This window comes from Hydra vulgaris, chromosome 05 (assembly GCF_038396675.1).
Source record: "Hydra vulgaris chromosome 05, alternate assembly HydraT2T_AEP".
Taxonomy (NCBI): domain Eukaryota; kingdom Metazoa; phylum Cnidaria; class Hydrozoa; order Anthoathecata; family Hydridae; genus Hydra; species Hydra vulgaris.
The window spans coordinates 34,170,861-34,459,218 of record NC_088924.1 but is presented as its reverse complement, the minus strand read 5'-3'; the positions used below and the strand labels follow the sequence as shown (position 1 = coordinate 34,459,218).

Here is a 288,358-nt window from a genome sequence, read left to right as displayed (position 1 = left end):
AATCATTACGAAGTACAATAAGAATTCTGTTTGCTATTTTATTCTTTTTTGTTTTATTCTTATTCTTTTTTTCATGAAGTAACAGTGTCCTGTGTATGTTGATGAGAGATCTGTTAAATTAGTGATTTATTATATTCAACAGATAACCTTTAACAATTAAGATTTTAGCCAAATTGTTTAGTTCTAAGATTAGATTTCCTTTATTCAAAATAATTCTATTTAGTCTTCATGCCTGACCATTTACTATATCGATTTTTTGATGTCTTGAATGGTTTAAGTGAAAATTTAAAAAATAAAGTGTGTCAGAAGGTTTTCTATATAATTTTGAAGAGAAGGTGTCATCTTCATTTTTTTCTAGAATGATATTCATAAAGTTGGTTGATGTTGAAGAGGTAATAAAAGTAAATTTTATATTTTTGTTATTTTTGGAGTACGTTCATGTATTCCTTTAGACTTTCTAGTTCGTTTGTTGTCTCGTTGAAGATGAGGAAAATATCATCAACAAACCTTTAATTGAATATTACATTTTTGTTATATTTCATGCAGATCTGTTCATCTATTGCTCATATATTTGCCTATGGAGGGGCCATTCTTGTCCCCATTGAGGTCCAAAACTTCTGGTGGAAAAAAAGTTTGCCAAACACGAAAGAGCAGTTAGTGTTAGCTCTAGTAGTCTACTAAGAGAAGTTGTGGGAGTAATAGGTGGGAGGTGAGAGTTGTTTTGGAAATTTTATATTTTGTAGGTTATTATGTATTAGATTTTCTATTGCCTTAATTCTATCCTCATGAGGGATGTTGGTGTATAGAGACTCAGCATCGGCTGTGACGTATATTTATTTATTGGAATTGAGATTTTAGATATAATTTGTAATAAGTGTGTGGTATTTCTGAAGTAAGCGGGAAGTGACTCAGCCATGAGTTGAAGGTATTTTACAACATATTTTGATATGTTGTCAGTTGGCCCTTTGTAACCTTACACGGTTGGTCCATGTTCCACGTTTTCTTTGTGGATTTTGAGCCATAAAAAATATGAGTTCTAAAGTTTGTTCCTAGTAACATGGTAACATGGTAACATGAACTCGGCAATCTTCTCAGTGATTAAAACGTTTTTTGAGAATTAAAGAGTTTTTTGAGAATAAAATTTCATTGACGATGTTGTGTGTATTTTGAGTGGTGGGATCTTCATATAATTCACCATAAGCGGCTTTATTTTCATGAATCTCAATGATTTTCTTTTCATAAACTAGGGTATCAAGGATGCATATTCCCCCACCTTTACCTTTCTTTTGAAGGTAATGTCTAAATTATTTCTTAAAGTCTTCATAGCCTTGTTTTCTTTAGGTTTCAGATAAAAATAAACATCTTTTTGTATGATAGCAGAAAGTTGTGGCGAGATTTCTCGCTAAAAGTGTATATCTTTTTGACTTGTGTTTGAATTTTATCTGACGGTTAAAAAATCGATAAATTAATTTAAGCCACCATAATATATTATTAATACATTGCTTGAATTAAAATCCCGCATTTGTCTGGGCCAAGTAAAATTGAAGTTAAGTGCAATTATAGAAAAGGTAGTTGAAGAAAATTTAGTTTCTACTTAGTTCAATTGATATGGTTCATAATGATCATATTAATATGGTAAAATAGAGTTGTTTGTGTTATGTTAAATTTTCATTTAGTTTATATGGTTTATTGCGGCTCTTCGTTTTATATTTATTCTGTAAACAAACTTGGTTTATATAAGACCAATTTCGTTTTATATTTATATTGTAACCAAACTTTGTATATATAAGTACAAATATGTAATTTAATCTCAATTTAGTTTAATTTATACGGTTCTTATTAAAATAATTTAGTTCCTACTTTGTTCAAATTATATAGTTAATACATAAATAGTTATATAAAGTTTAGTTGAAATAATACGGTATACTAAAAAAACTCGTTTTATATAAAATTTATTTTATTTAAGTTATACGGTTTAGTGATGTTATTCGTTTTGTTTTTAGTGTATATTTATTTTAATTTTATACGAATTGTTGAAAGTATTCGTTTTAGCTTTTAATTATAAAGCAGTATTGTAGAAAAGGCTATAAAAGATCTAAATAGGGTAACCTTAGTATAAAAATATTAAACCTTAAAACCAGAGAATATAAGAAAGAGAAAAATATACTACCATGTTCAAAATATATTTCCATATTCAATTGAAATATTTGAATGAAAAATAATTCTTTCAAGTTATACAAATATATTTTTTTAAATCTGCCTTTTCTCAATGCAAACACAACGTTATTCCAATGTATACAGATTACCGTTAATCGTGTGTATATAATTCAACGTTAATCAGTACACATTGGATTAACGTTGCATTAGAAACATTGGATCATTGTTTATCCATATACATTGGATTAACGTTGATCCCTATACATTGGGTCAACATTGGGTTTAGATCGGATAAACAACCAATTTTTGCGATGTTTTTAAACACGTTGGACCAATGTAATTTTACTAACTATTTTTAATCACGTTGTTATTAAGGTTTTAATTAACATAAGTACGATAAAACTTAAGGTGGGGGGATACAAATGCCCCTGCTACCACCCTCTGGTTTTTATGGGCTTATGTATATATAAATATATATTTATGTATATGTATATATATATACATATATATACATATACATATATATACATATATACATATATATACATATATATATATATATATATATACATATATATATACATATGTATACATATATATACATATATATACACATATATATATATATATATATATACATATACATATATATATAAATATATATACATATATATATACATATATATATATATATATACATATATATATATACATATGCATATATATATACATATGCATATATATATACATATACATATATATATACATATACATATATATATACATATATATACATATACATATATATATACATATACATATACATATATATATACATATACATATACATATATATATACATATACACATACATATATATATATACATATGTATATATACATATATATATACATGTATATATACATATATATATACATATATACATTCATATATATATACATACATATATATATATATATATATATATATATATATATATATATATATATATATATATATATTAATATAAGGTCTTGTTATATATAAATCAGTCCTTCACTACTTATTCTGAACACTGAACTTGTGCATTTAAGATCAAATGGAACACAATACTTTACACTTTATAATTTCAGAGGCTCAATAAACTTACATAGGTTACTGTAAGTTTTAGCCTATTCATTCTATGTAATCTCGCCACACTTAAATGTATAGTTAAATATGGCATACCTTAAAAAACTCAAGCATATTGTATATGTAAATTTGTGTAATGTATAACTTATACAATATATGTTTCTGCATATACATACATATACAATACACATAACTGCCTCAATCTATATTATGTAATGATTACATAATATAAATTGCATTAAACATCACATAAAAAGACTATAATGAGATTAGATAGTCTATTTATGCTATGTAATCTCATCATTCATGCTATGTAATCTCATCATTTATACTATTTAATCTCATCATTCATGCTATGTTATTTTATCATTCATGCTATGTAATCTCATCATTCATGCGATGTAATCTCATCATACTTAAATGCATAAAGTATAACATATATTAAAAATCATAAGAATATTGTATATGCATATTCGTAAATATGTGTAATGTAAAACTTATTCAATACATTTTCTTACATATACAATATACTAAAATGTCTCAATCTATATCAAACTTATACTATAAGTATTTGTATATCAGTAAACTTTTGTATCATACAAATGAATTTGATACTAAAACATAGAATTTCATTGTAGATATCTTCCTTATTTGTCTTATTATTATATAATTTTAGGATAGTTGTTCCCTCTAAACTTTACTGGTTCCAAAAAGTTTTAACCATAGTTTCAATTGCAGGAGTTATCTTTTGAGTTTTCAGAGCTGACAACATGGGTTTTAAAGGGGAGAGCCGCAATTGTCAAATCTAAAAATCCTCTATATGTAGAAATTTCTAAAAAAAAGAATTTTAAAAAATGGTCATTTAAAAAAAAAAGTGGGGGTTGGGGGCAGTGCCCTCTTGTTCGCCCCCCTCCTCCTCCTGGTGTCGTCGGCCCTGGTATTAGACTACTTTACGAAACTGCGTGAAACAAACAGCTCATGTTTTATTCAAACAGCCCGTAAATATTTACAAAATTGATCAGCTTCGCGGATTTTCAGCGGTTTTTGTCGAAAATTTATAAACATTTTAATTAAAAAAAAAAATTTTTTAATTTTTTTTACTTTGCTCAACCCCCCTCCCCCAGAAGTTCAAAATATTATAAATGGTGTTTGTTAATGTATATCTAACAATTGAAAAAAAATCAGACCTGGGGAACAACTAACCCTGACGGTCACTCTGGTCCACAGTATTTTTAACCCTAAATTTCCCCCTTTTAAAGAACCAAAATTTAAAAAAACTAAAATAGTCATTTTTAAATAGGGGTTACTAATCTAGTTTCGTACGTTAAATACTTAAAAAGTTAAATTAGGAAAAACCTTAAAGAAATGCAAGTAAAATCCTAATTCTACTTAAGAGTAATTCCACGTCAAAACAACCATATTTTTTTTTAAATGCAACCCTATGTCCTTGGATTTTTTTTATATTTTTACCATAGTTAGTACATTATAAAATAAGATAAATCCCAAAATTTCAAGGTCTAACTCCCAACGGTTCGTGAGTAATGGTTGTTTTAATTTTGGCTACTATTATTGTTTTGGTCATTTTCCGCCATTTTTAATTTTACATTTTTCCTTATAAAACCAAGTCTATAAACATTTGAGTTCTAAAAATAAGTGACTTAGTTAATTTCTAGGTGAGGAATTTGAATATATAAATAAAAAACACATTTTATAATTAAAAAGTACCTAAATATCAATTATAAATGTTAAAATCATGGACACCTGCCCCAGTAAAATTTTTAGATGTGCGGTAAATTTTTTAAGCTTAAAATTTCAAATTAGATCATTGTATGTTTGAAGAACATTGTGTGAAAAAATCATTTCTGCCAAATATATAGTTTAAAAATTAAATGAAAAATATTACAAAAAAAGCAAATATAGCATATTTCGCTTATCGTAGTATTCAAAATAAATAAAAATGATTCATACTTGAATTGATATACAATTTTTTATAATATATCCATTAAAAACTATTGATTTACAAATATATACTTATTAATTTTGTTAAAATCTTTTTTTGAAAGTTCATATTTGTCTGATATTATTTTTGGTGCACTTATTAATGTTATTACATTAATAAGTGCACCAAAATGTTATTGGTGATTGGTATCCAACAATAATCATTCCTTTTCGGCCAGAAAAACTGTTCAGATGGACCGTGTGGATGCATAAATTTTGTTTTTATATCATTATATTCTTCATCTTTTTCTTCAACTACTGCAATTCACCAAAACGAGTCATATGTACATGCGTAATATTTGTATTTCTGCATTAGCTCAAAATTTATCAAACTTAAATTTTGGTAACTTGATTTTTTAGTTATATTAATAGATTTTGGATTTGTATTGTTACTAGTTTTTTTAAATAACATAAATGCTTTCGAAACTGGTATGCAATGGTGAAATCTTCGCCCTCCTGGTATTGTTTTTCTCTTCTCAAATCGTTTATTTTATGACATTATTAAGTTTAAAGAACTTTATTGTGAGCGTTTTGTTAGAGCAAAATTCAAACATTGCATCGATTGTTAGTATTTGATTTTTCTTTGGATGATTTCTTGCAATTGTTCGTTTTACTGTATCACCTATTGCATCACAAGAAGATTTGCCATGACTGGTTGCAAAAAATATCCATTCAGGATTCAATAAAAAATCTTCTGAATGATGGCATAGATTTTGAAAATTTTTATACTGTCCTCCACATCCATCAGAAAAGTAATACAATTTGAAAATTAAAGAAGGATTTTTTTGATATAATTACATAAAATATATTTGAAATCAAATTACCTTTCTTTTTTTTTTATGCACTTTATAAACATTACAATAATTGTCATTTTTCTTTTCAAATCTTTTTCCAAAGTAGTGAAAATGGTGATTACAAATGCTGAATAGTTCTTCACAAGCACGCAACTCAGATCTCCATAAAATGTTTTGACGAGTATCAGTGTCTAGGTCATGTAGTAAAAAAATCTCTTTATTCTAGAATATGAGGTTTTATGGCACTCTGACTTCAAAACTTTACCAATATCACGTGAAATCATTTTGATAATGAATTAAAAAATGTTATACTTGCAAATTTAAAAATGCACAAGTATTAATTACATTATTTATGTAGAACTAATTGCAACATTTAAATTAGATGAATATGTCTGAATTCAGCAATTAAACTTTGATAATTGGAAAAGACAAGGAACCAAGAAACAAAAAGGAAACAAAAATTATATTAAAAAAACTTTCATAACTTGAGAACCACCTAGATTTAGATGTTGGTAGGAATTATCATTTTTTCCTTAAGTACTTTGGCGAAAATTGAAAAAAAAATCAGTGAATTTAGGGTTGTATCGCCTGGTTGTTTTGAAATGGAATTACTCTTAGGAAAAGAAATAAAAATTGCACGTTTAATTCTGGAGCGGAATCACAATTTTTTGGTGTTTGAGTTAAATAACTTCCAGGTAAGTTCTATATTCCAAACCTTTGAATGTTCATACTTATGTCATTTAAAGATGTTTTGCAAAAATTTGTGCTGCAAAGAACTTGGGAACAAAAATACCCTAAAAATTAGAAATCTAAAACGTGGGGAAATTAATTTTTTGAAATATGAGTTCTAATATCCTAAACTAGATAGAAATTTCTTTAAGGTAATAAAATTTCATTGAAAAATAATGATTTGTTTAGAAATCATACCTAATTAAACAACCCCCTCATTTTGAGGGGGTTGTAAACTTTACATGGTTATACCTTCTGAATGCCAAATGATTTTTTGACAAAATTTTAAAAATATGTACAATTTTTAGTCTTATTAAAGTAAGTAATTTTTCTGTTTGAAAAAATCAATTCCCTTTACGTTTAGGCGGATGATTTCTACTTTTTAGGGTATTTTGTTACCAGACTCTTCGCAGTGCAATTTTTTGCAAAACATCCTTAAATGACATAAGTATGAACATTCAAAGGTTCGGAGTATAGAGCTTAGCTGGAAGTTATTTAACTCAAACACCAAAAAATCGTGGTCCGCCCCTGCAATTATATATACATTTTTAGTACAAAAGTAAAATATTTTCAAAACTATGCATTTGGCGTAAATGATTTTTTCACACAATGTTTTTCAAACATACAATGACCTAATTTGAAATTTTAGGCTTAAAAAATTCACCGCACACCTAAAAATTTTACAGTGGCAGGTGTCCATTATTTTAACATTTATAATTGATATTTAGGTACTTTTTAATTATAAAATGAGTTTTTTATTTATATATTTAAATTCCTCACTTTGAGATTAACTAAGTCACTTATTTTTAGAATTCACACGTTTAAAGGCTTGGTTTTATAAAGAGAAATGTAAAATTAAAAATGGCGGAAAATGACCAAATCAATAATAGTAGCTAAAATTAAAACAACCATTACTCACAAACCGTTGGGAGTTAGACCTTGAAATTTTGGGATTTATCTTATTTTATAATGTACTAACTACGGTAAAAATATAAAAAAAAATCCAAAGACATAGGGTTGCATGCCCTGGTTGTTTTGACATGGAATTACTCTTAATGATTCCGTTACACTTATTTAAGCAGTAACTCATAAAACACAAAGTAAACAAAAAATTATTAAAAAGAACATTTTTAGTTACAATATCATAATTTAAATGCCTTTTTTATATAGATAAATACTATAAAATTTCTCTTTCTTGATTAGAGCAAAAGATTTAGATGCGTGGGTAAGAAAAAAATTATTGTTCTATAGTGATTAAAATGTTCCTTTAATTGTTATAATATATTCTCTCAAGAAGCTTTAAAAAAAAAAAAAAGGATTGAGGTTGGTCTTTAATTACCTTGAATATATCAATTGAATAGTTCAACCTTGACCTTGAATAGACGCTTTAAGATTTGCTATTCTTAATTTATTTGGGTCAATTTCTGCTTATATTTTTGAGTTAAAGATGTTTAAAATAGACTATTTTAGGCCGATAAAATATAAAATACAACATTGCAAAAAAATAAAAATTGTTTCATTAATGATTATTTAACTTAAAAATTTTAAACAGGGTTTTTAAGTAAATAGAAATAAATAAAGTAAGAATATATATTATAATGTATCTAATAAAATCAATACACAATTATTAAACTCTTAAAATATAAACTGCATTTTAATTACAATTTATAATAGTTAAAATTTTTAGTTAAGAGATAAAAAAAATTGTTCAACGCAACAATAATATAGAAATTTAATTTTAAATTTTTATTTTTTAGTTATGACCCTAACGCTTCTCTTTTGTAACCTCCGCCATATTTTCCTCCATAACCTCCCCCATATTTTCCTCCATAACCTCCGCCATATTTTTCTCCGTATCCTCCGCCATATTTACCCCCGTAACCTCCGCTATATTTTCCTCCGTAACCTCCACCATAATCATTTATTTCGTTTAAAGATGACTCTTCGCTTTTCTAAATAATATGTTGATTAATAAAAATATTTGATATAAATTGATATTTAAAATATCGGTAATTATATAGCGATAGATTTCTCATAATGACATTGGATGTATTTAAAGTTAAAGCCTTTTGTCATGTTAATAATGAGAATATTTCTAGGTTGTCATTAAGTTCGATCTTTTTTTTACCTCTTTATTCCGACTATTTAAAGATAAATTTTTTTGCCACACCAAAGGTTACATTATTTTGGGCATTTTATGGACAAAACTTTAAAAAAGCAAAAAATGCGACATAACCTATTGCCATGCAACAACCGATATATATATATATATATATATATATATATATATATATATATATATATATATATATATATATATATATATATATATATATATATATATACCGTTTAAGCTTATTAGAATAGTTTGTAATTTAAAAAAATTCTTAATAGATTGATGTAAATAATAACATTTTAAGTCAAAATAGTTAAATTAACATAAAAAAGATATAAAAGAAATAAAGTTACGTCATTGGTTTCATCTTTAAAATCGTTTTCTTTATTTCTAAGATATTGTTTGAAAAATTAATAATAAAAGATTACACTTGATAAATTAGTTTACTTTCCTATATTCCTTCTGAAAAAAATTAACAGCTTAAAGCAAAAATAACAAAGTTTCATCATAAAAAATAAAATTTGAATATAAAAAGCAGTTAATTAATTGCAGGGATCGTACCTGCTTTTTGTTTGGTTTTTTTTGTGTGTGTTCAAGAAAGATAACTTTTAGATATGCAGCAAACTTTAAATGTTTGCCACATGAATGAAGCAAAAGTTTATAACCCGCTCACTGTTAGGTGGTTATAAACTTTACAAGGTTTAAATCTGAAATCTACAGGTGAATATAATTTATTTTAATTAAGTAATAATATAAAACTCAATAAATTATTGCCCTCACATTTGGGGTTGGGAACAAGATTTAGAGTTTGTTGCATCTAAAAACTATGCGTATACAAAAACTTTGTGTTTTTTTTTAAAAGTTTGTTGTTTTTAAAACCTTACATTTCTTTTTTGTAACCTCCGCCATATTGTCCTCCATAACCTCCACCATATTTTCCTCCATAACCTCCACCATATTTTCCTCCATAACCTCTACCATATTTTCCCCCGTAACCTCCGCCATAATCATTCACGTTATTCAAAAATAGTTCTTCGCTGTTCTAAATAACAAAATGTTGATTGATAAACCACTTGATAAATATTGGCCTATAAAATAAAAATAAAATCAATAAAGTTTTATAAAAAGAAAATTGTTTGAGTATAGTTACGTCATTGGATTCGTCTTCAAAATCATTGTCTTCATTTCTAAAACGAATTGCAAGTTATTTCAAACATTTGACACAATTAAAAAACGTGGGCTAGTTGTTATAAACTTAACAAAGTACAAATAAATTAGTTTGCGTTTCCACACTCCCTCTGCAAAAAAATAGTAAAAGTGAAAGTAAAAATTATTTAATTATAAAAAGAAATTATAATACTTTAATGAGTCTACTCATTAAATATTTTATTGAGTAAATTTAAAATATTTTGAATAAATTTAAAATATTTTATTGAGTAAATTTAAAATATTTTATTGAGTAAATTTAAAATATTTTAATGAGTATACTCATTACTGGTAAAATAAGAATATTTTTACAAAAAAATGAAATTATGACTTTACAAAAGCCCTATTGTCTTTTGTTAATAAAAAGATTATTTTTATGTTACTGTTAAAACCTTACATCTCTTTTTTGTAACCACCACCATACTTTCCTCCATAACCTCCTCCATATTTCCCTCCATAACCTCCGCCATAATTCCCTCCATAACCTCCGCCATATTTCCCTCCATAACCTCCACCATAATCATTCAATTTGTCCAAAGGTATCTTTTCGTTTTTCTAAATAACAAAATGTTAATTTAAAATAGCTCCCAAAGATGTTTATCTAAATAAATCTAAACAACTATAAAAAAAAACAGAAAAATAATAAAAACGCGCACACATACGTTAAAACACTCCATATGTGTTGGATTAACGACTATAGCGTTTATTTTTACCTTAAACCTACTTGCTAAATTTGTAATGTTTCAAATATGTACGATATAACCATGTACACATTTTTGTTTTCATGTAATTTCATAAAATATCGTAAGGTTATGAAACTAAAATATATTTTTAAACCAATGGTGAAATATAATCCTAAAAGGATTAAACAAATTAAAACGACATAATATTAATAAATAAAATAGTTACGTCGTTTGATTCGTCTTCAAAATCATTATCTTTATTTCTAAATCACATTGCAAATGGTCTTAAACACTTAACAAAAGAAACGATTGATATTTAGAAAAAAAAATTTGTTTAGTATCCTCCCGCTAAATAAGTTAAACTTACTTTACATCAGTGATTTTATTTAAATTCGCTTCACTCAGCTAAAAAAAATAATTTGCATTAAAAAATTATAAAGAATTTATTAACACTATTTATAATTTTTATTAATATTGTTAGTTGACTGCTATATTTATTAAGTTTTATCAATATTATTCATAGTCATACATTTTATAATATAATATATACACTTACAAAAAACTGAAATGAAACCAGGAATATAACAATTATGCTAAAATAAGCCATTTTTTTTTTACTTAGTTCTTTCAACTTTTTACTTAGTCCTTTCAACTAAAATAAGTGACTTAAATATATTTTCTGTTCATTTTATACATTTTACAAAGCTATTTTAGAAATATTAATCTTATTTACTACCCATATAATTTTTTTAAATTGGACTGTGGCGGATGTTAGTTAAAAGATAATTATTTTAATTGCAAATTAAAAACGAATATTTAATAAATTTAATTCATAAAAAAATGCAAAAGCTTTATCTTTCTACTAATAGATGTGCATTAACGTTATTGCGTTTAATAAACATAATAGCTAATTAATTACAAGTATAACGATTACGAAGTTATTTTTAGTTTACTTTTACTAATTGCATTAATATGCTTTGAAATTAATACTTCCATATAAGGATTTTGTTGGTTTTTTTTGATAACGTTGATTGTGAATTTCACAGGGTGTGAGATTTATCTGTTTTAAAAAACTTTATTTGTTGCTAGAAAAGAAGTTTTAAGGGTTATAATAAAAAAATTATTATTATTAAATGTCGTGAATGAGGTCTTCTGAGATGCTAGTAAACAATTAGCGGTTGTATCTTAATATTAACATTAATGTTTTTGCAATGATGCGGTATTCGTGGAGGTATTGCAAAATTATTCCAACGTAATTACATGTATTTAAGGTTATTAATATAACATTTTGTGGTTCTGAATTTTATATAAAAAAAGGATGATATTTGTAAATAATATATTCGCAGTCAGATAATAATACAATAACATAAGTTTTAAAAAACAGTGATTCATTAGTGTCTCTAGGAAACCTTTACAATTTCCCCACATAAAAGTTTTATTGAGTTATTTTCAGAATCAATAGAACAGTTCAATTTTATTCAGGCTTTCTATTGCAGTATGTTTTTAAAATCAATAGTGCAAATTTAATAGAAAGATCTCAGAAATGTTTTTAAACAACTATACATAGGATTTTACTTTATTTAGGCAGTATGTTCGTTTAAAATTATTTTGTATATCTAATGGAAAAACAAAAGTTAAGTACTTGAAAAATTTAATTGACAAAAAAATTATGGTAAAATATGAAATCTATTTTTTAAATGAGTTGAAGAGTCAAATCGATTATTTATTCCTGAAACCAAATTATTCTCATATTGCACATTTAATATGTTGAAAAAACCCATATATTCTCCTATTCCAATATAATTTATTATGATGGAATACATTAAAGCAATTTATATAAGATTTCTTTTAAATGCTTTCAAACAGTAAATGCCAATGTTATTTTCAAACAGTTGACAAACATCTAACATATGATAAACATCATAACATATGCTTTCATAGCTTAATTAAATAATAATAAATATATGATAATTTGTTGAGATTCGATGCCATGAAAAATCTATGATAGCCTTTACCTATTAAAATTAAATTATTATTAAATATTAAAATTAAACAATTAAACAATATTTTAGATAATAAATAAAAAATAGTCATATAGTTTTTTGCTAAAGTTTGTTTATAAGAAAACTCAAATAAAAAAAAAAAGTAATCGATGATGAATTTTTAACTTTGCTCTTTTCTGACATTATAAAGCAGCCTTAGTGCAGTTGTTGCATGCTTGCCTCAGAAGCTAGAGATCCGTCGTTCAACGCCCTCTCCGGGCAAGTTTTATAATATTGGTAAGGATGGCGTGAACTTCCTTTCAAATGCTCTTCCACGGTGCTCTGTGATAAAACTGTAAGGGCTTCTTGGGGCTAAAATAAGAAACCTAAAATAAAAACTAAATATTAAAACTCCTTTATCTTTTTCATTGTCTATTGTTCATAATTTGATCTTACTCTTGTCGTGTATAATCAAAGTTTTGATTGGGTTTAGTTATTTTTCATTTATTTGTTGATAATGAGTTCAAGTAAAGATTCAGAAAAATCAATAAAGCTTAAGAAATATCAATAAAACTTGTACGGAAAATACTCCAAGAAATGTTTTTTAAAATATAATCAAGTTGATTAGCGGAAACTTTAAATTAACTAACGATCGAATTGACGTTTTACAAAAAGAAGTTTCGTCTTTACAACATTTATATGAAGCATTAAAAAAAGAAAATGAAAGCAGAAAAGTCGAACTTTTAAAAGTCAACACTAAAATATTACATTTTGAAAAAACACAACAAGGTATTGAAGAAAGTGTTACGTTTTCGCAATATTACAACGACAAAAAAGTAAAAGAATTTGGAAAAAAAATGATTTTAAAGTCAAGCCTAGGGGAAGAAGATAAAAATAAAATACGCCGACTTGAAGATCGTCATCGAAGAAATAGTTTTCGTTTTGAAGGAATTGTTGAAAATGACTCTGAAAGCAGGAACGACTCGGAAAAAAATTAATAATTTGTTAGAAAATGGACTTAATGTTAAAGGAGTAGTTCTGAAAGAGCTCATAGAACAGGAAATTAAATCCACAAACCAAGAACTATTGTAACAAAATTACTAAACTACGAAGATAAGGTTGAAATTTTAAGGGGGAACACCCCTCAAAAATTTATTTTCTAAAATATAGCATTACAAAAGTTGTTATATGTTTCAAATAGGAGGACATAAAATGTTAGGAAGATTTATCACAAATAATGGCACCCCGTTGCCATGGCAACCTGGTAACTAGGGAAAAAAGTGAAATTAGTTCCCTCGCCCTGGCAAAGATTGGAGTTGATTAGAATAATATTTTTAGCTGATTTTTTCAAAACTTATAGAATATTGACAGATCTATGCAATAAGCAGACAGTTTTTTCTAACAACCTTTCTACCAGGTGTTATCCATGTTTGATTGTAGAAATAATTTTTAGCACAAAAATCACATACGTTTTTCAATATTTCTTCTGTTTAAAAAATGTTTTGAAAAAGTTGTCTGTTCATTGTATACATCTTTATTAAAGGAAGCCTTCCTGAAAATTTCATACAAATCGGTCAAGCGGTTTTCAAGATATCTTTGCCGGGAGATTAAAAACCAGCGTTCTGAGAAAAATGCAAATAAAGATAAAATTGGAAAAAAAAATGTTATAAAAACAATAGTAACTCAAAAAATACCATATATAAAAGTATGTTAACTATAGTTTTTATTCATGAAAACCAGCCTCATACATATTTCCTTCTTTCTGATCAAATTTATCAGATTTTTTATGTTTGCGTCCTCTCAAAATTTTCCTACGCTTCTTGATGGTATCTTTGTTTTTATACTCCGACATCCTGATTCTTCTCCGGTTCAAGTAATTGCAACTAGAAATGGTATGCTGTCCTGGTATCATAAGTAGTTTTTCAAATATTAAAATACTAGACTTTAATCCTATATTAAAGGCTCCAATAGCATCATAGAGTCCAAACTTTAGCTGTGTAAGCGAAACATACTTTGACTTAGGTATTCTGGACCATATCATTGCATTAAAGCTTTCGTTCTGATTCTGCGTTTTCCCATGAAGTAAACGGTTTAAATAAGAATCTGATGTTAATTCAACATAAATGGGCTTCAATTTAAGAATAATATCAATAGGAAGACCTATTCCTGGTTTATACTCATTTGTACCATTAGCTTTATCTCGATTGTATTTACACCAACTATCTTTACCGACCGGACAATGCGGATAATGATAATTATTTTTCGATGAAGATGCAACATGAAATAAACTTGCTAAAGGCTGAGGATCTCATACCTTCAAGGTTGCCACAATTTTGTCTAATAGAAATACCAAAATAATTTTGTAATCTATCAATTGTAGCATTTGTTAAACGGCCTTTACCATTTAAGCCCTTGACTTGTTTTTTTAATTGCCGACAGCGAGATACAATACGCTTTTGAAAATGTCAAACGCAATCTAATTTTATTATTTCAACATCCTTGTATGTACTTTTAACAGTAGTGTAGCTCTTGCTATCCCCATCACCCAAATATTCTGTGTACCGTAATTTAAATTTCTCAAGAGAGCGATTAAATATATTTACAGCACCAACAGTTTCCATTCCACTAGCAGATCCATCATAATTTTTGTTACAAACATGTGTTTTTAATTCTGCTTGGTTTTGCTGTTTTGAATTGAGGATATTTCGATTTTCATCGCATATTTTACATTTCCTAGATAAGGCTTCGACATCTAAAACCTTCCCACTTTTTATGGACAATGCTGCCGTAACCCCATTGTGGGAACTATATCCCCTTTTTTGCCATGTTCCATCGACAGAAACTCCAATATCAACTACCTCATCAGGAGATTTGCCTTCCCTGAGTTCTTGTACAGCTTCATGCATAGTTTCATTAGATACTGTTTGCGCTGCTGTTACTAATTTATGTACAATAACATTGTAGCTTTTATTACATATTCCTCTTGGCATATTCATAAGAGTGGCAAACCGATGTAGACCAGTTTGGCCCTGACCCAGTGTTCTCATAGCATATATCACTCTTTTATTAACATCATATCCTTCTACATTTCTTGATGTGTAAAAGTCTAATTTAAATCCACAAATACAACCTATAGATAATTTTGATGCAAATCCTTTGCAAGACTTTTTATTCTCGATTAAAGACAACAGAGGTTGCAAACATTCTGGACATCCAAGTTTATCAAATACGGAGGCAAGAATTTCCATATCAACAAATCTGTAGCCACTGACACATTTTGAGTGTTTACTCGGTACTATTATTGGTTTTAGTTTTCTTTTTGATACACTTGCAAATACACTTTCACTATCAACATTATCAACAGAGTCTGTCATATTTACACCATTACTATTAACACTATTTACATCAATATTTACACATTTTTCTTGTTTTCTTAAACCATAAAATGTACATTTACGTTTCTTAAGACGTTTCGTTGAAAATTTAACTCTACCACAACTATATTTCGACTTAAAGCTGTCCATTTTTCTTCACTCGTGTGTAAATTAGCAGCTTAAAAGACGACTTACAATGAACAACACATAAAACACTTTTCTAAATATGTGGTTTTGAATCATGGCTTTAGAGATAGTAGAAAGTATTTATGATGAAACTGCAAAAAAAAACGGCATAAAGAGGGGACTATATGCATTTTATTGATAATTTTCTTGTAACTAGGGGCGTTGCTAGGTGAGAATTGCAAACAGGTAGTCATACAAAAATGTCATTTATTTTACAAATAAAAGTTAATTTTGAATAATTTTTTCACCATTTAATTTTATAATAAATTTACTTTTAGAATAGCTAAAAAAAACAATTAAAAAAAACGTTTTTTTTGAGGAGTGTTCCCCCTTAAAGAATGCAAACAAACAAAAAGGATCGATTTACATTAACGAAGATTATTCAATCGAAACTGCGGCAATTCGAAAAAGACTTTTTGAAGAAAGAAAAAGTCTTAGAATTAAAGGCAAATATTCTATTGTCATTTACGATAAGTTAGTTGTCAAAGAATTTAGAAATAAAAATTTTATGTTAAATAAGTTTTTTTTTAATTTTAATTTTAATATTTTTTGATTTTTATTAACTTTTCTTTGTTATATTGCTCTTATTTAAAATGGCGGAGGATTCAACTTTAAAAATGGCCGAGGATTCAGCTTTAAAAATGGACGAGGATTCAGCTATAAATATGGACGAGGATTCAACTTTAAAAAACTTTAAATTTAATTCATTACGAACTAAAGAATCAACACTTTTAAAAAAAGATTCAGATCCTGATATTAACTTTTATAATAATAATGATCAAACAATAAATGTTAACCCATTATATTATAATGTAAATTCAAAATATATATCATTGAAGAAATGGGGAACGACTCGTTCTTGATCCTTCATGTTAATATAGAGTAATTCCATGTCAAAACAACCAGGCCATGCAACCCTATGTCTTCGGATTTTTTTTATATTTTACCATAGTTAGTACATTATAAAATAAGATAAATCCCAAAATTTCAAGGTCTAACTCCCAACGGTTTGTGAGTAATGGTTGTTTTAATTTTAGCTACTATTATTGATTTGGTCATTTTCCGCCATTTTTAATTTTACATTTCTCTTTATAAAACCAAGCCTTTAAACGTGTGAATTCTAAAAATAAGTGACTTAGTTAATCTCAAAGTGAGGAATTTAAATATATAAATAAAAAACTCATTTTATAATTAAAAAGTACCTAAATATCAATTATAAATGTTAAAATAATGGACACCTGCCACTGTAAAATTTTTAGGTGTGCGGTGAATTTTTTAAGCCTAAAATTTCAAATTAGGTCATTGTATGTTTGAAAAACATTGTGTGAAAAAATCATTTACGCCAAATACATAGTTTTGAAAATATTTTACTTTTGTACTAAAAATGTATATATAATTGCAGGGGCGGACCACGATTTTTTGGTGTTTGAGTTAAATAACTTCCAGCTAAGCTCTATACTCCGAACCTTTGAATGTTCATACTTATGTCATTTAAGGATGTTTTGCAAAAAATTGCACTGCGAAGAGTCTGGTAACAAAATACCCTAAAAAGTAGAAATCATCCGCCTAAACGTAAAGGGAATTGATTTTTTCAAACAGAAAAATTACTTACTTTAATAAGACTAAAAATTGTACATATTTTTAAAATTTTGTCAAAAAATCATTTGGCATTCAGAAGGTATAACCATGTTAAGTTAACAACCCCCTCAAAACGAGGGGGTTGTTTAATTAGGTATAATTTCTAAACAAATCATTATTTTTCAATGAGATTTTATTACTTTAAAGAAATTTCTACCTAGTTTAGGATATTAGAATTCATATTTCAAAAAATTAATTTCCCCCACGTTTTAGATTTCTAATTTTTAGGGTATTTTTGTTCCCAGGTTCTTCGCAGCGCAAACTTTTGCAAAACATCTTTAAATGACATAAATATGAACATTCAAAGGTTTGGAATATAGAACTTACCTGGAAGTTATTTAACTCAAACACCGAAATATCCTGAATTAAACGTGCAATTTTTATTTCTTTTCCTAAGAGTAATTCCATTTCAAAACAACCAGGCCATACAACCCTAAATTCACTGATTTTTTTTTCAATTTTCCCCAAAGTGCTTTAGAAAAAAAGGATAATTCCTATCTAAATCTAAGTGGTTCTCAAGATATGAAAGTTTTTTTAATGTGTTTTTTTATTTTCTTTTTGTTTCCTTGTCTTTTCCAATTACCAAAGTTTAATTGCTAAATTCAGACATGTAATTTAAATGTTGCAATTAGTTCTACATAAATAATGTGATTAATACTTGTGCATTTTTAAATTTGCAAGTATAACATTTTTTAATTCATTATCAAAATGATTTCATGTTATATTGGTAAAGTTTTGAAGTCAGAGTGCCATAAAACCTCATTTTCTAGAAATAAAGAGATTTTTTTACTACATGACCTAGACACTGATACTCGTCAAAACATTTTATGGAGATCTGAGTTGCGTGCTTGTGAAGAACTATTCAGCATTTGTAATCACCATTTTCACTACTTTGGAAAAAGATTTGAAAAGAAAAATGGCAATTGTTGTAATGTTTATAAAGTGCATAAAAAAAAAAGAAAGGTAATTTGATTTCAAATATATTTTATGTAATTATATCAAAGAAACACTTCTTTAATTTTCAAATTGTCATACTTTTCTGATGGATGTGGAGGACAGTATAAAAATTTTCAAAATCTTTGACATCACTCAGAAGATTTTTTATTGAAAGCTGAATGGATATTTTTTGCAACCAGTCATGGCAAATCTTTTTGTGATGCAATAGGTGATACAGTAAAACGAACAACAGCAAGAAAACGTCCAAAGAAAAATCAAATACTAACAATCGATGCAATGTTTAAATTTTGCACTCAAAAAGCGCTCACAATAAAGTTCTTTAAAATTGATAAAGGAACTATGGTTAATGTTAGAGCTACATAAAATAAACGATTTGAGAAGGGAAAAACAATACCAGGAAGTCGAGGATTTCACCATTGCATACCAGTTTCGAAAACATCTATGTTATTTAAAAAAACTAGTAACGATATAAATCCAAAATCTATTAATATAACTAAAAAATCAAGTTACCAAAATTTAAGTTTAATAAATTTTGAGCTGATGCAGAAATATAAATATTAAGCATGTACATATGACTCGTTCTGGTGAATTACAGTAATTGAAGAAAAAGATAATATAAAAATAAAGTTTATGCATCCACATGGTCCATCTGAACAGTTTTTCTGGCCGAAAAGGAATGATTATTGTTGGATACCAATCATCCAATAACATTTATTAATGTAATAACATTAATAAGTGCACCAAAAATAATATCAGACAAATATGAACTTTCAAAAAAAGATTTTAACAAAATTAATAAGTATATGTTTGTAAATCAATCATTTTTAATGGATATATTATAATATATATATTATAATATAATTGTATATCAATTCAAGTATGCATCATTTTTATTTATTTTGAATACTACGATAAGCGAAATATGCTATATTTGCTTTTTTTGTAATATTTTTCATTTAATTTTTAAACTATGTATTTGGAAGAAATGATTTTTTCACACAATGTTCTTTAAACATACAATGATCTAATTTGAAATTTTAGGCTTAAAATATTTACTGCACACCTAAAAATTTTACTGGGGCAGGTGTCCATTATTTCAACATTTATTTTTCATATTTAGGTACTTTTTAATTATAAAATGAGTTTTTTATTTATATATTCAAATTCCTCACCTAGAAATTAACTAAGTCACTTATTTTTAGAACTCAAATGTTTATAGACTTGGTTTTATAAGGAGAAATGTAAAATTAAAAATGGCGGAAAATGACCAAATCAATAATAGTAGCTAAAATTAAAACAACCATTACTCACGAACCGTTGGGAGTTAGAACTTGAAATTTTGGGATTTATCTTATTTTATAATGTACTAACTATGGTAAAAATATAAAAAAAATCCAAGGACATAGGGTTGCATTTAAAAAAAAAATTGGTTGTTTTGACATGGAATTACTCTATAAGAAGTCTTCAAAAAATTTTTGATTCCTTAAAACAATTTTTATATAAAATTAATATTAATTTTCAAGTTATTTATCTCAGCGAAACCATGGTGTGATGACAAAAATATGGTGAACAATTATAATTACCATTTACCAAACTACAAAGTGATTCACCAAATTAGATCATCAGGCAAGGGGATTGTGTATTTTTATTAAAAACTCATTATTGTTTAAAGTTAAGTCAAATTTAAGTTCAACCACTAATGATTATGAGTTATTGTGTATTGAACTAGTTAATATAAACTCAAAAAACATTATCGTCCATGCTTTATACAGACCACTAAATGGATCATTTAAAGTGTTTGAAGATCACATTAAAAATGTAATTAAAAATAATTCCGTTTTAAAAAAATCTGTTTATCTGGTGGTGACTTAAATCTCAATATTTTAGATTATGACACAAATAAAAACAGACAATTTTTCAATGTAATCTATGAAAATAGTTACATTCCTGTCATCAATAAACCTACGCGCATTAACTAAAAAAACTGAAACTTCAATAAATCAAATAATCACCAATAACTTCCTTAATATAAAAATAAAAACAGGAATATTTAAAACAGATATCTCTGATCATTTTCTCATTTTCATTATTTCACAAAAATGGAATAAAATGATATTCAAAAAAATAAAAAAATAACTACAAGAATAATAAACGACTCCTCCTCAGTTAAACATTTTTATAACCTTTTATCATGTGTTAACTTTGATGGCTTATTCCTGAATCAAAACTCTGATAAAGCCTACGATATATTCATATCAGAGTATTATAAAAGTTATAACAAAGCATTTCCAGAAGTTTCAAATTGGTTAAAACAAAAACGCTATTAAACCCTTGGATTACTAAAGGTATTCTTAAATCTTCTAAAAAAACAACGACTATATAACAAATTTCTTAAAAAAAAAAAAACCATTCGTAATGAAACTAATTATAAAACTACAAATAACTCTTTGAGTCAATTTTAAAAAAATCAAAAAAAATATTATTATTCAGATCAATTAAAAAAACACTCGAATGATCCTCAAAGTACTTGGCGTATTATTAAGGAAGTCATTGGTTAAAATAATTCTGACAGAAATACTATTCCAAAATTACTCAAATTTAATAATAACTACGTTTTAAAGAAATAACACTAGTATTATGTCTGATGAAAAACTTTACTGAAGAAGAATTATTAGTCGCGGTCTTTAATCAAGCCCAAAGAAAGTATAGGGGTTGACAATATAAGTAGTAGCATCATTATCAGTTCAATAAAACTCATTAGAATCCCACTCTTGTATATATTTAATTTATCTTTAAAAGAGGGAGTTTTTCCGGAAAAGTTAAAAATCGCTAGAGTTGTCCCAATTTTAAAATCAGGTGATCCTTATGACGTTACTAATTATAGGCCGATCTCAATTCTTACATGTTTTTCAAAAATTCTAAAACGAATTATGTATAATAGACTATTCTTTCTTAAGCAAAAGTAATATTTTGTACAATAAACAATTTGGTTTTAAATCCGGTCATTCTACTGATCACGCAATCTTACATCTTGTACATGATATATTTGAAGGGTTTAATGAAAAAAGTATACTTTAGGTGTTTTTATAGATCCAAGCAAAGCCTTTGATACAGTTGATCATATAATTCTTTTATCCAAACTCAAAATCTACGGTATAAGAAATTCAAACTTGGCTTGGTTTAAAAGTTACTTACTTTACGAAGTTGGAAAAACGGATAATATCACATGCGGTGTTCCCCAGAGTTCAATCGTTGGACCCCTCTTATTTCTAATTTATATTAATGATTTAAATGATTTTTCTAATATATTAAACTCAATTTTATTTGCCGATGATACTAACTTGTTTTATTCCAATGAAGATAATATTTTATTTTTAACAGTAAACAAAAAATTTGATAAACTAAGCCAATGGTTTAAATCCAGTAAATTATCCCAAAACATTAATAAAACTAAATACACATTCTTCCATCATGCTTTTAAAAAAAAACATCCTATGGAAACTACCAAATCTTTTTGTTGATAATGATTTAATAAAAAGGAAAATATCGTTAAAATTCTTTGGCGTAATTCTAGATGAAAATATTAATTGGAGAGAACATATAAATGTAATTGAGAATAAAATCTCAAAAAATATTGGTATACTGTATAAAGCTAAACAATTTTTAAACTAATCTTGTTTAAAATACATATACTTTTCATTTATACATTGTTACCTAAACTATGCAAATATTGCTTCGTGCAGCACCAACGTTACAAAAATAAATAAACTTCTCTTCAAACAAAAACATGCTATTAAGATTTTTACGAATTGAAGGTCGACTCTCCCATACAAAAACGCTTTTTAGTAAACTCAATATATTAAATGTTTTCAAAATAAATCTTTATCAAATTTTTATGTTTAAACTTGGTAAAAAAACGGCACCGCTTTTATTTTACTCAATATTTAAAAAAATAAATCATATATACAGCACAAGATTCTCAAAAAATAACTTTAGTCAATCAAAAACCTATTATTCAGCCACTAAATACTCAATTACAAATCGAGGACCTAAATTATGGTTTACACTTTTAAATGATGGTCTTAAAACACTCTCTTTGCTTAACCAATTTAAAACAAAACTTAGGCAAACTCTTCTACTAAACAACAATGAATTAAATTTCTTTAAAGGCGTTAAATAAAGGTACTCTTATGATTTGATTTATATAACTATGAATATATTTATTAATTTTATATATACACATATAAAGAAAAAAAAATTATATTGTAAATTTTTAAGCGATTTAATTTAATCATTTGTTTATTACAGAGAATGTAAAGAAGTTTACACTATATATTCTTGAAATCTTATGTAAAAAGTACCCCTAGTTGTTCGGCATGTATTTATATGAGAGTGTGTGCATTCACTTTTTATCATTTTGTTTTTGTCATCTATATATTTTTTTTATTTATTTATTTTTTTCTTTCTTTCTTTCTTTATTTAAAATATAATTTTTAAGAACTATTGTAATCGAAAAAAAATAAGTTTCTATCAAAATAAGGCTTCTAATTTTAATTACATACCATTTATTAGGATTAAAGTTATAGAAATACCAACGAAACTGTATCACAATATATATTTTAGAACGTTTTTGAATAGGACATTTAGGGTGGAATGCAAGAAGCGAACTTGAGTCAAGTTCGACTTGAACTTTACTTTGTAACCAATAGTGGCAGAATATTTTTTGAGGGGAAAACCCATACTCTGCTGCTATTGGTTATAATGTAAAGTTCAAGTCGAACTTGACTCAAATTCGCTTCTTGCATTCCACCCTTAATGATCAAATATTTTAAAATATTAAATGATGTAAATGTTGTAGGTAGGGTAGTGTAGTGGTGGTTGAATATTTTAAAATATTAAATGATGTAAATGTTGTAGGTAGGGTAGTGTAGTGGCGGTTGAATATTTTTGCGTTACACTTTAGCAGATTAGAAAACCACAACAGCAAAACAATTGGATTAGAAAATGTTGAATAAGTTCAAAATTAACCAGAAGCAAATCAAATGTCAACAAAATTTTCTTTAGATGATTTTCTATGATGAATAATTCTTTTACTTTTCATGGTATTCATTACACGCACAGTATATATTAAGATATTTAAACTTTTCAACCTTCAGTTATTTTGTAAAAAACTCAAATGGCTTAACACTTGTATCAGAAAATAAAATTATAAATTAACTTTTATTTTTTGCCAATTGGTCAGCCGAGAACCAAGAGACCGTATGTCTATTTTTTGTATTTCCGAGAAAATCAAGTTTAAAATTTTATTTGTTAAGACTTTCTGCCAGAATGTCCGAATTTTTTAAATGTTTTAATAAGTTGTATCATTCTTGAGACTTGATTTTTTGGACACATACCCCATTAATTGTTGAATGTTTATTGATAATAAACAAAAAAAAATACAAGATGTGGACATATGGCCTCTTGGTTCTCGGCAAACGAACTATTTTTATTTCTATTTTATTAAAAAATGTTTTTAAGCTTTACCTGAAGTTTAATGGTTTTTGCGTTTACATTTTTGTTTTTGCAATAGTTACGTAAATTCTTAAAAAATTTAAACATTAGGAAAATAATTAAATGAAAGTTACAAAAAGAAAAGTCATGAATAAAATTTTTAATCGAAACGCTGGTCATCTTACTCTAAACGAGTGAAAATTTGTATACATATTAGTTATGCCGAAAATGATTGTGTTTATTGTTGCCAGGCTTCGATAATTGAAATCTTTTGCAAAGTATTTTTTGATATAAGTATAAACATTTAACTTTAATGTCTGGAAAAATTAAAAACCTTAAAACACTGCGTCCGCCTCTTGCTGTTTCTCTACTTTATATATTAAATTATCAAATTTCATGTTTAGGTATTTCATAATGAAGTAAACAATAACAATTTTTAACATTTAAAGTAAAACACATTATTGTCACTCGTCATATTTTACAAATAACTTCAGGAGGTTAAAAAGGTTTAAAGTGGGCCTCCGGCCTATTATTAAAAAATTACAAAACTAGTAACTTACAAAGTATTTGCCCAATGGGCACAATGACGTTGAAATAACGTTGAAACAACGTCGCAAACCGACAAAATGCAATGTTGAAACAACGTTGAAATTTGGTGGAATTGGAAACAAAATCCGACGTTGAAAACCACGATGTTGAAACAAAGTAGATGAAAACGTTGTTTCAACGTTGTTATAATGTCTTATCGACTACGTATCATCCATATTTCAACTTCAATAAAATAAAAATTAAAAGTTCAACGTTGAAATTACGTTGTTTTAACGTCTCATCGACAATATATCAACAATATATGGTTGATATATTGTCGATAAGGCGTTAAAACAACGTTCAAACAACCTAATTTCAACGTTAAATTTTGGTCGTTTGATAAAAATTATACAGCCTATTGGATATAACTTATATCCAATAGGCTGCAGCCATGTTAAATTGTCATCGTTAACATGTTAAATTGTCTCGACTTGGATTGCGATAAAATAAGACAAAAAAAAGCAAAATTTTGCGCTAAAAGTAGTGTATTTCATGTTCAAAAAATTATTTTAAGGGAGTTTATATAAGAAATAGATAGAATGTTAACATTTTATATATACATTTTATATTAAAATATTCGAATCGTCATTTACGCACCGACCGCCACCATTAGATCTGTCGGGTGCATAAATCAACAAACTCATGATATCTGTTCTGACTTCAGCAACCGTATCAGTCGCTTTACTAAGCATGACGCTCTCTATAAAAAAAGGTATTGCCTGAGTAATTTGCAACAAGTACAGCAAGAACTTGAAATTAAAGTAGCACCAAACCATCAAATTGTGTTTTTCAATAACAGATAACATTACTCATGACTTACCAACAATAACCTTACAAATGTTTGTGCCTTCAAATTTCTCTTTACCCTTGCCGCCAGCCATGTTGAACTTTGATTGTAAACCATTGGTCATCAACCTACAACAAAAATTTATTATTTTTATAAATACATTAAACTTTGATACAATATCAGGTTAGGTAGCTCAATGGCACCGCGTATACCGCGGAATTCCGAATGGTTTTAAAATTTCAAAAATTCAATGACTTTTTTTTTTTGTAGAAATAGGTCAATTTCAATAAAAATTATACATATATATAGTAGATCATCCAGGTCAAATTTGAAAAATCCGAAAAAATGTTTGCGGAAAAAGTCCGGAATTTCCTTCTTAATTTGCTTTCATCTGAGTTGCTTTTATTTTTAGTTTTAAATTTTATCCTGTAAGATAGAGTCTGAATTATATTCAGAATCTAGTGGAAGTTTTTAGAATAAAATAGCTAAATTAAAATAACATAAAACACGCTATTTAGTTATATAGCGCGTGATTCTTCACCATTTAGTAAACTTGGCATCGATGTTCATTTTCACGGTATATATTATATATGAATATTTATTTATATATTTATATATACATATAATATATGATATATCTATATGTATATATATATATATATATATATATATATATATATATATATATATATATATAAATATATATATATATATAAATATATATATATATATATATATATATATATAATATATATATATATATATATATATATATATATATATATATATATAAATATATATATATATATATATATATGATATTATTATATATAACATATGATATATACATAAAATATATGATATGTTAATAAAATATCATATAGACTATAATAATCATAATACTATATTATAGTATTTTTATTATTGTTATTATTATTTTTATATTTTTTTTATATTTGGGAAGAGCGGAAGGAAAAAAGTGATTCTTACGCCAACACATACGTCACTTAATTTCTTTTGACTTTCGTCCAACAAGGGAGTGTTGCTACATCGACTGAGGGTTTGGTTGGGCAGGCAGTCTATCAATTAATAAAAAAAAAATTCCGGTCATTTTAATTTTTACTTTTTGTCAACAAAATATGGACTTTCTGACAACATATAAGAGTTCTATATATATATATATATATATATATATATACATATATATATATATATATATATATATATATATATATATATATATATATATATATATATATATATATATATATAAAACATATGATATATACATAAAATGTATGATATGTTAATAATATATCATATAGACTGTAATAATCATAATAATATATTATAGTATTTTTATTATTGTTATTATAATTATTATTATTTTTATATTTACAAATATGTATATATATGTATATATATATATATATATATATATATATATATATATATATATATATATATATATATATATATATATATATATATATATATATATATAACATTGATAATATATATTTTATATTTATATAATATAAAATTAGTATAGTCAAATATACTAACATACATAGTAAAACAATTTAATCAAACTCTAAAAAAGTACTTACTTAAACAAACTCTAAAACAAATTCAAGCAAATTCTTTATTCAATACACACTGATGAAATAAAAAAAAAAAATTAAATATTTATCACTAATACATCGCAAATTAAGCAATGTGGTATCGTTAAATTGACAAACTCAAAACCTTATGAAATGACAATAGATGGCCTAATCAATGACTCGTAAAGTCACGCATGCGTATTTTAGTTCTCAAAACGCAAAACGAACGATGAAACTCATCATATAGATGTTGAATTAACGTTGATTCAACGTCGTGTTAAGTTTATCGTTTTCAACGAATTTTCAACGTTAATAAAATGTTTATTTTTGGTTATATGACGTCGCGACTAAAAATCAACCTTAAATCACTGGTCGCTAGTTCTTTAAAAACTCTGCAGATTTGTCGGTTCTACTGTTCGATTATTTACTAATACCTCAAACTATTTGATTTTAACTTTTTGAAATTTTTTACTAGCAAGTTCTTCAATTACAGAATGGTTTATGGTTGATCTTAAATCGTATTTAATGAGCTAGGGTAGAGTGAACAAAACGTTCTCTTGAAAACGAATCTCTTGAACAAACGTTTTTAAGGATTGCCTCATCTTTATAGCCATATTCAAAAATAGTTTTGAATTTTGAAAACGATTGTATTGTCGAATCTTTCTAAAACTATTGACCATACCTGGACTCAATCTTATCCATACTTGTAGTAACTTTGCTTCCAACCACGTGTCAGCTTTTTCAGATGTTGTTTTAGACATACTGACAAGAATATATTTTATATCCTTTCTGCAGCACATTAACTTCATCATGGTGAGCAGACCAAAGTGTTTCCAAAAATAATTTCACTGTTGATATTCCTAAAGGAGTAAACCCAGGTAAAGTAGATTCCATCGGTGCGTTGATGCAGGAAAAATCTCAAAGGTTTTTGAACTGAATCAAAAAAAAACTGTTACTGGACACTGTAACAGTATTTTGTAACTGTTACGACGACGTTTTGACTTTCAAGATTAGAGAATGTCTACAACATGGAATGTATTCAACTGAACTGTTTTCTTTGCAAATCCAAGATTGCATTGTATTTTGCACTCATATTTGATGCATTGTTATATGATTGTCTTCTACAGTTTGCAATGCTTATTTCATTCTCTTCTAAAAATGCAAATTGTATTTGGTCTGCTTATTTTTACATATCGAATTATCAATATTAACTTGTCTGAACATGAAACATTTACTATGTTAAAAGTTCAAGTTTGTTTAAAAGCCATTTTAAAGAATTTCGGAAATTCCACGCTTCTGATAAGCCTGATTGGAGTTTGAGATCACTGAAAAAGTAACAAAAAGTAAACAAACACCTTCAACTACAAAAACTAAGGAGCTGATCATTTTGTGAGTTATGCGATGTTTTTTTTTTTAAGTTTAAAAGTCAAAACGCGAAATTTCGTCATTTTTATTATTTTATTTTAATCATTTCTTTTTTTTTTTTTTTTATTGTCAATTTTTAAATTTCATCACTTTATTTACTTCTCAACATCTTACAAAAGTCATTTAAAAAAAAAAGCTGTTTCTTTTTTGCAGCGCTGTGGCTAGTGAATAAGAAACCTCCTCCCCCCCTTCCTTTAAAAAAAAATTAAAAAAAAAAAATTTGTCATTAGGGCTCCAATTAGGCCTAGCCACGGCTCTGCTTCTATGGTACGGATGTTTAGAAGTGTTTTTTACCAGGCTCGATTACAATATTAATTGAATCGGTGAAAAGAAGTACAGTACTAGTCCAAAATTTTCATTTTCAGATAATCAATGTTTAAGTTTTAAACAGTTATATTTTATAAACTATTTACTTTGGATGCCAGTTATCTTAGCAGGTGTTTACTTCCAATCCCTAAGGATTGTTAATATAGTGGTAATTCATAAAAAAAAAGTAGTTCTTGCTACAAAAATAAAATAAAGTCATTGGACAAGTGCTATTCTTCCTCAAAATCAAGTTTTTACAAATTAGGGAATAAAAAAACGGCGAAATTTACGTGAAAAGCTATACTGTATTAAATAAATAAGTATTTAGATTAACAAACAATAGTCACTGCAATAAAGTTGATTATCACTCCACGCAGCCGGTTGTTTTCCATGAATATAAATTTTTATAAAACTCAGTTGCGTTTGTGGGTATAAAACATTCCAGCTTTTTAATAATATTGATCTTTTTTCATTTATTGCAACTGGTTCCTGATAAACTTTCTTGGTGAGCAGTTGTTGCTCAACTCGATTTTTTACAAGCTTAAAAGTTCTGGAACATAGTCCATCAATAAAGTCATATGTTGTCACATACCCAGGCATCGCACTACCATAAACAAACATTTTATAATCTGATACAGAAAATGCACGATTGCGTATGTTGTCTCTGATGGGTTTTGGGGCTTTTTTTATAAACATTAAGCCACTAACCTTTGAAATTTAAAATACCCTCGTGCGTGATCTTCGTAAGCGTAAATGGTTTGGAATTTTTTTTGTTACTGACTATATTCATCCACAAGGTAGATGCAATCATGCATTCGCATATTTCTTTATTAGTACCAAAGTATCTATCACATGGAAGGAATGAGTGTCCCCGCGTAGGAATATAATAATAAATTTTCTTAAAACGCTTTCCAGCTTGTGGAGGCTACTAGAAATCGAACAAGGGTATTGTTTTTCATTTTGCCCAGGGCAGCCATCAGAGAATAGATAAAGTTCTTGAACAGAATGCGGAATTTTTGTGAAGATATAGTTCTGTAAGAAAATACATACTTCATTTGGGCTTTTTTGGGCCTGTCCTTCGTGATAAACATAACAGTGTCTTGTATTATTTTCCAAATTGTGAATTTCAAAGGTATATACCTAAAGGTGACGATAGTAAAATACCTCTTGAACAGTTATGTGCGGAAGAGGGAGGATTTGCATGAAGTCAAAACAAAGTACGGCTACGATTGGATTTGTATAACAAAGATTAGTTACGTCTCTCATTTTATTATAAAGTTTATTAGCACGTCTTTTGTTGACCATAAGCTGCGTTCCCGCCACTCTATTACCATTGTCGTTTAAGTTTTTGTCGCGTATTCTTGATCCCAAGTTCTCACATTATGAGCACTCATCAACTTGAGGACGTCCAAATCTAAGATTGTAGTTTTCTTGAAAATACTTTAAGTAGTACTCATACTTATTTTTATTTGTCAGATCGGGGTGTTGCTTTATTAACAAGCTATACATTGTTTTAATATTTAATCAGCTGGACAAATATTTCAAAATTTTGGAAGAAGGATGAGATGTTTTTACTGGGAATGACTCAATATGTGCTTTAAGTTTAGCAATAAATTCGTCATTGATTTTAAATGGTCTATTGGTGTGCCTTCGACGTCTATCTTAAGCTGACATTCCAGATAAGAGAATATTTGTTATTCGCTGCACTTGAATATGCAATATGACATGCAAACTCATGAAATTATGTTTACATACAAAAATATGATTACTGTTTTTAATAGCAAAATATTACAAATTACTTGCTCTAGATTTTGCGTTTAGTTCTTGGACGTCGTCTGATGACAGGTTTGTATTCAATTGATCCGAGTAAAAGGTGTCAGCCTTGTTTTTACATTTACCGTCGTACAAATTGCAAATAATTGTCTTCCTATTTTCATCAATAAATTTCTTCGTGCACTGACTTTTACAAACACAATCTGATCCAGTAGTTTTAGCTTCTACTAGCATACCTGACGTGCTAGTATAAGATAGATATCTAGGGGCTTGCTTTATCTTTTGTCGTTTTCAGGTTCTTCATTGAATGTTGTTTCTGAATCACTCATGATTATTAAACAGAATTTTCCAACAACAATTCAAAAAATCGTATATTATTTATTAAACTCAAATTAAACAAAACAATAACGTTAATTATTTATCAATTATCTATTGTAGTAATGTACTAAACTGACATTTTATAGGCTTGGGCGTATTCTGGTGATAGAATTTATTAAACTTGATTTGGTGCGTTATAAGAATTGAGTAGAAAATCAGTACTAGTCCTGGATAAGTATTGTTCTTCGACAAGTTTAAATCTACTTTATAGAAAAAAATAATGAATGAAAGATAGACTAGTATTATTTTTGTAGTAAATATAGAGATTGAGCTAAGTTAAATGAAATAAAGAAAAAAAGTGCAAATAACAAATTATTGCAAATAACATATAATTGGTGAGAAGAAGAACAGTAATAACAATATTACTGTTCTTCTTCTCACCAATTCAATTTATACCGTCTTCTCGCTCCAGACATTTATAAATTTTTTAAATTTTTGTACATTTTCAACTTTTTAAAACGGCGGTGGCTTTTTAAATTGAGCCAAACAATTATTCATTTATACATAAATATTTATATTTATATTGCCTGGTGAAGTACAAAAAAAAATTGTAATTTGAAAATTTTTCATCTCTATCATAATCCGTTTTATTTTGCGGATCACATCTCTCATGAAAAACGTTATTATTAAAATGAGAACTGCAAATATCGAGGGTAAACTGCCAGAATGCACAAAGTCATTTTTTGTTGGTTTTGAGTTAAGTAAACATAAACACTCATTATTATATGCTTTATCACAAAACGCACCAGACCTTATATTCTATATAATACCAAGTTATAGATCATTCTCAAATATACAATGAGAATATACACTATTGCATGAAAAAAAAATGTTTCATTAAACTGCCATTATCTCAAAACAATCAAAAATGACTTAGTGCGTTCTGGCAGTAACTCCTTGATATATACATGCCAAATGTAATCAATATTATGTTTTAAGTATACCGTAAAATCGCTTCACTTAAGCTTTGAACATTTATTTATCACGCATTTATCAATTTTTTTTTTCCTTAAACATACAGACAATTATATTGATAATTGAAAAAATAAAAAAATTAAAAATAAAACTCAATATTTAATTTTAAATGAGAACATCTACTTTGACCGAACATTCAAAACCATTTCATAAGTTCGGTCGATATATAACTCCTAATAACGCATCACGTCGCAAACAATGAGAACTAATTTTTAAATGTTGTTTTATTGTTTAATGATGAAATAATATCAGGTAATACAAGTAACCAAAGAAGGCGTCGTCCCAGACTCTAAAAAAATAGTCTTTTGGGGCGCCAAAGAAAACAGCATGGAGCACATAAAAAAAAGGTGTTTTTAAGTATAAATAGTATTATTTTTTTTTTAATTATAATAAGTCAACTATTTTAGTACTTTGACCTTTATCACTTTTTTCCTTTCAGGTGCCTCAAGAAGTCTTTATGGTCACAGAAAAGAACGTTAGGACTTTATGCGGCATCTACGCGCTACGTTCTCTACGCTGCTGGTTAAAAAAATTAAAAAGATATTTTTCAATTAAGTTAAAAAGAACTTTTTAACAAAAAAAATTACTAGTTTGCTTCAAATAAGCTTTGTATGTTGAATGACAATTCGTCATATCGCATATTGTCGACCATAATAGAACAGCAAGATCCACACAACCAATTGTCACAGGATTCGCTACGCACCCATAATTGCTATTGAGCTGTAATTTCATCTTCAAAAAAAATGTTACAAGCTTGACATTCTTTTGAATTTAAAGAACCATTGAACCAATCAGATTTACAGTGTTGATATATGGAAGTCGCTTTGGATTCTGATATAGTCGGAACTTTGATTACCTCCACTAGATGTCGTTTCCGTTGTTTAATAGTAGTTTTGTTACCAGCTTCCTTTCCCAAACGTTTTTGAGTCCTGATGGAATTAGCCTCCTGTTTTGTTTTTTCACGGGAAAACTTTGTAGCTTGTATTTCTTTCTTCTTATATTTTGCTTTTTTTTTTTTTTTGCTTTTTATTTGCTTATTTGAGTTCTATCAAAGCTTCTTCAGAAGTCATAATGTAACTTTTCATGAGGCGCATGCTATTATTAGAAACATTTAGCTTTGACTCTGATACGGAGCCTTTGGACAAGCCAGTATATAAAGCATTCAAAGTCGATGTCTTTAAATGCTCACAAGCAGTTATGCAGCGTGTTAATGGAGGTCTTTGTTTTATTGAGCTCAAAGAAGTTTGTGTGCTTAAAGTTCTATGCTTTTTTATACTTGAAGAAATTTCTAAAATTGCGGTGACTGGTATAGGCAATTTTGGTAAGACTTGAGTGCTTTGCGCAAAAATTAATGAAATAGCTAATTTTTCATTGGTTATTTCTTATGAATTAGTTTCAGCATTACATGTGAGGCATGACCATTAGGGCACGTCATACTTTTAAAAAGTTTTAAATTAAAAAATAAAAACCATTTGGTGAGTGATTTTATGATGCGGTAGATATTTATAAGCAACATTGAAAACAAGTTTGTTTGTTTTTTTTTGGGGGTAAAAATGAACTTTAAAAATGTGATATTTAAATAAATAATATTAAAATGAAAACAATGGATGAAATTAAAAAAATGTTATTAGAAAAAAAAAAAATTTATTACACATGTTTGTTAAAGCATTTTACCATACAAATGAGTAAAAATGAGAATGTTTTGCAAAAAAAATGGCACCAATTAAATTCTGGAAAAAAAACACCAAAATAATTTGCTCATGCGTGTTTGTTCATTTGCCCTCACTTAAGTTATAGAAAGCGAAAAAAACCCTCACTTAACTTTGATGCTGAGTCACAGCATCAAAGTTAAGTGAGGGTTTTTTTCGCTTTCTATAACTTACCTGTTTTTTATGAACAACATTTAAACACATATAATATTAATTTTAAAAAACATATAGCTGGTTCACCGTCGCCGGTTGAACCAGCTATATGTTTTTTAAAATTAATATTATATGTGTTTAAATGTTGTTTAACTTTTTTAACTAACTTTACAGCTGTACACGAGTTAAAAATTCTCACTAAAGCCAGATATAAACTTCAGAGTCAATTCCACGCAAATTGATATTGAGATATTTCCGAATTTTTATACTCGTCCATTCATCAAGTGTAATGCTAAATCGACGGCCTTCTATAATTATTTCTTGTAACAATTCTAATATTTCCAACTTCTTTTTTTCATAAAACTCATGAATTAAATTCATAACATCTCTTTTGGCTTTAAGAAGATTATAACTTGATTTTACTAAACTTTCACGAATAAAACTAGATTTTGTAATCACCCTAACTGATATACCATCAAGAGCGGCCATTTTAGAGACAATATCTTCTAAAGGCTTTCTTCAAATGGAAACGAAAAAGTCAATAGTTTTAAATCGTTTGGTGCCAGAATTTTCTCCTATTTCTTCCCGTGTTGGTAAAGAAAATCCATGTTTAACTTTTAAATGTTTAATCATTGATGAAGTATTTACATCTTTGTTTGATATTATCGTTGAACACTTATTCCATTTTCCACTTTTCAAATCGATACATTGAGTGAAATACTCCCACACTTTGAAGTGCTTTGGCATAATGGGGCTGTAAAAAATATTCTAGTAAAATTATGATATTTCACTTTTTTCCTAAAATAGAGAAGTAATTAATAAATGAAAAGTGTTTTTTTTTTAAGTTTTTTATATACGCGCTAAAAGAATTAACTTATTAACTTCAAATCTTTCTAATCAAAAGTTTTTATATTAGCGAATGCCTTTGAAACATTTGCCAATATAGAAACATATTATATTAGCAAATCCTCTAAAACATTCGCTTATATATAAAAACATTCGATTGGAAAAAATTTAAGTTATGAAGTTAATTCTTTTAGTGTATATTCGGACATAAATGGAAACATACATAAACTTGAATGCTCTCAAAACATCTAAAAAGCCGTGGCCAAGTTCAACTTTAAGTTAGATTCACAAACCCTACTACTATATTTTTCTAGAAAAGGTAGGGATCCAGCTCGACGATGCACCACTGCCTACAAAGCAAGGCAAAACATTCGAACCATGAGACTCGCCGAGCCTTAATCGAGTATCGTATTCGGGTATTTACCCACAGACTCGCCGAGTCCGAGTTCGGGTACCCGGAACCGAAAAACCCTAATCTTCAATTAAAATTAGAGTAGGATCTTTTCTTCCTTCAACAAATATGCCTTTGATAGCAACTTCAATGATTAGTTTTTCTGAAAAACTCTAGTTTTACCCATAACCTCTTGCCTGGCTCTCCAAATTTTTTTAATGATCACAGGCTAAACTAGCCATTTTTGGAGTCAAGTTTTTTGATTTGATCAAATCTTGAAGAAAAGTAGATACAATAGCAGATGTAGCTGCAGGAGATATGTCAAATTGAAGAGATGATAGTGCTGTATTAGGGATCTTCATGTAATTCTTTTTAATAGTAATAAACGGGGAAGATTTTTGCTTGATATTATTGGAGCTGTCTTCTGAGGATTCTTGATTTATATCTTTAATTTTTTCAGGTGAAGTTTCTTAAGTCATGCCCCAATTATTCATAAACTTCGTCTTTAATGTTTTCACTTTGAATCTGTGTATTAATATGAGATTTTTTAATCAAATTTTTCTTTTTTCTAAAGATACAATATCTGTTATTTTAAGTTTCGTTGCTTTAACTTGTCTTTCTGTTTCTTCCTTGTCTAGTTGATATATTTGGTAGCCTAATTTTTCACCAACCTTATCTCTTTGAGTTTTGAGTCATAATAAATTAAGTTGTGTTACCTTAATAGCTTTAAAATAAATGCATAAAATGTAAACTCCTGAAGAACAATTTTTAACCTCCCTACAAGGAGAATTTTCATGTGTAGAAAGTAATATGTTACACCTACATTTTTTGATATCTAGCTATTTTTTTAACTTACCTTCTCACAATTTGACAACTTTTTCTTTTGCTTCTTTTTGATTAGAAATGCCTCTAAGCTTATGCCAGGCAGTTAAAATTTTATCTGAGAGCGTTTTTTGATATACAACAACAGGGGTCTTAAAAAAAGCGTTGGATTGAGACTATTGTTTTAATACCAAGTTTGCTAATACCACTGAGATTTCTTCTACAGGTAGATGACAAAAAATATAAAATTTAAGCTGTTATAACAGTGTTGTTTGAAACACTTGAACTGTTAAATACTTGGACGTCCTTTGAACATCCAAAGACGCCCAGCGGTTGTCCAGTCGTCTAATGGATGTTCTATGGATGTTATTGGGTGTCCTGTGCCCACTAAATATTTATTAGAAGTCCACTTTTTAATCGTTTCAAAAAACTCACCTATCAAGATCATCAGAAAGAAACTTTTCTGAATATGTAGAAGTACATCTCTCAGTGATCTTTTCCTACTCCAAGATATTCAGTTAAACTAGTTGTAGAAGAATATCTACTTTGTTTAAATTTTAAATTTTTCTACAATATTCTATTATATTTATTATTTTCTGTAAAACGAAAACAGTTATAATGAAAAACAACACGTTGAATGCAACAAATATTGCAACTTTTTGATATTGAAATATGCACAATGAAATTCACTAACACAAAGCAAATGACAAGTACTAATTAACGGTGTTATATATTTCATAGATTACAATTACAAATGGACTTTCAAAAATTGGATTATTAAAAATTTAGAAGACATTAGTAAAGTTTTGTGAATTTTTTGTCGTAAAGATGCATTTTTTTATTTTTTTTTTAGAGGTGTACCGGATGTTTTCGCCGGATATACCGGATAATGAACTTTTCTCAAATATATTCTATAAATGTTTATGAAGTAAAAACAAGTTTTGCCATTCTACATTAAATACTTCTCAAAATTTAAAAAAATAAAACCAATAAAAAAACTGTTATAACACAAGTATGTGCGTTAATAATGTTTAAAGAAAAATCGTTTTTATAGCAAAATTTTTTTTTTATTACTATTTTCTATGCTTTGTCAACACATATACCATGTCATACAGTTTTTCACTGACTTTTTAAAGTAAGATCTTGAATACTATTTATTGTAGACTGGCAAAACTTTTTTTTTTCTTCATAAACACTTAAAAAACTTTAGAAAAGTTCACTATATCCGGTTATAGAACTTTAGAAAAGTTCACTATTATTTCAAGTTAATTTTTACACAAAAAAAAAGTTTTTTTTAAATTTTTCTAAATATTTGATTAAAGATTGAATATTGCTTAACTTACCCCAACCCATAATAAAATTACTCCCCAAATGTCATTTTCAAAACATTTTTAGTGTGACGTACACTAATGACCATCTAGAAAAAAGACTTTGGATCCTTCAAGCTTGCGAAAATGTGGGACAAATGTCTTTTCAAACCATACAGCAAAAGCAGATCCTTCCATCCAACCAGATTGCTTGACACTATAGGTAGCACCGTTAGGTCCGTTTTAATTTAGAAGCCATTTGGACATCAATCTAAAAATTCAAATAATTAAATAGTAGTTTTTAAAATGCGGAGTTTTACAGATTCTTAGCACATCTGTTTTAAATGCTTCTTAAAATAAATATCAAATTTCATCATAAATATCTTTGGCCTTGGAATAAAACATGAATAGACAAGAATGTCCTTAAAGCATCACAACAAACAAGTATTATGACTAAAGCCTTTTCTTTGCCACTGCAAAGTTTATTAGGCGTTTTTGAACCTTTTTGATACACTACCTTAAATATGCCTTGATCACATGGAAGACCAGATTCATCGCAATTAAAATGTGGAATGACTTAGTTGCGAATCCATGTATATTGTACATATCAGAAACTTGTGCGAACCTTGATTTAAAAACTTAAAAAATTATAAAGTAAGTTATTAAAATGCTATAAATTAAGCAGTTTATAAAAATGGGACAATTTGTAAACATTACAAACAAACTGAATTTTACCTTTTAAAAACTGCGCTTTTTTTTTAAATAAAAAACAATTTTTTTTTAAACTATATTTACATATAAACATATAATTTTAATAAATACCATCGATCAATAGTGCCTGGCTGAGTCAACATTGCACGGTTTTACGGCATATTGTTTGAAGTTCAGAGCGATTGTTCATCGCAATCACGTCTAATAAATGAGTCATACCAGGCAAGTGTAACTTCGCCGCCATTAAAACACATCTGGTTTGAATTAACCAAGCAGTTATTAATAACACACAGTATTTCATGTCTAGTCAAACTAAAACCAATATTATTCATAAATAGGGTGACCATCGACTTTTTTCAAAAAAACGGGAAAATTTGCAAAAAATACGGGATTTTTGCAAAAAAAAAATTTTTGGTATTATATTGAAGCAAAAAATAGTTTTTAATTTATTTTTTGAAATACATTAAATTTGGTAGTTATTTTAAAAAAAAAATGCTCAAGATTTTCAGATATAATTTATTTTTTAATGACTAACAAAAGTGCATTTAAGTAAAAAAAATTGAGATTGCATAACCTTATTGTACTTCAAACAAACTTTTTTTTGTTTAATTTAAATTTAAAATTTAATTTAATGGCTGAGAAATTCAGTAACAACTGTGAGATATTTTTTTTTTTTAAATCAAGTTTTAAAAATAAATTTACTTTTATTTTGAATATTTTTCTTTTGAAATAACATTATTAAGGAAAGAAACATTATCCTTAATTAGATTATAAAAATGTAAGCATTTTAAGTTAGTATTTAATAGTTGTCGATAAATCAATTGTCTCAATATCAAGTCAATTTTTGTTATCATCCCAGATCTGATTAATTATCAAAAACAATTCTCAACTTCTGCTGATGAGCCAGCCAAACAAAATGCAAACTCTGATATTTTTTCTAATTTGTTAAAGGTGTTGAATTTTCTCTAAAACTATGAAAATCTTAACACAAGTGTTTTCTAGTGAAAGTTTTAAGTTTGACTTGCTTGATAAATTTTGTATAACATAATCATGCATTAAGCCATATTCATCAAATAGTAAATCAAGATTAATAATATTATTGAACTTCTCTCAATATCTTTTCAACATATTGAGTTGATAATTCGACATTCCAATCAGGATATTAATTCATTATCATCCATATAAAAACTTGCGAACCGTCTATTGAATTTTCCCATAACTGAATATAGTTTCATTAAAATCATTCACTTTGATCATTACTTAATTTTTCGTAGATTCACTTAGCTTTTAAAATTCAGGTTTGGAATCAGTAGGTACAAATCTAAATGCTTTTCTATTTAGTATTTTTCCTTTCAATATTTTCATTTGATTTTGAACATCCAAAACTTCTTCAAAACTGCTGCTTCAAAACTTGTTGTAGATGATGATTCAATAAGTTTTACTGAATCATTGAAATTTTTAAGCTGATTTGCCATAAATAGCATCCAAAATTTACTTTCACTGTCGTCAAAAGAAGATTTGATAACTGGTGGACACTTTGTTAACAATGCAAAGTAATCTTTTAAAGGATTGTAAAAGTCAATTAAACGAAAAATTGCAGGTTGAAGTGTTAAAAAGCGTGTGCTTGAATAGTTTAACAAAGCTTTATGATATTAATCAACTTCATCAATAAACTGTTTGATTTTTTCTGCTCCCAAAGTGTAAATATGAAAATGTTTATAAATTTGAACAACAATTGCTTCAATATCAATATCAAGCGTATCACATCCTGCATTTGAAGCATTATGTGCTATATGAGCCATACATCCATTTCCAACAATTTCTCTTTTTAAATCGTTTTAAAGCTTACGCCAGACATTATTGACACCATTACGACTGACTCCACCGAAACTCAAATTTGTATTGTCAGCTGTGAATGAAACTACTTTTTTCTTTAAATTTTGTTTTCAATTATTTCTAAAATTAAATTAGAAATTGTTGCTGACTATTCATTTGGAATTGTTTGGAGTGAAATTTTTTTGTCAAGAACACCAATGACTGGATTAAAGAATCTTGCAATTACAGGCAACATTTTGATGCACTTATGATCGGAAGTATCTGTTACAAGAGCTATAAAATTAGCCTTTTCTAGTTCACTTTTTGTTGTCACATCAATAAACGGTGCAATTACTTGTGTTATGACAGCAGCTGTTTTAGTTTTTCCTAGTGTAAACTTTTTTTCAAAAAAATTTCGTACTAATTCTGAAGTACAATCATTAGAACGAAATGACAAATAATACTTAGCAGTATGATACACAAATGTTGCTTCCTTACCAGCAATTTCAAGATAATTATTTGATGCATCTACTTTTTTGAAGAATTCATTTACTTTCCTGTTTAATGATCCAGCAGCAACTGACGATACGCTTTACTGTTGTTTCCGACCACTGTTTTAATAAATTCAAATTCAGTTGCATATTTGTGACAAATATGCAACTGAATTTGTTTTTTTCGTTTCTTTTTCTCAGACATGATACTATAAGAAAGTCAAATTACTAATTAAAACAATCCTAATTGTATATTTTTTACTACTATCTTATTTAATATAACTAGTTTTATATATTAATCTTATTTAGGAATCACAAATATAAATTTATTCAAAATAGTTATGCAAATCAGCGACAAGGTTGAAAACTCCTTTTATAAAAATGTTTCTTAACTTGTCTTTATATTTGCTTTGTTCATTTTGATTAATTACTAATACCCAGGAAGTAGTTCTATAGAATTTCTATTTATAAACTTTTGGAACATATGGCCTATATAAATTATATAGAAATGCTATAAAATTTCTATAGAAAGTTTATTAATTTCTATAGAAATTGCTATAAAACTTTTTTTCTATAAAATAAAAAATAGAAAAAAAAGTTCTATTGGAATTTCTATAGAAATTAATAGAGATTCTATAGAAATTCTATAGAATTTCTATAGACCATATGTTCCAAAAGTTTATAGAAATTCTATAAAACTTTTTTTCCTGGGTAGTCTCTCGTATATAAGCAAGTGTTAACCCATAAATGCATAGTGTTGCAGAAATGCAACATACTTATTTATCACTTATAAAGCGTTTTTAAAATTAGTTTATAAGTAATGCGTGGTGTTGCCTTACACTTGGATATACTAAAATGTGCGCATATTTTCAAAATCGCTGCACAAAAGAGGTTGTAGTTTGTCATATTACATTTTTTAGAGTTGACTATTTTATTCGATTTTCTTGCGATTTTTGAAGTAGATAATAGGTTTTTTTATGGACAAGTAAATTTATTTTCGTTTCTCTAAAGGTTGGTCTTTATTTTAAAAATTATTTGTTGTTATGAATTAAATGTTATAGTGAGTAATGATATAAAGTTTGTATGTAGCAGAAATGCTACTTTATGCATTCTAGTTTATTATAAGAATTTTCTTATTATGTATTATCTTATTATATTATTATATATTATTATATTATTATATATTATTATGTATTATATTATATATATATATATATATATATATATATATATATATATCTTATTATATATTATCTTTTTCTCTCTCTCTCTTTATGAGTAGTGCTAAATGTATGCTGTCTTATGTATGTAGTGTGTGTGAATTTAGTCAACAAATCAAAACTTTTTAAAATTTTCTTAGCTAAAAAAATCTCAAGCAAAATTAAAATGAAGCTGTTAAGTGAGGAGGATTTCCAATACTTTATATACCATTTAAGTGAAATTAGTGAAGATGAAGATGTTTCTGATAGTCTTATTGATACCGAATGTTCTTTTAATGAAGGTTTACAAATATTAAATGAAGATGAGGACAATGAAGATAAACATGAGCGCAATGAAGACAATGACCTGCATGATAAAGATAATATAAAATCAAAAAAGGAAGAAAAACATGAAACTTACACTGAAGACGTGTGACTATCTCAATCTAAATCAACAAATGTAGCTAAAAATAAGACGCAAATATTGTGAAAAAACAAGAACTTTATCTTGACAGATGATCAGCTTAAATTTTATGGAAACGATAGTCTTCCAAGTAAATTTCTTGACATGAGTTCAACCTTTAAATGTTTTCAATACTTTTCTTCAGATCGTTTCCTGCAAATGATTGTAGATCAATCAAATTTATACTCAATACAGTATAATTTTAACAGATAGATTTAAATTTAATAATAAACAATTAAATTTAAATCTATCAGAACTGAGACAATGTATCGGCATTATTATTTATATGTCAGTATTACGACTACCTAATGTGCGATCATATCGGTCCCCAGAGTTTAAAATTAGCAGTGTTAAAAACTGTATGACAGTTAATAGATTTGAGAAAATTTGTCAATTTATTCATTTCAATGATAACACTAAACATTTACCTCGAGGAAATCCTTAACATGATTGACAACACAAAAGTAGACTACTTATTGATCATCTTAATTTAAAAAGTTCTATGATTCCTCTGGAAGGTCATTTGTCAGTAGACGAACAGTTATGTTCCACAAAAGTTAGTCATTTTTTGAAGTAGTATATTCCAATGAAACCATTCAAGTGGGGTTTTAAATTATTTGTATTTTGTGGAGATGGTTTATTTGCTTATGAATTTGAAGTTTATTCTGGTCAAGAAAACAAAAGAACAGATCAAGATCAGCCAGATCTTGGAGCTTTTACAAATGTTGTGGTAAGATTATCTATCACTATCCTAGCAAATCAAAACTACCGACTACACTTTGATAATTACTATACTTCTCCAGCTCCATTGCATATCTAGCTAAAAAAGGTATACTAACTTTAGGAACTGCATGTCGCATTAGAATACCTGATTGCAAACTTCCGACAGAAAAAATAATTAAAAAAGATGGAAGGAAAATTTGAGGAACATCCTATGAATTTGTTGGAGAAGTAAATGAAATAGAAATAAGCTCCTTGGTCTGGAAAGACAATAAAGCAGTTATTCTGTTGCCCACATATGCAGGCCAGCTACCATTGACAACCATTAACCGCTTCGACAAAAAAACAAAGAAAAAGATAGACATTAGCTGTCCATTTGTTATAAAAGAGTACAACCGTCACATGAGAGGTGTTGATTTGATGGATAGTGTGTTTGCAAGACACAAAGTTATATTAAAAATAAAGAAATGGTATATGCGTCTTTTTTATCATTTAATTGACATGATATAAGCAAATTCATGGATTCTTTATAATAGAGTATTAAGTTCTAATCAAAATTACCAAGAAAAAATGACATTTTTTGAGTTTTGGAAAGAATTGTCTTTTTGTTTAATGAAAGTTGGACAAAAAAATACAATAAAACGAGGTCGCCTTAGCAATGGTACATTAGAAGAAATTATGGAAGCCAAAAAAAGTTATCTCAGTTTGCGCCACCAAAGGAAGTTCGCCTAGATCAAGTAGGACATTAGATAACTTGGACTGATGGACGAGTCAGATGTAAATTTTCTAAATGCAAAGGATATGCATAAACTTAATGTGAGAAATGTGGGGTGCACCTGTGCTGCAATAAAAAAAAATTGTTTTAAAACTTATCATAATTCTCAATAAATTTATACTTTGATGCAAAACGTTGCAGATATGCAACACATCTTTTTTTAAAAAAAATTGTTATAACTTTAAAATCTGGTTTTCAAACTTTATTTAACGAGTTAGGCCACTATACATATTGTTGTTTTTTTCTGATGTTTTTTAAAAAATCATTTAAGGATTAATTTTTGTATTCAAACTATTCAAGTAAAAACTTTTTACTTGAATAGTTTGAATACAATATTTTTTCAAAATAACATTTCATTCTGCTAAAATATATTTTTAACACAAGAGTTTCTAATAAAAAATAGCCAAATTCTTTGTTTCCCTCGTTAGCACCATATTTAAACAAAATAAATTTCAAAGCATTAGAATGAGGATATTTCGATTTGATCAAAAACATCAAATAAAAACAAAATTTAAGGTTGCACCATTTCGCATTTATACATCATTTGATATAGGGTTTAGTCTTAAGTTTTGCACTGCAGATATATTTTGTTATTTCTTACGTTCCTAATAAAACAATTTTCATTTGTTGAAATAAGGAAATGCGCAATTTTAAAGTGTATTTCATTTGTTTTGTTATTTGTGTTTCTTGTGTTGATATTTAGAAAACGAACTTCCATTTGTTTTTATTGACCGTTTGCATACTTTTGCAGCCACTTGATGCCCAGAGATCATACTTATAAGTTATAACTTTTTTCGATTTGTTTTGAATTTTGTAAAGTTGTGAATTTTTTGCACTCATATTTTTCTTTCCTCATCAATATATAAAAAGGCGAATTTTTAAAATCATATTTTTATCCTTCGTTTAAAACTTTATTTCTCTGATTTATTGGGAGAGCTTTTATACTATTGTTCATCCCGATTTCAGTCAAACCAATTGATATAGAATTTAATTATCTAGTCTGAAAAGTTTTTGCTATGTTCGCTACAAGGACAATATAACTTTTAATGTGGAACTATACTGGGTTCAAACATTTATATTTGTTATCTTTAATGCTGTTATTAAAAAAAGTGGTTGGCTTAGTATTTCCTCACATTTCAACTACGGGTATCCTGCCATCTTGTTTTTTATTTTACAAAAGTTTAACAATAGATACATAGTTTACATGCTTTGTAATTCAGAAAAAGTTTATTAATGAGCTCAGAACCGCAGGCCATTTTTGTGATAAAGTTTTCCAAACATTGTTGCCGCGAAGAATATTTTATATAATAAGTTTAAAATTAAATCAAAACGGTGTTTATTACACACAGATTTTTATTTACCTTGTTTTAAGTGTATATAACTATGGATTATTTTTTACAGTATGAATAAATAAGACAAAAAGTTATTTCATAAATATACCAAAACACGTAAGATTACATCGATTCCTATTTTTAAAAATTACATTAAATCCTATTTGTAAAGATTACAACAATTTCTTTAAAATTCGAGCATGGTGCAAAAGCAAGCGATTTTTTTTAAACTAAATAAACAAAACAATATATTGTTAAGTAAAAAAAATTATATCATAAGTAACATTTTTAAATTACAACAAAAAAACGAATTTTAAAAGTGTTGCATACCTTATTTTCCTCTACCTCTTCCTCTGCTTTCGCCACCACCTCTGCCTCTGTGTTCACCTCCACCTCTATTATGACCTCTGCCTCTACTTTGGCTTCCACCTCCTCCACCTCCTCCTGCTCCACCTCCACCCCCACCTCCTCCTCCACCTCCTCCTCCTCCACCTCCACCTCCACCTCCACCTCCACCTCCTCCACCTCCACCTCCTCCACCACTTGCGCCTCTACCAACCCACGGATCTTCGACTTCATTTCTTAATCAAATAAAGTCAGCATTAAGAAAAAAGCAAATCAAATAAACAGATGAAAAAAGATTTAGAATAGATTAAAATACATCAATTAGCAAATCAAATTATACCGCAATAAAACTAACTTGTTATTTTTATGTAGAAAAAACTTACAACTCTCTTTTTCCATAACCATATCCACCGTATCCACCGTATCCATATTCTTTGTTTTTACTGACTTCATTTCTAAACAAAAAGTTTTTAGGCTTAAAAACAACCTTTTGTATACGGTTTTTTTTTTCTTTCATTTTGCTTTTACGAGAAAGTGATTATTTTCTAAATGATATTATTTTTAAAACTAAAACGAATTTGAAACAAAAAGTTTGTTTTTCGCATATTGCAACTGTAACAATACTCACTTTATATCTGCAAAAATATTTTCATTAACACGGTTTATAGAAGCTCCTTCACTTAGCTGAAAAAAAAAACGCAAGCATTTATGTTGTTATAAAGTACTTAAATTTTTTTTTTTTTTATTAAACATGATATATAGTCTACGTACTAGATGTTGAAAAAAAATCACAAAAACAGCAATTATTTTGAGCTGCACCATTCTTTATAACGACGCTTTTTTTGTTCAAAGGTGATTTTTTACCCTTTTTATACAACCTATAAACTAATTACTAAAACACCTAGAATGTAGGTTATTTTACCTTAAAATTGTAGTAATCGAAAAATAATAAGCTTCTATCAAAATATGGCTTCTAATTTTAATTACATACCATTTATTAGGATTAAAGTAATAGAAACACCAACGAAATTGCATTACAATATTTATTTTAGAACGTTTTTGAGTAGGACATTTAATGATTAAATACTTTAAAATATTAAATGATGTAAATGTTGTAGGTAGGGTGGTGTAGTAGCGGTTGAATTTGTATGCGTTAGCAAATTAGAAAACAAAACCACAACAGCAAAACAATTGCATTAGAAAATGTTGAAGAGGTTCAAAATTAACCAGTAGCAAATCAAATGTTAACAAAGATGTCTTTAGGTGATTTTTAATGATAAATAATTCTTTTATTTTTTATCCAAGTTTTTATAATAAATTATTATTATTCATGTTGTTTATTACACGCAAAGTTTAAATTAAGATAAATAAATTTTTCCACCTTCAGTTTTTTTGTAAATAGCTCAAATGACGTAACACTAGTATAAGAAAATAAAATAACAAATTCATTTAAATTTATTTAAAAATACTTTTAAGCTCTACAAGAACTTTAATGTTTTTTAAGTTTACTTCTATGTTTTTGCGATAGTTACGTAACACTGCAATTTTTTTTTGCCTTAAAAATTTCCAAAGCTTTATTTGAAGAAATACGAAATTTGGTCCAAAACGTTCGCAATTTTTTAATTTTTAAGAAAAGTTGCAAAAAATTACCATCTTTAGCATTGAATTAGGGCTATAAATATAAACTTATGTATTTTTTTACAAATTTTAATTAAAGTGTAAATATATATAACGCATTTTTTTATAAAATCTGCTCTTTAAAAGTTATATAGATATTGAAAATCAATGTTTTTATAAAACTACAAAAACTAAAAATAATTAGTTGGATAGACTAAATGACGGTTTCTTAACTATCAATGTTATTACTTATAAAGATAAATTTTGGATCTCAAATTCCAGTTTACAACTATATGTCTAAATTACAGTTAAATAGTAGTTTTAAGAAAAATAGACATAAAAATCACTGTTTTTTAATGAAATGCATATATATTTACGACATTAGTCATTAGAAGGTATATTTTTTTTTTTTTTTTTTTTGTTCTTCATTACAATATTTATAATACAGATAACAAATAATATAAAAAAAGAAAAGTTAACAAGTCAAGATATCGTTAAGAAATAAAGAATAAAAATAAATATAAAGAAGACCATCAGGTCTTGTCACAGAGAAAAATATTGAAAAAACTAGAACGCTTTTTTTTTTTTAATGGTTATTTCCTTTTGTTATGGTGTTTACGGCTTGCATCAATCAAATTACTGTGTTAAGTTAACTTTTGTAAGTGCTTGTCCAAGCAATGTTTCCATAGTTAATATGGCAATGAATTTGCGAATATTATAATTGAATTAAGGTATGTTTATCAAGAACGTTTGTTATTTTGTATAAAATGCTTATACTCTTTGAAATTTTATTGCACGAGTTAGCAATGTGGCTTTTTCATGTAAGATTTTCATCGATATATACACCTAAAAATCTTGTCACTAGAACTCTTAATAATTATGTCATCGATAAAAAGTTGCTAGGCAGCTGGTGGTTTTTACCATAAGGATGAAAAAGAATCCATTTAGTTTTATCAATATTTAATGATAGTTTGTTTAATCTAATCTATTCGGAAATTTTTACTAGTTCAATGTTCATGTTGCTAAAAAGGTGTAAAAATGTTGTTATGAGAAAGAAATAAGTTAGAATCATTACCAAACATAATTGTCATTAGGTTAGAAGCTTTTGGTAGATCAATGATAAATATTAGAAATAGGAGGGGTCCTAATATGGATCCTTGAGGAACTCCACATAAAATATTTAATAAATTAGATGATACGTTATCATCCGCATAAACAAATTGTTTTCAATTATTAAGGTAACCTTTTAGCCAAAATAATATATTTCCAATAATTCCGTACCACTCCAATTTTTAAAAAGAATTTTGTGATCAATTAAAAGCTTTTGCCAAGTCAATGAAAACACCTGAGAATTTTTAAATGAGTCAGTTATATTTCTTGTAAATTGTAGAATGGCATGTTCAGTGGAATTGTTTTTTTGGAATCCATATTGGTTGCTGTATAATAAATTGTTTATAGTAAGATGATTATAAGTTTTATTTTACAAAATTCTTTCTAAAACTTTAGAGAATACAGAAAGTAGTGAAATTGGACGATAGTTACTTATATTATTAATGTCACCACCTTTTAATATTGGTATGGCTTTTTCTAATTTTAGAGCTTGTGGAAAAATTCCCTGTTTAATCGATATTGAAATATTTTTAAAGAGTATATCTTTTAAAACATCAAATGAATTTATAATAATGTTGCCGTTAATACATTTTAAACAAGGCAATTTCAAACTCTTCAAAATTTAAAAGAGTTCAAGTAAGAGTTTAGAGGAAACATAGATCATTCATTGAACTGTTAGCTATAGGAATTTTTTTTGCAAAATTTGGTCCTACAGACACAAAATATTTATTCTTCCGTAATTTGTCTTTTATCATATAAAAATTCATTATTATGTTTAACTGTGTTTGACAAAGAGTGAGATATACATTTTTTGCTGCCTGTAATTTCTCTTATTATAAACCAAGTGCGTTTAAAATTTAATTTATATTTATCTAGTAAATTTAAATAATACTTTTTTTTTTCTATTTTTTCTTGAGGCTTTAGCGTAATTTTTATATATAATTTTAATTTCATTTGTTTAACATTTTAAGTAATTAATGTATAATTTTTGTTTAATTTTTGAAGACTTCCGCAAACCCTTTGTAATCCAAGGCGATTTAATACTTTTAGCTTTCAGATTAAATTAACTAGAGGGAAATTAGTGTCGTAAATATCATACAAAGATTTAAAAAAGGAGTTATAAACTAAGTTTGTATCATCAGAGGCGTTAATAAAGCTCCAATCAATTAGAGATAATTGTTCTTTAAAAGATTCAAAGTTTTCATTTGTAAAAATGCGCTTTTTCAAAACTCGTTTTTCAATAGGAAGTAATTTATTATCTATATTTATAGAAAAGAAAATAGGAAAATGATCAGATAAGTCATTTTTAGTTATGCTCTTTTTTAAGGATTCGTTAATTATTAATAATAAATTATTATCAGTTAAAGAAGCACTCGATTGAGTAATTCATGTCGGTTTGCTAATCGGAATCGCACCATTTTCAAAAATGCCATTATAAAACCTTTTAATGTTATTATTGACGTGGTATTGAAAACAATCTAAATTCAGATCACCCAATAAGTAGATAAATTTATTTTCGTGGTTACTTTTTTTAATAACGTCATTACATAAAAACGAATCAAAATTTTTAATTTCACCTGAAGGTGGGCGGTAACAACAACTTAGAACTTTATTTTTTATTTTATTGGTTAAAATTTCAATCATTAAAACCTCTTCATCAGCATCAGTGATCCTCATGTCATGCCGCGTAAAATATCGTCAGTTATTTTTAACATTAATAAGAACGCCTCCGCCACGCTTATTTGTTTTTCGTGCCAATGAAATTACATTAAAAGCCAGCAGTTTAAAATTGGTAAAAGAATTTACGTCATCCGAACGGCGCCATGTTTCTGTTAAGCAAATTATATTAAAAAGTTTACTAGTTTCTTCAGTAAAATTACTGAAGATATCAAAAAAAATTTGAAACTTCGGATATTAATGTGAATTGTGTTAATATTATTTTGATCAAAAAATCCTTTAATTTCATGGGTTTAAAAGTAGTTGCATTTACTTTGCAAAACACCAAAATCAGTAAAATAATTAAGATCAGGATCAGGTTCAACGTCTAATAAGAAATCATTAGTTCAAAAAAAATATATAAAAACTAGACTCAAAATTTAGTATTTCGTTACAAACCATTTAATTTTTGTTTTTTTATAATCGAAACGAGATCAAAGAATTTCTTTTATAAATACCGTGTGATTAATTTATTATAAACAACTTTAGCGTACTTACCTTTTCCCCTTAAATCTTTTGCCTCATTTAGGAGTTTTTTTCGCAATTCCAGCGTATGATCACTATAATATTCATTTATATAAACCTTTTGAGTCCATTATTTCATCGTCGTGTATTTTCTTAATATCGTGGCTTTGTCTTTGTAGTTAAAAAATCTGACTACGATCGATCTGTTTTTTTTTAATTGTTTTCAGGTAATTTCTTTTCAATTCGATGCGCTCTTTCAATTTCAAAGTTTTTGTGTAGCTGAATTCTATTATTTAAAAACTCCATCACTTTATTTTCACTGTATTCCCAACTTTCATTTTCAATTTCTTCAATCCCACAGAATCTTAAGTTGTTGTGTCTTCAAGTTCAGCCAATTTGTTAATCATGTTAGTATTTGCATATTCATTTATCAATGATGTTTTTGATGTTTGATGATCAGCAACTATTTTATCATAATTATTACTCACAAATTCAACAGCTTTATTAAGTTCGTCTAATTCCTTTTTTAGTTCCTTATTCTCGTCAATTACTGAGTTTAATTTGTTTTCAAGCTTTTCAATTCTATCATTAAACATCTTCATAATAGTATTTTCATGAATTTCCAAAATATCTTTTAATTGTGCAGATGTAAAAGTTTTAGTTGCCATTTTGAATTTTTTTTTTTTTTGATAACCAGTAAGTAAGAAACACGCCTGTTCGCGATGAATGCTAATAGCTTATGTCAGGGTTAGGGTTAGATGATAAGATGCATCATGGATCGAGTCTCTCCACGAGTTTGATAGTAGGTTACTTTATCGGTAAAAAGATGGTTCAGAAACCATTTTGAATTTTTTAATACGTTATTTAGAGAAAATTTATTTATTTAGCGCGTAAAAATAAAATAAACTGTTTTCATTACATCCGTTTCCGAAAATCTCGTAAACCATAGCAAGTGGGAAAAAATCAATAAAAAAAAATCGTCGTGGTAAATTCTTAAAAAATTTAAATATTAAAAAAATTAAAGTAATGAAAGTTACGAAAATGAAGCTTGATCAAAAACAAAATTTAAAATTGATTGTGTTTCTTGTTTGTTTTTTTTATATATATTTGGCTGTTCATACAAAAATAAAATAATAAAATTACATTGAAACTTTTACGTTGTGCAAAGAATATATATACATAAAATAGGTTAAGGGCTGTCAGTTAATTACGTCAACAAAATAGGGGGGGGAGAGGAGCCCGGAAATATTTTACAATTTTTGAAAAGGGGTAGGGCGAAGGTCAAGAAAACTTCAACAACGACACTTTTTTTTGTAAATTTAGCTATATAAAAACAAATATTAGGCAACGTTTGTAGTCTTGCGTTACACACTCACTAAACCTTCAGTATTTTACTGACACTATCTATGTTTCTTACTTTCTTTAAATCGTGTTGTGCTTTAAAAATTCCTCAAATTACAGAACTAATAAGCAAACACGAGATTTTTACTAGTAACACAATCATTTTTCAATTTTTTGGTTTGTTGGTCTGCTTTGAAAACAAATAAAGACTTATGTAAGTACATATTATATTGTTTAATGTTTATGCCAGGCGTCAGCAACCTGCTGCTTGCAAGCCCAATTTGATATTAAAATTTTGATGCTAAAATGCGGTCCTCCATTTCCATGCGTGAATACTTCTATAATATTGAAAACAAGATGTTAGTAGCTCTTTAAAAACTCGAAAGTTTTTATAAAATGTAAACTTTGGCTCTTCCGTTTTAAAAATAACCAACCCCTTGTTTATCGATATAATCAAATGCATATACTATTATTATTAAATTATACTAGAATATATTAGAAAATATATTATATTATACAAGACTCTTTTAGAAAAAGTTTGCTTTCAAGGTAATATTGGATTAGGTCTAAAGTAAGGAGTATCGGCACATTCACGTATTGTGACTCTGCACTGTTCATAAATTATGATAAATATTTAACATTATATAGGACCTGTTGGTTACTACCTTGGTAGCACTATCAAATGTATATACATATATATATATGTGTGTGTGTGTATAAAAAGGTTATGTTTCACTGCATTTTTTTAGCCCGAATAATTTTTTTTTTTTTTTAATTTTTTTCTCTACTAGCGCTTTAGTTTGTCTAAAATCAAACAAAGTTAAATTTTTTTTAATTACTTAAGTTTAGATATAAAATTTTGCTTTATAGTTGATGAACCATATTTTGGTATAAAATGGTGCTGCTCTCAATGAAGATAAAACATTAAATTCAAACAAGTTTTATGTTATATTTTTAATTTCTAACCAGTCATATGTCTGCAAACATATTAAAGGTCGAAAAAAATTAGTTATTTCAAGTTTAAAATCTTTTTTTCCATTTTATATGAAAGTTTTTATTAATACGAGTGTGAAGAACACACAAATTGACATACGACTAGTTAGACTTTTAAAGTTAAACCTTTTAAGGTTTATTTAAAAGTCTAAGGTCAAAATTTAAACATTACTGTGATGTGAGCCACCCCTATTTTATAATGCCATAAAACTATTTAACTAAAATTCCGGTCTTTAAATTACCATAGATTATAATTTTAATTTATTCTATGGTAATTTAAAGATGGTCTTTAAATTACCATAGATTATTCAAATAAAATTTATATTAGTATATAAATTTTATTTGAATATATATCTTTTTTATTTTTTTTGTTGAAAATATGTATACATATTTTCTTACTCCATCGCAAAAGGTATGTTGAGTTTTAAACAATATATATAGATATTGTTCAAACTTTACATATATTGTAACAATATACGTTAAGTTTTAAATATATTTAAAACTTAACATATATTGTTTATAAACAAATGTTGCAGACCGGAAAATAAATATGTTTGTTATCACCGAGAATAAACAAGACAAAAAAGTTTGAGAACTTGCATTAACGGCGTTGAGTATAAGTTTTGCGGTTTTTTTTTTGAAGTGGTCTCTAAATGTCCCGGCTTTTTAAAAACTTCGTTTTTTTACTTTTAAATTAAAAAAAGGTTTTTACTATTTTAACACTATTAAACACTAAAAAACACTATTATTCATGTATAAGAATTTATAACCATACTATAATAATAGAAAATTTTTATAAAAAATAAGTTCTAATATTCAGTCTTTGTGTGAAAAGTCATAAAAAAAGGAGCTGCACAAAGTCCTACATCATATTCTACGCATTCATATCTAGAATCTTTTCTTATTTTGTGTTTGTAACATACCACACACCTTTTCTGAGCACTAATTTTTTTTCCAGACGCTGGCACATATGATGGAAAATGTCGGTCAATCAATCAGGGGTTGTTTGCTACCAATCTAGAGTGAGATTTTTTTGGCTGTTGGCCATATCGTTGAATCATCGATCTGATTAACATTGTTCTAAGGTTTAAAGGTGTCATATTACGACCCATTTTTTTACAAATTATTTGTGTATTAAATGCTGCTTGATTAATTAAATGAGTAAACACTTTCTTGTACCACTTTTTTACCCTTTTTCTTTCAACTTCGTATAATGTCATCATTTGGTCACTTCTATATATGCCTCCCATATTTTTATTATAATCATCAATAACTAAAGGAACTAACTTTTCTTTCCCAGCTCTTAAAACATTTTTAGCCCCATCAATAGTGCAAGTTGACATGGTATAAACATCCTTTTTATCTTTCCAATGTGTTATCATGATATTTGCTGTTTCTTTGTAAAGAACTTTGCGTTCATTTTTTTTTAACTTTTCATGGATAGAAATAGGTAAACCTTTTCTGTTTTTTCGAAGTGTGTCTATGGTATCTGTAGATCTTAGCAATAATACTGATGAAAGCTCCTTGAAAGAATACCAGTTGTAAATGTAAAGTTTGTAACCATGATCAAGTAAGCTATCCATAAGAAACATAACAATTTTTGTTGCAACCTAGCGATAATCTGAGCTTAGAGTATTAGTCAGCTCAGATCCTGTATATAAAATGGATTTCCATACATGTTCTGAATCTGACTTGCCTAATGACAAAGGATTTTATACCAAATCTGGCACTTTTGCCAGATTTGGTATAAAATCTTAATACCAGCACTTGCAAACAATGGATTTGTGGTGTAATACCTTTCATACGTGGGCTTCCAAAGTACTCCTTGATATAAAAAAATTATAATATATTGTCTGACCTCTGAAACTGTCACAGGCAACCAACGCCTCATTCTGGATTTAACTGATAATTCTTTTTTATTTTGGGAAGCATATCGATTAGTTTCATTAACAATAAACTCACAAATTTCATCTGTAAAGTAAAGCTCAAACAAATAAAGAGGATCATTTTTGACTATATCTTGATTGCACCCAGAAATACCGGTAAATTCAAAGGGGTGAACTCTATTATTTGAAGGTTCAGATTTCCAAATCGGTATGTATGAGCCAGGAAATACATTTTCTAAGGAATTGTCACTAGAACATCGACCAATGCGACAAATTTCTTCTTCTAAACTTAACTCTAATATCTCTGGTTCGGAATTTTCTTTATCAGAAACATCAGATAAACTATACTCTTCTTCTAAAACCTTATTCAACTCCTCGTTTTTATCGAATATATAATTTTCTATTTCCTCGTGAGTAAATATTCGCTTTTTCGTTAATGATATAATTATGATTTTTGCACTGAAAAAACTTGCTTGTCCGCCATATTTAAAATAAAAGTGATCACGTGCAAATGAAAATTATTGAATAAAAAGCTTATTAATTATGCAGTAATAAATTTTGTGAATTAGAATTAGAAGTATAATTACTCATAAAAAGAAATAAATTATGAGGAGATACACTAAAACGTAATATTACGGCATGGACATTTAGAAACCACTTTGGATTTGCGTATTATTACGGCATCGACTGTTAAAGGGTTAATAGTTTTGAGTACTTTAGCCACTTACAAAACATTTAAGAAAATCTTTCATCTAAAATAATCAACTTCTGTTGAAAATCTCTAATCTAAAATATATTATATCAAAAAACAATTACAAAAAATTTATGACTTTTCTAATGACTTTGTACATTAAAGTATATATACTTTTAGAAAAATTCACAACACAACCTTGATTCTCAGAGCACAAAATATTATTTAGAAAACAAAAATTTCAAAAAAGTAGGTTGTTTATCAAACGGTTTTTAAAACTCTAAGGATAAAAAAGACAGCAAATTTTGAATAACTATCAAACTAATGATAAAAACTCGACTATGCTGTGATTCCCCTATGATGATATTTTACTGATCAACTAAAACTAACTAATTAAATCAATCAGAGTATATTTTCATCACCTTTTTTTCAGTTTTTTAAGGATCACTAATCATAATTCCACTTAGATATTTGGTGCCCAAATATCAAAGTGGATCATGATTAGGGATCCTTAAAATTTGTCTGTTCGTAAAAACTTTGGATCCAGCATAATTATTTTTGAAAATATTTCGATTTTCGCTTAAGGTGCTCATATTACCGTAATCTACCCTACAGATTTTCTTAAATAACAGATAATCTTTGATAATTTTATTTCTACTTAAAATATTTTATTATGGAAAAGATATTATTTATATACTTCTGTTGATGCAAAACTATGAGTAGCTCAGTTTTTGCTCGCTTTCTTAAATTCAATTAACTTGGACTTTGAGCATTTTCCAGATGAACCCCTCATATGTTGATTATAGCTGGGATAAACTGGGGTAAGGTGAACTGATTTCAAAATTTAAAGGAAAAATAATTCAGAAAAAAGCCTAACGTTTGGCAGTTTTCAAAACTTATACCATTAAATTATTACCATTTATTTACAGCATGAAATAAAATACTAAGATTAAAAATTTTTATTACAATACTAAATACATATTCAAAAAAAACATGCTCACTAGTTCACTTTACCCCCCAGATTGGGGTAAAGTGAACTACTTCATCTTTAACTCTTCTGTATTTGTTATTTTTGATAAATTATTATTTTTATTTTGGGTTGCCGCTTGATCTTTCTTTTAAAGTCTTCACAAGTATTGTTTTGATCACTGCCATTTGTGTTCAAAGTGAAGTTTTAAAGGATGTTATTGTCACAATAATTTGTTTTCTGAGAAAAAGGGTGTTTATAGATTTTGAAAGGAGTAAACTTGTCGGATGATATAGCAGATGAATCAAGGGGAAAAGTTCCAGTTTTGACAAATGATTTTACTAAATGAGCTGGCTTAAAAGAGGTATCATAGAGTTTTTTTAGTAAAGATGGAAAAACAGATTTCCCATCCACCTTCAGCCTTGACTCAGTATATCAATTAGCCAGAATTTCACGCCATAAATATTTAACTTGGTAAAAGACTCCCACATCAAGTGGCTGTAGTAGAAGCAAACAGTGTGCTGATAAACAAAAAATAGTTATATAATTTTCAATTGTTTTTTTAACAGTTTCTAAAGAAATATGACTCATATGACCATCAAAGATAAGCAATTAGCCAAATTAGGTGCATATGTTTGAAGGTTTACCTACTGAGAATCAGATGTGATATCAAATTCTCAGTAGGTAAACATATAAACAAGAAAAAAGAATCTCGTAGGAGAACATATGCAAAGTGCATATGTTCTCCTTCGAGATTCTTTTTTCTTAATTTTCTTGGCAATATTTCAATATATTATATTTCTGAAATAAGTTTCAAAAAAATTTCTACAGTAAATATTTGTTTTTAGAGTAAACAATTTAGTAAAGTAATTACGATGTATATATACAGTTCTACTAAAAGTATTTGATGAAAAAACACAACAAAAAGACTAGTTCACTTTACCCCCATTAGATAGAAAAATGAGGGGTATATTGAACTAAATTGATATACAAACTAAAAACTTAGCTGTTTTATATCATGATAAAAACTACAATTTTTGAAAAGCAGCATTATATTATCTTTAAAATGTCTATAAATAATATAATTGATATTCGCATTAATAACAACAAATCTTAAATTCAGTAAAACCTCGCGAAGAAATTCAGTAAAAAATCGCGAAGTTTGAAAACTTAATTTTAAAACTTCCGCAAAACTCGTTTTTTTAAAATGGCATTTACATCAAAACAAAAGCTATATTTTAAATTCAATTTTTTTTGAAAAATGTTGTATTAAGCAAAATTTTTAAAATGTTGTATTAAGCAAAAGTAATGCTAAACTACTAAACAAAAAGTTTTTTGAACGTAGTAATTTTTTGGTATAAAAAAATAGTTCACTTTACCCCAGTTTGCCCAGTTTGTTGATAATTATTATAGCCATCATAATTATTTTATCATTAATTATTTCATCATATTATTATTATAGTAATAATGGTTATAATAAATATGAACAAATTACACTATATTATAGAAGTTATTGTATATATTATATTTTATATATTATATAATATTAATGATAACAAATAATATTTTATTATGACAAATTATACTTCATTATAATAGTTATTATATATACTATACTACAACAGTTATAATAAATATAAACAAAACGTCTTTTGATCTATTGATGCTCTGTCCATTCAAACAGCACTAGTTCGTTTACAAAACTCAAAACTTTTGGGTGAGGTCCGACAGGCCGCTTTTTACCAGGCTTTTTCGATTTATTTTCTTTTATCAGGATTCATTTTTACGATACATCTACAAAAAATAAGATCAGATTAATAAATCATTATTTACAAAATAATAAGATCAGATTAATAAATCATTATTTACAAAATAATAAGATCAGATTAATAAATCATTATTTACAAAATGATAAGATCAGATTAATAAATCATTATTTACAAAATGATAAGATCAGATTAATGAATCATTATTTACAAAATCATAAGATCAGATTAATAAATCATTATTTACAAAATGATAAGATCAGATTAATGAATCATTATTTACAAAATGATAAGATCAGATTAATAAATCATTATTTACAAAATGATAAGATCAGATTAATAAATCATTATTTACAAAATAATAAGATCAGATTAATAAATCATTATTTACAAAATGATAAGATCAGATTAATAAATCATTATTTACAAAATAATAAGATCAGATTAATAAATCATTATTTACAAAATGATAAGATCAGATTAATAAATCATTATTTACAAAATAATAAGATCAGATTAATAAATCATTATTTACAAAATGATAAGATCAGATTAATAAATCATTATTTACAAAATAATAAGATCAGATTAATAAATCATTATTTACAAAATAATAAGATCAGATTAATAAATCATTATTTACAAAATGATAAGATCAGATTAATAAATCATTATTTACAAAATAATAAGATCAGATTAATAAATCATTATTTACAAAATGATAAGATCAGATTAATAAATCATTATTTACAAAATAATAAGATCAGATTAATAAATCATTATTTACAAAATAATAAGATCAGATTAATAAATCATTATTTACAGTTAAAAAAAAAAGAAAAGAAAGTAATGTTGAAAGTATTTTAAAATTGTATGTAGAGCGAGCATGAAGAGCGTGTAGTTGCAGATAATTAGGATGTAGTGATATAGAAGAAAGTGCAGGTTAGAAATAAATAAAGTTAGAGAATACATTGCAGGTAATATGAAAAAGTTATGATTTTATTAGATTTTTTATAAACAAGTATGAAAGTATATCATCACAAATGACACCATTGTACTTTTATGTTTTTCATGGTAAAAGAGGAGCATTTTTGTGGAGTAAATCCATGATTTCAGCTGGCATCTTATTCAGAGAACTTTGAAAACACCTAAAGTTACGATCAAATTTAATCTATATAATATAAATTATTTAAAATTACAAATAAATAACTAAATAATAATTTAACAACTATTAACATCAAAATTTCTATTCTACAGATAACTTTGTCAAAAACCACAATTTTAAATAATTTAAACATAGATCAGATAACGAGAATAATAATTAAGAGAGCTTTTTTAAAAAGTCTGCACAACAAAAAAGTAAATAAAAAAATACATCTAACATATTATTTTATTTAATATATACCTTCTTTCCATGCGTTTATCCTCCATGCGGTTTATCCTTCTCTCGCTAATTGCCATATAGATGCTACATATCAAGGCCCTACATACGAAGACGAGTTCGACGAGCATTATAACCCTTTTGCAGATCAAAAGAAAGTGATTTTTTGAAGAATGAAGGATATTAGAGAGAAAGTTAGAAGTCGAGTTATAAAGTTGGCATAGAGACAGCGAACAGTATTGCACTAGGTGTTAGAATGTACAACTTATGTTCAAGATCAAGTTCACTTGATAGGAACCCTCGTTTTAACATAACTTATGTAAGTTTTATTATATATATATATATGTATGTATGTATGTATGTATGTATGTATGTATGTATGTATGTATGTATGTATGTATGTATGTATGTATGTATGTATGTATGTATGTATGTATGTATGTATGTATGTATGTATGTATGTATGTATGTATGTATGTATGTATGTATGTATGTATGTATGTATGTATGTATGTATGTAGGTAGGTAGGTAGGTAGGTAGGTAGGTAGGTAGGTAGGTAGGTAGGTGTGTGTATGTTATTGTCAATTGCAAATTCAATATAATGTCTAAATAAAATTGTAAATAAAACTTGACTTATTAGTAAATTATGTTTTATATATTTACAATGCTATAATATCCTATTCTTATGAATTGAATTTTTAAAAGTTCATATTGTTTAGTGTTTCTTTTATATACTATTTTATACTATTTTATATATATTTTATACTATAATAACGTAACACTAAATAATATGAACTTTAAAAAATTCAATACATAAGAAAAGGTTTTTATACCATATAAATCCTATATAATAAAGGAAGCTGATTTTCAGAAGTACTATCTATAATAAATATCTCTATCTATTTATAACAGCATCCTTATTCTAAATTATAGAAAATATTTTGTGAATGCACTTCTTTAAAACATATAACACTTTAGTTCCAGTGAAACAAATATAAATATATTAAAATCTCTGACTTGAAATTATATACGTGTATAATTTGTGTATAATGCGTGTATATACGTGTATAATTTCTCCTCGTGAAAAAGTCTGATACGGAGTTTTTTTAACGTGTAATATTGGCAAATATTACACATCGCAAATGGGCGAACCTTTTTTTTAACGGTGAAAAGGTGAAAAATAGATAAAAAGAAAAAGAAAAACAAACAAAAATTATTTACAATAAAAAGATTTGAAAAATAAAAAAAATAAAGTGAAAACAATGAAAGTAATAAAGAATAAAAATTGAAAAAAAGCATTAAATAAACAGAAGAACTAAACGTAAAGTTAAAAGAATAAAAATGTTCGCGATAAATTCGAAAATAAAAAACTTTAATAAGTTATTAAAAGAAAACAAAAATAACATTTTTCAAGTTATATTAATTTATACTGTTTGGATTGTTTATACTGTCGAATATCTTTGCGTATTTTTATTTATAATGTCGTGTGTTTTTATGTATTTTTTATATTGTCGAGTATTTCTATGTTTTGTTTATATTGTTGTGTAAATTTGTACATCGTTTATATTGACCTGAATTTATGTGTATTGTTAATGTTGACTTGTATTTTTTTGTGTTCTTGTTGCTAATTATTTTTATTATAGTTGCTTTTTATGTTGGTTGCTATTATTCAAGTTATTTCTTATTTTGTCTGATCATAATATTTAAAAATATTATTTTGTTTTCTTTTCGCTTTTCAATCATCCTTCTGATCGTCAAACGTTGTGTATCTTATTTGTTATCTCTCATGTTACTTTTATTCACTTTTTCCTTTTTTTGTGTTATTTGTCTTTTGTTTTGTCTTTTTTGAATATTATTGTTCTTCTTTTTGTTTTGTTTTATCTTATTTTGGTCGCGATCTACATTAGTTTTTCTTGCTTTATTTTTTTTATTTTATTAAGGTGTCACTCCAATGACAAGTTTTTAAATATACTAGTGACACCGAAAAATCATTTTAATATTTTTATTATCTGTACTATAGATAATGCCGTTTTTTATAGAATTTCAAAATAAATAAATAAAAAATAGCAGTTATTGTAGCATTTTTCTAGTACATGCAGTTAACAACAAAGCAATGAGATGGAATAAATCCTTATCCTCATGCGTCAACGTGAACGATCTTTTAATATTTGTACAAATAAAATATTTTCAAATAATGTTTTGCAACTGAAAAGAATTTAGCCATAAAGTTTCAGCATTGTAAAATAAATAATTGGTGAAAACCTCTTATTTGCATAAAAGTTTTTGGAAGCTTTAAAGATTCTGAAAAATGTTTACAAAAGAAAGTTATTTTTTATTGCAATACCAAAAAAAATTAATTCAAAATAATAATTGAATCCACTAACTTACAGAATAAAGTCATCTTACAGAATAAAATCATCAGTTTACAGAATAAAATCATTAGCACAAAGCAGGGTCGGTTTAACCACTAGGCGAACTAGGCGGCCGCCTAGGGCGGCACTAAAACTAGCTACATAAAAAATAAATATATTAAAAACATTGCTAAAATCTTTTTCAAATCTCTTTGAATAAATTTAGTAGATTTGAAAAAGTACTCTTAAATCGCGTCATATAAAACGAAAGAATCAACTTTGATACTTTTGTTTCATTCGACGCGATTTCCTTTTTCTTTTTATACTTTTTATGCAGAATGAAATTTTGTAGTACAATGCAAAGTTTTCATTACTCATTTATGGAAAATTTTAGCACGTTTAACTTTTTTGAGAAAATTGTTTTTGCTGGCGTGTTTATTCGTAAATAGTAAGAAACTAATTTTAATTAAATATTCTATGGTAGCAATTACGAAGTAGTATAGTAACAAATTAACTAATTTATAATGTGTTTTTATACTAATGGAGTGTTATTATTTATATTTATGGAGCTTTAAAAGTTTTAAAATGTATCTTTAAAATTTTTATAAAGAAGTTAAAATAATATTTTAATTTATAGATAATAAAAATGCACGAGGTGATCATTTTTATTATTTTTTGCAGTTTCCTTTGTTATTTCAATCCACGATGGCAGGTAGAAAAAAATTGTCTGGTGCCCAATATCGTAAACGACAGGCTGCAAATGAAGGGTTTATATCAAAACAGGCTGGTTCTTTATTAAAGTATATATGTTCACCGCAGAGGAATGAAAATGGCACAGATGAGTTAAAAAATTAAGTTGAAGCAGACAGGGAAGCCGATGAGATGACAGTATCAGAAGAGTTTGAATTACATAATGTAATACACGTAGCACACAAAGAATCTGAAGTGCATAAAATTGATAAATTCTCTGGTCTATATGATAACTATAGCAATCCGACTACTTGGGTCGTATTTGATGATGAAATGCGAAAACTTTTGATAGAACATGGACCAAAACAAGTTGATCAGTTTGACTTTCCTAAGGACAGTATGCAAAGAAAATTTTCAAAAAACCATTACAACCACCGGATTGCCAATGGAGATAAAGTTCGCAGAAATTGGCTGCAGTATTCTGTAAGTAATGACTCTGAGTATTGCTTCTGCTGCAAACTATTTACTAGTAGCACAACAGCTGCGTCATCTCTTTTTTCCTATGGTTCGCATGATTGGAAAAACATGTCCACAATTCTATAAGGACATGAGAAAAACAGTGAACATCTAGCGAATATTCAGTCATGGAAAGAGTTTGAGCTGCGACTACAAAACAATAAAACAATTGATGCCGAAAATTTGCGTCTTGTTAAAAAAGAAGAACAGTATTGGCAGCAAATCTTGAAATGGCTGATAGCTTTAGTTAGAGTTCTTCGTATGCAAAATCTTGCTTTTCGTGGAACACATGAGAAACTGAACACTGCTGATAACGGAAACTTTCTGAAATTTGTAGAACTTTAAGCTTTGTTTGACCCACTTATGAATGAGCATCTTCGAAAGATTAAAGACAATGAAACACATGTACATTACCTAGGCAAAGACATACAAAATGAATTGATTCATCTTTTATCCAATGCAATCAAACACAAAATTCTAACTTCTGCTCGTGATGCTAACTACTTTTCAATAATTATAGATTGCACATCTGATGCGGGTCATGTTGAACAAAAGACAATGATCATTCGCTTTTTGGATGTGATTTCAAATCCAGAAAATGGCATTGCAGCAATAGCATCTATAAAGAAACATTTCTTAGATTTTGTGCCTCTAAAAGAGACAACTGGTGCTGTTATGGCTGAAACTATCATTAAGCAGTTAGGTAAGATGTCTTTATTTATTGAAAACTTATGCGGTCAAGGATATGACAATTGCAGAAATATGAGGGGGAAAAATAAGGGTGTTCAACAAAGAGTTTTAGATGTCAATACCCGAGCATTGTTTATTCCTTGCTGTACACATACATTGAATATGGTTGTTAATGATGCTGTTAAATGTTGCTTAAAAGCAACAGCCTTCTATGATCTGGTGCAACGTGTATATGTATTCTTTTCTGCATCAACTCGTCGCTGGGAAGTTTTAACACGACATGTTTCTAATCTCACTATTAAACCACTGAGTGAAACAAGGTGGGAAAGCCGATTTGATGCTTTAAAACCTCTCCGTTATCAACTTGGTGATATCTACGATGCTCTGGCAGAGATTGCGAACGACACAAATTTAACAGGAGCATCTGGTAATTCAACACGGGTAGATGCACGGTTTATTGCAAACGCTATTTCTAGTTTTAAAATTGTTGTTTCTCTGGTTGTGTTGTACGACGTGTTGTTTGAGATAAATATGACTAGTAAGCAACTTCAGGCAAAAGAATTAGATATGCATGGCGCCATAAACTTAAAAAAATAAAGAAGTTTCGTGTAAATTCCAGAAATGAAATGGAGTTTAAGAAAATACTAGTACTCTTTGGTGCCTAATAGACGTGCCCCCCCCCCCCCCCCCCCCCCGCAAATTAATTTTTCAAAAATTTTCCACCCAGGACATTCTTATTCCAACCCCCCCCCCCCCCGGCTATTAAATTTTAGAAAAAATTCCATCCTAGACAAGACAATTTTTTATAAAAATTTTCTTTTTCACTACTTACTTATGCTACGTAATATCATTCATTCAAAAAACTATATATGTTACGTATGAAGAAGATGACAAACCTATTCAAGATCCAAAAGAAAAATTCAAAATAAACTTTTACTTTGCTATTCTTGACACAGCAATACAATCGGTTGAAGAAAGATTTATTCTTATACAAACAATAAGTTCGTTGTTTGGTTTCTCTATGGTGTTCACAGTTTACAGAGTGTAAGTAGCAAAGAAGTTATGGAACATTGCTTGAATCTTGAGAAAGCTTTGCAGCATGGAGACTCCAAAGATATCGATGCAGTTGATCTATGCAGTGAACTGAAGTTAATTTCAAGACAAGTTGCAAGGTGTACAATGCCACTAGGTTTACTAAATTTTATATTAAAAAATAATCTAACAGATTGTGTCCCCAACACTGTTATAGCTTTAAGAATCCTCTTGACACTTCCGGTTTCCGTGGCTAGCGGTGAGCGAAGCTTCTCAAAACTCAAACTAATAAAAACATTTTTGAAAACGTCTATGCAGAAAGAAAGACTTGCTGGATTAGCAAGTTTTGTGAAGTTAGTGAAGTTTTGAAATTATTTATTAACGCATTATAAAGTTACATGAATATACGCTTCTTTATGATTATGGATGTATGTATTCTTCCGAATGTATATACAAAATGTAATAACATAACTTAAGCATTCCTTTGTAAAAGTAAGTTGGGGAGGGTGCGCAGTGTGTCAGATTCGCCTAGGGTGCCAAATACTCTGGCGCCGGCCCTGGGTTCAAGCAATGCAAATGAGAGCTCAAATAACGGCTTTGATTGGAAAGATACTGACTTATGGTCATATTCGATTAGCGATAAATAACGTGTTTACTTTGTCAAAAATAGGCCGTTTTGTGATTCAGGAACAAAGTATTTGCAAAATAAGGGTTATGAAAAGCGGCTTTTTTCTGTGGAATTTTTTTTTAGGAAATTACGAAAAGGTTAATAATCAGATTATCGTAGGATAGCTTATTCAAACCATAAAAAAGCTGCATTTTACTTTTGCTGCCAATTGTTTTCAGATCTGAAAATCAAGCTCATTTATAAAATAGCAATTATAAAAACATTTCAAGTGTTTTAACTGATCATGAATCCATGAAACATATTTGTGCTGTTGGCGCTTGGTTTCAGCAGGATAATAAGTTGAAAAAGCAAGAGACAATTGACAAATAGAAGTGCAAAAAAGTAAATTAGCGCTAGAAAATTGTTTTAAAAAGAATCATTTTAATTGCGCAGTTTCTTGCAGAACGGATTTTAGCAATTAGTGGAAAAATGCTAAAACCCGTGTAAAATCCGAGTAATTTGTAAAATCTGTGGATTGGTTGTTTCAATCAAACGATGGAAGCTAAATCAATATCGCTAGCAAATTAATGCGATCCAAAATCATGCAATTTGACATTGCACTGGAATCTATAAAAAGTGCAACCAAGATTATAAAAAAGTACAAAAAAAGGGCTAAATTTCATAAATCTGCTTAAATTTCAGCCAGATAATTAGCTCCAGAGTTAGAAATGGAACCAGATAAAATTTATAGCTGTCTTAAGCCCCTGCAAACACTGCACGTACAAAAAACGTACAACGTACGTTTAGTTTACGTTCTGAACGTCCTGGACCTTTTTGGAACCAAAATAAAATCAAATTTCTAGCTGCCGTAAGCTTGAAAAGAAAGAATTTGATTAGCAAAGCAGCCGTGGCGTGAAGCACCTATATAACTAAATAAAAAAAAAATTACGAAAGCATAAATTAATCTTTGACAGATCCAAATGAAAATTATTGAGTTAAATACTTTAAAGATTTGTTAGATCAAGCAGTTATGCCTACAACAATACGTTTCGAGAAAATGAAACGACACTTTGGTCTCTGAATTTCTGCGCAATATCTAAAAAATTTCAGAGTTATACCAAAATGATTTGATAAAATTTTGTGAGAACTTAAATATTGCGCTTACGGATACATCTGGTTCCGGTGTTGGTGCAAGGATTTATGCAATGAATTACAAATGTTTTACAACGTTGTTCCAGATAGTGTTTTGTCTTGTTGCTTTACGTTTTATTTATGATCATGTTTTAAATACTGCAATCCCAAATATTATTGTAGCCCTTCGTACAGCTTCGACAATTTCGATCACTGAGCGACTATGACGCAAGAACGCCTAAAAAGTCTGGTAAATTAATCGAACAAGGTTTCTTCCAATCTTTTCATTTTTCAAAATTTACTCAAGACTTTGCTGCAACCAAAGCACAAAAAATTGATTTTGCTATACGTTTATGATACCTGCATGAATGTGAAATTCGCCGGCGTTAAAAACTCAATTTCCCCAAAATGTTATCTATATCGTACACCCAGATTAAGGGTGCCACAATTCATAAAGTGTCAAACTGAGAAAATCAGGGTTGAAGTTTTAGTTTTTAATATTTTTTCCAACTAAGAGTGCCATATATATTTGTCATTTTGTAAACATTCGTTTTAGATTCGTTTAACAACACATAACATACTATCAAATGACATTCATAACTCAATATCCATAATTTTTGAATTCTGGCACCCTTGATCTGGGTGTGCGATATAATCATTGTATGTCCACCAAATAAAAAAATAAACAACTAACCAAGCGCTTCAAGGAAAAAAAATCGCAAGAGGGGTTGCTGGATAGAGGCTTATCTCCCGTGGTGATGAGCCTCTGCCTTTTTTCCATGATGCCCTTGCGCGCTTTGCTATTTGTTAAATTTCTATTTTTTTATTAGGTTGGTTGATTGGTAAGTTGGTAGGTTGGTAGATAGTAATAAAAATGATTAATGGTTAGTAATAAAAACATCCTTTACAAATGCTTTGTATACAATAGATGCAGAGAAAAACAAAATGAGGGTGGGGGGAGGGGTAATCTTTAAAAAGTAAAAACTGCTGTCAACCGAATCAAATCTGTCAAATACCCAACTAACCGACTATATTCCTGAAAAAACCGATTATTGTTTGAAAATCGCCTTTTTTTTAGAGGATATAACATCCAACCCCTCCCTCCCTTTTTGTGGAATCGCCGCTTAATAGATGAAATAAAGAAATTTGTAGTGTGGTTAAAATTAGGAGTGCCAAACATAATTGTTAAAATGCGGCGTCAACAAAAATCATCATAACCATAAAAATTGGTCCACTTTCTGTAACTATTTTTTATTGTAATATCTGCCACATTATAAATGAATTAAAGTTCTTTTATTTAATGTAAAAATTATGTAAAGAAATATTTATTTGTTATGTAAAAATCAGATTTGTAAATTTTAAATATTTAAAAATATTTCAATTTTTTTAAATATTTAAAAATAAATGCGTCACACCTCAGCGGATAAAATCCAAACCAATCAAACCTAGAATAGATTAGCTTTCAAATCTCGGAGATATTAACGTTTTGTTTTTAGGTAGGTGTAGCTGTGACGAAACAGATATTTTTGTTGTTAAAGATTTCTTTTTCTCTAAAGTTACTGTTTATTATTCAGCAAAAGCTTCAACTTTAAGTTGCTATTAACGCTTTAAAATGCCCGTTTTCCATACAAAAACGATTGAATCGATACTAGAACCTGTTGCTCAACAGGTTTGTTTGTTTTATTTGTAATTATTTAAAGCATTTCTTTATAATCTATTTTCAATGCCTATTATATACGTTATTATATGCGCTTTAAGTTATTATTTTATAAGTTTTTAGCTCTTATTTTATGCTGTTTCTATTATTAAATAAAACTGAAAAACTGTAAAACAACAATGTATTGTTACAATCTTGACACTTTTCAATACTGTTATAAAATAGTTTATATAAAATAGTCGAGAAATGATATTATTGTAACTGATTCATAGCTGGAAAAAAATGCTACATATTCATTAAATTACCATTTATTTCTTTAGTCTTAATTTTATAGTTGAATTTTTAGAATGTGCTCAATGTTTAGTTTTATAATTTAAGAAAACTCTAATAACAGAAAAAGTCATTGTACTCAAAACAATTTACTACAAGCTGAAAAGTTAAAATTATTTTCTGTGTGAATTTATTTAAAAAAAAAGTAATAACTTGTGGGAGAATCAGTTAATCGAAACTGTACCTTTTATATCACAAGATTGCAATCTGTTGCAGTTAATGTAATCAATTGCTTTAGCATATAATATTAAACTTATTGTTAAGTACTTAATAAGGTAGTTTAGTTAATACACTTAATTTTTTGATTTTATTGATTCATTCATAGACTTATTGTTTAGTACTGAATTGTTTTTAAAAAACTGAAAAGTTTACTCACTAATAAGGAATTAATTTCAAAACCTCTCTCAACATTTGTTTAAATAACCTGAAAAAAGTGAAAATTATAAAAGTTTTTCATTAAAAAAAAACTTTATAAAAAAGATTCAATTTATCTTATCTTTACAGGGCATTTAACATTTTGTTGTCGGTACAAGTCATTTACATTTTATTACCAGTCAAAGTATGTGCAGAAGTTACGGGATTTAGATTTTTTTAAGGCACTAGTTAGTTATACATTCTCACCGATAACTTAGAAAAGTTTTTTTTAAAATTAGTTAATAACTAATTTAAAAAAGTAAGATTCTCAATGTTTATGCATTATATTTTTATTTAGTTTATTAAATTTACACTATTGATTTTAAACAGCTAACTCTCTGTTGTTCCTTAAAATACTTTGTTCTGTGTCTGTATACTTTTTTACTGCAGGGCTTACTAGGGAAAAAATCTATATTTTTAAATCTAATTCCATATTTTGGTCTTTTTTTCAACTTATAATTGATTTTTTGTTACTAATAATTTTATTGTTTTTTGATCTTTTGAATTGGGTTGCTCCTGATACAATAACGAAAGGGGGATTCTACTGTCAGATTGGCGTTGAGTTTTTTTCTTTCTTTTCGCAAATCATAGCCTAACTTAGCTTGTGCTGTTGTCATATCTAGATTAATAAATACATTAGCAAAATTCTTGTTTCCTATTTTTCCAAATTTTTTGTGCAGAAAGTACCGGAATCATTTGTTCTGGTGATGATAACTCAACAAGTATTGCTTCTTCAGCATTTTGGATGATTGCTTTCGGTTTAAAATTCTGTTTTTATGTATGTAATTTCATTGGTATCAATCAGCTGCTTCCTTTTCTTTATCAGTTCTGGTTGATTCTGAAACACCAGAAATAATAATATCCTCCTTTTTTTTTTTTGAGTTCTTCTTAAACAGAAATCGCATTAAGTATATTTATTTTCTGAGGCATTATGTTACTTTTTAAGTCAGTAGTCACAACATAACTTATGTGTTATGATTAGAATTTCGTAATTTTTTTTTAAGTATTTATTTCATCATTTTATTTTTTAACAATCTTTTTTAAATTCGCAACTTCGGCTTGTAATTCTAACAAAACTTCTCCCAAATTTGCTGTAATTAATTTTCCACTTTTACCAGGAAGTTTTGTGTTTGTCATTATTAAAAGAAAAGAAAAAGTGAGAGAGTCGTTATGTATGTATTATAGCAGTAATTTGAATATGATATTGGTAATCATATTCTTATTTGGGATTATTATCTTATTTTTAAATGCTTTTGTTTTTTTTTGTAATTTTTTATTAAGTTATTTTATTAAATTTTTATTACCAATTATTTTCTAGTTGTCAATTTATTATCTTTTACACAAAAGTAATTAGTTTTAATGCGTGTGTTAATTGAAGAGCTCCCATCTAATATTTACCAAAAACAAGATTATGTATACTGTGTATAGTAGGCAATGATTGTCATTAACTTATGAATGATTTTTGAGCAAAATTGTGCAAAAGCAGACATTTCTAGTATAGCATTTCATGCAAATTCAGACAAATCCAATAACCAGTCAACTTTATCAAAAAAACACATGATGTTTACAATTTCTGAAACTAAAAATTAAAAAAAAAAATGATTACTAGCGGAATTTTGCTTTTAGTTTTTAAATTGTTGCAAATTAGTTGTCAAAAGTTTAGAACAAGTTAATTACAAAGATGTAGATAATTTAGAGTTTGTTGGAAAACATAGTAGCAGTTGCAGAAAGAGGATAATTATTAAAACAAAGCAATCAGTTGCAAAAGAAAAAAGATAATTTTACCGGTGTTAGGTTGATTTTAGTTCTAATTCTAAATGTGACCCTTGAATGTGATGTAAAAAATGGACTCTTTGTGTCAATAGGTCAATTGCACCTACTCCCTTCACACTTATCTGTTTTGAGCTTCTTTTCATATTCTCTAACTAATTACTTCATTAAGTCTTTCAAAATACCTTTTCTCTCCCTATCTCCACTCTCTTGTTTTCTGTCCTTCCTTCAACAACATCCCCCATCAATGTTTATATACTTTGTTTAAGATACATAGTAGATTTGTCTGAAAAGGTAGACTAGAGGGCTACCTGCAAACACAAACAAGGTTCAGCATACAAGTGTTATGAACTTACAGCAGAAGATGTGCTGATGATCACTGCACTGATTATCATTATAAAGGCAAGTCGAATACATAATGCTTCTACATGAAAATTCAGTTGTCCAATTGCTTGCAGTTATATCATTGAAGAAAGGTCAACTGGCAAGAAGAGAAAAATGTCATGCAAATTTCTAACATGCAGTTGCACCTATCAAAAAGAACTGGCTGGTGTGAGTACTTGAATGTTCACATGGTAGTGTTGACCTGCCAAAGAGTCGAGGTGGCAATATAATATCTCACAAATCTGTTGCAAAAAAGGTAGTGTGAAAACATTTATTAGCAGTTTGAAAAGCAGAAAAAGTTATTACGGTAAAGGCAAAACTGAATGCATATATCTGCCATCTGAATTAAAAAGTTGTAAAAACGTGTGGAAGATATATAATAACTGTTCTGAAGAACACTAAGTCTCTTATTAGATGTTTTACGAAATTTTTGTTGCTGAGTTTAGCATTGGTTTTAGTGGTCCACAAGTAGATGCATGTACCACTTGCAAAAAACAGAAAAATTTAATTATGCACCAGTCAAAAGCTTAAGTTGTAGATGAACTTAAACTGCAAAGGAAATTTCACTTGCAAAAGCATGCTGCATTTTACCGCTTACTTAAGAACTCTGATGAAGACACATACAAGATTGTATATGATTTGCAGCAGGTACAAGTTTTGCCTAAGGTGCCTGCTCAAATAGCTTTCTATGCCAGAGCTAGCTTTATACAATTTTGCAATCTGTGACATGTCGTCAGGAAAAAATTATTGTTATACATGGATTGAGAGTAAAGCAGCATGTGGTTCAAATGAGATAGCAAGTGTGGTGTACCACTTTTTTATTAATGTCTTTGTTACTAAGTCACATGTCTAAATATTTAGGGATGGTTGTGGAGGTCAGAATAAAAACAACATCCTATTGCATGGCATGGTTCAGCATTGGTTGCATGAAATAATTGTTGGTGGAGGAAGCCAGAATAAAGATGTGTTGTTGATATTTCCAGTATGTGGTCATTCTTTTTTACCGTGTGACCGCCTATTTAGAGAAATACCACAAAACACAGTAAGCAAGACAAGTACCACTACACCTGAAAAATATCATGAGATATCAAAATAACATGCTGATAAAACATTGAACAGCAGTAGTGAAACTTGCGGACATTAAAAATCTTACAGTGACGTTTGGTGAAAGGTGGGAAAGTGTTACAGTGTTAGCTTCCTAAAAGACACTGACAGACAGTGAATCTATTATTGATACAGATAATCCTGGAAAAGACTGCAACTGCTGTACTAAAGATAATGTGGTGTGTGTTTTACAAATGTTTAATAAAGTGGTGTAGACTTGTACGATAGCAATACACAGTTATTACAGTCAAAAGTACACTGCAGTGAAATAAAGAGACAGACATGGCGATATCAATATTAAACAATGCTGTGTATTAATAGTCATTATAATAGTTCATTTTGTAATATTAGGATTGTTATCAATTATACCGAGAAAATGATGCAAAACCAGAAAATTCCTTATTTTGGTGCAAATATAGACTAAACTAAATTTTACCCCTTCATAAAAAACCTTTAATAAAGTTTTTCTAAGGAAATTTTCTATGTGAACTATGACCCTTGTCGATGTATGCTATGTTAGTGACATTAGAATGTTGCTAACAGAAATTAAAAATATCAAGATATGTTAAAATCTTTAAATATGGATTTGTCTGGTTTTGTGTGGGAGCTCTTCAATTATTATATAAAAAAAGCAGCTTGTAATTTGTCCCACTAGAAATAATATAAGTTTTTTGTAACGTTTTAATACAGGCTCTACTTGAGCAAAACCAAAAATTTTTCTTGAATTTTTCCTCTGTAAAACAAAATATGAGGTGATTCAAGTTTTTCAATTTGTTCTACACTTAATGGATATTATCGGATGATAATTAATATTTGAGAATACAAAATTATATTTAACATTTTTGATTTGTCAATGGGAATATAATGTTTATTCAATTAAAAAACAACTTTAAAATTATGTAAACAATGAATACGTTTTTTGCGGTAAAAAAAGTTTGTTTTTTGCAGTATTTTAATAGAAAAGTTTAAAAATTTCTAGAAGTTTTTTTTTGATTAAATAAAGTAATTTATGTGATTTATAATGTTAACATGGATAATTGCAATACTTTTGATGAAGAAAAAGCAACATTTGCTGCATTATCTTAAAAATATTAAAAATATGAAGTTGTTTCTATACTGGTCTTGCAAAAGATTTCCGAAAAAACCTTATCAATTATGCTGCCTCCAAAAAGTATGACATATCAGAACAAAAAATTAGTTGGCATTTAATTAGTTGGCAAATAATAACAAAACAAAGAAAGTCCGAAGAAAACTGATCTGCTACTGCTTTGGAGCTAATGGTTCTATGTTAAAAGCCCAGGTTATTTTGAAAGAAAAGTTCACACGGATAGAAGATCTTGCATATACTTCTAGAACTGTCAATAGCAATTTTTTGTTCACTCAAATTGAATCTGGATGGCAAAACCAACACTCCTTTAAAGATTATATTCAAAGAATTGACAACAAATTGAAAGATGTTGCACGTCCTGTTTTCATATTCTTAGACAAGCGTACAAGTCACATAAATTTTTATTTATTTAAATGGTGCATCGGGGAATTCACATAGTATCTTTTCCTCCAAATTGCACTCACATTCTTCAAATGTGTGATACATCAATTTTTGAGATGCACAAGTAGCTTATAAATGTTTTGAAGTTCCTACTCAAATGCAGCTTCATTTAGTAAAAGCATTAATGAATTAACTGCTCCTGTTCAAGGTAATCATACAGGTTGTCCGTATAAATAAAATGGTTAATTTTTTTGATTAAATATTTTTATGTTAATTTTTTCATGTAAAATATTCCTGTGTACCAATTGATAAGGCAACAGCTGTTCTTAATTACATTATGAAAATACAGGAAAATATAGAGCCATTGCATAACCTTTTGAGCTACACCCCTGGCTACTATGTTCTGAATTCTTTAGTTATAAAGCAGCAGCTTGATATACATTCATCAGCATTTCATAATGAAACGGCAGTTTCAGTTTCCTCAACTTTAATTCAGGATGTGCTCAAACTTCCATAACCAATTAAACACAAAACAAATAGAAAATACAAGAAAATTAATTATGGAATCCTTACGAGTGATAAAGTTTTGGAAATGTATAAAAAGAGGATGAAGAAAAGAAAAAAAGGAAAAGGAAAAAGATTTGTAAAAAACAAAAAATATTGCAAAAGAAGATAAATAAAATAAAGATTGAAAAAGCATAAAAAAAGTCATCTGAACCTGTTGCTAAAAAGAAGTGTGAATAACCAGCTGAAAATAATTAATAATATATATGTTATTAGTTGTTTTAAGAAATAAAATTTTATTTTTACAAGTTCAAATACATTTAATTTTAATGTTTCTTTATAAATTTATTGCATTTCTTTCAAAGAAGAATTTTATACCGCAAAAAATATATTTAAGGAACCTTTTTTTTAAGTAAAAACAAAAAGGCGCAATAAAAATCGGATAGTAACACATCTAATATTTTCTTTACTGCACATTTTGCTGCATATTTCATTTAAAGAGAGTATTTAAGTAAAAAGCTATATGTAAACAATGTTTTAAAGAGCGGAATATAGCAAAAAATAAATCTTTTACCCTAATTAAAATTAAAACTGAAAGATAAATATTTTTATTTAAATTCTAAATAAAATAATTGAAATAAAAACGTTAAAACAAATGTTTTACTCAAGGTCTAAATTAAAATAGTTAAAGAGCAGGATAATAAAAAAATTCAAAATAAAATAATTACAATAAAAACAGCCCAACATACTTTTTATTTAAATTCTAAATAGAATAATTCATACATAAAAGTGTTTTAATGATTTTTCGTAAAAGTATTTGATAATCAAAATAAGATTTTTTGCAATTTAAAAAAAAAACACTTTCATTTTTTTTTGCAAGCGCTTGGTAAAGTTCTAGTGGGCGTGTGGGTGAGCACAAAAAGGGCTGAATGCGAAAGCCCTTCCCGAAGAAGACTGATATCTCTATACATTATTGCCGAACTTTAATAGTGTTAGTAGTGCCCCCTTCGAGCGTGTTTGACACGGAACTGTTAGCACCCATTGCAACCTAAAGCAAAAAGATTAAAAGTAATTGCCATTCTGTGTACTTAAAATTTTTAAGTATAGTATATTGGTGTTTGTAAAGAAACATTATATAAATCATTAATATAAAACTAATTTTTTTAAAACTTTGTTGTATAGGCAGGTTAGGCGCTTATCCATCCCTCTATAAACAATATATATAAACAAATATGTTATTTGTTTGTGTATATTGTTTATAAAATGTAAAAAATCCACTTATATAACGTTTTATTCAGTATCATATGTAATGTAAGTAAACTTTTCTAATAATTACAAGTCTTTTTTGATCAAGTTGTTTTGTTTTAATTTTTTGTTTGTATGTTATTATTCCGTCAAAGGGGGTTACTTTGGCCAAAAAACTTGCACCTTAACACTTTAGTAATGTTATATTTAATATGAATTGTTAGTAAAAATATTTTTAAACTAATAAATAAAAGATTCCCTATCCATCCATACCACTTTTTTAAATATTTAAAAATAATATATTTATTTTTGGTTATTTTAAAAATTTGGCCAAAGTTACCCAGGGGTTGGGGTTACTTTGACCACTTGTTGTTTTCTCATATAAAATGCATTGTAAAAATATTCTAGTACAAAGATACCCCACCCATTGAGTGACTATGGCCCAAAGGAAAGTAATAGACAAATTTAAAAGTTCAAAATCTTATTTATAAAACATTAGAAGCAAAACACGACATTGAACTTAATTGAAAAATTGGTTACACATGTAAAACCTGTCAAGTAAATTCTAAACCAAAAGGTTTTAGTTGCAAACTAAAACACTTAAAAAGGAAAAAAACATCCAGTTCAGGAACTTTAAAATGTCCTTTTTTGTTCAATAGTTTTGGAGGCTCAATTTTTGAAATGACATCCTTCCTACTGTAAATTAACTTGTCTTTCTTATGGGGCCAAATCCAGCACTTGCTTTTCTTCTCCATGCAATCAATTATTGGCCCTTCTTCATTTACATCAGGCATCTTGTCAATGAGTCCTGCATAGTAGTTTTTGTCATACAACACCACTACAAAATCGCCTTCCTTCAAACACTTCTTTTCGTCTAAGCTCATTGTAGGAAAATCCTGTCTTTCAAGTCCAGTATTATCTTCACTTTCTGAAAAGTTCAAATTATCTGACATGTCGTGGAGTGACATAATTGAGTCATCATCACTAATGCTATCAGGACTGTCAATTTCTTCTTCACAGATAATCTTCCTCGGTTTTTTACTTTTGCCTCCATTGCTTGTTGAAGGGACGTTTTCCTTGAGTAACAAATCTTCATAGCAAATGCTTTTGCCAGGTTGTGCAGTCAATTTCTTTCGCTTTCTCTTCTCTTTTAAGAACATTTTTTTTGCAGAGTGGATAAATATCACTTTTTCTAAATCCCGAAACAATATTGTTTCCTTTTTCTGCATAAAGTCCATCAATCAGCTCTTTTAGCAGTCTAGGGAATATATCTTTTGGAATATTTGCCAGATTTCTTCCATGTTCTGATTCTTTTCAAGTGGCCAAAGTTACCCCACTTAGGCTGGAATAGGTTATGCCATAACATTCTTAGCAATAAACAAAAAAAATTGATTACATATTATTGTAATAATTTAGATAATGTCTAACAACTATATATATAAGTAATTAGAGTACTTACTTGCTTTGTAAATTCGTATTTAGTTAGGTGTACATGGAAAAGTTTGGAAGGTAAATATTAATGTAACCATAACAACAAAACTTTTACTGCCAGTAGTGCCAACCTAAAAAAAGCTGAAAAATTAAATACCCACATAATAATTAAAGTTAAAGTGTAATCTATGATTTGCATGTATGAAAGTGGGAAAAAATATATATTTAATGGAGTTATAAGCTAAATAATCTTTTTACTGAAGTGTGGCCAAAGTTTCCCACGCTGGCCAAAGTAACCCCCTTTGACAGTATTTAAAAAAATTGACAAGATTGAAAAAATATGAAACATATTGTCTCATTCAAGTGGAAAATTCGAAACTTCAATTTTAAATTAGCCCCTCTCTTGATAATTTCTGATTGCTAAAATTACATCATCTGCTTCTTTGACCTTTAAAAAGATAGACAAAGTATTTTCGTAAATCTTGAAGCCACAATTTTTTTGTGTATGTGGCGTCACTTTATGGCCTAATACTAGAAAAAAAACTAGAAGTAAGACTTTATTTAAATTAAAAAAAAAAATTCCTTTTATTAAAGATATATGTTTTTAATCATAATCATATCATTTTTTTTATAAACAACAGAAAATGAAGTTAAACATACATCTACCTTAATAAAGTATGTCATTTTTTTGATCTAATTTGTTTTTTAAAAGACATCATAGCCAATTTTTTTTGAATTGAGTAGCCCAGTTTTTATTATATTATTTTATTTTTTTCTGATGGTTTTTATAAATTTCAAACAAATGTTTTAGCTTTTTTTAAATTTTTATAAAATAAATTTTAAAAATTTCTTTTAAATTTATTTTATAAAAGCTTTAACATAATAGTTTTTTAATGCTTATAGAAACCAGTACTAGTAGTACCAGTAAGCACTGGGTTTCTTGAACCGAAAAGTTACCAGTTCAATAAGTTCCCAATAATTTTCTCTTGGAAATGTATTTTTTTGTAGACAAATGCTTGCCCATTTTAAGATTAGTTTTGGTTGACAATGGATCGTGTTATCTCCATCTGCAGGAAATTCAAACTGAATAATATCTTTTTTTTTGTGGAAAATTGAGTCCCAGTTATTTTTAAGCATTTTAAATAGCGTTTGGCCCACAACTTAGGTAATAATTAGCAGTTATTGGTTTCCAATAACTGCTTCCCAGACATGTTTAATGTGCAAATCATAAATGTGGTGCCAACAAGCAGCCCATAAAATTGCATGACCAGTATCCTTCTCAATTAAAGCTGCACATCCTGTTTTCAGCTCGTGTTACGAGTTGTTGTGCTGAAGCAAAAAGCAATCTAATCATCAAGTAGCTTCCTTGATTTAAAATGGTTGATAAATAGATCATTTTAGGCTACACCAGTTACATTTGGGGTTGTAGGAATTTTGAGATTCAAATTATCAGCCTGGATTCAAATTATCAGCCAAACCATCCCATCTACTTGCAAGAATGGCAACATGTTCTTTTTTCTTTCCTGTAAAAAATAAAAATAAAAGTGATCTTAAAATTTTTATTCTGAATGTCTAATGCCTTAATAGTTTTACCGTTAAGTGATGAAACAATTTTGCTATTCCAGTGACCGCATGGATGAATTGGACAGTTGCATTCATAGTTATATTTTAATTGACAAAATTTATTTTCTCATTCTTTCTTTTGTTGACGATGAACATTTGATTTTGAAATAGGATACTATTCAAGGGGAGCTCCAACAGCTTTAACTATTTTTGCTTCAATAGCCATTGTGCCTCTAACGCTGAGGTGTAAGCAATTGGAAACTTCAGTAAACAATTTAGTCAGCGTCTTTCAGTTCTACTAAGAAATGGCTGACAATCTTTTTTTTTTTTTTTTTTTTTGATGGCATTGGGTAAAATTCGTCATCTAAGCTTTTGTGTTTTTATTATCCTCACCAAGAATTTTTTCAACTTCTTCACTCATTATAATATCTCGTCTTTTTTTAGATAAATTATCATGCGCTGCTCTCTGCTGTTCCAGACATTCAGTATGATCATGGACATTTTTCTCATTTTGGTTTTAAATAGTATCTTGACAAAGCATGTGACCAACCTTAACAAAAAACAGATAAAATATTGTAAATATAACCCTGAATAAAATAGAAAAGCTCCATAAGCAATTATGTTATGACAGATCTACAAACTACAGCAAGAATTTAAAAATTGATACTATATTGGCAAAATTACCAAACTTGATGTTGTGCCCCCCCCCCCTAAATATTTTTCTTTTAGCCCAGTTTTTTACCTTTTATACTTTACTTTGTGAAAAATAACATACTAAAAGTTTTTGAATGAATTTTGAAAATTTTTGCTACCCCTAAATAATGTTTGACTGTCCCAAAATTTTACAATAACTATTTTTGAATGATTATGCAACTCACACAAAAAGTTAAAAAAAAAATGCGGAAACAGGACACCCTTATGTTGTATGCTCTATCTGATTCGGTTGATGTGTGTACAATGTACATTGGTGCGGGTATATATACTGGCTAAAAAAGGTAGAACAAGCGAGGAGTATACATATATTGGCTGAAATAGGTAGAACATGTGAGGAGTATTAACTGAAGTAGAAATATGAGGAATATCCATATATCCACATATATTCCTTGTAATGATCATTTCTTTACAGATTTAACCATTTACTTTTCCCTAATTTTTCTAAATTGTTTGTGCTGACACTTTAAATTGGTTAGTTAAAAGTGTTCCTTACTTCTGTGTATCTTTTTTAACATTTTTTTAGCAAAATTATAATTATACTTTAGTTTAAATTCTTTGAAAACTAAGCTTTGATCTACATATTTTTATATTTTTTTTCTTTTTACATATTTAGGTTGGGCGTCTTGTAGTTATTCATGAAGAAGGTGAAGAAGGGGGAGCAATTCCAGATTTGTCAGAACCTGTTAATACCGTTAGCGCAGCAGTCAACAATCTTGTATTGGTATTTTAAAAAAATTATTATTTATTATTAATTATTATTTAATGTTTTTTTGTTTTTATTGTAATTTTTAAATTTAGAGGTAATTGTTTTGAGTTTAAAATTATTTAAAAAATTGTTCAAAATTTAAGTTTAAAATTATTATTTAAAAATATTGTTTAAAATTATTATTCAAAAATATTGTTTCAAATTATTATTTAAAAAAAATATATTACTGTGTATTTAAATAATCTTGATAATTCAAAAAGAAAATTATTTGATTTGTGTGCACTGCTTTTTTTTCTTTAGAAAATTATTTGATCTGTCCACACTGTATTAATTTCTTAAAAAAATTATTTGATCTGTCCACACTGCATTAATTTCTTAAAAAAATTATTTGATCTGCGCACACTGCATTTTTTTTCTCTTGAGAAGTAATCCATTTTTTGTTGATTTTGTATAAGATAAAATGTCAGTTGTTTAACTTGTATATATGCTTTAATAACTTGAATTAAATATTAGTTTTAATTATTTAGCTAAAGATTTTAATATAATTATATTCAAATTATATCATTATAATATAATATATTACATTTTCAATTCAATTAAAATCAAGTTAATTTATATTTATAGGTTGGTAAGTCAACAGTACAGACCAGTAAGGATGAAATTCTTCAAAAAGAAATGCCAGTTACATTTAATCGAGTTGAAAAAGCATCTAATGATCTAATTCAAGCTTCAAAAGTCTTAAAAGGAGATCCTTATTCAAGTGTTGGAAGAAAACTTCTACTAGATGGAGCTAGAGGTATGTACTTTATAAAGTTATAGACATTTCTGGCATTTCAAAAATGCAAAAAGTATGTATTTTTATCTAAATTATTTAATATATTTTGTTTCTTATGTCTTTAAACTAAAAATGTATATAACATCATGTAAAATTATATTCAATGTCTTATGTGTAAATATTTTGTGTGTGTATGTGTGTGTGTGTGTGTGTGTGTGTGTGTGTGTGTGTGTATATATATATGCATGGTCGGGAAGCGGAGCTATTCACTCGATTACTGACCATGGAAATAATATTTAGTTGCAAAAAACTGGCCAGATATTTTAGTCGTTTTGAGAACATTTAAGTTTATGTATATTTACATGTTTGTCTGCAAAACAATAATGAATTTAATTTTTTTATGTGAATTTAAAAAAATAAAAAGAATATTTGCGAACATTAAAAACCCGCCAAATCTACAAACAAACTAATTCTTTTGGTTCAAAAAATATGCTGACTAAGCAAAATAGTTCTAGAGTAAGTTCTGTTGAAATGTTTTAAAAGTTGTATTATTCGAGATTGTTAAGTTTTGAGATTTCTAGCATAAATTGTTTTAAGAATATTATATCAAACAAACTATTATTTTAATACTATGGCTCACTCTCAGAGCCACATCTGCAAAGCCGTAAATCTTTTAAACTGTTATTATTTGTTTACAAAAATGTTTTAAATATATATTTTTTAAATTGTCAAAGTTTTGAAAGTTTATTATATGTTATAGATTTTATTAGTATATTCTTATTTTTTATTTAAAAAGTATGTATTTTTTATGTAAATATAATTTTGTGTATCTGTTTTTTATTCTAATGTAATCTTATAAAGCAATTTTTTATGATTTATTTTGTAAACAAAAAGACTTTCAACAATAATTGCAATCTCAATGAAATTATTAATAGTCATCAAAGTTAATAAAACTAATTATGAAATAAATATACAAGAAGTTTCTGGTTACTAAACAGAAACATGCTTACAAAGTAACTTGCGGGTGAACAAGCACTGCGCCTGAGGTCACGACAGAACACAAATATATATACCTACTATAGCATATTTATGTGAGCATTTGCTTACTTTTTTTGCTTATCTAAATTGGTACAGCTTTTTTAGAAAAAGAAAAAAAAAACAAAGAATGAATGAAAAGATTGCTGCCCGATCCCAAACTCTCAGTTGATGTAGCAGCACTCCACTGCGAGTCAGGCTGTTTGTTAGTCGATGTATGTACTGAAGCCCCTAACAGCAGGTTATTTCAGTATGACTGCTCACCTAAATCAGCAGTATTATATATATATATATATATTTATTTATATATATATATATTTTTTTTATTTTTTTTTTTGTTATTTACCTCCTCAAGGCCAAGAAGGCCACTACAGATGAGGAGGCTACTTAATAGTGTTTATAACCCTCTCTCAACTCTATAACTCCGAAACACGACAACTCTATAACTCCGAAACAACTCTATAACTCCGAAACACAGTATTATATATATATATATATATATATATATATATATATATATATATATATATATATATATATATATATATATATATATATATATATATATATATATATATATGAAGACCTCAGTGGAAAAACCGGCGTTGTCACATTTAAAAAGTATTGAGAAAGTATTTGTTGATCATTAGTTAATGTCTTTATTTAAAGCAAAGAAAAAAAAATTTTTGTATAAAAAATTACAAAATGTTTTGTTTTTGAATAAATTTTAAATAAAATAATTATAATATAAATTTTTTTAAATTGCTTAGTTTCATTTGCTTTTTCCACTGAGGTCTTCATATATATATATATATATATATATATATATATATATATATATATATATATATATATATATATATATATATATATATATATATATATATATATATATATTGTATATATATATTATATATATATATATATATATATATATATATATATATGTATATATATATATATATATATATATATATATATATATATATATATATATATATATATTTACTGAAATAAAAAACACTTTTTAGTTTTAAATACATGTTTTGAACTTACAAAGTCCATCATCAGTTTAAAATGACCAATATAAAATTTTTCAATATATAGGTTACAAAGTAATTAAAAATCCATTAAAAATTGCTGTTAAAAAAAAAAAACTATTACATAATTAAAATAAAAAATATAATACAAAGGAAATAATAAAAATACAACAAGGGGCGAGTTAAGTGATTGCGAATTGAAAATTCCGTAAAAAATTCTGGTCTTTAAATTTTCAGTTTCTTAAAAAACCGTGAATTCAGTTTTTATGGATCTTAAAAATTAACTATAACTAATTTCATTAAGACTCTCATAACTTACATGTTTAAAATATTACTTTTATAAAACTGCTGTAAATCGAGCTAGATTAACCACTGTATTATATATTTGTACTTACATAGCTAGGTAAATACAAATACAGAAAAAGCAAATATAGGATGATCCTTTGATCAAACACCAACTTCATCACCTACATCAAACACCAACTTCATCACACTACGAACTTCTAAAGTGTTTATAAACAAAAACATTGATACTAGCGGTACTGCAACTTAAACTCTATCTCCCTATACCGCATTAAGGGGACCGTGAGGGCAGCCTAGTAATAGCTCTGATTTTAAAAAATTTCTTTAATTAAAATATTCCAACGTCTTCAGGTAAAAATTTTTAAATGCTGCACTTGTTTTTCCCTCAGTTAGAATCCGTTAGCAACATTAAACTTTAGCTTCCAAAAGCGGCTTAGAATAAAAAATAAATACTCCAAAAAAAAAAGTTACTCTACGAAAAAAATTACACATGGGCGACGGGGGACCATGGTAGCTCAAAAAGTGGGGGCATGGCCAGGGCCATAGAGAGCCAAGACATGCCCCTGGGCAAATTTTTTTGCAGGCCCTACCTTGGCTGAAAATAGGCACCATGTAATGCCGAATTGGCTCAAATTTTTTTTATCTCCCTCTTTTTTCTTACAGGCCCTTAAACATAGCTGGATCCTGGTACAATATACCCTGAGCCCCCCTCTCTACGGCCATGGTCATGGGGGCCATGCTGTATAATTACTTCAGTAAATATTATATAATTAAAAACTAATGAAATTTTATTGAGTGGATTGTTTTAAAAAGTTATATATTTCCAATGTTAAAAAGGTTGTTAGATCTCGTGATCGTCTTGAATCTCTTTTGCGAATAAGTGAAGAAGGATGCAGCGTCAAGAAATTTAACTCAACTCTTGCTTTGGATGCATGCTATAAAGATAAAATAAGAAGACTATCTGCTGCTCCTCATCGCTTTCCGCAAAGGCGAAAAAAATCTACTGATGCAAATTATATCGACCTATCTCTATTAAACATAATATATAAACTCTGATGTATAAACTTATTTTGCTATATTTTTTTAAATAAAATTCTTACTGATTGAGTTTATTAATAAATTATGTTTTATATTTAAAACTGTCATCGAAATGCACTTTAAAGTCGTAAAAGCATAAAAGTTATTAAAAATAAAATATATGCGTATATAGTTTGGCATAGTAGTAATTGTTATTTTTTATATTTGGAGAATTTTAAACCACAACTTTTTTTAATGTCATATTCTTCTTATTCCTAGTAAATTACATAAATAGAAATATTAATACTTGTTTAATAACCTATACTAAAAAAGACAAGAAAAATGTTGTTACTTATAATTAAACTATTTTATATATATGTTTATCTTAACACAATATTTTTATAATTTACATATTTTAATTTATAAACATAATTATAAACATAACTAAAAAATAATCAAAATAAATTAAGTCTAGAAAAATTACAAAACTTCAGAAACATTTACAAGCATGAACTTATTGAATCAACAGTTTGTAAAACTGTTACGAATGGTTCGAAAAAAACACGCAAAAACAGTTTTCAAGAAAAACAAAATTTGAAGACCAGAAACTTTTATGGAATTTTCAATTCGCGATCACTTAATTTACCCCTTGTACAATCAAATTTAAAGTTATTATTCATTACACAAAAGGTATTGTACAATAAAGGACATGATGTTAATATAAGTTCTATTAGAACAATTCAATACCTCTGTGCCTAACTTGTTAATAAAACAATCAGTGTCGAAATATGTATTTCAAACTAAAAAGTGTTTTTTATTTCACTAAATTAATAATATCATTTGTGCTCACCAGACCTTTCGGATATATATATATATATATATATATATATATATATATATATATATATATATATATATATATATATTATATTATTCATATATTATATTATATTATTCATGTTATATCATAAATCACATGTTGTATCATATCATATATATTATTCATATTACATCATATTACTCCTATTATATCATATTATATCATATATATATATATATATATCATATATATTGTTATTTCTTTGTATGTCTTATAAAGAAATGTTTTTGATTTTTAGTAGCTTATAGCCACTTTTACATTTAGGTATTTTAAATGGAACATCTGCTTTGCTTTTAACATTTGATGATGGAGAAGTAAGAAAAATCTTAGCACAGTGTCGAGCAGTGCTAGACTATTTACAAGTTGCTGAAGTTGTTGAATCTCTGCCTGACTGTGTTACGTTTGTTAAAAATCTTACTCCTGGTGCTACAAGCTTTGCCAAGAAAGTTGAAGGTCGAATACCTGATTTAACACATGCAACTCACCGAGACTTGTTAGAGAAGCACAAAAATAGTGCTACACAGAACATTCCACGGTTAATCTCTGCCATGAAATCTTTTGTTTTAACACTTGAAAATGGAAGTGAGTAATGGTTTTACTAACATACTATATAACAAAATTAAGTCACTGAAGCCTAATTAAACTTTACAACAAAATTAAGTCACTTGAATTTGATTAAATTTTATAATAGTTGCAATCAAACTAATGTTTTCAAATAATTGTATTTATGAATGATTCAGTGGAAAAAATTAGTAAAAGTGATCCAAATAATTCAAGGAGTTTTACTTTTAAAATCTCCAAAATATATTTGTAGCAAGCAACCATACACAGGCTTGTGCAGTTTTGTGTAATAATATAATTAAAAAAGATTTTTAAATTTTGGGGATTGCAATTTATTAATTGGCAAATGAAAAAATGTAAATTAATTGAAATGATTACAAAATGGAAGATACATGTTTTCTTAAATGAGGCATCTGTCTCAGGTTCAAAATAGTAAAAACTGTTAAAAGTTTTTTTCTTTTACTCTATGAATACATTTTTTTTAGAGGGGAAGGCTGAGGCCCAAGAAAATCGAAACTTTTTGATCACAAAAATCAGTGATGACATCATTGAAATTATGCGAGTTCTTCAACTAAAAATAGATGATGAATATGACATTGAAGATCCAACAAATTTCATGCAAAAAGCTCGCCATAAGCTTAAAGAAAAGATGAAAATAGCCAAAGATTGGTTATCAAACACTGATGCTGCTGCAAATGGGCTTGGTATTTTAATTTCACATCTAATGAAATCAATACTCTGATTATAATTTTTGACAAAATAGGTTTTATTAAAATTGTTAGTAATAGTTGCTGAAGTTAACAACATTTTTTTGACATTAGAAAATGATTTAATCTTCTATTAGGTAACTATTTATATATATTAATTAGGTGAACAAGCTTTACGAGAAATAATTAAACAAGCTAGACAGGTTGGTATCCTAGCAAATGATATGAAAATAAAAAATTTATGTGACGAACTTGATCGACTCATTGATCAAATTGCAGATCTACGAATTAAAGGAATGGTATGTATTAAATTTTTCAAAATCTATTTTATAATAATTTAAAATCTATATAATAATAATTTGATGTATTTTAGAAAAATTAAAAGTTAAAAACAAATGTCAATAAAGATTACAAACTTTTACGAGATATGTGATGTCATAATATTTTTTCCAGGCTCAATCACCAGAAGCAATGAGACTTGCACAAGAGATTGATGATAGAATACAACGTCTAACAAAGCTTGTCGATGATGCAATAGCCAATGAAACAACTTCTGGAAAGAGATTGCCAGCAGCAACAACACAGGGTCAGTATGAACAGGCATTGAATTGGATTGATGATCCTCGATCTGAATATAATGGCACTGGTATGTTTGTAAATTTTGCATTTAAAAAAAATTGTTTTTTATAGATTAACAATCATATTGTTCACTACTGTAAGTGAACCCAGTTTTAAAAAAATGTCAAATAAGTTGAAAAAAAGTGTCAAAAATTTCTTTGGGGTGTGACTTCTTAAGAAAATTTTTGAAAAAATTACAAATGCGTTTCTTAACTGTTATCTACCTTGTTATGTAAGTAATATATTTTTGAAAAAATGTTGTTGGGAATGAAACAACCTAATGTATGATGTATTTTTGTATCTTAACTTTAGTTTTATATTTTGCTAGGTAAGCGTGCTATCGATTCTCTTGTTGAAGATGGGAAAAGACTAGCTGAACATTTTTCAGGACCAGAAAAACAGGAATTGCTTGATACTGTAGCTAATATTCAACATTTGACAAAGGAACTTGCTAATCTTAAATCCCAAGGAAAAGTATATTTTTGGCATATTTTTCTATTTAATAAATGTTAAACAATAAATAAATGTAAATTTACACATTAAAAATATACAATATCAATAATTTTTTTTATCATACTTCTTTGTGTTGTTGAACTAAGTTTTCAAAATAATTATGATATAGTCAACAAATGTTTTTACATTGTAAAATGTTTGTATATGTTCGTCATATCTCTCAAATACATATTGGTAGCTATCTAACACCAAATGTTCAAAGGAAGTTTTATGTTAGTACTCTGCATTTGAACTAGTGTGTATATTTTTAAAATAGTGTTGATAATTCTAAATTTTTGTTTAAAAATTTTTTTAAGGGAAATACACCTGAAGCTCAACAAATTGCTAAACAACTAAAGCGAGAACTTGAGAAACTTAAAACTATACTTCAAACAGGAGCTGTTCGCAGTGTTGTTGATAGTTTTATGGATACTATGACACCAATTAAACATCTTGAGAAAGCAGCAAAAGCTGCAATTGGTAATTTAAAATAAAAATATAAAAGTTTATTATTTGTAAATGACTAGGTTTGATATTAGACTGGGGCTTGGTATGATCAAGTAAAGCCAGAGCTAAGGCTATGGCTTAGTTTGCATTAAAGCTGATACACCCTGTATATATTTTATCTTTTATTAAAGTTTATGTTATACTTTTTATGTGTACCAACATGCACATACCAAAATAAACATACATTTAAAATATTGCACAAATTAAAGATACAAAGTGTAAAATAATATCTTAATGTTAATGCAGCCTAAGCCATATCCCAGGCTGTATTCATTAGTTTATATGCTTAGCTGTATTCATTAATTTCTACATATATTTTATCGAATAACAAAAAATTGAATTTCAAAGAGTGTATATATATATATATATATATATATATATATATATATATATATATATATATATATATATATATATATATATATATATATATATATATACATACAGTATTGGACAAAACATTTGCAACCAACATCGAACAATGCTAAAAAGTGTTCCTAATTTTACATGTCTTTAAAACGAAACGAACTATACTACCACAGCAAACAGCTCAGGAGTCGGGAATCATAGCATGCCATGAAATGAGCAATCAGGTGACAGCACACAGGCAGAATTTTGTTGACAAGTGCCGTTTTGCAGCGGACAAAACAATTGCAATTTTTTTGGTTTGTTTCATTTTCTTAAGTCTGGTCTGTGTCAACGTCACAGAAGTTTTTTAATAATTAAAGGAAGTTTCCAAAAATTTCTTGAAGAAGCATCTGCAAGCATCCAGAAATATCCAGAAACATTCAGACGCATCCAGAAGCATCAAAAGCATCCAGAAGCATCAAAAAGAAGCATCTAGAATCTTCCGGAACAGGTTCACGCAGGTTCATTTTACTATATAAGAGACATGTAAATTGACATGTAATTCAGTCAGTATATGGAAGTCAATCAGTCAGTATTATCAAGACAGTTTATTGAAGTGAGTTTTTTCAAAGTGTTTTATCGAAGAACATCAATACAAGAAGTGAAATACAACAAGTGTTTCATTACATCAATACAGTCCACATCCAACCAAGATGTTGTGTTCCACAGAGCATTATTGTTTCATTACAAGGTAAATGTAACACGGTAAGCCTTGAGAAGCGTGATTATTTATTTTTATTACTTTTATGATTTCAAGTGCAAAAATGACTCCCGACAGTCTTGGATTGGAACTAAGAAAGAAAATTATTGGCGATTACATAAGTGGAATGTCACTAAAAAGTATTTGTGATAAATATCGGGTGAATAAATGGACCGTATCAAGATTATGTTCCAAATATCCTTCTACGGGCAAGTTTTCAGCAGATAACAAAGGTGAAAGACCGCGTTCCACCACATCTAGAGAGGATTCTATGATCGTCAGATCCGTCAAGAAGGATCCCTGGATATCATCAGTCGAGATACAAAAGCAATTAGAGCTGCTTGTATCGGACCGAACAATCAGACGACGTGCTGTTGAAGCCGGATTGTTTTCTTGACGCCCTGCAAAGTAACCGCTGATTTCACTAAAAAACCAGAAGAAAAGACTCCTGTTTGCTACATCTCATATTGACTGGAACGTGCAGAAATGGCGAACTGACCTGTTCAGTGATGAATCGAAGTTCAACACTGAACAGGCCAAGTCGACCGGCCGGAAACGCCTTGATTTACATTACTGCAATAAGACCGTGAAGCATGGTGGAGGCAATGTAATGATCTGGGGGTGTTTTTCTGCTAACGGTCTAGGTCCAATACATCGAAACAATGGAATAATTAACAAAATGGACCATTTCATGTATTAAAATATCCTGAAAGATGTTATGTTACCTCATGCTGAATGGAATATGCCAATAAAATGGGTTTTTAAGCAAGACAACGATCCAAAACACACTGCAAAAGTAGTCAAGCAGTGGTTTCAAGACAACCACCTATCGGTGATGGATTGGCCGCCTCAATCTCCGGATCTCAACCCTATCAAGAATCTGTAGGAGATCGTCAACCGCAGAATTAATCGTGAAGGTGTTCGTAATAAGGATCAACTGTTTGAACAAATCCAAAAGGCCTGGGCAGCGATTCCACAAAGTTTCATTGATCACCTGATCGAATCTATGCCTCAAAGATGCAAGGCTGTGATAGACAACAAAGGATTCGCCACGAAATATTGATAGAGAAATACAGCTTGGTCAACATTTTGTCGAGTTGCACTTGTTTTGTCGAGAAGGAAATCAACTTTTTTTAATACTTTTAATTAATTTATTAATTTTCATGTACAAATAATAAACTTTGTGATGAATAAAACTTGAAGAACTTTGTCTCTAAACAGTTACATAGTTATTTCTCTAAATTGAAAAATGCAGTACTTTTATATAAAGAATTTAAATTAGCATTATTTGGTTGCACTCGTTTTGTCTGATACTGTATATATAAATATCAGTGTGTAATTTTTTTTTTATCTAATTCACTCCCAAAAATGCTGCTAGAAACCTTTATTAAGTTTAAAGCTACTAAAAAACAAAGAATAGTGTTAAAGAGCAAGGAAACTGTTGGTAGAAGACATGAATAGTAGTAGTTTGTTTGAGTGGGAATGAATATCAGAGTTCCAAAGCATTGGTGTGCAAGGAAAAAAACTAATTAACTAAAATTTTTAGAGCATGAAGTGATAGATACAGTAAAAGGATGCTTTATAAAGGATTTGTAGAGATAAAGGTTTACCTCTACAAATCCTTAACAAGATACATCAAGATTTCCATTAAAACTATATTTTGATTATAGTAAATTAATTGCTTCAGTTAACATTAAATCAGAGAGATTGATGCTTCAAAAAGATAATATATCTAGGCAACAATGGGCAGATATATGATTTATGTGTTTCAATAAAAAAAAATGTAAAGTTATGCACTACGAATAAAAAAAAAATTCAAATATTTTATGAATGATTTTATAAAAATGAACAAAGAGAACTATATGAAATGAAGTAGAAAAAGATCTGGGTATTCTTATAAAAAATAAGTTAAAGTGGCACGATCAAATTATAAAGGCGGCAAACAGTGCAAAACATATTTTGGGGGTAATTAATGGAGCTTTTAGAAATATGGAATGTTTGCACCATGAAAGTATTATAACCATCACTTGTAAGACCACACTTATACTACTAGTTTGGAATCCTCGCTAACAACAGGATATAAATAATTTGGAAAAGATAATGAACAAACAAAATGTTGGTTTTTTTGCTCCATTGAAATCCTTTGGAAGAGAAACCTTAAAAATTGGTTAAGAGAAAGCAGACGTAAAAATGTTGACAAGTCTGTATTTTCAAATTTACTAAAAGCTCTTGTCAGTCAGATAGATAGCAAACTCCTGAAATCTGGTTTTAATGGTAGTGGTCTTTACCCTGTTGACAAATTGAAGAGATAGTGAGTATGCAACCAAAGCGTTAGGAAGTAGATGAGTCTATCAAAAAAAATGTTGTTAAAAACCTACAGAGAGCAATTGATTCTGTACTTACACCTAGCCCAAGTCAACTTACACTGACAGCACTTGCAAATTCAAAAAACACAGAGCACATGTCCATCCCCAAAAGGGAGAAATTTTAACAGCACAAGGTGTTGTCGCAAGGTTGCAAGAAGAAGAAAAGAATAAAGCTGAAAAAAAGACTGTATCAGTAAGAAAAAGAAAACTGCTAGACATGGGTTGACTTTTTAAATACATGAAAAGCAATAAGCATGATATATGTATCAAATATAATATGAGTATCCATATTGCTCCACCAGTGGGGTTTTTTGGATATATTATATACACCTTTCATATATTTGGATATATGAAAGGTGTTGTTAAAAAAAGATTAGTTAGTTTTTTAAAATATATTTATATTTTACTTATTGTGAAGATATTGTATACACCCTGCATGTAAAGAAAAATAACAAAAGTTTTTATGGTGGTTATTAACTAAAAAAAGTTGTATTAAAAAAAAATATCTAAAATTTTATCCATATTACCCCAACCCACATTAAACAAATTAATAAAATTAATTGTTGTTAATGAAAACCCACACTAAAAAAATTAATAAAATTAATTGTTGTTAATGAAATTTAATCACTTTTTTTAGATACTCCAAATCGTGACCAAGAGTTTGAAGAGAAAGCTGGCGCATTTGAATATCATACAAGTAAGATTATTGAGAGTGCAGAGCAAACTGCAGTGCATGGCAAGCACGCTAATAAGCAGCTGTTTTACAATATTCACTCAGCTGCAAATGATGTATGTAATTTTTAACAGCAATATACAATAATTTTTTTTTTGAATTAAAATTTTTTTTTTGTGTGTATATTTTTAAAATTTCTTACCAAACCAGTTAGCAGAAATTACTCCTCAAGTCTCGCATGCAGGTAAACTCTTGCTTTTGAACCCTGGGAATCCAACTATAGAGCTTCATTTTGATAACCTCAAAAACCATTGGATTGAAAAAGCATCTGAAGTAACAGCTCTTGTTGATACTGCTACTGATGCCTATGATTTTGTGAAGGAGAGTGAAGCTGCTATTCGAAAAGAGCAAGAAAATGCAATGGTTGGACTAGAGCAATTCAACCCATCTGTAAGTTAGATTTTATTTTTTTAAAAAAAGCTATGCAAGTTTATTTATTGTTTTGTTTTTTATAAAAAGGTTGTTGTATCTAAAGGTGGTAACATGGTTCGTTTGGCTAATCGTGTCATTCAAGTTTCTAGTGCAGAAGCTGAAAATTCTCTTGATCCAGAATTTCAAGAAAATGTTAATAGTTCTGTTGCTCGACTGCGGGAAAGTACTAAGCACTAGTTTTTTAAATAAAGCATCATAATTCTTTATCACAATTCATTTTACGAATCTTTTTAATTTATATCACATTAAAAAAAATTACTATAAATTTTTTCCTGAATATTGCCAATACATAAAAATTTTATGCCTTGTTTAGGCAGTTCTCCTTTAGTACAATGTACTAAAAATGTTGCTCTTAATCCAAAATCAGTTCAAGTTAAGATTGAGTTTAAAAACACTGGTGATGAGGTAGGTTTTTTCATTATGAACTTTAATTCTTGTTTTAATTTAATTTTTATTAAATTGTTATTGTTTCAAATGATTTGTTATCTTTTTTTATTTTGTTTTTTATTTCACATATTTTACATAAAAATTCTATAAATCATGCACAAAACATTTAGCTCATTGGAAGAATTGTTGAGGTCAAAAATGCACTTGACACTGCCCCACCTCTTCCTCCTTTACCTGATATGGCTAAAATTAAAATTGGTAATTTACTTAAAGATTTGCATTTTAATTTTTTTACTATTCAGTCATTATACACTTATATTTTTGTTTTATTCTAGAATTAAAGTGAAAATATTGAGTTTATTATTTATTATTATACACAAATATACATGTATATATATATATATATATATATATATATATATATATATATATATATATATATATATATATATATATATATATATATATATAAATGCGGTAGTGGTGTAGTGGTAGAGCGCTCGCTTCATAAGCGAAAGGTTCCGAGTTGGATTCCCACCACGTCCCTGGTAGTACCGCGCTCAACTTGTTTCTCCGCGCAGCGGCTTTGTTCGTCAAGGTTCGTGTTTCGGAGTTATAGAGTTAAGAGAGGGTGATAACCACAAGTAGCCTCCTCATCTGTAGTGGCCTTCTCGGCTTTGGGGAGGTGAATTATTAAAAAAAATATATATATATTACATCTAGCTAATAAACATGAGGTAGAGTATCTCGGACCTGCGCGTCCACCACCACCAGTTGCATTTCCAGTTGTTGAAGGATTAATAGAAGCTGATGAATCTCGTGAATTGCGATCCATTTTGGAAAATGTTCCAGATGCAGATAATCGAATGGCTGTAAGCATTCTTCTAATTATTTTACTAGTTATGTTATGCAGTATGCATACCGTAAATTCTATTTTATATATATATATATATATATATATATATATATGTATATATATATATATATATACATATATCTATACATATATCTGTACATATATATATATATATATATATATATATATATATATATATATATATATATATATATATATATATATATATATATATATATATATATATATATATAAATATATATATATATCTATATATATATACATATATATATATATATATATATATATATATATATATATATATATATATATATATATATATATATATAAATATATATATATGTATAGATATATGTGTATATATATATATATATATATATATATATATATGTATGTATATATGCATATTTATCAGGGATGCGGAGTCCCAAAAGGACTCTGGCTTTATATCTCTACTTTTTCCAAGTCAGTAGTGTCCAGAAGCTCTAAACGTGTTTGTTGATTTATGATCTGCTATGAGAAAAAAATTCATGAGATTTAATGACTTGAAACTTATTGTTTTTAAGCTGGGAGTCCTGGAGTCCCGGAGTCCTTGCCGCCATTATACCTACGGACTCCGGGTTCAAAAAATGATTGTTCCTCTAACCTTAAAGTCTTAATTTTTTTCCTATCAGTAGTCCATAAACTTATTTATATTTTTAGAGCTCATGGATACCAAAAACTAGGATGAAGTAATCTTTTTTTGACTTTCAAATCCAGATTCCTTTTTGGGACTCCGCATCCCTGATATTTATACATATATACATATATATATACATATATATATATATATATATATATATATATATATATATATATATATATATACATATACATATACATATACATATATATGCATATATACATATATATATATATATATATGTATATATATATATATGCATATATATATATATATATATATATATATATATATATATATAAATTTTAATAGAAATCACAATATTTTTTATTCTTGAAATGTTTCGTAATCTTACTACATTTTCAAAAGATTTAATTTACAATTAAAACTCTGGTAAATAAATTTAAAAAACTGAAGACAATACAGAGAAAAATAATTATATATAAATTCTCTTAGTAATATTATAAGTGATAAAACTAAATTTAAAGAATTAAAAGATGATCCAACTATAAAAAGAGAAGTATCTTTACAAGGGTATCTTAGAAAACTTAAAAAACTTAAATGTTTTGAAAAAGACATTTACAATAAAAATTTATCCTGTTGGTTCACAAACAGCAAGAATTTATGCTCTACCTAAGATGCACAAACTTAGTAAAGGTTCTTCTCTACCATCTTTTCGACCAATTATTTCAACAATTGGCACATATAATTATAAACTTGCTAAACATCTTTCAGATTTATTATCTCCATATTTACCAAAACATTATACCACTTTTGACTCATTTTCATTTGTTGAAGATTTAAAACAAGTTGACATAACTAACAAATTTATAGTTTCTTATGATGTTGAAAACTTATTTACTAACATTCCACTTAATGAAACTATAAATATAGCAACAGAATTGTTTTTTAAAGATGAAACTCGCTCAAAATATTTTTCTAAAACTCATTTCAAAAAATTCAAATTTCAACGTCAGGTTCTCATTTCTTATTTAACGGAAAATTTTATGATCAATTAGATGGCGTTGCAATGGGTTCTCCTTTAGCACCAATTTTAGCTAATATGTTTATCGGTTTTCATGAACAAACGTGGGTTAATAATTGCTCATCCTCCATACCGATTTTTATAAACGTTATGTGGATGGACATAATTTTTAATTCAGAGTTTGAAGCGCAACAATTCTTTATACATCTCAATAGACAACACAAAACTTAAGATTTACTATGGAAAAAGAAAAAGACAACCAAATTCCATTTTTAGATGTTCTTATTAATAAGTCTAATTCACTCTCTACATCAATTTATCACAAAAAAACATACACGGGTCTTTTACAAAATTTCTTTAGTTTTGTCCCTTCATGTTACAAAACTGGTCTTATACGTTGCTTGATTGATCGAACATATAAAATTAACAACACGTGGTTTGGATTTGATGAGGATATAAAAAATCTTTCTTTAGTTTTAAAAAATAATCAATTTCCGCAAAAAGTTATCGACACTGAAATTAAATTATATGTTGAAAAGAAAATTAATCCACCTGTTATAAATACTGTTGATAATACTAATATAAGATATTTTAAGCTTCCGTGTATTGGATTTTACTCAAATTTTACTAAAACTAAAATTGATAAAATTATTAAAAAGTATTGTAAAAATGTATTAGTTAAATTTATATTCACAACCGATAAATTAAAAAACAATTTTTGCATAAAAGATCCACTTTCTAAGATGCTTAAATCTAACGTTGTCTACAAATTTTCTTGTTCTGGATGTAACGCCAGTTATATTGGAGAAACCTCCAGACATTTGACAACACGGATAAATGAGCACCTTACGAGTGACATGCAATCGCATATTTTTAAACATTTAAATTCATCCATTAATTGTAAAACACTAACTAATTATGATTGCTTTCAGATTTTAGATACTGCCTCTACCATTAACAAATTAAAAATAAAAGAAGCACTTCATATTAAATGGGAAAATCCTTCTTTAAATAAACAAACATCTCATTATATTATAAATTTATCTATCTAACTTATTATATTATTATTATTATTAATATTTTAATATTAGGAAGTTTATTTTGTCATAATTTGTAATATAATTTTTAATTGGTTTGTAACAAGTTTATTTGTCCGTTAATTTTTCTCTGTATTGTCTTCAGTTTTTTAAATTTATTTACCAGAGTTTTAATTGTAAATTAAATCTTTTGAAAATGTAGTAAGACTACGAAACATGTCAAGAATAAAAAATATTGTGATTTTTATTAAAATTTTTACAAATTTATTGCTAATGCGATGTTCGAAAAAAAAAAAAAATATATATATATATATATATTTATATGTATATATATATATATATTTATATGTATATATATATATGTATGTATGTATGTATGTATGTATGTATGTATGTATGTATGTATGTATGTATGTATATTAAGGTGGTTCTAAAAACAACTTTTTCTGAAAATGACTGCTGGCACCCCCTGAATATGTTGTATATAATTGAAAAAATGCTAGATTTAAGAAATTTTTGAATAAAAAATATTTTAAGGGGTTGCTACCGACCCTCGAACATTATATAGGTCCCTAATATTATTAAAAAAAAAGTTTTTCAAAATTATGTCATGTTGGGTCTCAAACGAAGCAAAATCATATACAAATTTTAAAAAAAATATTCATTTTATAAAAAAACATAGATAAAAAAAATTATAATCAAAAAATCTTGTTAAATTCCCTATTTTTCATTTTTAGTTAAAAAACGTAATTTTTTGTTTACTAAAATCTAAAATAAAAATTTAATTATAAAATGATTAATATTTTTAAAATTTTTATATAATTTCCCTTCATTTGAGACCCAAAATGACATAGTTTTGAAAAACTTTTTTAATAATATTAGGGACCTATATAATGTTCGAGGGTCGGTAGCAACCCCTTAAAATATTTTTTATTCAAAAATTTCTTAAATCTAGCATTTTTTTAATTATATACAACATATTCAGGGGGTGCCAGCAGAAAAAAAAAAGTTATATATATATATAACATTAAGGTAGTTCTAAAAAGTTGTTTTTAGAACCACCTTAATGTATATATATATATGTATATATATATATATTTATATTTATATTTATATATATATGTATATATATATATATATATATATATATATATATATATATATATATATATATATATATAATATATATATATATATATATATGTATATATATGTATATATATGTATATATATGTATATATATGTATATATATATGTATATATATATATGTATATATGTATATGTATATATATATGTATATATATGTGTATATATATATAGGTTGCTGCTCATCAACTTCATGTTGAAGCTAGCAAATGGGAAGAGGAAGGCAATTCTCTTATTCAAGCTGCACGTCAGATGGCTATGCTTTTTGCAAAAATGTCTAAATTTATAACGTAAGTTTGTTTTGTTTTGTTTCAGAGTTTCTTTTAAAAAAACTTTTACTTACAATCAATTGTGTTTTTTTAGAGATGAAGATCATTTTAATACTCATTCTAAAAGAGAGTTGATTGAGACAGCTAAAGGAGTTGCTAGAGCTAGTGTAGAACTTGTTAAACGTGCCAGAGAAATAGCAAAGGACTGTCCTGACAAGCGCATGAAGGCTGTAAGTACATTCGTTATTTTTTATTTCTCAAATATTATTACTGATTTTGTTGTTAGGTAAACTGAAATTTTGTCTAAAATAATTATTTAAGTATGCTTTTTTGTTAAAACATTTAAATTCTTTATTAGGAATTGGAACTGACAATTGATCGTATTCCAACAATTGCAACACAGTTAAAGATTCTTGCCACAGTTAAAGCTACTATGTTTGGCGCTAACGGTACCATTTTCTTCATAGGAACCGGACAATGATGTTTGAATATATTATATTTCTTTTCTTTCTTTTTTTTCTATTAGATCCTCAAGCGGACCTCGAAGCAACAGAGATGTTAGTGGGTTGCGCTGAAAATCTTATGGCTTCTGCAAGGTATGTCGTAAAAGATTGCGAGTCTGCAACAATAAAAATTCGCGCTGGCCATGGTAAAGTTGCTTGTTGGAAAAAAGAAGGAAGTCGTTAGTTAATTTTGATTATAAAAGCTATTCGTTTTTCGGATTTGTAACGTGTAACAAGTCATTAGTGTCATAACATAGACACTTAATATTTTTTAATAGTAAAGTAGACAGAATCGCAAGTTAGCGTGTTTTTTTTAACTATATTGTATACTATAAATATTTTTGTTTTTACTTTAATTTAGGTTTTATTCGACAACTCTTTCTTTTCGAAATTATTTTTTTGTTTTTTTCTTTAGATTTTTCTTTTGTTTGATTTTATTATTTTATATATAATTTTAAATTTGTTTATTAGAAATTGTGTATCAAATTTTCTAGAACTATTTATAAACGTCCTTTTCTAGGATGATTTTCTATAGATTTGTTTTCATAATTACCGTCTTCGTACTATAAGCAGCATACTTAAGAGTTGAATTGCAACTCAACTAAACTGATAGCAAAAGTTTTTTTATTCCCTTGCAAAAATGCAGATAAAGTCCATGCTCTTTTTTAATTTTTGTCGTTGCTTTTTTTAATTTTTTTTTTAATAAAGAAATTAAAAATAACCAAATGTTTATTCAAATCCCATAAATTCAATTTACTTCCAAAAATATATTTAAAAAAGTTTGGTAGGAAAAAAGAAATGTTAAAAGAATTTCGACATTTAGTCACCGTAAATGTTATTGATTTTATACATAAAAATTAAATGATGATATATATTTATTTGGTAAACATTTAAGATTTTTAGATTAATAAATAGTGGTTGTGAATGAGAGAGACGGTCTGCGTTGGACATTATTCTTATGGCATGTTTTTGTTTGTTAAATAGTTTGTTTAGTTTTTTTTTTTTTGTTATTGGTGCTGCACCAAGCAATGTTAGTAAAATTGAGATAACAATGAATAAAAGAGAAGTAGATATATTTTTCTTTTATTCATTGTTATCTCAATTAATTGATTGACTGATTGTTTTCTATTTGATAAATTAATGTTTTTTGTTGTTGTTTTTTTAAAAATATTTTACTTAAACAATTGTTGCATTTAAAGACACCCTTGCATAGATATTATTATTTTTAATAATATCATGTCTGTCTTACTTCAAAAAATAACTGCTGAAAATAAATCTTTTTTCTTATTTGGTGATTATAATATTGATCTGATGCAATCAAATAATGACTTTGAAATGTCGGATTTTTTAAACTTCTTTTCTTTTTATAATATTCGCCCTTTTATAAATATGCCGACTAGAATTACTGATCACTCTGCTACAATTATTGATAATATTTTCTCTAGTTTAATAGCTGATGAAATTGTTTCAGGAAATTTGACAACTTCTGTTTCTGATCAATTGCTTCAATTTTGTATTTGTCCCAATTTCAATAAACAATTTATATAGCAGACGTTTTATAAACTTTAATAAAGAAAATTTTATATCTGATTTATCAAAAATTGACTAGGACGATGTTATAAAGTCCAATGATACTAACACATGTTTCCAAACGTTTATTACTGAAACAACATTGATTTTAGATCGCTACGCCCCGCTTAAAAAAACAAGTATCAAAAACTTCAAACGTCGATTCAAATCATGGATTACAAAAGGAATTATAAAATCTATTCAAGTGCGCAATTTTTTCAAACAAAAAATGATGAGATTTTCTGATCTTATTAATAAAAAAAGGTTGAAAGTATATTTAAAAGACATAAGTATATGATAATTACATTAATTAAACTTAGTAAAAAACCCATTTTAAAAATTTTTCTCAGAAAATGTAAAAAATCTTCCCGAACTTTGGAAAGACATTAACATTGTAATTAATGTTAAAAATTTTGATAAATCTTCTCCCAACTGTTTGCAAGAAAATGAAATATATATAACTGATCCAAATCTAATCTTTGAACCATTTAACACTTTTTTTACAAATGTTGCTCATAAACTCAAATCCAATATTTATTCGTCTTACATTAACTATCAGAAATGTCTTGAGCATCCAAATTTACATAGTTTATTATTATCTCCAACAAATATTCCAGAAATTTCATCTCTTATATCTAAATTGAATCCAAAAAAATCATGTGGTCCAAACAGCATTCCCACTTATATTCTCACAGGTTTTAACTATGAATTTTCAAATATTCTTTCTAAACTATTTAATACCTCATTTATAAATGGAACATTTCCTGATATTTTGAAATTATCTTGCGTTATTCCAATATTTAAAAATGGCTCTAACTACAGATCTATTTCTCTTTTATCTAACATTAGTAAGCTTCTTGAGAAACTTATGTATTTTAGAGTGTACTCTTTTCTAAACTTATTTAATTGTTTAAATGATTTTCAATTTGGTTTTCGATCAAATCATTCTACTTGACATGCATTAATAAGTATAACGGAAGAAATTAGGAAAGCTCTTGATACTGGTCATTTTGTTTGTGGTTTTTTTTATCTATTTACAAAAAGCTTTCGATTCCGTTGACCATAGTAATTTGATTTCTAAATTAAATCACAATGGAATTTGCAGTATTGTAAATGACTGGTTTCGATCTTATCTTTCAGATCGAAAACAATTTGTAAGTATTAATGGTTTCAACTCTGGTAATAAATCAGTTTTGTGTGGTGTTCCTCAAGGTTCTGTTCTAGGTCCTCTTATATTTTTAATCTACGTTAACGACCTAATCAACTCTGTTCACTTCTCTTCAGTTCATCTGTTTGCTGATGATACAATTCTCTTGCACATCAATAAATCGTATCCTTCTTTATGTAAAAATGTTAATTCGGATCTAAAAGGTATAGTTCACTGGTTAAATGCTAACCTAATATGTCTATATGTCTAAATGTTAAATGCTAACCTAATATGTCTAATATGTTTAAATGCTAACCTAATATGTCGAAAAAACTGACTTAGTTTTTTTTCATCTTTGAGAAAAAACTATTTCTTTAAAAATGTTGAAATCAAAGTCAAAATTATTAATAGACGACTATATCCTTCAGAAGTTATTAAATATCTTGGTGTATTAATTAATTGCAATCTTTCATGAAACTTTCATATTAATGAACTAAGCAAGAAACTAATCTCGAGCTAACGGTATGCTTTCGATAATTCGTCATTATGTAAATAAAGTTACACTAAAGATTATTTACTATGCATTATTCTCATCTCATCTTAGATATTGTTGTCAGGTTTGGGGTCAAGTTAGAAACTATCGCATTAACAAGTTGCTATCGTCTCGACGTCAACTAATAAGAATAATAAACTTTCAACCAATTAAATCAGATACATCAAAGTCCTTCAAAAAACTTTTCATTTCAACATTTCCAGCGCTAGTAAAGTATGCTAATCTTCTTTTTGTTTTTGACTCCTTTAATAAAAACTTACTATCTCCTATCACAAACTTGTTCACAGAAAGTAGACTATTACATTCCTACTCTACTAGAAATATACACAATGGAAAACTAAATGTACCATCTTTTAAAACCCAGAAAACATCAGTGCGTCTGTGAATGGAACAGTAGCCTTGCATGCATTTTTAATGAGTTCAAGAAACTATATCCTAAAATACCTTTACTCCATCTTAAACAACATCAATTTATAAAAATTCTGAGAAACTTTTTATTCCAACTTTTAGATATATTATCCTTACGATTAAAATATTCTTTTAATTTTCTTTTCGTACTGATAACAAAAAGTACTGATGAAAATTAAAATTTTCTTTTAATTTTCATCAGTACTTTTTGTTTATTTTTTACTTTTTTTTATTATTAAAACCTGCAAATTATGATCTTTACAAGTTTGCTTTAATGTATGTTCTGTGTGCTTTAATCTATGTGTTTACGGTTCATATGTTTCAATGCATGTCTTTGCTTATTATTACTTATATTATGTATGAAAATTGGTGTCACTTCTTTGATCAGATTTCTGTATGAGTGACACCATCCTAAATAAATCATTAACTTATTAACATAGATAATTTTAAGCTCATAACTACCATTATAATATTAGTTATTATTATTATTTTTTCATTGTAATTAATGTAAACATGCTTATTATTACTATTACTGTAATTTGTATTAATTTTTTTTTATATTATATTTTAATAATATATTATTATTTTTATCATTATTACTATTGTTATTGTTATTATTATTGTTATTATTACTATTATTATTATCAAAACTATTGTAAAATGATTTACGGAAAATAAATAGCTTGTTGTTGTTGTTGTTGTGAATTGTGAAATAAAAATTAAATAGGCTAGGATTTTGCCTATGCCACATAAAACAATTGTTCGCATATAAACCCCATAATCGTGCTATATAAAATAATTATATTTATACCTACAAAACCCTACGCTAACTTTTATCTTCATTGGTGTTTTTTTTTTTTTTTTTTTGGTGGAAAAAGACGATAAAACACCTTGTTTAATTCATAAAGATAAACCTCCATAAAGCTTGATGAATAAGTTTATGATATGTATGAAATCTAAAAAAATATACAATTTTAAGCTGCGCATTGATTGTGGTCAACACAATTTACAAGACTTTTTGCACTTTTCTCTTGTTTTTTCGTACTTCTGGCAAGTAGCTGCATTTGCAACATTTTGACAGCCAGGCGAGTCTTCGCACATCGATAAAGATGCTAAAGAAACAAAGTTAATTAATAAATTGATACCAAACTAGTTTATTCACACAACTAAAACGTTTTAGCAATAAATAAAAGTTAATACATTTAATGTTTTTCTATTTGATCTCTTTTTAATGCAGTAATAGTTTTAACCAGAAAAGAATTTTAAAATTAAAAGCAATGAACTTTTGAAAATAAAAATCATGAATTTTTAAAAATAAAAAAGCAATAAAAACAAAAACAAAAAAACATTGTGCTGTGGCAGAGTAATTAACCCATTTAGGTTTGATAGCAGTTTTAATAACCCAAAATAGGAATAAAAATAAAACAACGCGTTGTCGGTCACATTTAAAGTTCGAAATATTAAAACAGAGATGTTGGTTAACATTGATAAACAACCAAGGTAAGCCAACAAACGCAAAATGAAATTAACCCAACAATACTGGCTATAATGACTGTGCGGGTAGTGGCTAACAATAAGTTGGAATGAAATAAAAATAATAATAATTATAAATTGAGAAAAAATAACTTTAATTTTCGAACTTTTTCTATATTATGTCTCTTCCATATGTAGATGTTTTCTGCCTATGCCCTGAAATGTCAATATGTAGATACTTTCTATTTATACCCTAAAAAAAGGAATACAAACTTACATGATGGTAAATTAGTTATGCGTTCGCTTGGAACTTTCAAATACGGCGCCGGTGAGTATCGACAAAGTACATAGTAAACTCGATTTACTTCAGTCGTGTAATAAGATACAGCACAACCGACAGATCTAACGCTTTTCCAAATAATCTAATTAATAAGAAAAAAATTTTAGTTTACCCAATTAGAGATAAGATTTATAAAAAAAAGAGTAAAATTTGGTCAAATAATATAATAAAAATAGGTATATGTGACAGCTTGTTACAAAACTAAGGTAAATAATAAGGTAAAAAAGGTATAAAAATGGGAAACCTATTCATTAAATGCTAACCCCTATGTGGTGGTACCCTGCAGTAAGACCATTAGACATAAGATCTTATATATAGATACATACATTTTCTAATTACTGTTCTTTTATTGCAAGCAAGGCACATTCTCGTTCCTACTTACTTTTAAAATCTTTCATCAGTAACGATTTCAAGCTTCTGATTAAAACCTATAAAGTTTATGTTCAACATATCATAGAATCTTGTACCTCTGTGTGGAATCCCCATCGTTTAAAAGATATACGACGGTTAGAAAAGGTTTAGAAATCCTTTACTAGAAGTGTCTGAAAAGATGTCGCATTCCTTTTAAAGATTGTTCTTTAAGACTCAATATCTTCAATCTAGAATCCCTGAAATGCCGTAGAATAAAATTTGATCTTGTAATGACCTATAGAATTATACACAACCTTGTCATTCTGCCTTTTTCTGAGTTTTTTACATTATTTAAACTTTATTCACGTATTATTAGTATATGAAGTCTTTTCATGGTTATATTGTTTACTCGTCCACTTTGTCTTTGTTCAAATCAATTTTAAGAAAGTAGAATGTTCATTACCATTGCACGCTATTTTAACTAGTTTTTTTTTTGTTTTTTTTTCGGTGTAACATAAGAGTAATTTTGATATTACATGTATCACCTTTTTGTATTTATTATTTTTAAATGCAAATAAATCAGAAAGTATATATACACACACATATATATATATATATATATATATATATATATATATATATATATATATATATATATATATATATATATTAGGGATATGACTTTTTTGCAACCTACTAGGCCTGTATCGTAATTCAATGAACTTTTATGTAAAAAGAACGAATAGATGTTTCATTTTGACATATTTTGAAAAAAGGTCACCCCAAAACCAAAAAATCGAATTTTCAATAGGTACGCTTTTGTACAGTAAATGAATATTAAAGGCTGAAGATGTTGTAAGAGTCATACTCCTGTTGTTATTTTATTTATTTATGCAACATGTACTGTGATATAACAAAAAACATTATGTGATATATAATTATACAAGTATTACAAAATTAACAGTATCAAAGCGTCTAGTACAACAATATACATAACTGTCTGTGTCTATAGGCCTACTGTGTTTAGTACATGGGTCACATGATGCTCACGTCTCATAAAGAGTCTAGCGCTTATTACTTAGAATGAATCGAAGTTGCAGTTTGTCTTTCTTTCTGCAGGAAGCATACAGGTCTTGCATCACCTTGATTGCACGTTCAGCTATCTGATTACTTCGTGGTATGTCGATGACGGATGGCTCTTTCTTCCAGTGATTTTTGAATGACTGCAATGCCTTTTTGTAAGGCTTCAATACATCGGATCAAATTCTTGAAGTCATTGTCATTGTACTTTTGACTACTAAACCAATGTTCTGCCCACTCATATGAAATGAACCTGCAAACCTTCTCCAAATTCTTTCTCGCTTCAGGCATAAGAATGAACGCCAGAATGGCGAGAATGGCTCTTGAGTTCCATCTGGCATTGCTCATATTAGGAATGTTCTGAAAGTGAATCAGAGGGAAGTTTCTTTGTTCTTCATAGAACCTAAACACTCTTGTTAAATGGTACAAAAACTTCATATCGTCTCTCCACCCTGATTTATCAAGAATTTCTACAGTTCCATTCACAAAGCTCTCAGTTCATCATACTTATTCAACAGTTCAGACACAAATGGGTATTCAATGTTTGGAGATTTGGTATCACCCCCAAGTTCTTCGTCCATCACCAGACGGAGAATCCTGTCTAGTACGTGATGCTGACAACCGATAAATTGTGGTATTGTGACACCCTTTAATTTAAACATACGTTGCAACTTCACAACAACTCCATTTCTCTTCCCAGTATTGACGTTTGTTGTATCAGTAATGATCATCTTAATTGAATTCCACAAATTGTATTCATCAATAAGTTTGGCAATTTTTTCAGCAACAGTTTCAGCTTTGCCATCTTTTAAACGCAGTGCATCAAGTTTCACGTCAGTTCTTTCATTCTGAAGTACAACTACCTGATATTCCTTATCATCTATTCGTTTGCCGTCAAAGTGTAAGGACCACTGTTCCATTTTAAGTTGTTGTATCATTTCTTTTTTTAATTTACCTGCCTCTTTGAATATGGACTTGTAAATTGCTGATTGACTTGGAGTTGGAATATCAATACCTTGTTGTGATAATACATTGCATATTTTAGCAGCTTTCTTTGTGGAAACTCCACTTGATGTAACCATACTTACAGCAAATTTACTTTTGTAGTGTCTAGTTTTTTTCTCGTGTCCTCATCATCGTCTTTATCACCGTCGTCGTCTTCATCATCTTCACTCTTACTTTTGCAGTTTTAGATTCAGTACCACTGTCTGTGGTAGACAGGACTTGTGATGTGGAAGGTATTGCTGTTCCAGACTGGACTTTCCTTCTCTTGGAAGGGTGAATGGTTTCTTTACTTGCCACTTGTCCTGTTGAGTACCCCACCTGTCCTTTACTTTCTTTTTGTAGGTGGTATAGACGTTTATCTTCTGAGGATAACCACTGGCCATTCACTTTCGTGATGTCAAATAATGCATTGAGAACATCAAATTTTCCACGCTTGACACATTCATCATAGACCTTCAGCACCTTCATAAGCTTTGCTTCTATCACTTGATCAGACACACGTGGAAAATTCAGTTTATTGTCCCACAATTTTGTAATTTCCTTAGAAATTTGGTCTATTCGTTCTTTTCTTCCTTTAACATATGCTCCGAGAAACTGGTATCTTCCTACGATCTGCAATTGAAGTGGTATTCTGGATTTTTCATCGAGTGAATGTTCTTCTACAGCCACGCTTCCTCTTCTTCTGTGTGACTATTGAAATCTCACCAAATTTTTAGTCCAAGTCTTCTTGCTCTTTGTTACTGTGGTATGACTTTTCTTGTGAGACATCATATAATATTGTTACGACTTTACGGATAGCTGAGCGTAAATATCCGTTTAATAAAGTCGTTTAATTAATAAAATACTTTAACTGTATAGTAATCCAATTATAGTTCGATAATCCAGTCAATGTTGATAACAGTTCGATAATTCAGTCCGTATCCTAACGATAATGCTACAACTACTTATACTTCGTACACTTACAGCGTCTTTAGTTCGCTACAGTAGTTCCTTATTAGCTCAGTTACACGCAGAGTACTTCATAGAACTATTCACATTATCAACACTGAGCTCTGACAGCAGCTCGCTTATATAATTATTTAGAGCTTCCAGAATGTTCTACTAAGTTCTATAATCTTCTACAGTCTGTTACAGTCGTCTATATCACCGTGGTAACACAATGACGTCATCACATAACAATTCCAAGTATTTGCCGGCACACGGCCGTTTCGTTGCCATGGTAACGTGTGGCGTTATATTTATAAATTCATAACAAAATAATGAAATAAATAGAATTAAGCTGAGAATTAAGCTTAAGATTAAAACATCGGTCAAAAATGAATGTATAAAAATGGTAAATCAAATTTTTATTTTGGGGGTGACCTTTTTTTGTTGCAGAAAGCTATTTGGGCCTTTTTTCATGATTTTAGGTAAAAGTTCATCGATTTATGATACAGGAAACATTTTATTTGAAAAAAAATTAAAAAGTCATATCCCTAATATATATATATATATATATATATATATATATATATATATATATATATATATATATATATATATATATATATATATATATATATATATATATATATATACCTGACTTAGACTTACGTAAACTTGATGTTTAAAAATAAAATTACACAGGTTGTTGTATAAAAGTTATCTAAATAGAAGCATCAGCTAACTTTTTTTACTTAATAAAGATTGCAATAAACTATTTAAGCTGTTTACCTGCATGAAATGTCCAGTATTCAATAAATCATTGTTAGACATTCCAACAAGCCATTTTTCATCAAATACGTTATAATTGATTGTCTTCATGCGTATTTTTTCTGCATACCTACACATTAATTTGTTCATTTAATAGCTTTGCTTTTGTTTATTTGTTTTCAAAATGATTCAATAGCTGTATTATAATAAAATTGTTAAAATTATTTAGTTCTCATTAATTTGATTAGTTTTGTTAGCTTCGTTGGTTATTGTTTTATATAGGGCTTAACATTATTTATAATACAACTAGTTAACATAAAATGTACACATACATTCATACAATTTAAAATAAACGTTCATACAGCGTATAGCATGCACACGTCGTCATATAAACGTGTATAAGCAGTGTGTAATATCCGTCGTATATTATACGTCGTATTATACGTCGCATTACAAAGTATAATATACGCTTATATAACGTAAGTTATAGTTAGGTCACATCGACACTTTTTTAGCAAATTAACTTTGGTATGCAATATTTTAATGTGTTCAACAATGGTATTGCTTCCATATAAAAATATCAACGATATTGCTTCCATATAAGATAAAGAATACGGTTAGTTCCCAGTGGGCACGGTACGTTTTTAAAACGTTTTATAGACGTTTTTATAAGGTATAAACCTAATAAAAACGTCCAAAGAACGTTTTAAAAACGTACTGTGCCTACTGAGTTATGCACAATAATTAAAGTAGTTTGTTTTATCCTGTCAATAATGCATTTACATTTTTACATTATCAAAGTATTTTTGAAAATCAAAACAGAGAAAAAATTTTAAATATATAAACATCAGATATTTATTAGCATACGTAACATAATCAAAGTCACCAGTTGTTTTTTAATTTCTTCATAATATTCTTTTTAGTGATTAAACTTCTAACACAACAATTTTTTAGAAGTTCTAATGTTTGAAACTCATCAGAATTATCTAATATTATCACCAGTGAATTTTCATTTTCTGCTACAAAAGTCAATTCTTGGATTTGTTAAGTGACATTTGATTTATTGGCAGTTTTTATTTTTTGGTTAAATTTTTCAGGTTATTTTTTTTTTTTTTTGCTTGATTCCGTTTTATTTAATTATGCAAGAGATTCATTAGATAGCAGGCATTCCAACTTTTCTCTAGATTCTTTTTCATTTTAAGCTAATTTTCTTAGGTTATGGGTGTTGAAGGCGTTACAAAAGTACCGCTTCTATTTATTTTGTGGAGTCAGAATATCTTATTTTTCAGCTTAAATTGTGGATTTCACTTAATGTTAAACACTTAATGTTTGCTTTGACTAAATTCTCTAATGTCTGTACCTAATTCTCTTACCAAAACCACACACCCAAATTATGACAGACAAGTCATCTTTAAAAGTATTTGCTCTATATAGTATATTGATTCTGTTTCAGTGATTTTGTTTTATACTTGTAACAAACTCAAAGTCTACAAGTCTAGAAGTTTCTAAGTTATGCACAACCAAAGTTTTTTCTTGACTCGTCAAAATTGTTGGGCATCCAACTTGTTTACTATGCTTTTTTTTGAAAGAGGATTCAATAATGTTGTTTTATTATTAGTATCTTGCATGAATACCGCTTTATCCATTTTAACATTAACATTAATAATGACTTTTTTAATGACTTCTAGATCTTCAAACTTGTATGTTAAACATGGTTTTTTTATGTACTTACAAAGTTCGATATTATGTGATTATAGAAAAAAAAATATTAATCATAATTTATCATCAAAACTTCACATGCTAAAAATACACTCTACAAAAAACGAAAAATCAATTTTCTAATTCACACTTAAAACATGCTTTTTATAACAATCTATAAAATTTAATAAGGAACCGAAGACTTCCTTATTAGATACTCTTCTGTAATAAAACCATTAGAACTTCTTTGAATATCTTAATAACCTAAAAAAAGAAGTAAAACGTGAAGGATAAACTTTATAGACCCTTGTAGTAATTTTGAAATTCCTGTTAATGTTACCCCTTAACCAAAATGTGTATTCAAATATTGTGTATCTAAAATGTGTATTTAGATATTTAATGGGTACCTAATGTTATCTTACAAAAATATTTTTAAATTTCAACCTGGTACTCAAAAGAAGTGAAATTTCATAAAAGTTTTAAAAATAGCAATCATAGCTCCTGAAATTTTCTTTTAAAAAATTTATAAAAAAAAACTTACCTTTTTTAAAAAATGTTGAAAAACATCAAATCTTTTTTATGCAATAAAATCCAAAATAGTTATATTTATAAGAAAAAATAACTAATTGTGAAACTTTTATGAAACTTTGCTTTTTTTGCGTGCCAGGTTGACATAGTTTTGAAAAAATTTTTGTACGATAATATTTATTACTCGATATTATTACTCATATTTAACAGTCTTGGTCTTTTTTTTGAAGCATAAAGTCTTGGTCATAGTCTTTGTCTTGAAAGCCTGGAGTCTTGGTCTTGGTCTCGGATTTTTACTGCCATGCATTTTCTGGATCCTAACAAAAACTTTCAACACAATGAATGGATTAGTAATTAATAATAAATTATTACTACTAGGGTTAATGTGTTATTTATGTTAAGTGATACTTAGATGTCTGAAATTAAGTGATACTTAGATGTATGTTTTATTTCTTACGTATAATACTCAAATAGAATATGTCAATTAACTTTGAATTTTTTATGTAACTATGATATTGCTACTAGAGTTACAAAAAAAACATAGTATGTCTGCTTTTACCATGGTTGTGCGCTATTCATAATTTCACTGTGTGATAATCTTGCATCATTTTTTATTGGTACATTTTCTTTTTAACAATAGAAAAAATTTGTTAGTTTTTTGTTATTGTAAAAGTTACGCTTAGTAGACTGCAACTGTGCACTGCGTGTAAAACATGTGTAATAACGTTTTGTTATAAACTAATGTGCGTAAATGGTAAAATGATAAAATCACCTTAGGTGATGCATCATTTTATATACACATTACTATTATATACACATTGCTATGAGGCCTTAAGCAAAACGCCCAATAGTATACATACATGGGTAAGTATGAGTCTTGTTATGTTAAACCACTAAGAATCTAAGTCTTGCTCTTGGTTTTGTAAAAATTTTGAAAGTCTTGGTCTTGGTATTGGGTTGACTTTTTAATGTTTCGAGTTTTAAGTCTTGGTCTTGAGCCTGAATCATAATGTCTTAATCTTAGTCTTGGTCTTGGTCTTAACTGCATCTCTGACTCTTGACTACATCTCAGTTAAAAACTATTTAAAATACTTTTATAAATAACATCATAAAATTTTTAGACAATAGTTTAGTTTAGTTTTACTTACCTTATAACTAATGTTTTTCAGCATAAATTCAAATAAAGAACAATTTTAATTTATGTTCGCCATTATGTGTTGTTGTTTGTATTTGGATAAAAGTATTTGTTCATGCGACCGATGGGTTTAATATATTTCAAAATAGTTTAGACATTATGAACCGGTTAACGTAAAAATAAAAAATTATCGAAGACATGTCAATGTTACCCTGCTTAACCTTACGTTTAAACCATTGTTCTTCTTTATAATTGAACCAGTCATTTCGAAAAGGGCACAAGTCCATTTACTAAAACTTTTCAAAATCAACAAAAATATGATTTTTATTAAAATAATGTCTAGGTTGTTAAAGAAATTAAACATAGAAGTAGATAAATAAAGAACGTATATAACTTATGTATTTTTTATTTTTTATAAAAAAAACATAAATCATACAGAGACTTTTAATTCAAACTTATAAACTAACTGTTAAAAGTTTTGGACTTATGTCTTTTTCGAAATGACAGGTTCAATTGTTGATAACGCTGATTACAAATAATTATATTTTTCGATTGCTTATAAAATGGGTTTAGTATCAGTTAAATATTTAACACTTTTATTATATGATATTTTATTTTTTATTTCATTATGATTTATTTTACGTTTTGACTTTATATACATCTCATTAAAATATTATAATTTAAATTTATTATAATTATCGAGACATTGAAGTTATACTATTTTTAAAATGATATGTCCTATTTATTCTAATGATTTTTTAACTTTTACCAAATTAAAAAAATATATTGTTTGAAAAGAAGTTATTTTAAGTATTACCAAGCCTCAACAGCATCTTTTATTAAATTATTGTCTGAGATGATAGGATATGATAAATCCATTGTTGTTTGATAAATATTTTCACCGGGTTCCTGACATGGATGTATTGCTATTGGTAAGCGCCCTTCAGCCATTTTCAATGCACATCTCTCTGCATTTTCTGATAAACTTGAGTCAGACAAAAGTGGTGGCGAGTTGTATACTGCCCGTTTTTGATTGTGTTGAGATATAGCATTAACTTCGTCCACTAAAAAAATACATTTTTAATATACCATTTTATTATCGTTATGAGAATACTTTATTATTTTGTTGTATTTTTATAACAAAATAAAATAATAACTCAAAAGTTCAAATAGTTTTGTTGCTATGGCAGTCTATGTTTATAACATTTTTCATCTTTTTTATTTATAATCTTTTCTTTCACTTGACCAGAAGTCGATGTTATTAAACTTTTTACCGTTATTTAAACATTTAAAGCGAGTAGAGACATACGGAAATTTTTGTTAAAGAACCAAAGACAAAAACATTTAGTTATAGAAACTTGTGGTTCAGAATGTTTTTAAAACTTCAACTCAAAAACACTTTGTTTTAGACAACCGTTTTTGTCTTGAGACATAACAACCGTTTGTCAGGGCATAGATATCTACAAAATTTGAAGCGGAAAGTTTTATAACACTGAATTGAAAAACATTTTTCGAATCTAAATTTACGGTTGTAAAAATTCTTAAAGTAAAATTTCCGCCAGTAGCACTATACGCTGGTAATAGGTTTTATAGCATTGACCCCAGACCTTTTCATCACAGTCATAAGAATAAATGAAGTTCTTAGTCATAAGAATGAAATTCTTTTTATGTTTTCATCATAGTCATAACTATGATAAAAAAGTAACTTGTCCATAAAAATGATTTAAAATGTTATGCCATCAATTTATTTGCGAAGTGCTGTGTGTGTAATAAGGCTCTTTTCTTGAGGCGCGAGTGATAGTGTTGCGGGTTCAAGTCCTTTTCAGGGAGACTTTTTTTTGTGAATTTTAATGTTTTATTTCTAGAATGTTATTATTTGTACATTCTTACCATTGTGCGTTCTAATTACATTATCTTTCTTCACTGGTACAAATAATTTAATAAAATAGTAAAAAACTTGTTTGTGCGCAAAAAAATGTTTAAATTTTTCTCCTCGTTGTTATAGTGTAGTCCTATGGATGTAAAAGTTTTTCTAATTTTGAGGCGCGGCTGACAGGTTTGCAGGTTCAATTGTTTCTCAGGATGCTTTTTTTAAAAAATATAAAGCTTTTTCATTGATTATAATAAAAAATATGCTGGCACTATATTGCAGTTTATATATAGTCAATATTGTAAATCAATATTTACTCTCTAATATAGATCAAAGTGTGGAAATTTTGGATTGGTGCAATATTGTTAACAACATTTAGTTAACATATTGTACCTATATTGCACCAATGTTGCTTGCTACTGGGAACTTAATTACAACTCTTCCTGTTATTTCTTGTAGCCTGAACACCGTTTAAGGTGGTAGTATAGTAATTAGAAAAAAAATCAAATAATTTTTACCAAAAAAAAAATTTCTACAATGTGTAATATAACATCACTAAGCTAAAAAAAAAAAAAAAATTTTATTAATTTTTTTCCGACTTAGTAAAGGCACAAAAACGGGGTAAAGGGCGACAGAGATTTTTTAAGAACCATTATATATTTTCATTTGAAATTTTGGCTCGTGATATATTATATGTGGCATTGTGTCGTGGACTAAAAGATTTCAATATGGTCAAAAAAATTTTAGGGGTAATAGATGAAAAAAAATTATTAAAAATTACTGAACGAGAGAAGCAGTGCAAATTATTCTAGCGTATGTTGTAGATACTAATGTAGTGAGTATGTGTGCCAAATTTCAAGCCAATTTAATTATTGGTTTTTAAAAATATCCCCGTCGCCAGACCCAAAAACATGATTTTGAGAAAAGTGCAATTTAAAAAAATAGTTCAAAATTCTCCTCTTTTATACGTTACACCTTCCAGTTCTTCATTTTGGTCACAAAAACCTTTCTTTATTGCTCTTAAATTTTTTCTGCTTGTTTTTGCTTTAGTACTACATTGTTTTTCTGCTTTAACGATTCGTTCATTGTCCTTACGTAAACAGTAATTTCGCGCATTTATACTAAACTCCATTCCAAGTTCATTAAACAACTTATTTAAAAACTGTTACCCATTATTAAAATTTAGCACAGCTGACGCTACTCCTATACTTAAGGCAGCTCTTTCAATAAATACAACTTTTGGACATCTCTTCCATATCAACTGCTTTAAAGACTCATTGGGATTCTGCGTTTTTCCATGTAAACATTTTTCAAGAAGTTTATCGGAACCAATCGATACCATCAAACCAATAAATATTGGTTTGATGACATCGCAGACTGAAGCAGGAATACAAATATTTTCTTTATATGACATTTTTCCAGTCAGTTTGTCAGCCTGGAATTTGCACCAAGAATCTTTGGTGCAAACAAAACTGATGACGTGTTTTGTCATCACAACTTTCAGAACAAAGTACAGCTGCAACACTCTTTTTCATTCCATATAAATTTCCAACATTCTGCCTTACTGCCTTGCCATAATAATTTTGCAGTGTATTTATAACATTTTCTGTTAAGCGACCTACTCCTCCTAACTTTTTGCTTTCACATAAAATTTCTTTATTTTGTTTTTTTAAATTTCTTAATCGAGTACCAAAACGTTTTTGAATATGTCCGATGCACTCGACTTTTTTTATTTCAATATCTCCATAAGGTTTTACAGAAACAACATTAACATATGAACTGCTATCTCCATCTCCTAGAAATGTTGTATTTCTTAAATTGTTTTTTTTTTCAGAACGCAAAAATATTTTTATTATACCACTAGATTCCATAGAGGAAGCTGAAACGGTATGACTGATTTTGCATTTTCGATAATGTAAAGAGTGAAACTCGTTATATTCTTCATGATGTGTGTATTTTTTTAACTCCCATATAGAACACAACTTACAAGTTTTTGTTTCTATTTTGAAATCAATACATTTACCATTTTCCACAGCAACAGCTGTTACTAATCCATTGTTTGAGGTGTATCCACGTTTTTGCCACGATCCATCAAGTTATATCTTTAGATGTTTCATTGATTGATAGTAATTCTTCTGCTGCTTTTGTCATGCTTTTATCAACCAAAATTTGATAGACATTCAACAGTATGTGCAACGTGTCATTATTTCAGTTTTTATTCATTGGAGGTTGCATGTTCATAATTCCGCAAAATGTTTCTATTGCTGAAAATCCCTTACCCATTTCACGAAATGCAACTACTGCACGAGTGTTTATGTCAAAGCGTTTACGTCCAACACAATCTATCTTTTTATCGATTTTAGCAGATGAAAAAAAAAACCGTTTCCCATTCACAACCACTGCAACAGATTTTTAGTCCAATACTTAGGCCATATTTTTTTGAATAATCAAACTGTAAAATAACTAGCTCTGTACAATCTGGACATTTAAGAACCATTATTGCTTTTTTAAGTAAAATAAAGCTCATAATAAAGTTAAAGTCTTCATTTATATTTTATGGTTCCTTTACAGCTTCTTTGTTGAACAACTTCTTGAAAGATGATGAACATGGCATGTTTTCAACTAAAAGTATAGCAGTGTTTTCATTATTTTATTTTTGCAGACCTTTTTGTATCTGTTTCTATGAAACTTTGATTTCTTATTTTGGTATAGTCTTTTAGAAGATTCTTTTCTTTTTGATCCACCCATTTCAGTTTTATTAAAATAAGTTTTTACAAAAATTGACTGTAGTACAGACTATTAGTAAACTTGTTAAGAGCACAAGATAGCAATAAAGCGTGGTCATGCGCAATGTATGCGTAGAAATCGAGTCAATAAACAAGAAGCAACTGCTGAGTAACAATGTTCATTATAGAAAGTTTAAATAGAAATGTTTTTATTGCATTATTTTGTATAAATTTCATTTCAAAAACCCGTAGCAACATGGTAAATAAAGCGTTGCTATGGATAAAAATTTTTACCGAACAATTTAAAAACAATTTTAGAGGTATATACTTAGGTTTTTTTTTGTAAAACAAGAAATCATTTCAAATCTACAATAGTTATATAGGCTAGAAAATATATTTTCAAAAAAATGAATTTTTTAATTTTAATTACTATACTACCACCTTAATAATAGTATTGCGACATAAAAATAACAATGCAATAGTAATGCGACAATAACAATGCAATAGTAATGCGACATAACAATAACAACATAATAATAATTCGTCTTTTCATATATATATATATATATATATATATATATATATACATATATATACATATATATATATATATATATATATATATATATATATATATATATATATATATATATATATATATATATATATATATATATGAAGGGTGCAAGGGAAAAACATGGAATGTCCGTGACGCAGTGGTTAGAGGGCTTGCTTAATAAGCAGGAGATCCGGGTTCGAAACGAGCTTTGGTAATATTTTCGCGTCCCGGTAAGGAAGGAAGCGTGAACTTCCTGGTTAAATGCACTTCCTCGGTGCTCTGTGACAAGACCGTTAGGTCTTCTTGGAGCACCTAAAGAAAAAAGATAAATAAAAATAAATCATAAACTACCTTCAGTGTTAAATTTGAAGCAAATAAATAAAAATTAATGGTCTAATATAGTGATAAGAAAAAGAAAAAGCACAGCTTATGGGAATTCTTTGAAAACTAAATTTGGTTTATCTCAGTTTGTGAAAAACTGACATCCCCTGGTTTTCCTATGCATATATATATATATATATATATATATATATATATATATATATATATATATATATATATATATATATATATATATATATATATATATATATATATATATAGATATAGATATATATATAGAGATATAGATATAGATAGATATATATCCCTCCCCACTTCCCCCTCCCACATCTTTTTTCGTAAAAAGCTTCTTTTTTTTTTAAACCCGCATTGTCGGCCTTGAATTTATTAGTTCAGTAAACCAAAGATTGACAGGCCTACACAAGGTTTATTTCGAAATAAACCTTGTGTAGGCCTGTCAATCTTTAGTTTACTAAACTATTAAATTTAAATTTAAAAGTTTATTTTCCACTTTTTAGTACAAAAATGATTATTGTTTTTAGCATAGGTTTTTGCTATATTTTATTATAAAAAATATTGTAATTACCTGAGCTATCCTAAATTATGAGTATCTGAAATAAAAAAGTATTTAATGGATCGTCGATGTCATTTTTATTATTCATAGTCGTCAAAAATCATTCTTGATGATCTTTTTTATAAACATTTTAATAAATACCTTTATTTGAGTAAACTTGAGCGTGTGTTACCAATAAAATGTCACCTAAAAAAGTTGTTTTAAAATGTTGTATTCTAATGCATTCCGTTATCTTTGTAGATAAAAGAAGTTATCGAAAAAATAAATCTTACATATTATAACCAAAAACAAAAAAGAGCTTTGCAAAATTGATTGTTTCATCTAAAAAATATAACAAACTCTAAAAGAAGCTAAGTAAATAAACATAACGAATTGAAATCGACTAAATTGTATTTACACGATTAAATCGTGGCTGAATTGTAGATTATTATAATGTTATTGAGGTTAAACATTTCTTTTTATTATCTGCTTTACAAATTGTATCAACAATTCAACAGGGGATTGGAGATTTTTCATAAATAAGAAAGATTTTCTTTTCAAGTTCCAAGCAATACTAAACCTAATTGTGTTTTTCAATAAGTGATTACACCACTTTGCTTTCATTGTTAAAAACTAAATCCTTATATAAACATTTTTTGGATAATATTTTTCCATGGCTTAATCAGTAAATAGTTTCTTGTAGCTTTTAACTGACGTTTTTAATTTAGATATAAAATTGACGTCTATATTTTAGCGGATATTGTTTTGAAAGCCGTTTGAGTTCGAATTTTTAGAAGATATAACAAAATTTCTATTGTTTAATAGAAGTATAATTTTTTATATCTCGTACGTTATTTTATAATTTAAAAGATCATTACAAAGAATAATTCTTTGTAATGATCTTTTAAATTATAAAATTATTATAATTATTAGTTTTGATAATTATTATCAAAACTAATACTTTATTAAAAGTTGCCTAGCAACTATTTTAGTTGAACTTGGAGAAAAAACTACAGTGTAAAAATATAGTAATAACAGCAGGCATAAAAGATTTTCAAAATTCTTATTTTTTCAACTCAAGAAACACAGTTGGTCGAAAACAATAAAATATGTAAAAGCATAAAGTGGGTGGAAATTTGTATAGCGCCATTATTTTTATATAATAAATTATAAAATATGGTTTTAATGTCTTGTTAATAGAATTATTTTCTCTTTTTGAAATTAATCTAATTACAAAACTTTTGCTCAAACTTAATCGAGTAAAACAGTTAATTATAAAAGTGCTTATTTTAAAAGGTCCGCATTCAAAACCAGCATTGAAAAATGTAAAAGTATTGAATGAGGACCTATTGAAATGAGCAGTTTTATAATTAATTGGTTTACTTGAATGAAATATATATATATATATATATATATATATATATATATATATATATATATATATATATATATATATATATATATATATATATATATATATATATATATATATGGCATTTATATGGTATGAAATTTGGTACGAGTCTTTAACGCATGAGGTCTCGTTAAAATTTCTTTTTTTTTCCTTTTATATTTTTTATATTTCATATTTTTGTTTTTATCTAGATGAATAAAAAAATTAAAAGGTGCCAGTGTTGATTTAGTAACTAATATGACCTCTATGCTGTATGATAAACACAACGCTAAACTCTTTACAGTCTACTTGAAGATTTCCAGACCCCATCCTTAATATAAGCAATTAAAATGCTTCGTCGCAGGATTCGCTCATAGTCGAGTTAAAGTAGCTTCATTACATGAAAGACTATCCGTATATTGTATTACATTATTGTATTATATTGTATTATTGTAAAACCCTTGAAAGGTAGCTTAGGTTCAAATTTTTTAAAAAATGATATAAAAAAGGATGGACTTGATCATAAGCCACGCTACAATAAAAACAACTTGATGAGATGTTTGTCCTGTCTGGACTCTCATACAAAAACTTTTTGTCTCTTTGTATAAAAAAAAATAAAGAGACATTTTTAAAATTTTTCATTCCTAATCTTTCTTTTTTAAATAATTTTGTTTTAATGGTAACAAATTTAAATAATTTAATAAATGATTACCCGTTGTATTATATCTAACACGTTTGCCTTTTCATCGTTTCTTTGGCTAAAAAACTTTTTCCGATTCTCTTATGTCAGGCTGTTATCTTATGTTATCTCAAGTTGTGTTCTTGTTTAGGATAATCAAGAGTGATCATTTCAGTAGTTACCTCCCAGAGCGCACTTATACAATCAATCATTTATTACTTTGTTAGAAATGATTTTTGTCTCTTGTTAAAGAATAAAAATTTGATAGAATCAATGCTAAAACAATTAGAAATATTTGTAGAAAACGGAGGTATACCCTTAGTAAAACATTCACATAAAAAATAACTGATTGGTTCGTTTTTTTGTTTAATTTATTAATCTAATATAATCTATATGCAAATTTTTAATAATAATAAAAAGTTGTTTTTTACTGTCAATTATACTAAATAGAGCTTTAATTTTTTTAATTGTAATTTTTATATTTCAAACTCACATTATTTTTTTTATCACTTATTATTTTTAATTTTTGTTAAAAACATAATTTTAAATTTATTGGAATCATATAAAAATATTAAATCAATAATAAATATTTTCAGTTTTTTAACAATTAAACAAACTAAAGCGAAAGTTGCGAAAGTTATTCAATATTTATATACATTTAATATATATAATTTAATATTCAAGTTCATAATTTAATATTTTTTTAATAATAGTATATCTCAAAATATATAGAAAACAAAGAATAAAATACATTGAAAACAATATATTGAGCATATTTAAATAAAGGTCGCGCATCGTTGCACAATTGAAAAGTCGTTTAAATTTAAAAATGAAAGGTTTGTGTTGGTCTATTTTCGAAATATGCGCTATTTATTGAATGGGTAAATTTCCATGGCATTTATGGATGATTGTCGTCAGTCATGGTATGAAAACTGAGATTTTTTTTTAAATCTACTTTCGAAATAAATAGAATAATTGAAACAGATTTTGTAACAAATTCAAAAATATACGATTACGCAATTATATCTAATCAATATCAATAAATATTTTAAATGAATCATTAATTAAATATTTTTGAAACAAAATGGCAGCTAAAATATAAAGATAAAGATGTCCAATGTTGTGACGTGAGATTTATCTCTTAAGAAATCTCACGTCACAAAATTGGACATCTTTATCAGCATATTTAATTACCCCATTTTAGAAAACTGGTATTTTATTATGAAATACAAAGAACCCAAATGCAATATATATGAAATACGATTAAGAAAAAAAAATAAAGAAAAAAATTAAAAATATATTAATATCTCCCAAAAAACATCAGCATAAATAAACGATGTCCCAAATAACTAATGCAGAACGTATGTAATATGGCAAACAATTATAATGAAGGTAAGTAATTCATTCAAAACTATAAATTAACTTGAACAGTTAAATCAGTTAATTTATTAATTGCTGTCGTTAGAGCGAAGTCATGGTCTTTGAAGCACATTGAATAATTGGGTTAGTGCAGAGTTAATAGGCGTTTTATAAACAATATTATTTTTGAAAAAATAAACATAAGTATTTATTAATAACATAATAAGATGAATATTTCAGGGCTTAGTCACTGTTCAATTTATTATCTTCTTATTTTTTTGAAAGACGCTTGATTCCATCGCTTAAAACATGTTCTTATAAAAAATCTATTCCTTTTATTAGCAATAAATTAATTTTACTTTTAATTAACAACAAATTAATAAATATTAGCAACAAATTGAACTAAATAGGTATAAATTTTGTTCACTTGTTATTGTTTCAGAGAGCAATTAATATGGTAGACTGTAGGAGCTTTGGTAGGAGAATATAAAGGATATAAAAGTTGTTTATATCCTTCATATTCTAAGTTGTTACACATAAAGTTTGATATTTGAGTTCATTATTGTAGCAAATGACAATATAGTACTTTTACCATCATTTTTTTTACAATTGTAGCAAAAGCGACCGATTTATCGTTGTCATGACAGATCTTTTTTTTATAGTTCTGATTTACTTCTAATAAGGTTACATGTAACCATTAATAAGGGCTAGCCCATAAAGTACGTACGTTTTATTTTGCTTATTTTTATTTATTATATACTCTTTTTTGAGGGAAATTTGTTAGAAAACTTGTTTTCATTCTTCTGTTAAATTGACCTTTGTATTAGTCTTGTCTCAAAAAAATCTTTATATTTTTTCTTATCCAAAAGTACAAGTATTTATATTTGTATTTGGAAAGGGGTTGTACATAAAGTACGTACGCTTTTATTTTAACCCTTTCTCCCCTTCACAATTTGATGTATGCTTTTTTGAGTACCCTCCACCTCTCTAAAAGTACTTACGCTTTTTATCTTCCTACACAACATTTTATGATATTTTTTTAAATTTAGTGTCTCCTTAATTTTAAAATTGATTACCTGCCCCCATCTCATATACGCCATTTTCAAACCTTCTCTCCAAATCCAAGCGTACGTACTTTATGAAGTAGAGAGCAGGGGCGGATCCAGGAAATTTTTTGGGTACATCTGATTTTTCCACGAGTAATTTTTCTCCCCCCTCCCCCCACAATTCCGGAGTTGGAGGGGAAGGATTAATACACCATATATATACACAGGGCCATTCCGAAAAGATCTTTAAGGAGGAGGAGGGGGGGGGGGAAATAACGTATGTTTTTGCCGAGTTACTTTTAAAAAAAAAAAGTCATCGTTTACTGACATTTGCTGACTATAGTTAAAAACTTGCCTAATACAAGTCTAAATTTGCCGACTAATTTTTCAATAAAGTTTTTGTAGGGAGGGGGGGGGGTTAGACACCGCTCTTCCCTAGTGACAACTCTGTATTTATAAAAAAAATACGCAAGGATATTACTAGGACATCTTACCATAGTAAAATCGTATATTTACATAAAATTTAGAAATTTATTTATATTGACAAGTTAGATTTATTTATACTCACAAATTAGTTTAATATTTTCACATTCCATTTTTAAATTATAATCTTACACATTTTACACATCTTATATTTTTATCGTAAATAATTATATATTATGTTTATATTGTAATAAACATAAAAAATATAAATATAACAAAATAATTACTTATTATAATAATAAATATTGAATTTTATATAAAGAAATTAGATGCCGCAATCTTAGTTTTACATTTTGCATAGCAAAAGTAAGTTTCAAAATCTTTATTCTATTTAAACTTGCATAATACATAAAACTTCAAAAAATAAAAACGTTTACACTATAATTATTACAACATAGCATTTACTAAGAATGATAACAGCAACAACGATATATCTGAAACCAACGTATGTAACGCGATGTATGCCAATAATTTCTTTATGCCAAATAATGTTTTAAAAAGATTTGTGGCTATGAAAAAAGCCGGGTTTTTTTTACCAGTCGCAAATAAAGATGACTTTTTTTGTTCTGTTTTTATTTTTAGTAATTTGTATTTTTTTAAACTTTATATTTTTAAATTTTTTTTAAATATATTTTATATTTATTTCAATTTTATTTAAAAGTTAATCTACGATTAATAGTAGCAAACTTATCAATGACTTTTTTTATATCTATAACTATCTCTGTATGAATATTCATTAATGCTAAACCATTTAGGCGGTCCTACACCATGGTGCTTCGCATGTAATTTTTTAGGCGCCGAAGCGAAGAAAATGACCGCTCACACTCACATGAAGTTAATGGAAAGGTAGCAAGTAACTTTAGACAAACTTTTATGTTTTCAAAACCAGGAAAATTTATCGCTTTTAAAGTCTCAGAAATATTAGAAGGGATATCTCCTTTAAAATTTAACCAGAAGGCTTCCCATAAATCAAGCTCACCAGACAAAGCAAGCGGATTCGGTAAATCTGTTCCATAAAAGTCACTGAAAGATATGATGGAGTCTTTCCAACTGGTGTCACGAGAACATTGCACTACTGAAATCATTTTTCTAGTAACTAGCACAAGTGCTTTATAACATAGGTAAGGTAATATCATCAAACCTTGTGTCTAGTTCAACACTGAGATGGTCTAACAAAGGAATCGTGATAACAAACTTAAAATAATCAGAAATAGATTCAGAAGGTGTATTATCTCTGTTTTTGGAAATAAAGGAAGTTCTTGGCTTTGTTTCGGCTACATTATTATTTTGTGCAATTTTTAAAGCCTGTTCATAACACATTTGATGGTGCTGATCAACTACATTTCTAAGTGAAGATACAACATCTTTCAACGCCTGAATAGATTTAAACCATCATAAATATCATTACTCTTTGACTGCAACATTCGCGTTATGGGAAGAGTTAAGTCAAACACATTTCTTGTTATGCACATAGCAACAATAAAATCAAAACATGTAATTAATTTCAGAAGAGACGATGCACTTGAAGATGTTGAGTGATTAAAACTCTTACTGACATTTAAAGACATCTCTTCAAGACAAGAGACCAAAGGAATAAAAAGTTCTTGAAAAGTTTCTAATCCATTTACTTTTTCCACCCAACGTGTCCTGCAAACATCTTTTAACTTTTTTTTAACAGCCGATGGAACAGTACTTTCGATATGCTCCTCTAACTTTTGTTGTCTCGTAGGTGAAAGATTAAAAAAATATGATACTTCTTTAACATGTGTCAGAAGATTCTTAACATATTGTACATTGCACGAGGCATAAATAGCTAAATTTAGCCTATGGCTATAGCAATGAACAAATGAAGCTTTTTCATTTAGATTTAAAATGCGAGAGGACAATCCTTTGGTATGACCAGCCATTGCTCCAGCACCATCATATGACTGTCCTCGGCAATTCATGATATCTAAAGAAAAATCTGAAATACTTTTTAACAAAATATCAAATAATCCTTCACCAGTAACACCATTTGTGCAATGTAAAAAACTGATAAATTCTTCTCTTATATTAAACTTCGAATCAACAAATCGTATAACTAATGATAGCTGTTCTTTATTTGAACTGTCAGAAACTTCATCAGCAATAATAGAAAAATATTTAGAATTTTTAATTTCTGCTATTATTGTGTCAGTAATAATTTCTCCACAACACCTTACTAACTGATTTTGTGATGTCCTAGATATATAAGATGCATTTCGTTGATGATATTTAAGATGATCTTTAAGAACTTTCTCACCAGCTTTAACACGAAAATGTAACAATTCAATAAAATTACCTACAGTATGATTAGAAAACTCACCATTTTCAGGATGAAACTCCGAATCATCTCTCTGGCCTCGTAAAGAAAGACCAAGACGTCCACAGAGAATAATTGTTTCAATAATAGGTTGTAATAACTGTCGGTTTTTAGAAATCTGTGATTGAACTATTTTTTGAGATGTAATATCTATTGATATTACATCTCAAAAAATAATATGTTTTACAAGGTACAAAAACAGATTTAACTAAATGTTGAAGTTCAGAATTACTTAAGGTTTTTGCAACATTTGAATAACTAGTATAGTTAAAAACCAAATAACCAATATCATAATTATTGGACGGTAAAGAAAATGATTCACAACATGTAATTTTACTAAATTTTGATAATGATAATGATGGTTGAAGAGAGACTTCCATTGATTTCCTTTTTATATTATCTAATAAAAGACTACTATCTTGATGTTTGGCCTCGAAATAAAATTTTATTTTAGTCTGCGACATTTTGGTGCTTTCATTTGAAATTTTTCGTTTTAAGTTTTCTTTCATTATCACAGGGGTATAATGGTTGTGTTGGAAAGGAGCAGAAAAATCATATAAAACACCTTCATAACAAAAAAGGAGATAAAAAGACTCAATATTGTTTAAAGAGGTTATACGAGGTACAATAGTAGAGCTGAATAAAGTTTTAAATTTATGTAGACCAAAATCTGGATATAAACATTCTATTTTCTTATTGCAAACACTTGATAATGCAAGAATACAAAGGAAAGAAGACCAGTTTTCATTGTTACAATTATTAATAGCTTCTTCTTGAACTAAATCTATACTTTTTTTTCCTGAATCCAAAGAATTTAGTGATACTGATAAAGGAAGGATGTTATCAAAGCATAGAAAAGAGCTAGTATTATTAACAAAAGCATTATGAAAAGTTGGATGATTAGAATAAAATTCGGAACCTGAACAAACATCTTTACCTTAAAACAACAAAACTGCCATTATGTTTTTCTTTAAAACTTTTTGGAAGATAGATTTCAAAAATTTTAAGAGTTTTTTCTGCTTTGCAAGAGTCGACAATAATAATATCTTTACAAGAACTAATATTTTTTTCTAACATATCTTTCAAAGAAATCAATTTTGTTTTATCATTTTGTAACATGTTTTTAATTTCTTGATTGATTGACATTTTAAATTAATACTCGGACAGACAAATTAATGCTTGAACATTTAAAATTAAACAAATTTTGAATATTTTAAATTATTCGTATGTATATTAGGGTGTATGTGTTAGGGCACGTCCGACAGTGTTTTTTTTATAAAAAAACAGAATATTTAAAAAATAAATAATGAAAACTAAATTAAATATAAAGATAAATAATATAATGAAATAATACTGGGTACGTCTATTGATGTATTTTATCACTTATAGAATATTATTATTATTTTTACCTCCTGATGATTGCAAAACAATAGATTTCGTCGAAAATTTATTAAGGGTGTTATGTATAAGGTACGTCCAAAAATTGTTATAAGTAAAGAAAATTTTCAATTATTTTTTTAACAAGCTAAATAAAAATTTAAAAAATTTTTTAATTATATATTAAAATAAAATTGGGTACGTCTATTGATCTGTTTAGGTAAATATTATTTATCAAGAATTGCTTAAACCTCCGGTTAAGATTAAAAATTTTAAAGACGTTTTAAAAATCGCTTTAAACAAGAACCATTGGTATTTTTATTTCACAATTGCCCGTAAATGTAAAACGCAAGCGTGGTACTTAAATCTTATTGAGTTGACAGTTCAGTAAAAAAGATATATACTTTTTTAAAATTCAATTTATAATCGAATATAGTATAATTTATATTTTTGATATTTTTGGGTACGTCTTAAGACGTATTAGACGTAGCCTAGATCCGCCCCTGGAGAGTTACTAGAAACAATTAGACAAATAAAAGTTTTTATATCATGCAGGGACAGATACAGTCAAAGATGAGACTTTTATGAATGAGAAGTTAAGCGAGAATGAGCTGTGGTTGATGGAACTAGAAATGATAGCTCCGTTGAGCAGCAATCGTGATTTGTAGTATTTGTAGAAATGAAAAAGAAATGTAACTTTACGACAATAGGAGAGAGGCTCAAGTTTGGCAGATAGAGCGGGTCCAAAAACTTTTACAATGCGGTTTTGGACCTTGTCTAGAAGATAAAAAAGATCATTAGAAGAACCAACCCAAACATGACAACAACATTCCATATAAGAGTAAATAAGATTTGTAAATGTCAGCGGAAATTTTTTTAAGTAATTGGAACCCTAATCATAGGGTTTTTTTTTTTTTAGGGAAGGTCTCTTGCCCACTTTTTTTCAGGAGGACTCTAACCCAATAGCCATCGCACTGCATATAAGAGTGTTGAAAGTATTGCGATGGTTGTTTGTAGTAAATAACTGAGTTTTGTTGGAGTTTAAATTCACATGCCATTGCAAGCCCCAATATGTTGTAAGATCAGATTCAAGATTGGTTGATTCAAGATTCAAGATTGATTCAAGATTCAAGGCTGATTCAAGATTCAAGATTGGCTGATTCAAGATTGTTGTAAGATCAGATTCAAGATTGGTTGATTCAAGATTCAAGATTGATTCAAGATTCAAGGCTGATTCAAGATTCAAGATTGGCTGATTCAAGATTGTTGTAAGATCAGATTCAAGATTGGCAGATTCAAGATTCTGCAAGCCCCATCTGAAGTAAGGAGAGATTCAAGATAAGCTGCCTGTTCTAACCGACCAAAAAGAGAAGACTTTTTGTCAAGATAATTATATAAAGTTGATTCACGAGCGAATAGGGCCACTTTAAATGTAAGGTTTTCAGTAAGATAACTAATGTAGATAAGAAACAACACAGGACCAAGGATAGAACCTTAAGTACCCCAGAAGTTACTGGTAATGAAGAAGAGTGTTGGCCAACGAGGATGACTTTAATAAAGCGGTTAGAAAATAATGATTTGAAAATCTTAAAAACTTTCTCAAACACACCAAAAGAAGCAAGCTATCTTTCAGTTAAAGAAGTTAGCAAGTTAGTAGTAGACTAAGATGATCGTAAACCGTATTGATTTTTGCGAAAACCGCAAAACCTTGCTAATAACAGAGAGTAGACTGATCTGACGATAGCTGAAGGGGTCAAAAGGTTTACCAGAGTTTTTTTAAAAATTGGAACCAGAGATGTCAATTTCAAGCAGGCAGGCAGAAAATAAGATTCAGTCAAGTACTTATTAAAAAGTTTAGAGTTTAAGTCAAAAAGAACGTATACATACACCCCCCCCACCCTATATCTGAAACTCCAAAAATATCTTAGAAATGGAGGATCTTTTTTTATTTCTTTTATATGCGATACAAAAGTATTTCAACATTATTCCTCCACCCCTTCCCCGTCGACGACCGACCTCAAAAAAAAACTTGGATCCGTCACTGATATGCTCCAATATTCTCTCGCGTCATTCTAATATCATTCTTTTTTCAATTTTAAATGCTACAACTTAGATCTAAGCTCATTGATGTAATTTGGTTTTGAGAGTGCTTAACTCTTTTAATATAAATATAAATAATATAATATAAATATTAAATGAAACGAAAATGAATATGTCGAATGCTAAATTGTATTTTTGTATGCAAGCCGTACTTTTTTTAAACTTTCTTTTCTTTATATTTAAAAGCTCCAAACAATTTTTAATTCTTTTAAAATTTAAAAATTTATTTTGCTTTTTTTTAGCGCTAAGGAGTGATATAGACGAAACTGTTTGGACATTGGGGGAGAATGGCAAACTCTACTTTGTTAACAAATCTCCGATGGCATGGTCTGACGCAAGCCGTGAATGCCGAGAAAAGAACAGCAAATTAATTACATTAGATAGTAAAGCCAGCGAAAATGTGTTCAAACAAATAATAAAAAACCAGAAGCATGGTTTGTATTGGTTAGGTAAATATATTTTTCAGTAGTTTATCATATTTTTAGTTTTGAAAACAAGTTGAGTATAAAATGGTTATGGTTAATGAAAAAAATGCATTTACTTTCATAAAGTAAAACAAAGATTTCCCAAGAGTAACCCCGAGCAAAATCGATAGAACCTCCCTTAGCAGCAGTTATTAAAAATTCTTCTAATTATTTTAACAAAGTTTCAATTAGGTTTCGTGCTGTTGGATCAAGCACTTGTTATTCAGTGAACTTTGTCCACTGAACAACAATTGCTTGTCAAACAACATCGTTTACCAAGCTACCGTAAGCTCAAATAAACCTCAATACAACGATAAAGTATACATTGGAATAAGCGAAACCTCATTTAAGCTACGTTATGCGAACCATCTAAAATCCTTAAACATAAATAAATATAAAAACGACACTGAGTTGTCTAAGGAAGTATGGGAACTAAAGGGAAACAGTTTTACAACTTCAATCAAATGGAATATTATTAAACGCTGTAAATCATACAATCCGGCGTAAAAAACTTGGTAGCTTTGTTTTAAGCGAGAAATTCGAAATATTATTTTACAAAAGAAACAATCTGCTAAACAAAAGAGGCGAATTAGTCTCTAAATGCAGACACAAAAATAAATTTCTCCTTTCATTATTTGATAGCGGAGATTAGTTTTCCATTACGTCTTCTTGTACTATAACGTCAGAACTCATTCTACTGTAGTTTGTAATTTTTAAACGGTTTTTTTATATTTTTGATTTTGTACTTCGTGGCTGATGGTTGCCGTTAGAAACTTTAAGTTCCATTAAAAATTGTTTTTTCTAAAATTTAAGTATATATATATATATATATATATATATATATATATATATATATATATATATATATATATATATATATATATATATATATATATATATATATATATATACATATATATATATATATATATATATATATATACTTATATATATATATATATATATATATATATATATATATATATATATATATATATATATATATATATATATATATATATATATATATATATATATATATATATATATATATATATATATATATATTTATATATATATGTATATATATATAGGGGAGCTGCCTTAATTGAAACACTTTAGGTATAAATATTTATTAACCAAAGATGGCTTAAATATAAAAACATTTATGATTTGATTAATACAAACAGACAACCCTACTATACTTTTAACCATAATTTGACTTAATTGATTGCCCTGTTTTTGAAAATGAATTTTTTTTGGCAAAGCTATTTGTTCCAAGGCAACTGGTTCCCTAAATTGGAACACTTTAATTCCTTAATCAGAACAGGTTGCTATTTTTTTTAAAAACCACCAGTAAAATCAACAAAAATTGATTAAAAATGATTTTTATCTTCACAGTGAAAATTCAAACAGTTCATTCAAAACTTATAATATGATTAATATTTACCCTGACAAACTGAAAGTCTACAAACAAAAAGTTGTATTAAAGCTTCAACTGTCATAACGTTCATAAAGCTTCAACTGTCATAACGTTCTCTTAATTTATTGATTAAAAATGACTAAATAAAGTATTATTTTAAGGTTTATGGTTGTTACAAAGTATTTTTAAATTACGCTTGAACTGTTAATACAACCTTTTGATTTTATTACTGAAGGAAAAAGCTAGGAAAGGAAGGTAGCTAGCTAGGTAAGGAAAAAGCTATAGATCCAATCAAGGAAACTTTGGACTATTTTGTTATATCACTGCAACATCATGCTTGCAGCAACCATTAAGATAAGTTTATATTGTTATTTTGAAGTTTAAACCCCATCAAATTAAACACAAAAAACCGTATAACCTATAGCAATATAAGTTTACCCAGCGCAACAATATAGCGTGAACCCAAAATTAGACCACCGAAAAAAAATGACGCAAAAAAACTCTAAATCAATGGTGCACGTGCATTTTTTAAGAAATAACTTTCAAAATTTGTCAAAACGTAAAAAATAAGGCGTCTCACTAAAAAAAATGCAAAATATATCCATAATTCATTTTTTTCAAAAATAAATGCAAGTGTCCCAATTAAGGCGCCAAAAAAAAAATGATGCGGTTTCACACGGGTGAAACCTCATAATTTTTTTTTTTTTTAATCATTAGATAAGTAATAAAAAACTACATAGGATTATATCGATAAATATTTTTAAAAAAGGAATCAAATTTTCAAAAATATAAAATGAAAAAAAAACTAAAATTGTGTGGTTTTAAGCGACGTTCTGATAAAAAACGCACTCTTGAGAAAACATTGAATCTTTTTAAATATTAACTTTTTTTATTATTATTATTTTTAAAAAAACTTATATTTAAGAAACTATATTAAATTTTTACATTTTTTGCAACAAAAAAGTTCATTACCCACTATATATTTCTTTGGTAAACTGTTTTCTATGCTCAACCATTCCCGACACATTGAATTCTCTCATTGTAACATTTCTTATTTATTTATTTTTTATTTATTTATTTTTTGCCGAATTTTTTATTTTTTTATTTTTATTTTTTTTTGTACTATAATACAATGAGAAAAATTGTTTTCATATATAATAAATGGCCGGAGCAAGAAGAAGACAATATTGTCTTATCGCGAATAAAGAAGACATTATTGTCTTATTTACATTGGCGCCGTCAGTAAAATTTAAAAAACTTAAAACACAAAAATAGGTAAAATAAAAAATAAAAATATTTCCACAAAGATATTACAAACTATATAATAAGATATTAAAATTGCATAAGTTTGCAATAATAGCATATTTTAATAGGAAATAAAAGTCAGGAAATCAAAACAAAAATAGGTGATGACTTATTCAAAACAAAAATAGATGAAGACCTTTTCAGTTTACTTATTTTATTCCATGATCTAATTTTAAGTCGAAGTTTTTTCCTAATAAGAAACGTTTACTTTGAGTTGTTCTAAGGAGACGTTTTGAAGAATGTTATTTTTAATAATTTTTTGAAAAAATTCGTTCCATAGAAATGGTCCACGATATCGAATTTTTTTTTTATTTTTTTTTTATTTTTTTTTTTTTACAGCTTCAATAAATTTACACATCGTTACATTACAACTACATGACAATATAATGCAACGTAAAAAATAAATATAATATAACATCATATTACCACGAATAACATATCATAATAAAAAGTGGTTTAACAAGTATAACTAAGTATAACGTAAGCTAATAGTGTTTTTTATCATAAAAACTATTAGTATAAATTAAAAATAAAAGAATAAAAATAAGAAAAAATAAAAAAAATTTCTGTGTGTGTCTGTGTGTACTTAACACTTTTTACAACTTTTTTTGCAACTTTTAATTGTTTGGCTACCGGTGTTTGTTCTTCGTTATCGTTTTAATGTGATTGCTCAGCATTGTTTTGTTCAGACAAATCAGTACTATTGTTTTAATGTGATTGCTCAGCATTGTTTTAATGTGATTGCTCAGCATTGTTTTAATGTGATTGCTTAGCATTTTTTTGTTCAGACAAATCAGTACTATTGTTTTAATGTGATTGCTCATTGTTTTGTTCAGACAAATCAGTACTATTGTTTTAATGTGATTGCTCAGCATTGTTTTGTTCAGACAAATCAGTACTTGGCATAATAGAGTCTACACTTTGCGTTAAGGTTAGCAATTTTTACAGCTTCCTCTGTAGTTTTTTCTTCATCTTTTTGTTTGAGAAACTCGATCACATTTTCTTCGGTAATACATATTCCGCTAAATTTTGACATGTTGCACTGCTTCAATTTCTTAACATGCGATTGATTTCTGGCTTGAAAAAATTGTTTCAACTCAATCTTGATACTATTTTTACATCGCTTAACACACGCTTGATACCTATAAAAACTCGAAGTAAAACTCTAAAGATGGTATTCGGTGTGCAGTTGGAGTAGGTCTTGCGAAGGCTGTTGAAGATGATAAAGCTGTGACTGAGCAAGATGGTATAGGTGCTGCGGAAGCTTCTAAAGATGATGATGGTAAATTAAACGTTTGTGTGATTGCTAATGCCTAATGATTTATGTTGTTTTTATTAGGTGGAAGTTCGCCAGTGTACTGAAAACCAACGACTGCGTGCAAGCGTGTAAAACGTATACCTCTCTGGTACAGCAGTTTGAGCTACCGTGGAAAATTTTGTTTATCTAAACTATTACATTTTGAGTCTTTGTAATACTTGGTAAAAAATTCTCTCCACACTTGTTTGACATGACAACAGACACCTCTATCCAATGTTTGAATTTGTCACCTCTATCCAATGTCAAAAAAGCTCAGCACTAATAATAAGTAATAAATAAAACAATAACTGGTTCATTCTCAACTTGTAAAATATATTTATTGACGTAATTCACATATATAACTATCATGTGAACCATTTTGAGACTCAGATGATGAGCATGCAACATGTACCCATGCTCCACAAATTAAACACTGGATCATATCCTCCTCAATGTCCTCATCACACATGAAGCAGTACCAACGCTGAAAAAACTGATCCAGAGGGTGCACCATCTTTTAGTTCATCTTTCATCCTTTTACGTTTAAAAATTACCATCGGTGGAAGAAAATTGCCAGCAGCATTCATACAAAAAACACCAGTGGTTGTAACACCCTTCTCAGCACTGGAAAGAGAACCGACCTGACGTTTTCCTTTTTTGCTGCTATGATTTGTCTGGACTTAGGAACTTTTGACACATTAGTTTTGTCCATATTGTAAATATCCTTGGCCTGAAGTGAATGCTTACCCAGGATATATTTAAGCTTGTCATAAAAGCCACCAAGAGCTGCACGGTTGAAGCCTGAGACTCTGGCAATTGATGTAGGCTCTGGCTGCGCAAACTCAGTGTAGGGTGCCTTTTCATAAAAGAGTTGTACCAATCTTTGCCAGCAATTCTTTTAGCTTTATTAAAGTTATGTGGCAAGTTGTTAGCCTCTGCTAACTGAAAAGCTAACTGCATTAGGTCCTTTCTAGTGATGTTAAACATAATTCCTTCAACCAGCAGAATGTGCTTGACCAGATCTTCTTTGACTTTAGGTGAAAGATTTGTTGACCTGCTCCTCACTTTTAATCCATCTCTTGCAAACTTGTTTTTGTTCAGCAAATGACGTCTTAAAGTGGGTTTAGAAATGCCATACAATCTTGCACACTCATTAAGCCCACAAAACCCATCTTTGTAAGCAAGCAGCGCTTTTTTTTAGATCTTCTTCAGTCCATGTAGCTTCCTGTCTTCTGAAAACAAAAATGCAAAAACCTTCTGTTAATATAGGAAAATGTGTGTGTAAAACTAAAAAAAAGTTGCAAAATGTAACATAGTGAAAAGAAAAAAAAATAATTAGAAAAGGCAAATAGGCTTAGATAGATCTAGATCAGAAAATGTGGGTAGGGAAGTTTTTAAAAACAAGCCAATAATACTAATTATTAATCAAATAGGCCTACTAATTCCCATTTAAGAGAAAAACAATGAGGGAAGGATGAGAAAGACTCAGTAGAGAAAATAAAAAAGAAAAGAAATAAGCTAATATGAAAGCTAAAAATATTAACATAATCTACACCTAAGTATAAAAACTCTTTTAAAAAAAGGCATGATACTGATACTAATGATAGTGATAGATTATATCATAAGTTTTATAATTTATAGGCCTATCTACTAGATTTAGATAAATCTAGGCTAAAAAATGCAGCTAAATCTAATAATCTAGTTGATTTCAATTTTAAGTCTATGTACTATGTTTAATTTAGAAATGTGAATAAAATATAATAACAGGTAGTCTATAACAAATTGACAACGTATAAGTATGTTTGCAGCGCCTAAAAAGTACTACAGATCGGGTAATTAGTACCACAGGTACGATTTACCCCACCATCACAGGTAGGATTTACCCGACTATGACTAAACATAGTTTTCTACTTCAGTGTTTTAATGGGCAAAGTGAATCGGAATAAAACGTATTTATTAATGAAGAAGAATGGATGGGCTAACACCGTAAAAAAATATAAATAAGTTACGTATATCCACGCCTGCAAGGTACGACTAGTAGGACAGTCTAGTTATTACATCAAATAGTGTAAAAAAAGGGAAACAGACTTACCTCCTTTCTCTAATGTTCGATTCCGCCATTTACCTGCTGGCTTGATTTTATCGTGTTTCCGCCAATTTCAACGAATCAGAAAAAGAACAATGACGCTGGTACGAATTGCACAGCGGTACTAATTACCCCCTTTCCCCTATGCATAAACCAGTCTTTACCAGGCCTTTTTTGATTGAGAGCAATTGATCTTCGCGTTCAAAGTAATCACTAAGTAACTGGAACACATGTACTATCATTCTTTCTGTTTTATTTGAGAATACTGTTGTTGTCCTGAGTTATGGAAACCTTTGTTGTTGTTAATTTTGCGATCTTTGAGTTTTGAGACTGGAACGCCGTGTTTGAATGCAGGTTTTCTCAGTGACGTACTGTTTTCTTTCGTATCAATGCAGGTATCTTCCTTTTTGAATTGAATTGAATTTTGGAGTTGAATTGAGTAAGTGATGATTATATTGAGAAATAACATAATAAATAATTTTCAATGAGTAAGTAATGGTTGTATTGAGAAATAACATAATAATTCATTTTTAATTAAACCAAAATTAACATTAAGGTAATTAGATAAAGATAGGTATTTAGTCTCTTGCGAAAAAATAGACTAAGTAATTAATCGAGTGTGCGGTTTTATCAGAAAAGAGTTTTTTTTTTACTTTTTTGATTTTTTTCAACTCTTTGTTCTAGCTGCATAAATATTATAAAATCAGAATGGAAATTGAATCCCCAACAAAAGAGTGCTAAAATTACTTTTATATCAGTTTTGGTTTTAGAGCTATTTTGTTCGCAACGATAAGAAATGTATAAACATTTTTGGCTCCCCGTTGAAGTTAAATACAAAACAAACAAACAAACAAAAAAAAATTAGAGTTGAATCGGCACACAATTTTATCAATTCGAACAAAGGAGATAATTCAGTATTCAAATCTTTTTTTTTTACTTTTTCCTAGTCATTTCCATTCAGTTTTATTTGATAATTTCGATAAGTGGTAATTTTTAAACGTAAAAGGATGAAAGATGAACTAAAAGATGGTGCACCCTCTGGATCAGTTTTTTCAGCGTTGGTACTGCTTCATGTGTGATGAGGACATTGAGGAGGATATGATCCAGTGTTTAATTTGTGGAGCATGGGTACATGTTGCATGCTCATCATCTGAGTCTCAAAATGGTTCACATGATAGTTATATATGTGAATTACGTCAATAAATATATTTTACAAGTTGAGAATGAACCAGTTATTGTTTTATTTATTACTTATTATTAGTGCTGAGCTTTTTTGACATTGGATAGAGGTGACAAATTCAAACATTGGATAGAGGTGTCTGTTGTCATGTCAAACAAGTGTGGAGAGAATTTTTTACCAAGTATTACAAAGACTCAAAATGTAATAGTTTAGATAAACAAAATTTTCCACGGTAGCTCAAACTGCTGTACCAGAGAGGTATACGTTTTACACGCTTGCACGCAGTCGTTGGTTTTCAGTACACTGGCGAACTTCCACCTAATAAAAACAACATAAATCATTAGGCATTAGCAATCACACAAACGTTTAATTTACCATCATCATCTTTAGAAGCTTCCGCAGCACCTATACCATCTTGCTCAGTCACAGCTTTATCATCTTCAACAGCCTTCGCAAGACCTACTCCAACTGCACACCGAATACCATCTTTAGAGTTTTACTTCGAGTTTTTATAGGTATCAAGCGTGTGTTAAGCGATGTAAAAATAGTATCAAGATTGAGTTGAAACAATTTTTTCAAGCCAGAAATCAATCGCATGTTTCAAGCCAGAAATCAATCGCATTTCGATATATATATATATATATAGTATTTTTTTACCTTTATTATCTTTTAAAATTTATATATATATATATATATATATATATATATATATATATATATATATATATATATATATATATATATGTATATATATATATATATATATATATATATATATATATATATATATATATATATATATATATATATATATATATATATATATGTATATATATATATATATATATATATATATATATATATATATATATATATATATATATATATATATATATATATATATATATATATATATATATATATATATATATATATATATATATATATATATATATATATGAAAAATAAACCGACAAGAAAGCAAGTTAAATAAAATGTTGTAAAAACGGGAAACTTACACAATACCACTCTACATTATTACATATTTATTGTATATCATATTTATACTATCTTATACTATCAATAAATTCATATTTATAAACTAAATTAAGTCCTCAGTTTATTGTCAGTTTAGATGACATAAAGATAAAATTAAAGCTTCAACGTTCTTTTAATTTATTGATTAAAAATCACTAAATAAAGTATTATTTTTAAGGTTTATGATTGTTCCCAAGTATTTTTAAATTGCGTTTGAACTATTTCCACAACCCTTTGATTATATTACCGATTAAGTAAGGAAACTGCAATATCATGCTCGCAGCAACTTATAAGATAAGTTTGTATTGTTATTTTGCATTTTAAATCCCATCGAATTAAACACAAAAAACCGTATAACCTATAGCAATATAAGTTTACCCAGCGCAATCAATGTAGTATGTACACAAAAATAGATCGAAAAATGTACGAAAAAAAATGACGCAAAAAAACTTTAAATCAATGGTGCACATGCATTTTTTGAGGAATAACTTTCGAAATGTTTCAAAGCGTAGAAAATAAGGTGTTTTACTAAATGAATGCAAAATATATCCATAAATACTTTTTAAAAAAAATAAATGCAAGTGTCCCAATTAAGGCGCGGATCCAATTATGGCAACTTTTATTTGGCTTTAAAAATTTCTGTTTTAAATCTGACGACAAAGTCGTACTTGAAATAAAACTGAGGCACCGAAGGAAAAAAGATTTATAAGTAAAATTAAAAATGTTCCCAAAATAAAATGTTGCGCAACAAGTTTTTATTCTTTTACTGTTTTGAAAATGTAATATGGAATATTATTGTTATTTTTAGGTCTCTCTGAAGATCTTTTTCACAAATGGTCTTGGGAAAGCGGAATTGGAACATTAGAATATTCAAATTGGGGCACGGGTCAGCCATATCAAGAGAGCGAGTCTCCAGGGTGTGTTTCCGTAAACTCATTAGGAAAGTGGCATGTATCTGATTGCGAAGTGGAGCGAATGTTTATATGTGAAAGACCAGATGATGGCACATGTAAGATTATACAAATTTATTCTAACGGCTGTGTCCGTTATATTGTCTCAATAAAACCCAGCAAGCATATACGTCCATAAGACATATATACGACGTCATTAAGACGTCACAAGTCCGTAGGACGTTCTTTTGACGTCCAAAGAATTTTTTGTGTCCACTAGGTACTGGGTATAGTATTAAAAGTTATACAAGAATCACTATTTTTTATTTCTTTATTAAAAATTTTATACAATTATATAAAAATCTAAAATTTGAATTTTAAATAGGTATATACATATTTTTTTAACCATGGTGAACATAACCCTTGAGGTGGCATAAGCGTATATAATATGTACACATCAGAATTAGAAAAAATCCAAACCTGAAAAAAGATAATCAGTAAGTAATCAGTAAGTAATCAGGAGCATAATGTTAAATCACAAGCATACTTCCACATGCTGAATGAGAAGGTATGAGAAAATAGTTCATAAAAGAAAAAATGGCCTTGTATCTGAATTTCCTTAGATTTCCTTTCATCTGCTTTAGAAGTTGAGGATTACATTTCTTTCTATTTCAAAAATTTAAGCATCATTACATAAGTTGTCATACATTAATGTAATGTATGACAACATAAGTTATCATACATTATATAAGTTGTCATGCATTCTTTTTATTTCATACAATTTAAATTTTAAATGGTTGATATGATCAAACAGTAGACTAACTTTCCAGAACTTGAATTATGCTGTATTTTTTAATCTTTACTATTAAAACAAAACTGATTCATACATACAAACATTCATTCAACAGACCTTGTAAAAAAGAAAAACTATGGCTTCTTAAACAGGTATCAACGACTATTATATAACTTTAGAAAAAATTGCAACAGCCTGAGACAACAACAATAAACTCAACAACAAAGCTTCAAAACACTGAAACCCCTCATTCATCATATAATCAACATTATGAGCAATAACCTAATATCTATTAAAATAAATACTTTTATACAAAAAGTTGAAGAAAAAAAAAGATTTCCTTTAAATAAATATTTTACCTGTATTTTTTAACACTAAAAAAAAATTATTATACTAATAAAAACTTGATATTTCAATGTTTATTGTAAAGAAGATCTTTTGAACTGAATAAAATTTGTTGATTTAATATACAATTAATGTAGACAGCTGTTTTCTGTTTTTCTTTTTTCTGTTGTTGTACTTTTTTTCACCATTTAGTACTGCAGGATTGTATCAATTAGTACTGCATTAAAAAGCTCCTAAGAATCAAAGCTAAATGCAAACATCAGGTTATATGAATTGGATGAATCAAAATAACACCTCAAACAAATATCAAGCTCGTTAAGAATAAAATGAATCAACAAAACACTTGCAAAGAATAGTTGTTAACTACTCAGCACGAAAAAAATGTATCCTCTATGTAAAAAGATCAGATATGTGTTAAAAATTATAAACCCTGCCACTATACCAAATTGAAGAAATACGGCCTGAGTCAGATATTGCTTGAAACTTTTCATAATCATTACTATTTACATATTAAAATCATTACTATTTACATAGAGCAACGCATACACACTATTAGTATATTATTTCTGTGATGAAAACATTGCCTAAATTATTTGTAAAATGATCCGCATGAGCTATTTTCTTGCATTGTTTTGACCAAAAACTCTTTATTAAATAAAACAATTACATTAAAATAAAACTTTTATTGTAGTTGTTTTAGTACTATTTTAATTAAATATATTTTGATATAACATTTTTATTTTAAAACATATTAAAAAATAGCTATACCCTGCCTTTTTTTATTGAAATCAACTATATATACAAAATAAACATTCTTTTAAGAAAGTCAAAGCTCAAAGAAATTTATGTAAATTCTATTTATATCTTACATATATGTAGACATTTTATATACTGACAGTATTCATATATATATATATATATATATATATATATATATATATATATATATATATATATATATATATATATATATATATATATATATATATATATATATATATATATATATATATATATATATATATATATATGTATATATATATATGTATATATGTGTATATATATATATATATATATATATATATATATATATATATATATTTATAATAATATATAATAATATATATATAAAATATAATATATATATACAGTACTGGACAAAACATTTGCAACCAACATCGAACAATGCTAAAAAGTGTTCCTAATTTTATATGTCTTAAAAACGAAACGAACTATACTACCACAGCAAACAGTTCAGGAGTCTGGAGTCATACCATGCCATGACATGAACAATCAGCCGACAGCATACAGGCAGAACTTCGTTGACAAGTGCCATTTTGCAGCAGACAAAACAAGTGCAACTTTTTTGGTTTGTTTTATTTTTTTAAGTCTGGTCCATGTCACGGAAGTTTTTTAATAATTAAAGGAAGTGTCCAGAAGTTTCCAGAAGCATGCAGAAGTTTCCAGAAGAAGCATCTAGAAGCATCCAGTAGCATCCAGAAGTATCCAGAAACATTCAGAAGCATCCAGACGCATCCACAAGCTTCCAGAAGCATCGAAAAGAAGCATCTAGAATCTTCCAGAACAGGTTCACACAGGTTCATTTTACATGTAAATCATGAGACATTTAAATCGACCTGTAATTCAGTCAGTATATGGAAGTCAATCAGTCAGTATTATCAAGACTGTTTATCGAAGTGAGTTTTATCAAAGTGTTTTATCAGAGAACATCAATACAAGAAGTGAAATACAACAAGTGTTTCATTACATCAATACAGTCCGCATCCAACCAAGACGTTGTGTTCCACAGAGCATTATTGTATCAACACAAGGTAAATGTAACACGGTAAGCCTTGAGAAGCGTGATTATTTATTTTTATTATTTTTATGACTTCAAGTGCAAAAATGGCTCCCGACAGTCTTGGATTGGAACTAAGAAAGAAAATTATTGGCGATTACGTAAGTGGAATGTCACAAAAAAGTATTTGTGATAAATATCGCGTGAAAAAATGGACCGTATCAAGACTATGTTCCAAATATCGTTCTACGGGCAAGTTGGCAGCAGATAACAAAGGTGGAAGACCGCGTTCCACCACTTCTAGAGAGGATTCTATGTTCTTCAGATCCGTCAAGAAGGATCCCTGGATATCATCAGTCGAGATACAAAAGCAATTAGAGCTGCCTGTATCAGACCGAACAATCAAACGACGTGCTGTTGAAGCCGGATTGTTTTCTCGACGCCCTGCAAAGAAATTGCTGATTTCACTTAAAAACCAGAAGAAAAGGCTCCTGTTTTCTACATCTCATATTGACTGGAATGTGCAGTAATGGCAAACTGTCCTGTTTAGTGATGAATCGAAGTTCAACATCATTGGGAGCGATAGCATTTGCCGTGTACGTCAACCGGCCGGAAAACGCCTCGATTTACGCTACTGCCATAAGACCGCGAAGCATGGTGGAGGCAATGTAATGGTCTGGGGGTGTTTTTCTGCTAAAGGTCTAGGTCCAATACATCGAAACGATGGAATAATGGACCGTTTCATGTATAAAAATATCCTGAAAGATGTTATGTTACCTCATGCTGAATGGAATATGCCAATAAAATGGGTTTTTCAGCAAGACAACAATCCGAAACACACTGCAAAAGTAGTCAAGCAGTGGTTTCAAGACAACCACCTATCGGTGATGGATTTGCCACCTTAAACTCCGGATCTCAACCCTATCGAGAACCTATGGGAGATCGTCAACCGCAGAATTATTCGTGAAGGTGTTCGTAATAAGGATCAACTGTTTAAACAAATCCAAAAGGCCTGGGCAGCGATTCCACAAAGTTTCATTGATCACCTGATCGAATCTATGCCTAGAAGATGCAAGGCTGTGATCGACAACAAAGGATTCGCCACGAAATATTGATAGCAAAATACAGCTTGGTCAACATTTTGTCGAGTTGCACTTGTTTTGTCCAGAAGGAAATCAACTTTTTTTAATACTTTTAATTAATTTATTAATTTTCGTGTACAAATAATGAACTTTGTGATGAATAAAACTTGAAGAGCTTTGTCTCTAAACATTTACACTTACAGTTATTTCTCTAAATTGTAAAAATGCAGCACTTTTATATAAAGAAACTAAATTAGCATTATTTGGTTGCACTCGTTTTGTCCGATACTGTATATACAATATATTACATATATATATATATATATATATATATACATATATATATATATATACATATATATATATATATATATATATATATATATATATATATATATATATATATATATATATATATATCTTTAAACAACTTTAAAAAGTATTCTACACAATAGAGTGCTCAGTGTTCTTAAAAGAACAGAGCAATTATATATTAGTAGAAAATCACTTAACTAAATTTTTTTCCATTTGACACTGTGTTTCATCAACAAAGATTCATCAGAAATGAATGATCAAATTAATAAAACTTCAATTTATACCAAAAATTAAATTACAGGAAGTTGCAAATGTCTTAACTACTGTAAATTTTCACACATTTGTGGAATTTGCTGACACTATTATAAAAAGAATTCTTTAGAAATGATTACTTATGCTATTTTTTTAAAGTTTTTTTAAAAAAAGGGTAGTTAATGTAAATATTATTTGAACTCATTTATTTTTATAGTTTTTTAGGAGAAACTTATTTTCGTGCCTACATTTAGAAATTAATTCCGATCTTTTGTTTAATAAGCATTCTTGCACATGCAAATCAAGAATGCTTATTAAACAAAAGATCGGAATTAATTTCTAAATTAATAAGCATTCTACACATGCAAATCAAGAATGCTTATTGCTATCGTATTAGCTTATGAGCAGCCGTGGCGCAGTGGTTAGAGTTCTGACTCAGAACCCAGAGGTCCTGGGTTCGACGCCAGCTCTAGCCCAACAAGCGACATTGGTACGGAAAGAAGCGTGAACTTCCTTTAAAATGCTCTCCCGTGGTGCTCTGTGATAAGACCTTCAGGACTTCTGGGGGCACCTGAAATAACTACAAAAAATAGTGTGTGTACACACACACACACACAAAATAGTGCACACACACACACACACACACATATATATATATATATATATATATATATATATATATATATATATATATATATATATATATATATATTGTTATTTATATATATATTCATTATATATATCACGGCTGTTTCACTCAATATAAAGTCGAGCGTGACGCCATGAGTTTATCAAAATAAAAGTATTTCCACATAAAAGGTTTAAAAATTCACAAACTTTAAAATAAAAGTAACTTTTTCTATGAACACTTTCATCTTCAGTTTAAAAATATAAAAAAGATCCATTTTTTCTTGTTAAATAAATATTTACATTAGGTGGAATAAAAGTAAGTATTGCTAAAATATTTTTAATGATTAAGAATCACTTTTCTGGTTTTCGCATATTTTGCGGAAAACCTGAGTTAGGCTAACTAAGATTTGATAACATAGCTCTGTGCTTGATAGTTGAAATTTGAAACACTTAGCCATGAATGTCCAATCTTTCAGATTCCAACGTCATCCTGGTAATTTTTCTATAAAAAGACGCATTTAAATTTTTTAATTCTTCGTTTTTAAATGCAAAACGTAACTTTTTTGATGGATGACGTAAGTTATTGAAATTTCAACCTTTTATACAAATGAAAATAAAAAAATTATTTTATGTACTTTCTTATCAAATATGTTTTCAAACTAGGCTGATTTAGAAAAAATTAATCTATTTTTATGCGTAAGTTTTTGATCGTTTTTTAAAACAATTACGTGACCTTAAAACTTTACTACACCGTTTCAAGATGTAATTATGAACTTGGAATTTGTAAAAGTAAGATGTAATTGAGAAATACAACATTTAATTTAGAAGTCGCAATATGTAATTAAGAAACACAACATGTAAATAAGAAATCGCAATATGTAATTTGAAAAACAAAAGTTGTAATTAAGAAATCGTAATATGTAAATGAGATTACATTATATGTAATTGCGAATTCAATGTAAGCTTAAAGGTCATTATAAAAAATCTTTTTGAACATGCATTTTAATAAGTTAATAATATCAAACTTAGCATTTGTATGCACCAGTAATACAGTAATGGAATTGATTGTTGCGTTATTTGTCAATATACTATGAATAGAAAGTCTGTTATTAAATTGAATCCGTGCAAGCATTTATTTCACCAAATTTGTTTACAACCACTTTTGGAACAACCAGAACCACCTTGTCCAATTTGTAGACATGAAATACATACAAGTAAACAAGTTGAAAGAAAACATTATGTTTTATCTTCATCGAATCATAGAAGATGAGAAACTGAATCTGCTGAGCGAAACGACGATTGGGTGACTCTGACGCAAACCTTAAGTTTCAAATATAAGACAGCATACAATTGGGTCCGCAGTGGAAACTTAAATTTTATTGGAAGAGGTGGTTTTAAACGAAAAAAATTAACCGATAATCAAATCGAAGTAACACTAACATGGATTGAAAGTGACTGTCAGTTGACATTGGTGGCCATTAAAACAAGGATAATGAGATAATTTAATATTAGCGTCAGCACAACCATAACTGCCAATTACCTCGAAGGTGACTATTTTTATTTAAAAAAGTGCACAAGGAACCTAATACAATGAATAGTGATGAAAACAAAAAATAATGAACTGAATATGTTTGGAACATTAACGAACAAATCACAAATGGTCATCAGATAGTTTGGCTGGATGAAAAAATTTTTAATCTTTTTTGTAGAAAAACGCAAGGACGTGCCAAACAGGGGAAAAGAGCAATAATGAAAGGTGCAAACATAAATTTGATTGCAGCTATATCAACAACAAATATCGTCATGATGGAAACTCGTAGAGGATCATTTAAAGCAGATTCTTGTAACGAATGGATGTTAGCTTTGTTTAACCAGTGGGTTACATCCGGAAATCGTTTAGAGGATTTGGTTGTCGTAACAGACAATGCTCAATGTCACGCTCGTTTGGAAAGGGCGTTTGAAAATTCACCGGCTAAGTTGTTACGATTAGGGCCCTAAAGCCCAGTGTTAAACCCAGTGGAAGCTATTAAGTCCAAAATAAAAAAAACCTTAAAAATTTGATTCACATTCCACCTGTATTTGGTGCTGGGATTATGGAACAACAAATACAGTATTTAGAAAGAATTGTTACTGCGGCAAAAAATACAATAATGGGAGGTGATTGTGCATGCGCTGTACAACATACGACCACACATTACGCAACGATTTTAAATATGGAAGACGTCCAAGTTGGTGCTTAATTAAATATTGCAATGATTTTTAATGACGTTGAACACAAAAAATTTATTTTCATAAAAATTTAAATTTTAAATTTTTATGTAAATAAATTATTTGTGTTTTATTTATTATTCATCTGAAATCTCAACTAAATTTTTCACAAACAATAGTAAAAGAAAGTTTTAATTGACACCCAATAGGATTTTTCTAGTTACCGTCTTAACCTCAAATGCCTTTTTCATGACTTTTTATATTTAATTGATATTATATTATTATTTCGAGCCGTAAATTGCAAAGTATATTAGGACTACAAAATTTAAAATACAAAAAACTTTGTATTCTTTATACTTTTCTCAATTACAACTTTTATCTTCTCAATTACATCTTATGATTTCTTATTTACAACTTTTATATTCTAAATTACATCTTGCGTTTCTTAATTACAACTTTCAAGTTCTCAATTACATCTTGAAAAGGTGTAGTAAAGTAATGCTATTTGCTAATAATGTCTGTTTCAAAAATTAGCATGAGTGCTAATAAGCGCGATTTGGAATAAGTTTTATTAGCAAAGATAAAATCCTGGCTGCGTAATTAAAAAAAGAACTTAGAAATAGTTCCAAATAACATATTTTTATAAAACTCTTTTAATTTAAGTTCCTTTTGATCATCTCATTCATGAAGATTTATTTTTTGGGTTAGCTGTTTTTATTTATATTCAGGACCACCGAAAGCTTTAATGACGCCCCAGGAAAATTATCTTGTAGGCGCCCCTAAGAATCCGAGATTTTAAAAAGAATTTAAATTAAAAGTTTACTCTATCATGCATATTAGGGTGTCCGAAAAAAAAAAGACTATACCCTCAAGTTTTTGGGATTTGGTCTGTAGAAAAAGAAAATACCCTATGTTATGGTTCATTTAGTCGACAATTGCAAGATATATATTTTGAAAATCTGGATACAACAATTTATAAATTTTTATGTTTATAAATTTTTGTAATAGATTTACTTGTTAAGTAATTTTAACTAGTACAGATGTGTTCACAATATCAGTTTTTATTTGTTTTTAACTTGGAATATTTAAAAACGAAAATAAAGCAAGGTGCAAAGAGAAAATACAACTGCTCTATTAGTCCTAGAATAACTGTTTACCTTCTTAATTATCCTATAAGCAAATTGCTTACAAACCAACTACTGTCTGTGTAAACTCTGAAAAAAGCTACAGATCCAGGCCGTCAAAGTTTCACATTGCGTGTCCAAAAAAACATCTTGGATTTGGATTTGTGTGTTTTAAAGGAGTTTGTTAATCATTTTGGGATCAACTGTGTTCTTGCCGAAGTTATTTCTGTTTGGATCAAAGCAGGTTTTGGAGATTATATTCAGAAAGGAGATCAAGTAAGGAGTAACCTTTAAAATAATGAATATTTTTTCATTTGGTACTCGTTTTTTGTTAGCTTAACTGTAATTGTTATCAATAAAATAATTTTTTATTATTTACTTAGGGACAAATTAAAGAAGTTCATTAAAAAGTACGCTAAAATGCTAAAAATAAAATCACTTGATTTTAAAGATAAAACAAAACATAACATTTTAGTAGAAGAATTTAAATTTGAGTTAAATATTCTTTTTAAATATTTCAAAAATGGATTTTGAGAAGAAAATAAGAGCATCAAATAATGATCTGGAAGTAGTTGAAAATGATCTAGAATTCTTTAAAGACCAAATGAATGAAAGGAAAATGTTCATTGAGGAAAAATATGATACAGCTTACAGAGCTAGAACTGAAAAGAGGAAACTCAGAAATCTATCTATAGAAAAACAAAAACAAATAGAACCAAAAACAAAAGAGATTTATAGAGTTCAAGGAAGCCAGGATAGTAGTATTTCAATATGTAGTAAAAATTTAGATGGATTTGAAACAGCCGATTGCAAATTTGACTCTTCAACAGATGATGAATTTGACGAAAAACTTATAAAGAAAAAAAAAGGTAATTGTGAACTATTACGTCATTAAAAATAATTTTTATTTATAATCAAGGATTTATTTTATTTCCAGAACAACTTTATTATTGATAGAGGCATAATAACTTAACAACTAAATTAAATAAAAAAATTAATTAAACACGTTAGATTAATGAAAATGACTAAAATAATCATAGAGCTTACTCCTGATGAGTTTATTGAAGCAACATCAATTGTGGCAGCAAGATATAGTACTGGAATACGACTTCAGGCCGCAATTATGTCTTCCATTCTTTACAAATCTATTGTTAATTTAAAAAAAAAAACATCTCTAGGTCTTCTGTTCACAGAAAACAGTTTCAGATGATTCAGTCAACAGGGGGCCTTCTGAGAAAGCAAATAATTGATTTACTAAAAGGTAAAAGACTAGTTCTACATTTTGACACTAAACTAGTTAAAGAAATTTCAGAAGACCTTCAAATATCTGTTATTTATGACAGATTGGCTGTGAGCGTTAGTTCTTCAGTTGCTCCAGATTGCAACAATATATTGCTTGGGATTATCCAATTAGAAAATGTGTTAATCAACTATTTGCTTGCTCCAGCAATACAACCAGTAGTAACACGGGGAAATATGCTGGAGCAATTCAATTACTGAGAATAAAACTTAACCTCCCTTTAATATGGTTGTTATACAGGCATCACATATATGAGCTGCATATGTCTCACTTCATGGAAGTACTCACAGGAAAGACAAAAGGTCCCTATAGAGCATTATATTCGAAGTTAAAAAAAAAGGTAAACGAAGTTGTAGAGAAGTGAACACTCTAAATAGTAGCGTAAAAATGAGTTGGGAGTCTAGAAGTTGGTTCGGTGTTGTGCACTCTTGCAAAAGATGCTCTTACTTTCTGTTCAAAAGTTCTGCTCAAAAATACTTTTGCAAGAGGTGATTATAGAAATCTTTGTCAGCTTGTTGCTTTTTATCTTGATGGAAATGTAACTAATTTTAAGTTCTATCAACCTGACGCTTGTCATGAGGCTTATTTTTTTGCAGATGTACTTTACCTCCTTACATAGGAAATGCCAAAAAATGTTAAAATAATGACAGAAAAGGAGAAAAATGAGGTACAGAAGGAAGTTTTTTTACCGCCATTCTTTATGCACCATGTTTTTTAAAAAGCTCTCAGTCTACCAAAGCACCCAAGAATGACCTTGACGATTTCAGGGCAAGTCTTAAATTTCAAGAGCAATACGATGACCAATTAGGACAGTCATTAACAAAGAGTACAAAACGACATTCTTGGTACTTATCTCCTCAGCTTGTTGTACTAGCAATTGGAGATCGTGACGTTGAAGACAATGAAAAAATAAAAATGATTAATAACCTACATATATTTCCTATGCCTACATTCCATATTGGGTATCCTCAAATTATTCCAAATCCAATAATCAAATTCTTGATTCCGAAGCAACATTATCTCTTCTGGTTGGTCCAGAGTCTTGGTATCTTTTTAAAATAATTGGAATTTTAAAAAGCGAAGTTAAACAATCGGTTTACGGTGGAGTAAAATCTTGGGATAATACTGAAAGATTTCGTAAGTTCTGTTTATTTGTAAAATATCCCTCTTCTAATAACGATTGTGCAGAAAGAAGCATCAAGCTTATACAAGACTTTGTGAAGGCATCTACAAATGATGATCAAAGGCAAAATATAATGCTTGTTGCAAAAGATCAGAGAAAAAAATTACAAGCAAAAATGCAAAAAGATCAACTCACAAAGGCATATCCTTTATAACTGTTTTCCAATGCGTTTAATTTAATAAAAAAAAGGTTTTTAACATTGTGATTCCTTTTTTCTCGCTGTAACGGTTGTATATTTCATTATTTAATTCTGCGAAATAAGTTTGTAAGTTATATTTATTGAAGGAATTTATCTCAGTAATATGCGCGTAAAACCGTAAAAAAATATAAATCTCTCTGAATTTATAATTACACATCTAGCAAAGTTGCTAACTTTGGATCAAAATTTTTTATATATTCTATCTTTATAGACCAAATCACATAGTTTGGAGGGTATAGTCTCTTGATTTTTAAATTTTCGTCACTTTTTGGGACAATGCATATGCATGATTTCATACGCTTTTGAAATGATTTATTTTTAAATGATACATACAGTATCTATATTAGAATATAGGTTGTAGACCCTTTAGATGTATTTGTAGACCCTTTAAATGTATTTGACTAAAGGAGTAAAAAGGGAAAATTCCTTCAAACAATTAATATGCATAATTCACTCCATAAAGTTGACTTTTTTGACATCATTAGCGTACACTTGCGCTAATTCACGAAATTTTATCTCTAAAGTATCTGGTTACTAATTTTTTAATCAGATGATTGAAAATCTTGAAGAAATAGTTTTTACAATGTCAAATCTTGATAAAGTTTTTGAAATAAAATGATCAAGGGTGTTGAAGATAATTACCTCAAATTGTTGTTCCGGGCTTTCATTGCAGAACGCTGTACTTGCAGATTTAATGCAAAATCGTTTTGCTCTCTTTTTTAGTTTAGTCAGAAGTTTTGTTTCAAAGCCAAGAAGACCTGCAACAGCTCCTGCTTCAGCCAAAACATTATTCCATGATAAGAAGACGCAACTAAGATCACTAATTAGTTGTTGAATGAGAACAACTTTGTCATTAATAGTTAATGAGTTGAATGAAACAAACGACTTAGTTTGTCAACAACTTGATGAGTTTTGTACGATAAGGCTAGAAGTACAGCACTTTCAAACGATACAAGATCAAGATTCTCTATAGTGCGGTTGAGGGCGACAATAGTTTCTCGTAGTTGTTGAAAGCTTGTGAAGAGAAATTCCTGTCAATTTTTGAAAAAATTTTCACCTAGCCGGAATACAGCTAAAGAATACGTAAAGAGTTCAGATGTTACAAAAAAAGTCTCAGGCCAAGATTAATTTGCATGTACTCCTGCATTTTTCTCCATGTTTTTAACTCAAAGAAAATGTTCATTTAATTCCCAGCTTTTTTAGTTGAAATTAAAATGTCCAAAGCAAAGAATAAAAGTGATTTGTTCTGTGTGTGACACATTTGACGTCTCATCGGTAATGAACGTAAATTATCCTACTTTACTAACTTCTTTTAAAAGAACACACTGCACCAATGATGCCTACTTATATATGAACTCATTCTGTGATTTCCATGAGAGGTAATGGACCTGCATCAGAAGTTCCTTTTTTTGGCGATAAGCTACGTTTTCTAGATGGTTTTTTAACATTTTGTTGTGATTTGGAATTATTTACAAAGCTCCAAGAAAATTGCCGCTCACTTGTACTCTTAAAGCAGGAGTTTGACCTGTTATATAATAATAATACAAGAAAGGTAAAAAAAAACGCTAGTTAATTCAATAGAAAAAATTGCCGAATAAAAAATATAGTTAACCTCCAACGCCATTTTTTTTTGATGAGAGAAACAATGTTGATCTAAAATGCAGAACAAAATTTTGCGCTACCGTGCTACTTCAGACCCTAAAGCTTGTTTGATTGCCCAAACAATCTCACTATTATCCGTTACAGTTATGAACAAAGTCTTCCAGGTGCTGTAATAGCTTTAGTGGACTTTGCTGTTAAAATGTGCTTTAATTTGATCACAAATTTTCCACCAGTTGCTTTTGATTTCACCATTTCAGCGGAGAAGACATCAATCTATGACCAAAAAATAGGTTAATCTATGACCTACAAATAGGCTAATCTATGACCAACAAATATAACAGCTGCAATAAACGCTACTACATGGTATACACTTCCCCCGCATAAACTAGATCATCTCTCCAAAATTAATTTCTCGGATTTAATTGACGGTAAGCTTTCAGTTGAAGAGTGAAAACTCAAAAAAAAATTTGAAACTTTTTTAAGGTTAGTCGATCATGAGATCCAAAAAACGGAAGCCGACGAAATTGACGACCGCCGTAAAGCACTCCAAGACATCGAAAGATGTCTTGGAGTGCTTTACGGCTATGTACGGCTATCTCTTTCTTTGAGAAGAACTTAAAAATAGAGCGCAACGTAAACACAGAAGTCAACTTTTTGTGCTTCAGTAATTTTCACTTTCACAAGTAAAAGAAGAAATTCAATGATAATTTTCTTTTTATAGCTATTTGAGTTATTATACCTAAATATTACATTCGAACTATCTAAAAGTATATGAATAAACCTTTTTGAAGACACGGCGGTGTATAAATTCAGATTGATTATTTATAGATACCTGATTTATCAACAATAGATTTATGGTTGTTAAATAAACTTTCCTTTGAAGGGAGCTCATTACTGTTTCCTTTATTATAATTGACAACCCTAATTTTAGAATTACGATCATCCTCTCCGAGAATTAATATATTAAAAAGGGGTTTATCAAACCTTTATCTGAAAAATAGTCACAGCTTTCCACATAATCTACTTTAATAGTTCTACTTTAATAACACTGCACAACAAATTTTTATAAAAGTCTTGCTTCCTGAAAAATTTTAGGTGATTGTGACAGGTACCTATAGGTATGCACAAATATAGTTTTTGTTTTACTGCATCACGTAGGAACTCTAAGAAATAGACATTTATATGTTTACCTATTTAATCACGTTTATGTTCCGCATGAGCCATTAGTTCAACAGAATTAAAAGTGTTTTGCTCCTGATTTTCTTTTGTATTCATCTTTTGGTGCATCACGTTGCAGTGTCCAACAGTGGTCAGCAAGCATTGACGGATTCCAGTTGCCCTGGTATCGTTTCTCCATTGTAGCAATGGTGAAACCACTCACCGTGTTCGTCACTGACAGTACCGAGAATCACGGGGAAGAAGTCCAAGTGCGAGTGAAGGAAATGAACCTTGGCTGACATGTTGCACTTCATTTTTTGGTATGCGCGGAAAAGTTTTTCTACAACTTTAACGTAGTTTGGCGCTCTGTAATTGCCCAGGAAATTGTCAACAACGTCTTTAAAGACTTTCCAGGCATTTTTTTCCTAGCCAACTAACAGCTCTTCAAACCTCTTGTCACTCATAACATGTCTGATCTGGGGACCAACAAAAATGCCTTCTTTGATCTTAACATGACTTATTTTCGGAAACATCTGTCTTAAATAGCCTTAATAATAAATAACCTTCACCTTCCTTGTTCAGTGCTTTCACAAAATTCTTCATGAGTCCAAGTTTTATGTGTAGAGGAGGCAAAAATATCTTTGCTGGCTCTACAAGTGGTTCGTGTGCAATATTTTTCTGTCCTAGAACTAACTTTTTGCGGAGTGGCCAGCTCTGTCGACAATAATGTGACTCTTTGGCACGTCTATCCCATTCGCAGATGAAACAACAGTACTTGGTACAACCAAGCTGCAGTCCCAGTAACAGAGCAACGACTTTCAGATCTCCACAGATATTCCAGTTGTAACTGCTATACTTGATGTGTTTGAGCAACGGTTCCATATTCTCATATGTTTCTTTCATGCGTACTGCGTAGCCAACAGGTACTGACGGATAAACGTTGCCATTGTGTAGCAGAACAGCTTTCAGGCTTAGCATTGACAAATCAATGAAGAGACGCCGCTCTTCTGGATTGTGATCACAACCCAAGGCCAAAAACAATCCTTCAATGTTACAACAGAAACAGAGACTGTCGACTTGAGCAAAAAATTTGGTGGTATCATGGTGCCGGCTTCTGAACATAGAAATTTTCGTACCTGGTGACAGCAAACACCATCCCTGCAGCCTGGAACCCAGCAACTCGGCCTTTGCTTTTGACAGACCCAAATCTCTAACCAAATCGTTCAATTCTGACTGTGTTATTAGATGTGGATCAGCTGATGAGCAAGGTTCAAAATCTGTGTCAATGTCACTGTCAGTAACCTGCACTGGAGTTTCTCCATCTGGTTCATCTAAGGTCTAATCCTCTGGTGGTTTCGGAATTGGGAGACTGTCGTCATGTGGCACAGGTCTCATTGCTGAAGGCAAATTAGAATATTCAATTGACTTCTTGTTTTTGGAAGAGAAACCAGATGTATTACTCAAACAAAAATAACAGTCCGTCGCATGGTCTTTTTGTTCTCGCCAGATCATTGGAACAGCAAACGGCATACTCTTACGAGTGCCTCTGAGCCAGACTCTTAGATTGACACCGCATGTTGTGCAGCAAATGTGAAGCGCCCATTCCTTGTCTTGGTCACCAATTTTGCAGCCAAAATACAGATGATATGCTTTCTTCACAAGAGCAGTTATAGAACGTCTCTGAGACGCAAGTGTATATTGCATATACAGATATTGCGGAATGTATTGTGGCTGTTACAACATTGACGAGACATATCGCCAGACAGCAAAGCGGCTATAGCATTAAAGTTACTTACTGCTATATTGATACAGACACTGTACTTTACTATAACGATGCACGCACACACACACACTAGCTGCACAAACTGTTGCTGATGAGTCACTAACTGGAGTGAGATGTTTGGATATAAATCTAAGCAAAACTTAGATAAAATTAAAGATTTCTCTTAAACGGTACGTGATACGTAAATTTTGATGTGATATTTGTGATCAGCACCCAAAGATCTTTAAGAAACACTTAACAGTGTTCAAGAAGCAAAAAATGTGTTGTGCGGTGTAATCGATTAATGTGAAAACGTTGTTGTCATTTTATTACATACAAAAAATATTGTTTTCTAGCATTTAAAAATGACAATAAAGTTTTATGTAAAAATTACGGAACATAAAAAACTTTGAAGACCAATGGTTGGTTCTAACACTTTGTTTTTCATCGCATTATCTAGTGCATTCAAGGAGTTTATCTTTTTACATAGCTCTAAAATTGAGTAATAATCAAGGACGTTTTAGTAGTTTTAAGAGTATAATCAAGAACGCTTTAATAGTTTTAATCTATCAAAACATCCTTGGTATAATAAATGAAAAAAAACAGCGGCTATCAAAAAAGAAAATAAGCAACATTAATTTTAGAACAAGTTAGTAGATGTGTTTCCATTGTGGAATTAACTAATGAAACAATCATCGACCTTTTAAAACACTTAATGATTTAAAAAAAAATAAAAACAGTTAAAACAATAGTAATGAACAAAACACCGAAACATCTGCTAGTTGCTCTTTAATGTTTAATCACGCCAACATTAAAATAGAATGGGATCCTCCTAAATGGCAACGGAGTGATAAATCTACTATTACATATTTATGTAAAAAGAATTGCATTAGTCAAAAAATTCCTACAGGTTTCTCCTCAACAAAAAGGTTTATGCGGCAAAGTTGTTAGATATTTAAATATTAATGTTTTTTGAAGAAGCTTACAAAATAGTGAGTTCATTTGGCGAAATTATCTAGTATATCTCAGTACAAAAATACATTACAGCATTGACACTTAGAAGCAGTTCTGAAGCAACAATTTTTAGGTGACTCTAAGTTAAATGTGAATAAACTATTAAATTTGGAAACTCTAAAGGAAAAAAAATATTGATTTCAAGTGCTCAAACGGATTGTTTGCATTATAAGAAAACAGAACAATGCCTTTAAGAGGAATAACCCAAGTAATTGGAAACGTCGATAATGGTAATTTTTTAAGTGACATGTGAATTAGTTGCAAAATTTGACCCGTTTTTAGCTACGCATATTTAAAAATACGGAAATACAGAAAGCGGTAGGACATCTTATTTATCGCCAATCGTATTTGAAGAATTTAAATTAATATAGTTATTAACGAACTAATTAAAATCTTTCTGACACAAGGTGGTTTTATCGGTATAATGGTTGTGAAGCATTGAATAAAAATGGGTGGGAGTATTTAAAGCTTTAAAACAAATACCAGAAGATGAAACTGTATACTGTATACAAATATCTTCTTAATGTAGAAGCCAAGAATAAAATATTGCCAATCAAATGAGTCGTCTGGAATGTGCTTTATGATGGCATTTCGGAAATCTATTTCGGAATTAAAACTTCTAGTTTAAATTTGCATTCAGTAGAAATTGATCTTTCAGTTGTTGTTGAGCAATACGATTGATCATTAATTGATTGAACTCGTAAATTCATAGTCAAATTTATATGAAAAATATGAATTTAAAATCAAAGAAACATCGTTCGGCAAAGAATTTAAAAGAAAACGAGGAAAGTTAAGAAAAATGATGAAATTAATGAAGTGGAATCACATAGTAATTACATACTCACACACAGAATGTATCACACACGGAATCACATACTAATTAGAACTTAAAAACCTATACATTTAATGTTATAATTGTATGTCTTAGTAGAGAACTGAAAAAGAGGCTTGAAGCATATGAAATTATTTACAAAAATTTTGCATTTTTACGCTATTTAACAAATTAACCACCTGATAAAATTTTGGAAAATGAAGTACATTTATACCGAATGTACAACAACGATTTAGATAAATGTTTTATAGAAGAATATTCGCTTAAGTCCATATTTTAAATAAAATGAACTTTAGCCGAATTATATATTATAGTTAAGGAACATATTTGTGCACTCAATAAGCAAATTGCTCTGCTGAACGTAGCTTTTCGTTGCTAAAAAGATTGATATCGTATTTAGGATCTACAGCAAAAGAGCAAAGTTTAAACGCCTTATCTATATTTTCAATAGAAAGCGTCAAACTTTCAATACCATTTATACTGATATCATTGATGACTTTGATAAAAAAAATTAAGAAGACTTTTATAGTATATTCTTGCTTTTTGGTATTTTGATAAATTTACAAAAACAACAGATAATTAGTTTTAACTGTAAATATGTTTTGCTTTAACTTATACCATGAGAATGGGCAACGACCATTCATATGCCTAGGAAACAAATGCGGCACTGTTTATATATATATATATATATATATATATATATATATATATATATATATATATATATATATATATATATATATATATATATATATAAATATATATATATATATATATATGTATATATATATATATATATATATATATATATATATATATATATATATATATATATATATATATATATGTATATATTAGGGTGGCCCTTATTTTTAAACTTTTAAATTGTTTAGCTCCCAACCCCATTTCTTGTTCCAATCATGAAAGTAATGATCTATACACAATTTTAGCGTAATCGGACTACTGTAAGTCGACCCTCATCGTCCATGAAGTTTCGAAATTTTTGCCCTGAGAGTCGTTTTTTAAGGTGAAAAGTTTAAAAAATGTTTTCAAAACTGTTTGTGCTGCTCGTATAAAATGACTTTTAGATTGTCTTCTTTTTAGACAGTAAAATAACATCAAGTTTGTCTGGGAGTTCGTCACAGAAGTTAAGAAAAGATTTCATGTCTGTCTTGTTGGCTACATTTCAAATCAAATCGTCAGAGCCAAATTTCCTTCGAACAGGCAAGTTTTACGCGTTTTCTTCTACCATGTAAGAGTTGTAAAGCTTACAACAAAGGAAAGTTCAATACTGGTGATTCAAGTAGTTTCCATTTTTTGGCAAAAAACACGAATTCCTACTAAAAGAACTGACCACTGTGTTGAGAAGTTACTGAAACTGTATGATAAATGGAAAGGCTTACAAAAGAACTTGACGAGAGGTGCAGGCAAAGACAAAGAAAAAAGAGATATCTTTTTTCTTTGTCTTTGCCTGCACCTCTCGTGATATGTAGACAATATGGCTGATCTGTTTGACATAGCTCATTCAGAAGCTTTGGAACAGATGAAAAATGAAGAAGATAAGAATTTCTTAATCCTTCAGCGCCAAAAAGGACGACAAGGGTCTATGCTTGCTGTGGATCACAAACTAAAACACAAGGAAGAAAGGGCACTGAAGCGCACTGCAATGGAAACTGCCAGGAGAAAAAAGACTTATGAAGAAATGGAAAAATATTTTGGTACTCATGAGCTTTCTACATCAAAAATTGATTATTCAGCATCAAGCAGTGAAAACATTGATAATAGTGACGACAGTGAAAGTTTGCTGGCCATTGTTCAGCAAATATTACCAGCAGGAGCAGCAGCAAAAATTCCAACAACACTAGGCACATTGCCATTTTTCTCTCCCCGTCTTGCAGAAGTTTTTGATAAGTGCAAAATTACTGACAGAAATGGGGTTTACATATTAATGGCTGCTGCAGAAGCTTTCGGTTGTGATACTGAAAACCTGGTGATAAATCGCACTTCTTTTCAACGCCTTAGAAAAAAATTTAAAGAAGCAAGACACTCAGAAATTCAGCAAAACTTTAACCTAAATGATTGTCAAGAATTAGTGATACAATGGGGTGAAAAGTTGCTCCCAGCACTCACTTTGGTGTTGAAAAGGTAGATATACTGGCAATAATAGTAACTTTTCAAGGCAAAGGAGCAATTGTTGGGAGTACCTGAAATCCAAACATCTTCAGGTGAAGAGCAAGCTATGGCTGCTTATCGAGCGGTGGAGAAGTGGGGTTTAACCTACAAAATTTAGGCAATTTGCTGTGATACGACAGCAAGCAACACAGATCTAGTAAACGGTGCCTGTACAAACCTAGAAAAATTATTTAATCGTGACCTATTGTTCCTCCCTTGCCATCACCACATTTTTGAGTTCTTGACTTCTTCTCCGGACATGGCGCTTTTCAAAAGATTTAGAGAAGCCTGGACAAAACTCGGCAAGAACGTTTATATAACTGGTAGTAATGAAGTGCCTGATGATGTCTGCTCTACCATTCTTGGATTTGTTGAACACTACCTTTCTACACAAAAACAGCAGAGAGATGATTACCGAGAATTGTTGGAGTAAACAATGATCTTTCTTGGTGGCATTCCGAAGAACGGAATATCGTTTCGTATACCAGGAGCTGTGAGTCATGCTAGATGGATGGCAAAGGCAATTTATGCATTTAAGATATACCTGTTTCAAAATCAATTTCAGTTATCACATACGGAGAAGAATTCTTTAAGAAGAATATATATGTTCCTTGCTCGAGTGTACGTTCAAGTACACTCGATTACAAAAGTGGAATTGAAAAACTTAAGAAAATAGTGGTTGTGAATAACGTTGCGGAAAGAAGAGTCAAACTCATCCAGGATTAAAATAACATTCCCATCAAAGACGAAACTGAGAAACAATTTGTTTTACAGATCGTTGCCGGAGACCGTAAAAAGTACCCAACTACTACTAAATCCTGTCTTATGAAACAGTAATGTCAAGGTTCATTGGTTCACATTATGTTTTGATTCTATGGACGTTATTGTTGTACATAAAAATGTTTTTGCCTTATAGCTTTTTAGTGTAGTAAGTAAGAACATGGTCGATTCAGACAAGAATGTGTCGCTTTTGAACGGAATTAATCATTATGCATATTATGTTCCAACTTAAGGGCGTTTGAGGGTCGCCTTGCAGTTATCCGATTGAGCTGAAATTTTGCACAGTTCCTTATTTGGTTGATTGGAACATGATCAGGGGTTGGGAGGTACAACATTTTCAATTTCAAAAATTTTAATACAGCTAAGGGTCACCCTAATATATATATACATATATACAGTCACGGACAAAATTAAGTAACATTGTTGATAAAATCAAAACTCGAACAATAAAAACAAAATTATTTACGTCAGGATCTACATAACTGGAAAAAATTTATATTTTTTTTAAATTTGATTCTAAAGAGAAAAAAATATTTATAAATTTTTTTAACTCATTGCAAAAGTAACTATTAAATTAAATTAGCTATTGTATAATTATTCTGTCCAAAATAAGTGTGACAAAAGTAAGAAACATCTACGTTTTTATTATGAAGTATAATGTTTTGTCAATAACTATTATTAGAAATGCAAGAATATCATGTCTAATTTTTATTTTAGTTCTTTGTTACGCCACCTTTTGCTTTTACGACTGCTTCTAAACGTATTAGCATGCTTTTTACAAGCTTTGACATGACGTCAGCACTAATTGAATTCCAAGTTTTACTTAGAACTTTATGAAAATTCTTTGATATTTGTTCGTTTCGAAAGAGGTATTTTAGATTTTAAAATTGCTCATAATGTTTCAATGTGGTTAAGGTTCGGGCTTTGTGGTGGCCATTTAAGGATGTTAACTTTACATTTTTTGAGGAAATATTGTGCCACTTTGCTGGTGTGTTTGGGGTCGTTGTCCTTTTGAAAAAAGTATTTGCAATCTATTTTCAATTCTTTAGCGGATTGATATAAATTTTTTGAAAGAAAATCAACATACAATTGTTCTATCATTTTACCTTCAACGTTCACTAGCCTTCCCACACCATTTGAAGCGAAACATCCCCAAACCATAGTGAGCCACATCCTTTTTTTAAGATTTCTACCTACAAATGCATCACAACGTCTGCGCTAAACACTTTATTATTTTGCCAAATATTTCAAATTTACTCTCATTAGACCATAGCACTGAGTTCCAAAATGCCTCACCCTTATTAATATGCAGTTTTGCGAATGCTAAACATTTTTATTTTGTTTATACCACTAATGAGGGATTTACTTTTTTGAAGACGGTTTATTAAACCACTTGAATTTAGTTTTCTCTGTACAGTTTGACTGGAAACATTTAATTTAAGATTTTCAACAATCTGTCCTTAGGTTGTTGTTGAATTTGTTTTTTTCCGTGCAATTAGCATATCAGTTCTTGTATCAAATCTTATGGCGGCGACCAAGCCTTTTCTGATTTTCAACCAGTTGTTTTATATTTTATACACATTTTTCTAACACCACTTGCTGATATTTGTTATTTTTTAGCTACATTGCTAGTAGGTTAGGTCCTAATTGAGTTACTTTTGCAATGATTTAAAAGAGTTATAAGTATTTTTTTTTCTCTTTTGGATTCAAATTAAAAAAAAACAACATAAAGTTATGGCAGTTATGTAGATCCTGACGTAAATAATTTTGTTTTTATTGTTTGAGTTTCGACTTTATTTACAATGTTACTTAATTTTGTCTGTGACTGTATATATATATATATATATATATATATATATATATATATATATATATATATATATATATATATATATATATATATATATATATATATATATATATATATATATATATATATATATATATATATATATATATATATATATATTAGGGCCCTGCGAATCACTATTTTTAGTTTCGAATCGAATCACGATTCGAAGCAGCCCTTGATTCGCAAATTGAATTGAATCACGATTCCAATAAGAATTTTGAGGAAATCTAAGTTTAACTAACACATAGATATCCTAAAAATGATGGTTTGATTTGAGATTCGACTCGATATGTAAATCAACGCCTGATTTGATTCGGATTCGATTTGATACCCTAAAATAAAAGGTGATTCGCAGGACCCTATTATATATATATTAGGGATATGACTTTTTTGCAACCTACTAGGCCTGTATCGTAATTCAATGAACTTTTATGTAAAAAGAACGAATAGATGTTTCATTTTGACATATTTTGAAAAAAGGTCACCCTAAAACCAAAAAATCGAATTTTCAATAGGTACACTTTTGTACAGTAAATGAATATTAAAGGCTGAAGATGTTGTAAGAGTCATACTCCTGTTGTTATTTTATTTATTTATGCAACATGTACTGTGATATAACAAAAAACATTATGTGATATATAATTATACAAGTATTACAAAATTAACAGTATCAAAGCGTCTAGTACAACAATATACATAACTGTCTATAGGCCTACTGTGTTTAGTACATGGGTCACATGATGCTCACGTCTCATAAAGAGTCTAGCGCTTATTACTTAGAATGAATCGAAGTTGCAGTTTGTCTTTCTTTCTGCAGGAAGCATACAGGTCTTGCATCACCTTGATTGCACGTTCAGCTATCTGATTACTTCGTGGTATGTCGATGACGGATGGCTCTTTCTTCCAGTGATTTTTGAATGACTGCAATGCCTTTTTGTAAGGCTTCAATACATCAGATAAATTCTTGAAGTCATTGTCATTGTACTTTTGACTACTAAACCAATGTTCTGCCCACTCATATGAAATGAACCTGCAAACCTTCTCCAAATTCTTTCTCGCTTCAGGCATAAGAATGAACGCCAGAATGGCGAGAATGGCTCTTGAGTTCCATCTGGCATTGCTCATATTAGGAATGTTCTGAAAGTGAATCAGAGGGAAGTTTCTTTGTTCTTCATAGAACCTAAACACTCTTGTTAAATGGTACAAAAACTTCATATCGTCTCTCCACCCTGATTTATCAAGAATTTCTACAGTTCCATTCACAAACTTATCCTTCAGTTCATCATACTTATTCAACAGTTCAGACACAAATGGGTATTCAATGTTTGGAGATTTGGTATCACCCCCAAGTTCTTCGTCCATCACCAGACGGAGAATCCTGTCTAGTACGTGATGCTGACAACCGATAAATTGTGGTATTGTGACACCCTTTAATTTAAACATACGTTGCAACTTCACAACAACTCCATTTCTCTTCCCAGTATTGACGTTTGTTGTATCAGTAATGATCATCTTAATTGAATTCCACAAATTGTATTCATCAATAAGTTTGGCAATTTTTTCAGCAACAGTTTCAGCTTTGCCATCTTTTAAACGCAGTGCATCAAGTTTCACGTCAGTTCTTTCATTCTGAAGTACAACTACCTGATATTCCTTATCATCTATTCGTTTGCCGTCAAAGTGTAAGGACCACTGTTCCATTTTAAGTTGTTGTATCATTTCTTTTTTTAATTTACCTGCCTCTTTGAATATGGACTTGTAAATTGCTGATTGACTTGGAGTTGGAATATCAATACCTTGTTGTGATAATACATTGCATATTTTAGCAGCTTTCTTTGTGGAAACTCCACTTGATGTAACCATACTTACAGCAAATTTACTTTTGTAGTGCTTTCTAGTTTTTTTCTGAGTGTCCTCATCATCGTCTTTATCACCGTCGTCGTCTTCATCATCTTCACTCTTACTTTTGCAGTTTTCAGATTCAGTACCACTGTCTGTGGTAGACAGGACTTGTGATGTGGAAGGTATTGCTGTTCCAGACTGGACTTTCCTTCTCTTGGAAGGGTGAATGGTTTCTTTACTTGCCACTTGTCCTGTTGAGTACCCCACCTGTCCTTTACTTTCTTTTTGTAGGTGGTATAGACGTTTATCTTCTGAGGATAACCACTGGCCATTCACTTTCGTGATGTCAAATAATGCATTGAGAACATCATATTTTCCACGCTTGACACATTCATCATAGACCTTCAGCACCTTCATAAGCTTTGCTCTTATCACTTGATCAGACACACGTGGAAAATTCAGTTTATTGTCCCACAATTTTGTAATTTCCTTAGAAATTTGGTCTATTCGTTCTTTTCTTCCTTTAACATATGCTCCGAGAAACTGGTATCTTCCTACGATCTGCAATTGAAGTGGTATTCTGGATTTTTCATCGAGTGAATGTTCTTCTACAGCCACGCTTCCTCTTCTTCTGTGTGACTCTTGAAATCTCACCAAATTTTTAGTCCAAGTCTTCTTGTTCTTTGTTACTGTGGTATGACTTTTCTTGTGAGACATCATATAATATTGTTACGACTTTACGGATAGCTGAGCGTAAATATCCGTTTAATAAAGTCGTTTAATTAATAAAATACTTTAACTGTATAGTAATCCAATTATAGTTCGATAATCCAGTCAATGTTGATAACAGTTCGATAATCCAGTCCGTATCCTAACGATAATGCTACAACTACTTATACTTCGTACACTTACAGCGTCTTTAGTTCGCTACAGTAGTTCCTTATTAGCTCAGTTACACGCAGAGTACTTCATAGAACTATTCACATTACCAACACTGAGCTCTGACAGCAGCTCGCTTATATAATTATTTAGAGCTTTACTATTTACTAAGTTCTATAATCTTCTACAGTCTATTACAGTCGTCTATATCACCGTGGTAACACAATGACGTCATCACATAACAATTCCAAGTATTTGCCGGCACACGGCCGTTTCGTTGCCATGGTAACGTGTGGCGTTATATTTATAAATTCATAACAAAATAATGAAATAAATAGAATTAAGCTGAGAATTAAGCTTAAGATTAAAACATCGGTCAAAAATGAATGTATAAAAATGGTAAATCAAATTTTTATTTTGGGGGTGACCTTTTTTTGTTGCAGAAAGCTATTTGGGCCTTTTTTCATGATTTTAGGTAAAAGTTCATCGATTTATGATACAGGAAACATTTTATTTGAAAAAAAATTAAAAAGTCATATCCCTAATATATATATATATATATATATATATATATATATATATATATATATATATATATATATATATATATATATATATATATATATATATATATATATATATATATATATATATATATATATATATATATATATATATATTATATATATATATACATATATATATATATATATATATACTAAATTAATGTTATCAGCATATGTTTAGAAAAACTTCGCTCTCCTGAGGCTATAGTAACTGGCATAGTTTCTATAATTCTCAGAGCCGCTCATAGATTTGGAAACACATTTACACAGTTACTTTTTTTAATATTTTAATGGTTACACATTTGATGGAAGTACAGCCGAAATCAATTGTAGTTCTGAAAATAATTCTTTTCCGTCAATGTCAGAATATCATTCAAAAGTTTATTTTGTAAATCAAAGTAGTTTATTTTTAGTTCTGAAGAATTGACGGTTTGTAAAGAATGTACATTAAATAAAAAAACAAACCCCTATACATAATCGTTTATTTGATTAAACCTTTAATGACACAGCTACATTATCAATAAGAACATTGAAGAATTCTATTCGATAATGCTCTTTAGGATCTTGGATCATTGCTTTCATAATTACTTCATACATTATCTTTTTTTAAACTTTTCAATTGATTTCTAAGCATTTCACCCTCATTTCAGTAATCGTTAGGAAAAGAATTCCTACTAATTATTTCATTTAATGCGTCGTATATTTCTCCTACCTGGTAACTTAATGCTTTCACACTGTTTATGCGTGCTTCCCACCGAGTGTCTGATAGCGACTTTAGAGTGAAACCGTTTTTTTGAAGGTGATTTTTTAAAAATAAGCCATCGCTTTGTAGATGCTGAAAAAAAGGTGTACAAATTTTGAATAAAACTAAAAAAAGACACTGAACTAACTGAAGATTTTTTCAGAATCAAATAAAACTAAATTCAAATTATAACAAACACAGTGGAAAAAAAAAAGTCATAGGCTAAAAATTCTTGTTTGAACACCAGAATGGCAACCTTTGATGTTTGCTCCATTATCAAAATCTTGACTTCGACAGTTCTGCATGTATAATCATAGTTTTCTTAAGTCATTTAAAAAAACATCGTTCATAGGACCTTGTTTAAAAAAATTTTAACAATCACAGAGGTATTCAGTGCAATCACAAAGGTATTCAGGTCACAGTCCAGGGTCATTGCCTAATGGCTGTTGAATAAATTATCTTGATTATTGGGATATCAGAATTTACATTATTATCATTTTTATTGTTTTTTCCAACAAATTCACACAAATGTAGTTCATCAGTAGTTAGAATGTCACTTTCAGACGACAGTTTTTCATCTTTATCTTTATGTTTTACATTAGTAAAAGTATTTCCGAGGGAGGCACTTCCTTCATTAGTAAAAACCCGAGTCAAAAATATGTTTTGCTCACTTTTTAGGGTGATTGAAAACTTTGCTTTCTACTGGATATCAAGATTCACTTGGAGTTTCTCCATCAGTAAAATTATTACAATCAAAAGGAAATTTCAAACTACTTGTTTAGGCACCTGTCTATTTACTAAGGAACACTGTTTGTTTCGATAATTTTTTTCTTTTTAGAGCACCAGGTTCATACTTTTGAATCTCGAAACTGGCCATTCCACCCACTTTTTGAACTTTCATTAAGTATATTTACAAGTTAACTCTATTTTACCAAATTAATCCCTTATTTTCTGATTACACCGTAAAACTCCAATAAAACATCAACAAACCGCCTTTATGAATCCAGAGTAAGTTTACAACTTTGAAATATGTATGACCACACCTTGTGGCCACAGAAATGTAGGGTTGCCAGACGTCCGGCTTTTGCGGAGGAGAATACAGCGCCAAAGCTGTAAAAATAAATTTTTTTACTGTGTTCTTCTTCGCAAAAGCCGGATACCTGGTAAACCTACACAAATGGCACTAAACTTTAGTTTATAGTTGAAAACTTTGGTTTATGCTCGGAAACCATGAAATAGGTTTGTGATTGTGACTTTAAATTATTAAATGAAGAATAATTTTTTTTTAATTCTGCTGCAAAAAATGGGGCTCCTAAAAATTTGGAAATTAAATAAAATGCTTTGCAATAATTAGAGCCTCGTAACAAAAAGGCCTAAAAGAAACAAGTAAATAAAATGTATTTTTTACTATTCTCAACTAAATTTATATTCAGTGATAAATTTTAAATTTCATACAATGATCTTTTATCCTTTAAAACTTATGACCTTATAAAATTTGTAACCCACTCCAATTGAGGAGGGGGGGGGGTCAAATTTTTGTATGTTCAAACTATAAAATCAAACTATTGCCCATTCATTTGGGAATGAGAAGATTCTTTTGTTTGAGAGATTTTATTGTTTGACCCATTTGGAAAGCACCCTCATTCGTTATAATTATAAACATACAAAACTTTAGATTTGATTCATGCCTGAAAGTTATGTAATGCCTAAACTTTCAAATATCAAAAATACATGCCTACGAAGTTGTTTTTACACAAGGTATTTTTCCGTAGGACAGGTATTCAATATTAAAGTTAGTACATAGCAATGTTAAAGTACAAAACGTTGATCAAACTACAAAAGCTTTTTATTTTTGCTAACAATTTTTGTTTTAAATTTTAAATCTTTAGTTCTTAACTCAAATGCTGCAGCTGTCGTCAATAATATGGCGTCAATAATATTTTTTATTCTTACTTGGTTTTATCAAACTTTTATTTTAAGCTTATACCAAAGAATCGTTTCCAAAAAGCATTCATTTTGTTACGAAGAACGGAACTAATGAAACAAAAATTGAGACGTTGAAAAGATTTAATAACCACCAGAATAAACTACATAACAAAGACGCATCTAAAGGTTAGTGTACTATTATTACAAACAAAAAAATTAGTTTTATATTTTGTATTGAACTAATTCTTTATTTCTTTTAAGAAAAAGAAATGAATAACTTGCCAACAAAATGCGAGGATTCTTCACTTTATTGCAGTGCTGCAATGATTACTAAATTGAAAAAACTCCGCTCCTATTTAAACGATACAAATAGCGATTACAACAGGGAACTCAATCCTGATTCTACAGATACTGCAGGTAAGTTGGAATTAAGAACTACGATGCAATATGACAAAAGGCCTAAAGATAGATCCACTTCAACAAAAGCTTACACCCGCCATTTTATAAAAACTAAGGGCGAGCTTCAACAATCCGGCTTAACCAAAAAAGGCGTCCTGATGGCGTCGACTAGAAATACAATCAATGATGTGGCAATAGTAACTACGGGAGGAAACGGACATAACAAAACTTGCGTTTTTCCTTTTGTAATGTACGGTAAGACAGTTTTCAAATGCATTAAAACGCCAGAAAAACTCGATAGAAAATGGTGTTCTGTTACAAGCAACTATGATCGCGATCTGCAATGGGGTTATTGCGTTTTTGATAACATCATAAATTTGAAGTCAAACAGCCCATACGAACAACCGCTTTTAGAAAAAGCTAAACAAATTTTGGATGAGAAAAAATTTGACAATACTTTGCTGGTAAGCACTACGCAGAATTCTCACAAATATGAAACAAATAACAAAACTAAAAAACTTTTTGTCACACCTCTAATGAAAAAGCAGACTGAAGAACTTGCTGATAAGTTAGTATCTGTAATATTTGAAAAAATAAATGAGAATCCGCCACATAAAGCTTATCGTGAAAACAAAGCATTGGATTTTGAGGCACAAAACACAAAAGTAAATGGAAAAATTTTGCCAAAAGTTATAAAAAGTACGAGTAAAGTAAGTGAAAACAAAGCGAAAGAAATTTTCATTCCTAGGAAAAAAGAAAAAAAAATTGAAAAAACAAAAAAATACGAACAACAAATAAAAAACGAGGAAAATAAAAAGTTAAAAATACAAACTGCTAAATTTACGAATTCCGAAAAGCAGCCTTTAACTTTAAAATATAAAAACGTGGCTAAACATCCATTAAATAACACGTTAAGCAATAAAAAAGAAGTCTTCAGCCCAACTGTAAAACTCTCTAAATTTATGAAAACAAACAGTAAAGATGTTTTTGATCGCACAAAAAATAAAATTACAATAAGAAAAAATCAACCGCAATCAAATGCAATCCATATAAAAGAACAAACGCTTCATTCTATTGAGAAAACGCCAAACCAAACTTCAAAGGACAAAACTTCAGGAGAATTCAACAAACTTGTAAACCACATTCTCAATAGAATAAAAGATGTTTCTAAAAGCGATGAAAGTACGGATGTTTTTGGACAAGCCCATGACTTATATGACCTGATTAACCAACCAACTTACAATCAATCCGTTCAATTAACTCATAACAATAAGGATTTAACAAACAAAGACATGAAAACATTAGAACAAATAGAAAATGACATTTTAAATGGAGTTAAAAATAAAAACTCATCAATAAATCAGAACATAGAACCTGAATTCTTAAAATGGAATTCAAAACAAATTATTCACGATGATAATATTAAGGATGATAGAGAAACTCGTTTTAGTAAAATTGATTTGGAAGACTACGGAGTACTTAATCTAATCGAAGAAAAAGGCAACGATAATTCTAATTTTTCTTCTAATGTTTCCTCCAACAAAAAAGAAAATAATGTTCTTGTAAATGAAAAAAATGTTTCAGAGCAAAGCAAAAATGATAGCAAAGATATACGAGAGAGTTCAGTTTTTGCAAATCACATTGAAGAAGCGAAGCACAACTCGCACGGACAAATGCTAATTGGGGATACTGAACAAGAAACGTCAACTAAGGAAGGTAATTTCTAAAATCGCAAATAAATTATGACTAAAAGATCTCTAAAATCATTATTCTCCCCAAAATTCTGTACTTTAGGGAAATAAAAAAATTCATGAGGTAACCCGCTAATTATAATAAATTTTTCATTTAGTTTTTAAAAATTAATGACTCAATACAATACATGCAGTAATTGATATTCAGTAATATATGTATGGCATATAAGTGAATGTGTAACTGAGATGTTTAAGAGAACGTATGTGCTAGAAAAAGAAAAAAATTCAAAACCGAGCTGTATAAAGAACCAAACCATCACATCAAATTACACTAATTCAAGTCCCAACAAAACCGAATTAAGATTAACTGAAAAATCAAACAAAACTAGAAACTGTTTAAAATCCAATCCAAAATATACTTATTAACGACATTTCTTACCATTTGCAATTAGTTTAGAATTTTCGGCATAAAAATCAGTAGTTATGGGGGTTTGTTTACACAGGGTGTATGGTGCTTTCACAGTTGGGTTTTAAATAATAATGATAAAAAAAAAAAATCTTTTATTCTCACATAGCTTCCAAAAACGAATACTGTAAATGTAACGCAAGATTACATTTAACGACCTACGATTACATTTAACGCATGCGATGAGCAAATTATTATTTTAATGTTAGTTTTATCCCCTCTGAAAGTTTTAGTTGAATTAGATTAATCTATTCGTGGTATTTCGAGCAACGTGATTAATTTTCCTTTTCATTTTAGATGTCAGTAAAAAACTGCTATTTGAAGACAGCCTGGTTACATTTACCCAACAAAATCATACGAGTATGAATCTAACGAGCGAACCTGCAAAACAACTGCAATCAAAAAAAAAAGAAAGAAAGTGGATTTCAACACTCGAAGTGATGACAAAGGATGGTGAAATCAAGAAAATAAAAGACATAGATTTAAAGATCAAGAATCAACCTGATAAAGAAGATCCCAGCAATCTAAATTATTTAAATCCGAATGATAAAGATTTTGAGTACTACGACTCTACAGAAATACCTTTACAAAATACAATAAATGATTTAAAGAGTGTGGCTGATGATGATGAATTATCAAAAAATGGAAACTACTTAATTAAAGTAATACATGAACACGAACCTGACGAAAAACCTTCAAAATATATCGGAGACGAAAAAGAAAAATCAAGCGTCAGTCTGCTTCATAACAATAGTAAAAAATTAACAACTAATGTTAGCGTAGAAGGATTCAATAACGAAGTAAATAAATTTGTTGAAAGAATCGATCCAACAGCTAGTTTTTACAAGACTCAGAAAACCGCTGAAGTTAAGCAAGAAAACTTATTTATTAACAAGTACAAAGAAAAAAACTTCACAATTGAATCTGAAAAGCTATTTACAAAGCCTGATTTAATTGATCATTTAAATATTTATAATAAAGACTCAATGAAACAATTAAGTTTCATTAAGGATACAAAAATGATTACAAGTATCAAAAAGATCCCAAATAATAATTCAACATATACCACTGACTCTCTGGAGCTTATGTCTGAAGGAAAGGTAGAAGCATTTGGAGGAAATTCGAAAGGAAACTGTGTTTTTCCATTTGTCTATGAGGGTGAAAGCTACTGGCACTGTATAAAAAAATCCCGCTCATTGCCGTGGTGTTCAACTACAAGCAACTATGACGCCATGCCTTTGTGGAGGTTCTGTTGCTTTAAAGAAGACTGTAAAATAAAGGATAATATAAAAAAACAAGCAATTGAAAACAATTCAAAAAAACTTAACATAAAAGTAAATAACGGAAGAACCCAGAACTCAAATAAAATAAAAAAATCAGTTTTTAAAGGTTAAATATAAATAACAAAACTTTATTTAAAAAATCAGAATGTCAAGGAAGAAGACATTAAAAAACGTCTTTCGGTTATTATATTTACAAAGCTTAAAATGTATTGAAATCATTTTAAAACAATAATTTTTTATAACTAATTCTCAAACTGTTCAAAAATGGTGAAACTAATCCAAAAATCATGAAACTAATCCATTCCGTATTGAACAATAAACATATAAGTGTGCTTACAAAGCCTCTGATTTTTGTTGAATCTTCGCGAGTGCTTGTGATCGCCGATCTGTATTTTGAAAAAGTGCTCTGACTAATGTCCGCACCTCCCCATCGTTCATGCATTTTGCTAACTCGCCCTAATTATTAAACAAACATTGATATAAAACAAACATTATTATATATATTTTTTTATCAATTGATATTGAAAACTGACCTCCCCGTTATCCCACATTGCAACAATAGTTTGCAGGCTAGCTTCCAGCATCTGAATAAGCATGTTAAATTTATCCCAACATCGAACGTGTTCTTTAATACCCTAAAAAAAATTAATTTAATTAGATTACTCAAAAACAAAACAAATAAACAAAAAGCTGAATAAAAACTTACAACAAATTCGTCAGAGCATTGCTGGGTAATAACACTTGATCTTTCCAGTAGAGAACCTAGTAACGAGTGCAACTGTCCAGCTTCTTCTGCCGAAATATCCTATAATTTAAAAACAAGTTACATAAACCTACCTAATGAAATATTCCTACTTAACTCCCCCTCCTCCCCCGGTAAACTGCCGCTATATAAGCATCTAATTACATTCGATTAATATACAACTTTGGTTATCCCTACACTTTATCCTCGTCGCCCAAATCATAAATATGGATTTAACGAGTGTAAATTTTTGCGGCTAAAAATTATTTAGGAGCAATATTTACAGAAAAACGTTTTTGAAGTGAATTATACAAAGAGAATTTTCCAGATGTGAGTTTCATTAGACCAAAGTAAAATAAGGTGTTTTTTAGAAATACTTGAATAAACCAAACAAATAGTAATTTTAAATTTATTACAAAGATAAATAATTATTTTATTATTCAGAAACTAATTAATATATTATTAAAAAAAATTAATTGTATAAATACCTCAAGCTTCAAAACAGAAGATATAATATTTTCAAGAACAGAATCGAACAAAATTGCTAGAGTCTTTTTGAAAAAGGTAATGGGAAGGACACCGTACCATACTTTCGAAAGTCTTGTGAGCACATGCAGCACCTATAAATTTTAAAACTCAACTGAAAATTTCTAGCACCACATCTGCTCATACCATTATTTTTTTGTATAAACAGTGCTGGGGCTAATGGTTGGTAAAAAAAAGTATACCATTTGGGCAATTCCACATCAAATCACCCAGTCCATTGAACCATGAGTCTTCCTTTTGTGTTATATTTTGACACATTATTCCTAATTATAAAAAAATATTGCATGCAAAATTTCAGCTAAAAAAGTTTAGCGGTTGACAAGATACTGCAATTTTAATACTGACCTGGTTTCCCAAAATGACCCGGTTTTCATAACACTCTGAAAAAACATCTTCCTTAAAATAATAAGAAATAAAAATGGCAAAAACATGAAAATGAACATATATAATGTTTATTTGATGCTGAATTCAATAAATGTACTTAAAATGCTCAAATATAAAAAGAACATGCATTAAAATTAATAAAACAACTAGTTTCTATAAACCAACTTTGGGGCCCAATATCTCGAAACACTCCCATCAAAAATTTTTTTTTTGCTGTTAATATTTTCAGCTGTTTATAGTCTTACTAGGCACAAAAAATCTAACTGGAAAAACAACTAAAACATACGGAACTTTAATTTCAAAGATGTATTACTTTTTCAAGAAATTCCCAAAAAATATTTGTAAATAAAATAAAGTTAATCGTGCTTTAAAAAGTTACTTAAATATACAAGATTTTTAAAGGTATCAAAGATGAAAGTTATTTTGACTGTGTTTGTAATAGTTTACAATATTGCTCCCATTTTACTTGTACTTCCTCTATTTCAGCATTTTCAAACACATAGTTTCTACCAGAACTAGAGCAAACTTGTGGAACAGATAGTTTTTTCAATATGTTGGTGTTTGGAATAAAACAGTAGTCGTCTCTTTCAGGCCAGTTAAAACAGATTGATGGATCATTTGGATGAAGAAACTTAACTTTAGCATCAACTTCTTCTAAGTTGGTTTTAGTTACAATGCCGATCCACCACTTATCATCACAGACTACAGCGACATAACAACCTAAAGTGACAGTATCAAGTTGAGATATGTCTTGTTTCTTTTTAAGATTGTGGATTATTGTATAATTAGTGTCTGTACTACACCTCTTTGCCCCAACCTTGTTATCTCCAAGATGTATAAATTGATGAAAGCTACGAGTACCAGGTAGAGTTGTTAAACCAGTGTACCTTTCTTTTTGCTCTTCACGTTGCAATTGTAAGTCCAATCCCTTTATGTAAATGAAGTTAACAACTTTGATTTTATCAATACAAAATTCATACTTAGCTTCTGATGTGAGAACTTGGTTTCTGTACGGTCGTTATAAACTTTCTTGTGCTGTTAATCTTTTTACAGTACCACCAATCCTATCGCATGGTGACTTTCCGTGGGACGTGGCAAAAAAGTTCCATTCAATTTTAAGGCAAAATTCGCTCTCTAGTTGGCATAGATTGTAAAAGCTTTTACAATTTTTGTACTGTCCTGCGCAACCATCAGTGAATAAATGTAATTTGGACAGATTGGAAAATTCTATTTTTAATATTGGTATGATTAGTTGGAATATTTTGTACACATAAGTTACATCATGTATAATGTCATCTGATATAAAACAGTAAGAAATATGTTTCAGTTCACCTTTATCATCTTTATAGTATATGACTAATGGATGTAAAGAACATTGTTGGGTGTTCCAATGATAGCTCTGTATTTCATCTTGGACAACAAAAGCATAGTTTTCAGCAAAGTCGCCAATAATGATAATGTTTGATTGATCCATATATTGTTTCAGTTGGTTAAGGTACTGTGATTGAGAGTGAGCAATAAAATAATGAGCTTGTAGCTTTTCAAAACAAGGTGCTAATAGTTCAACAAACGTTGGAACATCAGCTGTTAAACTTAATAGTGTTGCACGGTCAGTAGTTTGCCATTGCTTGTAGTGTATCTCAAAATCATCTTCGTATTCTCCAAAAATCTCATACAAATATTTGGTGAGGGGTTCTTTACCAGGACAATCATCACACTGTGCAAGCATGCATTCTTTGTTTTCTACTGAGCAAACAGTTTTTGAAAGTAAGTCCTTATACTTTAGTCCAATATTTAAAGCATCTACTATTAAAATGGCATTTTGGTGATAAGAACAAACACAAACAGAATGTGTACCACTTGCACCTGGCAAAATGCACCAGTTTGGTCTAAGTGAAGCAAATTTTGAGTAACTTATTTGTATTTCTGGATTGTTTTCTTTGTATAATAAATATAGTTCCTTTAAATTACACAAAAGCAGTTTTTTTTGTTTATGGACGTTCTTTTGAATGCTAACATAATCTTTTTTTCCAGGCATAGTTCTACATAAATCACTTGAATCATAAAAAAGTTTAACAGAATCTTCTATTTCTTTTTGTAAGACTTTCCCTTTATACAAAGGTGAGATAGCCAACAATCCTTTTTTATTAAAAAGTTGTCTAGCCTTTTTTGCTTGGTATTCTGTAACTGCAAAGTTATTTTGTACTTCTAATATTGACCAACTTGGGGGTGCCAGTGTTAGAAGTTGAACAATAGTCCTTTTGTCAGAACAGAATTTTTTCTTTTATCAAGCTCATAATTTCATCAAAGTTTTCAGCCTTCTTTTTAATGTCATTTGGTTCATAACACAGTTTTGAGGGAACATTGAATTGACTTTCAGTTTTTCTAGTAAGGTTACTTACCATTTCGTTGATGCGCGCAACTTTTCGCTTTCCTTCTGAGAGTATATGTTTTGATGACTTTGAATGAGATTTTAGAGGAGATATATTAAAATTTTCAAGTTCGTCATTGATCTCCTGTCTTTTTGATTTGAATGATGATATTATAAAATTTTCATCTTGTTCACCCTGACTTTGCTTCTCTTCTTTAAGATCTGCTTTTTTGGCAATCTTTTGCTTACAGGGTTTGCAAAGTTTCTTCCCAGGAGCAATATTTAAGCTACTTCTCATCATGTCTTGTGACTCATTTATCGTAACTACTCTAAGATTTTTTAAAAGTAATCGAATTGTATATATAATTGCATATAGCTTTATGTATTTTGTATATAGTATAATTGTATGTATAGTTGTATATAGCTTATCTGCACAATTATTCAAAACATTGTTTATGTTTTGGAAAACACAAATTAAAAAAATATATATATTAAAATACTTAAATTCCACTTTTACTTACTTGTAATTTTCTTTGTATGTTTTTTGAATGGATCACAGCATGCTTTCTGCCATATAGGATACATTTTCAAATAATTTGTAGCATGTTTTTCACATAATGTTGTTATGTTTGATAGTTCAATGTTACAACGTAATGATATAGCTATTTTTTCTTCGTTGCTTAAAGTTCCAATAACATCTTGTTGGCCTTTGCATGCATCTGATGTCATTAACCCAATAGAACACATCTTATAATAAACTACTTTGAATAAACGTATTTCCTAAAAAAAAGAGAATTCTTTTTTCCTACTTAATTTTTAGTAAAAAAAAAAATTTAATATAGAAATAATTCAAACCTTTTCAGAATCCCACTGTTGTATAATTTTTTACACTGATAGATATTGTTAATTTTCTTTATAGATATATTCATATATATATACAATTTATATATATATCAAATTGTTAATTTGTTAAAATTTAAATAAAATTTACGAATGCTGTTTTTTAACTGAACTTTTTATAAACTAGTTATTATAAACTTTTACAAAAGTTGTCAAAATTTTAAAAACAAATGCACATCCATATCACACTAATTCAGTTTTTATATAAAACAAAACAGGATGTTTTTTTCAGTTGTTAAGTTCAAATAACTAAGTTATCATATAATTAGACTTCGTTAAATATAACAAAATTGTTTGTTTTTTTTAAGGAGTCTTCTAATTAACTAAGTAACTAAATATAATATTTTACAGTATTCTATTTGAAAGTTTTTTAAAATACCTTATTGAAAATTTGATACATCTTTGAAATTAAAGTTCCGTATGTTTCAGTCGTTTTTCCAGTTAGATTTCTTGTGCCTAGTAAGATTATAAACAGCTGAAAATATTAACAGCAAAAAAAATTTTTTTCTGATGGGGTTTTTTTTGAGATATTGGGTCCCAAAGTTGTTTTATAGAAACTAGTTGTTTTATTAATTTTTAAGCATGTTCCTTTTATATTTTAGCATTTTAAGTACATTTATTGAATTCAGCATCAAAAAAACATTATATATGTTTATTTTCATGTTTTTGCCATTTTTATTTCTTATTATTTTAAGAAAAATGTTTTTTCAGAGTGTTATGAAAACCGGGTCATTTTAGGAAACCAGGTCAGTATTAAAATTGCAGTATCTTGTCAACCTCTCAACATTTTTAGCTAAAATTTTATATGTTAACTTTTCTTTTTAAGATGCAACAGCCAAAGAGGTTTTTAAAAAATTTGAAGAACCATGGTTCAAAACTTTCTAAATTTTGGGTGATTTGATGCGGAATTACCCATTTGTTTAAATCAATAATAGAAACTTGGTGTTCACACCTGATTAATAGCTCTTTGTATAGTCTCAACACTTCCATTAGAAACACAATTAACAAAACTGTTACAAGCGTCTAATGCTGCCATTAAATCCTGCTGCTGACTTCTCTATGTATTAAACAAAAATTCATAAAAATTGTTGTCTATAGATTAATGTTATTTATAGATTATTAAATTTATTTTTAGTTTAATTTGCATACAATTTGTTCTGTAAAACATCTGGTGCCACATCTCCTCAAAACTGGAACATAATCGATGAACGTCGTAAGAGCGCTTTGTAGATGTCCGGGCAAACTACTTCTAAATTGATGTCCAAGCGTGATGCAATGATGGGAAAGATACATACAATTGTTGTAGTGTAGAGCGGCCAATTGAGGAAGTTTCTATACGTAAAATGATTCTTGTAATTGTTTATGATGATTTGCGTTTAGAAGCGTTTTTTTGTGCGTGTGCGCGTTTTTACAAGCATAAACACAAAAAAAATATACATGTATATTTTATACAATAAGAATGATACATAAAGCAATTTTTGCAGTTTTTTGCAGATAAATTAGAAAAAAACAACAACATATAAATGGCTAAAATAAATTGTAACAAGGATATTAAAAGATATACCAAACTTTCTTTATGATAGATAGGAACAACATTGACATATAATTCAAAAATATCGCGGCAAGAGTAGAATATTTTTGAAGCACTAGAAACAAAATTAAAGTTTTTTAACAAAAATTTAAATTTTTCAGTACGAACAACACTTGCATAGGATATTTCAATTAACACTTACAGAACATTACAAACATTAGAACATTACAAACAACAATTATATAGGACATAGCAAACAACATTTGCATAGGATATAAAAAAAACAAAACAAACAAAAAAACACTTACATAGAATATTGTGATTCTGTTGCTTTAACCATCTGCGCATAAATAAAATCAACAAGCTTCTGAACACTTTCGCTTATGTAGCAAATAGGAAATGCAAACACATCAACACTTAAAAATTCATCTTGTATTGAATCAAGACCTAATAGCTGGAAAAGTATTATAAAGTATAATATACTCTATATTGTGTATTTTAATGTCAACCCAGTGCATTTTTGAATACATTTTCTTTTTAATTAAGTTTTTTTTTTTTGGTTTTTTCAACATTCTATGTTTCTTTGTATAAACAAATAAAAACCTTATTGTAAAAAGTAACAAAATCTAAGCAACAAACTAGTGATTTTCGAGATGAAGTTCCTTACAGAAACATTCCATGGGAATTTTTGGGAATCATAGAAAACCAATAGAATTCTATTGGGCTCCATGGTTAAACCATGATTTTAATTCATTGGTCATGTTACACCCCGTGTGTTTCATAAACACCTCATAAGTCTTCATAGTTACCTCATAGTTTACCTCATAGTTTACCTCATAGTTTACCTCATAGATCCCAACTTCATGGGTTTCAATAAATTTCCCATGGATCTTAATGATTATGGTATCATATTTTACCTTTTTGCATGTAACATGACTGAGAATTACCATCTTACCATGTTTTAAAAAAATTTATTCTATTATCTGGGACATGGCGGAACATTGTAGCTCATGTGTAGACATATGTTGAAAAAATTAATCAACTACTGTCTAAATCAAATGACGAACTGTGAAAGAATTACAAGCAGCTACGAGAACTGTGAAAGAATTACAAGCAGCTTAATACATACAAAGCTTTCTATTTTGATTAAATTAAATTAAATTAGAAAGTCATACCTGTAGCAATTTCAGATTTTAGTTGATTTTATTTACTGTTTTAAATATTTAACTTTATTGTTTAATAATAAAATAAGTAAACTATTTAGTTATTGTGTTCATTTATCGTATATTATTTTTAAAGAGAGTATAACATTAAAAAGAAAATATATTATTTTATATCAAACATATAACTAATGTGTAAATAAAACATAGAGCTTAGTTATTGTAAATGTATTATTATTAATACTTTTAATATGAAAAGAATCCTCAAATCAAAATCATCATTCAACTAAACAAGATGAAATTCATTTGTAAAATATTATCGTTAACTCTAAAATTAATATTTCACTAAAAATTTTAAAACTCTTTTCATCTAAAGATGTTATAGACATAAAATTGTTCGTGGTCTATAAATTCTTGTGCACAGGATATAACTCCTGTAATATAGGGGAAACCACTAGCCATCTTAAGACACAAATATATAAACATTGCAAAAATTTGCCTCTTGCATAGTTTATATAAAGTATCATATCTATACACAATTCCATCCTAATAAAAACTATTTTATGCAATTAAATGATAAATGTTTCTTCGTTTTAGATTTAGAATCTAATGCAAAAGTATTAGATGCTGTTAAACCTTAGGAAAGTTCATCGAATGGTTAAAACCTGAATAAACGAATGACATTTAAACTATTACTTTTCTTATGTCATCTTTTGACATATTTTTTTGTGACTTCTAATTTGTTTTTTAGTATCAGTTGCAAAATTTCAAAATAGACTTTATAGTGTTTTATTGCCTAAACTTAAAATGTCTGGTTGCCTTTGTGTAAGTGCTGGACTGCTTGGTATATTTTTACCAACCAAAACAAGTTCGTCATGAGCTAATGACAGTTGATAAGGAATACAGTTTTTCTTACTAAAACTTTTCATCTAAATCTGGGGTTTAGTGCGAAAGTTTTAACATGAAGCTTTTATGCTTTTAAGTCAACAGATAAAAAAACAACAACTGATAATACATTCACGTATGTAACAGTTTTCATTCCCTGTTTTGGTATGTAGCGTATATTGACAAACAATTACCAGGATCTACTACCAGTGGCTAAAAAATTTATGATTTGCTATGAAAAAAACTATTAGTGGCTGAGAAGCTTCAAAAAATAACAAGAAGAACAAAGACCAAGAAATGAGAGTCGTTAAATTCTTGAAAGGAAAATGAATTGGAATAATATTTTAGAAATGAATTAGATTATAGTATTAGCTATTCGATTTTATGTAGTGCTTATTGCGATTGTGTTATGAATTATTTTTAATTAATAATATTTAATTACACTTTAGATTAACTAGATTAATATGTGAACATATATTAAAAATATAATTAAATGACTATATTTAAAATATAAAAGTATTTAAAAATATAATAAAAATAATTGATACTTTCTCTTCTAAGAAGTTATGGTCACAACATGAGCACATGCCATGGTACCTTGTGTGAATACCTTATCTTGTATTTGGTTTCAGAAGTTAAACTTCTAAAGGCGAGTTTCTACTCATCCATTTTTTAACGGGAAAGGGCAAGGAAAGGAAAAAATAATCACGTGAGCATGCGTAATAAAAGTTTTTATTTGTCCAAAGGAAAACTGCGCATGCTCACTTGATTATTTTTCCATTCCCTTTCCCGTTCTCGTAGAAAAACGGATGAGTGGAAACTCACCTTAAGATTTTAAAAAAATCTTAATTAGTGTCATCAAGACAAATTTAATCCATTTCTTATGAGTGGGTAAGTTAAAGAGTGGGTAAGATCTTTTTTACTCTGGTAAAGATAACGCAGAACTGATCACAAAGGACATTCATCTTTTGAAAACAACTAAGATTTATTTTAACACCCTCAACAAACAGTTAATTCTTTTAATTTGGTTCTTCCATGATTGATAAAGTTAATTCTTTTCAACATTGTCACATTTGCGAAATGTTTTCAAGAAATCTCCGTTTTACTAAAAGCTATTTAACAAAATCTAAATTTTATTCTTTTGCCTATTGGAAAAAAGCATATGCCATATCTCTTTTTAATTTTTTTGTTATTTAATAGTACTAAAGGCTTTATTTTGAAAAAAATTATTTTATCTTGAATCTTCAGACAATCAATTTAGATTTAAATGCTCTTTTTCTAGTGATTGTTGATTATAACAACTATGAGGTTTACCTTAGTGAAAACAATGAAGAAAGAACCATTGCACTTAACATATCAATGGCTTTTATTAAGTCATATATTTATGATATTTATATATATATATATATATATATATATATATAAATATATATATATATATAAATATATATATATATATATATATATACATATATATATATATATACATATATATATATATATATATATATATATATATATATATATATATATATATATATATATATATATATACCTATTTTCATATATTTATGTTCTGCTTGATTTATATAATTTGTAGCAATTTAATTCTTCTTATAACATTAAAAAAATATTTCTACAAAAAGAAATATTTTAATGACAAATAAAGATAAAAGTTTACCAAACTTTTTCTGTTACTATTTTTTAGTTGAATATTTTAAGTAATTTAAAATAATATGGAAACATTCAAAATCTACCACATAGAACAAACAAAATCTACCACATAGAACTCAGAATCAACCAAATAGAATCAGAATTTACCACAAAGAACTCAGAATCTTCCACATAGAACAAACAAAATCTACAATTACTACTATGCTTCAAAAATGTAAATAATTTACTTAAAAAGCACTGGTACTAATAGTCTGCTTTCAAAATTGATAAAATTCCTGCAACAACAGGAACCTAAAAGCAGCTATCTAAAAACTAGTTATATACATAAGCAATCTTTATTTGATAAGTTTCTCATAATAATATTTCAAAACAGCAAGATACCCAAGTTATAAAACAGTATAAAAATAATACTTTTCCAAAAATGGGACCATAAAAATGGGACCATCTGATAAAGAAAAATGACTGCTTTACAACTTCACCAACATTTTTTAATTGTTTTAACTTGACCTTTGTTATAGATAAAAAACCTTGAAAGATGTGGAAAATAGTTTATTATGAAAAAAATTAATTCTCTGAGATTAAAAAATCAATGAGTTTAAAATACAAATTTAAAGTATTTGTGCCCATTATAATTACAGAAATACAGCAATAAAAGTACTATAAAAACATAAAATCAATTAAGTCATTTATACTCTTGAGACTTACCATATTCTTTATTTTTTTATCCAGCTGTTCATTTTCAGATATAGAGATCGCAGCACGATCACAGCTTGGTGATACTTGAATCATATTATGAATGTCAATCAACATTAAATCCCGTGCTTCTGACAATATATCTTGACACTAGATAAAAATAATACTGAATTATAAAAAAGATATATATGATTCTTACAGAATAATTTATGGGAGCTCTATGCGTAACCCCTAAAATTTTATTATAAACCAAAAGCATTCTAAGTAGCCCAGTTGAACTATGGTTTTTAAATCAATTTAAACCAAGGGATTTCAATGGTTATTTTATGTTCAATGGATATGTTCCAAGAACAACTGAGTGAAAATAGGAAAAGATAGTAGGTTTTTGAAATATTACTTAGTGAATTATGCAGATTATTTTGACATTAAAAATAACTATATTATTAGCAGGTAGGTTTGGCTAGCGATGGAAATAACGTTGTACATTACATAGATAGTTTGGATAAGGAGGTATTTTATAACTTAACTATAAATTATAACTATCATTTATAAAAAAGTACAAACATAATAAAAAATTTTCAATGTAATATTGTGTGCATAAATCCTTTTATTTTGTTATTATCAACATTTTATTTAAATAACTACATTATAAACAAACAGGTTTGGCTAGTAATGAAAAAAAAATGTACAAAATACAAATAGTATTTTGTATATACTTTTAATAATAATAATTTTAATAGTAATTCTGAAAAAAAAATTCTTAAAATTCTGTGCAAATAAGTAAGTATAAAGTAAATAATAATAATTATAATTTAATGTCAGGTCAGGTTATTAAGCTACTGGTAATATGTAACCCAGTACAACCTGCTTTATGTCCAGCTGCCTTAGAATACACTTTTTAAGGCAAAGGCTAAGGGAAGCCAACTCTGACTTAACCCCCCCCCCCCCACATCAGGGCTCTCGATTGAGTAAAGGCTAGATAAGGAGAAGGCTAAGATAAGTAATAATAAAGCCTAAGATAAGTAAAGGCTAGGTGTCTCGATAAAAATACTTATCGTGGGCAGACGTTGAATGCATCTGGCCACTATATTGTAGAAGGCCTCTTAGGCAAAGACTTAAGGGGTAAACAGATTCTATTTGTTGACCAGCTTCTCACTCCTTTTTCATCTATTAGGCTGGCGTAGACGTATTTATAATAGATTGCTTACAGTTTAGGATGATGAACACTGGATCTTTTTGGCTCAATGAATGGGTTTTGCGTGTGTCACTGTTTTTATGATACTGCAGCTCATTCTAATATCTCCTAATGAGGGCGCAGCTCTAAAACTTAGTTTTATGGCTCTGAGGCTGGCTGGTAGTTTCCAGAATGCTGTGGTAGCTCTCAAAGAAGCTGATTCCATCAACAGCTGTAAAGTATCAGAGTAATAGCAGTGTAATGTTCCGCATGGATGGTGTTTATAATTTTGGTGTGTATTGTCAAAACCATATTTGAAGCCCTTTGTTATGGCTTAGGATTGATTAATAGTAGGGAGGCAACTGGTTGGACTATTAAATAGTTTACTGAGTACTAAGTACTGAGAGCTATTAAACAGCGTACTGAGTACTATCTATGCTTCAAGTCAAATTATTTAACAAATTCAAAAATGACTAAAGTACCAAAAACTATAAAACACAAAAAACCATTGTCATCACCATGTTCTCTAAATCTATTATTCACTGATATTCATGGTCTTCAAAGTAACTTTTCTTCTGTTGAGTCTTATCTCTTGCAAAGTTCACCAGACCTACTTGCTCTTTGCAAAATTAATTTGAGTTCAGCTGTCTCATCTTGTGAACTTAGTATTAATGGTTATCTTACTTTAATTCCTAAAAACTCCAATAATCACGTGCTTGGCCTGAGCATTCACATTTGTAAGAACTAACCCATTTGTCAGGAAACTAGATTTGAATCCACAGACTATTTTTTTATATGCTTTCGTTTAGCACCACTTCACTTCATCACCTTTCTTTTTGTTCAATATTGCTCTCCTTCATTTCAAAATTGCAATCTTTTCAAAGTTATTTCTGATCAAGTTGATCAAGTCCATTCTCTTTATCCTTCAGCTAATATCATTATTGTTGGTGATTTTAATGTTAATTTAATCACACTGAATGGCTTGGTTCTAGTGTCAGTGACTCTGCAGGTTTTAGAGCCTAAAACTTTTGCCTTTTTCAACCTATAACACAAATAGTCAACTTTCCAACTGGCTTTCCAGACAATCCGAATCATTTACCTTCTCCACTTGACTTATGTCTTGTTTCTGATCCTAGCCAGTGTTCAGTTTTTCTACATTAACTCTAAAGTGCTTCTAATTACGGTTTGATCTCTTTAAAACTGTTATCTCATTCTACTTCATCATCAGAATCCTCCTATCATCAAACCTTTTACAAATACCTTAAAGCCAACTGGGACTCTTCTTGCCATTTTTTTTGTGATGGCCCTTAGGTAGAAACCTTTTGTCTTTCTGCTGACAAATGTGCTTCTTATGTAACTTTTTGGATTCAGGCTGGTATGGAATCTTTTATTTTCTCTCAATAATTCTAAGTCAAGCCTCACTCTTCTCCGTGATTTTTCTCTCATTGTGCTGCTGCAATTTCCAATCGTAACCATTACTTTATTTGCATATTTATCACCAAAACAATTCTCTAGAAAACAGACATGTTTACAATTGCTAGATAAAACCATTTTGCCATTGTAAAAAGGTTTTATCGAATGCCAAAGCCTGCTATTCTCCGGTCACAAAATCTCATATTTCATATAAAAAAATTGGCTCCAGAGACTTCTGGAGAATCTTTAACAGTATCTATAATAAGGGCTAATCTGTTACTCCACCTCTCTTGCATGGTTCAAAGTTTATTATCTTACCTAAATAAAAAGCTGAATTATTTGCTAAAAACTTTTCATCAATCTCATTTCATGATTCCATTATTCACATCCTACCTGATACAGTTGACAAACAGGTTGATCCATGGCTTGAAATTCGTATCACTCCAGCTTCTGTATCTAAAGTGATTTCCTGTATAGACTCTTCTACAGCTTGTGGTCCAAACAATATACCTGTTATAGTCTTGTAGAAGTGTTATCTGGAGCTGTTGTTTATACTTTCAAAACTATTTAAGAAGTGCTTATCAGAGTCTTGTTTTCCAGCCTGTTGGAAAGCGGCATCTGTTATTCCTATTTTCTAAAATTCTGGAGAGCGATCTGATTTGTCTAACTACCGTCCCATTAGTCTTCTTACTATCATAAGCAAGGTTTTTGAATTTTTAATTAACAAACACTTAATCTCTCATCTTGAATCTAATAACTTACTTTCTGATCATCAATATGGATTTTGATCTTCTTGTTCTAATACTGATTTGTTAATGGTAATAACAGATAGGTTTTATCGTGCATTAGATAGATGTGTGGAGGTTAGGGCTACCCCTCCCAACCTTGCTAAAGCCTTTGATAAAGTTTGGCATGTTGGTCTTCTTCATAAACTCTTTTCTTAAGATGCATCGGATAATATCTTTAAAATTATTGAATCCTTTTTTACCAATTGTAGTATAAAAGTTGTCCTTGATGGACAGCTTTACCCTGGAACTTCAAGGGTTCATCAAGGTTCTATCATAGATCATCCAGGTCTTATTTTTAAAATCCGGAAAATTGTTTGGGTTAAATATCCAGAAAAAATCTGAAAAATAATCCGAAAAATAACAATTTCCTTTATTTTTCTCTTAAATTTGTTTTTATTGTTTTGTTTTTAATTTATTTAGATACCCCATAAAACCCTTGCGGTCTTTTTTTTTCTTCATCTAATTGGAAGTTTAGTATTCCATTTAATTGGAAGTTCATGCCTCCTTCCTAACCCATGTCGCAAAACTTGCCCAGAGGTGGGCTTTGAACCACGGATCCTTTGTTTCTGAGCACTACCACTGTGCCACGGCTGCTTATTTTGCTTTTAGCTGAGTTATTTCTAATTTTTTCTCAAACTTATCTTTATTTTTCTATGAGTGATGAGTAAAAAAGTCTAAAAAACAAATATATCACAAAAATTATACCTAAACTTGTATGTATAGAAAATGTTTTGGATATCCGGAAAAACTAAAAGCTGAAAAAAGGATATCCCAAATTCTGGAAATATCCAGAAAAGCATAATCACTGTTCTATCTTTGCTCTATACTTTTTTAATTTACATTAACAATCTCTCAGAAATTCTCACATTTAAGGTGGCATTGTTCGCTGATGATACTACCATTTATTCTTGTCTTGATAAGAAGCCAACACTCTCTGATTGCTTAATGAGAGCATTTAAGCTTGAAAAATATATCTCTTCTGTTACAGCATGGGGCTCTTAGTGACTGGTGAACTTTAACTCAGAAAAAACTCCAGTAACTTCCAACTCTAACAGTGGTTGCTTGCAGCTTTGTTGGAAGTAAAGATGTTAAATGTCTAATTTTTATTTACTTATACATACCACTTTTTATTTACTTATACTTTAAGTAATAATTATTTTAGTAGATAATACCTATAACTATAAATAAATAGTAAATAAAAAAGCTTGTTTTGAAGGTATAAAGATTTTTTAAATATAAAAATTATAAATTATATTATAAAAAAAAAAACTTTAAAAATATAAAGAATAATATTGATTAAAAGAGAGAGTTAAGAGAAAGTTTGAAAAGAAATAACACCAAAGTAATTATTTTGTCATTTTTTGTCATATTTTTATGTTTTAATAAGTACAAAATATTTCTACACAAAGTAATATTATAAAATATGTAACATATTTTTTACCATTTTATTTGCAAAGTGAACATTGATATCCTTTACATAATTCGTTAGGATTGACGAACCAGGCAAGATAAAACCTAATACACAAAATTAAAAATATTTATGACTTAAATAGCTTCAGTACATCGACTGACAATCAATCAACCAATTGGTCAATCAGCCCTTGACATTACTAGTTTTACACATTTTATTTAAATATAATAACTTAAAATTTTTTTAAATATAAAATATACCAAACATGTATATTACACATAAACATAGATATTATCTATGTTTTTTTTTCCCCCTTTTGATCTACAACTTTTTGGTTATAAATATAAAATCAAAAAAAACTTTTAAAAATATAAAAATAAAAAATAACTCAAATTACAAAAAGTTAAATATAAATCACAAATCTTTAATAATGAAAAAAAAAAACTTTAAATTGAAAAAAAAATTACAAAAAAATGGGCAAAAAAAAAATGCAAAAAAAACAACAACAAACAAACAATAAAAAAACATGCAAGTTGGTAAGAAAGACATGCAAGTTGTATGCAACTTTGCATGTTTTTCTAACCAACTTTCCAACCAAGCATGCAACTTTATAAATCTAAAAACAAATAATTCAGAACCTTTATTTTTAAAGCCTCCATTTCGGAAAAGATCATAGAAAATAAGAAATCTTCACTGACTGGATCCTTGCTGAGATCCATCACAAAACCATATAATTTAGAAAATAATATCATAGATATAGATGTATATAGGGCTTTTCGGTTCCGGGTACCCAGACTCGGCGAGTCTATGGGTAAATACCCGGATCCGATACCCGGTTTAAGGCTTAGCGAGTCTCATGGTTTGAATTTTTTGCCTTGTTTTGTAGGCAGCGATGCGTCATCGAGCTGGAGCCTTACCTTTTCTAGAAAATATAGCAGTAGGGTTTGTGAATCTAACTTAAAGTTGAACTTGGCCATGGCTTTTTAGATGTTTTGAGAACATTCAAGTTTATGTATGTTTCCATGTATGTCCGAATACACACTAAAAGAATTAACTTCATACACTAAAAGAATTAACTTCATAACTTAAATTTTTTCTAATCGAATGTTTATATATATAAGCGAATGCTTTATAGGATTTGCTAATATAATACGTTTCTATATTAGCAAACGTTTTAAAAGCATTCGCTAATATAAAAACTTTTGATTAGAAAGATTAAAGTTAATAAGTTAATTCTTTTAGCGCTTATTTAAAAAAAAAAAACACTTATCATTTATTAATTACTTCTTTATTTTGAGAAAAAAGTGAAATATCATAATTTTACTTGGACATTTTTTACAGCCCCATTATGTTGAATCACTCCAAAATGTGGGAGTATTTCACTAATGCTAATCTTGCGACAGTCCGATTAGCAATTGATTTTATGTTAAGAAAATTAAAAGAATCCAATGGTAATTTAAGTAGAGAGCTAGTAATGACGATGAAAACTCGAATAAACAGCCGTAAAAACCAAGAAATAGAAGAGCTATTAGATTCTCTTGTAAATGGTACTATGCCTTCAAAGAAAATACAATTATTTACAACAGATTTACTAAAGAGATTATTTGGTGAGGATGAAGAACAGCAAAACACACATGAACAGGGGCATTCAACTGAAAATAACGAAAATACTACAGGAAACACACTACCATTAACACTGGAGAACTACATAAAATATTAGAAAGTGCAAAATGTCCAATTTTGCCCAGTTGCGGAGATAAATTAGCTGATATTAAAAAAGAATTTTTATTATTTTCAAAAACTAAAAGAAGAACTGTATATTTAGAAAAATTGTATCAAGCGTTAATGACGATAAAACCAACATCAACAAATTCTGAACGAACATTTTCTGTAGCATCCAACTTCTGTACAAGAACTCATTCTAGATTATCAGAACATTCATTAAGTGCATTAGTTTTTTTAAAGTTTTATTTTTTAAGTAAAAATAATTTCTCTGTTTTGTATTAAACACTTGCAAGTATTTTAATTGAGTTGAGTTATTTTTGCAAGTATATTTACATGCATTTTATATATTTGGTAGTTTAAGATTACAATAAAAGTATAGAATAATATATTTACATTAGACGTTGAACTGGCTAAAAGTTGTTTTATTTACCTTAATGTATACCAAATCCATTTATAAAAATCGGCGTGAGAACAAAAAATCCTTTCATGCTATTGTTAAAATTGCAAGTTAAAAAGACACATTGGACCCGGACCCGAACCTGATAAATATTCTTAGATTCGACTCGGACTCGTCGGGTCTAAAAATGCCAGGTTTTCCCAAACCCTAGATGTATATATGTATATAAATACAGTTATTGTGTTCTAAAAATACTATTTTAAAAAAAAACCAAATCAACATTGAAAGGATTCAATATATCATTATTATTTAGATTATATAATTTATATGCCAACTATACTATAAAATAGTTATTAATCATTGAACTTTCATGATATTATTAAATTGTTAGTAGACTCAAGCTTATTAATCAATATGTTTTTGTTTTAAGTAATTAAGCATTTAAATATTTAAAAACTTGCATTAAAACTTTTTTTTGGCTTCATTTTTTCCAAAAATAATAAGCCAGTCATGCTTATGCTGTATTCAGTATTTTTATAGTTTAGATGTACAGAATATCGTATAGTTTAAATGTACAGAAAGAAAAATTGAGTTTAGGCATAAATAAACTTCAGTTTTACTAAAGTAGTTTTTATACTTTTAGTAAACACTTAATTTTTAGTACACAATTAGTAAACACTTTACTAGCAATCCTTTTAATCTTTAAAATGTATAACAATAATATATTAAACTAAAATTATAATAACAAATAAAATAGTTAACATAATTTAATTCACCACACAATGTATACATTAGGCATGTGACTTTTTGGTAATTCCAATTTCCAATACAAAAAACAGATGAAATTTGACTTGAAAGTAACTGAAAAGTCATTGGTTTTATTTAATTTTTGAAAAAAGTCACCCTCCATGACCCTTGATTACACACTGGCTCCCATATATCAGTGAATTTTTTAGAAATAATAATGGTTTCAAATAAAAATGAATTGCCTAAATTTTATATACAAAAAACAACAATTTTTAACTAAAAATTGAAAACATCGTTTTTATGACAATTTGTTTGCAACATTTTTTTAAAAAAATGTTTGAGTAGAAAAGATTCTAAATTTTGGAATTCACTATACAACTCTGGTTCATTTGAGACCCAGGTTGATATACTTTTGAAGAAAAAAAAATTCACTGATATATGGGAGCCAGTGTGTAATCAAGGGTCATGGAGGGTGACCTTTTTCGAAAATTAAATAAAAACAATGACTTTTCAGTTACTTTCAAACCAAAGTTCAACTGTTTTTTATATTGGAAACTAGAGATACCAAAAATTTACCAAAAAGTCACATCCCTAATATACATATATAAGCAAATATATAAAATGTAAAATATATTTAAAAATTCAAAATCTACAATGTACATAACAACATAACAGAATGAAAAAAAAAACAATTGGGTACCCAATGCTTAGATTTATAGGAATGAAAATACCCAGCAAACCCCACCTAAAGTGAGGAGACCAGAAGTATTAATAGAAAAACCAGTCTCTATCAAAAAGGTATCTAGAGCTTTGAAACAGTTAAGAATAAATGCTCTTCATCAAAAAAAAAAATCTTATACCTGCTAAAGTTGTTGTTTGGTGCTTTAATGAATAATTTTAAAATTTTTAATATTTTAAAGATCAATTAAAAATAAATAACAAAAAAAAAAGTGCATGTGTATTTCAGTTTTTACAAACTTTTTTTTCTCCAATAATATTTGTTGACACTTTGTGCACAAGAATCATGAAAAAAAAAAATGCTTATTTGAAATCAGCTGAAATAATCTGTTTGCAAAACAAGAGTTTTGAAATTATGCATACTAATGAAATCTAAAATAAGCAAAGTATTGAATAAAATGATCAAATTTAGCACTTTATTTAAACTCAAAATAAGCGAACTCTGAAAGTTCTGATAAAATTTAACAGTATATTTAGAGTCATCTAAATAAAGTTGTCTAATAAAAGTCTAAATAAATTTTTGATTCTAGCTTTTTAATAATTTAATAAGTTACAAAATTATTAATAAGAAAAAACTTTTTATAAAACTGATTGTGATATTGTTTCAACTTATAACTTTTGATGTTAAGTTTTGATGTTATTTGGAATGGTAAATTTATAATACTGCGACATGTTGATAGGAATGTAAATAGAGACCAAACTTATAAGATGGTATTGAAAGTTCAGTCAAATTAACGGTTTTCATTTGAAATAAAATATTGATATAAATATTGTCTTCAAAAGTTTTTACTTCTATTATCTATTACAATATAAAATTTTTATTATTTTTCACAATATAAAATAACAAAACAGTTTTCTGTATAATTCAGAAAAAAATTGAAAAACATTTATGCCTAAGATAACGGAAAAACTGGATCAAATCCATATTTTGACAGAAAACTAAACAAAAACTAAACAAAAATCATATGCTTATAGAAAAACTAAAATTACCTTTTAAAAATAACTAAAAACCCAATCGTATACAATCACAATTATTTAATTAAGTTTAGATTATTCTATAACATTAAGAGAAAAATCAAAAATTAACAAATCTAAATAAACAATCGTTCTACAAAAAAAGACTTAATAAAGCATCACTCTTGAAGGAGATAAACAATGTCATGGAAAGATTAGAGGAGCATTTAAACAAATCTTTTTTGAAAATAAATGAGTTGATGAATAATTAAATCTTAGCTGTGGTTATTAGTCCTAAACTTATTAAACAAAGTTATATAGCAGTAATCAGAACCCATTAAAATAGAGTAGTTTTTTAATTTCATTTTTTAATTTTCTTTTCATTAACTTATAACTTTTGATTATTAATTCAAGATTTCACTGATAAATAAAGTTATACAGCAGCAGGGTTTTTACCCAGAGACAGAGTGTGGTTAGTTTTACCTTAGAGAGTCAGTTGGTTCTCAAGAATCACCTCGTAACATTTTTAACATCTTCACCAATTGGACCATTTGCGCTTTCAATTTGTTTTGTTTATTTCAATTTGTTCTGTTTATCAAATTTTGAATCTAGAGTTTCTTAAGAGTAATTTTGTTACAGACAAGACACTGAAGGGGTGAATAAACAATTTAAGATGTTACTGGAACAACTAAGCATGAGCTGTTATAGCACACCATTTACTGTTGGTGAGCTGCACAGTTTTATTATATAAATTTAAACTTATAATAAATATTTAGAATTATTTTTGAAGAAACATATTTCATGTAATAGTATAGTATTAATGGTAACAATATGTGAAAACCTTCATACATGAAGGTTTTCACATATTGTTACCATTAATACTATACTATTACATCATACTAGTACATCATACTAGTACATCATACTATTACTATTCATAGTTTTTTGATGTAATAGTATGATGTAATAGTATGATGTAATAGTATAGTATTAATGGTAACAATATGTGAAAACCTTCATGTATGTAAATCTATTATTCTTTTGCGAAAAATTTATTTCTAGCAATAGCAAAACCATTTATGTTAGCATAACAATTTTATGCGAGAATTTAAATCACTTATAAAATGTTAATGCTTTCTTGGTCAAGACCTTTAAATGTTTTAAAACCTATTTGGTGACTTTAATGATTGCTAAAGATCTTTGGGTCATCTATAAGATTAAGTGAATCTTTAGAAGACTTAGAATCAGTACAATACAATAAATGTTCACAATAAATCCTACATACATTAAGTTTAATCTTAATGTATGTAGGATTTAAACAAAAACTTTAAAAATTCATTATATCAAATATTTAAATAAAAGCTAAAAAAAAATTATTATATCAAAAAACTATGAAATAAAAAAAATTAGTTTTTTAAATAAATTATTATTATACATTTTTTACATTTCTAGAAAGATTGCATTCTTTCCCAGTTTCTTTTCATAATTTGTGTTTGCTAAAAGATAAAAATAAATTGACTCTACACAATGATAATTTTATTAAACAGTCATATTTTTCAGGGCTGCGGAGTCGGAGTCGTGACATTTTCAGCAGAGTCGGAGTCGCTAAACAAAATCGCGACTCCGACTCCAATTGTAAAACTTCTCGGTATTGCACGTGCATGTACAAAATATTTAACTTTTAAAGAATTTTTCATATCTTTGGCAAAAAACAATAATTTTTAATTATCGCATGAAAATTTTAAAAAAAAATCAAAGAATTTTTCAAAAACTTATTTTAAAGATTTTAAGAGTATGCATTTTTTCAAATTGTTGTTTTGCTAGAGAATTATTTCAGCAGGTTGCATATAAACATTATTATTTTTTTATAGAGATTAATATTTACAAACTAATTACAAATATTATTTAAGAAAAAAAGTTTGTAAAATTTAAGTTTAGCATGCTTTTTTTATATTTTTTCTTAAATGACCAAAGTTACATGGTGACCAAACTCAAGCGATTTTACTGTAATTGTTTAACAATATCTAAAAAAAAGTTGTTTAACACCAAATGTTCAATACCTTTATTATTAAATAAGTTAAATAAAGCTGAGGATATATTAAACGAATAAATAATAATTATTAAATAAAAATATAATAAATGTTTTGAAAAGACATGGTGTATGAAATATAAAATATACAATTCATAAAGTAAAAGTAAAAATACATAGAAAGCACAAAATAAAAAAATAAGCCAATAAAATAAATGAGAAAATAGATATATCTAATTTTTGATGCTTTAAACTATTTTGTTTAATGATATACCTTTCCTAACTCTCCCCAACATTTTTGTCTGCCTATTCATAAACTAAAACTAATCTAAATGTAATTCCAACATTTGATTTATTGAACAGCAACTAACCTTTTGATTTAGTTGTAAGAAGCAATAAATAACCGCAAAATAGACTCCTGGGTTTAGAATCAAATAATTTTGAATTAATTTAATTTAATTATTTAATTAAATTAAATTAATATAATTTGAATTTCTGCAGCTCTAAAAAGGTTAAGGTCTAAGCGGTTGCCTGTTTTTTCTTTAACTTAATTTAAAAATTAGTATTATATACTACAAAAAAGTAAAATAAAAAGAAACAAATAAAAATAAAAACCTTCTTTTATAAGATCAAGTTCAAATGTAATAGTGTCTTGAATATAAGCTGTATCCATCTTGTCAATCTATATATATATATATATATATATATATATATATATATATATATATATATATATATATATATATATATATATATATATATATATATATGAACACACACACACACAGATATATATACATATATTTCACAAATCTTTTAAGCAAAAACGTTTTAATAATTAACAGTTTAAAAGAACCGAATTTTACTCTTAATTTTAAAATTTTTAATTTATTCAGTGCATTGCCATTAATTTTAGCATGAATAACCAAAAGTCCCCAAGATTAAACCAGTTGTCTGATCTGCTGGTAGAAAAAGAGCAAAGATTCAGAAAGAAAATGAAAACAAAAATAAATGAACAGTTATAGATTGCAGTTGTTGGACAAAAAAGAAGAATTGCAACAATTAATTAAATAATTTTTATATTTTGTGTCTTTAAAAGAAAATTTAAAATAATTTTCTTAATTTGTTATTCAATTTTTTCTTTATTTTGTTAATCAATTGTTTCTTTATAGTTTGCCGATATAGAGATCAAGACTCCAAATTCAGAGTCAGAAGATAGTAATTATTTAGAAAAAATGTTTCTTGTTGAAGACATCAAAGACTCCCAGACAAACCAGTTAGCTTTAATGGCTGATTGTAGCAGTGACCAACGAATATATAAAGTGATCTTGATAAACAAACTTGACTAACTTCTAAATATATAAAGTGATCTTGATAAACAAACTTAATTATTTTGGAAATCAATATTAGATACTGATTGAATAACAATAATTTTGATAGGACTCTCTTCAAATATTAAAAGTTTTTTTAGAGATCAAAAAGAACAAAAACTTCCTACCTCCATCTTTATAAAGGAATAATGAAATTAAGAGAAGGTTAGAAGAGGTTGGCTTGTTTAGAGGATACAGAGCTATCATTACATTAACTTTCTCTAAAGCAATTGAGCTCAAGGATTGACGTATTCAAGCAAAAAAACTATAAGAGATCTTGAAAGTATTACATTATCTAAAAGAATTAGACCTTCAGGGTGAAAGTAATATTTAAGTGCATTATTTGATTAAATGAATGAATTCCGAAGAGTTTATTGTTTTCATAACTTTTGGTTTAAATGCTTGATGGCGGTTAAAGATGTGAGCCTTCTTCAACCCACTTAACTCACTCTCAATGATAAAATGAAGATTCTAAATAGCTTTTGATAGATCTGAATTGAATCCATATTTGTCATGGGACCTGATTTTTATAGAGGCAATAATAGTTTCAAAGAACTTACAATTTGATGAAATCATATTTGTTGAGAAGAGAAAGCAAAAGAAAGAAGATACTTGCTGATGAAATTGCAGATTACAAACCACAAAGAAGCATCCAAAAGCTTTGAATGTAATGTATTCAATGTTGCACTGGACAATCTTACTAGTCAAATGAGGACAAAATTTAAAGTAAATTAAGAGGAATGTAATCTTTTCTTTGGTCTTCTCAGAAATTTCTTACAGACAAAGAACTACATTAAAATGTTGAAAATCTTGCTTAACTCTGCCGAGCAGATTTTAGTTTAAATAAATTTCTGATGAAATGCGCCATTAATTTCCCTTTCAACATTCCGGTCAGCAAAAAGCCTGTTGAATTTCTAAATGAAATTTATGCAAAGGGACTGCATTCAATATTTCCCTAAGTGTGTTTCATTTAGAATATTTATGATATTGTTAGTTTTAACCTCTAATAGTTAAAGATCTTTCAGAAAACTAGCTATTATCAAGGACTCTCTTCATTCAACAATAGAGCAGTTGTGCTACTTAATGATTGTTTCGATTAAAATTCAAAAAATAATTATACCAATTTGTTTGTTATTTATTATCTTAAAACTGGGAGAGCCTTTATCCATATTATCCATGTATCATACCCAGGCATCACAACATCACTCTAAGCTCTAAGTGGACCTATATATATTCCAACCATCACCACTCTTAAACTCACCATGACCCTAACCTTATTATAAAAATGTTTTTATTAAATTTTATTTTATAGTACTTTATTAATATATATTTTTTTGTAGACACCAAGTGAATGTGAATGAGAATTTGATTGATGTAACACTGACATGTAAACATGAACATGAAGTCAAAAAGCGACCAAAGACAAAATCTACTCCCGAGGGCCAGAATGCCAAGAAATGCTCTGCTTTTGAATGTTCACTTGTTCGCCATGATGATACTTTGTCATTCCATCGTGAGCTTTTCAAAACAAATAATAAGGTGCAGCAGGATAACCACATTCTACTAAGTATCAAAGTGAAAGAAAAGAATGCGGATGAGATTTTGCCAAAGGGTATTTAACAAGACTCACTCAACTAACTATTTCAAATAAATCGTGTTTGTCAAAGTGCCTTTCTAAAAATCATTCATCCAATCGGTAGAAACCCCCTGAATGGTGTAATTAAACGCCATGTTGAAAATCGAGGATGTGCCACTGAAGGCCATGGTGAGGATCGTATAGGTGACAAAAACGAATCTCAAAAAATGAGTGTTTGCCAATTTATCAAAAAACTTTGAGTAACAGAAAGCCACTATGGGAGAAAGTGTAAGATTATATTTGCCAATTAAATTGAAAAACATAACCAATTTATGCAAAATCTACAATTTAACCATCTCAGCTGCAAACCTAAAAGTTGGATATAGTTTTCAGTAGAATTTTCAGACAAGAGTTCAATATAGGATTCTCCTCGCCTGCTTGTGATACCTGTACAACTTGTGACAGCCTTAGAAATCAGCTACGAGTATGCTCAACAAAAGATAAAGTTGTTCTTCTAATGCAACTGAGAGTGCACAAATTACAAGCAAAAACATTTTATGCATCACTTAAGAACATGACAGAAAAGACTTACAGTATCATGTTTAATTTGCAGCAAGTTCAATCCTTGCCACGCGTGATGTTTCAGGAAGCATTTTATTCTCACCAGTTGTCGTTATACAACTTTGAGTTACATGATCAGGTATCTCTTAAGAATTATTCATATACGTGGATGGAAAATGAAGCATCTCGTGGTTCAAACGAAATTTATAGCGCTGTTTCATTTATTTGAAAAACATTGTTCAGGAAAGTGAAATATTTGAAAGTACAATTAAGACTGTTCGCTTGGTGAGTGATGGCTGTGGAGGGCAGAATAAAAACAACATTGTGGTTGGTATGGCTGTATCATGGCTTGCAGAAGCACAAACAAACATTGATTCCATTGAACTTCTCTTTCCAGTACATGGGCACTCATTCCTTTCTTGTGATCACTTATTTGGAAGAAACGAAAAGGAGTTGAAAACCAACAACACGATATTGGAACCTAAAGGATTTCATGAAACATTTAGCCACCATTGTGACAAGGTTTTCCATATTGGAACTGACTGGTTTTGTGATGACTGGAAGACAGCAACAAGTGCTACCTACATACAGGTGAAAAACATTCAAGAAGGAAAAAAAATTATTGCAACAAGAACATACAGTGGAAACAAAGTGCCTGTGATTAATGTTCGATGTGAACCCAGCTGCAAATGTGATATGGATACCACAGTCAATCTCTTAAAGAAAGGAAAAAAACATTTAAACATAGTGGTTAACCATTTGTTATCATCCAGGCTGATCAACCCTAAATAGTTGAAGGAATAAACTTCTTCATGTAGCTTATGGTGCAAAATGGAAAAATCTTCCAAGTGTTGAAGTATATGTAAATTTAGAAACATCTGCCAATGCAGTCAAAGATACAAGGCCAGGAAAATAGTGCAACTGTGTGGATAATGGCATTGCATTTCGGATATAAATAGTAATAGGCTATGTTAAAATGGGCAGTATAGTAAGGGGTCTGTGTTAATAATAATGGACATTTTCAACTTTGATTTTTCATAGTTACGTTATTTTTTAGAATTATAAAACAAATTGTTTTATTATCACAAACTTCTGATGTTATTGATGGACAATATTCTAGACATGAAAATTTTAAAAACTGATTTTTCGGAAAAAGTTACTATAAAGTTACTATTTTTATCATAATTTTCCTTTTTGGAAATAAAAAAATGATACAAAATGGAAAGATTACTTTAAGTGTTGATTTGGCTTTTATTCTGTTTTTTTTTTTTTTTTTTTTTTTTTTTTTTTTGTTATTTCACCTCCCCAAGGCCCAGAAGGCCACTACAGATGAGGAGGCTACTTCATTGTGGTTATAACCCTCTCTCAACTCTATAACTCCGAAACACGAACCTTGACGAACAAGGCCGCTGCGCGGAGAAACAAGTTGAAAGATAAAAATAAATGCTAATTTTGGACAAAAGTAAGTTTACAAAATAACCGATAAGCATGCAAAAGCAGATAAGTCCTAAAATATAAAGTCTATGGACAGGGAACAAGTGCACCAATATGTGTAAAGTTTCTACTGTGTAGTGTAGTCTAATAATACATAAGAATAATGCAATCAATCATCATTCAGATCTTTTTTGAAATCATGTTATTTTTATTTTTCTTATTTCCCCATAATTTTTTTAGAGTGGACTTGTACATTTTGAAGGTTCACTCCTCATATATATACGATGTATTAGGTAAGATCTTTAAGATTATTGAATCCTTCCTTTCCAATCGTAGTATAAAAGTTGTCCTTGATGGACAGCACTCTTCTTCATATCCTGTAACTTCAGGGGTTCCTCAAGGTTTAATCGTTGGCCCAATACTCTTTTTAATTTACATTAACGATCTTCCAGATGTAAAAGCTAATTACAACGTAATTAGCTTTTTTATGTATGTATGTATGTATGTGTATAATCAGGGCCGTGCACAGGAAAAAACGCCCACCCCCTTTACTCCAAAAAAAAAAAAAGGCCTGCTTAAATTTTTTATTATATTACTGGAATATAAGTATAATTAAAAAGTCCAGCTGTTGTTTCTTACAATATTATTTTTCTTGTCTTTTGTTTAGCAAACTTTTCAATCACATCATGGAAATCAATATTTTTTGCTAATAGACACTCGATACTCAAAATGGCGAGGTCACTTGTTCGTTCTTGTCCCATAGTTGAGCGCAAAAAATTCTTGATGAGCTTCAATTTACTGAATGAACGCTCACTTGAAGCCACTGTCACTGGAATTGAAGCAAAAATACGCAATGCAATTACTATATTTCTAAAGAGTTCTCCAAGTTTCATTTCAGAAATTTTGTTTAATAAGTCAAATGGGGCAAGAGGTTCCTTTCCAAAATTTGCAGTATGAATTTGTTTTATGTGAAGCAATTCTTCAGTCAGTTCATTTTCGGTCACATCACAAGAATATTTTTGCGAAAAATGTGAGCAAGCACTCTTGATTTCTGCTTCTGACAGTTTTACTTCCACAAAAAAGAGAATATAGAAAGGATTTCTTGAATTGCTGTGAAACGTGCAGTAAGTCCATCAATTACAGAATCAAAAATGTGATAAAAAACCGTTCTCCGAAATGTTGCCTCCTCTCCTGATTCTGCTTCTGTTAATTCCGTAATTTGTTCATCACCTTTAATTTGCTCCCCAAAAAAACTTTTGCGTTTCACTTTTCTGTGGATTGGAAATTCAGAACTGATTTTTGCAACATCTGCAACTAACTTGGCTTCTTCTAAAATTGTAGGCCATTCCTCCCGAACAGATTTGAGTTGACTAATCAATGCTTCAATATTTTCCACCTCAATATCAATAGTTGCTTTTCTTGCCTGAATGACCTGGTTGCAGCGGTCAATCAATGTCAGAACTTTCAGCCAAATTCCAGACATGAGAACACATTTGAAGGAGCTCATATATTTTAGGGCACCTCTAATCTCAGTTTTTGCTTTAGGCGTGAGATTCAAGCTCTTAACTTCTTTCAAAGATTCAATGATTTGGCTCAAGTAATTATAGAAAGGGCGAATGCTGTCAAGTCTCTCAGTCCATCGTGTTCCTGATTGTCCATGCAAAGACACACCGTGAAGTCTCTTTTGCAATATTTCCCAGCGTTGCGGACTAGCAGAAAAGATCGTATATACGGTTTGAACAGTTCCAAAGAAAGTCTCAGCATCTGTACAGCTTGAGGCAGCATTCTGTCCACACAAATTCAATGAATGACAACCACAGGGTGAGAATACAGACAATGGGTTCTTCTTTTGTAGGATTGCTTGAACACCCTTATATTTTCCTGACATGTTGACTCCATTGTCATAGCCTTGGCCACGGCAGTCTTCAAAACAAATTTTTAATGTTTCCAAAGTTTTCAGAATTAATTCCGCAATATCAGATCCAGTCTTCTTGGCACAATCTGCAAAGATCAAAAACCGCTCTTCAATTAAAAATTTTCCAGGTTCTTTTTCATGTACATATCGAATGACAAACGAACTTTGTTCAGTATGGCTCACATCAGGAGTGGCATCAACCATAATTGAAAAATACTTTGCAGACTTGCACTCTTCTATAATTTGCCTGCGAACCTCAGCTGCACAAAGGCCAATGAATTCATTTTGAGAACGATTTGACAAGTAATGCGCCTGAAGACGTTGACCCTTGTCTTGTGATTGTTTAAATTTTATCACATGTTCCTTAAGAATTGGGTCATAATGCGTAATCAGTTCCAGCAATCCTAAGAAATTTCCATTATGAGAATCTCCAATTAGGTCAGATTTTCCACGAATAGCCAATCCACGTTCACCAAGAAACAGAATCACATCCAAGATTCATTCCAAGATTTTTCTCCAGGTGTCAGCTTCATTGAGAATTTGGCGATTCATCAAATGTTCAATTAACTGATCAGTTTTCATTCGAGCTTCCAATTCACACCACTGAATGTAGCATTGTTTATGGATTTTCAAATGCTCATGTTCAGGAATTTGACTGATGAGATTCTTCCACTTCTTTTCATATCCCCATCCTCCAATCATTGCAAGGGATGAAGTCATGTGTGGAAGTTAATTTCTAGGTAAAAATAATCAGCATGGAAAACAAAACAATGCTGTCTTTGCTGGGCTAAATACAAGCCAATCCCGCGAGAAGGATTCCCCATTCGGCATTCTGCTTTTCAAAACTGACATTGGAAATATGTGATTTCCATTATCTTTTGGCATATCCAGTGGGAAAGGAATGTGACCAGCCATGACAAACTTTTGTCAAATGGCTGTTTGACATGTTTGTCAGCCATGACAAACATGTCAAATGGCTGCAACAATGCTGGTCCATCACTACTAGTGGTCCTTGTAGAAGTATTATCACTACCACTAATTTGACAGTCTTCAAAAGTGGCTAATTTCTCTATACTTACCAGAAACAGAAGATTGGATACTAGCGTCATATTTTTGCTTCGTTGAGCTAGTGTAAAGGGCATCTGATGTTTTAGGAGAAGTTGTAATTCCAACATCAAATAATGTTTGCCTTCCTTTTTGTAGAGCCGCTTTTTTTACTTTACTGATTTTTAACTTTGATGCACCAGATGGATACGTGCATTTCATTTTTATTTTTTTAAATACTTTCGTCTAATAGATATATATACATATATACATATATATATATATATATATATATATTTATATATATATATATATATATATATATATATATATATATATATATAATTATATATATATATATACATATATATATATATATATATATATATATATATATATATATATATATATATATATATATATATATATATATATATATATATATAAGAACATATATTTGTATATACAAACATATGTATATATATAAATGTATATATATACATATGTTTGTATATATATATATATATATATATTTTTATTTTTTTTTTTAAACATCTTCGCTTCCAACAAGGCTGCAAGCAGCCTTGTTGGAAGTTGGAAGATACTGAAAGAGAAAAAATGAAGATTGTAGAGCAAGATAACGATTGACAAACGACTTAAAAGATTGCTAATTATGAGTCAGGAAAGCAAGATGAAGGAAGCGAATTCCAAAGAACTGATGTTCGAGGAAAAAAACTAGACGAATAAGCGTTTTTGGAGCACTTAGGAACAGTCACAGAAAAAGGATGACACTTAATTGAATGACGAGTGACACGAGAATGAATTATAGTAGATGGCACAAGAGACACTAGCTCTTTAGAGCAGTGCCGATTATAGTATTTGTAGAAAAGAGAAAGAGAAGCAACATTATGACAATGTGATAATGGTTGGAGGTTGGCTGCAAGAGCAGGTCCAACTATGTTTACAATGCGTTTTTGCACCTTGTCTAAAAGAGAAAGGCCATCATTAGAGAATCCGCCCCAGATATGGCAACAATATTCCATACAAGGCCGGATTTAAGATTTATAGAGATAGAGAATAGAATCCGAAGTAAGAAAGTGACAAGCTTGATAAAGAGATGCAACCTTAGCAGATACTAATTTTGCAACTGATTTGATATATGGTTTTCAAGAAAGATTGGAAGTAAGAGTTAATCCTAGAAGATGAAGAGTAGGTGACTCATCGAGTACATCACCATTCATAAATATAGAAAAATCTAAATTATTGCGATAACTATTGGCTAAAAAAAATTGAGTTTTATCTGAATTAAAGTTCACCAGCCACTGTGAGCCCCATGCTGTAGCAGAAGTGAGATCCTTTTCAAGCTCAAATGCCCCCTCCAAGCAATCAGAGGGTGTTGGTTTCTTATCACGACAAGAATAAATGGTAGTGTCATCAGCAAACAATGCCACCTTAGATGAAAGAACATTTGGAAGATCGTTAATGTAGATTAAAAAGAGTATTGGGCCAAGGGTAGAACCTTATACCTTATACCTTATATACACGATTAAATAGTTAATACAAAATTTAAATATATAATAAATATATAATTTAAATATACAATTAATATAATTAAATGAAAAAATTAAATTTATTTTTATTAATCTATAAATTAAATTGTACAATCAAGCAAACCGCCTGTAAAAAAACTAATCCAAATACGCCATTTTTAAAATAAGATTTAAACACATTATAACTTTTCCCACTAAATTCAAGATAAGCATGTAGATAAGATTTAAACAAAAGCTCTTCCGCAGGGATCTTCTATAAATTACGCAACGCTAAATTTATTTTTAAAAAAATTATTAGATCTCAAGCTCATTTTTGAGGCAATTTTCATTAAACTTAATGAGCTATTTTTATTTTTTATGTAAGTTAAAGCTCTTGATGGGAAAAAAGAGAAGGAAAAAAAAACCTGGAATGTTATTGCCGCTGTTGGGGGCCCCCATAGGGTCCGGGGCCCCGAGCAATTTGCTCGGGTGACTCACGCTCTGCACGCCCCTGTATGTAATGTATGTATGTATGTATATAAATATATATGTACATTTATATATATATATATATATATATATATATATATATATATATATATATATATATATATATATATATATATATTTTCAAACAAAAACATATATATATATATATAAATATATATATATATATGTATATATATGTATATATATACAACGTGTATATATATATATATATACACGTCGTATTTGCTTTTACATCGTTAATTTTTTATAAAATAAGCTTTTTAAAACCACATTATTTCAAAATGGGGCAAGTTGGGGCAGCTAACTCTTTTAGTTTCTAACAGAATGATAAACTCTCTATAAAAAAATAATTGGCTTCACGAAGTAAGTCTAAGGTAAAAAGTCCTAGCACTATAAAAATCAGTTAAAACTCATAAAAATTGCATTTTTTAAATGCATTTTTTATTAGATGTATAAATACATATTTACATTTTTTTTATAAATTAAGATAAATTTATTTATTATCTTTGTATATAATAAATATTTAAATAAAAGGTTTTGTATTTAGGGAGAAAATTAAGTTTTAATGATCACATTTTAATAATAAAAAAAGAGCTGTTGTCGGTCATTTTCAAACAAAAATTAATAATTAAATCTATTATTTCAGTACTTATTTTTTTATACCGTTAGAAATATAAGAAACTGTAGAAAATAGTTAGCTAATAACATTGTTTAAATTTCACTACTCAAAAAACTATATTTTGGCCAAATTTCAAGTGTTTCTAAATCACTGTGGGATGGTTTAATCATCACTTGTACTATTATCTTATGAACTAATAGACTTTGTCTTTATCATCTAACAGTTTTTTAGTTCTTTTAGGTGGCGAGTTTTGCGGATGGGTTGTATTAGGCTCTGTCAAAATAATGTATTGACCCATTGGAAGTTCATAAAAGAGTTTGTCTTTCAGATTTTTAAGCCAAATAATTTATCTCATTTATAATACTTGTCTTCTCATTTGTACTTTGTACTAATTTAATAACAAATTTACAACTTTAGACAGCAGACTTTACTTTCCTTCACATAGATAAGTACCATGGAAACCTGGAAAAAACTAGACAAATTTTCTAAATAATCTTAATAATAAGAAAATATTTCAAACCAAGTTGTATAGTATCATAATAAAACCATCACCATATCATTCTATAGCGGCCACCAGATAATTCTATTACCTTAATTTTAGAAAATATATATACACACACATACATATATATTTATAAATACATAATATACAAATATACATACATACATATATATATATATACATATATATATATACATATATATATATATGCATATATATATATATATATATATATATATATATATATAAATATATATATATATAAACATATATATGTATATATACATATATAAAAATATATATATATATATATACATTTATAAATATATATATATATATATATATATATATATATATATATATATATAAATATAAAAATATATATATATATAAATATATATATGTATATATACATATATAAAAAAATATATATATATACATTTATAAATATATATATATATATATATATATATATATATATATATATATATATATATATATCAGGGATGCAGAGTCCCAAAAAGGACTCCGGATTTGAAAGTCACAAAAAGATTACTTCATACTAGTTTTTGGTATCCAGGAGCTCTAAAAATATAAATAAGTTTATTATCTACTGATAGGAAAAATATTAAGACTTTTAGGTTAGAGGAACAATAATTTTTTGAACCCGGAGTCCATATAATGACGGCAAGGACTCCGGGACTCCAGGACTCCGGGCTTAAAAACAATAAGTTTTAATCTTAACGCTTACTAATAATTTTTTTAAAGAAATAATTTTGTCGTTTGTAAAAAAGGGTTCGCAACGTTTTTTTTTAATTTTTTTGTGTTAGCAGTATGTTTATTATTAGAATTGCAGGTTTTTAATAATTTTTTTTATTATTATTTGCTAAGTTAATTTTTTTTCAAACATCTCCTAGCTGGCATATATATTTTTTTAAAGTCATAAGATTATTGTATAATTTATTTTAAATGACAGTTTGTTATATATAAAAATTATTCGTTTAAGATTTTTTGTTACTACTTTTAATTAAAAAATAAGTTTAAATGGATGATATTAGGCTAGAAGCAGATATTAGTTTAGAAAATGGAAATGTGAATTGGCAAGTTAATCATCACAGAAATGAAAGAGATTTAGGCGAGATAAAATTAATAATCGACAAAATGCTAAAAATGCTGCTAGATACGAAAGAATGCATTATTGCAATAAGTAATACTATTCCAGATTATAGTTATTTAGGAGAAATGAATTATATTTGTCAACATTGTGGTGAAAAATATTTTTTGTTGTCCTAATGGAAAGGTAGTTTTGTCGCAACCTTCACCATTTCCACAAGATTTACAAGATTTAAAGAAAACTATACTGATGGAAATGCCAATCTGAATTTTTTTAAATATACTAGAAATTATAATGCCTGTCTTTCTTTTGCTTTAGTTAACGCTAATGCAGTTCAACCCATGAATCATGGGCCACCATACTTTAGAATATGTGGTCAAGTTTTTCAGTGTATAGGAGGTAATCTTAGGTCAAATCAAGATGTTCCGCCGACATATTGTCAAATATACATCTATCAGGTCTTGTTACGAGATTTCACTGCGTAGTGAAAACGCATAACCCATTTTTAAGTAACTTAACTCAGCAAATATATTTTGCATCATTAGAAGTTATATTGCGTCACTACCGCCTTTTCAAGTACCGCATTGTAATTAAAGTTATTTTATTAACGTGTTAAAAATCATACAAACAGTTTTTTTTTTTTTCTCACTATAACAAAAGTTACAAATAAAATATAAGTTCTTACTTAAAAAATCATTTTTACTATTTTTTTCAAATATGAACTAAATTTTATTTAAAATAATGTTTGTTTATTTTCTTATAATTTTACAGTTGGTTTTTGGTTAATTTATTAACTGTTAATAAACTTTTTCTTATTTAATTTGTGAACTCTTTTTAATAATGTTTTTAAACAATAAAGAGTTTTTTTTTGTTATTTATCAGTTACCGATAACATATTCGTGATCATAATTTATTTTCATAAATTAAATGAACGTCATTAAAACTTTACGTTATTGAATTAACAATAAACAAAATATCTTTTTAATAAAATATTTACATCAAAATAAATCGTGCATTTTTTAAACTAATATGACAAAAAAAAAATTTATATTTAAAAGGAATTTATATATTTAATTCCTTAAGATAAAACTTACAAAGCTTTATTTTTTTTAACTAATTTTCAACCACAATAAAAAAATTTATTAAACAAAATGTTTCTTTAACAAAAAATCTATTAGTTTACAATTGCGGTTAAATGCTTTTACTTACGACTTTATTTCTTCTGAATAAACGTCACGTTAGCGACATCAAAAGATAATTGAAATATCTAAAAGATAAAAGTTTTTGCGTAGCGCAAAACTGCTGAGCGCGTAGCGCAAAACTGCTGAGCGCGTAGGCAAATTGCCTTTTGCAGGCAAAATGCGAGCTGCGTAATGCTTTTTAACAAGGCCTGATCACTTGCAGCAGTAAATTTTAGAATGTAACAACGTGGTAATGATCTTTGCTTAAATGATTTAATGTTTCGTTTGCAAGCTATTATTAGTGAAGAGAACCCATTTGCTCTTGCATTTAAAAACATTAATGAAGTGGAAGATAAAGAAATTCATCGAGCAGCTATAGAAATTGGCTCAGTGTCAGTTGTAAAAATGTCTTTACTTGAAGGGCAAGATAGACGTCGCTATAATCTCCCTTCACATAATGAAGTTGCAGTTGTATTTGTTGGTGAAGATAGTGCACCACCTGTTTCCAGGGAAGTTGTTATTTACCCAAGAGGTCATCCTCTTAAAACTATATCAAGTATGTCTGCCAACTTAGATCCTATGGTTTATCCTCTACTTTTTCCAAGGGGTGATGCAGGTTGACATAATCAATTGGTTCACAACCATGAACATGCTACATTGGTTAGAAATCATGTTACATTATCTCAGTATTACAATTATAAACTTTTGGTTAGACAATTTTTTCTTCACTTTTTTATGGCAAAAAACTGTTTCAGCAATATGCTGTTGATGCTATGTCAAAATTGAAGGCAGCGCCTTGCTTTCATCAGAAATAACCAAAACAAACTCAGAAGCGAGCAGTATGATGCCTTACATGAACATGTAAACAACCTTGGAAATGATCATAATGTTAGACCAGGGCATGTTGTAGTTTTGCCATTAACTTAATTTACTCTTTTTTTTTTAAATATATTTATATATAATTATTAAATTAAATATATATTTTAAATATTTAATATACAAATATATATTTAACACATCTTCTGTTACCTGTGAAAATGGTGAGGTTATGTTTTATATTTTGATTAAATAAAATTGCAAATATTTATAATTTTTATTACATTCTTCTATTTGTAATTTTAGAGCCGTTAACATTTGAGAGCTTTTGTAATTTTAGATTTGTTAACATTTGAGCTCTACAAAAATTATAGCTCCCAACACCCAGGGCTTCTCGGAGAGGTCCTTTAATAAGTGGTGTAGTAATGGCAGTATGGATGAGCTCTCCTTCAAATGGAGGGCTCATCCATACCAGGTAGGGAGACACCAAAGAAAAAATAGCAACCAAAAGGTTGTAAATGACTTCTATCAGTGAAGATATTTATAACTTTTTTGTTGCGGCTTTTTTTTCTGTGATTTTTTTTTCGGTGATTTTTTTTAAATTTGTAATTTTTTTTAAATTATATATTATGTTGCATATTTGATTTGTTTTGATCTTTTTTAATTAAAATTTAAATTGTTTTTTCACCAATTAAACTTAAATATAGTTAAATTGATTCATTATCCAATTATCATAATATAATGATGCTACTTTCTATTGCTAAAAATAATTAATTGGTAGTTTAATTTATTGAACTCACTGCTTTTAAAATTTACTATAAGCCAAGACAATATATTTAGCTATATAAATGCAATTTATATCTCAATTTGATTTTTTATTTTTAGTGTTTATAGTTTGGGTCCTTGAAGCATTTGTTATTTTGCTTTTTAGTTAAAATATTTTAAATCTATTGTGATGACTTTTAAATTAAACTAAAGTTTACTAAAAGCCAACATGAAATAGCTTCATTAAACAACACAGACAAGCTGCATCATGACAGCAACTGATGTATGACAACAGGTTACCAAAAGCAGGTAAATTGTTTTCCAGTTGTTTTTTTTTCTTTTCTTTTCTTTTCATGTCTACTTATCTGTTACAATTTTTATTCTAGGTTTGTCATATGACGCATTAATGCAATGTAAAAGATCAAAGTTTACATATTTTTTTAAATTTGTTATACACATGTTTGATTGTAAATTAAACTTTTTTTTTTTGAAATCTATTTGTACTCAATTGCTTGGTTATTTATAATTAACTTATTTTTAATAAATTTATTTAGTTGTGTGCAATTAACGTTTTTAAGATTTTCTTTTTTAAAGAAAAATTACTCAAGGAGATACCAAAAAATTAATAACTCCTGTATAATATAAGTTAACTTCATATTAATCTTAGTAATTAATTAAAGTTCATGTTATAAAAAATATTACAAGAATTTAGTTGATATTTTTGTCAATTTAAAGCATGATGAAGTGTAATTATTTTGTGTCAGTAACTAAAAACGCATTGTGTTGAACTTAGGAATGTCGAGGGAAATGGTTCTGCCTTACACTGATTTGACCTATGTCAGTTGTAAATTACTCAAACAATGTTAAATAATAATTGGTAAATTATTTTACCTCCTCATACTTTTTATGTTAATTTTACAAATGGATTAATTTTTTTAATTTGAAGGCATTTTTCTAAAAGGGTATCAGTCCAGGTTTCACAAATATATATATATATACTGACCATAACACGTATTACAGATTGCTTTTCAGCTAATATTTATAAATGCATAATATATAAATATACATAAATATATAAATATACATAAATATATAAATATACAAAATTATATAAATATACATAAATATATAAATATACATAAATATATAAATATACATAAATATATATATATATATATATATATATATATATATATATATATATATATATATATATATATATATATATATATATATATATATATATATATATATATCAGGGTGGTCGGTCAAAAACTAATTTAAAATTCCAGGATATTTCCAGAACTTTTCCAGGATAATATGGGGTTTTTCAAGGATATATTGATCTATTCTTTGATTTGCAGGATTTATTGCAAAATAGGATATTTTTCCAGGACTTTTCCAGGACCTATCAAATTCCAGGACATTTCCAGGTTTTCAAGGACTGCTGACCACCCTGTATATATATATATATATATATATATATATAGACACACACACACATATTTATAAATACATATACAAAAATCATATATATATATGTGTGTGTGTGTGTGTGTGTGTGTGTGTGTGTGTGTGTGTGTGGCTGTGTGTGTTTGTCTGTGTGTGTGTGTGTGAGAGTGTCTCTATGTAAATATATATATATATATATATATATATATATATATACATAAATACATATATATATATATATATATATATATATATATATAAAGATACATACATAAATATATATATGTAAATATATACATATATGTATATATATATACAAATATATGTGTGTGTGTGTGTGTATATGTATATATAGCGACAATACAATAACAGATTAATATAATAATAGATTAATAACATACAATGCTATTAGTGTTTGGTAAGGCTGTTGCTAGATGCTCCGCAATTAGAACTTCAGAAAGATCTTTCCATATGAAAGAGCCTAAAAATATTATTCTCTGTAATATCTGGGTTAAAAATAAAATAGATTAAAATAAAAAAATAAAAACTTTATTGATAGATCGCCTGCCCAAACAAAACTCTCCGTCAATATAGCAGTACCCCTTGTATGTCTACCTATTTGTCAGTCACTAAAGTAGCACTCCTTGCATATTCTACGTATTTATCATTCAGTGTGTGTAAACAGTAAAAAAGAAAAAGAAAACATTAAGAATTTTTTTATTTTATTTAAAATTTAAATAACATTTCCATCAACTAAGTTGAGTTTTTATGGCTTTAAATAAAGTGATAAATTAAATTAGTTTCCTCAATTAAATTTAACAGTTTTTACATAAAGTGCATTTGAGTTGTCAAAAACCGGTTTTTACCACAAATGATAAACTTAGATGTCAAACTATAGAAATATATATATATATATATATATATATATATATATATATATATATATATATATATATATATATATATATATATATATATATATATATATATATATATATATATATATATATATATATATATATATATAACAACCTTCAGAATTAGGAAAAATGAGGTCAGCAATAAGTTACCAACTTCAAACTGATAGAGGTCGGCAAAAAAATTTTACACTAAAGGGTTACCATAAAAGATAGAAATGAGGTCGACCATTATTTGCCAACCTCAAACACTTTTAGGTCTGCAGTTATGTCAACATTGCTGAATGCCGACCCTAATTCCGAGGGCTGATATATAACACTTGTTCCATAAAATTTGAGATTAACTTGAATTAGCGATATTTAATTAGTAAGCTTGATAAAATAATTAGTATTTGGTATCAAATGAAAGCTCTATCTTTCCTCTTTTAATTAGCATATAAATTCTCTGATTATTTTTTGTTTAGATAACAATTTAAAATGCCAAATCCCTAAAAAGTCGTGTGTATAATTTTTATAAAAAAAAACATAAAGATGAAAAACACGTTGTTTGGAACCATTTCAAGATGGAGGGCTACTCAAAAGCTACAATTTATAGATATATGAACAGTTACGAACAAAATAAACCATTGGGTCGCAAAGCTGGAAGTGGAAGAAGGCCTACTCTTAATACACAAAATAACCGCATCAAATTAAGGAAAATGTTTAACAATCGAAGAGGTGTGTCACTTTCAAAGGCTTCTAGAAAACTTGGTTGTAGCAAAAGCACCATCGGACGAATCTTAAAATGCTTTAAAAAGCCTATTCTTTGTTATAAAAGAAAAAAAAAGACCAAGCAGAACTCCTGAACAAAGGCTTTGGGATCGCCGAAAAATGTGGTCAACTTAATTCAAAATATCTCAACCATGAATTTATTATTGACGATGAGTCATACTTTACTTTGTCAAATAGCACACTGGCTGGTAATAATACATACTATTCAAATGTTCAAAAATTGACACCAGACATTGTAAAGTATTATGATGTTGCAAAATTTGAAAAAAATTTACTTTAATAGATCTCCCCTCGAGGGGTCACATCTATTTACTTTGTTCCTTCTGGCCAAGCTATAAAGCAAGAGATCTATTTAAAAGAGTGTTTACAAAAGCGCTTGCAACCTTTTATTAATAAATATTATCGAGACACCAAGTATATCTTTTGGCGCGATTTAGCAACATCTCATTATGCTAATTCCGTAACAAAATGGTTAAAAACCCAGAAGATACCATTTGTTCAAAAAAAAGACAATCCAGCAAACTTACCAGAAACTTGTGCTATAGAGGATTTTTGGGGAATGCTTAAGCGAGATGTGTACAAGAACGGATGGTCTACAAACAATATATCAAACCTTGAGCGTCGGATTTGTTATTGTGCCAGTAGACTTGACCTAAATGCTGTATAAAAGCTGGTACAAAGTACCAATACCAGACTTGATCAAATTCGAAGATATGGAGTCTTGTGACAAATTTATTTCTATTTTCCTATTCTGCATATTTAATTATAAGAACACATCAAAAAAAAAATTTTTATCGTGTTTATTTAAGTTTTTATTTAAGTTTAAAGCTAGTCTCAAATTTTATGGAACAGGTGTTATGAATATAAATTTGTTTCTACACCTGCACTTAGATATTATTTCATTTTTTTAATTTAATATATTTAGATTTTTGAAGAATAGAATTTCATGCTTTTTATTTTAGATAATACATGTTTTATTTACAGGTTTATAAGCTTTGCATGTCTAATTATAAATGGTATTTTGCTTATATCGATGTAGAATTTATTGATAGCTTGGTATACAAGGTTTTTTGTTAAACATTGCACAGTGTTGTCTAAAAATTGCCAGAATTGTCTAAACACGGCAAAACTATTTATGGGTTAAATATAGACATGATACATGTTTATAGAGGTTTTAGGGGCAAAGGATTTCATTTTGGGGCTCCATTTTAGTTTTGGAGTGGTCATAACCACACAAGTGGTTATTTTAGGGGTTGTCAAGGATGGTCATGGGGTGTCTAGATGATTTTTAAATTAGATGGGACATGTTGTATAACTAAATATAGGTAACTGTTGTCATGGAACTCAAATCTGGACATATTTGGTCTTTAGAAGTAGCCATGACAACTCAAATAGTTATTTTAGTGGTGGTCAAGGGTGATCCTGAGATGTCACAATGATTAGAAGGGATATGTTGTATATCTAAACATAGGTAATTGCGGTCAGGGAATTTGAAATTTGACATACTCGGTCTTCAAGAGTGGTCAGCTTAGATGATTATTTTAGGGATGGTCAAAGGTGGTCCTGAAATATCTGATGGTTTTTTAATTAGATGGTACATGCTGTATGTCTAAATATAAGTAATTGATATCAGGAAAATCAAATCTGGTTATATTTGGTCACCAGTGTGGTTATGATTGCACAGGTAGGTTTGGTCATGGGATGTTAAGACATTTTTGTGATTTTTATTTATTTTATTTACTTAATTTCTTCGATGTTATGAATATAAACAAATAACATTCAATAAAATTTAACTTTATTAACATATTTTTTTATATATATAAGAATTTAGGTGATGACATACATCATACATTAGTATGTCAAGAACCCCTTAGCCTCCTCAGGTTGATTGGTCTTTTATGATCATACTAAGGTGTCCAGAATAAAGAGGAGTCAGGAAAAAGTCTTTGATTTTTTCCTGACTCCTCTTTATTCTGGACACCTTAGTAACGTAGCTGTAAAGCATTTTCATCATAAGATCATAATTTGTTTGAGGCCTGAAGAATTTCATTGAGTAGTGATCTCTGTTGTTTTAGTCCAAAACATTAATATTAGGGTGTATGATATACAAACATTAATATAGGGTGGATGAAATGACTATTTTTCACAATTAAATTACTGTTTTTCCATTTGATGGGCGTTATTTAAATACAAAACACATTTGACACATTTAAAGAACAATTATCTAGATGAAAACGACATTTTAGAAAAGTTATTTAGACAACATTAAAACTAAAAGTACTAGATGACGTAGTTTTCTCACTTTCAACACAATGAGAAACTAAAAAATCTTTTTTCTTCTTGTAAACTAAGCTCTTCTTTTAACATAAATAAAAACTTTTTGCATACATAAATACAAATAATAAATATTCTCTTCAGTGACAGATCCAGCATTTTTTAGTGTTTGAGATGTACTCTGAACATTTGTATGTTTATACCTAAGTTAAATAATAATGCTTTGCAAAAAATTGAGATGATTGAAGGCTGGGAATAAATAAGCACTAAAATTTTATCCCCCACCCCCAAACATGAGGACAACAAGTTGATAAAATATTTTGTGTACTATTCTCAACTGACTTATATTCATCAATAAATTTTAAGTTGCATAGCATTATCTTTTAGCATTCAAAAATTATGACCATATAAAGTTTAAACCCCTCTCAATTTGAGAGGGTTACAAATTTTATATGATAATAATTTTTGAACACTGAGAGATCATACTATGAAACTTAAAATTTATAGATGAATATAAACCTAATTGAGAATAGTACAAAAAATATTTTATCAACTTGTTGCCGTCATCCTTACTTATTCCCAGCCTCCAAATCCTTATTTTTTCCTCCTTCATAAAATGTTTCATAACTTCACAATAACGTTAAAAGAGCTATTTAATTGTGAGTGTGGGGGGTTTCTAGATTACATTTATTAAAAAGAAATTACTCCAATATAAAAGTTGGTTTTTAAGGATATTGCTCATCTCTGGCCCACTGTGCACTGGTTTAATAAAGGGCAGGTAATCTTAATATGGCAGTTGCAGTTGGTTTTAAGTGAAAATTTGTTACAGTTTATGAGGCAATTGTGAGCTTATTATTAAATTTTAAATCCACATGGCATACAGTTGAAACTTACTATTATTGTGTTTCTGTTAAAACTTAATCTTTTTGTAGTCAGCATCAGGTCGGCAAAAAAAATTTGATTCAAAGATTTTATTATAAAACATAAAAATATAGCCTGAGTTTTTTTGCTTCAAACCCTCAAACCCTAATTCCAAGGGCTATATATATATATATATATATATATATATATATATATATATATATATATATATATATATATATATATATATATATATATATATATATATATATATATATATATATATACATTAATAATTTTAAATATCTTCTACAAAATATACTGCTTGAATGTTCTTAAAAGAACAGAGCAATAAAAAATTACTAGAAAATCATTTATAAAATTTTTATCGTTTTATACTGAGTTTTATTTTTATAAAAAAAAACTGTTGTAATTGTTAAATTCTTTGACTTATATAGAAGACTTACCTAAAAATATTTAAAAATATCTTTTTATAATACCAAGTTATAAACTGTAGCACCTATGTTATACTTTAATGTATGTTTATTTATATCGTGTCAATCAATGCAAAAAATTCTTGTCTGTGAAAATTTTATCAATCTTGAACCTAGTGTTTTAAAGTTAGAAAATTCAAACTACAAATATTTATTCTGATATATAATTTTATATATATTTTAACACTTATTGTTTTAAAAGTCAGAAGTAAAAAGTCATGAACAGAAGGGACCAATAGCTGGAATATGTCACTGGAAGTAAATCACTCCTATGGATATACAATCTACATAACTTTAATATAATATAAATGTATCTAAATATTAATAATCTAATTCAATAGTAGTAGTGTCATTCACTTTTGTTTTTAAAGTAGTTTCTAGACTTTTCTAATTGTGTTTCTTTATTCCATGCAGTCTTTCAAGCAAGGTCTGCAAGAAAATTAGAACCAATATATTTTTTGTACTCAAGAAGAATTGACGCTGTTTATTGTTTAATTTTACAATTAAAATTTAAATAAACATTTGTTTGTTGATGGTTGTTTTTATTTTTCTAATTTTTATAGCCTGTTTTCTTTTTAAAGAAGAATTTAGTAATAAATTACTGGTAAAGTAATTTTTTTATTAGACTAATTAGTTTGCACATACTATTGCACAGTACTTATAATTAGTACTGTGCAATTTCTTTTTGGTTCAGTTTTGTCTTTTTCAAAATATTTTAAGGGAGTTTTTGTTAGATTTTTAAGATCAATTGTAAAGTATTAAATTGCTTTTTAGTAAATTTTATTTTAGGCAGTCAAACTGATTTTGATTTAAGTTAGCTCTCTCTATTCAGTTTTATTTTAAGTTAGAATTTTCATTATGTATTTAAAATGAAAAGTTAAATAAAAAAAAACTGTTATTTATAGACGTAAATTAATATATATAAATGTGAGTATATATCAGTATAATTTAGATTTCTCTGTATCTATATGTATATTTTCTTTTAGAAAAAATAATGAGTAGATAAAGTAAATAAAATTCAGTTAGGGGTACTCTAAAAAAAAGATAATACTTCTTTGTTGTATTATGCTTTTTTTAAAAGGTATTTGAATATATATTTATCAAAAATTTTTAAATATGTTCTTAAATGGTGTAATCTTTTTTATTACTTTAGATAAAAGTATACTGACTGCAGTGCTTCATTTTTATTAACAATGTTGTACATTGTAATCTGGATTCTTTGTTAAATCAAAAATAATTGATACTAATAAATGCTGGTATAATATATAAATATACTTGTTGTTATAATATATAAATATTAATATATAAATATAACTAATACATAAATATTAGATAAATCTAAGTTCATTTCATAAACAATTTATATTCATTTTTTTTCATCATACTATTATGTAAATTATATATTTATATATCTATCTAAACTTATAAAAAGATATGGATTTATAAAAACCTTAAATAAAATTATTATAGGTTTTTATTTTAAAAATTGTAATTTTGTATAATAAAATTTTGAATCAACAATGTGGTTTTATTTAGACATAATGGGGTAGAAGTTTTACTACCATTATCATTATTTCCATAAGCTTTACAAGATTTATTTACAGGATATTATATGTATCATAATTCCAATATGAATTTTTTTAGATATATTATAATTTATAATGCCTGTCTTTATTTTTTTTTTATTTACTGATAATGTGGTTTAACCAATGAATCATAGGCCGCCATGTTTTACAATATGTGATCAAGTTTTTGATTGTGTAGGTAATCTTAGGCCAGATCAAGGTATCCCCCCCCCCCTCCCCAACATATTATCATCTGAATATCTCTGATGCATTTACAGCAGTAAATTTAAATCCAGTTGTATTTATTGAAGATGGTGCTCCAACTGCTTCCGGGTGGAGCACCGTCTTCAATAATCTTTTATAATTGGATAAATTCCAAATTTATTTACCCAAAAGGTCATTTAGAAGTTATATTCAAGATTTTTTTCAACAAGATGAACATTCTAGAATTATGCCTGGTAAAAAAGATTGTGTGAAGGTTAAAAGTGGTGCTCCACAATAAAAAAGAATATTGTTGTGCAACCCTCATGAGGTTTATATTGATTTTAAAAGTAAATACCCTAATTTTAAAATAGGATTTTCAAAGTTTTGTAGTTTGCGTCCAAATTGGTGTATTAGTGTGGGACCAAACAGAACACACTGTGTATGTGTTTGTATTCACCATCAAAACTCAATATTGCTTGTAAATGCTGTCCAATGGAATGTTACATACAAAGATTTAATGTCAAAATTAGTACGTGATACAAGCAATAATGAATTTAATCAATGGCAAAATACTGATAGATCACAATTAATTACTCAGACAGTTAACTTATTTGAATATAAAGTACTAGTTGTTTCTCACATTAATTAACTAACTTCACATTCATATATTGCTAAATGCCAAACTCACTATTGGGCATTTCCATTCCAGTGAGTCAAAAAAAATGAAATTTTAAAACAAATTTAATTCGGAAGATGGATTTCAAAAGAAGATAGGTGATATTTTGATTATCTAAAAAAAAAATTATAGAAGACAAGTTTTTCTTCATGTCTTAATTATTCAAACTTTGCAATAAATAAATAAATTTTTCAAGACAAAAAACAAAAATTTTTATTAGATGCGATTATAATATTTAAAATTGATATCATAGCCCAGTTTTTTTGATTCTTAATGATGTTTTTTAACATTTCATAATCATAAATTGCAACTAAGTAGCTTGGAGGTATCTTAAATTTTATGCTAAAGTGAACAGCATTTTGAATTTCCGTGTGTGATTAAAAAGATCTAATTATTTAGAAAAAGAAGTGTTAAAAAGTTTCAATAAAAATGATTTTTTTTACTTTGCGTATTTTTAGGTTACTGAATTGAATGGCAAAAGTATTTTTTTTCTTTTATGACATTTTAGCATCGTTTTTTTGTATCACGCACAGACATATCACGCACAAACAAATATTCATCTCTGCATAGTAATTATTTTTTTTTAGCTTTATAACGTTTATATTATATTTATATGCATATTTGCTAATTTTTATTAGCAAAAATTTTATTTGCGAGAAAATATCAGTAGAATGGCTCTAGGACGCAAAGATGTTGTTATTAATAAGAAAGCAAAAGAGAAGGTATGACACATTGTTTATATGTAGGAATCGCATTTATATAATAAGGTTTTTGTAAACAATTTTTTATCTTTTTTTAGAAACAAATTTATCGCATGCTGATGACCATAGGAGAAGCATATTCACTTTTTAAAAGTGTGCATATTAATTTAAGTGGGGAAATCTAAGTTTTACGATCTGCTGCCATTCTATGTCAAGCTAGTAAATGATTTTCCCCACGATATTTGCCTTTGCATATACCATGAAAATTTCAGATTGTTAACGAATAGTCTTCAAAAAAAAAATTTAATATTAGGCCAGACATAGTTGACAGATCTGTGTGTAATCAAAACAACCTATCTTGCATGTTTATGGAATGTAAAGCGAACTGTGGGTTGCCAAAGTTTGATGAATATGTTCCTAATGTAACAGACTCATTTGGTGCTGATAGAAAAAACCTCAAAATGAAAGTTGCAGATATGAAACTTTTGGTTATTAAATTTTCATTTTTTCAGATCATCTCAATTACAAATGAGTGTATTACCCAAACCAAAATGAGATCGATGAGACGCTTCTTAAAGATAAATTAAAAGTCAAGGGTATTCGTGGCCACCTCTCTTTTTTAATATTGATGGTGCTTATATGGCAATTTGTAACCAATCAGAAATGGAAAATATTTGTTAAGAATTCATTATCAAGAAGAAGTGTTACAACTAAACTTATTGTTAAAAATTTGATATATAAATATTTGATATCTTTCTTACCTTTAATATATTATTAACTATTATTATATTATTTTTCTTAAATATAATACATTAAAGTATTGTTCTTTAATCAAACATTTAATTAATTAGTATTGATATATATGTTATTTATGATAGTCGCAATCAATTTATTTCCAAAAATACAATCCAAAAATGACTTATGTTTGCATGTTTTGTTCGTTACTTTTTTTTGTTTGTCTGTGATTTTGGTTTAAACTACTATCGTGGAGCAAAGATACATTGTTAAATTCTGTAACTTTATAATAATCTTTAAGAATGCTTGTATAATTACCTATAAAAAACAAAACACTCGTTACTAATACATTTCAGAGAAAATGGGGTTCATTTATTAATTTATTATTTTTTGCTTTTTTCTGTTCCGTGCGTGACTCCATTAAAAAATTTATTTATTCTACAATGAAGCAACCCATAGTTACCATACTTTGTATAGGCAATATATACATAGATGTCAATTCAATAAAAGTATGTCGATGATTACAAATTGCATTATTTTCAAAATAATTAATGCAACAGATGCAATGTTCCGTGCATGATTTTTTGGAAATGCCCTATTTGAAAGAGCTAAAAAATAATTTAGGTTACAATGAATGTATTATACAGGCAGATTTTGCAGAGAACTATCAATTTGTTTTACAGGATGAAATACAAAGTTATCATTGGAATAAACATCAATGTACACTACATCCAGTTGTTATATTTTAAGGAAACTTCAGCAAATATTCAGCATAAGTCATTCTGTTTTTTAAGTGATGACAATGATCATGATACATGCTTTGTGTATGAATTTCAAAAGAAAATTGTAGAGTACATTAAAGAATATTTTGTTGGTATCAATAAAGTTTATTATTTTTGTGATGGATGTTCTGCTCATTATGAAAACTATAAAAACTTTATAACCTATGCCACCATAAGGAAGATTTCAAAATTACAGCTGAATGGGTATTTTTTTGCAACTAGCCATGAAAAACCCACTTGTAATGGGATAGGTGGTACCATTGAAAGAATAACAGCCAGAAAAAGTTAACATAGATCATTGAAAAACCAAATATTGACAGTTGATGATATGCTTGAGTTTTGCCTCACCAATATAAACACAATCATTTATTATAAAATTACCAAAGAAACAGTTAATGCAAGGCAACAGCAACAAAAGAAGCGATTTGAAATGGTCAGCAAAACTGTTCCAGGTACCAGAAGTTATCATCATTACATACCCATTTCAAAACTTGAAATTAGTTTTAAAAAAACAAGCAAGCATCAATGTATTGACAGATTTATAGTGTTAAAAACAGTAATGTCTGATGTTGTAATTGTACCAAATCAAATGATATTCAAATTAATTTTTTTCACCCTCACGGTCCTTCTCAAAACTTCATTTGGCCACAGAGAGATGATATCTGTTGAGTACCATTGTTGAGTTTGATTGCAGTAATCAATGTCCCAACAACAAAATCAGGGCAAACATATAACATTGATGTGAAGGATTATAACACTATAATTAATAAATTTTAATTTTTTTGAATTTTTAATTTTTAAGTTTTGTATATTACTTTTGTTTCTTGAACTTCTTTCCAAGTACTCTATTTGTTTTCGAATCTTTGTTTTATAAGTTTATTTGTCTTAGTTTGATAAATATGAAACAAATATTTTATAAGTAATAAATTTAAGTATATTTGAAGTTGTTTTTATTTGTTTTAAGACCGCAATCTGATACTTTGAAATAGCTTCAACTAAACTATTTAATACAACTTCTGAAAAAAAACTAAATTTGTGATATACATCTGCATTTATATAAATCCCCCCCCCCCCCTTTAAAACTATTTTTTAGGATCACATTCTATAAAATTACAAAAAAAACAGAAACAGCTAGGCAACAACAACTAAGAGAACAGTTTGATGTAGCCAAAACTGTTTTAGTTACAAAACAGTCAAATTTACCTTTTTCTTGTTTAATTTATCAAAATACCTGTTTTTTAAGCAATAAACTTAAGTAGATTTGACCATGTTTTTATTTCTGTTTTAGAAAAACCACTCTCCAATTCTTTATAATAACTATAACTAATAACTATTCAAGACAACTTCTAAAAAAAAAAAAAAGTACAAATTTTCAGCTATCCAACACACATCTAACAAAAACTAGGACCGAAACCATGTTTAAATATGGCAGATTTTTGTTGGTTGGTATATCTTAGTAACCGATTGAAATTAAACGATAAAATTTTCAGGATGTTCCTAACTTACTAAAATCTTTAAGTGGTTTTAAAATCAGCAAAATCTGAGACTTAGGGCTGCATGCCCTGGATGTTTTCACATGGAATCCCCCACCATTTAGTGCCAGGTGGCCTTGATATCTGTTAAATATTTTTTATTTAAGACGCTTTGGAACTAACACTAAGTACGAATCTTACAATAACTGGTATCCAAATATAAATTCTGGAATTTGTTAAGCAACATATCCTTTTTTTTTTTTTTTTTTAAATTACTAATTATAATTTCTTGGACTCATCAGATATGTTCTACTTTTTATATTTTAATTGAAATTCAAATTTATATATATTTAATTTTTATTATGTTCAAACATAATTGTATTCTCTTATTTTTTAGTTGTCATTGCTTTATTAGTTTGCTTATTGTTGAAACATGGTTTTAATTTAGTAAATTTATGATATGAAATCTACTGTGTTAATTGTTAGTCAACAGTTAAGAAGAAACTGGAATTCTAAACTATTGAGATAAGAATAATTTTGTTTAGTGGTAACATTAAAAAACCTTTTTTTTTTATGTTTAATTGTGCTATAGCTATTTTGTGCTATATTGGTCACATTTGATTATAATGATCAAATTTTAATTCACTCAATATAATTACTTTTGTGTAGAACTAGGGCATCAAGTTAGCTAAAATATGACTTTCAGTATGTGTGAACAACAGTGTGACCAGACTGTTATATTAGCTGACTATTTTTTATTTTTACTCCTTATTTTCTAAAACACAATAATAAATAGGTAAAACAAGGCTTTTGTAGTTTAAGATGATCTTTTTTTTTGTGGGTGTTGTCAGTTGTACTTGGCTTGCTTTTTCTGGTGCTTCCTGTTATAAAAATTAACTTGAGTTAAGTGTTCTTTTTATGTCGCTAACTAAATGCCATAACAAACAAAAGCAAGCAGAACTAAAAAGATTATAACATATTTAGATAGGGCTGCCATCGTCCCAGTTTATACGGAGGAGAGAGCAACGCTAATCTATTTAAAACTTTTATAGCGTTCTTCTGCAGCCTTATATAAAGAGAACTTTATATTTTATTATATTTTTCAGATTACACATACACAAGTTAAATTGTTATTAGTGATCTATTTATTAATAACCTGTATTACAGGTTGCATACTGCTAGTAGAAAATTAAACAAAAAGAAAGAAACAAAGAATAAAACAAACTCACCTATAAGTATCATTGGATCTTCTTCATTTTCTTCTTTTATTTTATTATACTCAGAAAACAAAGACTCACGAACAAATCTCACAACATCAATTATTTTTTTAAATACTTCAGCTGCAACAAATAGAAATTTACCAATAAAAAAATATATTATAAATATAATATAATTTAAATAAATAAAGTTTAGCACTAAAAACAAATCATAAATCAAAAAATAATAATTCACCCTGCTTAATGGCTTTGGTACTTTTCAACACATTTTTTGTAATTTTCAGAACATGATAGCCATTCTAAAACAAACATAAGCAAAAAATGTTCATACAGTTGGATAAATACAATTCTGTTGTTCTTTAATGCCATAAATAAGACAAAGTTGTTTAGTAAAATTTTAAACCAAGTGATTTACAAGCTTTAAATAAAGTATTCTAGTTGTTCAATTGTATTTTCTTATGCAAATAACAATATAAGTTGAGAAAGGTGCGCCAAAAAGTAAAAGATATGCACAGGAATTGAAATTGAATCTGAAAAGAAAAAGTAAAGAAAAGACTTAAGCATCTTATTGCCTCAATTTTAATAATTTTTAGAAAAGGGCTGATACCAGCACTTGCACAAAAAATTTTAATTAAATAAATCAAAGAAAAATGTTTGTTCTTTGGATAAAATAACTACTTGTAAATTGGCCAAAGCATAATGTTGAAACAAATACGTCAGAGCTTGAAAGAGTCAAAAAATCCCCTAAATAGAGAGACTTCACACATATGACACTTCACAGTACATGGAAGAGCTTGAAAGAGACCTTTTCAATCAAAAAAAGAAAGTGTCAATTAGTAACAGTTCAAATACCAAATTAAGTTAGCATCTGAACTATTCAGGCAATTTTCCTCAATTGAATGGATAGTTTTGATTCTCTCAGAACAAACAGCAGCTTAACATGTGATACACAGTCATGGAACTTAACATATTTTAAAGATAAACTTGTTAAACAAGAGGGGAAAAAAATTAAATCTTTTTAAGAGAAAAAAAATCAATTCAGACTCTTTTCAAAAATTATTTAAAGCGATTATCACAAACGAAAAAAAAAAATTATTCAAAAGATTCACTAATCTATTTTGCTATCAAAATGAAACCAGGAAAAATCTAGAAAGAACATTATTGCTGAATAATATCGACAATAAAACTGCCACTTAGGTGGCAGAATATAAAATTTTAAAGGAACCTGAAAAAAACTTCTAATTAGAACAACATAAAATAATATACATTTTTTAGTTGAGTTTTCTATTGCAAGTAACAACCTGTTTTCGGGTACAAAGAGTGTGTTTGCTAGCATGCTTAAAAAATTTGAAAGGTGACTCGAAGCAAAATTTCAGTTTATGTTTTTGCTGAGTAAGAGAATTACAAAATGTAGTATTATTCGAATAACTATTATTAAGAGTTTGATTGCACCCAGCAAATGCATTTTGCTATGTGTATGGACAATATATAAAGAGAAAAGCAATACACATTAAGTGCTTGCACATTTTACAGCATGCTATAAATAAAAAAGCAGCTCACTTATTTGGTAATGCTTTATGTTATAAAATTTCAATGATTTTGATCTTATACCATTTAAGGAGTTGCAACTGACAAAATCTCCTTCAATTTTCAAAAAAAAACCAATTGTTTACCAGAACTTATAAAATAACTTTAATATTATAGGAGTTTAATATTATAGGAGTTTAATATTATAGGAGTATTATTATAGGAGTTCATACAGGAACTATGACAATTATAAAATTTTATTTTTAACTCATGTAAAAATTTTATTTTTAAAAATAATTTTTTTAGTGCAACAAAGTTTTAAAACAAAAACATTTAACAAAAACCCTCTTTGACCAAATAATTAGATTTAAGAAAAAGATAGTACAACAGGGCAAGAAGAGTTATAATAAATAATCCTTTCTAACATAAAAATAATTTTTTTGCCTTGATGGCCCAGATTAATGGAACTATTATTTATGTAAAGAACCAGTAGTACAGCTATGGCACCAGATAGATAGGTGGTGTTTCATCATGGCATTTGTTTAAAAAAATGAAGGGTAAAGGCTACCTTCTATTTGTTAATGAACTTTTACAACATGAAGAATTTGTCATTGTTTGTAAAAATTATTATTTCCAGCAAAACAATTTTCATACAGATATCAGTCATAATAGAGAAGGATTATAACTGTGAAGTTAAAAGTATGACATAGCTTGATATAGTTTTATATATGAAAACTTTCTTTGGTTTTAGATTCCAATAATGAATTTTTGGTCAGCCCAATAATAAGCTTCTGACACACAGACTCAAGCAGTAAAACTAGTAACAAATCACAGAAAGTGTCACTATATATTTTCTAACTTCAATATGGGCTGTGCTTCTACAATAATATGACTGGTCTACTCGAGGCTATAGGATTCATCTGCAACCTGAGTGAATAGAACCAATTCTAAGTTTATTCAGGAGCCTCAAAGCTGTGCTTTTTCATAGAGGAAATAACTACACCTTACTCCCTATGACTCATTCTGTTTATTCTGAAGAGTACAACTGTCAAAATGCAAAGTGTTTTGAAATACAACGACTATAAATGGGAGGTCATGAAAGAGAGGTGATTAATGACTTTAAAATGACATCATTTCTGATGAACTATTAAGTCCTAAAAAACTGAATAAACTGAACAGAAAAGTCATAAATCTAAAAAACTAGTATCCAAAACTGTCACAGTTATGGAAATGATGTTGATGTATGATTAGGTTATGATACAGTGTATTAACTATGACTATGAATAACTCGGCCAAAAAAAAAATTCGCTTTATTTAAATTGAAATTATCAACTTGAAAAAATATTTACTGAGAAAAAAAAGTAAACATGGAAAAAATTATAATTAGAAAACTTAAGCAAGTCTTAAGCATTGAAAATGTAGATTTTATGTAAATTTTCAAATACATAATAAACACCATTGTTTTTTTTAACTGGCACATTATCTAGTAATAAAACAAAAACTAAATTTAAAAAATCACCTCAACAGAGCGTTCACACACAGGAACAAGACTAAAATAAATAGAATATTTAGTATTTTCATGCTGTTTTTAGATCTATATTAAAATTTAAATAAGAATTCATAAACCATTTGGAAACTAATTATGTCACTCACTAACACTTACGCTGAAAATGAGACCAAAGGCTTAAACAGATACGTATACAGTTTTTGACTGAACGATTTTATTTTAGTTTTAAAATCCTGAACCATTTGCATTGCTTTAATCAGGTCTGCCACATTTATATTGCCACCTAAACGAAGAATATTTGTAACAACTTTTTTTGTAAACTTTAAAAAGAAAATTAAAATTAAAAAGGTATAAACAAATTAAGCATTATTTTTAAAATTACTAATTATTTTGCTGAAAAAGTTTGGGAATTAAACAAACCATTGGAACGCAAGTTAATTTTAAGTGATGTTTTTAAATGACCATTAATGGAATCCCAAGATGCATTAGAAGAAAATGTCCAAGAAACTAAATTCCCCCATGCTTCTTCTAGATGGATACAAAGCTTTGTCTGTTGATTGACAAACTCATTCTAAAAATAAATGATAGATCTATATACTTTATGTGGCAGTGGCGCAAAGCACTTTTTTTTTGTGCAAGTCTTAAAACTTTATTAAATTTTGCTCAAGGGTTCTTTTGCTATATGGGTTCATGCTCCAGTCTTATAACATAATAACAAAAAAAATGAAATTGTAAGCCACATTAGTATTATTAAAAGACACCTAAATACCAATATTGCACAATTTTAGGAATATATTGAAGTAATTATTAATTGGTATAAGTTATAATAAATGATATATATTTTTTACAAATGATGTAATTATTAATTGGTAGTATAAGAAGTATAAAAGTAAAAGAATACTTTTATCTTGATTTAAAAAATTTTTTATTTGATGCACAGTCTAGAAGATTAATATAGTTAAAAAAGCTCATTTTTCTTTTTCCCCTTTTTTAAAACTTTTTAAAACTTTTTGAACCACAAAACATAACATGTAAGGGTTGTTCCGGGTAACTTGTGCCCACAAAATTTTGAGGAAAAATAATAAATTGAAATTCCTAGATCCTGGGAAATTTTTTCCAGGATCCCAGGATTTTTTTTCCAGTATCCATGGATTTTAATAACAAATTGTTAACTATGATGAGGTGGAAGTAGCTGAAAGTTTAGCAAAAAGTCTTAAGCCAATTGTTTAAGGTTTTGAAATGATTTGTAAAAGGGAAGCAACATTATTAACAGCGGATGACACATTAAAATTTATTGTTACAAAACTTGATGCTCATGCTATTTAGCAAATAATATTAGGAATGGTCTATTAACTATTAACAGTTGAACCGATATGTCAAATAAGGAAAGCAATCTTATTGGTTTATTAAGGTTTTTAGATAATCTACAGTCTTTAAAAAGTGATATGTATTATTACTTATTTTGCTTCCCATTTAAAACAGAGAAGAAAGATATAGTTATTGAATTAACTGAGAGACTTTTCCCCATATTTGAAAATATACCAAAAGTACAAGATAAAATTCATAATAATGATAACCTCAACAATATTATGATTAATGATAAGCTTAACAATAATAATGTCAGTTTAGAAAATTCATCGAAATCTATGGCTGAAATGTTAAAACAGTTTAGTTTATAATTTATAAGTTTAAAACAGTTTAGTATTAATAGTAAAAAAAAAAAGACAATTTTGTAGTTAATTGCAATAAATCAATTTGTTTAATCAATTTGTTTGAAGCAACTAATAAAAGATCACATAATTCAGATATGCATTTATAATGCATTTTTAATTACTCGACCATCCAATGTTGAAGTTGAAAGAGTGTTTAGTTCAATAGGTTTTTTTTTTACAAAACTTAGAACTAGATTATCAGACAGCCATCTGGATGCACTGGTTTTTCTAAAAGTTCACTTTACATCACATAAATAGTTTTAAAATTAGGTTAAAAAAAAATAAATTTTATTTGTTTGTATTTTATTTAAATGTACATTCCCAGGTTTTTCCGGAAACACTATGAATAATTCCCACTATCCCTAATAAAAAGAGCTAAAAAACATAAATTTTTACAAACAGTCAAAAATACTTTGCAAACATAAAAAAACAAGCTAAAGCACAGAACTACCAAGAACAAAGTGGATTTCAATCTTTGTGCTTAAAACTCACAAAGCAAATGCTCTAACACTACCACAGTTACCATTAATGTCAAAAAAACTTGCAGCGCAATTAAAACAATTGGAAAAGACTTTCAAAGTTGTTAAAAAAAAAAGACATTTGCTTATTTTGTAAAGATGTTTAGAAAATGTTTTTTTCTAAACATCTTTACAAAAAAATTAATTTTATATATATTACAAAATATATATGAAATTAATTTTTCTAAAAAAATTAATTTCATATATATTACATGTGATAAGCATTTCAAAGTAATCATTTTAGCTTGCTATGACTTAATTGTGTTGAAATCTTAGAATATTAGGGTAATTCTAATATATTAAACTATATTTTATGTATTACATCTCTAAAGCTATATGTATACCATATATACTGTATACCATATAGCTATGCAATAGTTGTTCACACAAAACACACACACTCACTCACACACACATATATTTACTTATTGGGTTATCATTTCCTGGAAGAACTATACACGTTTAAAAAAACAAGTGCATTTAAACTTTCTGTAAACGCAATACATACACACACACACACACAAACACACACACGCACACATTTTTTAGATCTATTTGTACAAGTTACTAATTTTGTAATAAGATTAAACTTGTAAAACAATAAAAGTACTTTTTTTATGTATATAAAAGTAATAAAAATAAGAAAGAGTACATACCCTTAAGGCTTTAAATATTTTTATCTCGCAGTTTTTAACATCAAATGATGCAAGTTCAGACTTCTAAAAAATATTTGTTATGCATCAGTTATTTTAATCAATTATATAACAAAATATAATTTACACCTTTTTTCAAATAGAACAAATTTTTTGAGCAATAAAAAAAAACAAAAAATAAGTATTTGAACTTTACAAAACTAAAAATATAGTTTGTATAAAGTGTTTAAAATACTTTTTAAAAACACTTTATACAAACAAAAAATTATTAAATTTTGACTTGCATATTTCAAACTTTATTTTGAGTACAAATGGGTCCAAAATCAGTGTCAGAAAGCATCAGCTTGAAACTTTTGCATCAAATCATGTTTTTAAATTTTATGTGCAAAAAACAGCGAAAACCTGAAAGTTGACAAGGGACATCATCAACAAGCCCTGTTTTTAGGAGATCATCAAAGCACCATGACAAAACTAGCTCACTACCATGACAAAACTAGCTCACTACCATGACAAAACTAGCTCACTACCATGACAAAACTAGCTCACTACCATGACAAAACTAGCTCACTACCATGACAAAACTAGCTCACTACCATGACAAAACAAATAAATAAATCTTTAGCTTAGCAATTAAAAGCAAAAATATTTAAGCAATCCTTTTTTAATTAAAATATCAGCATAGAAGTTCTTAAAAAAATGTTAGCAAAATTGATATTGGGTCTTACAATGCGATAAAAAAACCTATCCTCACAACCATAGATTATTCTAAAAGATTAAGGTAGTAAACTAAAAAGAAAGTACCTATGTTAAAATAATTTGCAACTGAGAAATATTAAACTCCATTTACAAGCAAATGGACAAAGCTGTGAAAGCTCAGCAGGCATATGAGGATGTTTATCCAACAAAGTTCTTGATATATGGTACTGTGATAATTAAAAAATTAAAATTAAAGATTAAGTTGCCTACACAACTGTAGTGGCCCTTTCTATAACCTTGGGGAGGCAAAGTTATGAAAAAAAGTAGGTGAGCTGTATAACTGCCAAATCAACTAACATACCTATAAAAACACACTTAAACCATGTATTATTATATCACTAAGTTTATTGTATGACAGAACCAAACAATACGAAATATAAAGAAAAAAAATAGTAAAAATACCATCAAACATATAACACAAAAAAATTAATAAAGACATGGTACACAACTTAATATTAACTAAGATAAAACATGGTATGCAGCTTAACAGCAATTGAGATTTTCTATCAAAATTAGAAACATCGACTTTAATTTGCCTAAAAGATGTAAAGTTAATGATTATAAAAACAGACCCTTCACTTGCATTAGGGTGTTAGCCAGAAAAAAATCTTATACAGCGTTTTTGGTTATATTGGGAATTTAGGTCAGCTGGCGAATAATGAAAGCAAAAAAAAAAAGCCCTAGCATTCTGACATTAAAAAAGTTTAAGGCAAGTCATGGCTAGTGCCTACAGTTTCAAGTATTTAAATGCCTAAGTATTTTAAAACTAAAAGTTTTAAAATACTCTAAAAAAAATTTTGAACTTTTTTACTTTGATATTGGTATTTTTATTCATCTAATTTTAATCATTATATTATTTTTATGTGTAAATTTTAAATAAACTTGTAGTGTTTTAAAATTTAATATAATATTTAAAGCTTTAAAATTTCTTTTTGTAAAATTAAACTTTTGCATTTGTAAATAAAATAAAATAAAATTCTTAAAAATTATGTAAATTTAATTATCCTTATTTATGTTTTACCCATATATAATACATTTTGTTGCAAGTTTCATTTTTAATTTTTTCGCCGTTGTTATTTTTGGTGTATTTAACCAGCAAATTTAGTTTACCAAAAGTATTTTTAATTCCCTGAATAAAAAAACATAAATAACTTATTTAAAGGTACATTATTTAGTACAGTAAAAATATAAATAAAGATTTTTTGAATAATAAAAATAAATTAAACAAAAAAAAAATTATTAAACGTATTGAAAATACGTTTAATAATTTTTTTTGAGAGTAACACTTAACACTTCTGATTCTGATATAGGTTGTTGCTGCTTTTTTAAATGATCTTTTAAAACTATAGATATTTTAAACAATTGAGAATTCTGCGTTATACACGGTGCCATCAGGCTGGCTAAAACCCTGTGTATATTATGCAAAGGCAAAAATTTAGCTTGGACAAAAAATCACCTCTGAAGGTGTTTTTTGAATTTCTTCAACTGGTCTGTCAAAGTCTAAATAATTCCTCCTGAATAGAGCTTGCTACAATATTTACATTATACGGTATATAAAACATATTTACAATATGTAAATAAAAATAATATGCTTAAAACTTACTACAATACTCAGATGGAAAGCAGCTGCCACAAAATCATTAGATTGAACATTCTTACTCAAAGATAATTCTTTGTGACACTAAAAATAAAATATTGTTTTTAAATGAATTTTATTTCTTTAAGCATAATATGTATATACACATGCTTGTAATAATAGAGATTATTCACAAAATTTTCAGAAGCTTAGGGTCATAATTCACAGTTTTAATTTTTTAACAATTGTTTTTTTTTAAATTAATTCAATTTAAATATGAATCTTTAGTCATTTAGCTTCTTTTAAGTACACACACACTTTGTTTTATTTTTCTGTTTTGATTAATATAAAAATGATACAGAATAAAAATAATTTATAAATTATTTATAAATATTATTAAAATTAGTCTCTCAGCACTTTTTATACATATGGCATATATATTTACATATATATGCAATAGCAATATATATTTACACATATATTGCTATTCTATTTGGATAGCATTACATACAAACATCTGTAAGTGTAAACATCTTTAACATTAGATGAGTTTGCAGGCAGTATTTATAATGATTGTTTATAATATATGAATAATATGAGAAAACTTTAAAATTTAATTTTAACAATTAGAAGTCTTTTTTGCTACATATTTTTTTTGTCTATAATTATATACGGCAAGATTGAAATATATGAAAAATGTATTATGCTAAAAGATTTATTTGAACCCTTGCAAATGAATATGATGACAGCGCACTAAACCATTGAGCAATCTAAGATATTTATTTTTGTGAAAATCAAACCATTTTATAAACCTCTTATAAGCTCTATGTATGTGGAAAAAGTTAATTTCTTTTGCTCTTAAAGAATTTTTTTTAAATGAATAATTTTTTTACTGTTTACTAAAAAATATTGAAGTAAAAATGAAATAAGTATAGAAATGACTGGTGTGGAACAGATACGCATAGAAATGGTCAGTTTGGTTAAGAACCGTATATATATAATATATATTATATACACACACACACACACACACATATATATACTCAGGCCTTGTTTTAAATAAAAAATGCTTAATGCATTAGCTTAACGTGATATTTGACATCATAAAATTCTATTTATTTTTTAAATACATTAACTTTTTTTAATTACTGCAATAATATTAACTACCGCAAAACAAGTTAAATGTTATTTAACAACTTTTTTATTATTACTATAAAGGAATGTTTATTTTATTTTTTTTTTAATATTAAATAACTAAACTTAATATTGCAATTTTAAAAATGTTTGGTATTAACAAATTTCTTTATTCGACATTTGCATAAATGAATTCAAACATGTTAAACTTTTGAGTTTTTAAATGATTATTTCTTAAATTTTTAATTGCGGTTTCACAACTACAAATGATATTTTATTTTTCAAAAATTAGAGAATAACAAATAAAAAAATTAAGTTAATTTATTTACTTTTATTAGCTTATTATTTTATCATTAAAATTACATCGCTGAATATATCGTTTATTAAAAAATAATCGCTGAGATTATTAACTTGTTTTAAAATAACTTGTGATAAAAAAAAAGGTTAATTTAAGTTTTGTGCAAACTTTTGATGCAGTTGTTTATTTAAATTTTATTTTGAGTAAAAAAAATTGTTCAGGAAGGAAAACCGAAAAAACAATTGCGATAAAAATGAGCCGATTTTTTTTAGGAACAGATAAAATTTTAAAATTAAACAATATCTAGTGATATTCTTTAATAGATTTGACAGTTAAGTTAAACCCAAGCATTAACTTTAATAAAATTAAATCTATTTTTTAGATCAAAATTAAATTATGTTTTTTAAATCAAAATTAAAATATATATTTTTTATCAGAATAAAATTATATACTACTAGTTTTAAATTGAATCATATATTTTTAACTAGTTTAAAATTAAATTTTTAACTAATTTTAAATTAAATCATATATTTTTTATCAGAACTAAACTATATTTTTATGACCTTTGCTTCAAGCTTAAAAAATCAATCATTACAATAAAATAAAAATAAACTTAATTTTATTTGAGTTTTTATATATATATATATATATATATATATATATATATATATATATATATATATATATATATATATATATATATATATATATATATATATATATATATATATATATATATATATATAGGTGTATATATATATATATATATATATATATATATATATATATATATATATATATATATATATATATATTTATATATATATATATATTTATATATATATATATATATATATATATATATATATATATATATATATATATATATATATATATATAATATATTTATATATATATATATATACTAAACCTAGTCACCATTTACAGGAACATGTTTGTTTTTGTTTTTACTTTTTTTATACTATTTTTATCATATTTCTTTATCTTTTTAAATTTTATTTCTATTTTTATTTATACATATTTAAATTTATCATTTTATTATAAAAAATATTTTTTATATTTATTTTTGTTATTTTTATTTATTACATATTATATTACCATTTTATTTTCATCTATTTACAAAAATGATTAATTATAGTAATATAACCATATTTAAACCTTGCCGTAACCCTAACCAAGGTTTAAGCCCTAAAAAGGTTTGAGTCCTAAAAAGGTTTAAGCCTGATGTTGATGCTGACCTTAACCAAACCCTCAGTCAATGTAGCAGCACTCACTTGCAAATCAAGCTATTTGATAGTTGATGTATGTACTTTTTTGCTCACTATAAAAGTTGCTTACAGGGGCTTTTTTTACAAAAAAATGATGCTTACAGGGACAAAAAGTTAATGGGTACACAAAAATGTCCCCAATAATGCTAATGCCCCTGTAAATATTCTTTTTTTTTTTATAATCTGTGTATATATATATATACATTTTTTTTTTGTTAATTTACCTCCCCAAGGCCCAGTAGGCCACTACAGACAAGGAGGCTATTTAATTGTGGTTATAACCCTCTCACAACTCTATAACTCCAAAACACGAACCTTGACGATTAAGGCGGCTGTGCGGAAAAACAAGTTGAGCACGGTACTACCAGGGACGTGGCGGGGATCGAACTCAGTACCTCTCGCTTATGAAGCGAGCACTCTACTACTAGACAACTACCGCATACATACATATATATACATACATATATATACATATATATATATACATATATATATATGTACATATATATATATATATAAATATATATATATATATATATATATATATATATATATATATTATATATATATACATATTATATATATACATATTATATATACATATTATATATATACATATTATATATACATATTATATATATATATATATATATATATATATATATATATATATATATATATATATATATATATATATATATGTATGTATATATATATATATATATATATATATATATATATATATATATATATATATATTAAAGTATATAAAAGGATAGTGTGTAATGGACTTACAAAGACCTATATTTTTACCAGTCAGGTCAGGTTAAAGTTTTAATACTACATGATGCAAAAACAGATAAATATATTACCTTACAAAGAACCTGAAGAAGGTTTGTAACAACTTCAATGGTATTGTACTCCTGCAATAATTCTTTATGTTTAAAAGATGCCAAATCAGCAGTAATAATTTCATTCTAAATTGCAAATCATTTTTTATTTAAATTTTATTTAAGATTTTGGTAAACTAGATTTTTTAATAGTGGTTGTATCACTATCGGTTGTTTTTTCATTAACTTGAAACTTTTCATTACGATGAAAACTTTTTTAAGTTGAAAAACATTTCATTTGTAAAAAACTTATAAAACTGCATTTAAAATTTGAAAATAAATTTAAAAAGTTTGTGAATTACATAGATGTAAATACATATATAAACATCATTATTTAGTCAATGTATAAAAACCAGTCAAAAGTTTTTAGTTAATCTTATAATTTACTAATTAATAAAATAAAATAAAATACCTGAAACTTGAGTTTAAGATCGTCAATGTCTTTTAATAGAGGTCGCATTACCCGTAACAAATCTTGCTGTGTTTTACTTGGAAATACATCCCTATATTCTTTGTGAATAACCTGGTATATTGTTGCCTAAAATGGTGACCAAAAATTCTTGTGAAAAATCTTTGTAAAATATTAAAATATCCTTAAAGCCTAAATTATTTTCTTCGTTATTAAATATTTCTTGTTCTTTAAAAAAATTTTATACTGTAATTTCATAAACATACAAGTACATGGTCCATTTTCACTTTTAACTGCATGCGCAAACCTTTTTCATTTTGCTTAATCACATTATATAAGTGAAAAACTAGTAAAAAATTTGTAAAAGTCTTAGATAAAGACATATATTTAAAAATTGTATACTTATATAGTTCTTACATAACAGTGTAACTAGATAGTCTGTAGTTAGAGTTTAATTGTTCATTTTTGTGTACAGGAAGAGTAGACTTATTTTCTCAACTTTTTTATTTAAGTGTTGCAATCAAGTAACACTATATAAATTTGTTGAAAACAATCTAAGATTAAATAAATTTATATCAAATTTATGGTCTATCTTTGGTCAACTGTGTCAGAGTATAAATAAATTTAAAATATTATTTCAAAGGACAAGTTTATCATTTTTTAATAAAAAAAGATTTAAAATATAAAAATAAAGTTTAATAAAAAAGGTGCTGATTTGTTTGATTAAATTAAAAAATAAATAAAACAGATAAAATCTCAAAAAAAAAATTGTTGATTCATTTCATAGGTGAAAAAAGTAATAATAAAAATAAAATAAAAACTTTATCTCAGTAAAATAAAAACTTTATCTCAGTAAAATAAAAACTTTATCTCAGTAAAATAAAAACTTTATCTCAGTAAAATAAAAACTTTATCTCAGTAAAATAAAAACTTTATCTCAGTAAAATAAAAACTTTATCTCAGTAAAATAAAAACTTTATCTCAGTAAAATAAAAACTTTATCTCAGTAAAATAAAAACTTTATCTCAGTAAATCACAATTAAAATCAATCAACATTTCAACAAATCAATCAACTATTATTAAAAATTCCCAAATTTGACAATGCATTAGACAGCTTTACTAAGTTTAAAGATCACCAAATATTTAAAAACAATTTTTATTTAGAACCAAAATGTAAAACACTTCGACGACCTTAAAATCTTTTAAATAAAAAAAATACAAAGCAGTATTTATACCATTTTCATTACTTCTTAGGCATTAAAACTTAATACAAAATATAAACAAAACCGATTTTCTCAACCAATTACTAATTAATTTTTTTTTAATACTTGAATTATCAAAAAAAAATTATAACAATAGATTCTGTTAAGTTTGAAACTAATTAAAACATAATAAAACCCAATCTGTAAAAATTTTAAACTTTATGCATTTTTATTTTGAAAGTAAGAAAAAAACTAATTGTATACTTTTATAAGTTTCTCTATAAAGAAATGAAATATCATAATAGCTTATAATATCCTATGAGGATAACTTCAATACCTTTATATGCTCAGCCTTTTGTGATACAGCTTTAATTTCTTCAACAAGACCCATGCTTAGATGATGTGAACAAAAATTTATGTACAATATTTATTTACAGCTATAAATAAAATTTGTTTACTTTTATCAACTTTATAAATATGTTAAAAAGATTTTCTTTAATATAATGATCAATGAAATATAATTGAATCAAAAAAAAAAATTAAAAGACAAACTTTATTTAAATTTATTTCAACTTTCTTTTTTGATTTTGAAGCTTTACACTCAAGTTACTAAAGATATTTTAGAAACAACAATATTGGGAACAAAACATTATATTGGAACAGCAATAATGGAAAAAAAATTTTTATTTTTGTTCCCATTATTGCTAAGAAACCCACCACCCCCCAGGAAATACTGCATTTTGCACAGCAATCTTATATATATCAAGGTAATTGTTACAAATTCGTAGGCTTGAGAAGAGGATAAACCAACAAATATTCATACACAAAAATAGTGACCACCTTAAATATCATATATAAATTATCCATTATATCCAATCAAACTATGGAAAACATTGATATAAATTATTGATGAGTATAATCAAACTATGGGAAACATCTTGGAGGTGGAGGTGAAAAATTAGTTCTGTTAAAATAATTTGTCTTTTTGTTGTTGTTTTTTTTAATAATTTTTTTAATTTTAGAAAACTGTTTTAAAATTAAATACCAGTTGTGACAACTTTACTTTTAATTTAACATTAAAGTGTTATTATTTATTTCAAAAAAATAAAAACATAAAAATAGAGTAATAGTGGGCTAAAAATAACAATGTAGCAATCTGTTTTTATCCATTTAAAATCCTTTTTATATATATATATTCACCTACTTTTATCGTAAATAATTTATTGTAAATCAAATATGCAAAGGTTATAACATTTAAAAAAGTTCAAGATTGCAGAACAAAATTTAAAATGACTATGTTAACTATTTTTCTTGTTATGTTAATAAAATAAAACTCTTTTTTTAAGTTCTTCACTTCCTTACTTTCACACACTTAAAGGTTTGAATGAGTAATAACAGTGATTGCAAGTAATATTAATTTATTTTCCAAATTAAATTTATTGTTATAAAGGCTTTTATTGCAGTATGGTAAAAAATAATTTACACACTATGATATCAATAACTAAACTATTTTTGATAATGAAATAATTTAAAAACTAAATTATTTTTAATAATGAACACCAGTTAAAAACAGTAAAAAACAGAGTTCATAAAAAAAAGGTTTGAAGAACATAAGCTTAAAAAACTTTAAAAATAATAAACAGTTTCAGAACTAATAAAAATCCAGGACTTATCAGGATTGGTGGGAACCCATTTTAATACAAAGGTGAAGAAAAAAAAATTTTTATAAATATTATTTAAAAACATATTGGTGGAGTTAATAACAATAGACTAGTTATTTACACTAAGCAATAATATTTATGCATGTATAACAATATTTATAAAATATTTATATTCTATATATTTGTAATACTATTTATTGAAATGAGACTTCCATAAATGATCAAATTCTTATTAATTTCACTAGTTAGATATTTGCTCTGATATTTTGACATTTTAGATAGATATATTGGTTGGATAAATTTTATTTAGAGTAAGATAAAGAAATGTTTGAAAAAGTTCAACTAAGATTTTAACCAAAAATTAAAAAAAGGAGAAGGATAAAGTTAGGATAAAGTTTAAGATAAGAACTAAGATAAGGAATTGACAGATAAGTATAAAGTTTTATCATTACTGGGATCTCCTTATCAAGCTTATTGTTAGATATGTCTAATAGCAATAGCAAGCAATAGGCTTCATGAGGGGATCTTATACAAACTTACATTTATACATTTGAGATGTAGCTATCAAACTTATCATTATGAATATATTTAATGATAAGGAGATTTATTACAATGCACAGTGGTCTGAAAAACTTGATTTTTGGCCAAAATTAAAATTTTGATGTTTTTATACTAAATCGATAACGCTGAATCCAAATCTGAAAACAGTTTTTGTTGTTCAGATATTGCATAAGCCACCCATTTCAGAAAAAATTTTATACAAATATATATATACATATAAATACATATTTAAATTTAATATGCATATATATATATATATATTTAAACTTAAGTATATATACATATATATATGTATATATATATATGTATATATATTTAAATTTAAATATATATATGCATATTAAATATGTATTTATATGTATATATATATATATATATATATATATATATATATATATATATATATATATATATATATATATATATATATATATATGTATATATATATATATATATACATATATATATATATATATATATATATATATATATATACATATATACTATAAAATTTGTTTATACTACAAAATTTGTATACTATAAAATTTGTTTATACAGCAAAATTTGTATACTATAAAATTTGTTTAAGAAAAAAATCTTTACATATGTGCATATAGTTTCAAATTTATACACAAATGAAAAAAATGCTGTTTTTTTGCAAGAAATTATTTATTGATATTTAATCGCTCTTGGATACAGTTATTGACTTTTCTTTCAAGAAAAAATATGAAACCTATATATTTTTGAATAGCCTGAATGGAACCTATATATTTTTGAATAGCCTGGAATGTTGTGTTTAAAAATAATAATAATAATAATAACAAAAATTAGAGATTTTTTTTATTTTTATTGTGGCCAAAAATCAAGTTTTTTAGACCACTGTGCAATGGTTAGAATAAAAGAAAATAAAAGAGAAAAAAAAAGTTAGGGGAAAAATAATGGATATGAATGGATATGAATGGGATATATTCCAATAATACTCAAATGGCTTTGACCTAATTAAAATTTATTAACAACCAAAATTAACTGAGCTTTGTTGGAGTTAAAATTCACAAGCCACTGCAAACCTCCAGCTATTACAGAAAAGAGATCACATTTAAAATCAGCTGCCTGTTCTAAGCAATCAAAAAGAAAGGATTTATTGCCAAGACATGAGTATGAATCACTAGCAAATAGTGCTACTTTAGATGTAAGGTTGTCAGAAAGATCATTAATGTAGATAAGAAATAATACAGGACCAAGGATAAAACCTTGCAGTACCCCAAAAGTTACTGGAAATGAAAAAAGGTGTTGGCCTTTCAGGATGACTGTAGTAATGCACTTAACAAGAAATAATTGAAAAATATATATATAAACCAAGCTTATAGAGAAACCATTATGTCAAACTTTATCAAAAGTTTTTATTATATCAAGAGCAATAATCTTTGGCATGCTGCCCTTATTTAATTCACAAAAGAATTTTTCAGTTACAAAAGTTAGAAAGTCAGCTTTAAAATAAGAAGAAAAATCTACTTTTAAAAACCATATAATTGTCATAGAGTATGTTACAAGACTCAAGATGTTCATATTTATATGTAGGCGCATTTGTTTGTATGTACTGTAAGACATATTTGTTTGCATGTACTGTATGATAAGAAACAACTTTTGTTCATTCTGAGATTGATGGTATTTAATAGTTTAAGTACTTATTCACTCTGATTTTGAGAGTGAATGGTACTTAAAGTTTCATCCCTCTTTTAGCATTTATCAGCCATATATTCAAATGAAGAAGAAAAAATAATTTTAAAAAACAAATAAAAACAATTAAAAAATTACATATACAATAATTCAAAAAAACAACATCTTTACTTATCATCAGAGTCAAATTAGAGAAATACTAATATAAATCTATAATAATTGTAAATACATTTATTTTATATATAAATAATATATAATAAATGTATTTCCTATTACTTAAAATTTAATTTCGATTAAAGATTAATAATTTTTCGACTAAAGATTAAAATCTATATTTTAAGTGTAACTTATTTATTAAATTCAAAAAATGTGTTTAATAAGTTACAATTAATTGGATTTTTTTAAGTTTACAAATAACTAAGTCTTAAAACTTTTATTAAGATATCATAATCATTATTTTTATTATCAAAATAAATTATTATCAAAATAAAATAGAATATAGAAATCTGTTTCTATATGTATTGTGGCTCTTATTAGCTATATATTTAAATGAAGAAGTAAAAACTATTAGAAAATATTAAAAAAAAAAAACTGCTAAAAATTATTACTTTATATGTCTATATATCCATATATAGACATAAAAAATAATAATTTTGAACTCAAAAAAGATCGGGAAAGGTTTTTAAAGATTTTCTGAAGTCTATCTAATCTTTGTACGGTCTTGAAAAAATTTATCAACTGCTTTTTTATTGAAACATAAAAAAAAATATGTTTACTAAAGCAAATATTTATATTTATATGAGATTTTTATGTTTATTAAAATATTTTTAAAATTAAAACATGAACAAAATATAATTTTTTTATATTTTCGAAAAACATAGAAAAAATGTTTTTTAGTGTTTCAGAATACATTACAACTCAATAATTTTTGAATTTGTTAAATTATAATTAACTCCAAGGATATTCAGTTCGATGACCTCTCATAAGAAGACTAATTTTAGCATTCATACTTGTATTGTAAGTGTACAAAGCTTTTTCATATGCTAGACGATGCCGCTTTACAGTTGGTTTTTCATACCGACGTTGTAATTGCACCTGACGCGTAAGCCCTATGAAAATAGATTTCATCTTTAAAATATAATAAGAATTAAAAATAAAATATTGATAAAATAAAATTATTTTAACAAAAAATATACTTAAAAAACATTTATAAAAAATATGAACAAACTATACATAAATTCATATTATTGAAAGTGTCTATTTTGTGTCCCAACAATATCTTATGTCTAAATCATTCAGTGCCTGTCTATGCATATATATATATATATATATATATATATATATATATATATATATATATATATATATATATATATATGTATATATATATATATATATATATAGAGAGAGAGAGAGAGAGAGAAACTAAAAAAGTTTTTCCACAATAAACAACATCAAACTCTATCAAAATTCATACCTTCCACACTCATTATTTTCATTAAATTTTGATATGCTACTATTGGACCTTGGGGACCAACCATAACAGTACGTGCTCTAAACGCATGGTGAGCCATTTGTAATCTATCTGAAGGTACAAAGATCATCATACAACTATTTTTATACAAACAAAGATCGTTACAAGAATACTATTTTAAAAATAAAATTCAACTAAGAAAAAAATTATTATCAAAAACAGCAAAAGTAAACAAGTTAACAAATTATAAATAACAATGGTAAACCTTAAGTACATAATTATAATAATTGAAAACAAAACCTAATTTTAGACTTTATCACTGAAATTAATTTATAAATTATTCAGCATTGTATAGAAAATATTCAGTGTTTTTAAATAATATAGTCTAATAACAACTTCTTTTAAACTTTATAAATAACGATTTTATAATTTATTTAAAATTGTGTGTGTGTGTGTGTGTGTGTGTGTGTGTGTGTGTGTGTGTGTATATATATATATATATAAATATATGTATGTATATATATATATATACATATATATATATATATATATATACATATATATATATATATACATATATATATACATATGTGTGTATATATATATATATATATATATATATATATATATATGTATATATACATATGTGTATATATATATATATATATATATATATATATATATATATATATATATATATATATATATATATATATATATATACACACACATATGTATATATACATATATATATATATATATATATATATATATATATATATATATATATATATATATATATATATATATATATACATATATAAATAAATATATATATTAGGGTGGTGGTAAAAACAACTTATTTTAAAAATGTCAGCTGACAACCCCTAAATGTGTTTTATATAATAAAATAATACTGGATTTAAAAAATTTTTGAAAAAAAAATATTTTTACGGGTGCCACAAGGCCCTTATACATCAAACAGGTTCCTAATATTATAAAAAAAAAAGTTTTTTAAAAGTATATCATGTTGGGTCTCAAAAGAAGCAAAATTTTATAAAAATTCTAAAAATAACAATTATTTTATAAAAAAACTATTATTTAAGATTTTTTTTGAAATTATAATTAAAAAAAATTAAACTTTTTTCATTTTTAGTTTAAAAGGTCATTTTTTTTGCAATAAACTATAAAATAACAATTTTTTTTTAAAAATAATTGTTATTTTTGAAATTTTTATAAAATTTTGCTTCTTTTGAGACCCAACATGACACTTTTGAAAAACTTTTTTTTTTATAATATTAGGAACCTGTTTGATGTATAAGGGCCTTGTGGCACCCGTAAAAATATTTTTTATTCAAAAATTTTTTAAATCCAGTATTATTTTATTATATAAAACACATTTAGGGGTTGTCAGCTGACATGTTTAAAATAAGTTGTTTTTAGCACCACCCTAATATATATATATATATATATATATATATATATATATATACATATATATATACATATATATATATATATAATATATATATATATATATATATATATATATATATATATATATATATATACACACATATGTATATATACATATATATGTATATATATATATATATATATATTTATATATATATATATATATATATATATATATATATATATACATATGTGTGTATATATATATATATATATATATATATATATGTATATATACATATGTGTGTGTGTATATATATATATATATGTATATATACATATGTGTATATATATATATATATATATATATATATATATATATATATATATATGTATATATACATATGTGTGTGTGTATATATATATATATATATATATATATATATATATATATATATATATATATATATATAGTATATATATATATATATACAGTATGTCAAAAAAGTCTATCAACCCCTGATAGTTTTTCAATAAAAACAAATTTTTATATGCTTAAATATAGATTTTTGACCCAAACTTTTTTTATAAATATTGAATTTATATCACAAAACATTTTTATTACAAGAAATTAATATTCTTATACTTAAAACAAAAACTATCCACTAAATTATAAAAAGTGTAAGTCAAAAAAGTGTATCACCCATTATATAAATATTTTGCTAATATAAAATTAATAGTCTATTTGTGCGCCTTTTGCCTTGATGACTACAAGACATCTTTTAGGCATTGAATTTACTAAGTTTTTAAGCCATTGTGTGTCAAATTTTTCCCACTCCTCAATGAGAATTGCCTTTAATTGCGACAAACTGGATGGTTTTTGATCAGCTACTTTAATTTTAAAAAGATTCCATAAATTTTCAATCGGATTTAGGTCTGGTGACTGAGGAACCCAATCTAACATCTTAATACTGTTTTTCTTTAACCACTCAGTAGCTAACTTTGATGTGTGTTTAGGATATCCATCCTGTTGAAAGATAAAATGACGAGATAAGCCAGCACTTCTGGCGCTTGATCTCAGTTTTCGCTTCAGAATGTCAGTATAAACCTCTTTTGTCATTATTCCATCAATGAATTCGAGTTTGCCAACACCACTCCAAGCAAAAGAGCAGCAAACCATCAATTGACCTATGATAAGAGGAAAAAATAAGTTAGAAGTATATATTATATTGAAATTTTATAATAAAGCCTAATGTCACCTCCCCCATGCTTGACAGTTGGTCTCATACATTTAGGATTTAGGCATTCACCATTTTTTCTCCATTTGCGTATGATACCATCAGAACCAAACAAACATATTTTTGTTTCATCAGACCATAAAACTCTTTGCCATTGGTCAATAGTCCAATTTAAATGTTTCTTAGCCCAAGCCAATCTTTTCTTTTGATTCTTTTTACTCAAAAAAGGCTTTTTTGGAGCAATTCTACCTACAAAACCTTGATTTTTCAAGCAATTGCAAATAGTTTGAGGATTTACAGTTACACCATGATCTGTTTGTAAATCTTTTGCAAGCTTTGGTGCAGATAATCCTTAATCTTGTTCAACTTTTCAAATAATTTCTCTATCATTGAATTGGGTAGTCTTAGCTGGGCGTCCCTTTCTTGGCAAATTTTTAATAGTACTCATTTTTTTATATTTTCTAATGATATTTCCTACACTATTAGGCTTAACATGGATTATTTTAGAAATAGTTTTATATCCTTTTCCACTTTTATAGTGTCCCAGGATCAGTTTTTTTTACTGATTCATGAATTTCATATCTTTTCGCCATAATTTTCTTATTAAGATCCTAAAAAGAAAACAAACTTTGCTAAAAAATTAGTTTAGATAACTTCTATCAATCAAATTTGATTGTTTTTGGCTTACTTTCTGCAGTTTTACTAATTTAAACAACAGAAAAGTTAAAAAATGATTAGGGGGTGATACACTTTTTCTAATTTAGTGGATAATTTTTGTTTTAAGTATAAGAATATTAAGTTCTTGTTATAAAAATGTTTTTTGATATAAATTCAATATAAAAAAAAAATTGAGGTCAAAAATCGAAGTTTAAGCATATAAAATTTTGTTTTTATTGAAAAATCAACAAGGGCTGCTAGACTTTTTTGACATACTGTTTATATATATATATACACACAATTTTAAATATAGTTTTATAAATATTTGGCTTTTGAAAAATTCTTTCAACAACAATTTATGTCAAATTAGTTGCAAATGAAATGCTTTTTTAAATTACTGCAAAAACGCAAATTAAATTGACTTGAATTTTTTCTTTTTTTTTAATGCAAAATGTGTTTGTTTTTATTTTTTGAATATTTCAATATATTTGTTTTATTATTATTTTTTAATTATATTTTTATTGAACACAACTAAGGGTGTTCAAGTAATGGAAAAAAATTACTCAAGTAAATTTTTTCAAATTACTTAAGTAACTTAAATAACTTTAAGTAATTTTAGTTGTTTTCCAAACAATGAAAAATTACATCTAATATTACATTTTTGTATGATATAGTATTATATAGGTATAAAAAATCATAACTAAACTTTCAAGATAGAACACTGACAACTTAAAATTTCTATCAATTTATCATTCAAAGATGTTCTTAAATTTGTAAAAAAAAAAAAAAAAATCTAGAGCACTAAAGCATCTTTCTGTAACAATTGATGATGCTGATAAAAACTTTAAAGTATAGTAAAATTTTATAAGCATTTTTGGACAGTCATTTGATCCTTCAAATTCAGCCATTTCTTTTTTAATGCATTCAAAAACATTTAAGTAAGCCTTGTTTTTTATTAAATTGGAGTTTTGAGCAAGAAATGGTAAAGCTCTTCAGTCTTATTCTTTTTTCGTAAAGATTTTTTAGTTTTTAGAGTCCAATGAAATATGTTGGAGTCCAAAAGACTCTAATGTTGGAGTCATTGCATTTAACTTCTGATGCTTTAGGATCTTTAAGATTATAAGAAAGACATTAATACGCATCTCCTGCTATAATTTCTTATAATTTATAACTTATATTTTTTTGGATAGTCTAAACTATAATCATTTTTAGAAAATATGGTATAAACAAAACTAAGAAATAATTAAAATAAACTAAAAATAAAATAAACTAAAAGTTATAATACTTTAATTTTAGGGTTCAAAATATAAAATGGGATAACTTTTATGCAAATTTTTATAAAATATCAATTTTCTGTTGATTTAATTCGGAAAAAAAATTACTTGATTTTATTTAAGTAATAAAAACTTACTTAAGTACTTGATTTGTTTAAACAATTACTTAAGTACTTAAGTTACATGAAACAGCCCTATACACAACATCTACTGAAGTAGTTTGAACATGGAAAAGTGTACATATATAGACTGAAATAGGTAATTAATGTAGTCATACATTAACTGAAATAGGTAATTAATGTAGTCATACATTAACTAAAATAGGTAAAACATGCGAAAAGAACTGCTACATTGACTGAAATAGATAGAACATGCCAGTAGTGCTGCTACATAGACTGAAATATATAGAATATGCAAGGAGTGCTGCTGCATTGACTCAGGTTTTAGCTTGAGCTTGAGCATGAGCAGGCAATCTTTTTATTTAAAAAAAAATCTGTTATTTTTTTCATTTTTTTAATATGTCAATATAATATATAGTAGATAAACAAATGTATATATGTGTATATATATACGTGTGTGTGTATATATATATATGTACGTGTATATATATATATATATATACACAGATATATATATATATATATATATATATATATTTATGTGTATATATATATATATATATATATATATATATATATATATATATGTATGTGTATATATATATATATATATATATATATATATATCAGGGACTATTCTAGACTGTTTTCGACAGCGTCGACCATATTTGGGTACCAATTTGGGCACTGCCCAAATTAAAATTTGAGGACTTTTTTTTCCGCTAAATTACTTGAGGACAAGTAGGCAACGCCGCCCACATTTTTTTCCTAGAATAGGCCCTATATATATATATATATATATATATATATATATATATATATATATATATATATATATATATATATATATATATATATATATATATATATATATATATATATATATATAGTGCTTCCAGAAAGTATTAGCGCACTCGTAACATTTTTTTATAGTCAATATAAATCAAAAACTAATTTTAATTTTTTTTTTAATAAAAGACGTAACCAAATAAATAAATATAATGTCAAATATGTTTTTTGTTTTGATAAATTAATAAGAAGTTTAATGACTACTCTGAAAAATGAGTGAAAATAAGTGTGCAAATGTATAAGTGCACTCATTTAAAAAGTATTAGCACACTAATTCAATTCCTTTTAGAAACAATTTTTTTGATTCTTTTTGATTGATTTTTGTTAACATATCTTTGCTGCCTAAAATATTATGACAAAAATGTAATGTTGAATACAGTTAGCTAAAATTTCAAAACTGCAACAACAAAAATATGAATTTAAAAAGCAATTAAAATAAAATATCAATTAAAAATTGCTGGCATGCACAAAAGTGGTCTCAGTAAATGAGAAATCAGACATTAGCTTAAGAGAAGCGAATGCAATGTTAAATTATAACAAGATTAGCACAGTCGAAGACAAAAGTCGTTCTAGTTGTCCTAAAAAAATGTCAAAAAGCGACAAAAATAAAGCAATTATGCTCGCTGAACACAACCAAAACATGAGCATAGCTGAAATTGCCTCAGACCTTAATGCAATAACAGATGCACATCAAGTTACCCGATCAACAATTAGCAAACTGATGAAGAAAAACTCAATTTGTATCTTGCAACAAAGAAGCCACTACTAAGCATCAAAGATTGTCTCAAGCAAAGAAGATGGTGCAAAGAAAGAGCTGCATGGACTGTAGAGCTATGGAGAACAGTAATTTTCTTGGACACTCTGAACTTATCTACCGCAAGAAAAGGATTTTAGTTTGGAGATAAATGTGTTACTGTAGAGATATGGATAACAGTAATTTTCTCGAACAAGTCGAACTTCAAACTTATCTATTGCAAGAAAAGGACTTTGGTCTGGATATACAAAAACAAAAAATACAATCCTGATTTTTTTTGTCAAGGCTTTAAGGAGGAGGCTTAATTGGGGCTGCTTTGCTGGATCTAGTACTGGCCTGGTGGCATTTATACACTGATTGCCTCAATCAATATCGGCATAGAGATATATTGGAAGATTATTTACAGCCTTCAATGGACGTTTTCAGAACTGACTCTGCTTGGCAAAATCAACAAGATAAAGCTCCTTCAAGCCTTCTGAGGAAAGGCATGTGGTTGCATGCCTTATATGACCACGCATACAACTTTTTTTTTTGACAACTTGGCCATGGTTTTTTGCATATACTAATAATTTGTGTGTTTTAAGAAATGTGCTAAAAAAACCATGAGAAAATTAAAAATAAACAAATTATAAACTGAAAAGGGAAACTAACTTAACAAGTAGCAAAATTAACAAACAACAAAAGGAAAGAAAAGAAAAGCATAAAACTAACATATTTTTTGATTTAAAAGCGTCTTGATTAATAAATCAAATTAATTTAATTTAAAAGCATTCCAATTAATAGTTTAAGGCAAATAACATTTCAAATACAGCCACATTGTCATAGCACATAGGTTGATTAATTGCATCATTTATGAGGCGCATTTGTAATATTGGCATTGGTTGAGGGTTCTAATTCTACTAACAGAAATTTTTAATGCTTTATTTGCTTTGTAGACATAAGAAAATATTAAAGTTTGTAATTAAAATAAAAACATTAATTTTATGCTTTTATTTTTTCTGATTAATTTTTTTCTTTATTTTACCATTCGATAAGATTTTTATTTTTAAAATTTGGTTTTGCATTTTTTTTTTCTTTTTAGTTTTCATTTCTCTTTCCAGTTTCCAGTTTATTTTTAATTTTAGCTTAAGTTTACATTTGTTTATTCAGCACATTTTTTAAACCCGCTAACTTAAAACATGCAAAGTGCTGCAGCCAAATTGTCAAAACAAAATGCTGTGTGCGTGGTCATATAAGCCATATATATTTCCTACATGGAGGAAAAACTATTAAATCTGATGTCTTAGCTTTAAAAAAACTTGATTTAACAAATCAATTTATACTTCGTTTAGTTTAAGTATATGCTGAAATTATTTTTTGGATAAAAGTTTCTTTGAACAGTAAAACAATTTATTATTTTTTAATTTAAATATTTTTTTAATTTTAACTTTTGGTTTAATGTTTGCCTTCCCAAACCAAAATTCTCAATCTACATATGTACATTTCATTGTGCCAACTCCTATATAGTCAACTATGTATGCATCCTTACATGTTTTCCTAAATAATCATTTAGGAATTGGCACAGGAAACTAATTGAATTCAAACATTTTTAATAAATTTAAACAATTTTAATAATGTTGGGAACTATGAGACTAAAGGCAGAAATTTGCTCTTTTGAGCAAACTTTATTCTTTTGACTTCTTGTTTATTTGTTTGTGTTTTAGATTTTTTTCAGAGATGAGTCAATATTCAAAGCTCTTGATAACAAGTGCTTCAACATTCTGGTGAGAAATAATTTCTTGACTGCCTGGTGAAAATTATAAATCATCAGAATCAATGATGGCGTGGTCTATGATCTCAATCTGTTTTGGAAGAGTGTATATAGTGGAGGGAACAGTGAGACAGCAACAGTATATAAAGATGTTGGGCAAAAAACTGCTACCCGAGCTGTTAATTCACTTTCTAACAGGTGGAGCTATATTCAAAAAAAATGAAGTACCTTGTCACACGTCCCATTATGTCAAACAGTATCTGTAACACAATAACATCACAGTGTTGGATTGGCTGGTCTCATCACCTGATATGAACCTTATTAAAAATTTATGGATGATTGTTAAGTGTGGATTTGCAATCAGAAAACCAACAACAAGAGAAAATGAATCGCTAGTGACTGTTCAAAAAATGTTTCATGAATTTTAAAAAAATACTACTTTAAAGTCTTATAACTTGTTTTAACAAGAGACTCTTTTTTTTTTGATCATTCTGTTCATATAAAACGGGTTTTTTTTTTGTTTTTTTTTTACTTTTATCATATTAGAGAAATATCTTCAACTTTAATCTTAAAATCGTGAAAAAATGCCAAAATGAAATTAAATATATTTTTATATATATTATCAGAAAGATTTTCTGATAAGCTGTTATTGCCTACAATAAATGTGTAGATGGCAGTTTAGAACTCTGAAAATATATTGTCTATTCATCTTTAGCCATTTTGAAATGCTTGTAGATTTCTCTAACACTTTTTATTAATGTCAGATTAACAACATATCAGACCATAAGACCTAACTATCTAAAAATGCAAGCATTTTTAACTTGTTATGTTTGCACCAAAAATGGCAGCGTTTTAAATTAATGCTAAATAATATTCTTCAATTATTTAAGGTATAAATGCATTATTGGAAACCTACTGGCCCATGTAGGGGATGCAACCAATTATAAATTATTATTATTATTATTATTATTATTAAAAAAAACCAATTATTATTATTAAGAAAAAGAAAATATGATTGGTCACTCCTTCTTGATCTGGTCTTTATACTAGTATAGTAGTAGGGACATAAATAAATTGACAATAACTATTGGGAGCCAAGCATTATTTTAAAAATTTGATACTTTAAACATAATTTACACAATTAAGTAGTTTTATATGTCAAAATCAAAAAAACTTATTATGTTACAAAATTAATGATCAACAGTTTTTTAAAAAACACCCATAACATATCAAGAGTATTGAAGAATTCTATAATAAAAATAAACCACTTTTATTATTAGGTTTGTTTTCTAATTTTTACCGATAATTAGTTTACAATTAAAAACATTGAATATATGATAATTCATTAAATCTTTTTTTAATAAGATAAGGATAAATGCCTCTAGTATTTTTTGAGCTCAGGCTCGTGTAATGTGGCAATAATGTCACCAATTAGATGCCAATGGATATTTGATGTTATTGAATACTTGAAATAACTATAAGTTTTTTGGAACAAAACAGCTGACACAAACAGAATCTCTTTAAAGATCTATTGTCTTTCCAGGAAAAAAACCACCAAAATAATGCACAAATACCCAATCGAAAATATTGATGTTAATATCATTGACTTAATAGATAATTAATGTGTGAATGACAAAAGACTGCTCATTGATGCTACATAAGCTTTTGAACAGCATGATTGAAGTGAGAAATAATGACTTGAGCAAGTTCATTTGACAAGTACTTCATTTGTATTAGTAGCTGTGTATTAGAGGATTAATCTGATTTAAATATAAATCAAATTAATCCTCTATTAGAGGTGGTAAGATTTTTGAAACATAACAGGAGACTGCCTCAGTATTAAGATGCAGATTGTCAGATCTTTTGAATTTAATTCTATTTTTAATGCTTTAACCATAAGGTTTAGTTTTTGATGTGTATACAAACACAGACTGTGTGCATATCAGATTTTCCAGGAAATATAAATGTTGTAACTTAAAAAAAACAAAATGAAGCCTTAACTATTAGATACTTAGATATAGCTAATTTTTCTAACTTTGATACTTTATCCATTTCTGGATAAAGTAAAGTTCTGAAAGATTGCATGAAAAAAAAACTGTCAGGGTGTTACCTAGGAATAAAATTTATACAGCATTATCATAATATTGGGAATATAGGTTGCTCTCAGCTGGTAATTAAAGAAAAGAAAAAAAAAGTTGTACATTACAAAAGTTTCTAGGCAAAACTTGTTGCGCCAATTCTAAATACAGAAAATTTATTTTTTATAAATGCAAAATTATAAAACCGATCAATTTTCAACTTGTTTCTGTTTCTTTCTAAGCAATCTTCTTAATCTTTTTCATATTTATATCTTTTCTTCTGGTAGCAAGAAAACAAGTACGATCTTTTATTATTAATAAATAATATTTTAAATTGTATAAATAATTATGCAAATAAACAATTAACAATGTGATACTTTGATCTACTTTATTTGCATAATTCGCTTTTAAATAATAATTAAATCTACTTTATTTATTTTAAGTAAAATTTAACATGATAAAAAAAAAACTATATTATATTTTTCAAAAAAGTTTAAACGATTGTTTACAATAATTTATTGAGGTAACGATTGGGTTCAAAACGATAAGAAAACTTGGTGGTCATGCAGAAAGTTTCGACGTCTAATAATATCTAAATGTACAAGATAATGATTATTAAAACCATTTACTATTTACCTTATTAAGCTTGGCACTTGTTGTGCGAACAAAAGGTTTTTATTTTGCATCCAAATAAAAATTCAGTCAACTGCTACAAACAAAATTGTAAAAACACAGCTGGAGTACAAAGAAACCACCATGAATATTCCGTGAAAAAAATTACAAACATTAAATATTCACCAATCGTCTGTAGTCTCAAATAAAAAAATCAAAATATGAGATTTACCTTGTAAATTATCAACTTACAAGGTAATTCTCATATTTAGACTTTTACGTTTTATCATAACACTCCTTTGAACCATCTGTTGCAATCATCATCAAGCTTTCTATTCTCAGATATCTGGAACTTGAATATGTAATGCTCCAAATTTGATACTGCTTTTTGGTTTTCCATAGTGAGTTATAAGTTGCTCTAAGCTTTCTTTACCATAATTAGACAGTTGGCTGAGTGTTTTAGGCGATTGCCTTGGGCCAAAAATTGAAAGCAATTGCCAAAATTCCATTTGCGCGAAAGTGGTTTTTAGTTCACTTTTAAAACTGTTTACAAAAGATCTAAAAATGTTTAACTCAAAGTCACTTAGGTCAAAGTTTTTTTTTTTTTTTTAATCAGCTTGTGGCTGGTATCGAAAAAAGTTATTTCATCTGTCACTGATTTCATTTTAATAAAACTTTTTTCCATGAAATACTTCCCTCAAGTACCCAAAATTAAATCAGCTAAATTATGATTAGCTTGATTCACATAAGTTGGAATGTCGCTGAGACTAATTCCTACTTGTGAACTTTGTAGTGCTAGCACAAGTGGACAAATCACTTCAAACACATCTAAGAGTATTATTATTGTTGCAATGGTAGATTGTGAACTCGCATGTATAAATAGAACGAGTGCTTCTGCTTCTTTTTGTTTGGTATAGCACGTTGATAAAGCTTGTAAAATTAGTTTATAACCTCTGAACTAAACTAAACAAGCTCAATCGTGTGCAGTCCAATGAGTTAGACTTGGACACATTGGAAACATGGTTTCTAGTTCTCTGCAGATTTCAGAGCATTCCTGCAGCAAATGCATGGCTAGTGTGCGGATCTTAAAAAAATTCCATAGGTTATGTAATAAAATATCTACCTCCATAATAGTTGGAAAGTCCTTCAAAATATGTTTAAAACATAACCTAAGTTTATGACTTGTACACCTAAACCAAACACACAGTGGCACAGCATCCTCAATGTAAGTTTTTAAATCTCCTTTTACACCAGAATTGACACTTGTTGTGTCCATACAAGCAAAGCGAGCATTTTTAAATTAGATATTATTAGCTCTGAAAAAATTTTGAATAACATCAAAAACATTTAGAGCTGATAGACTAGAACCGGTGAGCTTATTTAAAGGAACTATCCCTATAAATGTTCTTTTACAATGCCATTGTGTTCGAAAGTGCCATGTATAGTTAACTGTTCAATCAAAGTAATGTCAGAAGTTTTATCCGAATAAAAAGAAAAACTCCCACCACTTCTACGTGACTGAAGTAAAGGATTTTTGACAAAATCTAAGATAATATTTATATACTTAGCAATATATTTCAGAGACATGTATGTTTAGTTTAGTTTAGGTTGTTAAAAAAGTTTTTGTTACTTTAATCAACTAAAATTTATAACCGAATAAAACATAACATTTATAAATACAAATGATTTATTAACTTAATTAATAATAAAATGCTTACACCTAAATGCTTTACCAGCAAATTTAGTTTACTTACAGTATTTTTAATTACTTTAATTTAAAAAAAGATTAAAAATTTTTAATCTTTTTTTAAAAGTAATTTCGAAATGACATTTACCTCCACAAAAGCCATTTTTTGAATAATTACTATGCTAAAATCTTTTACTTTTCTAACTAAAGATAAACAGCATTCGTTGGTTTAAAATTTTTTTTATTGTAAATTAAAAATCTAAAATAAAAAACACGAATAAAAAAACTATGTAACTATGTATTTTATTTTTGAATGAATTGCTACGCTTTTTGAATGACTGAATTGAATGACTTGCTACACTTTTTCTTTTGTAAAGAAAGTAATTGTTTTCGATCAAATAAATTATTTTCTTCGTTTTGTGTACTAAGTATTTCTACGTTTCTTGCGTAACACTTAAAATCTAAGTCTGTTAATAGCAGGATTAAAGGTTGTTTTTTTTTTAATGATTTTTTGAACTTTTGGGATATTTAAAAAAGTTGGGAATTCCGCGTTATATGTGGTGCCATCAGGTTGGTTAACACCCTAACTGTCTACCTTTAACTGTCTTTATGCTAACAAAACCTTTTACTCCTGGTAATAAACTTCTATTACTATTACCCTTATAAAAGTTGCCACCTCCTTACAGCTCCTTTACAACTTCAGAAGTTAATTTTGTAAAATTGTGCCAGTTGAGCCAGATTCCTTCAACATCCCACAAAGCCTAACCTTGCTTCACAATATATTAGGTTGTTTCAAATTCATTTATTATTTCCTATATGGTCCAATGAACAGAGACTTGAGCAATTTTGTGTTTTATAAAAATCAATCTCATTTTGAAACTTTAGTTTTAGCTGTTCTGCAAGACTATCGATGGAGGAACTTTTGAACCTACTAATTTGGGGTTCCTTTTATTCATAGGCTAATAAAAGGCAAATATGAGGATTTGTTATTTTGTAGATCCTAAAATACTATTTTAGGGTTCTTTTCATTTAGAAGCAAATAAAAAATACTCTGAATGAAAGTTCCTTTTATTAATAGAGTTTTTATTAATAGTGTTTTTATCTAACTTCAAGTTTAAGGCCAATAAAACAAGAAATCAAAATTTTCTTTAATTTAAAAAATTGAATTTTTTATAATTAAAGAAAAAAATAAGATAGATTCAACACATTAGATACAATAAGATACAAAAAAATAATATAATTGAAAAATCTGCAACATTAACATCAAAAGTAACAAATTACCTGTTTTACATTAAAATATCAAACAAGTAATTAATTTTGAATTACAAACACTTCAAATAATCATAGATATATTTGAGTTCTAAACTGCAAAAAGCTGCTTATATTTTTTCTATTTATTGCAGACAATAACAACTAACCATTAAACTTACCTGTAAAGACTTGTTGAATAGCAAAATTTTGACGTTTTTAAACAATTTTTAGATTTTTCCCAAAGTTAAGGTTGTAATTTTTTTCTAATATGATACAAGTTAATTATTATTATTTACATAATGCAGTATATATTAAGTATATGTAAAAATTAGAAAAATCAGAGATATGGTCCCACAAAGTTTTCATTAAATTGGTTAAAATATTATGAACTGAAATATAATAACCTGTCTGACATGATACTAAAATGGCCTGCTGCCGGGGTTTCAGTACATACATCAACTAAGTGAATAGGATGAACATGCAAGAAGTGCTGCTACATCAACTGTAGTGTCAATTTTTTAATATTGTTATTCCTTGTTTTTTTCTTCTTTATCTGAAAAAGCTGTATGGACTATAGTAAATATCAACCAAAAAAGATTGATAAATGTCTATATACGGTATGGAGCAAGTATTGGCTCATGGAGTTAAACATGAAGAAATGCAAACTTGTGCACTTTAGCACAGAGCCTTAAAGATACCCCAGAAACTTTAAAATGAGTCCAGATGCGCATAATTTAATGACATCATACTAAAACAGGAGGCTATGGGGACTTCATAAATACATTGTTACATACATTGACTATCTCATAGCCTGCTGCTGCTGCAGGAGTGCTGATACATTGACTAAGGGGTTTGGCATGGGGATGCAATATATATATATATATATATATATATATATATATATATATATATATATATATATATATATATATATTGCATATATATATTGCATATATATATATATATATATTGCATATATATATATATATTGCATATATATACATATTGCATATATATATATATATATATATATATATATATATATATATATATATATATTGCATATATATATATATATATATATATATATTGCATATATATATATATATATATATTATATATATATATATATTATATATATATATATAAATTATATATATATATATAAATATATATATATATATATATATATATATATATATATATATATATATATATATATATATATATATATATATATATATATATATATATATATATATATATATAGAGCTACCACATGAAATTTTGGAAAAATCAGGACATCATGTCTTTTTTAACCTGTCAAATCAGGACAAATATAAATAAGCAGAAAGTCTAAATCAAGACAAAAGCTCACTAAAAGTGAAAATGACAAAAAATACAACATTAAAAACCAGCTTTATTTTACATTTTTGTAATGTAAGTGTACTTTTTTCAGGAACAACTGGTCATTTTTTATCTTTTCATAGAACTGTGAGCAATTGAGATCAATATTTAACTTACAAAAAAGCAAACTTTTCAGAGTAGAAACTAGCAAAGAACCTCTTTCAGGAGACCAAATATTGTTCATCATTGAAAACACCCTTTCCACAGCAGCTGAAGTTCCAGGAAGACTGAAAATGTATGAAAATGTACACCAGTGAAAAATTTGCTACTGAAACGCCCTTTTCTCCAAAATGTTTTATCATCAGGACCCATTTTTCTTCACAACTCATATCATCAGAATTCTAAGTTTCAGAATTAGTTGACAAGTCTGCCTTGACCAAAACAACTTCATCAAATAGTTCATCAGTATTTATTGCTATACGTCCAATTTTTTGGTTAATTCTTTCTGCAGCTTCTTCCAACTCTGGAAATGTTATTGCACTGTTTTGAATCCACATGAACTTTTCAGCATCAGCAAAGCTATCTTTCCAAAGGTTAATATTAGTAGGACATCTCTCGTAAAAACCAGTAAATTCTTTTTCGACAGCAATTTCGTCAATAACTCCGTCTTCAAATAGTTTTGCAAGTATCTTTTTAGTTTCCAGTGGAATAAACTTATTCTCAAATCTCTCCTTCAGATTATTCTGCAATACTTTTATCTCATTAACAATATCACATGCACTTGCTCTTGTTTTTTCAATTTTCAGAATTGTTTTGTTGAATGTCTGAAGCTGACCATGCCTTATCATGTCTGCTACCACTGCCATTTCTGCCAACACTGCCTAAAATTGCAAGAAAATAGTAAAAATTGAATGGAGAAGTTGGAGTTGCCAAGTCAACATTTTTCTCTTTGCTTTATTTTTTAGTTTTTGTCAAAATGATATTTTTTTCTTTTTTGTTATGGTTTTTTAAAATCAGGACATTTTGGCACCTGATCAGGACAGTCAGGACAGACCCTTCAAATCAGGACAGTCCTAGAGTATAAATATATATATATATATATATATATATATATATATATATATATATATATATATATATATATATATATATATATATATATATATATATATTTATACTCTTGCATGGCCGTTTCTAAGTTTTTACCATAAAAGTCAGTTTTAGGTTATTTGTTTTAAATTGTTTTAAAGACCAGAAAAAATTTAAAAACTTTTTTTAAAAAGTACTCTTTATTATTATTTGATAGACTGCCTGCCCTAACCAAACCCTCAGTCAATGTAGCGGCACTCTGTTACGAGTCAGGCTATAAGATAGTCGATGTAGCAGCACTCCCTTGTAGCAGCAGGCTATAAGATGGTGGATGTAGCAGCACTTCCTTGTAGCAGCAGGTTATAAGATAGTCAATGTAGTAACACTTTGCGCATGCTTTACAGTAACAAAAAAAAAAAAAATTAATTCAGAATGTTTTTATATTTAAAAATTAAAATAAAAACATTCAAAACGTGTTTAAAAACAATGTAGTCTTTTAATTTGTGTTTTTGTGGTTTTTAATCTTAATTTCCGCAATTAAATTAATGCGTTTTGTTATGATCTAACCTTAATTATGTCAGTTAAATACCATAGGGCGATTCTCAAAAAAAAAACCAGAAAGCTAATTTTTCAAACACACTTTTTTTACGATTTTTTTGCTTATTTTTACATTTAACTAAACTTACATTTTAAAATACATTTAAAAATTTTTGTATATTATATGGAAAAATATTGATATTAATTTCTTCAGTTATTAAAATTTGAAATTTTTTAATTTTTAATGCCAGCATATAATTTTCCATTTATCAAAATAAATAAATATTTAATATTGTTATAATTACATAAAAGCATTTTCATATTATTTAAACAAAAAAAACCTAGCTTTGAAAAAATATTTATACATATATATTATATTTCAGTAAATATTTATGATGTCAATATGTAATAATGATGTAAATACTTATGTCACACACTTAACAAAAAACAATGAAAAGTTTTATTTGTGAGCAAACTAAAATGCTTTATTTGAAAATATTTTTAGTTATAAGCAAAAAGTAATGAAGAAACAAAGTTAAAAGAAAATTTTATGATATTGTAGTAAAATAACAAAAAAAATTGTAAAAAGTTCAGTCACACACATAAGGTAGTTTTAAAATTAAAGATATATACATGACATTACACAGATAAGATAAATAAATTTAAAAAATCAGAAAATAAATAATTGATAAGGATTGGAACTAAATCATAAATACTACATATAAAAATTTTTTTTTTGAATATAAATAATACTGATATAAATTACTTTTTTTTAAATTATTTTCAATTTCTTTAATAAATTCAACAAGAAAATAACCATAGTAGTATTTGAAAGTTATTTCAGCTTGAATTAGCTTGAAAAGGTAGATTAAATAGTTCTATAAATAATTGATTGCAAGGTCTTTGAAAATTTTAATAATTTCCTGTTTTGAGTTTAGGTTAGCATATAATAAAAATAAAAATGTCTTGAGCTGAGAGATTGAAGAACTTTAGAGAAAATTGAAAACTGACAAAGAATACTGTTCAATAAAAATTAAAATGATTAAAAACCTGTGAAAAATGGAAGTTGCAAAAAAGAACAGCAGAGAAAAGGATTCATATGAAGAGAAAAAAAAAATTAGTAGACAAAAATTTAAAGATCAACTAAATGATCCGAAAGAATGGAAAGACAAAAAAGGCTAAGAAAATATTTTTTGATAATGCTTTTGAAAGAGGCTCACTCATTTTTTAATCAATTTATGAAGAGATAATGCCTTTCTTTACATTTTGTAAGCTTAAGTCAAAAAATAAACTGTTTTTAGAAGAAACACCCACAAACCAGTGTAAGTGAAAACTGCATGAGAACTTTCATTTATTACTTAAAGCAATAGGTATCATCTATAGTAGTTTATTTTGGGTGCCTTCAACTACAATCCAAAAATGGGTGCATAGGAGAGGTAATAGAGGAATTACTATTTACTTTATCTAAATTTTAGGAACACGTTCATTTAAAAAGAGTTTAAGAAGCTGAATTTGAAAAAGACAAAGGGATTGCAAGTGAAAGAGTTCTTCAAGTGGATTTCGCAATAGCATATATTTGCGAATATCCAAATAAAGTACAAAGTGCACTGTGGAGTAGGAACACTGTTCAATTGTTTACTGGTGCTGTTTCCAACAACAATAATTGCAAAACATATCTTGTCTGTTCAGACACTAGAGACAAGGGCAAAGATAATGTTTACTGCTTTATTGGGTAATTGTATGAGATACTTTAACTGAAAACTGTAATAATGATACTGAAACTCTTTTCATTGATGGCCTATCATCAGAATTTAAAAATAAGTTTATGATGAAATTACTCGACCAATTATCTTTGCAATAAAATAAAACATTTCAGTTAAAATTTTTTGCAACTTCACATAAAAAAGGGGCTGTAGATGGTGTTTAAACTTATATGCCTATAGATAAGACTTTCTTTTCAGACTTAAAATTTCAAGATTCAAAAAAAATTTTATGGTGAATTTATAATTAAAAAGCCAAACATCAAAATTACTCTGGTCAACATTTAAGAAAAACTATTTTTGCCAGACAGTTTTCTGAACTAACTTTTTTATCCAAAAAAAAAAAAAATTCTACCTCAAAAAATAATATTAAAAAAAAAAATTGTACTACTTATTCATGCATATTATATTATATTATATTATATTACATTACATTATATTATATTATATTATATTATATTATATTATATTATATTATATTATATTATATTATATTAGTTTTAATGTGAATGAAGTGAAAAGTAAATTTGAACAAATATCACTCATGAAATTAACGTTGAAGAATCTAATTTAAAGAGGTATAAAACTTATATCAACAAAAAAAAGTCTTGAAAACTTTTTAGTCATACTTTTTATCAGTTTTTAAAACTATTTTAGGAAAAAAAAGGACAAAAAAAATAGGGGCAAGATCATGACTGCGATGGAACAGAGAAATAGGAGCATGACTATGAAATAGAAGCAAAATTATGACCTATTTATTCGTTTGTTTTTTCTAAAAAGTTTTAACGACAAAATACCAATTACCACATAATAGTACTATGTAGTGATTGGCATCAATTTTCACAATTTTTTACGTTTCATCTCTTTAATATTTACTTTTTTACAGATTTTTTAGATTTGAGACTTTCAACCATTTTTTGTACTAAATTAATCTTTGAAGATCTTTCAACAAGAGTTAAATTATAAGAGTAAAAAGAACAAATATTATTCCTGTGACTATAGTTTAATTAAAGTTTACACATAAATAGTTTTTAACTTTTCGTTTTTTAGTTAGTTCGTAGGGGTCCGGCACAAAGTAAATGTCTAGGAACAAAAGACAAATGTCTGGGAACAAAAGACAACCTTGTTTCAAGGGGTTGACACTATTTTTCGGGTTGCGCGTAGTGAATAATAAATTAAGTAAACTAATGAATATGCAGAAGCATTTAAATCAAAAATGCTGAGAAATATTCAGGATCGTCTTCGGGTCATCCTGGCCCCCCACTCACACACTAGAATCTGTACGTAGACGCAATTTTTAAATGTGTTACATAATAAATGACTGCGCAAGACCAAAAACCAACGAGTAAATGTCGTATTTATAACAAAGTAATTCAAAGAATAAGCGTTAAAAAAATCAATCCTCAGTAAAATCAGATCTTTGTTTTTTACTTATAGAATTTGTAATAGCAGCAGAAAGAAACACCCTTAGAATAACATCGACATTAGGAATGTAATACAAGTTTCTTTGGTCACCGGCACGAATATCAATTAAAGTGGAAACGAAACTCTTAAAATGCAGACATTTATTTGGAACTTAAATCTCTGCATTGTTTTCGTAGATTTGTAAAAGCTCTAGGGCATGCGATGTAATTGCAACAAAATCCATATCTGAAAAATAAACAAGAAATCCAATACGAGAAATAAATAGAGCATAAGATTTCTTTCCTGAATAGTCTACTAGCTTCTACTATCGTGTTCGGATGCTGCGTTTTTTCATTGTTTAGTTCTTTTATGACTACTTTGAAGTTAATACGCATATTTCAAATATACAAATACATAAGTACTATTGACAACTAAGACCTCAAAAAAACTTATTCTGATAAATATACCCTGTAACTAATAAAAACCTGTTTGTTGAGCAGAACATGAATTTGCGCATGCAAACCATCTGTCCGAGACTTTTTTGGAACTTTTACACCTTTTTCCAGTTTTGATATCAAGACTTTCCGAGCGATGCATTAAAACAAATAGAAAGTTATCTCGCTGTTGAAGATAGCCCAAGAAAGAAGCAGCTGCTGCAACACCAACCATATTCAAAGAATGGCCTGCGCATTAAATAAATTCAGCTAGTGGATTTAACTTCATAAAATGGGCTTGCAACTCAGTGTAGACCCAACAAATATTGGAGGCATTACCATACGACTACCCACAGCAACCACTAATGTTGATGGCGTGTATCTCTAATGTCTTTTGAACAAGATTAAACAAATCAGCTGCCCCGTGATCTCTCATTGAAATGAATAATAAAAAAACTTTCAAATCGTTTTCTGACAGGCACTAACTACCGAACAACAAATGTTATTAATTTACGTGCAAAAAGTCTGCGGTTTAACCAACAATGATTGAATAATATATGGCTGCTTTAAATTTAATAATTGTAGGAAAGAAATTTGACAATATAAAAAATGCTATTTCAATAATAGGCCAATAGGCTAAAAAGATAAATAATCAAAAAGTATAAATATAATTAAACTTTACTTGGAAGAAAGAAATTTGGTGACAATTACCCTCAACGCAACACATTTTTCCAATTCTCTTTTTCACTCTGAAACTGTTTAGCAAATTTGCAATTATTCCTGGGACTGCATTTACTTCAATTAACAAAGATCAAGGTAGCATTATTGTGTCCAGCAGATTGCTCATGCTCACTGATTGCCTTATGAGCAGCTTTCCAGATGCAAAATACATCTTCGCTTACATTCCCAGATGCAAAATACATCTTCGCTACATTGGCCTCGTCTTTCTTTTACTTCCGCTCTTTCTCCTGCTAAGCTCATCCATATTAATGTTGTTCATTGATCAATTCAGACTTCTACTTAATCCTTTCTAATGGAGTTATAGAGTTGGGAGAAGGTTATAACCACAAGTAGCCTCTCATCTGTAGTGGCCTTCTTGGTCTTGGGGAGGTGAATTACAACAACAAAAAAACAAGAAAATTACTTTTTTTTTTCTTTTTTTTTTAATATTCAAGATTTATAAATAGAATATAAATATTAAATTGCAAATGTAAGATTGAAAATTTAAGATTCAAGATTTATAAATAGAATATAAATATTAAATTGCGACTTTTTTTAAAATCTTTATAATTCGTTTGAAAAAAGTTTTTTTTTTTAATTAAACTTTTTTTTTTAATTTTTTTTAATTTTTTTTATACATGTTTATTTTACAACTACAAAGTATTTACAAGTAATCAATCACAGATTGATAGTAAAGATATACAAATATAAATATCACAAACATAAAGTTCAAAATATACGAAGTAGATAAAAATATAGTGGCATACAACTCCGAGACATAATTAAAATAAATACCAAATACAACTATATAATAACATGAACGTAAAATAAAATACCAAATACAACAATATAATAACGTGAACGTATATTCTTCCAATTAAAATAAAAAATATAATAAATAGAAATAAATCTGCTGATTTTTCGGAGAAGTGTAAAGATAGTTCACTATATGTTTATTTACCACATTTCAAAATAATGTTAGTGTATAAATATGAAAAAAAGCGAAATTTGTGTAAGATTGATAAAAGGAATTACTTGTTTGTAGTTATAGGAAACTCGCAGAAGACTGAAGTCAGTCTTGTCATCGAGTACCTTTTTCTAGACGTGTAGTATACAAACAAAAAATCAGTCACATACGTGATAATATGTATGTGTTACATATATGCCTTGTTATTATTATTATTTTTTGTATCGATTTGTATTAAAAGTTAAGTTACAATTTGATTATTTTAGACTTTAGCTTTAATTTCAGAGAGTGTTCGTTGTTTAAGTTTATTAGTTATTCGTTTCTGGAAATTAACTTGTTAAATAAATAGGGAAAACGATATGTAATTGAGAATTTTTGAAGTCTTATTGTTTCAAACGGTATCTTAGAGTTGCCAGTTGCTCTTGTATTGCATTTATTTATATTGTTTTTAAAAAAGTGTGCTGTAAAATGTTCTGAAACGAGACTTTTTTTATACTTAAACATGAAAAGTATACTTTGATAAATATTTATTTGAAATATATTTAGTGCGATCATTTGTTCCAGTAAGGTTTGAGCATGAGTAAAATTGTTTTTGTTGTATACTAGTCTTGATGCGAGTTTTTGACGTAAGTAAAGTGGTTCTAATTTAGATTTGTAAGTACTGCCCCATGCTATATTGACATACATGAGATAGCTATGTATGAATGAAAATTAAACAAGTTTTAAACTTTTTGTGACAAAAATGGTCTTGCCTTGTAGAGTAAACCTATGATTTTTGATATTTTTGTGTTTATGTAGTTTATGTGGGGTTTCTAGGAGATGTGTTCATCAATTAGAAACCCTAAAAACTTTGTAATCAAAGCTTTTTTGATGGTTATACTTTCTATATTTTTTGTTGGTAGGTTCAGGGGTATTTTTTTAACTTGTTGATTAGAGTGGAATAGTATATATATTTAGTTTTTTCGATATTGAGTGATAGTTTGTTTGATTTAAACCATACACTAATTTTTTTAATTTCAAAATTTGTTTTTTTAAAGAGGTCTTTGATTGTCCTTGATGAGTAAAATAAGTTTGTATCCTCGGCAAACATATATAAATATATAGTTATATATATATTATATATAAGTTATATATATATTATATATAAGTTATATAATATATATATATATATAGATATATATATATATATATATATATATATATATATATATATATATATATATATATATATATGTATATATATATATATATATATTTTATAGTTTTAAAGATATTAGAGGCATTTGAAAGATTGTTTATATAAATAAGAAATAAAAGAGGAGCAAGAATGGAACCTTGGGGTACACCACATTTTGATTTTTGTAAATTTAAGTTGCATTTTCTATTTATAATAACACACTGTTGTCTGTTAATAAAGTAGTTTTTAAACCAATTTAAAGCTTGTATTTTTATACCCTAATTTTTCATTTTTGTCAGTAAAATCTTATGGTTGACGGTGTCAAATGCCTTTGACAAATCAATAAAAATCCCTAATGTATTTTTTTTGTTTTTAATTATCTACTTATCCTATTTGAGTGGTCAAGGATTACATTCTCAGTTGAGTGTAGCTTTTGAAAACCATATTAACCTTTTTTGATAATTTTGTTAGTTTTTGAATACCGCGCTTATTGTTTTATTCGCTTTTATTAATTATTACTCTAGAAGGCATTTTGTTAAAATTAGATTTACTTTTACCAATTATTTCTTTCACAATGTCCCATGCTTTTTTTAAGTCTCCATTAAGTTTTCGTATTTGATTAGAATAATATAAAATTTTTTGCTTTTCTTTTTTAATTTTTTCAAATAGGTTTTTGTATTGCTTGTAGAGGGATAGGTTAGCTTCGCTTCTATCTTTTAAGTATTTTACGTAAAGTTTTTTTTTTTTTGTTCTGAAGATTTTCATATTTCTTTTGTTATTCACGGGCAATTTAAATATTTTGCTTTTATTTCTTTTTCTTGAATAGGAAAACTTTTATTTCATGTAGTTCATGTATAATGTTATTAATAATTTCAGAAAGTTAATGTAGGCAGAGTCTGTGTTTCCTAAGTTACATTCTTGGTAGACCTTTTGCCAATTTGTTGCTGATAGGAAGTCCTTAAATTTTTGAGTAGACGGTTTATCAATAAATATAACATAAGATTTTTGAATTATTAATTTTTGCGGAACTTTGTGACAAAGAGAAGTATATTGGAAAGTAATCTAAAAAATCTGTTATTCCTGATTTTAGAGAAGTTTCTTGTATTGAGTTTGTTAATATATTATCAATAGCAGTAATAGATTTGAAAGTTACCCTGGTAGGTTTGTTGATAATAGGGAGTATGAAACATGTCGCCAAACAAATTTTTAGTAATCGCGTTCTCGTTGTACATTAAAATATTTATGTTTATATCTCCAATAATGATTAACTTTTTCTGCTCTCTATTTTTTGTAATTATATGTTTGACATAATTCGAAAATTTACAAGTAGGTGGTCTGTAGCATGTAGAAACAAGAAAGTTCTTTGACGCATAGTTAGTAACTTCTTTTGTGAAGACCTCGCAATCGCCGTCAGAGTTTGAAAGATCATTTCTTATCTTAATTTTTAGATCATTCCGCATATAGTTAACAATTTCTCCTCTTCTTATGTTAACCGATCTTTCTTTAGAAAATATTTTATAGTTTGGAATTTGGAGGTCAGAGTTTGTTTCTACTTCTTCGTCAGAGCACCAAGTCTCTGTGAGGCAGATCACACTGAAAGTATGTTTGCATTCAAGGAGAAAGTTTTTTAATTTGTCTATTTTATCTAAATAATTCATTAGCTTGAAGATTATTGTTCTTGATAAGTTGATGAGTTTCTACAACCATCCTAACATTCAACTTCTTTTTCCTTTACACCATCGATCCTTAAATTGTTTCTGCGTAAGCAGTTCTCTAAGTCCAATCTCTAAGTTTGTTGTAATTTTTTGCATTTTTTTAGTTATAGTTTCTTCTTGAAAATTCAAGCTCTCTTTAATTTTGCATATTTTCTCTTTCAATCTTTTGAGTTGTTTTCTTTGATTCAAATTCAAGTTTGTCGAGGCGTACTGCGAGAATTTTTAGGTTTCCGCTTAGTATCAATATAAAGTCTTGTTCTTGTACTTTTAATAATTTGCTTGTTTCCGATTGTATAAAAGTTTTTTGTTCTTTAAGCTTGGTTGTAATTAACTTTTCTATGTTTTTTAACGTTAAATCCATATTTTAATTTTTTAATAAGATTGTTAAAAAAAACACGTCCGTTCATGGCGAAGTTTCGCGATAAAAAAAATGAAAAAAATTTCTTGCTGGCTGGCCTCTCTAAACGCCCTGGCCCCACAGCAACTGCCTTGCCTAGACATGGGTAAACAGGGGTATTATTATCAGAACATAGGTAAAGACGGGCATTATAATTAGTATTATTATTAGCTAAAAAATTAAATTTTCAACTTTGAAACTTTAAATTCGCAGCCTAAAATATATACAAACTTGCAAAAGTAAAAAAGAACGTAAAGTAAAACAGTAAACAATATAAACTATTCAAATGATTGTAAGCAATAAAAACTTTACAATTTTGGAAAAAAATAAAAAAAATAAAATTGAAATAAATAAGAAATCAAGTTATAATCAATTATGTCAAGCTATAAGTAATGTTATAAGATATTATTTAGAGAAAGTAATAATTTTTTAATGTTTATTTGAAAAAGATTTAGATTGCTAAATTAAAATTAAAATTTGGCAAAACAAGTGTATTTTATAGGTGTGGTGCACCTATGAAATAGTCAATAATTGGTTACCACGTATCATTAGACATCATCACCATATAGACATTTCATCATAAAGATATAGTATTTCATCCTTTTTTTTTGATCATCCGTGCGATGGATGATGAAAAAAAAAAGGTACGTTTAAGCACCGGCGAAGGTCATTTGCCAATCAAAGATAAACGAAGTTTAATAGCTAAGATTTGTTAAACTTCGCAGCCGAAGTTTAACAAATTACTATTTGGTATTCGTTTCATAAAAAGACTATTTGCCGATGCTTAGGCACGTTTAAAGACTTTTGGCACTATAAAATATAAGGCTTTTTAAAACAATTATTAAATGCAGAAGCTAGAAACAGTTGGCGAGCTATTTTGTAAGTTAAGAGTTTTTTTGGGCTCTGAAGGGCATAAAATGCCTAAATATTAGGGTTGTTCGCCAAAATACAAGACTTGAGACAGTTTTGAATCTTTGTTACCGTATTTCAAAATGCTATGATTAAACTTACATTTTCGTAACGCGTTATATACAAAATAAAATTTTTTTTAACTCTAACTTGCGAAAAAAAACTTGTGAAACGATTGACTTCGAATGAAGACTTTAGCAACAATCCATTTCTAAACGAGCATTTCAAAACATGCACTTACGGAAACGACTGGAAAACATTTATTAAACTTTTATCTAAAACAAACACACAAAAAAAGGCTATTATTTATTTTTTTAAATAAAAATAATGTTGTTAAATGATTTTTCAACCATCTATACGTTTATCTAAGGCATGTTTGTGTGTGTTTTGGTGCGTGTGTGTGTGTGTGTGTGTGTGTGTGTGTGTTTGTTTGTGTGTGTGTGTGTGTGTGTGTGTGTGTGTCTATAAATATAGATATAGATATATATATATATATATATATATATATATATATATATATATATATATATATATATATATATATATATATATGTATATATATATATATGTATATATATATATATTAAAGGGCTGACTTTTTCACAACTATACTTGGGTATAGTGCCAAAATATGACATTCTACATTAGTTTACCGATTTTAAAATTTTTATAGACTCAAGTTACAAAAACGTTCCCCACAATTAGAAAAATATGTATTTGTTTGAGAAATACATAAAAATTCGCAAATTAGCAGATAAATAACAAATTATTTTGATAAAATAACTTTTATTAAAACAAATTACAATTTAAAAGTTGTTTTTCAGAATAAATCTGTAGTTCATTTTGCCTATATCTCTGACAGGAATTTCTTGCATAACAAATATTGGATCTCTGAATTCCTTGTATTCTTCTGGGCTCCTGTGACCAAAATCTTTTCAAGGTCTTCATGGCTGAAGTTAAAGTTATTGCTTGTTCTGAATTTTTATTCATGTTCTGAGTATTGCATCTCAGAAAACCATATATCAGACCAAGTCACAAATCAAGCGCAATTGATTATTATCTGATTCAGTTAAAATAAAATTCAGAAGGGCATAGATTGCTCTTGAATTCCATCTGGCATTGTGCAATGGTGGCAGAACTTTGAAGTTTATAGCTGGAAAGCTGCTATTCACCTTCATGAATCGGTAACTTTGTACCAACTCAAGCAAAAACTCCATGTTGTCTCTTCATTTATTAGTCTTTACTTTACAAATTTTGTTCACCTTGCTTAAAGCTTGACTTCAAATTTTCATAACTTTTTTTCAGGTTTACAATAAATTTGTAATGTAATTCTGGCGATTTTAACACTTCTTCGTTGCGAATTTCATTCGTAGTATGTTTCAAAATTGTGTCCAACACATGATGCTGACAACTAATAAATTAAAATGGTTCAAGATTTTTTTTTCAAATTCTCTTTGCAGTTGAATTACAACTCCATTTCTACTCCCATTATTCACACTTGTAGTATCAGATATAATAACTTTAATACTACTCCATAGTTAAAATTTATCCAACACTTCAACTATTCCACTGTAAATACTAATAGCTTTCCCATCATCTAGTTTAAAAATGGCAAGTTTCACCTCCTTTTTTTTTGTAAACTTCTGCTGGTTTTTTAACACTTAGTGTTGACTTCTTAACTAAGCTAACAGCCACAGTGGTGTTCTCATATTTTCTCTTAACTTTTTTGTCTGGAGGAATATAGCTAGAATCTTGTTCATCATTTTGGTCATAGCCTTCTTCATTGATGTCACTGACCTCTACTGTATCTGTTTCAGGTATGCTAGGTCTCTTCCTGCAATCCTTAGATGGATGTACTTTAACAGTTTTTAATGTAAAATAACCAACTTGACCATTAGTATCCACTTGTAAGAAATAAAATGCTTTGTCTTCGTTGCTAAGCCAGTTACCACTTACTTTAGTGATATCAAATAAATAATCCCACTTTTCTTCAAGACATTGTTAAGATTTTGTAACTGAATGATATTTGTTAATGAGAATTTGAACTTTTTTTATTATAGGCTTTTCATTTATTTTTGGTAAACTAAGCTTGAGCCATAAATCAGATAATTCTCCGCCAACTCTTTTACATCTCAAATAAACTGACTTCTCTAAATTTGATAAGCAAATAAACCGACCAATAACAAAATAAGCTTTTTGCATTTTATTCAAATTATCAAGTGACTCTAAAACTTTGGGTATGTGAGATCTTGTTGATTTTGATTTCTCAAAGTGGACTAGATTTTGAGACCAGGCTTTGATATTTTCAGGTTTTTCAGCTATCTGCGAGCTTATTCTTGATATTTCTAAAATATAAATTATACGTTAATTATAATTGTAAGTAACATATGAAGCTTAAAGTTAAATCTATTTTACATTTTAAGCACACATAATTAACTTATTTTAGTTATATTAATTGTAGATTTTAGTAAACACCAAATAATCACCTTGGTTTGAACACGCTTATTTGGACAGCAAACGACAATTAAAGATGACACTTGCAGAAGCAATTAGTATTTGATGAATTTAAATAATTTATACATAAAATTATATATATTACCATAATTCGTATCATGCAAAACAATAAAAAGTATATAAAAAACGTAAAAAAGGTTACCTTTTTAGCTAGTTTAAAAAAAAAATTAAATAAAAAATGTTTCTACGGAGGATGTTTTTGCAACTAAAGATCTAAAAGCATGTATTTCTATAAACAAATTTAATAAAGTCAGATTTTAAAAATATACCCATTCATTTTTAAGTGAAAAACTTGAAAAGTCAACCCATTAATATATATATATATATATATATATATATATATATATATATATATATATATATATATATATATATATATATATATATATATATATATATATATATATATATACATTACGTTAAACATGCAGTTTCATGCTAATTAGCGATCATAAAATCAAGAGCTAATCTATGGATTCCCCCTAAGTTTAAGATATATTCAATTTTTCAAAGAATATAGTTGGTTAGTTAGGCATTTGACACATTTCAGTCGGTTAATTTTAAGTTTATTTTCAAAATAAAAAAGAAATTTTAAGAAAATTTCTTTTTTATTTTGAAATCAGTATGTACTTTTTAAGGATTTTCCCCCCTCATTTTATTACTAGATTCGCCCCTGCATCAGATTTTACAAATCCTAAAAACATAACGACATATTATTTTATAGACAGATTTTAAATGTCAAAGTTATGTTGCTTTTTGAATAGTCAGACAAATTTATTTCCCACTATTTTCTTTTGGGCATTTCACCTTGTAAAGCAAATTTATACCAATACATTTTAATAGCCAAAAATATGGAGATTAAAAAAAAAGGTAAAACTATCAGGTTAATTAATCAAATCTAATGATTTGATTAATTAACCTGATAGTTTAATTGTTAATTATTGGAGCATCTACATGATCATCCCTTGTGACATTTTAGAACTATAAATTATGAATACCAATAGTTAAAAACTTTACACATTTGACACTTATGAATATCTATAAGTAAATAGCATATAATTAACATAATTTAATAACATAATTAAATCTATAATGACGTGTTTCAGGTTTTTACTTCAAAACGACGGTTTTGCAAGTTACTGTTGTGAAAGAATTCATTTCAAAATAAATTGGATTTTCTATCATTGTTTCAAAATGTAAATTTTATATTGTTAATATTTTGTGATTCTAAAAATAATATTTTATTACAATCATTTTGAAAGATAAATATGTTTAATTTTTACATTTCTAGCATTTCGGAACAAAGTTTTATAATGGACTTCGAACCGTCATGTAGTTAAAGCGCTCGTTTCGCAATATGTTACATCCGAAACCCCTAATTTCGTATATTGCAAAAAAACTTTACTTTGAAATTCAAAATGCGAATTGCTATATTTTGGAATAAGTACTAGCGAAATGGACATCGGTGATTTTAAACTTTTTGTTTATTTCCATGAAAGGTTTATTTCTTGTAATCAAGATCTTTTCGAAAGAATTTTTTTTAATTAATATTAATAAACCTATTTAGTAAATATAAATGGCCAATTCCATAGTTCAGTGACGCATCATGCGGAGAGATTTTTTTTAATAGAAATTTTTCTATAACTCAAAAATAATTTTTTATTACTCTAAATCAATCTTGAATTCAAATTTTATAATATAAACTAAACACAATTGTATTAACATAACACTGCTACATAGCAAAAATTAAAGTGTTTTTTTATCGGCATACTTTTAAATAGAGTTTTCGCTGAAATTTTAATTCTTGCTTGACTTATTAGATTTTTTTGTTGTAATTTATTCATTTGGCAATAAGGTAGTCATAAAAAAAGCCACAAACAATAAAGTTTTCATATTGTTTTATTTTACAGAAAAAAAACTATCAGTTCAGTGACGCAACGTTCAGTGACGAAACAAAAAGACGAAATTAAAATCATTTTAAAAAGTTTTGTTATTTTGTAATAAATTTTAATTATACTCAGGTGAAAATAGCATCGGAACAACGTTATCATTCTGAACATAAAAATAATGTGATTTTGATATACCTTTGATTTTTCTTGAATAATTTAAAATTGAACTGAATCCAAGTTCATTTTTTTGTTGTCTTGTATCGTTTTCTGACATATGAATTACAGATATTTGCAAATCTTGTAATGCTAACGCAAAATCTGCTGCTGACCTGATTTCGTATTGACTAGTTTTAACTCTCAGGGCTGCGATTCGCTTAACAGTAGCTCCTATTCCGTCAGCCACTCCTTTCCCGTGCATCGCTGCAAAGAAATGCCAGAAGAATTTTTTATGAAAACGTTTTTCAAACACAACCATTGCAGCCATAATGCTTTTGTTTTTGAACTGAGAAGTGGCATTATCGCTGAACATGTGTACTTCTTTGACTTGATCAGGAATAAAGTGAAGGATTTTGTCAATGTACGGTATAACGGAAGACTTAGTATGATCAGTTGAATCTGAAACTATGGCAAATGTTTTTAACTCAATGTTCCAGACTGCTAGGGTCATGATAGAAACTTGATTTTGACCAAAATGAGCCGCTTGTGGCTCATTTTGATAGAAACACCTAGCGTTTTCAGCCCAGTCAACTTGGATTACCGCAATTTCAGAATTAACACTCATCGAAACCTCCTTCAGTTTATTAAAAATTGTTGATTGGTTTTTCTTTACAAATGCGTATTTAACGAACTTATCACGCATCGCTGATATGTGTTGGATGAGTTCTGTTACAGTAGACTTTTTTGAAATTTTTTCAATGTTTGCATATGTTTTAGTTTCAGGCTTTCTCCACTCGTCCCAGGATACTTCGAAACCAAATGTATTAAAAGTTTGCAAGTGTTTATCGAACTGTTTCATACCTTTGCATGCAACGCATTTGTCATAGGCGCAATCGTATGTGTACGGTTCACAAACAAAGTTATTTATCATTTCAGATGCAACTTTGATTGAAGGCGCTTGAATTGATTTTGTTAATGCATTTAAGGCAAATCGCATATTTTCATGCAAACTACAAACACAAACATTATGCGGAAATTTTGTAACTGATTTTACATTGCGTGGACGAAGGTCGCAAATTTACTGAGTCCAATTTTTATGTGCAGATGCTTTTCCTTGAATAACTCAAAAGCTTCTTTTAGCGTATAATATAAATGACGTATCTGAATATTGTTTGCTTTTCCGTCAGATAATTGAATTCGAGTGACATCTTTTTTGTTTGGTGATATTTGGGAAACTTCATCTTCATTATAAAAGTTTACAACTGCTAAAAAATCGCTTTCAGAAAGACCATACAGCTTTGAACATGCTGGAGGTAGACCCGAATTATCTTTACAAGCTTGAGCTATTTGAAAGAATAGAAAGAATTTCAGATTGTTTCTCCTTTGAAGTTGGTAGTGCTTTTAAAACTTTTTTCAATGCTTTTCCTCTTTGTTGAACGTTTTTAAAAGATGAGCTTGGTCTTTGATATTGATTTAAAAGTTTTCTTTTTAAAGCGCGACTTTTTAAAACTCTTAATTTTGCTTTAGCAGCATAAGCTGCTTTTTTATTAGGATCGGCTTTCAATTTTTCTCGATATCTTGTAGATCTAGCTCTGGACATTTCTTTCTTTTTATCAGCATTCCGAGAAACATAATTAGCTTGGTATTCTGCATAACGTTTTTTATTTACTTCTAATTTTGATTCCATTTCTTAAAAATTTACAACTTTATAAGAAAATGTTAACATAAATCCAAAAAATTACTAATATTTACTAATAGCCCTTCACAATACTAAAATGCAAAAATTTATTCGAATTTGAAAAATTTGAAAACCCACAACGAAATCTGAACTTTTGGATGATATTTTGACTTCCTTACTGCGCTATTTTATGAAACGCTAATTATCCCGTCGATGTGTTCAGTGACGTAACAGCTTTTAAACTATAACTATATGTTAATACAATGCTTTTTGACCAATTTTTTTTTTTAGTTATGATTAAAAGTTTACATTAAAATATATAATTTCTAAAAAAACCTCGCCATAAAGCATAATTTCATTGTGATAATTAAACTTTTTTAGCTTTTAGTTCAGTGAGGCAACGTAATTTTTGCAGATGTGTATGTGACAAAAAAACACTTGAATTATTTTTAAAGAGTAAAAGTTTTTTTACTCAAGACATATATGTAATCTCAAAGATTCTTTCTAAACAAAAATATGGATATGTTTTGTTAAAAATATTGCAATAACACGCCCTCAAATTTTACTCACTTTTTCGAATAATAAAAAGAACAAATAGTTGCTAACATTCATCAAATTTATCTACTCGGTTCAAACATTTTCTACTCAAAATTTATTTTAACAATAATTTTAAGGTGTTTAAACTATGATTAAAGAAATAAAACCTTTTGGAAAAAGATATTTTTAAACACGAAATTTATCTCTTCCATCGTGGAAATAGCCAAATATATTTTTTGATTAAAGACATTAATATCAAAATTAGTTTTTAATTTGATTTTACGATGGGAACTTGAATCTGGTCCTATATTTGTAGCCGAATATGTCTAAAAATTGTAATTCCTCAAAAATTTAGTCTTATTGACTTGAAAATCAGTACATAATCTGTCAAAAGGCGATTATACGGGCTGGTCACCAAAAGTAAGTGATTTTCAAGTTATGATCGGTTTTTTAAGAAATTTAGTCGGCTAGCCGGATATTCTTTATTATTATTACATTTTAAATAAGCATTTTGTTACAATAATAATATATATAATGATCGTTATTAAAAAATAAAAGAACGCGGGGACTCGTAAAAGACAGTACGATCTTGTCGTCGAGTACCGCTAAGAAATGTACGCGTTAAAATTTATAAGATATTTACAAGAATACGTAACGAAGTAAGAAACTTTTTTTAAGAGTATTCTTGAAGATAAACAAAAAAAAAATAAAAATAATAAAAATAAAAAAATAAATAAAATATCACACAATAAATACAAGATGCGTTACATCTATTAAATAGATTACGGTTGTTAATGATAAATATATAATTTTTATAAACTCATGTTTAAATAGAAGGGAAAACGGAAGATCACTAAAAAATGTCAGAAGTATATTATTAAATCTTCGATTGTTAAAAGAAGTACTTTAGACTTTCATTTTAATGAATTTACTTTGATGAATAAAATCCTTAGTTAAATTTAAAAAAAACTATTTTATCCATAAAAAGGGTCCGCAATATTAATACAAAAGTTGTTTGAAAAATGGGCTGCTTAATAAAATTATCATTGCGTGAAATCTATCTATTTTTATATTTTGGTGAATACAAGTAATGGAATGAAATTGGTGTTGAATTGGGGTTACTTTTTACATAAGACAAAGAATATTAAAAATATTAAGCTCAAATATATTAAAAACTTTTATTTCAAATAATAGAGGCTTGGCAGGAGTATAACGGACTTTAAAATATATAAGACGTTAACATGCTTCTGCTGAAGATAAAGAGATTTAAGTTTTCTTTTATTTATACTATCCCAAGAAACATGACATGTTATATAATTTTTTTTTTGCTAAAAGGTGATGGTATATTCTGTTGTACAAAATTCTTTCGGAAATTTCTAGAAAAAACAGAGTTGATGTAAATTGGACGGTAGTGCTTTACATTAGTTTTTTCTCCTTCTTTAAATATAAGAATAATTTTTGCTTTTTTTAAATACTTTTAAACTCTTCAAAAGGTCAATCAAAAAAATCTAGATACGGGTCTAGAGGGTCATATGTTTCCTTTATTAATTTTTTAGGGCTCAAAATCTTTTTGGCAAGGTTTGGTCCAACTGATATAAAATATTTATTAAATTCGGTAGCAATTGTTTTTTGATCAAGATATTATTATCCACTTTAATGACTGAGGGAAAACATTGCAATATTTTTTGAGTGTTACCAGTAATTTCGTTTATAAGTTGCCAAGTACGTTTTGAGTTTAATTTGTATTTTTCAAGTAAATCAGTGTAGTATTTTTTTTTTGAAATTTTCTTTCGGCTTTTAAATAATCTTAAATAACTTTTATAAATGGTCTGATTCTCAGTTGTTTTTAATTTTAAATATTTAATATAAAGTTTTTTTTTAATTTTAGAAAATTTTATAAAAACTACAAAAATAAAAAAATGCCATAGATTACTAAGTGTATTCTATAGAATACCCTTAGTAATCCATGGCGATTTAGTTTTTTTATGTTTGTAATAAATTTTATAAAAAATATTAAAAAAAGATTTGTATACTAAATTAAGGTCTTCAGAAAAGTTAATCATGGTGCGGATTCACAACACTTTCGTAAGTCCAAAATTTGCGTAAAGTTTGCGTAAGTTTTGCTTAAGTTCAAAGTTACGCTAAGTGGTATTCACAAACCTTGCGTAAACAAAAACTTACAAAATTCCTTAGTTTTTACGTAAGTTTTTACTTACGCAAAAAGTCTAAAAAACGGTATTCACAACATTTTCCTAAAAAGTGCTAAGCAAACTTTACGCAAGAAATGTTACGTCTGCTATTTTCTGACTTGAGTTTTGCGTAACTTTAAATCATCTAATAATATTTAAAAATGACGTTTTTATTATTATAAAAGATTTCAGATTTTGTTTGTTATTGCCGATAAAATATAATTTTATCTTAATTTTATACTGCTATACGTTAAGTTATTTATTTAAATAATACAACTATAGTTTTTTTTTAACAACAACAACAATAGCAGTATATTTACCAAAAATTTAGATGTACTACATAAACTTGTTTTATAAAACTTGTTTTCACCTTAAATATAAGGTTAAAAAAATATACACACAATCTATATAATGGATGGTTCACTCTCTCATAGCCTAGCTAAAACAACGAGAGCGACCATAGTACAGATATATCATAAAGTTTTGCAGTATGCCAATAACTTATTAAATAAATTAACTTAATAACTAGTTATTGTCATACATCAATGCTATATGATCATCATATCATAATGATACATCATAATGATGATACATCATAATGATGCATCGTAAGGATAAAGGATACATCATAATGATGTATCCATACTATATTAACTTATGGTTGTATCTATACTATCTATACTATATTATACAGAAATATATACAATGATATTATTGAAGTATATACTTTAACTTGCATAACTAGCATAAGGAGAGAGAGAGAGACTCACTTTCTCACTCTCTCTGTTTGTGAGAGAAAATATTTGTCCTAATATAGATACAATATTCACAAAAATATGCAATCAATTTATTGGTTTCTCAAATATCCATTTTTTTATTCTATTTATAAATGAGAACAAGACTATTTCCAAATACATTAATGCTAAAATCTCTGAGTAATCAGGTTATTGAATTAAAAAAGTATTATAATCTAAATATTAAACTTACTTTGAATTATGATGCTATATTTTTCGATAATTTCAATTATCCAAAGGTATTAACAATATTAAGATTATTTTGAATAATAATGCTCTGTTTTTAAATATTTCAATTATCAGGAGATATTATTAATATCTACGGATAATTTAAATTATTAAAAAAAAAGAGCATTGTTTTTTAAAGCCTAATTTCTTGGTAAATAATATTGTTATTTGCAAATAATAAACATATTCTTTTATAGTTTAAATCGTTTTGGTAGATTTTTTTGTATATCTATATGAAATCTCATTGGTATAGTTTGTTATTGCAAAGAGCAGAAATTCCATAAAAAGTTCCTTGATCAACCAGTTAGTCCAAATGGAGTGATAGTGCTTTTCACAATTCAGTAAAATTATTATCTGTTGCTGTTGAAAATAGTATTACAACTCTTAAGATGAAATCATATTGTTCACACTGGTTGTAGCTATTAGATTATACTGTATTTGGTGTCTTGAAAACATACTACAATACTTGTTGTTATGATTTAATCAATACTTGCTCTGTCAAAGAGTTAAACTTTTTTATACTGCATGTACCTGATTCACAGAGTTAACTTTATGCTATCCATCAAATATAAAAATCATATTTTAATTCGTGCAAGTATGGTACCATAAATTCTCAATCTGAAATATCACTGAAAAAAAATTTACAAAAAACCAGTGGGTTTTAATTCAAACTCAACTTTTATTAATTAATACAACTGAAATATTTTCCATAACATATTATGAAAAGTACAATGTATTTTTCATAGTATGTTATGGAAAAGTTGTTGAACTTTTGCTTATGTTTTCAAAATGTTCCTTGTATTTCTGACAATAGAAATTTTGTTTATAAATAGTTTCAAATATACTAGAATGCAATCAAATGTATTTCTTGAATTTATTGAAGCAATTTCTTTATTTGATGAAACTGTCATTCCCTATTGCAAATAAAAGTGTTTTTGATTTTAGTCAATTATATGATAAAACAAGACCACTGAAAAAAAAATTTAACTATTTTCATGATGTTTTCTTATACCTTAGGGTATATGAAGTAAGAATGAAAACAAGAAGTTAAAAAAAAACACTTGAGTTTAGCACTTCCATTATATTATGAACGCGAAATTTTATGCTTAACTAAAGTACTTTATTTTAACTTCCTGAAGCAATGCAAGATAAGTTGCATGATCTGATCAGGGGTGAACCCAGACCTTTTTTGGTACTATAGGACCGGTATGGGCCTAAAAAAAATGACTCAAAATATCAATTTCATGTTGTTTTTCTTTTTATATTAAAAATAGAAAAAAAGTTCTTTCAAATGCTAGTTTTCTGCATATTTTAGCTAGTTTATTTAGCCAGTAATGTTTACAAATAAGGTTCGCTGCAAGTTTAGAGTTAGGGTTGAATAAAACTAATGGGCATTCACTGATAACATCATACAGGAAGCCGAATAATTATCTTATATAAGCCAAGGATAATACAATTTATATTACCCATTTGGATTTGAATAAATATGCCCGAATTATTTCCTAATGAGTGCTTGTAATATTTATATTTAAAATAATAGATGTGTAGCATTTTGTTAATAACCGATATCTCATTTAAAAAACCAACCGACTCCTATTTGTTTCATTTTTAATCCAATTATTAATTATTTTGATTATTTTGCTAATAGATACTCAAAATAGATTGAAAGAATGTTTATGCTATATATGCTATTACTTTTAAAATTAATTGCGTGTATATGCTATATGGGGCAATTCAAATACAAAGAAACACTTTTTTGCTGTTTTTTGACTCCCTTCTTTGTATATGTAACATTTTAAACAATCTCTCCCCGCCCTATTTGAAACGTGACATTATTTTTCAACAAATATATCTTTGAGTTTGTACTTTTATTGCCCTGTGTGTCTTAATAAAAAAAAAAATTAGTTATACTAACTACTTCCTTTATACAAATAGTTATAAAATATTTGCCTTAAATTTTGGGTACGTTTTTGCGTAAGTTTTTGCCTAAGTTTTGCGTAACTCACGCGCAACCTTAACTTTACGCAAATGCTGCGAAAAAGTTGTGAATACCAAATAGTTACGCAAAAAATATTTTGCGTAAGTTTTTCGTAACTTTTGCTCAGCTACGCAAGAGTTACGCAAAAGTTGTGAATCCGCACCCATGTTCCAATTAATTAAAGATAGTTGATATTTAAAAGATTCTTTTTTTATGTTATGGGGTTTTTGTTATGAAAAATTTGTTTTTAGGTTTTTGTTATGAAAAATTTGTTTTTTAAATGATTTTTTTTTATTATTTTATTATTTATATAAAATTTTCGCATAATTTTTTTTTAGGAAGCAGTCGGTACTTTTAAGGGTTCAACCCCCCTCCCCTTATTTTATTTGTAGAATCGTCTCTAAATCGGTCTGAATTGTGGTTAGGGCAAACCGGTATCCCGGTTTATCGGCCATTTTTTTAGTACAGATACCGAGTTCTCAATACCGGTATATACCGGTATTACAATTATTTTTTTCATCGCACAGAAACTGTTCCATTAGACTTCGTGCATGTTTTGACACAGACGTTTTTAGAGAGTTATAAGCATGAAAATATCACAGAAAAAAAACTTTGATTATAAAAATGGATAACAAAAAAAATTTCACTTTGTTTTTTGTAACTTTGTTGTGTTGTGCTTCATTTTATTTGTTTTATATATATTTGTAAATATAACAACAACAAATATAGACAAAGAATAAATTTAAAAAGAAAAAATATTTTAACACACACGTATTCATAGGCAAGATAAAAAAACCTAAAAACATCTCTATATAATATGAAAACATAACTACATCTCTATTACAGATTTAGTTATGTTTTTTTATTCATATAATATAGAGATGTTATATTTTTTTTCATGTTTTAAATCTCGTCTGATATTTGATATTTCGTAATCACTGGTTTGCACGTGCTTATAATAACAACTTCTCAAAATAGAAAACGATTTTGGAAGTAATGACTTATAGGCTTGTATAAGCACGCTTTTTAAGACTGCTTGGAAATTGCGATTGCGAAATGATGTGTATATATATGTGTATTTTTGTTTATGATTCGCAGTCAGTTTAAAGTATAACACATTATTGAAAATAAAATATAATCATATGAAAAGTTCATATAATTCAATATGTAATTCATATAATTATATTAAATTCATATAAGTGCATATCTTTATCTTCATTTTTATAAATTTTTAATATTTATTTATTTTGTATTTCAATATTATTTTTTATATTTTGCAAATTATAGTATTCAAAAACGTGCTGCCATGGGTGATAAACCAAAAGTATTTGAAGATTTTAAAAAAGGACTTCAGGACAAAAACTCTGTGTGGAATTACTTTTTGCACGAAAAGTCTGGAGCTGCAGCAAAATGTAAAAAATGTGCTTGAGAAATGAAGACCTGTGGTGGCTCGACTAGTGGGCTCCATACACATTTAAGGACTTCTCACCAAACAAATTTATTGAAACTTTATCAAGTTGAAGTTTCAACTTCGCCATCTACTGCTGGTGTTTCGACTACGCCTGATTTGCAACTCGTTAGGCCCTGAAATAAAATTACAACTTTTTATACGAAAAACGAAGACGAAGATACACTGCCAAATGTTTTAGCTAAAATGACGGCCACCAATGGCTTGCCAATCAGAGTTTTTATAACATCTAATGAGCTAAGAAAATCACTGGTAGCTCGAGGTTTTGATGTGCCAAAATCATCTGAATCCATTCGCCAAATAGTTATATGCTACTAAAATTCGAAATTCAATAATAGAAGAATTATCTGAACTTCAACGTCAAGGAAATTGATTTAGTCTTACGTTTGACGACTGGACTTCGGTAAAAAATAGACGTTATTTGAACATTAATGTTTATTCTTGAAATAGATTTTGGAATTTGGGTGTAGCAAGAGTTAATGGACATTTCCCAGCAGAAATGTGAGTTAAGTTAATTGAAAACATACTGAAAGAACGCAACTTAAAAATTGATCGCGATATTGTATGTATTACCACAGATGGTGCTTCGGTTACGAAGAAAGTAGGCCGATTAATGTCCATCGACCAACAACTTTGTCTAACCCATGGAATCCATTTGGCTGTAGTTGACGTCTTGTATAAAATAACAATTGTGGAATCGACAGATGATTATTTTGAATCTGATGAAGATAGTGCTGCTGAGATTTCCGATGAATATAATGAAGACCATTTAGACGGACTAAAGATTTTTCAGAGCTCACCAAATTCAAATGAACTTGCAAATAATTTGGCTCCATTGATAAGCAAAGTTTATGTAAAAACTTAACAGTGTAATAACCTGTCATTAATATTAGGTAATAAGACCAGATGGAACAGCTTACTTTTTATGCTAGAGCGTTTTTATAAACTAAAAAATTCTATTTAAAAAGCCCTGATTGACTTAAACTTGAATATTAATTTTACGGAATCTGAATTAGAATTATTATTATCAACAGTTTCTATGTTGTTACCAGTGAAATTGGCTGTAGAGGCTTTATGTTGGAGAGACACTAATCTACTATAAGCTGATGCTACCCTGGTATTTATGCAGCAAAATTTAGGCGTAGGACCTTTAAGTAACAATATGAAGACCTCCTTAATTAAAAGAATAAAAGAAAGACGCACAAATTTATCTTATCTCATACAATATCTTCATAAAGGAGATCAAGCCCAAAATAATTTTGGTTCAGATATCATACTTGATCGGCTAACTAAAACTGCTTTGGTAAATTTAATTGTGCATCTTATCCAGCGGCTCTCATCCGTGCAAACTGAAACTACAGCATTCCCTACAGAAACAGATGATGACGAAGATACCATAATATGCGATGACAAACCTTTGAGCTTGACATTAAAGGAGCAGCTAGACATCGCCATAAATATTAAGATGAAAATGAAAACAGTACCAAAAACAAAGCGAAATATTAACGATTAGACTAAAATGGTACGAAAAGAACATTCTATATTTGAGGAAGACGGTACACGTGGTACCAAATTGACGTTGGTCTACGATTATATTTTAACTATTTCCCCAACGAGCGTAGAAGCTGAACGGGCTTTCTTTTCATCTGGAATGTTATGTACGAAAATTCGATCATCTTTAAATGATGAAACTTTAAATAATTTATGTTTTTTGCGAGCCTATTTAGTAATAAATAACTTTTTTATGTTTTTTGTTTCAAATTAATTAATTATATATATTATTTTAACTTAAAAAATGAAGTTTTGAAACCGTTTAATTGTTGCTTTGGGTTTTAATGAATTTTTTTTTTAGTAATTGTAAATACCGGTATATCGGTTTTAACTTAACCTAATACCGAAAAACCGGTATTTCATTTTTGGTCCGGTATTGGATGCCCTAATTGAGGTTAACTTGAATATTTTCTTACGTTTGGTCGATAATAAGAAATTTCATTTTTAACTGCATGTCATAAATTGTACAATTTATGTATTTTATAAGTGCATTAACTTTAATATTGCTAAACTTAAATATTTGAGGGCTAAAATAATGTTCACTTTTCTTAAATTTGATATTAAACTTTATATTCAACATCTTGAAACAATGTTATTTAAAACAGAAAAATTAGTGAATATTGATAGTGAAATATACAAAAGTGTGTTTTGATATTCCTTTGCAATAGAAAATAAATAATAAATGGGAAAGTCCTTTAAAGTTAAACCAACAAGCAAATCAAGATTCAATGTTCTAAGAGATGTTATTGTGATGAAAAGCTGCACGCACTTGTCCGTTTGTTGACGGTAAAAGTTTTTCAACAATGCCTAATTTCCATGAAATTTTTATTATGAAATTTGCGGAGCTCTGTTAAATATTGATTGCGCTACCTATTCCGAAAATGTTCTAAAATAAAGCTTCTATGTACAACGCGCTTTTTTATGTCCATATTTATATAACTGTTTTTTATTAAAAAATTTTCTGAGCTTATTCATTTGCCAAACACGAGATGATTAGGAGATAACGGTTCGTCTCCCGGTTCTTTTATACGAAAATGTTAAAGGACGATTATTCGTAACGACTTCAAACTCTGCAAGAATTGTGAGTATTTTTTCGTAAGATAATTTTGCAGTTTTCAATACTTTTCTGAGAATTCTCTTGACTCTTGAGAATCCTCCCCACTACGGAGCGGCTGCAACATTGAAGTGCCATAAAATGCCTCTTGAGGATGCAAATTTTCTGTTTCATTGGCTTACGATCTATTATCGCTAATAATTTCATAGGGTGCGATAAATTTAGGAATGAGTCTTCGCAACTATCAAATACACGCCAATGCTGAACAATCAGGAACAATATCTAAATGTATAAAACGTGTACTAGCACAAGAAGCTAAAAGTATCCAACACTTTAATATTTCTCCTTCAGAATATATATTTTTCACAAATAATTGGCCACAGTAATCAATTTCTGTGTACTTAAAAACATAGTCACCGTTTGCTCTACTTAAAGGTGGAACATCAAGATAACTATAAATTTTGCCTTCGTACCTTCGACACAAAAAACATTTTTTAATTAATTTTTGAATCAAATTTCTTACTTTTGGAATCCTAAATACCATTCTTAATTGGTTTAGCGTTTTTTTTACACCGTTGTGCTTAACACTTTCATGACAATGTAAAATAATCAATTCAGTAAAAAGACTTTCCTTTGGAAGATATTTGGAAGAATATTGGAAATTTAGTATTGTAACTAATTGGAGCATTTCCTAATCGCCCCCTGCATCTTATTATTCCTTCGCTATCAAAGAAAAATTCTAAATCATTTTTTAGTTGTTTATAATCTTAGAACTATATATATTTTGTTGGATAAATTTAATACAAATTATTTTGTTTATTAATTAAAAAAAAAAAAGTAAAAGATTGTCTTTTCGTACTTGCGTATTTTTTAAGCAAGATTCAAATTTTAGAATATAAGCTGTTACTATATAAATTAAAATAAGTTATACCCATAAATTTTAAATCTATGAACAGTTCATTAGTTATTACTAATATTTTTGTTTTCTCTGGAGGGTTTATTAATTTATTTTGATCAAAGGAAGGCTAAATCTCTGGAGTATAAAGAAATTCGGGTCCATTAAACCATAACTGATTGTTAGTTAAATTTTCAATACTTGGACCTCGTGATATAATATCCGCAGGATTACGATATGTTTCGACGTAATCCCAAAAAGAAAAGTCAAATTAATCTCTAATTTTTTCAAAACGATTTTGAATAAATGTTTCATAAATTTTATAAGAATTTTTTATCCAATGTAAGCAAATATAAAAATCTGAAAATAATTTAACTTTAGAAATAAGAATGATTGATGAAAGTTCCTTAACTACTTTAGACATAAGTGTTGCAAGCAGTAAGCAACTTTTTAATTCTAATCGAGGTATTGTACATTTACTTAGCAAGAGAGGAGCACTTCTCGTTCTCCTTTAAAATACATCTTATATATATATACAACACCCTAAGGCTTTTAAACTAGATCACTAAAACCATAAAGTTCAAACCGCGTGCAGCTAACGCTCGATTTCGAAAAAAAATAATACATGGGTACATAAATTGACTGCACAGAACCTAAATCCTTATAAATATCTAGCCATACTTTTAATAAATCTTTATTAATTTTACAATCCCCTCCTATTTTAGATATACAATTTGTTAAAATAGAATTTTTAAACGCACAATTACTGGGTTTATTAGTCCCAAGGGATCAAAACTTGCTGTAAAACTAAGCACATCTCTTTTTGTTGGAAAAGGAATCTTAAATAATTCAAAAAACGATAAAACAAATAAATCTAATTTCTTGTTCCATGTTAAACCTAATACTTTAGTAATATTTTGACTCTGAAAATTCGTTTCATTTATTAACTTATTTAACTTAACCGAATTAGATTCAAATTTTCTTAAATTGAAACCAGCTTCACCTAGCCGACATTTTTCATAAAACTTAAAACATTCATTTACAGAATCAGAGCAAAAACTCAAATCGTCAACGTGAATAGAATTTAGTAATCGACTTACAATTATTGGATCAGTACTTAAATAACGCTCCGCATGGCTAATTAAAGTTGCTGAAAGAAGAAAAGGAGAAGAAGTGACTCAAATAAAACTCGACATAATCTATATGTTACTAATTTATAATCTTTTAAATTTTTTATTTTCAAATTATTAACATTTTTATACCATAAAAACTGTATGAAACTACAATGTTTCTCAGATATTGAAATGTTCAAAAAGGCTTTTTCAATATCTGCAATAAATGCTATCTTATTTACACGAAAACGTATCAAAACTCCATATGTTAAAGAAGTTGTTAAAGAAGCACCTGAATGTAAACAATCATTTAGCGAGGGATCTGAGTTTGTCGCACTCGCATCAAATACAATGCGCATCATAGTAGTATCTTTATCGTTCCTTATAACTGGTCTATGAGGTAAGTAATGAACAAGTCCGACCTTAGATTTATTACTTAAAACTTGCTCTACCGTTCCATTTAATAATTGCTCTTTTATAATATCATTATATAAATCAAATAATTTTGCATCATTTAAAAACTTTTTCTTTAATGATTTGGATCTCTTTAAACATAAATTATAATTATCGCATAACAAAAGATGATTCTCCTTAAACGGTAGTTCAGTGGCGTACCAACATGTTTTGGGGCCTAGGGCGGCACTTGGTAAATGGGGCCTAAATATATATATATATATATATATATATATATATATATATATATATATATATATATATATATATATATATATATATATATATATATATAGACTACATTAATGAATGTATGTATAACACATTATCTTTCTCCACTTTGAAAACGTTTGTAATAAACAAAATTAGCAAATACCATCTTTATCATTATTTATCAGCTTATATGTTTATATATATATATATATATCCATTAACGCCATTTTATCACTTATAGACATTCATTTATGTACACAAATGACTAAAACATTAGTTTTGATTATTTATTTTAAATGATAATACAATGATGTACAATGGACAGTAAAAAAAACAGATTTACAGCAAAGAGTTACCTCTAGAAATACATTAAAATGCTTTCTCGCGAGCCTTGACTTCTGCAAATCGTTTGATTAACTCATCAAAATTCACATGTTTTGCAATTTCGTTTTCTACTGATATTATGGCCAAGCTCGTCAAACAAGACTGGATCATTGTAGAGCGGAATTTTTAATTAATTTCAAATTTAAAAAACTCCTCTCACAAGAAACCACGGACACACATATAGTTAGAAACAGTTTAAGAGCTTCAGTCACGTTTGGCAACGATTCGCGAAAGTCCATTTCGATGATCAAATGCCTTCTCAGCCTCTTTACTTCAGGCAGCATTTCTTCCTCCTCTACATCATTGAAAGTTTCTGAAAACTGATGGGCATAGGTTACAATTTCTTCATCAGTTGCCTTCAAAAGATTACCTGTGTGTACAACAGCAAACTTTTCATATACAGTGTTCATCGAGGTCAAACGTTTTTCTAATTCTACATGAAAGTGGTCAATGCACTCGAACATAGCACGCTTCAATTCTTCCTGTGGAGTTAAACCTGCATCTTTAGCAATTTTTCCTGGCATCATCTTCTTCACTTGCTTGCGTTTTCTGCTTTCAATATCAAGGCCCATTTCAGCACAAGTCTGGGTCGCATATTCTACAGCATTATGGACCAGAACTTCTCGACTCTCTACTAAAAAGGTCTTCAAGCTTTTCAGCTTCACAACACACTTTTCCAAGCTAATACCTTCGATTTGAAGATATTTTTGGGCATGATTTACCTCGAGTTGAATGTGGTACCAAAAATGCAAGAAGCAAAGGAAATCGAAATTATAAATGTTTGTCATCAACACCTCCGCTGCTCCTCTCGTATCTATTCAGAAGCATCACAAAGCTTTTCCACAGCCTTAACCAACTTTTCGAAATGTTTGAAGATTGGTTTCACGGCATCATGATGAGCACTCTACCTGGTATCATTAAGTCTTTTCACTGTCACTCCAACGGATTCTTTTAGGACCTCCAATCTATGTGTTGAACATGAAAAAAACGTGTACACACTTTCCAAAGTTCCAAAAAATGTGACACAAACATAAACACTACCAAAAGCATGTACGCCACATAAATTAAGCGAATGGTTAGCACAAGGCACAAATATTGCTTTTGGATTAAATTCTTTAATTCTGGTTTGTACTTCTTTATGAATGCCAGACATTGTCGTGGCATTATCGTATCCTTGCTTTCGACAAAGCTTTAAATCCAAGCCGTCCTTTTCAAGAGACTGAACAATTTCCTGTGTTATGGAGTCTGTCTTTTTCCCACTTAGAGGAATAAAACATAGAAATGATTCTTTCACTTGCACGTTCCTGTTGTCAATATTCACATAAATTATGACCTGACTCATTTGTTCAGTGTGGGATATATCTGGCGTGCTGTCAAACAATATGCCATAGAATTTAGCTTTCTTGATTTCACAGATTAATTCTTGTTTTACAGCATCGCCTAAAAGAGTTATAAATTCATATTGCACTGCAGGCGATAGATAATCCTGATTCCAATGACTGCTGAAGCCGTATGCTGTGCTCCTTTAAAACAGGGTCATAGTTTGAAAGGAGGCTGACAAGTTCCAAGAAACTACCACGGTTTTCAGAAGCAAAGTCTTCCCTGTGGCCTCGAAAAGGCAAGTTCTGCTTTGCCAAAAAAGATGTTATATCTAAGAGCAAAATGCAAATCTAAGATGCAAAATGTCTCTCCATTTCTTCTTCTCTCTTTCCATTACGTCTTGGTGAGCAGCGTCGATGGTTTTGTTTTGGAGAAGCCTTGCTTCAGGTGTTTTCCATTTTTCTAAATTGTTAATATGCAATTCAGAGTTTTCGTGATCTGATACTTTAGGATTCAATTTCCACCAACTATTGAATTCTGTGATGAAACTTGATTTGGACGTTGGATTATCTTTCTTATCAAACAACTTGCAACAAAAGCAAAACAGTGATTTTTTTTCATGAGAATAGACCATCCATTTCCTCAAAATCTGTTCTCCACTTGGAAGGTTCTTGTAAAACCAGTTTTTTGTCAGATGTCTTGTTTGACCCTTTGAATTTTCTCCTGGTTTATGAAGCGGATCAAATGGCGCCTCCAAGTTCTGGTAAATTTCACTGTCTTGTCTTATAACATCATTTCTGAGATAATCTGGCATTGGAGTGGGTCAGTTTCCAACATCATAATTTAATGTTAAATCTTCTGATTCGTGTACTGAATTTGCGTCTGATTCAGAACGTATCGAATTGGTTATGTTTTCTTCTTCTTGCCTTTTGTATTGTTCTTCTTCTCCTTTTTCTTGTTCTTCATTGCTTGTTTGTTCATTCCGTTGGCATAGCTTGTACTTGGGCCTTCTAAAGATTCAGGGCCCTCCTCTGGCCCTGCTTCATTGTTTGCCTGGGATAGTGCCCTTTTATTAAATTTAAATATTGAACCCGACAACCGTTGTAGTTCTTGTTCTTTGGCTTTTTATTTTTTCTTCTTTTCCCATCCACTGGCATAGTTTCGTTTCATGTTATCAACAGGTCTCTTGACTCTGAAAATAATTGTTCTATTTTAGACAATAAAGTATTTAGAAAATAAAACAAACCTTCGCGTTATGGGTTTGAAAACAAACCAAACCTAATAAATAAACACTGTAAGATAAAACTGTCAAGTTTTGAATTACATTTTTCGGCAATTTTCTTAGAAAAATTTCAGTATAAGTAACAGTGTAACTAATGATGTTTCCACTTCGCTTGTTAGTAGATATCTATTTAAAGTGAAATGTGTTCATATGATAATGAAAAATTTCTAGTTTTAAAATTCCATTGTTCTATCGTTGTAGGTTTTCAATGGCCTATTGTTCTATTTACGCATCAGAGCTTTGCATGTCTTCACGAAAAAAAGTTAGGTAATTTTTAAGGTGTGTTTAATAACGTTTTTCATTGGAATTATTTTTTGTTATTATTCGTGGTTTTACTTTAGAGACAGGTTGGCAGAGATAGGCTGTCTCCACGGGAGTTGTTTATTCTAGAATTTTCTTAAGGGAATTGTTTGGTTGCCTATTATTGCTATTGCTTTAACGAGTATTTTCAGAGCAGCTGTTCAAAGGGGAATTTAGATGTTCTCATTGTATATTAATGTGCCTCTAATTTAGTTAGTTGTGTGTTTTCTGTTTTGACGTATATTATACTTAATATATTATTTATTATATATATTATATTTATTATATTTACA

General features: G+C 27.9%; 10 protein-coding genes across 11 annotated transcripts; 3 read left to right on the top strand and 7 right to left on the bottom strand.

The window, feature by feature from the left end:
* Window positions 1-8,385: 8,385 nt before the first annotated feature.
* On the bottom strand, window positions 8,386-11,502 carry LOC136080037 (keratin, type I cytoskeletal 9-like). Of its 2 annotated transcripts, XM_065796665.1 has the most exons (8): window positions 11,371-11,502; window positions 11,182-11,219; window positions 11,041-11,077; window positions 10,529-10,686; window positions 10,076-10,112; window positions 9,810-9,967; window positions 9,279-9,315; window positions 8,386-8,761 (listed from the first exon to the last, which is right to left on the bottom strand). In XM_065796665.1, the coding sequence occupies exons 1-8, from the start codon at window positions 11,419-11,421 to the stop codon at window positions 8,567-8,569; spliced, it is 711 nt and encodes a 236-aa protein (XP_065652737.1). In that variant the 5' UTR covers window positions 11,422-11,502; the 3' UTR covers window positions 8,386-8,566. The 2 variants fall into 2 exon arrangements, with proteins under 2 accessions (XP_065652737.1, XP_065652738.1); XM_065796666.1 differs by lacking the exons at window positions 11,041-11,077; window positions 11,182-11,219; window positions 11,371-11,502 and adding an exon at window positions 10,794-11,000.
* A 33,593-nt stretch (window positions 11,503-45,095) lies between these two features.
* Window positions 45,096-45,924, bottom strand: LOC136080036 (ctenidin-1-like). The gene is made up of 3 exons (XM_065796664.1): window positions 45,742-45,924; window positions 45,344-45,594; window positions 45,096-45,243 (listed from the first exon to the last, which is right to left on the bottom strand). The coding sequence occupies exons 1-2, from the start codon at window positions 45,873-45,875 to the stop codon at window positions 45,345-45,347; spliced, it is 384 nt and encodes a 127-aa protein (XP_065652736.1). The 5' UTR covers window positions 45,876-45,924; the 3' UTR covers window positions 45,096-45,243; window position 45,344.
* Window positions 45,925-62,525: 16,601 nt separating this feature from the next.
* LOC136080341 (uncharacterized) lies at window positions 62,526-63,194 on the top strand. The gene is made up of 2 exons (XM_065796958.1): window positions 62,526-62,816; window positions 62,976-63,194. Exons 1-2 carry the CDS (start codon window positions 62,526-62,528, stop codon window positions 63,192-63,194), a joined length of 510 nt encoding a protein of 169 aa, XP_065653030.1.
* A 4,567-nt stretch (window positions 63,195-67,761) lies between these two features.
* On the top strand, window positions 67,762-98,615 carry LOC100199247 (vinculin). Its single transcript, XM_065797987.1, has 19 exons — window positions 67,762-67,978; window positions 79,528-79,635; window positions 80,245-80,416; window positions 84,935-85,252; window positions 85,717-85,935; window positions 86,101-86,237; window positions 86,392-86,584; window positions 86,885-87,030; window positions 87,366-87,528; window positions 91,667-91,818; window positions 91,913-92,152; window positions 92,222-92,357; window positions 92,508-92,599; window positions 92,752-92,839; window positions 93,305-93,453; window positions 97,484-97,599; window positions 97,673-97,808; window positions 97,937-98,027; window positions 98,105-98,615. The coding sequence occupies exons 1-19, from the start codon at window positions 67,922-67,924 to the stop codon at window positions 98,263-98,265; spliced, it is 2,874 nt and encodes a 957-aa protein (XP_065654059.1). The 5' UTR covers window positions 67,762-67,921; the 3' UTR covers window positions 98,266-98,615.
* A 4,068-nt stretch (window positions 98,616-102,683) lies between these two features.
* On the bottom strand, window positions 102,684-119,293 carry LOC100202839 (cysteine-rich secretory protein 2). The gene is made up of 7 exons (XM_065797985.1): window positions 119,216-119,293; window positions 117,404-117,452; window positions 117,273-117,317; window positions 111,878-112,124; window positions 107,721-107,829; window positions 103,509-103,653; window positions 102,684-102,870 (listed from the first exon to the last, which is right to left on the bottom strand). Exons 2-7 carry the CDS (start codon window positions 117,450-117,452, stop codon window positions 102,755-102,757), a joined length of 711 nt encoding a protein of 236 aa, XP_065654057.1. The 5' UTR covers window positions 119,216-119,293; the 3' UTR covers window positions 102,684-102,754.
* A 677-nt stretch (window positions 119,294-119,970) lies between these two features.
* Window positions 119,971-170,012, top strand: LOC100201610 (uncharacterized). Its single transcript, XM_065797983.1, has 6 exons — window positions 119,971-120,105; window positions 128,131-128,337; window positions 137,490-137,690; window positions 165,982-166,113; window positions 166,189-168,042; window positions 168,781-170,012. Exons 1-6 carry the CDS (start codon window positions 120,060-120,062, stop codon window positions 169,875-169,877), a joined length of 3,537 nt encoding a protein of 1,178 aa, XP_065654055.1. The 5' UTR covers window positions 119,971-120,059; the 3' UTR covers window positions 169,878-170,012.
* Window positions 169,351-234,995, bottom strand: LOC100213469 (centromere/kinetochore protein zw10 homolog). Its single transcript, XM_065797984.1, has 23 exons — window positions 234,894-234,995; window positions 233,358-233,483; window positions 232,928-233,032; window positions 229,362-229,439; window positions 227,006-227,068; window positions 224,540-224,690; window positions 224,276-224,402; window positions 224,132-224,162; window positions 221,321-221,384; window positions 221,098-221,208; window positions 208,818-208,897; window positions 192,644-192,710; window positions 185,469-185,542; window positions 180,665-180,802; window positions 176,549-176,694; window positions 176,274-176,355; window positions 175,859-176,041; window positions 175,662-175,766; window positions 170,997-171,128; window positions 170,473-170,571; window positions 170,300-170,401; window positions 170,104-170,222; window positions 169,351-169,750 (listed from the first exon to the last, which is right to left on the bottom strand). The coding sequence occupies exons 1-23, from the start codon at window positions 234,945-234,947 to the stop codon at window positions 169,741-169,743; spliced, it is 2,247 nt and encodes a 748-aa protein (XP_065654056.1). The 5' UTR covers window positions 234,948-234,995; the 3' UTR covers window positions 169,351-169,740.
* LOC136080801 (ARL14 effector protein-like) lies at window positions 171,235-175,159 on the bottom strand. The gene is made up of 4 exons (XM_065797986.1): window positions 175,089-175,159; window positions 174,331-174,589; window positions 171,400-171,450; window positions 171,235-171,317 (listed from the first exon to the last, which is right to left on the bottom strand). The coding sequence occupies exons 1-3, from the start codon at window positions 175,107-175,109 to the stop codon at window positions 171,425-171,427; spliced, it is 306 nt and encodes a 101-aa protein (XP_065654058.1). The 5' UTR covers window positions 175,110-175,159; the 3' UTR covers window positions 171,235-171,317; window positions 171,400-171,424.
* Window positions 234,996-239,373: 4,378 nt separating the features above from the next.
* LOC100207208 (small ribosomal subunit protein bS21m) lies at window positions 239,374-253,886 on the bottom strand. The gene is made up of 3 exons (XM_065797982.1): window positions 253,794-253,886; window positions 239,933-240,040; window positions 239,374-239,564 (listed from the first exon to the last, which is right to left on the bottom strand). The coding sequence occupies exons 2-3, from the start codon at window positions 240,027-240,029 to the stop codon at window positions 239,404-239,406; spliced, it is 258 nt and encodes an 85-aa protein (XP_065654054.1). The 5' UTR covers window positions 240,030-240,040; window positions 253,794-253,886; the 3' UTR covers window positions 239,374-239,403.
* A 29,852-nt stretch (window positions 253,887-283,738) lies between these two features.
* Window positions 283,739-285,735, bottom strand: LOC136080340 (uncharacterized). The gene is made up of 3 exons (XM_065796957.1): window positions 285,436-285,735; window positions 284,286-284,658; window positions 283,739-284,178 (listed from the first exon to the last, which is right to left on the bottom strand). The coding sequence occupies exons 1-3, from the start codon at window positions 285,733-285,735 to the stop codon at window positions 283,739-283,741; spliced, it is 1,113 nt and encodes a 370-aa protein (XP_065653029.1).
* Window positions 285,736-288,358: the final 2,623 nt, after the last annotated feature.

Bases quoted from the DNA above. Each gene is read 5' to 3' on its own strand.
- LOC100207208 (XM_065797982.1), bottom strand. From the start codon at position 240,029: ATGGCTCACCATGCGTTTAGAGCACGTACTGTTATGGTTGGTCCCCAA. The intron at 239,565-239,932 runs GTATGAATTTTG...CTATTTTCATAG, and splicing joins GAAAATAATGAGTGTGGAAG to GGCTTACGCGTCAGGTGCAA.
- LOC100202839 (XM_065797985.1), bottom strand. From the start codon at position 117,452: ATGAAACAATCAATTTTGCAAAGCTCTTTTTTGTTTTTGGTTATAATA. The intron at 112,125-117,272 runs GTATTTATTAAA...GTATTTTTTTAG, and splicing joins TCAAGTTTACTCAAATAAAG to TGGACGAAGTTAATGCTATA. The intron at 103,654-107,720 runs GTAAACAGCTTA...CTTATTAATTAG, and splicing joins ATACTGGACATTTCATGCAG to ATTATTTGGAAAAGCGTTAG.
- LOC136080801 (XM_065797986.1), bottom strand. From the start codon at position 175,109: ATGTATCAAATTTTCAATAAG. The intron at 174,590-175,088 runs GTATTTTAAAAA...TCTTTTTTTTAG, and splicing joins TGTATCAAATTTTCAATAAG to GAAATACGTTTATTCAAAGT. The intron at 171,451-174,330 runs GTAAGTAAAAGT...TATTATTTTAAG, and splicing joins ACATACAAAGAAAATTACAA to GAAGATGTTTTTTCAGAGTG.
- LOC136080036 (XM_065796664.1), bottom strand. From the start codon at position 45,875: ATGAAAGAAAAAAAAAACCGTATACAAAAGGTTGTTTTTAAGCCTAAA. The intron at 45,595-45,741 runs GTAAGTTTTTTC...TATTTGATTAAG, and splicing joins GGTTATGGAAAAAGAGAGTT to AAATGAAGTCGAAGATCCGT.
- LOC100201610 (XM_065797983.1), top strand. From the start codon at position 120,060: ATGGGTAAATTTCCATGGCATTTATGGATGATTGTCGTCAGTCATG. The intron at 128,338-137,489 runs GTAAATATATTT...TGTTATTTTTAG, and splicing joins GCATGGTTTGTATTGGTTAG to GTCTCTCTGAAGATCTTTTT. The intron at 137,691-165,981 runs GTAAGATTATAC...TTTTATTTTAAG, and splicing joins AAGACCAGATGATGGCACAT to CTTATACCAAAGAATCGTTT.
- LOC136080341 (XM_065796958.1), top strand. From the start codon at position 62,526: ATGACAGTATCAGAAGAGTTTGAATTACATAATGTAATACACGTAGCA. The intron at 62,817-62,975 runs GTAAGTAATGAC...GCGAATATTCAG, and splicing joins GAAATTGGCTGCAGTATTCT to TCATGGAAAGAGTTTGAGCT.
- LOC100199247 (XM_065797987.1), top strand. From the start codon at position 67,922: ATGCCCGTTTTCCATACAAAAACGATTGAATCGATACTAGAACCTGTT. The intron at 87,031-87,365 runs GTATATTTTTGG...AATTTTTTTAAG, and splicing joins ATCTTAAATCCCAAGGAAAA to GGAAATACACCTGAAGCTCA. The intron at 87,529-91,666 runs GTAATTTAAAAT...CACTTTTTTTAG, and splicing joins AGCAGCAAAAGCTGCAATTG to ATACTCCAAATCGTGACCAA.
- LOC100213469 (XM_065797984.1), bottom strand. From the start codon at position 234,947: ATGGGTCTTGTTGAAGAAATTAAAGCTGTATCACAAAAGGCTGAGCAT. The intron at 224,403-224,539 runs GTTTGTTTAATT...TTCTTCGTTTAG, and splicing joins AATTAACTTGCGTTCCAATG to GTGGCAATATAAATGTGGCA. The intron at 176,356-176,548 runs GTAAGTGTTTTT...TTTTGTTTCTAG, and splicing joins ACAGAATCACAATATTCTAT to TGCTTCAAAAATATTCTACT.
- LOC136080037 (XM_065796665.1), bottom strand. From the start codon at position 11,421: ATGGCTTATTTTAGCATAATTGTTATATTCCTGGTTTCATTTCAGTTT. The intron at 11,078-11,181 runs GTAAGTTTAACT...AATGTGATTTAG, and splicing joins AATAAAATCACTGATGTAAA to AAATAAAGATAATGATTTTG. The intron at 9,316-9,809 runs GTAAGGTTTTAA...ACAATATCTTAG, and splicing joins GGAGGTTACAAAAAAGAAAT to AAATAAAGAAAACGATTTTA.
- LOC136080340 (XM_065796957.1), bottom strand. From the start codon at position 285,735: ATGGGCCTTGATATTGAAAGCAGAAAACGCAAGCAAGTGAAGAAGATG. The intron at 284,659-285,435 runs GTAAAGAGGCTG...TTATGTTTAAAG, and splicing joins AGGAAGAAATGCTGCCTGAA to AGATCCAAATCATTAAAGAA. The intron at 284,179-284,285 runs GTAGTTTCATAC...GTTTTATTTGAG, and splicing joins TTCAATATCTGAGAAACATT to TCACTTCTTCTCCTTTTCTT.